The following is a 288,358-nucleotide window of genomic DNA, read 5'->3' as shown; positions in this document are numbered from 1 at the left end:
TAACAATGAATCTAAAAGAAATTTACTTACAAAGGCACCACTGAGTGATACTTAAGACAATGTAACCAGTGAGTTTTTCTGTAATAAATGCATTCATGAATTTCACATGACTGTCTATATATGACATTAAGGCTCAACTCAGAAAACAAAATTCCAAGACAGGAATCCTGATAGGTATTGCTAATAGAAATGGGCCCTTTTATATACGGGTAAGACAGCCACACTGAATTGTGTCTTTTGGTACTCAGGCACAGTATTGTGGTTCTCATTAGATTAAATGCACAAAATCGTTATTTCGCTTTATGCTAAGTAGGATGGTTTCAGTTGCAAGTGATTGAAAACTCAACTCCAAAGTCCAAAAGAGAATTTTTGACTCAGGTTATTCAAAAGTTCTGGCTTCAGGCACAGCTAGATCCAGGGGTTCAAATAAGGTCAGATGAGGCTGGTTTCTTGACAACTCTCAACACCATGTTGGCTTCATTCTCAGGATTCTTGCGGTGGCAAAACAGTTCCTGCCACCTTGAATCTTATATCTGATCTGCTCCACGCACAGGGCAAAAGAGAGCTCCCTCGGCAGAGAACTGTTCCAGCAGCCTCAGGAAAAAAAGAAACCATTTTCTTTTCATCATCTCAGGTTTTATCATGAGTATATCCTTGGGCCAATGATGGTGGCAAGAGGAATGTGACACCTGCCTGGCTTTAGTGTCAATCCCTTACCCTGACCACATACCTTGAAAGCTACAGAAGAAAAGGAAATGGACAATGAGGAGGGAAACAGCTGCGGTTCACAACACATGCTTTCTAAGTTCATGGACCTGCTTGACAAAAGGAGGACTCAATCTGTGAAATGGGTTTCTTTCCAAAGGTCCATGAGCTTATTAATCCCTTGCAGAATTTCATTCTTGTACTTTTAATGACTAATAAAACTTACGCTTTTTAAATTATTGTTCGAGAACTCTTTAATCCATTTTCTAGATGGGAAAATTAAGGCCGAGAGTGACTTGACTAAAGGTCACTCTTAACACAGTAATTACAATCTCTTAGACCTCCTATTTTATCGGTTCTGAGACACACATTTTTTCACACGTTTGCATCTCTGAAATTGAGCTGTGTGGACGTTCTTCAGCTGCCTCGAAAATACTAGTTCTGTTTGTTCTAGGAACAAGGTAGCGTGCCCTTCTCCTGTTGCAAAACCCTCTAAAGTCCCACATGCCCATGGAACATGCTGTGGCCAACAGTGCGGTTTCTGAGTGGAAGCCTGGATGAGCCAGTGCTGCTTGCCATGTACCCTTGTCCCCACCAAATGGCAAAGGCAGCTCGTGATGCGACCGAGCCCCCACTCGGCTGAGTTCTTGCTAGGGGCTGAATTATGTCCCCAGTAGCCTCGGGATGGGACTGTATTTACAAATAGGGTCTTCGAAGAGGCCATTAAGTTCAAATGCGTTAAGTGGGCCCTAATTCAATAGGAAGGATGTCTTTATAAGAAGAAGAGATTAAGACACAGACACACGCAGAGGCAAGATCACGTGAAGACGCAGGGAGAAGGAGGTTGTCTCCAAGCCAAGGAGAGAGGCCTTCGAAGACACCAACCCTGCCAACACCTTGATCTTGGACTTCGAGGCTCCAGGACTAGCGAAGAAACAAATTTCCGTTGTTGAAGCCATCTGGCTGTGGTGCTTTCTTATGACAGCTCCAGCAGACTAATGCGGGCCCGAGGTGATCACAGCGAGCAGAACCCTCCCGCTTGACGTGTCACATAAGCTGGAGATAAACTTTGTGGATCTCTGTAGTTCTTTGTGACAGCAACAGAACCCACTCTATCCAAACTGAAAAGGATGCATCTCCTGGTGGATGTAACAAGAAAGCAGGGTACCGTTTGACAGGCAGCCTTTTTTCTTTCTTAGAGGCAATACAAGAATTATCTTGCAACCAATATCATTTTATATTGACAAAACATGGTACATGCAGCACTTAATTGCTGATAGAATACATATATGTGTATATACATCATGCCTTTGCATTTCCATAATTACATAGTTGTAGAAGAAATGAATCACAGCATCCATAATCATAGGTAACATATTCAAGCACTTACCTTGTGATAGCTACGTAGCTAAGCATTTTCCATGTTTATATTTACAGTTCTCTTCAAAAACTGCTGAGGCATTTTATCATCCCCATTTAAAAATGAGGAAATTTAAAGAAGTAAAATGAAACTCCCTTCCCCCCCCAACAAATGCCAGAATTCAAACCAAGGCCTCTAAACATAGGGCCTCTGCTTCATTCCAGGAGTCCATCTAAAAGGTAAAACTTCCATTTTTCTTATGTAAGCATCACTTATCTTTTATTTTAGGATATAGAGTAGACTTGATAGTAGTAAAACTACTTTTTTTAGTTTAGTAATCTAGGCTTTCCACTGAAATCTAAGGAGCTTTTTCTCACTCATCTGACTTAATCCAACTTCAACTGTCTAAACACATGGACATCTACATGGATCACATGTCATACACATATCTAAGCACGCTGCATATAAATACGGTGGAATTATTTAGGCGTCGCATCCATAGCTCACGATACGCCATTATTTCTTGCTCTGCCTAGAAAAACAACCATTCTCTACAAACTGCGAGATGATTTATTCGATTGTTATTATTCATGGCTAGGCAAAACTTAGAATGCTCAAAATAAGCAAAAACAGTTCTGCTGCAGATGTTCTACTCCCCAATACAAAGTTGGCCCCGAACAGCAGTGATCACGCAGCAGCGCCAGCCTCATATTGAAGCCATTAGCGCTTGAAAAGGAGCGTGTGCTAATGGGGATGTCCTTGCGAAAACTCTGATTACTGGTAGAGCGCCCAAGCTAATCTTTGATCCTGAAGTCAGCCCCATCTCTACTAGGGGGGTGGGGGTGGGAGTCTTGGAGGGGGAGTCTGGGGTGGGGGGGTGGGGGGGAGAGACTTGAATGCAGGAGCACCCTTTCGCACGCAACTGAGCTGCACGGAGCAGGGAAGGATGAGGTGTTAAGAGAGTCCTAATGAGCCATGTTACAGATGTGTAAAACAGCTGGGGGGATGATGTCACTAGGCTCACCCTGCCGCCTCTGCTACTTGCTGCTGTTATTAGAAACAGACTCTGGAGGAGGGCACCTAGAATGAGCGGCCAGCCCTTGGCGACCACTCTCTGGTCCTAATTAGGTCGGCTGGGCCCCAGCTGCTGCACATAAACCTCACCAGGTGACTCCACACTGCCTGGGTTTATAATCCAGATGAGCTCTGCTCCAGCCTGCACTAGAAAAGAAGCCATCTTCATGAGGGATTTGTGTGTGTGTGTGTGTGTGCTCCCCCCCTGGGTGGGTGGGGAGAAAAAGGAAATTCTCCGGGAAAGGATCTGAAAAGGGACTACAATTAATCACAAACTCTGAACATGTTCAATTAAGAGTGTGATTCCTAAAGCGCCCCATGTCTGATGATGTCAGACTCTGTCATGGCTGTGAGTTTAAGACTTGTTTTCCAAAACAAACAAACAGGAGGAATCATCCTGTCTTGTTGCTAACTCTAAACATACATTTTTCCCCTCATTAAGCCAGAATAGGAACCCCTTAAATGCCCACTATGTGCCAAATGGTTACATAGGGTGACTCCTTTAACAACTCTAGGAAAGAGTGCTGTGCCAGAAGTTGGGCTCAGAGAGGTGAAGTGATTTATCCAAAGTCACACGGCCAGGAAGTGGAGTGGAATTTGAATCCAGGCCCGCCATCCTGCAGACCATGTTTCTGGCCTCCCTAACCACTTTCATCACTCCCACCTCCAGCCTAGGAGTGTTTCCTTGTTATACATTATCATACAACTGGTTTTCCTTTCCTCTTGCAATAACAGTAGAGTACTTTGCATTGTAATAATCCACCTGCACATAATATTACAGCCTGGACAAAACAACTATTTAAAGGCCATAGAGAGTTACCCAAAGCAGACAGAAATAAGAGGTCAGTAGACTAGGTTCTTTCCTGGGAATGCATCCCCAGTCTACTTAGTCCGGAGTGGCTAGAACTCAAGCAAAAAGCTTCGGCTATACTGAAGAGTCAGAGGATGGAGTTCGAGGCTGCTAGAGGGTAGAAAGCAAGGGAGAAATACTGAAGAGGAGGGAGCCACAAAACATGGACACTCAAAATCTGCATAAAATCAACCTCAAATTCTTGTTGACTCCTGAACTGTGTGTGTGTTTGGAAGATTCCAAGATTCTTAGCAAAAAGCAACAGCTGGGAATTTGAAGAAATTGAACGGTTTCAGCTGCTATCCATAGCAGAGGAGACTGAGTGTGGATTTTAAACTGAACTGAGTCATCTGTTGGCTGGAACAAAAATTAACATTCTTCAAAGGAAGATAACCAAATCCAGAAGCTCTACAAGATATTGTTCAAAATCTTCAATATACAATAAAAGAATATTAGACTTGCAAAGAAACAAAAAAGAGTGATTTTTAGTCGGGAAAAAATAACAGTCAATAGAAACCAACTCTAAGACTATTTGTTTGAATTAGCCAAAGAGCACTTCCAGGCAAGCTTTATAAATATGTTCAAGGATTTAAAGGAAACATTGTTATAATTATAGAACAGATGAGGAATTTCAGCTAAGAAAATGAAAGTATACAATACATACAAAGGAACAAATCAATGATGCCTAACTTCTCATCAAAAATAATAATATCCAGAAGATAATGAAATGGCATCTTTAAAGTACCGAAGGGAAAAAACTGTCAACCTAAGATTCTTGTTAAGTAAAAATATCCTTCAACAATGAAGGTAAAATAAAAATAATTTAGGTAAATAAAAAAGAAGACACTTTCTTATCAGTCAGTTTGAAATACAAAAAGGCTAAATTAAGTTTTTCAGTTGAAAAGAAATGGCATCAGATGGAAACCCAGGTTCACCAGAAGGCTTGAAGAGCATCAGAAATAATAAATGTGTAAGAATAAAAGATTATATTTTTTTCTTCTCTTAATTAAAAAATGTCAGTTTAAGAAGAAATAATACATTGTGAGATTTATACATATGTATAGGCAATATACATGATAATAATGGCTTGAAATTTGGGTAAATTAAACTATAATCTTGAACTTAAATTTGAAAACTGAACTAAAATTGAACTAAAAAACATTCTATGTAAAGTTTTACAATATTAACCCTAAGTAGTCTCTGATAATTTAAGGCGCGTATTGTAATCTCTAGAGTAATCACTACAAACTACAAAGAGATGTAGCTAGAAGTCCAATGCTGAATTAAAATGAGATACTAAAAAGTATTTAACTAACCCAAGTAATGCAAGAGGACAAACAGAAGAACAAAAATAGACCCAAAGAATATAGAACAGTAAAAATAATTCAACCATATCAATAAGTACATTAAATGTTAATGGACTGAAAGTATATGAAAAACTTTACCAAAAGGAAAGCTTGAAGCACAGATAGCTTCAGCAGTGAATGTTAACAATTATTTAAGTAATACTGATCTTATACAAACTTTTTTTATATATATAATGATTTTTATTTTTTTCCGTTATAGCTAGTTTACAATGTTCTGTGTGGCTCACAACAAACTTTTGGTTTTTAACGTCAGTATAACCCTGACACCAAAATCTGACAAAGATAGTGTAAGAAAGGAATTTTACAGAGCAGTATGTCTCATAAAAGACACAAAAATACTAGCAAATTGAGTCAAGCAATACATAAAGAAAATATTGCATAATAACTAACTGGAGTCTATCCCAGGAATGCAAAGTTGGTTTAACATTCCAAGGTCAATAAACATAATTAACCATTACATTTTAAAATACAAAATTATATAATTGATGAAAAACAAGCATTTGCAAAATTTAACACCCATTTTTATAAAAATCCTGAGCAAACTCAGAATAGAAAAAAATTTCCTCAAGCTAATGAAGCCATCTATAAAAATTTTACAAGTAACATTAAACTCAATGCTAAAATATGAAACACTTTGCCCTTAAAATTAGGGACAAGACAAAGATGTCTTTGCTTTCAGCATTCATATCCAACATATTACTGTTAAGTCTTCACCAGTGCAACAGGCAAGAAAAAGTAATAGATGACACAAGTAAAATAATCTCTACTCAGAAATGACATGATTATTTATGTGGAAAATCCTAAGGAATACACAGAACAACCATGAGAACTATGAGCGAATTTTAGCAAGGTCTTATGATATATCGTCGGAATTAAAAAATCAACTGTTATTTCTATGTATTGAAAGCAAACATTAGAAAATGAAATTTAGAGAAACCTCACACAATGGTATCAGAAAATTCAATACCTAGTGATAAATTTAACAAAAGATACATAAAATCTTTACACTGAAACCTTGAAAATGTTGCCGAGAGAAATGTTTAACTAAATAATGGAGCAATATGCCATGATCATGGAACGCAAGTCTCAGAATTATCGGAAGAGTTCGGTTCTTCCTGAATAGATCTACAGATTCAATGTAATTCCAGTCACAAGCTAATCAGATTTTTTTTTCAGGCTGCATTAATTCATTACGTGCCAAGAGATTACCTACAGCCATAACAAAGCACAAAAAGGTCACTGTAATTTCTTTCACTTTCTATGTGGAAATAACTTCAAATTTAGAGAAAAGCTGCAAACCTAGAAAAATATATAGAACACTCATGTACCTTTTACCCATATTTACCCTCTTCTTTTTTAACCATTTGCTTTATCATACATTCTCTCTCCCTCCCCCTCCACACCCACACACCCACACACCCACACACACACACTTTTTCCCCTGAATTGTTTGCAGATAGGTTGCATAGTGTACACATAGTGGTGCTTTACCCCTAAGCATTTCAGTATGTATTTCCAAAGAATGAAGATATTTCTTTAGCTAATCATGGTTTAGTTATCAACTTTAGTACATTTTAAATTGATATAATACTTTTACCTAGTCTAATTTTTGTATATTTTAATATTGATACAAAACTTTATCCAATTCTAATTGTGTCAATTTTGACTCAACAACGTACCACACAGAATTTTTTCTTTTCATTTTAGGATCTAGTCTGGGGTCAAGTATTGAACTTAATTGTCTTTATCTTTTTTTGTCTCCTTGAATCTGGAATATATCCACAGCCTTCTGCCTTTCATAATATTGACATTTTTAAAGAATTCAGTTCCTTCTTTTTTATTTTTTTAAAATTTTTTGCTTTTTTTAGGGCCATGCCCCCAGCATATGGAGGTTCCCAGACTAGGGGCCAAATCAGAGCTGCAGCTGCCAGCCTATGCCAGAGCCACAGCCACTCCAGATCCGAGCTGCATCTGTGACCTACACCACAGCTCACGGCAATGCTGGATCCTTAACCCATTGAGCAAGGCCAGGGATCGAACCGCAACCTCATGGTTCCTCGTCAGATTTGTTTCTGCTGAGCCACGACGGGAACTCCTCCTTTTTTAAAATAGATTTTCTTTCCCCTGTAATCTCCTCATAGTTAAATCAGCTTTTGTATTGCAGACTGTGATACTGTGTTCTTCTCAGGTCACTGCATCTGAGGGTAAACAATGTCCACCTACTCCTTAACGTTTGATGTTAGTTTTGATCATGCAGAGAGGGTTCCCCCTCAGCTCTCTATTGTATATTTACTATTTTTCACTTCCAACTAACACATGATCTGTGAAGGGGCACCTTAACATCATGCAAATATACTGCTCATCCTCAAAGTCCTCACCCACTAGATTTAGCATCTATTGAGCATCCTTGCCTGGACCATCTTTTCCAGAATGATTTCTTAATTCTAGCATCCTTCACATTCATCAATCAGCCAATAAACCTCTGCTGTAAGAAAGAGCTCTCCTTACTCCCCATGTACTTATTATTTATTAAATTATTATCAATATGAACGAATGGATCATTACTTTTTCAATGTCTTATAATTAATTGTTGTCCTTAATTATCTTGGTGCTCAGGTTGTCCCATATTTGACCAGCGTGAGACCCTTCAGCCTGGCTCCAATGCTTTGTGTCTTGCTTCATCATTTTACTTTCCAGCATGACAAGATATTTCAGGCTTATCTTGGACTCACCCTGCCTCAACCCTGAAATAAGCAACTTCTCTGAGGATCCCTGGTTCCTTTTAGGAGACAAAGATCTGGGCACTAGGTGTGTGCATTGCTCCAGCAGAATATTTTACAAATATCAACAAAGTGATTCTAGGAGTTCCCATCATGGCTCAGCGGAAACGAATCTGACTAGCATCCATGAGGACACAGGTTTGATCCCTGGCCTCGCTCAGTGGGTTAAGGATCCGGCATTGCTGGGAACTGTGGTGTAGGTCGTAGACATGACTTGGATCTGGCATTGCTGTGGCTGTGGTATAGGCCAGCAGCTACAGCTGCAATTCGACCACAAGCCTGGGAACCTCTATATGCCATAGGTTCGGCCCTAAAAGTACAGAAAAAAAAAAAAAATGGGATTCTAAAATTTATGTGAAACTGCCAAATACTGAAAAAGAAAAACAAAGCCAAAGGACCTATACTACCCAGCCTCAAGACTTACTATATGTAGTTATATATACAATAATCATTCGGGTATGGGAATGGCAAAAAGATAAGCAATTCAATGGAAAAGAACCAAAGCTCAGAATCCGAACTACACATATACCATCAATAGATTTTCTCACTCTCTCTCTCTCTTAAAATAAAAGCACCAAAGCAACTGGGAAACAAAGTATTTTTGATGAATGATGCTAGAAAAACTATATATATAGTTATATATATTTATATTTTTATATATATGTAATAAATTTATATATTTTTATATATTTGTATAATACAATTATTTTATAATTATATTTTTATATATTTATATAATTATATTATATATATATTACATAATATATATAATATTATATATATTATATTATTATATTTATATTTATTTATAAATACATTTAAAAACAAAAAAATCTACAACCCCTAGATGCTAGAAAACTATATACATATATATCTATAGTTGAAACTATAGATACATATAAAGAAAACTAAAGAAAAAAAACTAAAACCCCTAGATGCTACAAAACTATATATATATATATATATCTACAATCCCTAGAAACCAGAAAACTTCTAGCTTATAGTTATATATATTTATAGTTATATATTATCTATATTGTGTTATATTATGAATATATATTTATATCTTTATATTATTTACATCATAGTATTAAATATAAATATCATCATTTATATTCTATTATATTATAAATATGTATTAATATTTACATTATTTACATTATATTACATATTCATATATATTATTACATTTATGTATATTTTAAAACAAAAAAATCTACACGGAGTTCCCGTCGTGGCGCAGTGGTTAACGAATCCGACTAGGAACCATGAGGTTGCGGGTTCGGTCCCTGCCCTTGCTCAGTGGGTTAATGATCCGGCGTTGCCGTGAGCTGTGGTGTAGGTTGCAGACGCGGCTCGGATCTCGCGTTGCTGTGGCTCTGGCGTAGGCTGGTGGCTACAGCTCCAATTTGACCCCTAGCCTGGGAACCTCCATATGCCGCGGGAGCGGCCCAAGAAATAGCAACAACAACAACAACAACAACAACAAATTAATTAATTAATTAATTAAAAAAAAATCTACAACCCCTAGATGCTTGAAAACCATGTATATATAAATTTACAATGCTTAGATGCTAGAAAAGTATATATATCTATAGAAACTATATATATATATTTCTGTAGAGAAATGAAATAGGTTCACAAAAACACATTTACTAAATACAGAAAAACTATATATATATAGTTATACTTACAAATATATCTTTAAAAACAAACAAAAAAATCTACAACCCCTGTCTTTCACCATACATAAAAACTAATTTCAGATGAATCAGGGAACTACACATAAAAGTGAAATCTACAAAGCCTTGGAAAGAAAAAAGGAGAATATCTCCATGCACTTGGGGTAGGCAAAAGTTTCTCAGGGCTCAGAAAGCAAAAGCAATAAAAGAAAATTCTGGCAAATCAGACTTCATCAAAATTAAAACTTCTGTTTACCAGAAGACGCCACCATGACATGCGAATAAGCAAGTCACAGACTGGGAGAAAACATCTGTGAAACATACATCTGACAAAGGATTTGTATCCAGACTATATAAAGAACTCCTACCACTCAAAACCAAAAAAATATTTATTCTATTATCAGAAGACTTGAACAGACATTTCACAAAGAAATATCAATGACCTCTGAGAACATGAAAAAGTCATCAGAGAAACGTAAATTAAAACCACATGAGATACCTATACATAGCCACTAACTAGGATGGCGAAAACTTTCAATACCAGCATCTTTAACTGTTGGCTAGGATGCAAAGCAATAGGGATTCTCATACACCGTTGTGGGGAGTACAACCTCTTTAGAAAACCCATCTGGCTGTTTCTTATGAAGTTAGTTATATAACTCACAGGTATGAGTTGCACTCAGTAAAGTTGTTTATCACTCTCCTCCCCCCCCCAAAAAAAAATGAAAAAAAGGTTAAATATACACCTACTCTATTATTTAGCAATTTTACTTTTAGGTATTTATCCAAGAGAAATGAAATATGTTCACAAAAACACATGTACATGAGTCCTCATAGCAGTTTGATTCGTTACAGTCCTAAACTGAAAATAATCCAAATGCCCATCAACGTGCGACTGAAGAAACAAATTGTGCTGTGTGCATAAAACGGAGTGCTGCTTAGCAAAGAAAAGGAACACACACATGACACCTGTGACAACATAAATGCCTCTCACATACACCATGTTAGTTGAAAGAACCCAGGCACAAAATATATACATATCGTATAATCTCATTTCTATGAAGTTCTGAGATAGTCAAAATCTACATGATGAACCTACATGGAAAAAAAATCGCAAAAGTTTTTGGCAAAATAAGTACAGAGATAATTTCCAATTTTGTTAACTGAAAGATTCTAGAAGCAATGACACATAAGCAGCAAGGCACATACCTTGCTCTCAGATCTTGGTTTCAAAATGCCATTCTCCACTAAAAAGGAACCAACAAATGCTTCCTGGGAAAAACACTGACTGCAGAGTTGGGACAGATGAGGCTGGAACTCCTGATTGCACCCAAACCAGGGTTGTGTCAAAGAATGCAGCCATGTCCAAAGGACAGAGGAGTCAGCTTGGAGGGGCTCCCAAGGCCAAATCCAAGATCATTTCAATATCAAAGTAAATATTTCACATTGAGTTCAATAAGAATCCAGGAAACCAGAATGATAAATTTTTTTCAAAAAGAATAAGTTCAGAACTGGGGGCGAAGAGTGAGTTTTTCCTTAGAATGCCAGTTAATTACCATAAAATGAATGACAGAAAATTATTGCCAGGCGATGAAACCAATGGATGAATGTTTGGTGAGAAGAGAGGTTTTAACCTATCCTCATGGTCTTTCCACAGATGACCGATGAAGAAGAAACAGGAAGAGGGATGTTATAGTGAAGAAACTTCATAGATATCACTTTAATCAAGTGAACAAAGATAATGTCACCAAAACTTGGGACAGAGCAACCCATGTGCTCCTGACATGATGCCTTCAAAAAGACACACCATCACTTTGACAGTATTCTTGCCCAAATGCAAAATATGAACATAATTGTGAGGAAACACCAGGTAAACTCAAATTTAGGGACATTCTGCAAAATTACCAGCCTTTCAACGCCAAAGAAATTTGTTCGTTTGTTTTGTCTTTCGTCTTTTTAGGGCCACATTTGTGGCATATGGAGGTTCCCAGGCTAGGGGTCGAATCGGAGCTGTAGCCTCTGGCCTACCCAGAGCCACAGCAACGCCAGATCCGAGCCGCATTTGCGACCTACACCACAGCTCATGGCAACGGTGGATCCTTAACCCACTGAGCAAGGCCAGGGATCGAACCTACAACCTCATGGTTCCTAGTTGGATTGGATTCTGCTGCACCACAACGGAACTCCTCCAAAGATGTTACAGTAATGAAACACAAAGAAGAGTGAGAAACACAACAAGAGACACAATCCCAGTCCTAAATGGCCTCTTGGTCCACAGAGAAATGGCTATTAACTGATAAAATGTGAATATGGTCTGTGGGTTATGTAATAGAAGTATATTAATGTTAATTTTCCTGGTTTTGGTCTTTGTATTATTGTTAAGAAAGAGGATGTTTTTGTTCTTAGGCAAGACACGCTGACATAACCAGGGTTAAAGGGGTATCATGGATATGTAGAGAGAAAGGAGAATGAATGAATGAATGAGTGAATGATAAAGCAAATGGGGCAGTAGGTAAAACTTGGTGAATCACGGTATAGTATGTTTAAGAATTCTTTTTCTCGGTCTTGCAACTTTTCTGCAAATTTGAAATTATACCAATATAAAAGTTTAAAACCATTCGATTACACATGTTGATGAGAACAATGAAGAGAATACACAAAAAGACTTTAGCCCAGAGTAAGTCCCCAATAGCAGCTATTGTACTGATTTTTTTTTTTTTGGTCCTTTTTAGGGTCGCACCCATGGCATATGGAGGTTCCCAGAGCTGTAGCTGCCAGCCTACGCCACAGCCGCAGCCACACCTGATCTGAGCCGCATCTGTGACCTACATCACAGCTCACGACAACAGCAGATCCTTAACCCACTGAGTGAGGCCAGGGATCGAACCCGCATCTTTATGGATACTAGTCGAGTTTGTTAACTGCTGAGCCATGACGGAAACTCCTGTACTGATTCTTATAGGTAGAGGAAAATGGGAAGGAAGGAGCTGAGTATCACAACAGTAACTCAGCTCACTTTTTGCCCAGCTCTCTCCTTATAGATGAGGTAGAGGAGGCCCAGAGATGGGGGACTCTTAAGAAGTGGCAGGGTTCATTTGGGTTTGAGTTTTTCACTCGCTATCAGGAATATCCACAGTGTCCAGGGAAATGTGGGCTGCATGATATGTGCGTTGATAACAATGGGGAGTTTTAGTTTGCCTTAGCAGCTAATGCAATCCAAATATCCAAATGTATACAGCTTTTTTTCCTGCAGTGACAGAGTAACAGGTCTAGAACAAGTGATGGTTCAATGTTCCAATGTCAATGGGTCTACACTCACGTAGCTGACATGTCTGTCACATTCTCTGCTATATTGGTCAGGACAGTGATCAACACCTTTTGAGTAGAGAGTAAGAAAACCCAAACTAGTACAGGATCAGACTTGGTTCAGGCATGGCTTGATCAAGCACCTTAGACGCGAGATTTTTTTTTTCTTTTCTTTTTACAGCCACACGTGTGGTATATGGAAGTTCCTGGCTAGGGGTCGAGTTGGAGCTGCAGGTGCCAGCCTATGCTACAACCATAGCAATAGCAGATCTAAGCCACATCTGCAAACTATGTCACAGCTCACGGCAATGCCAAATCCTTAACCCACTGAACAAGGCCAGGGAATCAAGCCCACATCCTCAGAGACACTATGTCAGGTTCTTGCCCTGCTGAGCCACACCAGGAACTCATAGACACAAGAATCTATCTTGCCTCAACATTCCGCTCTGCTCTCCTGGGTCTGCAGGCTCCACAGGCTGGCAAGATGGCTACTGTAGCTCCAGCTTCAAACTCAGTAGGAGAGGGCCATTACCTTTCCCTGGTGACTTAAGAAATAGCCTTAGTGTTGTCTTTGGCCCAGTGTGGTGTGGTTCCAAGCATGTGCCCATTCCCAAATCAATGACTCTGGTTAAGAGCGGAACACATACAGACGGGCTTAGGTTAAAGTTTAGCATGCCATTCCTGGGGCTGCTGAGGGACTCACATCCAATCTAAGTGGTAACCATTGCCCAAACTAAAACTGGGAGCTGCCTTAAGAGTAAATGGTTGTTAAACGTTTGAAAATTGTATAACACTATAAAATTTAAAGAATCTTTCATTTGATAAAAATTAATTAATTAATTTTTTGGATTTCCCGTTGTGTCTCAGTGGTTAACAAATCTGACTAGGAACCATGAGGTTGCGGGTTCGATCCCTGGCCTCACTCAGTGGGTTAAGTAAGGATCCAGCATTGCTGTGAGCTGTGGTGTAGGTCGCAGATGCGGCTCGGATCCCGCATTGCTGTGGCTGTGGCGTAGGCCGGCAGCTATAGCTCCGATTCAACCCCTAGCCTGTATGCCACAAGAGCAGCCCAAGAAATAACAAAAAGACCAAAAAAAAAATTATTAATTAATTTTTTAAAAAAGAGTAAGTGGATGTTGGACATTTCTAAATTCACCTGCCCCAAGAGTAGCTACAGGAAGGAACATACCTATAACAGCTCCTGTGACCCTTTCCCTCCACATAAATACACATCCAAACCATAGAGAACTGAGCACCTGAACCAAAGGGAACCAATCCACAGGACTTGCTGAGACCCAATCAGACATCATTTCTGTGATAAAGTAATGGCAAAAGTGGCCTCAGTTCCTCATCCCTCCCGGTAGCCATACCCTTTGCAATGCAACTTCGCAGCTTCTCCCATCATCGAAAGGGAGAGCATACAACAGGCACATGAAAAGATGCGCAACACCATTAAAAATTAGAGAAATCAAAACTACAGTGGTCAGTGGAGTCCCCGTCGTGGCTCAGCGGTTATGGAGCCCAGCTAGCATCCATGAGGACGTGGGTTCAATCCCCGGCCTCGCTCAGTGGGTTGAGGATCCAGCGTTGCAGTGAGCTGTGGTGTAGATTGCAGACTGAGATCTGGTGTCGCTGTGGCTCTGGCGTAGGCCAGTGGCTGCAGCTCCAGCTGGACCCCTAGCCTGGGAACCTCCCTATGCCGCGGGTGCAGCCCTAAAAAGATAAAAAGATAAAAAAAAATAATAATAAATTTAAAAAAATTCTGGCCATCATTAAAAAATCCATAAATAACAAACACTGGAAAGGTTGTGGAGAAAAGGGAACCCTCTTGCACTGTCGGTGGGAATGTAAATTGGTGCAGCCACTATGGAAAACAGCAAGAAGGTTCTTCTAAAACCAAAAAATAGAACTGTCATATGATCCAGCAATCCCACTCCTGGGCATATATCTGGACAAAACCATGATTCAAAAATATACATGCACCCCAATGTTCATAGCAGCGCTATTCACAATAGCCAAGACATGAAAACAGCCTAAATACATGCACTGATAGATGAATGGATAAAGAAGATGTTTCTCACACCCACACACACACACACACACAGGAATATCATGCAGCCATAAAAAATAATAAAATAATGCCACTTGCTTCAACACAGGTGGACCTAGAGTTTATCATACTAAGCCAGAAAGAGAAAGAAAAATACCAGGTGATATCACTTATATGTGAAATATAAAATATGATGCAAATGAATTTATCTATGAAACAAAAACAGACTCACACACATAGAGAACAGACTTGTGGTTGCCAAGGGGAAGAAAGGGTGGGGGAGGGAGGGATAGATTGGAAGTCTGAGATTAGCAGATGAAAGTTTCTATATACAGAATGGATAAAGAATAATATCCTACCACACAGCACAGGGAACTATCTTCAACATTCTATGAGAAACCATAATGGAAAAGAATTTGAAAAAATATAGATATACATATATATAAATATATATATACACACATGCATAGCTGAATCACTTTGCTATGCAGACTTGTAAATCAACTATACTTCAATAAAATAAATTTCAAAAAATAAAAATGAAGATTTATAAAAAGGCAGCACCTATTTCCCCTTCCCTTGATTCTGGGCTAGGCTTGTGATTTGCTTTGGACAAGAGAAGGCAGCAGAAGCCATGCTATGCAAGCTCTCAGCCTGAGGTTCAAGAGGCCGTGAGCTTCCACTCTCTCTATTGCTTCCTTTCTTGCTTCTCCATGAGGATAAGACTGAGCTAGCCTTTTGGAGAATGAGACACACAGAACAGACCCCAGCCAGCCCGTTTGTGCCTGGTGAGGTCTAGACATGTGAGAGAGCCTATCCAAGATTCACAAGGCCACTCAGCTCACCCAAAGCTGACCACAGATGCATACGAGAGTCCTGCCAAGCTCAGCTCAGCTCAATCCAGCTGAACTGCCCAGCAACCCATGGACTAGTATGCAAAAATAAATGTTTCTTGTCATTAACCACTGAGATGTTAATGATTGTTACATGGCATTATTGCGGCAATAGATAACTGATACACTCTCTTCCAAAACACTGGAGAGTCCCAGGGATGGAAGCACTGAACTTGCAGAGTCATATGGAGATGGGATTGCAAGTGGTGCCAAAATCTTGGTGCAAGCCAAAATTGTGGAGAGACAGAAACCACAAGGAGGCAGAGAGGCTGGTCTCTTGCCTCCCAGAAAGAAACAGATGCCAGGCGGCACCACAAAGGGAGAAATGGGAAGACAAGTTGCCAGACCACTTTCCAGTTCCCAAAGGCCAGGCTTTACTCCGCACTTTCTTTCCATGAGAATTCCTTTTATTAATCACCCTTTCATCTGAGCTATTTTTAATGGGTTTCTCTTCCTTACAGCCATCCTTTTCCACTGCGGAGGAGATAAATCTCAATGTTTACAATCCCATTGAAAACGAATGTCCTTTCACATATATATGTGGCCCCAAACTTTGCCGAGAGCCTGATCACATGGCTATAAATATCAGGATGCAGTCACAGGATTTATATCCACCTTCATGACTCAAGGGCACAGGGGCTTCTGGATGGGAACCATTTTCATCTTCTTAAAACTGAGCCACATGGAGAGTTTGGGCATCTGCTCCTCCTGAGCTCTTTATCTCTGGGTGTGTACAGTTAAGACAGCCTTTAACCTTAACCAAGAATCAGGATTCCTGAGAAATCTGAGATTCTGTCCTGAAAGTAAGACCATGGCCACGAAATGGTGTGGAAACTTCCACATCTGTGATGGCAGAGGGGTCAGTCAGTTCAGCAATGAAATATGAATTCTGCTTCCAGTTGGTAAACATGCGTATCCACTTTGAGTCCGGATTGTTGTGGATCCCTGAGCATAAGAGCACATGACATAGTTTCTATTCCCTTGATCCTCGACTACAGATTCGCTCAGATGTCTCTTCTCCGCATCACTGAGAAAGTACAATCCTGAGGAGCCGCCGGGGGGTCAGTGCCTCAGGTCTCTCCAATCCAGAACTTCTTGGGTCTAAGAAATTCCCAAATTTTCCCAGCAAGCTGCATGAAGCTAAATGGATTCTTCATACACAGCTCAAATTTCTTTCAAATATCCCCCGAAACCGACAATAGAAAAGGCACAGATATTTTAAAATCCACAGCCTCCATGAATTTCTTCCTCCCTCACATCCTTCGACGAAACTTGGTGCCACGGAGCTCCCATCGTGGTGCAGTGGAAACGAATCTGACTAGGAACCATGAGATTGTGGGTTTGATCCCTGGCCTCACTCAGTGGGTTAAGAATCCGGCGTTGCCATGAGTTGCAGTGTAGGTCACAGACATGGCTTGGATTTGGCGTTGCTGTGGCTCTGGCGTAGGCTGGCAGCTACAGCACAGCTCCGATGAGATCCCTAGCCTGGGAACCTCCATATGCCATGGGTGTAGCCTGAAAAAAAAAAAAAAGACAAAAGACAAAAAAAAAGAAAAGAAAAAGAAACTTGGTGCCAGAGTTCTCCCCTCAGGCCTTTCTGATGGTTGAGGCATTGAGGGAGGGTGTGGTGGCCTTCTCTTCCCACTCCAGGAAAGGGTTAAAACCCCTTTTCCCTTTCCCTGCAGGTGCCCCCTCTGGGGTACGTGAACTCAGCTTTTCCATGTTTAGACCAAACGCCTCAAATTCCTTCCTGGCAGGTGTTCATGGCTGTGAGCAAATTAGATTTTGAAAGTATTTTCGCCACAAGTCCCAGGCCTGTGATATAGGTTATGTGTTGGAAGCTGGGGCAGATGAAAAGGAGAATTAATAAAATGTGGGATTTGGATTCAGGAAAACCTGAATTCGAATTCAGGGGCTGCCACTTACCAGCCGAGCGACGTTGGGCATGTCACTGCAGCTCCCTGAATGGCAGCGACCTCCCCCAGAAAGCAGGTGTACCGGCGTCTCCTCGAGGGGGCGTCCGGAGTCCGACAAGACGTCACATGTAAAGTGTCTGGCTCCGACTTAGCGTTTACTAAACGGTTGTGTATTAGTCAGGGTTCTTGATTACAAGTGTGTGGTAATCAAATGGAATTTATTGGAAGGCTATCAGGGGCTCAGAGAATTGGCAGAGGGGAGTGATGAAGTCTGGAAAGTGGCCAGAAACCAGGAGATTGCTGGAGGGTTAGGCAACGGGGCCTTGGTAAGGTCATGGGAAGAGACGGCCAGCACTCCACGGCTGCCGCTGGCCTGGAGCACCTCCAGCCCTTCCTCCCAGCTCCGCATCACTCACTCGAGATGCCAGGTCCTGGCGGGAACATCTGGTTGCCCCCACCTGGATTCTGTGCCCACCCGCTGATGGCAGCTGGAGCTTCCATGGAGGAGACAGAGGCGCCCGCACCCCCACTATGACCAGACACAGTGGCAGGAGGGGGAGTCTTTAGGGGAAATCCAGAGGCTGTTAGAAGGCAGGCTGGCTGCCCCAAATAGCCCCAAACCCACAAATGCTCACTGCAGATGTTACTATTTCCATCCAGGAGAGACGACAGATGCCTCTTCATGAGACCTGGGGCAGAAGTTACAGGGGGTGGAGGGAAAGGGTACGCCTGGGTTTCCTGCAAGTTCCAGCTGCAGAGGTTACAATGTCCCGAGGTGAGTGACGTCGAGAGGGGTAGTGCCCAAGCCTCAGCTGATCCTGCCTGTGACCTTGGGCAAGCACTTCACCTGTCTGAGCATCTATTCTGAGCTGGAAAGAGCCATGAGAGTCCAACGAGATGATCCCCCCCGAACAAGGCAGGCGCATGGCAAACCCCACGCAAGTTAGCCTGGCGATCACAGTGCCTTCTGCACAGCCTTCCCCGGCGGCCTGGGGGGACTAGAGCAGAGAAGCAGCGGGGCCAATCCACCACCCATAAGATGCGGGTATGTGGCAGACTAGGGCTGGGAAGAGGGTACAGACACTCACTCAGACTCTTGTGAAGGCTCAAGCAACAACACACATTATTAATGACTCCAAGAGCCCGGGGTGTGCATTTCTCCCCTAACATAGATGCCTTCGCACCTAAAATACTCCCCTAACACCTGGTTCTGTTCTCAGAGGTTTTCCAGAGACGTTGAGCAACTTACCTATTCCTCATCCCAGATCCCGTCCCACCCACTCGTGACTCTGCTGAAATGTCAGAGAAACCCCGGCTCAGCCTCATGTAACCTGAGAGTTGCCAAGGGCAGCCACCCTACGGAAAGAGAATCTGGTTCAGTGAAAACATTTGAGATGGAGCAGACATACACATCTCTCTTTTTTCTCTTTTCTGGAAGATGATTTTCCACAGTTAGCCCCAAGATCCATTTTCTAAATGAGAAAATAATGGCTTGTATGTAGCCGTTGGGAGCCAAAGCATTTATCATTGATGAACTCGAGGCATTTATTAAGCACCTATTCTATATGGAGCACTCCATTACACGCCTTTAAGGGATGATGGCGGCAGGGTGGACTGGTGGCCGGGGGTGGGGGAAGATAAAACAAACACAGGATGTGCTCCGCCGCTTACTTTCTCCTGGTTTCCACTTTCCCACCCTCGTCCTCTGCTTCCAGTATAATACAGGGCAGACATTGTCACATCCTCGCTGGAAATCCTGTATGGACTTTCCATTACCTTCGGGAGCCTCTGAACAATTTACAAAGTCATTCAGGACCTGGCTCCTGCCTGCTTCTCCAGCCTTGCTTCCTTCCCTGTCCCTCACGCCTTCTACCTCCAGCCATTCACTCATTCATTTCCCATGCATTCACTCCCCAAATACTTAGTGGGCAGCCACTCCAAATCTGATACTCTGTCAGCTTCTAGGGATGCAGGAGCTGGGGGGAGGGGGGTGCAAAGCAAAGAGAGCCCTTTGCTTAGGAAGCTTACATTCTAGTGCAAAGAGAAAGAGCGTTGCAGACTGTGAAAAGTGCTACACACGCGCACACACACACACACACACACACACACACACAATGCAAGAGGGTGATGTAATAGTGACGGGGGAATGGGCGGGGTGCCTTTAGATCGGGGGGGGGGGGGTGTCAGTGTATGCTGAGTTGAGAACCAGCCTTTCCAAAGGACCTGCAATTCCTCGATCCTCCAAAGCGCCGGCCACCGTCTGTGCGCATGCTCACACCACTGCTTCCGCCAAGACGCCCTCACAGCCGCCGCCTCTCCCCAATTCCTCTTCTGCCCGTCCCGCGGGCTCAGCATCATCTCTGCAGGGAAGTCCTTCCCAGTCTGCCAAGGGCGGCTTGGGCACCCCTTCTCTGTGCCCCCCCCAAACGCGCCCTTCTCCAGCGTACCCCCCACTCCCCTGCCACACACCTGCTCCACCCCCACGACGCCCAGCATCAAGGGAGTAGGGCCCAGCCGTCGCCCCTGCCTTCATGGGGTGGGGGACTAGGGAAGGAGAAAAGAGCTAGAGGGGGTTTGGGGGGACCCAGATGGGGTCTGAACTTGGTGAACATCAACAATTTTTCCAGCATTTTTTGTTTGATTAAATCCCAAAGGACATTTTTTCCTCCAACTCCTTTTTCCTTTAACTTTTAAGCCATATGGTTCTGATTCATTTATACTTAACTAATTACAACATTGGTTTTTATAAGAGCTATTTGATGTCCGTGAGTCTTCGGAGCCCTTTCATACAATTTTCTAACCCTTTTTTACTGTGAAACCCAAAGAGGTCTTTCGCCAGCGGTAAACAGCGTCCAGTGCCAGAAGGTTACGGTTTGGTCTTGCTTTGGTCGCAGGGACCAGGCCTTGTGGTTACAAGGCCTCGGAATTTGGCAAAATGTGTGTTTCGACTCCCAGTGAAATTCTAAAAAGGTTCTCAGAGAAATAATGAGAGGAGAACACGTAAATAAGAAAAGCAGCTCTTAAAAAGCAAGGCCTTTCCCTTCAGAGAAGCCCTCCTGTGGTCACGGCTTCCTCCAGCCTTCCCCCAGGAACAGCGGCCAGGAGCTGGATTGCTCAAGAAAGTCTGGAGGCATTTTCACGTTGCAGTCCTGCCCTGCCTCTTAGGATCTTAGAAAGTGGCATTTGTGTAAACAGGTAGGATTTTATGGGGATGCCAGTGTTCCAGCCAACTTGGCAGCCGGGCGGCTCTATTTTTGTTTGAGGAGATGAAAGGAACTAAAACCAGCTGAGGGCCCACTGGGCGCCAGGTGCCCTGCGATGCCAAGGGCGGACAAAGAGGAGAAAAAGCGCGGCCTTTGCTCGCAAGGAGTTTAGTGTCCAACACTGCCTGATGTGCAGGGGCAACAACCACTGGTTGACCCCTTACCTATACCAGGCGGAACATTATTTCAATGGCTGTTTGGGGCTCTTCATATCTCCCACTAGCCCATGAGGACACGCTCCCTGAACGTAGCTGAAATGGTTAGAAAGCAGTGAAATTGGGATTGGAACCAAGTCTGATGAACCCCAAAGTGCATATTTCGTGGAACATAAAAAGCTGCTTATCGGGAAGTCTCTGGATTCTGAGAAGGTGCAGGCCAGGAACTGGGCCAAAGGTCATCACTGTAAAGGGCAACAAACGAAGCATGGGGTGTGCGGGGTGGGGGTGGCTTGGCAGAGACATGAACTAATCCTGCTGCAGGCCTACTGCGAGCCCTGACCCGACAACCCCCGGTCAGCCCTACCCATACCCTCATCTGATGGGGGAGGAAACCAAGGCTCAGATGTCCGAGGTCGCTTGCCCAAGGCCACCTGGCCAGAGAAGAGCAATCCTAGAATTTGGTCCCCGTTCCAGCTGGCTCCAAGGTGCTCTCTGTCCCCAGCATGTCCTTTCAGATGTGAGGACCTCCATCTCCTGCCAGGTTGAGGAGAAAATCACCCTCTCCTGCCTTTGGCTAGAATCTATGTGACGTGGGACGGTTCAGAGGAAATCTCAACAAGGCCAATGTAAAACCACCCAAATAACTGTTAACCGGAAAAAGGAGCTCGGCCCAGAGAGAGGGATGAAATCATGGAAACCAGATTTGGAATGATTAACAATGGAAAAGATGTATGCGATGCCATCACCCCAAACGGGGAAGTGTGCAGAGTTCTCAACAAGAGCACGAGGAGGGAGCCGACAACAGCCAAATCTGGACGGACGCTAAGTGAGCAGAAAAGTTAAAACTGAGAAATTAAAATATGTCCAGGTTGGTGACGGGAGAAGGGAGTCTCTCGGTGGAAGACAATTTGCAGTTTCTTTTGAAAAGAACAAGAAGAAAGGAAAATCTTTACAGAGGTCTGCCAAGGCCCAGTCCCTTTCAAATAGGTTTATCTCATTTCGCACAGTTTCTCATTTAATCTCGATGGGCTCCTTAAAAATTGGCCTGATTCTCAGCTGCATGTTACAGAGGAGAAAAATAAAAGCTCCGAGACATAATCTGACTTTCCCAAGGTCAGAGACCTTGAAAGCATAAATTAGATCATGTCACTGTTCTGCATAAAAGCCTCTGAGGGCCTCCCGTTGTTCCTAGAATAAAACATAAACATGGTACCAGGACCTACAAAAATGTGGCCTCTGCTGACATCTCTGACACATCCTAAAATGCTCTCTTCCCTCACCCTGAATGTCCCAGTCCCAAGTTCACTTTCAGTTCCTCAAATACACTGTTTTATTTTCAACTGGGGACATTCAGATATGCTGTTTCCCTGCCATCAAGAATGTCTTTCCTCTAGCTCTTGATCCATCTGGATCTGTGGGTGGTTCAAGCTTTAGCTCAAAGAACTTTTCCACCGAGGAGCCTTCTTTGACTGCACAGTCCACAATCGGCCCTCCATTGCTCGCCCCAACAGCGCCCCATCTTTCACTACAGACCATGTAACCAGTTTTGTACTGGACTGTTGTCTTGCCTGTTGTCCTTCTCTCCATCTAGGCCAGAACCTCCATGAGAGCTGACATTCGTTTGAATCCTAACATGAGATATTCCTTACTGTGACTTGATGCCAACTCAGGACATGTTCAAATAGAGCTTTTCTCACAGAGATGTCACTATAGCACCACCCACTGACAGCCCCTCCTGAAGGGGGAGCCACAAGGAGGTCATGTGACAACACAGCTGTGTGGATACTGAAGGGACAGCAGACCCTCCCAGGACCCCAAGCAAGGCTGTTTGGACCCGGGATGCATATCAGATCTAAGGCTACCCAGACTGACCAGCAACTTCAGGTGAGTCATGAAAGGCTGAGCTGGCCCTTCATGCTAACCCTAGCCCTACCTCCTTTGGGACTTTCTGGTAGGAATGGAAGCTAAAATAGCTCCATGGGATAGAGTCAGAGCCTTGATGGGCCCCCTGCTTGCAGAGGTTTGAGGAAGCAGAACTCATGAGAAGGCAGAAGACTCTGAGGGAAGAAACTAGATCAGAACTGCCACAAGAGAAGAGACACAAGAGCGTCCTGTCCCTGGGGCAGCTTTGGTTTCTGTCTGGGCTGCAATGCCAGTGCCTGCCAAGGAGAATCCTGCAACAAACCTCCTTTTCCAGGAGTTAACTCATGGTTACTTGTACCAGACTGAAGCAACCTCCAAGCCAAAGTTCTATACCAAAATGTGTTTGAGCTTTTGGTGAGAGGGTAAGGGTTTCAATATACTACATATGTGAAAAATCACAGAATTTTTAAGGAAACATGTGCTGAAAATTATGCTAGAGCCATCACTTCCCTGGCCTCTGCCATCAACATCTGGCTAGGGCAGCAGGTGTATCAGTCATGGCTCTTGCCATTACAAGAGACAGAAACCCAATTCATACGGGCTTCGGGAACTGATGGATCCAGGTGTTCAAGTGTGCCTTCTGTCATCTCACAGCTCTGCTTCTGCTTCCTTCTCAGACAGGCTTTCACTCTTAGCAAGTCCAGCAACCCGACTTGCATCCCTACCAACAGAAGAGAAACTTGTTTTTTCTAGGAGTTCCACAAAAATCCAAGGATCACAGATTCCCCCCAAGAAAAACTGGGAGTGTCACCAAAAGAAGAGGGGATGGGTGCTGAGGGGCAAAAACTCCAGATGCCCCCCACCATGAGCGTATAATCCACTGGAGGCAGGAGCTACTTGAGAAGAAGAACCCTGTTCACCTTCTCCAGCAAGGTGATATGACTATAAGAGGAAACTTGTAGTAACTGAACCAAGGGCTCCTTCTTTTTCTTTCTTTCCTTTTTTTTTTTTTTTTTTTGGCCTTTTAGAGCTGCACCCATGGCATATGGAGGTTCCCAGGCTAGAAGTCAAATCAGAGCTGTAGCTGCTGGCCTGCACTACGGCCACAGCAACTCAGGATCCAAGCCGCATCTGCGTCCTACACCACAGCTCATGGCAACGCTGGATCCGTAACCCACTGAGCAAGGCCAGGGAGCGAACCCACATCTTCATGGATACCAGTCAGGTTCATTAACCACTGAAGGGCTCCTTCCTGAGAAGCATCTGAAGCAATAGAAGGGATGAAGTGACTTATAAACAACAGATCCTAGGCTGGAGATTCTGATCTTTATTCCACCACCTATCTCCTGGGTGACCTTGGGCAAATCCTCTTACCTCTCTGAGCCTCAAACTCCTAATCTTCTATATTTCAGTAAGAAATATCCACTTTTCAGGTTTGCTATAAGAATTCGATGAGTTTATGTAGGTAGAGGATTCAGAAGAGTGTCTAGTGAAATATCACACTCAAGAGACAATGACGCTGATGATGGGAGTGACAATAATGATGAGGATGATGGCGATGATGGTGATGATGGAGAAGGAGAGGCAGAAGAAGGAAGAGGAGGAGAAGGAGAAGAGGAAGAGGAAGAAGGGGAGGAGGAGGAGGAGGAAAAGAAGAGGAGGAGGAATAAGAAGAAGAAAAAGAAGAGGAAGAAGACAACAGAGGAGAAAGAAGAGGATAATGACGAAGCTGGGGCTGGACCCTCGGCTTTAGATTCAGAGGCTCAGAGTTGGACCTTAGAACATCACCTGGGCCATTCACCGTCTATAGGTCTCCTATACGAAGACCCTAAGAGATAGGATTTGACTTTGCCCGAGTTGGGAAAACTAAGCCTCAGAAAGAGGAAGGGCTTGCCCAAGAAGCTCTTGGGCAGAGCTGGGAGCGAATCTCAAGTCAGTTAACTCTGGGTTCTCTACCAAGAGCCTGCTGCCACGCCAAGGAATTCTTTCGGTCTGGCGGGGTGTACACAGGACCTCCGCACAAACACATCCATGATTTAGTGCATTTGCATTTGTGCATTGGGGGAGGGGCCAGGACTTTATAGACCCCTCCTCTCTTTTTCTCTGGGCTTTCTCCTACCCTCCACAAGTACCAGACGAAAGTAAAGCTTCTATTTAAAAAGAAAACACACAAATTATAAAAAACCACCCATATTTCAAAAGTACTTTCACATCTGCACTGAAATTCCTCTCCTTACAAGCATTCACAGATAAGAACAAAGCCATGCACTAAAGAAAAAGTAGGCCAACTCTGCCTGCTCCCCACAGATGGTGTGAAGCAGTCATGCGCATCCATTTTAGTCTTGGCCATCGCGTTATTCATTAGTGTTGGCCCATGAGCTGTTTAAAGAAGTGTCTTCTTACCATGAAAAGAAGAAAGTCAAAGTAAAAACATCTTTGGATACATTTCTGAAGAGCTGAAAAGAACCAAGAAGGGCCAGAATCAATGCCAACACATCACTGGTTCTTTTGTAAAACTCAACTTTACACAGACACGTACACTGCAGAGGCTTACATGAAACATTGCTTTGGGCGTTGAAAGAAATGGACCTAAGCACAACCTTTTGGACATGTGTTTGTACATGGACACTCTCTGAGTTTCTCTCAGCAGCAATAACTCCGAGCGGTGCCTTACTTTAACCAACTAAGGGTATTGTGCAGAGAGGACCAAACTGGACATCGCATTATGTTAGACACCATTGGCTACACATGTCACAGCCATCCCCTGCCACTTTCTGGCTTCCTGATGAAGTCCCTCTCTAATAATAGAAGTCAGGAATTACAGATATTTTCTTAGATTCCCCTACACATGCAGTACCCACCCAGGAAACATAAGAAGAAATCTCTAAAGAACACCTTGGTGAAAATAAATAGATGCAGGAGGAGAGGTCTAGTGCTTCCGGCTTTGGATATCACCCGTGAAAGTGTGATGTCTGGACCTGCCATAGCCATTTTGTGACCATGAAGTAACAAACCTAAAAATGAAAAGCAACAGACTGAGGAAGGCAGAGCTGAAGAGCAGAAAGATGCTGGCTTCTTGAGGACAGAGTTGAACCGTGAACCAGGATCCCACAATGTTGGTGTCTGTGCTGGAGCTGAACTCCCGCCTCCAGACTTGTTGCTGTAACCATTTGCCTCCAAAAGCCAGAACTGATATTTATGAGGCATTAACCAAGTACCAGGCATTCTTTTAAAGCCCTTTACATGTGTTACATTGAAACCTCAAAACCATCCTATGAGATATAACTTATTATTAACCCCATTTTTTAGAGAAGAAACTGAGGCTCAGAGGTTATAAGTAACTTGCCTAAAACCACACAGCCAGCATGCGACTGAGCCAGGATTTGAACTCCAGAGCTCAAGCTCGTAACCCTTTCCTATCTCACCCTCCTATTCCTTCTCCCCTCCCTAACACCTAAGTAGATGGATAAATCATCCAAATGTTTTCAGCAGGTGCATCCAAACTGTCCCCTATTATGCTATGGCCCCCATAATGCCTTGTACCTGCTTGGGATCCCAGACGCTTGAGCTTAATGCCTAAAAAACCCAAGAAGTCTTCCTGGAAGAGGGTTTTTTTAAGATAGAGTGTTTAAAGACAAGTTAGAATTTCCCAAACAAATGGAATGGAGAGGGAAGGTGTACTACTCGGAGTTCATAGTTGCAAGTACGGGTGTTGACTTCGGCTTTTTTAAATAGGAAAAGAATTCACTGAAAGGATGCTGGGAACTTACAGAACTACTGGGAGAACCACCTTCTAAGCAACACAGCCTGGAAGACTGGCCTAAGTCATGTCACAGTACTAGCTGAATGGAGACCTCACAACCCCCCCCCCCCCCCCGCCGCCACCACAGCTCCATCACCACGCAGAGGGGGTTTCTGTAGGCCCCCTCTACTCTCGGCAATCGCTCCTAATCTCAAGGCCAGACTAAGTGCATCTGACTGGAAGAGCCTGGGTGTCATGCCATGCCATAGCTGCAAGGGAGGCCGGGGAAGTAGGTGGTTGGCATTCTCAACTCCTGTTCTGGAAAATGGGCACGGTCCCCACCAAGACGCATAGGAAGGGCATTCAGAAGCTGGATGGCCCAAGACAATGTCAAGTCATCAAGTAGCCACAGCAGGGGGCATTTAAGGCAAAGAGAACAAACGGTGCAAAGACACAGAAAGCATGTGCTTATTTTGGCTCAGAGCACTGAGATGGTCACTGTGCTCCTTAGAGTATATATTTAGTGCTGAATTATGCCTCCTGAATTGCTGTTTGGACAGCTTGCCTTTGCATTTCAACATCTTCTGTCTGCAAGGGCAGACTCTGTTCTTGACAGATCTCAGAAGGCCTGGAGGGGTGCCAAGGGCTCAACTGCTATGAGAAGAAGGAGGTAGAAGGACAGAGCCACATTGCAGGATCCTTTTGTCCAAGGGCCAGCTCCCCAGAGAAGCAAGTTCACAAAGGATCCTGGTGCATAAAAACTGCCCTTGCAGAAGACAGCAGAGCCCTGCAACTCTTCTTAAAGGACCAGCTGATGCCTGTCGAGTTCTTTCACCTCAAGGGCTTTTCTGCCTGCACAGAGCTCAGAGGGGTGGGGGCAACATCTTCTCTTGCTCTTTCTCCCTCTCCCAGCCGTTAACATCCTGGGATGGTCTTCACCCTTCAAATGCGAGCTAGAAATCCTGCTCCAGGCTCTGATCCCAATAAAGCTATGCTGAACTAATGTCCAACAGTAGCAAGAACATAGCTGAGCCCAAGTTCTCTGTTGGAAAGGCGCGAGGCTTCTCCAGCCAGGGCAATGACCCGTCCTGTCTCTGCTCATCTCTCACCTGGGAGGGCAGCATCTGTGGGAACCTGTCCTCGGTGGTGCTGAGGGGACAAGTTCCAGACAGGGCTGGAGAAGGCACAATGACAGGAGGACCTTGACCTTCTCCTCAGCTCCCACTCAGCCAAAGTGACTCCGCATCCAAGCGCCTTTTCTTCACTCCTGGAACAGAAGTCTGCACAACCCCAAACCATACATCTGAAGTCCTGCTCTGCCCCTCCCTCTACCCCCACGTCCCAAATCCAAGCAGCAGCTCCAGGATACCTCCCAGATCTATCCCCTCTCTCCAGAATAAGCCCAAAGACTCCCTTAATGGGACCCCGGTCCCTAGTCTTTCCTTCTCTAAATCATTGTCCACATGGCCCTAGAGTGGTGGGCAATGTTTCTTGTGGTCCTAGCAAAATATCCGGTGAAAGGTGGCTCTTTGTTCACCTCAAGGCTGTGGTTCCCAATCTAAGGTAGTTGGAGTCCCCAGGTGACATTTGGCCATGTCTGAGGACTTTTTTGGTTGTCACAATGGGAGGCAAGGGGATGCGACTGGCATCTAGTGGGTAGAGGCCAGAGATGCTGCTGAACATCCTGTAATGCACAGGACAGCCCCACAAAGGAGACTCAGCCCACCCAAGATGCCAGTGGTGCCCAAGTGGAGAAACTTTGCCTTAAGACGAAGCTGCCTAAGCAGCTTCCCAAGGACCATCACAAAGTCTTGCCCCACCACAGCTTCATTCACCTGTGATCTCTGTCCCTGAGTGTCCTGCCTGTGCTGTTGGCCATGACTTTCAGGCCTGGGTACTCCCTCGGGGCAGGAGCACAGATGCCCCAGTCCCCGGGCCCACTGCCTCAGCTCTAGAGAGCTCCCTGGCAGGCCTTCAAATGCCCTTGCCACCCTCCCAGCAGATCCAGGGAAGATGCAAGAGCCAGTGACCCTCTGACCAGTCAGAAACTGGTCTTTCTCCAAAGAGACTGGAGAGGCCCCTTCCCTGGTGCCAAGAGGGAGTCACAGGCAGGGGCCTCTCTCTGGGAGTCACTCCGCCGTGGAAGAAAAAATACGCTCAACAGCAGCAAGGCCCAAGTCACTCCTTCTGTCCCCAGAAGCCCAGTGTCCCACTCACTGCCAAGAAGGTTAGCCAAGGCTGGGGCCGCAGATGGCCGGAGTTCAGCGGAGGGAGCTGAAACCAAGGTGGCGTGACCCACACATCTGGCTTCAGCATCCCCCTAACGGTGGCTCCGTTTCAGGCTAAGCACTCCAGCCAAGTGGCTGACCCCTGGCCCTGCCTTCCCGCCTCCATGCATTTGCCACACTGGGCCCTCCCCACAAAGGTATTTCCCTGCTAACACTACACACCTCAGCCCTGCTTATTAGCTGTTGCCCAGGAAGCTTCCTTTATCCCAGTTAGAATGGATCATAGCATTTTTGGGGGGGCCACACCCACAGCATGTGGAAGTCCCCAGGCCGGGGATCGAACCCATGCTGGAGTTGCAACCTGTGCCACAGCCTCAGCAGTGCTGGATCCCTAACCCACTGTGCCACAAGAGAACTTCCAGGATCATAGTATTTTGACAGCATATTTCCTATTGGTTTCTAGTCATGAGTTCCTCATACTTCATCCTTCCTAATGGACAATGACATTCCCAAGGGCAGGAGACCACTGTTCCTCCCAAAACCCTCAGTGCCTGGCAGAGGGCTGAGCCCCAGGAGATGGACAGCTAGTGGAATAAACAAGCCACCTCGGCTATAAACTCTCCTTCCTCTTCACCTTCTCATAAGCTGTTCCCTCAGCCTAAAACACCCTTCCCACCACCCACCCCATGGCCCATCTCCCCACACCAGGACATTGTTCCAATCTGATTTCACAGGATCACTTCCCCCAGAGGCCTCCCCAAGTCTCCTGGCCCAGGTATGTGCCCTGCCGTATGAACCAATAATAGCTGTCATCGTAGGCTTTGCTGTGCCTTCGTGGATGCTCTCCTAACCAGTCTTTACTTAACCAGCCCCCTGAATTAAGAGATGCTTTCTACCCCCTCTGTCTACAAGATACACAGCTGAGGGAGTTCCTGTGGTGGCTCAGCGGTAATGAACTCGATGAGTATCCATGAGGATGAGGGTTCAATCCCTGGCCTCACTCAGTGGATTAAGGATCCAGCGTTGCTGTGAGCTGTGTATAGGTCGCAAATGTGGCTTGGATCCCATGTTGCTGTGGCTACGGCGTAGGCTGGAAGCTATAGCTCCCATTCAACCCCTAGCCTGGGAACTTCCATGTGTCATGGGTGTGACCCTAAAAAGCAAAAAAAAAAAAAAAAAAGATACACAGCTGATGTGCAGAGCAAGCTGCCAGGCTACAGTGTCCTTTGCTCTGGGCTGCCTTCCTGACACTCATTCCCCTTCCCTTTGTCCTTTCTGGCAGAGCCTACACACATTTATGGAGGTTGAAGATGCCAGTCACCTGATTTCCTAGCCTCCTTTGCAGCCAGGGCACAGGCATGTGGCCAATCCTGGCTGATAAAAGCAGAGCAGGAGTCCGCTAGGGGCTTCTGCGAAAAGTTTCCTCTCCCTCTTCTTTGCTAGGAGCAGCTGTGTCTGCACAGAACCACTGCCAGATGCAGGAGTCATTCTGTACCATGATGGGAGATGTTACTAATCCTCTGAGGATGGCAGAAGGAAAGCTCTGAAAAATACTTGTGACCCGAGGACACTGCTGGGCCACTGAGTAGCTCAGGAAGTCTCCTAGTCTGGACTCCTTCCTATGTGAAATAATAAGTGTCTTTATTGGTTAGGCCAGTGGTTTTCACACTGTGGGTTGCACCCCTTAAGAAGGCGTGAGATTATTTTTGTGGGTCATGACCAGCACTTTTTAATGGGATAGAAGAGAAAAGAATAGGTTAAATAGCATCCTACAAAGTAAAGGTAAGTAATGTTTGTAAAAATGTGTTTCAGTTCATACTCTATGAGTGTTTGTGTGTGTACACTGAGTGACAATGCAAAAGCTATTTTTTTTACTATGTATTGAAGTATTATTGAAAGCAAAACTTAAAGGCTAGTTTTAGTTAGAGACTCTGTTACTTGCAGCCAAATGCATCATATCCCGTACAGTCGCTCCAGCTGGCCCTCAAAGTTGAGTTGTTTACTGATCAAGAGACCATTCAGTCTGTTGTCTAAATTGCTTGTGGTGGACATACTCAGTACTATAATTACATAATTTAATTCAATATTATGCAAATTAATGAAATAGCATTAAAGGGAAATTGCTCTAAGTTGACTACTTTGGAAAGCATTAATAAAAACAAGTTCCAGAAAACGTAACTATTGGATGGAGGTGAGAAGAAAATTCCAAACAATTGGAGACAATAACCATAAAATTCTAGAAGGATTATACACTTGTATTCATTCAAAATATTTTGCTTCTCATTAAAGAAAGTGATTTATGGAAAAAAAAAAAAACTCTGCAAACTCAGACCCTGAAGAAAAGACTTTCTTACACCAAAATGTTGGCAAATGAGCATATGTGTATGTTTTTTGTTTTGTTTCTTTTGTTTGTTTGTTTGTTTGTTTTTGGCAGCATCTGAGGCATGTGGAAGTTCCTGGGCCAGGAACTGAAGCTTTGCCACAGCAGCCACCCAAGCCGCTGCTGTGACAATGCTGGATCCTTAGCCTGCTGTGCCACAAGAGAACTCCAATTTTTTTTAATGTATATGTTTTTGGTTAAAACAAAATGCTGATGGCACATATGCATCATTTTTATAATTTCTTATGGTAACCAAGCCTTTTTTTAATTGACTGGGTTCCATGCTCTATCATGTTGCACAGGGAGCTTCTAGGGCATTGCTTAATGGCTCTGCTTTTCAATTGATCATAAAACTACAAGAGTAAAAAATAGGACCATTTTGTCCATCGCTTTACATCCTAGCACAGTACTAAGTACATAGAAAATTCTTTAAAAAAATTTTTTTTATTTACTTTTTGTCTCTTTAGGGCCACACCCACAACATACGGAGGTTCCCAGGCTAGGGGTTGAATCTGAGCTGTAGCCACTGGCCTACGCCACAGCCACAGCAATGCCAGATCCAAGCCACATCTTCGACGTACACCACAGCTCATGGCAACACTTGATCCTTAACCCAGTGAGCGAGGCCAGAGATCAAACCTGTGTCCTCATGGATGCTAGTATGACTTGTTTCTGCTGAGCCATGACAGGAACTCCTAGAAAATTCTTAACTGATAATATTTCAATGAATATATAACTAAACAAATGAACAAACAAAATCACTGTTTTGTTTTATTAGCTCATTTGATCCCCACAAAGGCCTTGTGGGATAGAGAGGGCTTATATATTTTTATCTAATAGTAGTGATGCACTAATTGAGGTTCGCAAAAGCTAACTGCCTTCAGTCACATTGCTAGTACCAAGAGCCGAGCCCAGGAATCATAGCTCATGAGGTCACCCAGCTGCAAGAGGGTTATTATGCGAAGCCACCACATAACCAGAGGTCCTTCATTACATTCCACTTCCAGCGCTTTGATTTTGTGATTTATTCAGAACACTGAAGAGAATTCTTCGGTTTTGTGAGTCCTGTTAACATTTGGAGGGTTATGGGTGAAGTTTTATTAGGGTTTTTTTAAAGTGGGAGCCTACAGCCAGAGGCCAACATTTGTTCCCCTCAAAGGGAGTGTTTCCAATGTTATAACAGGAGTTGACGGGAAAAGATTATTTTTGACAGAAGTTCTCTTTACAGCAGACTTTGTTGGGTCACATCTATTCAGTCAAGTAAAAAATTCCCGATCCTGAAAGAGCCAACCAGTTGGTATAAAAAGTCGTGTGCTTAGTTTAGCTTTGTGCTTAAACTTCCTTGAGCACCTACTTCTTATTTTATTTTAGGACGCACATGCTTGCTTATAAAAGAAAACATACCATGTAAATATAAAGTCTACGTATTCGTGTGTGGATGCCCGAAAATGGGGCAGTGGGGGGAGCCTTCTAGGGTGTGGGGCAAGTTCTATATTTTGATCTGGGTCGTGGTTTCCCAGTGAATACTTGAGAGAGTCATCCAGTCACTTAAGACCTGTGTACTTTGCTGTATATCAGATACTTGCAAATGAAAAGTCTTTAAAATATGCCTGGCTTGAGTTTTATAGAGAGCTAGAACATGGGGAATGGAACTAGCGTCTCCAAGAGCAAATCAGTTCAAGTCCATAAACATTTATTAAGTGCTTACTATGTACAAGGTACAGTGCTAGACCCTGAATAAGACAGATTATAGTGACCGTACCAATGATAAATGGTCCTTGACACAAGATGGGCCCTCAAGAAACATTTGTGGAAGAAATCAATGAGTTAATTAATTCAGAGCTAGCACAGAGGAGCTAACTGAAATAGGGACAGAAATGTACTGTTCTCTGATACTGGAAGAAGGAAGAGAAAAAATGTATGCATATGGTGTTGTTCTCTGTGGTCCCAGGAGGTGATAAATCCTCACGTAAACACTTGGTCTTATTTCTAGAATATCAGCAGTCAGTTATTTATGTGGAAAAGATTAACTTGGCACCTGCTATGTTCCACACATCAAGCCTGACAATAGGGACAGCAGTAAGCAAGCTATTCACCACAGGAGATGAGGAGGGAGAAATCTGAGGAGGAGTCTGTGGGGCAGGAGGAAGTCACTAATGCTTCCCAGTGGCAGGGCCCCCGAGACAGAAACAAAAATGCAGAGGGCTGAGCAGGCTGTGAAAAGGACAGCCGTCAGACCACATACACATGCACACACTTCAGATGTCAATCCCAAGTCCAGGTTGTTACCTGTGCTTCTAACAGGCTAAAGATTGGAGGTTCCCATGACTCCCTCCTTGAGTTTTATTAATTTGCTAGGACAGCTCACAGAGAAATACATTGCTCTCCTACTGGATTACTGGTTTATCATAAAAGGATAAAACTCAGGAAAATCTAAATGGAAGTGATACACAGGGCAAGGTCTGGGGAAGGAGCGCAGAGATTCTATGCCCTCTCTTATGCCCACATCTCCACTTGTTCACCAGCCTGGAAGCTCTCCAAACCCTGCCTTTCTTGGTTTTTAATGGAGGTGTCATTACAGAGATATGATTGATTAAATCACTAGCCATTGGTAATTGAACTCAATCTCTAGCCCTTCTCCCCTCTCTGGGAGGCTGGAGGGTACAACTGAAAATTCCAACTCCATGGTTGGTTCCTCTGGTGGCCAGTGCCCACTCTTAGGTGAGCTAGGAGCGTCCCCAAAGCCACATCATTAACATAACAAAAGACAATTTATTGTTCTCATCACTTAGGAAATTCCAAGGAGCTATGTGCCAAGCATGTGGTTGAAGACCAAATACATATTTCTTATTATAAATCACAATATCACAGGCTCCAACCAAAAATTATCCTCTCAGCAATGATAGTCAAAATAACCACCCACTGTAAAGTAAATTTCCTAAGTTCTCTTCCACTGCAACAACAACCAATGAATGGATAAGATATAAAAATCATTATCTCGGAGGTCCTGTCATGACGCAGTGGTTAAAGAATCTGACTAGGAACCATGAGGTTGCGGGTTCGGTCCTGCCCTTGCTCAGTGGGTTAAGGATCCGGTGTTGCCGTGAGCTGTGGTGTAGGTCGCAGACGTGGCTTAGATCCCGCGTTGCTGTGGCTCTGGCGTAGGCCCGTGGCTACAGCTCCAATTCGACCCCTAGCCTGGGAACCTCCATATGCCTCGGGAGCGGCCCAAGAAATAGCAAAAAGGCCAAAAATATATATATATATTATCTTAAAGACATTATAGAACTATGAAAGCAAAGAAGACTACATGAACTAAGTTCTCAATCAGGAAGAGCCCTTTTTAGGTGATTGAATTAGCCAGCTATTTTCTCACCTGGGGATACTGACAAACATGGGCACTGGCTATGAATCAGGTTTTTTTCATAGGCAAAGATAAATGAAAAACAGTGAAACAGTAGACTTGAATCCTACTAAAACAACGATTACACTAAATGTAAATAGACTAGAAGCATTTCTGGAATGATGGCATAAGGACCTTCCAAAATCTGCTACACTATAATAGCAATAAGAACACTTGTAAAGACTGTCAAAACTAACATTTTCAGAACTCTGGAAATTAACCAAAGGCTTGCAACCATCCAAGGAGAGGATCTTGAAGGAAGAAAGAAGTGACACATCCCATGCAAGGAATCCTCAATGAGGTTAACAGCTGAGTTCTTATCAGAATTCATGGAAGCAGAAGACAGTGGAATAACATATTTCAAGTGCTTAAAGAAAAAACAACAACAACAACTTGCTAGACAACCAAGAATTCGATATCCAGCAAAACTTTCCTTCAAAGAGGGACAAATTAAGGTATTCCCACAGAGACAAAGTGGAAGACATTTGTTACTACTAGACCTTGCCTGTAAGAAATGTCAAAGGGAGTCCTTCAAGCTGAAATTAAAGGACACTGGACAGTGACTCAAAGACATTACAAAAAAAAAGCTACAGTGAAGATAAATACAATAACAAATATAAAAGCCAGTATTGTTGAGTTTTGATTATAACGCCACTTTTTATTTCCTACAGAATATTTTAAATAAAGTATAAAAATAATTATAAATGTATGTTATTGAGAACACAACATATGAAGATGTAATTTGTGACAACATAAAGGGTGAGGAATAATGGAGAATGCTAACAGAGATAATAAAGGAATTCAACAAAGTTTCAGGGTACAAGATCAACATGCAAAAATCAGTCATGTTTCTATATACTTTCAGTACACAATGTGGAAAAGGGAATTTTAAAAAAATTCCATTTAAAATAGCCTCTAAAAGAATAAAATATCTTGGAATAAACCTAACCACAGAGGGGTGAAAGTCTTATATACTGAAAACACAAAATATTGTTGAATGAAATTAAAGAAGACCTATTAAGTGGAAAAACATCCAGTGTTCATAGGCAGGAAGACATAATATTGTTACGATGACAATACTACCCAAAGAGATCTACAGAATGAACACAATCTCTAACAAAATTCAGATGCCCCCTTTTTTCTAGAAGTGAAAAAGCCAATCCTCAAATGAAAATGGAGTTGCAAAGACTTTGAATAGCCAAAATCGTTTTTTTTTTTTGTTTTTTGTTTTTTTTTTGAATTAGAGTTTTTGGTTTGTTAGTATCCTCGCATCTATGATCGTAAGTGGTCTCCAGTAGGGTTTTTTAACCTTGTAACTTACCGCTATTCTGGGTCAGATAATTCTTTTTTTTTTTTTTTTTTTGTCTTTTTGCTATTTCTTTGGGCCGCTCCCGCGGCATATGGAGGTTCCCAGGCTAGGGGTCGAATCGGAGCTGTAGCCACGGGCCTACGCCAGAGCCACAGCAACGCAGGATCCGAGCCGCATCTGCAACCTACACCACAGCTCACGGCAACGCCGGATCGTTAACGCACTGAGCAAGGGCAGGGAGCGAACCCGCAACCTCATGGTTTCTAGTTGGATTCGTTAACCACTGTGCCACGATGGGAACTCCCCAAAATTGTTTTTTAAAAGAACAGAGGATTCACACTCCTGATTTCAAAATGAACTATAAAGCTACAGCAATCAAAAAAAAAAAAAAAAAAAAAAGTGGTACTGGTATAAAGATAGAGATAGAGACCAAAGGACTAGAATATATATCCCAGAAATAAACCTATACACCTGTGGTCAATTAATTTTTTGACAAAGGTGCCAAGTCCATTCAGAGGTAAGAAACTCTCTCTTCAACAAGTGGTGCTGAGCCAACTAGATTTTCACATGTAAAAGAATGAAGTTGAGCCCCTTCCTCCCACCACACCAAAATTAACTCAGAATGGACCAGAGACCTAAATCTAAGAGTTAAAACCACAAAACTATTAAAAAGAAAATGCAGAAATAAAACTTAATGACCTTGGATTTGGCAATGTACTCTGATATGATACCAAAAGCATGAGAAACAAAAGAAAAAAAAAAAAAAAGATAAATTACCTAAACTGAAAACCGTTGTACATCAAGCGACACTGTAAGAAAATGAAAAGAATACCTACAGAATGGGAGAAAATGCTCGCAAATAATATACCTGATATATGATATATCTGATAAAGGTTTACTATCCAAAATATATAAAGAACTCCTACAACTCAACGGCAAAAAGACAGTCAACCCGATTTTAAAAAATGAGCAAAGGACCTGAATAGACATTTCTCCAAAGAAGATATACAAATAGCCAATAAGCACATGAAAAGATGCTCAACATCATTAGTCATTAGAGCAATGAGAAACAGAATTACGAATGAGATACCAGTTTACACCTATTAGGATGGCTACGATCAATTTTTTAAAAGTGTTGGCAAGGATGTGGAGAAATTTGAATCTTCATAACTTGTTGATGGGAAGGTAAAATAATGTAGCCACTATGGAAGACAGTTTGATGGTTCTTTGAAAAGCTAAGTATAGAATTACTATATGACCTGTTAATTCTACACCTAGGCGTAGTCTTTTAATTCTCAAAAGAAATAAAAACAGGGACTTAAATTTCTATGTCGATGTTCACAGTAGCATTATTCACAATAGCCAAAAGTTGGAAATAACCCAAGTATCTATCCATAGATGAAAGGATGATAAAATATGATACATATATATAAAATGGAGTAGTATTCAGCCACAACAAGAATGAAATTTTGATACCTGCTGCAACATGGATGAACCTCAAAAACATTATGCTAAGTGGAAAAGCCAGATACAAAAGTAAAGTATGATATAATTCCGCTTATATGAGGTATCTAGAATTATAAAACGAGCAAATTCATAGAGACAGGGAGTAGAATAGAGGGTACCAGTAAAGGAGAGAGAGGAATAGAGAATTATAGCTTAATGATTACAAAGTTTCTGTTTGGGGTGTTTGTAGTAAGTCCAGGTGATTTCTGCCCAACGAAGCCACTGAACCATACACTTAAAAAGGGTTAAAATGGCAGATTTTATGTCATATATTTTTACCCCAATAAAATATTTCAAAGCCAAAAGTAAATGGACTAAATACTCTAATTAATAACACTAACATTAATAATGTTAATGTGGACTTTTTAAAGACTCAACTATTTGCTGTTTTCAAGATACACTTTAAATAACAAAAAAAAAAAGATTGAAATTAAGTGGATGGGAAAAGATACATAATGCAAACACTAACCAAAAAAACGCTGTGTAGCTATGCTAATATGTGACTATATAGCCAAAGCAAATGTAACCAGAAAGTAAAACTTAAATATACAAAGGAACATTTCATGATGATAAAAAAAGGTCAATTATACAGGAAGACAAAGCAATCCTAAATTTGTGTGCACTTAATTATATAGCTTTAGAATTATGTAGCAAAGGCAAGCTGAAAAATGTTAAAAGAAGGTTTAAAAAAAAAAGAAAAAAATAGACAAATCTACAAATCTATAGTTGAAGGTTTTGACATGTCTCTCTGAATAACTGCTACAATAAATAGGCAAAGTGCATTAGGATACAGGGGTTTTAAACAACACTATTAAACAACTTGACCTAATTGACATATACTGAACACTGAACACTACACTCACTGCAGATGACACATAGGTGCACATGGAGTACAAAATAAGCACTAAAAAAAGTCTCGAGTAATATCAGAGGAGTAAAACGATACAGAATATGTCCTCTGACAACAGTGGAATTAAACAGCAATCAAAAGAGAAAGGTAACTAAAGTGTTTCCACGCGACCTCCTCCATCACCTAGTCTTTCTCCATCTGCGCTCCAGTCATAGCACTTATTACAACATGGCGTTTTAAATCGGTTTCATTTTTTCCCTTCTCTACAGCTAGATGGTAAACTCCATGAGAGGAAGCCTTCATCTACTTGTGGCAACTCCCAGTGCCTAAAACAGTGTCTGACTCAAAGTAGGCTCAGGAAATATTTTCTGAGTGAATTTAAAGCCCTGATGAAGGGGTTAAAAGAACCAGGATAAACTGTCCCATGATACTTTGAATAAAGAAGATAAAGATATGGGAGTATTTTGATCAGAACATTTTTCATTAGTAGTAAAAGAAACCTAGCTTACACTGACTTAAGCAGAAAGGAAGTTTCTGGTTCCTTTAACTAAAAAGTGCAGTGGTAGTGCTACCTTCAGGAATAGCTGCATCTAGGGGCTCAAATAATAACATTGCTTTCTTCTCTCTTTCTTTCTCTATCTCTTAAAGCTATTTTGGTTTCAGTCTCATGCAGGGCCTCTCCTCTTGGTGAAAAGAAACCTGAGAGTAAATCCCAACCTTTATCCGCCCAGCTTAGTCATCCCAGCAGAATGTAAACTTCTCAGTCTGAATCATTTCAACAAAACTCTGAAGTGATTTCTTACTGTATTCTTTGATCCCTGTATACATCATTCAAAACCCAATTACCAGGACCAAGAAGACTGACTCTACTTATGGGATACCTAAATTCAAAGAGTAGGATTATTCCCATCCAAACTAGACAGACTGAGTGTGGCAAAAGTTCTTCCAAAGGAAATCTGAGATGCTATCACCAGAAGAGTGGAGCGTGTATGCTGTGCAAAAGCCCTCTCTAGGGCCAATGTAACAAATTTATGGATAAAAATCAGGGAGTTGTGACAGATCTTCCTCGTGGCTTCAATAGGCCCCTGCCAAGGAGATGGGGAAAGTCTGGATGAATCTGCGAAAGGTGTGGGAGACCGAGCTGAACAAAAACAAGAGAAAGATTAACAAGCGATGGTGGGCACGGCAACATTTTCCTGGTGGCATCGTCTTCACAGGTGTATAGGTCTACCTTCAAGCTACCCAGGGACAGGAGTGGAGGAAGAGGAGAGGAGCACTGTCCCAGGGCTGGGGGCTGGCCTGGCTGGTGACGTGGAGGGGGAAGAGGTACGAAGCATTGAAGATCTTGACAGGGGAACAAATCAAATAACCAGTCATGAGGTCAGACAGAGCAGTGACAGAAAAGGCTCAGTGGGGCACAGAGCAGGCAGGAAGTTGGAAGACTACCTCCGCTTTTGCGGATTGCTGTTTGCCGTCATGTTTAGTCACATGCATTATGAGTCACTGATCACGCCCAGACCCCACGTGGGCACATGACAAGGCCCAAAGATTATTGCATTTTTATTCTCCCACCACGGTGAACACATGACCCAAACTAGGCTCATAAGAGCCATTCCTAGGAATTTTGCTGAGTCTGTTAAGAAAGAGGCTTTCTCATTCCACCAGGATTGTTCATCTGCCATAATATAAGGCTCCGTCTGCTAGAAGCCTAATCTGCAACATCAGGGGCCAACCTCTTCAAGAGAGGAGTCCATCAGAGTAAAGTGAGCTGAAAGAAAAGAAGAAATAAATGCCTGGTCATATCTTTGGTCACCTGGGCTCAGCCACTTCTGGAGGTCTAGATCTATCCTTGGACTTTTGAGTTAAACCAGAGACTTCTGCTACTAGGTATGAAGTAGGCTGCAGCAGATCTCCACTCCCTCTGAGAGCTGGAAAAGTTGGGGCAAATATCTATTTTTAAGACTACTTAAAAAACATTGAAATCCACTGAAACAACCAGAACTGGGAGTTGGGTGGGGGAGTGGTGAGACTCAAAGAACAGGAATTGTGACGAGGTGACCTGGATTCTAGAGCCACTTTTTTCCTTGGGGGGCATTTGTAGATTTTGAATGAAGGGAAAGAAGATGGATTACAGACTGTTCCTCAGCAGAGCTCCCTACTAGGGGCCAGAGAAACCAACAGAGCTTTTGCAGGTCTCTCAGGTCTGGAAAGACAAACTTGGAGAATAAAGGGGCCAGGATTATGATGAGAAAAAGGGGACAGAGATTTGAGACTGGCACTAATTTTCCCCTCAAGATATCTGCCAAATCCTGAAGCTTAAAAAAAAGTCTTTACAACTCAGCAACAGAAAACGACCCAATAGAAAAATGGGCAGAAGACATAATATAGACATTTCTCCAAAGAAGTCATATGGATGGCCAGTAGGGCACATGAAAAGATGCCATGATCATTTATTTATTTATTTATTTATTTATTTATTTTGTCTTTTGTCTTTTTTTTGTTGTTGCTGCTATTTCTTGGGCCGCTCCCGAGGCATATGGAGGTTCCCAGGCTAGGGGTTGAATCGGAGCTGTAGCCACCGGCCTACGCCAGAGCCACAGCAACGCGGGATCCGAGCCGAGTCTGCAACCTACACCACAGCTCACGGCAACGCCGGATCGTTAACCCACTGAGCAAGGGCAGGGACCGAACCCGCAACCTCATGGTTCCTAGTCGGATTCGTTAACCACTGCGCCACGACGGGAACTCCTCATGATCATTTATTATTAGAGAAAGGCAAAACCAGAATGAGGTACCACCCCACACCAGTCAGAATGACCATCATTAATAAGTCTACAAAAAACAAATACTGGGGAGGGTGTGGAGAAAAGGGAACCCTGCTACACTGTTGGTGGGAATGTAAACTGGTATAACCACTATGGAAAACAGTATGGAGGTTCCTCAGAAAACTAAATATAGAACTACCATGTGATCCAGCAACCCCACTCCTGGGCATATATCTGGACAAAACCACAATTCAAAAGGATGTTCATAGCAGCACTATTCACAATAGCCAAGACATGGAAACAACCTAAATGTCCATCGACAGAAGGAGATGAGGCACACAGACACAATGGAATACTACTCAGCCATAAAACAGAAGGAAATAACGCCATTTGCAGCAATGTGGATGCACCCAGAGATTCACATATGAAGTGAAGTAAGCCTAAAAGAAAAAGGCAAATCCCATGTGATATCACTTATGTGTGGAATCTAAAATATGGCACAAATGAACTTATCTACAAAACAGAAACAGACTCACAGACATAGAGAACAGACTTGTGATTGCCAAGGGAGAGGGGGAAGAGGGTGGGCTGGGCTGGGAGTTTGGGGTTAGTAGATGCAAACAATTACATTTAAAATGGATAAGCAAGGAGATCCTGCTGTATAGCACAGGGAACTATATCCAATCTCCTGGAAAAATAATATTTTTAAAAAGAATATGTATATATATCTGAGTAACTTTGCTGTATAGCAGAAATTGGCACAACATTGTAAATCAACTATACTTTAATTGTTTTTAAAAAAGCCTTTAAAAGCCACAGTGGAATTTTCAGGAAGCTCACAGTGCTGGGGAAGCAAAGACTGGAATTCAAGTCTGCCAGAAGGAGGGGTCCCAGTGAGCCTACCAATATCTCAAATGGAAATTTTGGAGGACTGTGCCCATGAGCAGAAGGAAAACAGAATCTTCCCCAAACTGCAACCAAGCCTCAACTCATCTCAGTTTGATTGGGTTAAGGTGATTAGTCCCCACACTCAGCCTAGTAGAGGAAAAGGTGAATGAACTTTCTCTGAAGAAAGAGATCATCTGGAGACATAACATTTTAAGCACAAGGTCTGATATTTAATCAAAAATTACTAGGGAAAGGAGTTCCCACTGTAGCTCCATTCCCACTGTGGTTAAGAATCTGACCAGTAGCATCCATGAGGATTCTTGTTTGATCCCTGGCCTCGCTGGAGACATAACATTTTAAGCACAAGGTCTGATATTTAATCAAAAATTTCTAGGGAAAGGAGTTCCCACTGTAGCTCCATTCCCACTGTGGTTAAGAATCTGACCAGTAGCATCCATGAGGATTCTTGTTTGATCCCTGGCCTCGCTCCGAGAGTTAAGGATCTAGCATTGCCACAAGCTGCAACATAGGCTGCAGACATGGCTGGGATCTGGCATTGCTGTAGCTGTGGCATAGGCCTGTAGGCCTGTGGCCTGGGAACTTTCTAGTTTATGAAACACTTCACGAACGTTACCAAGGGTCAATGTCATATAACGTATTTAAGGTACCTATTAGTTTCTCCATTGATAACTGAGTAAATCTGAGTATGTGGTTATATTTTGAGTGTAGATGAAGAAGCCGAAGACTGGGGAGGTTACAAGACCTTCCCAAGGTCATATACTATTAAGTGGCCGACTGGAGTCTTTTTTTTTTTTTGTCTTTTTGCTATCTCTTTGGGCCGCTCCCGCGGCATATGGAGGTTCCCAGGCTAGGGGTCGAATCGGAGCTGTAGCCCCCTGGCCTACACCAGAGCCACAGCAACGCAGGATCCAAGCTGCGTCTGCAACCTACACCACAGCTCACAGCAACGCCGGATCGTTAACCCACTGAGCAAGGGCAGGGACCGAACCCGCAACCCCATGGTTCCTAGTTGGATTCATTAACCACTGCACCACGACGGGAACTCCTGGAGTCTTGAATGTAGGCTTCCAGACTCCATGGACAGTGGGCTCAGTAGCCCTGTGTTCTAGTCCGAGCGTTCATTGGCTCTGCAACCTTGAGTCCGTCACTTCACCTCTCTGTGCCTCAGCATATTCATCTGCTCTCCAAGGCTGTATGTATTGTCTTTGACCTTTGCTGACATTCTTCAAAATGCATCTAGTCTACATTCCCAACTTCTAGAACAAAAAGATCTTACCATGAGGTCCCTGGACTCCCATTTCAGTGGATCCATTCAAAACAATGGAATTATAAATAAATTTTGTGTGATTATAAAATTTGTGTGCATTTTGTGAGGGGACATCAGAGTTCCAGGACTCCGAAAGTTTAAGAATCCTGCCTTAAAGCCATGCTGGATGAGCAGCCACACATGACATGTTTCCCCATCTCTGATTGGACTTGCAATTGAACATGAACTTCCAATGCCCCCCACCCCAGGCCATGATAAATGTCAGAATTTACAGGCATCAGGGCAGGGCCAACTCAAAGGACAGTTTGAGGTGGGACGTTCTGGCTTCCTTCAATAAAAATAACACTCATAATAATAGTCCCTCTAGCACTTAAAATTGATACCTCTATTTTGGTTTTGTTTTGTTTTTGTCTTTTTGCCTTTTCTGGGGCTGCTCCTGCAGCACATGGAGGTTCCCAAGCTAGGGGTCTAATCGGAGCTGTAGCCGCTGGCCTACACCAGAGCGACAGCAATGCGGGATCTGAGCCGCGTCTGTGACCCACACCACAGTTCAGGGCAATGCCAGATCCTTAACCCACTGAGCAAGGCCAGGGATCGAACCCACAACCTCATGGTTCCTAGTTGGATTCGTTAACCACCACGCCACGATGGGAACTCCCCAGCTCTATTTTGGTTTTCACCCTCATTAATAATTCTGTCTTTAAGAAAGGAACAGAAGTAATGATACCCCATTGAATGGTGCCAAGAGGTTAAAAGAACTGTTCAATTTCCATGGTCCATCTCTGGTCCCTCCTTCTTCTTTCTTCAGAGGCATGAGCAGGACTTGCAATTGGGAGCTTCTGAAATGATGACTGTCAGCCATGTGGGTTCTTTATTCCACCCAGGGGTAGAATCATTGCAGTGAGGAAGGAAGAGCCCGAAGCACATTTCTTCCCCCCTTCCTGTCTTCTCAAACCCAGACTCAACAGGCAGCCCATGCAGCACCCCTCCCAGGACACCATTCCCAAGGCACAGAGGGATGGCAAAAGTAGCCAGGATCCACAGCATGGTGCCAACAAATCACATTTTCTTAATAGCATACTATCCCCTCTGTCACATGCATGTTTGTGGGCATGCTGGAGGTTACTAACCAAGTGCAGCTGGCCTCACGCTGCCGGCCAGGACACACGTGTGTGTGCGCATGCACGCACACACACTCACACACTCACACACATGTTTAGAGGTTGCCTGCTGCCAATTTCTTGCCTGGCAAACCAGAAGTATTTCAGTGGTTTATAAATACGATCCCAGTCCATCTTGGGACACTTCTCAGGTTCAAGTCCATCTGGGTCAGGTGCTCACAGGGCTCCGAGTTCCTTCCCGTCCACACCCACACCCCACCCCAGCAAGCCTTCCATATCCCATGAAGCACAGCGAACTCCTCAGCACCAAAGAAACATCTGAACTGGACAGTTTCACAGGCTGCATCAGTCATGTCTTGATTTGTCCTCTTTTTTTTTTTTTCTCTCATGTTATTGAAATGTTATTTTTTCCACTCATATACCACCACCTCTCACCCCTCCCAAGTCAGTCTGTTGGAAAAGTTGTTTATTTTGCTTTTCTTTGGCATAATTTAATATCAGACAAGTGCATCTCCGATGTAGACAGTATATTCCTGGGGCATACATTTGAGATGCTGGCTGATTAGAATTACAAATTTGTCATGCACTCCTGGCCAATTTGGAATTGGCACGCTGACATCATGTTTTATGTCCTTTTGGCCTTGCCAGCGGTTGCTAGGATTGTCAGGGGGGGTGCTTTTCTCAGCCATAAGTTAGGATTTCATAAATAGTTGGCAGTGCCTTAAAAGAAGCCTGCTCTTTAACATGAGATAATGTATGTTTTCTTTCTACTTACTTGGAGTAAGGTCGTATTGGGAGCCACCCAAGTTCACTTTTAAATCATTTCTCTGCATACCAGACGCGGCTTTTGAAGTCGTCTGCCCCAACCCACAGGGAAGCCAGAGCCCTGGCCTCTATCAGTGGCCCCACTGTGTGCCCCATTGCCCATAACAGGAAGGGTGTCCGATCAGAACCGGGTGGGCACGGGGTGGGTGGAGCAGGCCCACAGGGCTCAGTTCCACCAAATGGAAAATCCTCTGACGTGTCCTCCGTGTACGCGTCTGGAGCGCGAGCAGGTCAGATGTCACCCTTGCCTCCAAGTCTCAACACCCCTTTGTGTCTGCCCCGTTGGCCTTCAGACGTAGCACGTGGCCTAACAGCAGGCTGTTTCAAAGTGCAGGCCACAGGAAATCACATCTGAAGTGCCTGGCATGGAGGGTATTTTTATACTGTTCACTTTTTCCCTTTTCTTTTTCATCTGTTTTCTGCATTTTTTTTTCAGTTTGCTTTTTCTCCTTGATTTATTGTTGTATTATTCTATTTTTAAACCAAGACATACTTTCCCATCAGACTCTTTAATGTAACTCATATGAAAATTAGTGATGGGTGGACCTGAGACGGTGCAGGCGTTGGATCCAGTAGGAACTTGGGAACAAAGTGCTGATGCTTATCTGAATCCACACCAGGAGCTGTGGTTCTAGGGGGGCAGAGGAAGGAGAAGAAACAAGCCTCTCTTTTCCTCCCTCACCCACCAATCCGGGGCTCAGCAGTGTGGACTCCTGCTCCTTCTCCTTGAACTTGTAATGAAAGGTGTTCTGAGTCCCAGTCTGCCTCTTTTTCAATGTGGAGACACGAGCATTCCAGTAAGGATCATGGGATCCCCGACACAGGAAGGGAGAAAGCCAGTCTGATCCCATTTAACACACCTGCCTCGGGGACTGGTCCATTCAAGCTGGATAGCAGAGCAAGATAATAGGATGGGCTAGGATCATCTCAACCCTCTTTGAAGCTCTTCCACATCTCAGGGACACCTCGTCACCCAGGCCAGAGAGACCCGGGCTGTGATCCCTGCTAGCCCTGTGGCCGGGGGTCAACCTCTTAATGACACATGCCTCAGTTAGGATCTGAATGAAACACTTTTCCCATAGGGCTGTAAAAATTAGAGCAATGGTTTGTCAGAGAAAGAGCAGGTGCACGGTAGAGTGGTAGCTGGTCTTGCGATTCAAAGACTTGTTCCTATCTCCCCCTTCAATCTGAATGCATCTCCTCTTCCCCCAATGCCCAGCTGAGCGTTTGTCACAGCCTCCCTTTTATTTTGTCATGTGTCTTATGGGCCTCTCCTCTCTCAGCCCAAATTGGAGAGGTTATGAAGGATAAGGACCATATGCCATGCGGACTGGCAGTTAAAAATACAGACTTTGAGACCCATAGCCTGTCTCCGCTGCTTTTGAGTGAGCTCATTCATCTATTCAACACAGATGACGGAGTTCTTGTAAGTGCTGAGGATTCAGCAGAGAGCAGCACAAGCCCGGTTCCTTCAGCAGGCATTTCTGGTCCTCCCCATCTTGTTTCAGACTCAGGTGTCGCAGATATTTCAAGCTCAAATTGGCCTCACGTTGGCAGCATCCCACCTAAAAGGTGCACCGCCTGACATTCTGCTCCCTGGCCCAAGGAATGTCCTGACGTCCAAAGGGTCTATTTGACCTTATGCAAATGCAGTCCAGGAGTGTGGGCTATGCACCTCAGGAGCTACCCTCACCCGTTGGGAAACAAAGCCAGTTTTTGTTTCCCAACAAAATCCTGCGACCTTCATGTAGACAACTCTGGGAGACATCTGACACTTCCTAGATGCCCTAGGAGAATTCAGCCCCTGATGCCTACGGTAGTGACCTTGATAGTACCCCCTCCTATTGACTTTTCCTCCATTCCACTCCCACTCTCCCTGCTCCCTCACTGCCACTTTCTCCCAAATAAACCACCTGCATCTGAATCCTTGTCAGGCTCTGCTTTCAGAAGAACTAAAGCTGGAGTTCCCATTGTGGCTCAACCATAAAGAATCCAACTAGTATCCACGAGAACATGGGTTCAATCCCTGGCCTCACTCAGTGGGTTAAGGATCCAGCATTGCCGTGAGTTGTGGCCTAGGTCACAGACATGGCTTGGATCTGGTGTTGCTGTGGCTGTGGTGTAGGCCAGCAGCTGCAGCCCCAATTTGACACCTAGCCTGGGAACTTCCATATGCTGCAGCTGCAGCCCTAAAAAGACAAAAAAAAAAAAAAAAGAACCAAAGCTAAGACAATTTCTGCTCTCATAGAGTTTATAATTCAATGAGTATAGAGAGACAATAAACACATTAATAAGCAAAAAAGAAATCAGCATTGCACAAAGGATTAAAATAGGCTGATGTAACAGAGAATGATGAAGGGTCTACTTCATGATGGGTGGTCAGAAAAGGTCTCTCCAAAGCCATAAGAAAGTGCCAACTTTGTGACATCCTGGGAGAAGAGCATCCATGGCAGCCAAACAGCTGGGAGAAAGGCCCTGAAATGACGATGACCATGGCACAGTCTAAACACCTGAAGAAGGTCAAGATGGTTGAAGAATGTGGATGGAAAAGAGGATGGTCCAACATGGTCAGACAGGGAAATAGAGCCAAATCAAGAAGGTGCTGGAAACATCAGGACAAAGATTTTAAATCTTATTCTGAGTATGTCAGGAGCCACTGGAGGGTAGTAAGCAAGCTAGTGCAATGTGATCTGATTTACACGAATTAACCTCTTTGAATCTCAGTTTGTTCCTCTGCAGTTATCCATAACACTGGGGGTAATGAGGATTTAATGAAAGCACAAAGTGCTCAGTACAAAGCCTGAAATATATCCACTCCCATACCTATGTTTACTATAATTATTATTTCTATTCTGTGTCCACAGATTACTCTACAGAGCATCCCCTCCCAATAGTCATTTACTATATACTAGGTGGTTTAGAATATGAACAACAGTCAAAGAAATTAGCTCATGAGAGACGGCTATAGGGTTCCATGGATTCAGATCCCAACTCTGCCACTTAGGAATAAGTCACCCCCTCTCTTTGAAGACTCACTTCTTCTGCAAAAGAGGGAAAATGATATCTATCCCATGGGACTATTGGGAGCTAATGCATCTAACAAATGAGGCAGACATGGCATCTGTTGGGGGGATTGAAGGGGGGTGCATGGTGTTTGAAGAATAATGTTGGATTTTGCAAAACTCCATATAAAATAGTCAAAGAAACTAGATGGCAAAAGCCAAAACCCATGGACAACATTTACAACCAAACTAACTAAAGTGAATGTTCACAAACCCTAAAGCACCACAGCCATAAGACCTGCATGTTACTGACATCTGTGAGAGAGAAAGTAGTTGGAAGTAACAAGGCATCTATGGACCTGAGTACAGAAGAAACCCCCAAATAGCCTAGAGGCATTCATGAGAAAGTACAACAGGCCTGTCTGAAAACAGCAGTTGAAACTGGTAATGGGCCTAATCTATTAAGAGGTGAGTGCTATCAGTAAGGCTTGAAGAGACTGGTGTAGTTCAGTCCCTACAAACTCTTAAAATGGACCCATAGGGCTCCCTTCTAAGACAGGACCCCAAGCCAAGGAGAAACTATTGAGTATGGAATAAAAATTAAAGAGAAAAAGGAAAACATAGACAAAGTACTATCTTTACTTAAAAGTAAAGATAAAATGGGAGATGGGAACAGAGCCAGGAAATCTCAAAAAACTGTTATATTTTTTAACTTTACATGAAAATAACAGAAGAGGAAACTGTGAAGTTATCAAGGCTTCCTAAACCAACTTTATTTCTAGAACTTCAGGAAAATTAAATTAACAGAAAAATAATTAATATAACAAGTTTCAAAAACAAATTCCTTATGAAGTTACTGTAAGGAAAAAATATTAAAGAATATAAAAATGTTTCTACAGGTAAGAGCACACCAGAAAAATCCTTTTAAAAGTAGATTTAAAAATTCTATATTACTTCAAAATAAATAAGACATTAAAAACAAAGTAAATCAAAAATTTAAAATCTTAGGAGTTCCCATTGTAGCACAGCAGAAATGAATCCAACTAGGAACCATGAGGTTGTGGGTTCAATCCCTGGCCTCGCTCAGTGAGTTAAGGATCCTGTGTTGCTGTGAGCTGTGGTGTAGTTTGCAGATGCAGCTCGGATCTGGCGTTGCTGTGGCTCTGGCGTAGGCCAGCAGCTACAGCTCCGATTCAACCCCTAGCCTGAGAACCAACCTCCATATGCCATGGGTGTGGCCCTTAAAAGGACAAAAGACGAAAGACAAAAAAAAAAATTTAAAACCTTAGAAATCAGACGAGAGAATCCAACACAAAGTTAGAAATAAAGAAAAAAATAATTTTTTAAAGAGGAAGGAAACACAAGTGCAGACAAAACAACAAATAATGCCTTAAGAGAAATACAATATGAAAAAGATATTTTTAAATAAAAAGATTTAGATCCAACATACAGACAAAAAATTTCCTGGAAGAAAACCAAAGAGAACAAAACCAATAAAATCTATGGTTTGAGAAAACTTCCTAAGCTAAAAAGATTTAAAACTGCCTATTGAATGAGGAACCATGCACCTGAGAATTTACTGACCCAACATGACCAATACCAAGTTATATTTTGTTAAAATTACTAAACTTTAAGGAAAAAGAAAAAAAAATCCTTTGGGCAACTAGGGGGAAAAAGATTGTGATTCATAAGGGAAAGAAAATGTGATTTTCATCAGACTTTTTGACACCAATGCTTTATGCCAGAAGACATAGGGAAGAAAAAGTGAGCCAAGGATTTTATATCCAGCAAAACTAACCTTCATATATAAATGGTTCTTTGTTCTGACAATGTGGCTATAGTACAGCCATTTTTTAATGAGGAAAAATAGAGCTAATATATGAAAAAACACCCGTTTTCTGTCATTTTAGTCAGTGGTGGTAGCATTGATATTGTTATTTTAAGATCACTATATATATAAAGTGGGACAAAGCAATGAGTAATTTATCGATTCTAATCTGACCATCTCCTGTGTCCTTAAGAACTAAGAGCCTCAGTGTAGAAGAAAGCAGATATAAATATAACATGGAAGAGATTAATTAAAATCTCTGAAGTCCTGAATTTGAATTTAAAACACCAGTATAAACTCACAAGATATTTGCGTATGTGTGTGCATCTACATACATATGTGCATACACATGTTTTATTGAAAGAGGCCCAGAAACAGTAACCATCCCGGTAGCTATGAATAACCTTAGCACCCAGATGACAGTTTTAAGTATTACATCCTATTAGCAGAAACCAGTGCTCCTTGGAGAAATGGCTGATTTCAAATCTGGAACTGGAAATATACAAAACAATCCTGGAATATCTTGACATGTCACAGCTTCAACCTATCAAAGACTGCTGAAGTTGTATCAAAAGAAACCAGAAGCCATTGTGAAGAGACTCCCACTTGCAAAAGATAAGACAATTTAAGCTTCAGCAAGACTAAAAGTGGTAATGTACTGAAATCCATCAAATATGTTTAAATCCATGATTTTATAATTAGATATTTAAGAGAAATAAGCCACTGTTGGGTGGCTGCTACGGCACAGGTTCCATCCCTGGCCCGGGAACTTCCACATTCCATGAGCGTGGCCCAAAAAAATCACAACAAAACACAAAAACTGAGCTGGTTGATGGACCTAGAGATTATTATATCTCTTTCTCATAAAGAGGAAGACAAACACTATATGATACCATCTATATGTGGAATCAAAATAGGATACTTATTTACAAAACAGAAGCAAACTCAGAGACATAGAAAACAAACTTATGGTTACCAAAGGGAAAAGAGGATAGGGGAGGGATCAATTAGGAGTTTGAGATTAGTAGATACAAACCACTACATATAAAATAGAACTATATAGCACAGGGAACTATATTCAATATCATATATATGTATAAAACTGAATCACTTTGCCATATACCAGAAAATAATAAAACAAAAAACTGAACAAACAGGAGTTCCCATTGTGGCACAGCAGAAACGAAATCCGACTAGTATCCATGAGGATGCGGGTTCGATCCCTGGCCTCACTTAGTGGATGGGGGAATCTGGCATTGCCAGAGGGTTATGATCTGGTGTTGCTATGAGCTATGGTGTAGGTCGCAGATGCAGCTCAGATGCCACGTTGCTGTGGCTATGGTGTAAGTGGGCAGCTACAGCTCTGATTCGACCCCTAGCCTGGGAACTTTCACATGCCAAAAAACTAATTGGTTCCTTTCGGAGGATGATAGAGATCCAATTTATTACCTTGAAAGCTTGGTAAATAATAGGAAGCAATCAAGTGTTGTTTCTCCTAATTACACCCGCCAATATAAGTAACCCAACAGTAAATCAGGGGAAGCAAGTCCTCAAAAACTATCGCAGGCAATATGCAAGAGCAATGTGACTGTACTAGGTGGTGTCACCATTTTTGCAACCTCCAGTGAATTAACAGTTGTAGCAATGAGCAGCAATAACTGCCAACATCACAAAAAAGCAAAAACAGCCATTATAGCTCCTGATTTAAAGTACACACCATCACCTGTAGTCCTGCCAAAGAGATTAAACCTGTGTCTGATCAGGCCTCCACCAGCTCCCAATTCATAGGAAATACAGGGAACAGAGGAACATGTTCAACTGTACAAACAGAATGCAAACATCACAGTCCCTAGTGCTGGGGATTATACAGGTTAGCTGATATGGGTTCTTGAACACAAAAATTAAAGGGGGGGTATAGGGGAACCTCTAGATTAAAAGAAACTCAAAGGGGCAACCAAGTTTTTAATAAATGAATAAAACTAAACTACAATGTCTAGAATTACACATCTGGGTGATAAAACCACAAAGGAAAAATGAGAAGAGATTAAATCTCTTCTCATTTTAGGATCTTATGAAAGTCAAGATACCTTTGGGGGGGGGTTGGTTTCAGGGCAGGGCATGTGGAGGGGCTCCTGGGAGGCTGGCAAAGCTCTGTCTTGAGCAAGACATATTTGTAAGAGAGTTCACTTGATAATTCACTAGGATATACATTTGGTTTGTGGGATTCATCTTTATCTGTATTTTAGCTTACAATTTTTAAGTTTTAAAAAGAAGAGGCAGAGAATCTGTTTATTCCTACTGGCCAAATGGATGACTGATAGATTGAATGACTGGATGAATAAGTGAGTTGCTCAAGAGTGGGGACCTCATCTGCCTTTGGGCACTGCTGCATCCCCAGAACCAGCACAGTGCCTGGCAAAGAGTAGGTGCTCAAGGAGTAGGTACAAGCTGAAGGTTGGACAGCTATGGCTTCAGTGCACTTTAGCAGCACAGGTGAGCATCTCATTTATTCTCCCAACATTCCCCATTTGGAATCCCCATGTTTTCTGTCCTCTGGATTTTAACTTCGCTGGCAACACAAACTGTCTTCCTTCTTTCCCTCCAAATCCACCCACCTCAATTTCTCTAGAGGCTCTCCTCCACTAGTCCAGAGCACCCGGAGCTCCCTCCCGTCTGAACCTTGAATTCCAGCTATAGGTAGTCCTTATCTCTCACGTGGCACCAAAGCCATCCTCATAGCCTTCCTGCATCCAACTCAGCTGCCAAATCTGACATCCAGGGTCCATCACAATCTGACCTCTGCTGCCCTCCACCACTTTGCCTTCCACCACTGCCCTCCCGTAGCCAGCTCCTCAGATGCACCGTGCTCCTCCCATTAGGTCTGCCCAATGTTGCACACGTGGTCCCCCTGCCTGGGACCTCTTTCTCTACTAGTGAATTCCTTTAAGATTTAACTCCTCTAGAAACCTTCTTTGGAGTCTCTCTCTGTAGACCTCAGGCTAAGGCGCTCCTCTGTATTCCTTGGTATCTTTCCTAAGACTTATACTATAGGGTGATGGTCTGCCCACAAGGCTGCCTCCCTTGGCAGTCTTGGAGCTCCTTGCAGTCCGACTGGATCATTTGTCCCTGTGTCCCCAACAGAGCACCTCAAACCTCCATCCTCCAAGCCCCCTTAACTATCCTTTTCCAATGTCCCGTGTTGAAACACCATGAGACACTGTCAGAGCGGTGCTCTCCCTTGCTCCATCGGTTTAACAGACTCAGTTTCCCTGCTGGTCTTTGCAGGAACTTCAGAAGAACTTAGGGCCATGTCTGGTACTAGCAGGTACTTGGGGAAATGTTCGAGGAAGGAGGGAGAAAAGGAAGGGAGGAGAGGGTGGGAGAAAGGAAGAGACGAGGGGTTGTGAAAGCAGATCGAGTGTTGTTGGTCCGTGACGAATAACAGATCAAAATTTGGCACTTTGTTATTATTAATGATTTTTCAAAAAGGCACAGAGAAGGGTGGTTTGGGTTGACAAATATGCATTTACTCACTTGAACGTGGAGACAGCCAACCTCTCCCAGCTTCATCTGTTATTTCAGAGGCAGAAAAATTAACTCGCGTATCCTGAAAAGAAATGGAAGTGTATCTGAGAAAATACCCTTCTTTTATTCATCCACTCAGACACACACGCACACACGCACACGCACAAATCCCTTCTCCCTTTGGTAGTATAGTCTCTGACTTTTTAAAAATGGTTGTTCCTTTCTGCTTGAAAGGCTGTATTCGCTATTCAGGGAATACTAGCCCTTTCCTTGGACTCAACAAAGTATTTTATCCATTAAAATCTAACCAGGGTGTAGTAACCATAAAATCCAGCCACTCTATTAGGAAGACGGATATCCTCAAAGATTTATGTCTGGCCGTCTCAAAGAAAATGTGTAAGATGGAGTTTTCTCAGAGATTTCCTGGCTGCACTCCACCCCACACAGAATTTCTGTTTGTATAAACCTCAGATCAAAACTCAGGAAGGGTTAAGGGAAACCTTTCTGAACCACAGGTTATGTCTGCTCACCATCCTCGGCGGACCGTTTGGCATGAATTAACCAGTCCCTAACCAGCCCACAACTGGTGCTGGGATGGAATTAACCAGCCTCTCCGGTCCAAAGGGTCAGACCATTGGGCATCTCAGATTCCACCCCGATCGGGGCTGAGGGTCTGTTCAAAGTCATTTGCATGTCTCTCGGATTGTGGCGAGAGATAATGAAAACACACCACAGGGTTCGTCTCCAGGATATGGTGGAGACCACTGGAAACATCAGAATTCGGGAAGGGGTGGAGAAGGGGGTGTGACTATTTTGAATGAACCTGAAAGAAAATACTTCCCGAACCTTCTTTCAGAAGGCGTTTTCAGTTCCAATTTTTCAGAAGGTTGGAAAAAGTTAAGCAAACGAGAACTATAGACACTTGTTTATAGAAGGTTTTTCTCTTTAATTGCTGTTTTTGTTTCATGAAAGAAAAGTCCCATAAAATAAAAGCTGATTTCTGGTTCAGCGAGGCAGCGAAACTCCTGAGAACGCCCCAGAAAGGCTGACTTGACTCTGGCCAGCCCAGGAGTCCTGACGATTTGAGCGTCTATATATTTCCGCAGCAAGGTATGTGCTTTTCCCACCCTCCACCCTAAAGGTCTCTCCATACATTTGAGACAGTTTTGAAAATCTGAACTGTGGGACCGTCTGGTCGCTGGCGAGCATTCCAGACAAGTGGTTTTCTAAGAAGCCAAGTTCTGGTTTGACTCTTTGATTGGAAAAGTATCTATTTCACTAAGGGTGATAGGCCCCTGGATGCATTCTCACCAAAAAACCCATAAACCAATACTTGAAATGCCAGCAGTGAGTTGTAGGGAATTCTTTTGGTTTGCCTTCAAGGACACAAAACATCACAAAGGTCTTCTCTTTGGCAGAGTGGGGCCTGGCATGAGCATTGGCTCGGGGTGTGTGTGGAAAGACACAGACGTGGGAGTCAACAGAGCTGGGTTCGAATCCGGACTCTGCCACCGGCAAGCCGGTCTGGCCTCAGGCAGGCCTTCACTTCTCCTGAGTACGACTCCTCCTCTGTAAAACCGGGGCACTGCCCTCAGTCTCAGGGAGGCAGCTGGGGCTCAGGGAGATGACATTTACACGAGTCTGCCCACCAGGCTTGGGATGCAGCAGGGGCTTAATAAGCACTGGTTTGAAATCCACCACCCCACCATCCCAGTAGAGTGGTGAAGACACAGCATCTCTCTGAGGTCATGGAATCCCTCCCAAGACCTCCGCCTGGGGTCTTCGAAGAAAACAGTTTTCCACCTGCTCATTTTTTTTCTTCTTTTTAGGGCCATACCCACAGCATATGGAGGTTCCCAGGCTAGGGCTTGAATCGGAGCTGTAGCTGCCAGCCTACACCACAGCTCACGGCAATGCCACATCCAGGCCGTATCTGTGACCTACACCACAGCTCATGGCAATGCCAGATCCTTAACCCACTGAGCGAGGCCAGGGATCGAACCTGCATCCTCATGGATGATAGTCAGGTTCATTCCCGTGGAGCCACGATGGGAACTCCTCCACCTGCTCTTGTTAATCCAACTAACAGAGTCACGGACCCTGGGGCTGGTAGAAGGCCCCCAGCAGGAGAGTCTAAAGATGCAGAGGAAGTATTTCCCTTTGGAGCTGGTGCCAACAAGAGGTTGACCAAAAAATGCATAGGAAGTATCTGCTAATAACTCACTTGGACAACCACGGATAGAGAGTAAGATTCACCAAGCCGCATGCCTTCCAGGCCAGGCAGGTAGCAGAACAGTGTCCATAACAGCTAGAGAGCCCAGGCCCCTTCTGAAGGCAGCTGCCAGCACCAGGGAAGTGCTGTCACCCAGGAACGTGAGTCGGTATGGCCAGATTTCTCATTCTTCCAAAGACAGAAATCTGGATTTGTATGTAAAGGCTCCTAATTTTTTAATATTGACAGTTTCATTGTTGTTGTTGTTTAAGAATTTAAGCCTCGTCTACAGGCCACACGCATGGGGAGAGATGGCTGTGGTTTGAGGGCTTCATCACGAAGGTGGGGCTCCTGCCAGGCCTTGAATGGGGAGTGGAATTTATATTTGCCTATTTGGGTGTTTACCATGTGTGGATGCTTCTTGGGAGGTGGTGTGGCTTGGTGGTTATGGACGTGGTGTCTGATTCCTCATCTGCAAAGTTAGAAAAAGGAAGTTATTCGGAGAGCCCCCGTGAGGGTCAAGTGAGATCAAGCGCCTCAGATTCTGCACAGTCAGCAGCTTGGTCGCATTGGCCACTGTTATCCCGGTCATCACCACAGCATCATCGCTGCTATGGTCACTGAGCGCAGGGACTGATGACGTATACAGCTCTGTCGCCCTCCACCCCTAGCGCCTGTGACTTGGAGAGCCCACGCTTGCCCCCACCTTGACACAATGGCCCTGAGAAACGGACAATAACATTGTTACCCCCATTTTGCAGTGGAGGAAACTGAGGCAGCCATGAAGGTTACACAGAGAGTCAATGGAGAAGAGACAGGAACCGGTTCTCCCTGGCTCCACAGCTCACCCTCCATCCCCTCCACCCACACACGCAGGACCCGCACCATGGAATGGGTCCTGGATTCCAGGATCCCGCGTCCCTTAAGCTTCTTGTGGGTTTGTCTCATGTACGCCCACAACACACCGTCTTTCCCCTACCCTGCCGCACCCTCCAACCCCACCAAAGGCTCCTTTGAACTGGGTTGCAAGGCTCATCCACAAAGCCCGGAAAGCATCTTGGACACAGAACAGAGTTTCACGGTGTTCCTTATAAAAGCACAACCTGACATGTGGCTATTGTGTCAACGATCCCTCTAGTCTCAATTGCCAGAAACCCAGAACAGCTTAAAACAAAAAGAAACTGGCTCCAGGTCTGCGGAAGCCTCCTTTCGGGCCGTGTCTACACACGGCTCACTCTGTTTTTATTAACTTGGCCTGAGGCTCTCCACCCACAGGTCCGGGGCAGGTCTTCTAAGAGCGGGCCCAGCTCTCTGCAGGAGCCCCTGGGGATGGAACCCCGGGGCTGTGGGGTCAGGGACCGTGGGCAGTCCAAACTGGGGCAGCGCTCTTAGCCCACAAGCGTCCCAGACACGGATGTTTTGGTCTCATCTTGAAGCCATTTCCAGCCAAGGTGGGGCTCTGAGGGCCAGGTGCCAGCCCCGGACACTCATCCTCAGCCACGTTCACTGGACAGACACAGCGCTCACGGCGTGCCAGGAGCGCCGGGTTTCGGTAGCATCTGTACAGAGTCTTCGCATCCCCTGGGCCTTTGGCCACCTGCTTTACTCCGATTCACATATGCACAGTCAGGGAGGGGGAGAAGCATCTGGAACATGTCCAAACAGGGCTGCCCTCCCAACCCAGCAGCAGGGACTGGCCCTGTCAGGGTAACTCTACCATTTAAGAGGAGCTTCCAGTTCCCTCTGTTCCCGTAACAATCTCAACTCGGGCTCAGATGAAGACACAGTGGTCTTTCCCATGGCCACAGGAAAAGGAGACCGCTTTGGCCTTTCTGTTTGGTTTTTTTTTTTTTTTTTTTTTTTTTTTACTTTTTAGGGCTGCACCTGTGGCATATGGAGGCTCCCAGGCTAGGGGTCTAATCGGAGCTGTAGCCGCCGGCCTACACCACAGCAAACAGCAGCACGGGATCCGAGCCGCATCTGTGACCTACACCACAGCTCACGGCAACGCCAGATCCTTAACCCACTGAGCGAGGTGAGGGATGGAACCCACGTCCTCGTGGATGCTAGTCAGGTTCGCTAACCGCTGAGCCAGGACGGGAACTCCTGGCTTTGGACTTTTCCAGAGACTGCGGCTCTCCGGACCTGACAGCATGTGCTTTCTGCTCTTGAGCGACTCTCTTTAAGATCCTAATCTTCACGTAAGACAGGAGATGTTAAGAACTCGGGCTCTGGAAGTAAATAAGCCTCAATTCACATCTTATTGGTGTGACTGGGGTGAAGCCCTTAATCTCAGCCTCCGTTTACCAATCTGGAAAACAGAGCTCGCATGTTTCTATCGAGCTGCCCCGAGAAGCCACGGGAGGAGGAATGTGAAGCGCTTAATTCGACACCTGACCATAAACGTGCAACGAAAGGGGAACAGGTATTATTATCACCACAGGTCAAGAGTTTTACATGCATTATCTTATTTTCCTTTCAACCACCCCGTAAAGTGGATATTTTTGTCCCCACCAGACAGATGAGGACACTGAGGCCTAGCAAGGTAGGGTGTGTAGCCCAAGGTCTCCCGGCGAATGAATGACAAGGGTGGGATCTGTTCTCAGGACCGCCTGGCTCTACAGCCCAGGACCCTAATCACTACTCCATCATAGCCTCTTTAACAACACACAGCCCTCGCCTCCCCAAAAAAGAATACAGAATCCGTTTTTTTGTTTTGTTTTGTTTTGTTTTTTGTTTTTTTTTTTGGCCGTGCCTACAGCATGGGGAAGTTCCCAGGGCCAGGGATTGAATCAAACCCACACCACAGCAATAACAAGGCCGGATCATGAACATGAAGCGGTGTCTACGCTTGCCTTGGGCTTCTCTTAAAGAAGCTGTAGGAGTTCCCTGGTAGCCTAAGGGTAAAGGATCCAGCCTTGTCACTGCTGTGGTGTGGATCCCCGGCATTCAACCGGGACCTCCAGGAAGAGCAAAGTCACAGATTTTACGCTGACATACCAGCCCCTCACATGCCAAAGGAGATGTTCACCTTTCTGGCCCCAGCAAGACCCCTTACGGCATCCAGGGATGTCTCTCCATCCTCTTTACACCCATCAGCAGGCCCCTTCTCATGTCCAGCATCACACTGCTCCTGAAGTCAAGCGGCTGGGCTGTCACATCTCAGAAACCATGAAGAGCCTTGGACTTGGGAGCACGCAGCCCGAGGAATCCAACCTCCCCACTGGGATTTCTCCCTTACCCTCCAAGCCAAGTCCTCAGCCAACACACAATTCAGGTAGGAGCTGAGCGCTCCACCTGGCGATCCCTTCACGCCCCTGCTCCTGCAGGTGGTGGCTGAAGTCATGTGCCCAAGGACCTAGGTGTCTGAGGAATTCTCTCGGAGCCCTGTCATTGATTCATTTGTCTGCAGACATTATCTAGGCTCCACGTCTCCGAGACAGGCCACGACAGAGTGCATTACGAGGTGAGCCCGCCTTAGTTTTTCCCTCCAGCTCCCCCCCCCCTTTTCCTTCTTGGCCGCAGGTCCCAAAGTATTCTGGACATATTTTTCATTTTTCCAAATATCAATTGCTCTTTTATTCCCTCTTCGAAGCAGTGAGTAATAAGAGTTGTGTCTGGTCCTGAAATTCCGACTGAAATAAATTAGCCCAATGACCAACAGGAGGTGCCTAGAACAATAACGGCGGAATAGTTGGCATATTACAAAAGAGCCCCTGGATGTCGAAGTACAGTAAGTCTAGAAGCACATAACGAGAGATGTTGCCAAAACAGGGATGCAATGAGCCATCCAGGCAGCAGAACGCCTCATAAATTAATCCCGCTTTTTTTTTTTTTTTTTTTTTTTTTTTTCCCTTTTTGGTCCACTGTTCACAGTTCTTCTAGCCCTCTGTTTAATGGGGCATGCAGAAGGGTATTTTTGGTGTGGCCTGCGTCCCCAGCAGGCAAGTGTATGCCAAAGCTGTGTGTAAATGTATACTTGTGCCCCCTTTCTGGTCTAGCACCCCAGCGCCACTTGGAGCAGGGAGAGACACAGACTTTGGAGGCAGAAAGCTGTTCCCAAAGGCTCAGCTCCTACTAAGGGCCAGGCCCCATGCTAAGTTCTGGGGATGCCACAGAGGATGACAAGGAGATGGTCCCTGTCCTCATGGTGCCGATAACTCAGACGTGCCCCAGTTGATCTGGGCCGCATCTCCATCCCAAAGCAGATGAGACATCAGGGCAGCAAGCACTGGTTTGAGCTCCATCCCAAATCCCTCATTCCCTGGAAGGAATCACCCATCTAGGAGCCTTGGCAGGGGAGAAGGGGATGGAGGGATGGTGACACAGCCCTGCCTCCCACTGCAGGAGCAACGGAAGCCCGGGTCTTCCTCCCCACCTCCTGGTAGTCAGGGGCTGGGCCTGTGACAAGGTCCAGTCTAGCCGTTGCCCCAACCCAAAGCTCTGACTCCTCAGGGAACATCCCAGACACTGGGGTGGGCTGGAAAAAGCCCCCCAAAGATACCCAGGCCCTAATTCCTGGAATCTCCGAATGCTACTTTATATTGCAGAAAAGGACCCTGCAGATGTCATTAACTTCAGGATTTTGAGATGAGGAGGATATCCCGGATGATCCAGGTGAGCCCCAGTGCAATCCATGTGTCCTCACAAGAGGAAGATTCCACACGCAGAAGAGAAGAAGGCAATGTGACCATGGAGGCAGAGACTGCAGTGATGCGGCCACAAGCCAAGGAATGCTGACAGCCGCCAGCAGCTGGAAGAAACAAGGGATAGGGAGTTCCCGCTGGGGGGCCGTGGGCTAATGATCCTACTTGTCTCTGGGGCATTGCTGGTTTGATTCCTGGCCTGTGATCCCTGGCCCAGAACAATGAGTTAAGGATCATGCATTGCCACAGCTGGGACATAGGTTGCAGCTGCAGCTCAGACTCGATCCCTGGCCCAGGAACTTCCATATGCTGCAGGTGCAGCTGGAAAAGAATAGAAAGAGTGGAATTTCCGTCGTGGCTCAACGGTTAATGAACCCGAAGAGCATCCATGAGGACACGGGTTCGATCCCTGGCTTTCCTCAGTGGGCTAAGGATCCGGCATTGCCATGAGCTGTGGTGTAGGTTGCAGATATGGCTCGGATCCCCTGTTGCTGTGGCTATGGTCTAGGCCAGTGGCTACAGCTCCAATTAGACCCCTAGCCTGGGAACCTCCTGGGTGCGGCCCTAAAAAGACAAAAAAAAAAAAAGAATAGAAAGAGAGAGAGACAGGGGTAGATTGTGACTTTGGACTTCCGTTCTCTAGAATTGTGAGAAAATTAATTTCTGTTGTTTTAAGTCACCTAGTTTGTGGCAATTTGTTACAGGAGAAGTAGGTAACTAATGCAGGTACCAAGAAAATTTAGGATTCTCTCTTGGCTTTGGGACCCAACACTTGCCCCCATACAGTTCTGGGTTCGGACTGTTCCTACGACTCGCCCTGGCCTGTGGTTAATGCCTGTTCCCCTCCCTGGATCTCCAGGCTCTCCCTCTATTATTCCGGGAAATCCCTTTGGACTCCCTCGGAAACCTGCCTTTTCTAAATTTAGTGAGCAATAACGATCTCTGTTGGTTGCCATCCTAGGTAAGAACCCCTCACACGTCAAGGCTGTTATGAAAATTAGGGACAAGCCATGTTTGGACCCAGCACAGCACCTGTCACATAGCAGAGACACAATAAATCAGAGTTCATAAACCAGTGGCCTGCATTTCATCCACAAGGGCTTTTTCTTTCCTCTCAAGTTGAATTTGTTACCAACATTTACAAGTCAGGAGATTTCGCATAAAAGACTGGAACTCCAGGTTCTCTTGAAAAAATCAGAAGATCTTACAACACTGGATCCCACATTCTCATGGAGACAGTTGGCTGGTCCTTCTAAACATGCATGTTAAAATCTGCCACAGGAGTTCCCGTTGTGGCTCAGTGGTTAACAAATCTGACTAGGAACCATGAGGTTGCGGGTTCGATCCCTGGCCTTGCTCAGTGGGTTGAGGATCCTGTGTTGCCATGAGCTATGGTAGAGGTTGCAGACGCAGCTCAGATCCCGTGTTCCTGTGGCTCTGGCGTAGGCCGTCGGCTACAGCTCTGATTCAATCCCTAGCCTGGGAACCTCCACATGCCACCGGAGTGGCCTGAGAAATGGCAAAAAAAAAAAAAGGAAAATCTGCCGCAGTCCCCACCAGGCCCTTTGCTGTACCCCCGGCCCACTCCTCTCCTTTTATTAATTGTTCAGCACCTCCACGCCTCTGAGTTTATAATCGTGTTACACATACAGGTCAGATCCCTGTTAGGACCGGGTTCCAGTGTAAGCCCCAGCTTGGGAGGTCTTTTCCCACGATGTTCAGTCTCCTCAGATGTCCTTTCCTCTCCCTTTCAGTGAGCCAAAACCACCCCTTCCTTCCGGCAGCCACCCTGTCTTCCTCCTCCACACCCCACGAGGCCCAACTCCCATCCAGGCTTGCCCCGTTAGAAAATGTGTATCAGTTTTCGGATAGATACCCCTTTTATTTTACTTTATTTTATTAATTTTTTCTCTTTAGGGCCAAACCTGCGGCATGTGGAAGTTCCCAGGCTAGGGGCTAAAACAGAGCTACAGCTGCCAGCCTACACCACAGCCACAGCAACACTAGATCTGAGCCGCGTGTGCAACCTACAGCGCAGCTTGCGGCCACACCAGATCCTTAACCCGCTGAGAGAGGCCAGGGATCGAACTCGCATCCTCATGAATACTAGTCAGGTTCCCAACCCACTGAGCCACAACAGGAATGCCCCTTTCTTTTTATAATATAATTTTTCTTTTATATTGGAGTATAGTTGATCTCCTATGCTATGTTAGTTTCAGGTGTACAGCCAAGTGAATCAGTTATAGATGTACACATAACCACTCTTTTCATATTCTTTTCCCATACAGGTTATTCCAGAATATTTGAGTTGAGTTCCCTGCGCTAGACACTAGGTCCCTGTGGATGATCTGTTCTCTGTAGAGTGTGTGTGTATGTCCCTCCCAAACCAGACAGACTTTTCATAGAGCGTCTTTGCTTTCTCACGTCACCAGGGGAGACTTTTGCATCGAGTTGGCACAGAAGCAGTCTGTCCACAAACACTCGGAGAAGCAAGGAAAAGAAAGGAGAGTGAAAAGGAGAGCGGAGGGAGGGAGAGACGGAGGGGAACTAACCGGGTGCCTATGTTGAACCAGGCACCCTTCAGTCAGGTCATCCCAGCTGGCCTTCCCAGGAACCCCCCAAGACATATGTTATTACTGGTCTCATTTTTTTCAGATAACTGAGACTCCGAAGCACAGTGACACTAGGATTCAAACCCAGATGTGCTTGGGAGACAGGACTCAAGCCCAGAGCACTGCTTGGTCTCCGCCTGTTAGGTACCAGGCAGATGGCTTTTTTCATGGGTGTAGTGTTTCCATTAACGATTTGCGGGAACTCTTTCTTCACCCACACATTTTCCATTCATTCCCTCCCTCCCCGTTCCCTCCCACATTCACTCAGGAAGCCTCATTCCCTCATCCACCACACCTCCCTCCTTTCTCATCCCCTCCCTCTTCCTGGGCTGGGTAGTGGGAGGGCTGGCTGGCAAGGGTGGATGGGAGGTGCCACACCCAGTGTGACCTGCCCCAGCCTCCTGCCCACACCAGCTTCTGGGATGCACTCTGACCGCCAGGCAGGGATGCTCGGCTTCTCTCTCTTCTCTGCCCCAGGAAAGGGCCCTCAGAACTTAGCCCAGATCCCCAACTCATCACTGCTCTTCAGAGCAGTTTCCTGGAAGAATTCGTTGGATGGCCAGGCAAATGGTTCCAGTTGTCTTCTCCTTCTGTGGCTGTAATTCATTACTTTCGATGTGCCATAATTAGTTTCGCAGGCAGCCTCTGAGTGTCTGCATCTCACGTTTGAAACGTTTCCTCGAAGTCAAGCCCAAGAGGCCCGTAGCTGCCTAGGTGCAAGTCCATGGAGATGACGCAGATGACCTTGGGAAGAGTCCCCGGGTGGGAGCAAGAGACTTGAGATCTGGTCCCTTTTGTCCAACAGGTTTGGGCAGATCCCTTTCTTTTCCTGATCTTGAGTTCTCGCATGGAAGGGGCAGCAGAACTTACAAAACAGAAACAGATTCCAATATTTCCAAACCAAAGGGGAAACATGGTATGGGAGGCATAACCAGAGGGCTGGGACTGATACACACACACGACTATATACAGAATGGACAGCTAACGGGGGCCTGCCGTACAGCACAGGGCAATTTAGCAAGTACTGTATGGTAACCTCGATGAGGAATGGCTACAGGTGTATATATAAGTGATTCACTTTGCTACATACCTGAAATTAACACAACTTTATAAGTCAACTGTATTCCAAAAATAGAGAGCCTGGGCGCTGGAATGAGACCTGCTGAGCTCAGATCTCAGCCCTGCTTCTCACTAACTCGTTCTGTAACCTTGGGAAAGTGACTTAACCACTGGGAGCCTCCGTCTCCTCATCTATACAATGGGGGTAATACTATCATTTACCACTCAGAGTTGAAATAACACTACAGTGAGTTGATAATATAAAGCACTGAGCACAGAGCCCTGTACGCAGTAATGTCTTGAAATATCCTAGCTGTGGGTGATTATAAGAAAAAGAACAGGCAAGAGAAGGGAGGAGAAGAAGGGTTAGATATTGTCTGAAATTCCTGAGTGCCAAACTGGGGTCGTCATAGAGTTGGAGAGGAAGGAGGGAATATAGCTACTTTTGCTCTTTCAGAAAGTTTAATGGGACACCCACATCTACTCAACCGCAAGAAAGCCACAAAGGATGACGAGAATGGCAATTTCCTTCGCTTTGGGCTAAAATTCCGTTAACCCCTTGGAGTAAACCAAAGGCTTTGCACTCAGATCCCTGGCAGAGCGTATGAGCTTGAAGAAGGAGCGTAACATCCAGACAGAAAGACTGACAGCGCCAATCTTGCAGGACAGTTAAGAGGATTAGATGAGAGGAATGTATGGAAAGCACTTAGCCTGGGTTCTGGAACAGAATCAAAACTCAGCACATGATACTACTACGGCTAATAAGCTTCCTCGGCTGCCCTGGGCTCAGCTTTTTCACTGGTAAAATTTAAATCATACCACCTGCTTTACTCATTCAACAAATATTTACTTATCCAAGTACTACGAATACAAAAATGCAGTCACCAGACAAAGCTCAGGGCCTCTCAAAATTCATGTTTGAAGTTACTCATTCTCATCCATTCGACAAGTACTTTTACTGAACATTTAGTATGTAACAGACTGCATTATGCCTAGAGATACGACGGCTAGTAAAACAGACTTAATCCCCAACTACCTACAGAATTATAGCCTGGAGAAGATCTAATAAAATAAACTAGTAAAATGCCTAGCATATAGTAGATGCTCGATGAATAAAAGTCATCTGGGTGCTAATCTGAAACTGTGTATATGTGGGAAAGTTAGCTCATCAAATGTTGAAAATTAATGATTCCTTAACACATGAAATTTCTTTGGTTAACTGAGGCTTTTAAACAATGAGGGAAGTTCAAAGAAAGTGAAACCTAAATATACACTTAACAAAACGTATATAGGATCTGCATGCTGCAAATTACAAGACGCTGACCCAAGAACACCTAAATTAATGGAGAGGTATACCATGTTCATGCACTGGAAGACACAGCATGGTAAAGACGACAGTTATCCCCCAAAAGATCTGTAGGTTTAATGCAATTGCTGTCAAAATTCCAGCTGGTGAGATTTTTTGGGTAGACATAAACATCTTATTCTAAATTTCATAGGGAAAGGCTTAGGCCCTAGAAATGCTAAAACAATTCTGACAAAAAAAGAAACAGATGGGATTAATCACTCTACTCAATATCAAGGTTTACCATATAGCTATAATCAGGACAGTTAGTGTTAGCGTGGTGATCACTACAGATATCAATGAAACAGAATAGAGAACCAGAAATAGACCCACTTAAAAATGCTCAAATAGACCCACTCAAAAATATGTTTATTTTTGATGAAGATGCAAAAGAAATTCAAAGGAGGAAGGAAAGCATTTTTAACAAATGGTGCAGGAGCAAATGGACATCCAATCCATAGGCAAAAAAAAAAAAAAAAAAAAAGAAAAGAAAAAAGAAAACCTTGATCCAAACTTCACATTTTTTTTTTTTAATTTTCCCACTGTACAGCAAGGGGGTCAGGTTATCCTTACATGTATACATTACAATTACATTTTTCCCCCACCCTTTCTTCTGTTGCAACATGAGTATCTAGACATAGTTCTCAATGCTATTCAGCAGGATCTCCTCAAACTTCACATCTTATACAAAAATTAACTCCAAACAGATTATGGACTGGAATGTGATGCATAAAACAGTAAAACTTCTTAAAATGGGAGGCAATCCTCTGCTTCTAGAGCTAGTGAAGAGTTCTTAGATCTGAGACACACACACACAAACATGATTCATAAAAGAAAAAATTGCTAAATTGAACCTCATCAAAATTAAAACCTTTTTCTCTGCAAAAATCCATGTGAAGAAGATGAAGAGACAAGCTACAGACTGGGAGAAAACACTTACAAATTGTACATCCTTCCAGTGTCTGAAATATATAAGAAACTCTCAACACTCAACTGCAAAAATAAAACAAACAAAAAACCAATCCAATTAGAAGATGAGCAGATATGAATAGACATTTCAGTGAAGAGGAGGTGCAAATGGCAAATAAGCACATGAGAAGATGCTCAACATAATTAGCTATCAAAAAAATGCAAGTCCAAACCACAGTGAGATATCACTGTGTACCTATTAAAATACCTTAAAAATAAAAATAATGAAAATATCAATGCTGGTGAAGATGAGGAGAAACTGCATTTTTCATATATTGTTCATATACTGCTGTAGAGAATGTTAAATGGTATAGCCACTCTACGAAATAGTTTACAATGTCTTATAAAATTACCATGCAATTACCATATAATCAGGTTCATGCAAAAAACCTGCACAAGCAGACCTCAGAGATATTGCAGTTTTGGTTCCAGACCACCATAACCAAATGAATATCACAAGAAAGTGAGTCACACAAATTTTTTGGTTTCTCAGTACACATAAAAGTTACGTTTACACTATATTGTAGTCCATCAAGTGTGCAATAGCATTATGTTTAATATAATGTACATACCTTAATTAAAAAATACTTTATTGCTAAAAGTGCAACCATTATCTGAGCCTTCAGCAAGTCATAGTAACATCACAGATCACTGATCACAGATTGCCATAACAAACATAATAATATTAAAAAGTTTTGAAACATGGTGAGAATTACCAAAATGTGACACACAGACATGAAGTGAGCAAATGCAGTGGGAAAATAGCACACATCAACTTGCTCCATGCAGGGATGCCACAAACCTTCAATTTGTGAAAAACGCAATACCTGCAAAGTGCAATAAAACGAGGTGTGTCTGGAGTTCCCGTCGTGGTGCAGTGGTTAACGAATCCGACTAGAAACCATGAGGTTGCGGGTTCAATCCCTGGCCTTGCTCAGTGGGTTACGGATCTGGCATTGCCGTGAGCTGTGGTGTAGGTCGCAGACGCGGCTCGGATCCCGCATTGCTGTGGATGTGGCATAGGCCAGCGGGTACAGCTCTGATTAGACCCCTAGCCTGGGAACCTCCATATGCCACAAGAGCGGCCCTAGAAAAGGCAAAAAGACAAAAAAACAAACAAACAAACAAAAAAAAAAAACCAAGGTGTGTCTGTACAAGAATGTCCACATTAGCTTTATCCATAAGAGCCAAAAACTGGAAACAGCACAGGGGCCCTTCAGTGGGTGGATGGTAAACTTTGGCACATCCCTGCCATGGAATACTACACAGCAAGAAAGATGAACTGTAGCTGCCTGACAATTGGGATGAATTTCCAGGGGACCCAACTAAGCACCAAAAAGCCAGTCTCCAAAGTTAACAGATTCTTTGAGTACATTGATAAAATATTTTTGAAAAGATAAAATGTTAGCAGTGGACAATAGATCAGTGGTTGCCAGGACACAGAGACAGGGAGGGAGGGAGCAGAGGGGTTGGGGGCAGACACCAAAGAGCAACACAGGACCCTGCGGCTTGGGAATTCTGTATTGTGACTGCGTACAGAAATCTACCAATGGGACAGAATTATTTTGAATTAAATACACACACAAATGAATACAAGTGAAGCTGGGGAGGGAGATTTTAGTAAGATTGACAGATTGTATCCATGGCTGTATCCTAGCTGTGCTATTGTACTCCCGTGCTGTTACCATCAGAGGGACCTGAGTAAAGGGGACACAGGACACCCTGTAAGTTGTTTCTTACAACTACATGTGCAACTACAACTACCTCAATAAAGACTTCAATTCAAAGTACTGTATTGTTTTTGTATTTAAAGGCTTGCCTTTTCTTAACAATTAGAAAATATGGAAGCGAAATGACCAGAAAAATCACCATCCTGAAATATAACCTTTCAGTGCATTTCTTTTGGGGCTCTGTTTTTGTACATGTATCTGGGAAAAAAAAAGAGTGAGGGATGGGGTGGTGACAGCGTGGGGGCCTCGCTGTCCCCACCTTCTGTGACATCAGAACTCATTGCTTAAGGGAAGCCTGGGGAACAGAAGCCAGGAGGTGGGGGTACCCCGCTCCATCCAGGCAGCCTGACGTGAGGCCATGGTGCTCCAGCAGGTGGGCAGCAGAGGGCGAGTGGCGCCTGAGAGAAGGGACAGTCGCTGTGAGGACAGGAAGCAGGTGAGGCCAGCCCAGGTATACACTGCTCTCCTGCCCCCTGGGCTCCCTTTGCCACTCCAGGCAGACTGAAGGTTTCGGCTTGACTCTCCCTGGAGCCCAACCTGGTGGAACACAGTAGAGGGCCCAGGCGCTGCTTCTAGAAGCCGTTACTGACACTCCTTATTTAACTCTCCGCACTCACAGCACAAGGTGTGCTCCGGGAGGGCTGCGTTTTTTATTTAAGCTTCCTGCTATGTTCCCAGCGCCTTAAATGACCCTCGGTGCATAATAGGTGGTGAATGAATGAATGCACTGAAATAAACAGGATACTATACCTGAACTGGAGAGGTACCTGGAGCCTTTGTTCTTAGGGCTGAAATTCAACCCTCAAATAGGATCTTGTCAAAATGGGACATGTTAGCATTTATGTGCACAGCCTGGTGCTTCTCGCTCTCTCTCTCTCTCTCTCATGACTTTTGACTTTCTCGAAAGGCACCTGTTATCAACCTCATTCACCCACAGGGAAACTGGAGGCTCAGAAAGGCCAAAAGGGCAGACAGCAGGGACATATCTGGACCTGAAACCAGGTCCATCTGATTCTAGAACCCTTAGCCAGGTTACCCTGCACTCCCCTGCCTCCCAGGTGAAATGAGGGAGGGATATAAAAGAAGACTGGGAAGCTCAGCTGGGTCCTGCACACCGTCCAAGAGGTAGAAAGCGGTGGGGGTTTAGTCTGAGATTAGTAAGAAGCCATTGAAGAGCTTTTGTTTTTAATTTTTTGTCTTTTGTCCTTTTTAGGGCCGCACCCGCAGCAGATGGAGGTTCCCAGGCTTAGGGGTCTAATCAGAGCTATAGCCACTGGCCTACACCACAGCCACAGCCACAGCAACGCCTGATCCGAGGCGCATCTGCGACCTGCGCCACAGCTCACGGCAACGCCAGATCCTTAACCCGCTGAGTGAGGCCAGGGATGGAACCCGCAACTTCATGGTTCCTAGTCGGATTTGTTTCCACGATACGAACTCCCCATTGAAGGGTTTTAAGCAGAGCGATAGATGACTGACCCACGTATGTTTTCAAAAGATTTGTTAACGCGTACATTTAATACACATGTTCCAATGCCTTCTTCATGCTGACCTCACAGCAAGATGGAGGACTTGCTTGTGGGGCTCCCATTATGCCACAGCTTTTGCTAAAAAGTGTTCCACGGATACCACACCCCAGGAAGGCTCCTTTTAGAAAAGCCATTAGAAAAGTCCTATGGTTTGGACAACACTGATGCCCTCACTCCCCTCTTGGAGATTTGCACAGCTCATTCACATCGTGAAGGCTCTGACAAGTCCTGCAGCAAGGAAAGCCGCGTAACTTTGTTTACCGCAGCATTTCCCAAATGGATGTCCTCCCCCTCCCTTTTTGAAAGGCCTTTCAGCATATATCCAAATCCTTCTTACAGATGAAGAAACTGAGGCTCAGACAGAAGAAATGATTTGGCTCGGGCCCCAGAAAAGCACAAGACAAGGACTAAAACTTAAACTTAGTCCATGTCCTCCGCAGAGCTCTGCCTCTGCTCCACAAACACACAAAAAACCTACAGCAAGCGGGCTGGTGAAGCACATTTACATCATCCCGTCAAGGACATTGACAGAGGACTGGTTAAGGAAATAGAAGCGCATTCAGACCAGGGGATGCTCATCAGCCAGTATAAAGAATGAGAGAGTCTACGTATCTTAGACAAAGAGAGTCCCAGGGAACATTGCTAAGGAAAGAAAAATGTGCCCTAAGCTGAGTGTACAGTGATTTCATGTTGGGTGGTCCACACCCAGGCAGCCGCTACCCATCAAGCCACAGCGCACGTCTAGTACCCCAAGAACCCTCCAGGCCCCCTCCCAGCTTGCAGCCCACCCATTACCATGTTCCTGATTCCTCTTGTCGGATGAGCTTTGTACGTCCTTGAACTTCTTGGGAATGAAATCAGTGTGTCCCTTTACACCTGGCTTTTTCACCCATCTGTGTGTTTGTGAGACTCAGTCACGCTATTGCTATGTAACTTACTTAAAGTTAATAACAGTAATAATATAGTTGCTAATATATATATTTAAGAAAACTCTCCGGGGGAGAGGCAAATTATGCAAATCTCTTATATTTTTTGTTTGTGGTAACCAGTTTAAATCTTGCTTCACGAACTCGGGTACATAAGAAATGCATTATTTCACATCAAATTAAATCTGGTTCAGCCCACATCTAGTGAGTTTGGGGCAAATTCGGTGTTGGTGACTATTGCGTCTGCCTTAATCTTCTGTCCACTTTTGTTTGCCCCTGACACTCACTGTCCCAACACGCCTTATCTGTTGAAAGCAGGTGTCTGAATTCCCTGCGCTGATGCCTCTGAGCCACACCACGAGGCCACAAGGAGAGGGTGCCAGGCCCCTCCCCGACTCAGACTCCCCCTCTATCTTCTGCCACCTCTGCAAAAGCTCTCGCTTTTTTCCTCTCCTGATCCCGGCACACCCATCAGAATCTCCTGAACGGTCTTGCACTGACCCAAGCGCCAGGAAGCAGTGTTTCTCCAGACAGCCCTTTCACTCCTGCACCAAAACCCGACCCACTTGCAGCCTTAACATGGTACCAGAGGCCCAACTAGCCCTCCATCCATTGTAAGCAGCCACAAAACTGACAAAATGGACAAGGCAACCATGCTCAGGTTGCAACAGACAGCACAAGAGTGCAACCCCTGAGAAAGACAACTGCTGAGCTCCGGAGTCTGGGCACCTGAAGCAGCCAGACTCTGGAGGACAAGGCAGTGGAGAGGACGAAGAGCTGTGCCCTGAGGGGACCCTGAACACCCAGACGGGGAACCCCACGCCTCCTTGGCTGCGGGCTGGGATGTGCACACAAAGGATTAGATTAGCCACAGCTTTCCAGAGAGCAGCTGCCATGGGTTGAGCGCAGCGATACTGGAAGTTCAGCAGTGCTGGAAGTGGATGGAATTCTGACCCAACTAGAATGAAGAGACTCCTTGACACCCTAGGAATCCATCTGAGAACATACACATACATACCTGCATGTGGACATACACGCGTGTTCATGTACACACACACACAAACCTTAATTGGGGAAAAAAGGAAAACATTAAAAGCAATAGTTGGAGTTCCTGTAGTGGCACAATGGAAATGAATCCGACTAGTAACCGTGAGGTTGTGAGTTTGATCCCTGGCCTCGGTCAGTGGGTTAATTATCCGGCGTTGCTGTGAGCTGTGGCTTAGGTCGCAGATGCGGCTCAGATTTGATGTTGCTGGGGCTGTGGCGTAGGCCAGCAGCTGTAGCTCCAATTCAGCCCCTAGCCTGAGAAACTCTACATACAGCCCTAAAAAGCACGCGCGCGCGCACACACACACACACACACACACATGCAAAAAAGCAATACTCGATGTCTCCACATTAGGAAGGAAATAAAGAAGAATTAAACTCAATGTGAAAAAGAAAGAAACAATAAAGATAAAATCAGAAATTAAGGAAAGAGAAAAAATAATAAAGAAAATGAATAAACATTTTCTTTGAAAAGATTAATAAAATTGGTAAATTTCTACATAGTCTAATTTATTTATTTATTTATTATTTATTTATTTATTTATTTATTGGTCTTTTTGCCATTTCTTGGGCCGCTCCCGCGGCATATGGAGGTTCCCAGGCTAGGGGTCGAATCGGAGCTGTAGCCACCGGCCTACGCCAGAGCCACAGCAACGCGGGATCCGAGCCGCGTCTGCAACCTACACCACAGCTCACGGCAATGCCGGATCGTTAACCCACTGAGCAAGGGCAGGGATCGAACCTGCAACCTCATGGTTCCTAGTCGGATTCGTTAACCACTGTGCCACGACGAGAAAATATAGATCACCAGTATCAAGAGAGAAAGAAGGTTATCATGACAGCTCCCACAGGCACTGAAAAGACACTAAGGTAATACGAGGAATAACTTGATGCCAATATATTTGCTAACTTGGGTGAAATGGACAAACTTCTTGGACAATACAACTTGCAAAACTAACTAGAAGAAATAGAAAGTCTGAATAACTACAGGCCCAAAAGATTTCACTGATAAATTCTATTAATCATTTGAAAAAATAATACCAATAATCTTACACAAATTTCTTTCATAGAGAAAAGGCAATGCTCCCCAAGTCATTTTAAGGGGGCAACACAACCTTGACACACAAACATGACAAATCTATAGAAAAAACTTTAATTGATCATGAACATAGATGAAAAAACTCAACTGATACTAGCAAACCAAATCTAGCAATTTGTAAAAAGGCTAATGCAGCATGAACGAATAGAGTCTACTGAAGGAACTCAAGTTTGTTTCAATATTCAAAAAGCAATCGATGCAATTTACTACACAATCAGAAGAAAAGAGGGGGGACACTCAACTATCCCTCAGTGGACAGAGATAAAGCATTTTCCAAATTCAGCACTCATTCATGTTAAAATTCTCAGAAAAGCAGGAATAGAAGGAAACTTCTTCAACCTGATAAGGAGCAACAATAAAAAAATTCACAACCACCTCCACTAATGGTGAAAATTACATCCTTTTCCCCTAAGATATGGAAAAAAATGAGGATGTCTATTCACCACTTCTATTTGATATTTTACTGGTGACCCTAAGTCAATATTCAAGGTAAGTTAAAAAAGCTACAAGATTTTTTTAAAGACTTGAAAGGATAAGGTAAAACTTTCTTCACAGCTTGATTTTCTATATACTAAATCCTAAACTCTACCAGAAAAAAAACTATTAGAATTAGTTAAACCACAATACACAGAACCAACTGTTTCTACAGACTGGCAACAAACAACTGGAAAAGGAAAATATAAAAACAATACCATTTATGAGAGTATCAAAACCCAAAAAACACTTCAGAAAGATGATTTTTATTGTTAAAAACTACAATATAAAATCAAAGAAAATCTAATGGCAAGATATACCATAATCATGGATTGCAAGACACAGTATTTTTTAAGACATTATTTCTTACCAAACTGAACTATAAATTTGATGTAATACCAGTCAAAATCCCAACATATTTTTTTGCAGATACTGAAATTGTTGAGATGGATGGATGGATGCATGGATAGATAGATATTTAGAAAGATGGACAGATGATAGACTGATAATGATACAGAAATAGGCAAAGTGATTAGAATAATCCAAAACAAATTTGAAAAAGAACAAAGTTGAAAAACTTACCTGATTTCAAATCTTACTGTAAAGCTATAGTAGTCTAGTCTAGATTGCAATGCACATCTAGGTACTGATGCAAGACAGATATACACCTAAATGGAAGAGCACAGCGACAATGAAGTTGTATGGAATGAATCGTGTCCCTCAAACTCATATACTGAAGTCTCAACATGACTATATTTAGAGATAAAAACCTTTAAGGAGGTAATTAAGGTTAAATGAGGCCCTAAGGGTGGGGCTTTACTCCAATAGGACTGATGTCCTCATAAGAAGAGAAAGGCACATCAGAGATGCACAGAGGAAAGGTCCTGTGAGGGCACAGGGAGAAGGAAGCCTTCTACAAGCCAACAAGAGAGGCTTCACAAGAAACCAACCCTCCCAACACTCTGATCTTGCACTTCAGTCTCCAGATGGTGAGAAAATATATGTCTGTGCTTCAAGCCATCCAATCTACAGTATTCTACAATGGCAGCCCCAGAAAACTAATACAGATGCTGAGGTACAGATCCATGAAACAGAATAGAGTACAGAAATAGACCCGCATATATAGGTTTATTCCACGGGAGAAATCTTGAGGTAGACCCAATTTTTTTAGATTGCACACAAAAAAGCACAATCATAAAGGGAAATTTTTTGATGACCTGAACTTTATCAAAATTGATACTTTTTCAAATCACACTGTTAAGGAAAAGACAAGAAAATATTCAAAATACCAACATCTGACAAAGGAATTATATCCAAAATATATAAGGAACTATTACAACTTAATACAAAGAGTCCAGTAAAAGATGAGCAAAAGACACACCACAAAATAAGATATATGAATTATTATCAATAAGCACATGAAAAGATGATCAACATCTGTCATAGACTGAATCTGTTCTCCCCAAATTCATATGTAAGTCCCAATGTGACAGTACTATGTGTGGCCTTTGAGGGGTGATTAGGTCATGAGGGTGGAGCCCTCATGAATGGGATTAGTGCCCTTATTTTTAAAAAGCCCAGGGAGCTCTCTCTGCTCTCCAACATGTGAGGATACAATAAGATAATGGCCATCTGCAACTTGGAAGAAGGCTCTTAGCAGAACCCACATGCTGGCCCTGATCTCAGCTTTCAGAACTGGGAGAAATAAATTTCTGTTGTTTATACGCCATGCAGTCGGTGGTACTTTTCATAGCAGTGGGAGCAGATTAAGACAACATTTGTTCATCATTGAGAAAATGCATACAAAAACAACTGAGTTGTTTCTACACACCAATGGAATGCCCACAATTAAGATTGACAATACGGATGTGGAGCAACTAAACCTCTCACGTGCTGCTGGTAGGAAGAAAAATGGTACAAATCCCTTGGAAAACAATTTGGCGGGTTCTTATCTAATTAAACATACACTTACCACATGACCCAGTATCTGCATTTCTGGATATTAAACCAATCACACTGAGAACATACGTCCACACAAAGAGTTACACTCAAGTGTTCTTTCTATTCCCAAGAGCTGGAAATTAGAAACGACTCAAAAGCCCATCAACAGGTAGAGAAACTAATTGTGCTATATTCATACAATACAATATTACTCATCAATAACCTTGAACACAAAAACACGGAGACATCCCAGAAGCACTATATTGAGTAAAAGTAGCTCTACAAAACAAGTGTATAATGTGGTTTCATTTACGTGAAGTCACAAGACAGGCAAAACTGCTCCTTCGTGACAGAGGGCAGATGAGCAGTTCCCTGTGGCAGGGTGGGGGGAAGGAGGGAGTTGACTGCAAAAGCACAGAAAGGAACTTTCTAGGATGATGGAAATGTTCTAGATCTTGATTGGGGTGGTAGTCCATAACTGTACCCATTTGTCTAAACTCATCAAACTGGACATGTGCATTTTGTCGTATGCGAATTATACCACAATAAAGGAGACTTCTTTTAAAACAACAAAAAAAAAATGCAAAAGTGAGGCATGGAATGAGAACAAAGGTGGGCTTTCCTTCTCAGTGGGGAGAAAGGAGGGAAAACACCAACAGAATGTCAGTCAGTTGCCATGTGATCTAATTCTGCAAGGTTCAGGGTTTTGTAGTAGCATGCATGACTTAGATAACTAGAAAAAAGCTAAGCTCCAACAATGATCTTAGAGCAGCCCCATGCCTAGCACATATGACTGTCCACCTGCCAGGATTCATCTCCCCCCTCCTCCTCTTCTTGCCCCCAGACGCTGTTGGCATTGCTGATCTTGGTGCTGTATGTGGGCACAGGGATATCAGGTGAGCATTCTGGAATCTGAGGAGGGAGGAGCCAAGTCCACATGGAGTCAGGAGTGTATTCTGGAGATGGCTACATGCCAAGGGGACCTCCACAGCTTGCCTTCTCCCACCCTCTTCATCCCACTGGGATGACCAACCAAGTTAATTCCAACTCCCGCTCCTTTACCTTATTAAGAGATGGTGTTTGTGCCTGTTTCAGGAAGAAACTGGGAGGGATCAGAAAGGATCCGAGAATGCAGCTACCCCCAGAATCCTATGACTTCCCAGGTAACATATTCAAGAAGGTACTGAGGAAATCTGAGAAGGCTTCCCAGAGGTGTCATTGATGAACTGGGTCTTGAAGGATGGGGAGGAGTTGGCTGCATGGGGAATGTGGGGATAGGTGCTTCAGGCAAAAAGAAGAGCATGTGCAAAGGCTCATGAAACTTTTGAAACCAGCACCAAGGGCTGGGGTGTCTACATGAAAAAAGCTCACGATGCAGTTTTGGTATCTGTCTTTCAGGTGTTTGAATACCAGGCCAATGACCCGTCAGAAGGGCCAATCAGGGTCATCAGGACCTGGTTGAAGGAGAACTTGCACGTTTTCTTGGAGAAGCTAGAGAAAGAGGTGCGAGAGCTGGAGCGGCTGGTGTGGGACCTGGAGGAGTGGCTGGATGCCCTCCTAGGAGAGGGGCACTCAGAGGAACCCTGCTCAACCCGCAAAAGCCACTTGTGAGGGGTCAGAGCTGGGACTGGGGCAGGAAGCCAAGTGGAAGGGAGGCAAGGGTTGCCAGGGGTTCTGCCAAGTAGGGCTGAGCTGTGACACGTGAAGTTCAAGGCAGCCAAGAAAATAAAATAGTTGAGACACTAAGAATTCTGTTGGTGCCGCTGTGGGTCAATGAAAGCTAAAGCCAGGTCAGGAAGACACCAGAGCTCTGCTGAGATACCCTCCCGCACAGCAGGATTCTGGTGCCCAGGAACCAACACCAGCCTCAGAGCCACCAAGGGGTCCCAACCCTTCTCTTCCACTTCCTTGAGGCACTGGGCTAAACTCCTTAAGCTCTCTGAGATAAAACGGTCTCATTGGTAAGAATCAGGGAAAAAAATTTTGCTTCACAAGATTACAGTGAGTTTCAAACATGTATCTATGGTGTGTGTCTGGCTTGTAGCAGGTGCCCGATAAACAGCTCTTCCCTTCTCACGTTCCTTTTCCTTCCTTCTGGGAAGTTAGCAGGGGGGTGCTGGGTCTGGAGTGTACAGATATTATGTGGCACCTCAACCTTCTGACACTGCTGCTAGAAGCCTAAGTTGCCAAAGCCCTTCTGGGTGGGGGGCAGTTTGGTGAGAGCTATCAAATGCACAAGTGCATTCACCCCTTGACCCAGCAACTGGTTTTAGGGATTTATCATATAGATATGCACATGTGTGAAACTCCATACTTGTGAGTTATTCTCCTCAGCTGTGCTTCCAATAGCAGAAAAGAAAAAAAAAAAAAAAAGGAACGACCCAAATGAAAATGATTTAAGCAGGGCCCTAGTAAATAATAGTACATCCCAATGGTGAGATACCTTATAACGATGAAAGAGAATGAGGAAAAAAGAAAAGAAAAGAAAAGAAAAGAAAGAGAACGAGGAGCCTGTCCTACTCATACGGAAAAGTCTGCAAGATGTGTGAAATGAAAGAAATCAAAGTGTAAGAAGCAGGTGGGGATAAGAATCTCTATGTTACGGTTGATGATGATGTTATTATTGAATATGCACACAAGCTCTAGGTGGATTCTAAGTGGGGGAGGTTGGGGGGTTGAATCTAGGCAAATGTATGGCAAGGAGGGGAGGGAAACGTCACGGTTTATTCTTCACACTTTCCTAGTTTCAAACTATGTGAATGTTTTGCCTATTCAGATATCTTTTAAATAAAATTACCTATTATTTTGCCTGCAGACACAACTGGAGTATGGTGTATACAAGTAAAAATAACACTAATATCTCGATGATAAAATTGTGAATGGCTTTTAATTTTTTAAGTGCTTATGACAGAAACCCTCTCTTTTGATGAATTTATTTTGCTTAAACAATGAGAATGCTTGTCTAGGATTTTCCCTTTCTCCCTCAGCTTCCAGGAAGCTCAGAGTTGAGTTGTCCATTACAGGAATTAAATTAGCCTCACTTTTTTAGAGTACTTATCTCCCCCTTCCTGTGATTTTTTCGTGTGTTCTCTTTTAATGGTGTTATTATACAGCTGCCCCATTATTAGGGCCACCTCAAGTCTTTGGAAAGTCCTGAGGGCTCCAATTAAAATAATCTCAGAGGATATCTGACTTACAGGGAATGGTGCGGCAATGCGTTTGCCAGGAGAAATGAATCAATTGTCATTTGGGCTGGAAAAAAGTCTTTGCTAGTTATGGTCATTGGTTGGCAGCGGGGTGGGAACCAGAGTCTGTTTTTTCACATTTGCAGCTATTTCAGCAAGAGTTCTACAGCAAGGGGCTAATTCATACTTCCTTGCATTTATATTTACTATTACCATGCAATTTATAGTTATAGGTCCAAAATCAAGTATGTTCTATGGGTACTTTAAAGGGCTCTCAGGCATAAATTTCACTATATACAATTTTAGTCTAAAACACATTTTAGACATTAGCCCCCAACCAAGGCATAATTCTACTGTATCTGTAAAATAATGTGTATATATGGAGATATATGTTTTGTGATATTTAAATATTATATGTACTTGTATATAAAATACCAATTATAGATGTTTATATATAATTATGATATAAAACATAATGTATATATGTTTATATATGTGTTTTTATATATGCGTGTGTTTATATATATATATAATTATATATACAAATTTTTTTTTTTTTTTGTCTTTTTAGGGCCGCACCTGCAGCATATGGAGGCTCCCAGGCTAGGGGCTGAATCGGAGCTACAGCGGCCGGCCTACACCATAGCCACAGCAACACGGAATCCAAACCGTGACTGTGACCTACACCACAGGTCATGGCAACGCCGGATCCTTATCCAAGTGAGTGAGGCCAGGGACCAAACCCGTGTCCTCATGAATACCAGTTGGATTCATTATCACTGAGCCACGACGGGAACTCCCAATATATATACATAATTTTTAAAAAAAAGAAAACAGAGGAGTTCCCGTCATGGCTCAGTGGTTAGCGAATCCGACTAGGAACCATGAGGTTGCGGGTTCGATCCCTGGCCTCGCTCAGTGGGTTGAGGACCCGGCGTTGCCGTGAGCTGTGGGCTTGGATCCCACGCTGCTGTGGCTCTGGCGTAGGCCGGTGGCTACAGCTCCGATTCGACCCCTAGCCTGGGAACCTCCATATGCTGCGAGAGTGGCCCTAGAAAAGGCAAAAAGACAAAAAAAAAAAAAAAAAAAAAAAAAAAAAAGAAAGAAAGAAAGAAAACAGAGCCTAGATCCTTGAAGGATGGGACCACCCCCGTGGATAACAGCAGAGCCTTTCAGCAGAGGCATTAATGCCCTGAAAGCTCTCTGATGCCACCCATTCCCCCCCCTCCACCCAACACAGTGCCTAATAGGGACCCACTGAGGGTGATTACTATTGGGTTGTTGCCTTGTGAGCCCATAAAGAACAGCCAGACCCTCGGGGTAGTTCAGACACAAGGAAACCAGAATCTTACAGAAATCGAGAACATACCACGACCGGGGACAGTGGAGACGGGAACAGGACAGCCTTCGTGTATCCAAGGTACCCACCCTGCTTCAAGAATCCAGGAGCTCCCCTCCAGTGCGCCACCTTTTCCTTGACTTAGGCTTTCTCTGGGTCTCTGCTTCCCTTCGTGCGACTGCCCCATCTCTTCTGCTGCCAGTGGCTTCCTTGCCCTCCATTCTGTACATCCCGTCGTCAGGGCTGCTGCGTCCTCACATCTCTGATTGGCTGCTCTCCCTTCCTCGAGACCCTCCAACTTCTACTGCCTGTGTGACTCTGTCGGCTCTTCCCAGGTTGAATTCTGGCGGTGGCAGCAGCGGTGGGGGTGGGGGGTGGATGGGATGTAATGGACCCATCTCAGTCACTGGGGCTTCCCGCGCGGAGCCAGGCTCTGTGCCAGCCCGCCTTTGGATTGAGTGACCTTGGGAGGACCAGATGCTCCAGGACAGAGCCACCCCGTCCTAGAAACAGCCTGGGCCCCTTCCTGACCAGAGGCGCTGGACCACGAGGGATGACCTGATTTACATTTCAAAGGGGCCCAGAAAGGCAGAGAATCACAGCAGCCCTTGGACCTGGAGCCCCAAGAGTCAATCGAGGAAGCAGAACTGTGGGAGACAAACATCCAAAGGCTGAACACAGTTGCCGAGAATGAGGTGGGAGGGGCTTGACCAGAATCACCATAGATGCGCCGACACCCCAACTGGAAAATATTTCCCTCTCTCCCTTCAGTTCCCAGGTGTGAAAAATACAAATGACACACCTGAAAAGAAGAGTATGACTACTTTTTATAACTTTGAAGTCTTATCACTTGAATGAGTTTAACAAAATGTTGCCCAGTAGACCTATTAAGAGGCTCACTTTCATATCTACAGAGTAGATTTCCTCTGGGGAGAGGAAAAAGTCTTTTGCTTAGGAAGGCAGCTCTGTAGCTCCCATGTTGGTTCTGAGGGTTAAGAATTCAACTGCAGTGGTTCAGGGGCTGCGAGGGCGAAGGTGTGGGTTTGATCCCCAGCCCGGCACAGTGGTTAAAGGAACAAGCGTTGCTGCAGCTGCAGCATAGGTCACAGCTGCGGCTCTGATTCAGTCCCTGCCCCAGGAACTCCCATATGCCAGGAAAGGAAAGAAAGCAACTCTTGCCAGCTCCTTCCACTCAGTCAGGAAGTACTGATTGGGCCATTCGTGCACCAGCCACTGGTGAATGAGACATTTATGGGCTAATGGGGAAAACAAATGGGAAAAACAAGCAGAAAAGTCAGGACATGGCAATTTCAGGGAACAAATATGAGTGGAAACAAGGCCCCTTAGCAAACCACTGTAGTTCCAGGTGGAAATGGAGGCTTGGCGTGGGGGAAAAGTGCCAAAGTGCCAAGAACTAGGATGCCTTCTGAAAGGGTAATCAGCCCGGTGCGCTGAGGGATGAGAATGTGGGAGAAGGGTCTAGATAGCTGTTCACCAGGCCTCTGGACTTCCTCTCTTTTCAGCAAAGGGGAACCCAAGCCATGAGTCAGTTCTTGACCCAAGAAGCCCACCTGGGCAAGATGGAAGAGACAGGCTGGGTCTGGTTAAAGGGAAAGTGGCCAGGAGGAAAAAGGTCACCACCACTCAATTATTCGCATTTCTTTTCCTTGTCTCAAGCACCCGGAGCATGAGGTCAGCATCACAACAATGAAAAACTCTCAATTAATTTTAATTGATGGTTCTCTTCCCTCTCTCTCTTTTGCTTAATAGACCAATTTGGCAGCCTTCCTAATGCTGCCTCAAGCTCTTCTCTTTAGCCAACACTGATTCATTCGATGTTTTAATGGGTTTGTTTGTTTTATAGTTTGGGGTCAGATTTTTTTCCTGTTCCTTCAACTTGTATATATTCTATACTGGGGGGAAAAAATCACAATCATTCAGATAATCCATATTTTCAAGATGAGAATCTGATAACCTAGGCAAGAATTAGATAAGGTAAAGTCCACCTGTGTGTTAGCCACATGTATTTCATGAGAACATTAGGATTATTGGGAAGAGATAATAAAATTGCGAGAGCTGACATTTAGAGAATGCTTCCTAGGCTCCTGTATAGGTCAGGAACAGGTCAAGTGCTATGGTTATTTCCAGTGGATGGAAGGGGAAACTGAGGCAGAGAGAGGTTATATCACTGTGAAAATCTTACCATCGAGAAAGGGGAAGCCAGGATTCAAACCCACGCTGTCTGGCATCAAGGCCTCACCCTAACCCAGTGTGCTTCACAGCCTCCCCTCCATTAAGGGAGCCAAGATAATGTCTTCTCTCTCTTAAAAGGTTATTATTTTATTGTTAAGGAATCATATGCCAATTCAATTTCTAAGGCAGTAAATATTCGCTGCATGCTATTACATGTCAGGTATATATATACATGTCAGGTAGAAATTGCATTGCCTGCCCACATATAGCTAGCTGCTCTTTCTATCACGAAGCCAAGAAACAGAGGGTGGAGGAAATGAAATATCTACTTTGTTTTAAAAGCCACTGGGGGTGACGTGCCAAAGGCACCTCATTAATTGCCAAGTGAGCTAGATATGCACTGACCTAAGAGTTCAGAGAAGGTGCAGGCTGCTTCAATTGGCACTAACATGAAAATTTGTTGGTCCAGGTAGAATCTTTCTGCTAGAATCACATCTCAGGTATGGGTGTTGCGGCCCAGCCTAAACCCAAGGGTCAGATCCCAGGTCTCAGGTAAGATTTGGATCCAGCTTCCCAAAGGTCTTTGGGAAAATAAGGTCTTTTTTTTTTTTTTTTTAATACCCTTAATCAGGGACTTAGACTCCATGGAAATTATTCCAAGACCAAGAATGTTCATTTCCAGTCTGCGTGTCATATTTTTTGATGATGTCAAATAAAAATGTGGATTGAATTTGTTCCCTTAATCCACAAATTTGTTCTACAAAATTGTGAAATGAATTAAATCCAACTTGGTCCAAATCTGGCTGTCAGAGGATAATTGAGGGATGGAGCCAAAGGAGACGCTTTTCAGGGCAGCCAAATCCCTTCTGTTGTGACATTTCCAAGACGATGAGCATCCTTGCCTCAGGGCAGGGAAAGACCTTTACTCTGACCGTGTGGCTGGCCTGCTTAGTCAAGTGCCTGAGCCCTCGGCAGAAGGACCTGAGTTACCTGAGGGCTTGGGCCAAATCCTTTCATCACTCAGAGCCTCAGTTTCCCCCTCTGTCATATGGGCTACTACATCCTTTTTTGAATGGCTGTTGGAACACTAAAGAGGACAAAATGACAATAAAGCCCAGTGCTAGGAAATGAGGAGGTGCTCAGGAAAGAAGCAAAACAGAGTAGTCCAGATGGATCAAAACTCAGGCTCAGTTAAATCCAGGGGACACTGGGCTCTTGCTCCCTCTCTCTCTCGCTCTCTCTCCCCTCTTTACTTTCTTTCTCTTTCTCTCTCTCTCTCTCTCTCTCTCTCTCTCTCTCTCTCTCTCCCTCTCTGCTCTCGCCATCTCTCCAATCTCTTCCCTCTTGGCTGATCCCATTCTCAGGCAGACGGTCCCCCACTGTGGTGGCAACACATCTTCTGGAGCTGCCCGCTACACCCCCCCCCCCCCAGACGAAAGGAGATGCCTCCTTCCTGAGAGCTCTGCTCAAAGTCCTGCAGTGGAAGCCTGGTGGCCCTCAGACTGGACCCCTCCGCTCTCCCCATGGCTAAACAGATGCGGTGCTCACAGTGGCCAGACCTCTAGCCAGGCATGATCCTAAGCACTGAGGGCAGGAGCTGTGGTTCCCCCCAAGGGAAATCAGGGTGCTGTTAACAGAATGGGTGCTAGGAAAAAAATTTAATGACTTTGTTCAAGTACCAGGAACAACAATTCTTTATTTTCATCACACGCCGGCAGGGTATAAAGTGCCCTCTCAGCTATCCGACCTCATGTGGGTCCAGGCTTTTTTAACATCCTGGAGCATAGCCGGCAACAGCAGAATTTACCTCTCCTGCCTGGGAGCCCAGGCAAAGTGCATATCAGTGGAGGTGGCATGAAGGAGCTGAAAAAGTAGGGCTTTGGAGTCAAACAGATGTGGTTCAAGCCCTGCCCCCCCCCACCTTCTTGCTATGCCCTCAGACAGGTCACTCCATCCTTCTGAGTGGCGCATAAATTGGGGTATGTCTACATATGTCTCCAGGGCCTTTTGAGAGGATTAAGTAATAACAGCCCACTTTTATTTAGTGCTTACTATGCTCCAGGCACGATTCGAAGAACTGTATTTAATCATCACACCAAATCTACGTGTCGGGTACTCTCAGTGTCTTCCATGCACCCCAAAGGTAAGCGGGACAGGGGGCACATAATCCTTCCAGGGTCACGAAGTTAGTAAGTGGTGGAGCCAGGATGCAAACTCAGACACAGGCGAACTCTGGGCCACGTGCTGAAACCCCACCCTCTGCTCCTTCCGGATTAAATGAGGTAATGCGCATGCAAGAGCTGTGTAAACTGTAACACGTTATATAAATGTCACTGGCCATTACTTCTCTCCTCCCGCCCTGGTCATTAAGGCCATGAGGGACCTCATGAATCTACCGCTCCGATATGTTCTCACAGCGCTAGACTCGGTCCCTGAGCTGCACTGCCTCCAGCCTGCCTCTGACTCTGAGGCTACACCTCGAGACCCATCTGATTCTTTTGACTCTAGAGGTCCAGCAAAGTCACTTCTCGCCCACCCGCATGCATTTCGTCCACAACTCTCAGTGACCACGAGGATGCGCTGGGGCCACACTGGACAGAACCGGAACCAATACGGCCTCTGGCCACACGGAGCTCCCAGCGCGGTGGGGGATGTCAGAGAAAATGGGCTTGGGAAAGAGACTCAGCTTCGTGGATACACTGGACATAACAGCAGAATCTGGCTGCTAGGGTGGTAGCCCCCGATACGTGAGAGGAATCAGGCGAGAAGAGCACCCAGTGCAGTCAGAGCTGAACAGAGTTAGCTATTGTCACAAAATGAAATCTACGCCTCGCTCCCTCCGACGCAGAGCTTGGCACGCTTCCTCGCAGCTTGGGCTTTCCCTTCTCTAGACATCCTTTTGTGGTTCTTGGTTTCTGCTTTCTGTTTTTGTTCGTTTTTTCTGTTTTTTGTGTGTGTTGTTGTTGTTGTTTGCTTTTTAGGGCTGCACCCACGGCATAAGGAGGTTCCCAGGCTAGGGGTCTCATCGGAGATACAGCGGCCAGCCTACTCCACAGCTCACAGCAACGCAAACCAAATGTATATTTAAAAAATAATAACAGGCATATAGAGACAGAAAGCAAGTAGTGGTTGCCAGGGGCTGGTGGGAGGAGAATGGGAAATAAATGCTTAATAGGCACACGGTTTCCATTTGGGGGGATGAAAAAGTTCTGGAAGTAGACAGTGGTGATGGCTGCACAACATGGTAAGTTAACTTAATGTCACTGGGGAGTACACTTTAAAATGGTGAACATGGTAAACGTTATATTCTGTGTATTTACCACCAAAAAAAAAAAAAAAAACAAAATAAAATAAAATACAGGAGAGCATAACTTCACTACCCAGAATCAGCCAAAGCAGTGTTTCATGGGTTTCCCTCCACCTCTTTTCCAATGCATATTTTAAAATAGTTGAGATCATGATGCAAGTATAATTTTACATCCTCCTGTTTTGATCCAGCCCTCTCTCACCAGCCTTTTCCCCAGGTCCTGTATAACATCGCCGGGCATTTAGGGGTTCTTTTCTTCAAAGAACTATTCATTGCTATTAACAAATACACTTGAGAAATGAAAGGAAAGCCCTCGATGGGGAGAAAATACTCACAATACATATATCTGACAAAAGACTTGTATCCTGAATATATAAAGAACACCTAGAAATCAATAAGAAAAATATAGAGGAGTTCCTGTCGTGGCACAGTGGTTAACGAATCCGACTAGGAACCATGAGGTTGCGGTTTCGGTCCCTGCCCTTGCTCAGTGGGTTAAAGGATCCGGCATTGCCGTGAGCTGTGGTGTAGGTTGCAGATGCGGCTTGGATCCTGCATTGCTGTGGCTGTGGTGTAGGCTGGTGGCTACAGCTCTGATTAGACCCCTAGCCTGGGAACCTCCATATGCCTCGGGAGCAGCCCTAGAAAAGGCAAAAAGACAAAAAAAAAAAAGAAAAATATAGAATGCCCCATTTTTTTTAAATGTGCCATAGGTTTGAAATGACACTTCAAAAAGATGTATGAGGAGTTCCCATCGTGGCTCAGTGGTTAACGAATCCGACTAGGAACTATGAGGTTGCGGGTACTATCCCTGGCCTTGCTCAGTGTGTTAAGGATTCAGCGTTGCCATGAGCTGTGGGGTAGGTTGCAGACGTGGCTGAGATCTGGCAATTATAGAAGAGTCAATTCAACAGGAACATATAACAATCCTAAATTAAAATCTGTAAGAATTTTTAAAAGAAGAAATAACTAATTCTATAATCATAGTGTGATGTTTTGAAACATGTCTCTCAGTAACTGATAAGACAAACACATATAAAAGTAATGCAAACACATTGACGTCAGTGACAGGAATAACAAACTTCATCAGACCCAGACCTACTCAGCCACCTGATTCACGGCAAACGTACCACTACAGTGTAGTGGGGGGCAAACTGTCTTGTCAATAAATGATGTTAGACAAACTGCACAAACTTACCAAAAATATGGACATTGACTCAGACTTCACACCATACCCAAAGTTCTATTTCAGGTGAATTAAAGACCTAAATGTGAAAAGTAAAAGAATAAAGCTTCTAAAATAAAACATGAGTACCTATGTATGACTATGGATGGACAAAGATTTCTTTTTTTTAATTTTTTTAATATAGTTGATTGACAGTGTTCTGTTGAGTCCTGCTGTAGAGCAAAGTTAGGCAAAGATTTAAGCAAAACGTAAAGAACACTAACCACAGAGGAAAAGATTAGTAAATTAGACTATTTTAAAATTAAGCACTACTGTTCATCAAAAGACAACATTAGAAAAGTAAAAGAGCAAACGGAAGTGGAGAAGATGGGAGTTCCCATCGTGGTGCAGCGGAAACGCATCCGACTAGCATCCATGAGGACACAGGTTCGATTCCTAGCCTTGCCCAGTGACTTAAGGATCCGGAGTTACTGTAACCTGTGGTGTAGGTCGCAGATGTGGCTCGGATCTTGTGTTGCTGAGTTGCTGTGGTTGTGGTGTAGGCTGGCGGCTACAGCTCCAATTGGACCCCTAGCTTGGGAACCACTATATGCCCTAAAAAGACAAAAAAATAAAAATAAAAAGAGAGAGAAAGAATGGGAGAAGATATTTGTAATGCATGTCTCTTACAAAGAAGCTGTGTACTGAATATATGAAGAATTTCTACAAATCAATTAGAAAAAGACAGATATCCCCACCTTCACCCCAAGCTGGGCAAAACCTTGAACAGGCAGTTCACAAAGGGGCATAACCAAGTGGCCAATGACTTATTCATGAAAGCCTAATCAAAATCACAGTGAGATACCATTACCTAGAATCAGAAGTTTTAGAACTGACACCAAGTGTTGCAAGGATGTAGAGCTTCTGTTTCTCTCACATACTTCTGCCAGAGTGTAAATTGGTACAATTGCTTTAGAAAATTGTTAGCAGGGGCTACTGAAGCTGAAGATGTTCATGTTTCATGAAGCCGAAATTCTACTCCAAATGTAGGCTCTCAGAAGGACATACGTGTATGTGTGCATGTGCATGTGTGTATCAAAAGTCGTGTCCCAAAATAACAGAGCAGCATTCATTTTAATATTTAGGAGCTAGAAGCCACTCAAAAGTTCAAAAAGGGTAGAATGGATTAAATAAACAGTATTCCATTTATACAGTGCGATACTATCCCACAGCAGAAAAGAACAAGCCAGTTCATTCAAGATCACAGATAAGTCTCACAGATCTAATGTGACCAAATGACCAAAAGTCAGTCCAGTTCTCTGTGACCCCATTCACGTGAACTTCAGAATCCGGCAAAATGAATGTACAGTGATGCCAGTCAGGACACTGGCTACTTTTGGAGACAGTGCAAATGAGACTCTTGGGGTGTTGGTAACACTCTACATCTTGATCTGGATGGTGGGGACCTCGAGCTTGAAACATGTTTATAAAATGAATCCACGTAGGTACCCCATCCAGATAACAAAGAGGCATCAAGCTCTTCATTTAAGGTTCATGCATGAAACTGTATCATGTTATCCTTCAGTTTAAAAGTGCAGTAAAACACAGCATAGGAATAGTACTGAAGTTTCTGAGACCTATTGCCAAATTCCATTTGGGTGACACTGTACCCGTCCCCACCAGCATCATACGAGTCGTGTCCCAACCAAAGTCTCCCAAATATTGAGCATTATTATATTCAAAGACATCTTTTAGCTTTGATTTTATCCAACAAGCCAGCAGATAGTTACCACCGTTCAAGCTACAATGAATTCAGAGCAAACTGTTCTGTTGTCTCTATTCCCTCCTTTTTTCTACTGAGGTAGCAGGAAAGCAGAGCAAGGTATGCACTTGAGTGAGACGTAATAGGAAGCATAGTCCTTCCTCAGTGTCTGCAGGGGATGGGGTCCAGGATGCCCCCCCCCGCAGGTATTAAAATCCAGGGGTGCTCAAGTCCCTTATAATATAAAATGACATAGTACAGTTGGCCCACCATATCCATGGATACAGAACCTGCAGATACTGGAGGACTGAGAGCATCAACAGGATTTACCACAGAGGGTGCCTGAGTGGTGCTCAAGCCCTTTCCCAAAAGCAGCCTTTAGGGAGTTCCCTGAATCTGGCACTGTTAAGGATCTGGCATTGTTACTGCCATGGTGCGGGTTCGATCCCTGGCCCCGGAACTTCTGAATGCCATGGATGAGGCCATAAAAAAAAAAGAAAACAAAGCAAAAAAAGCAGCCTTTAAAGAAATCGGGGGTGGGGGCTTCTAAAGACAGACGGTGTGGAGGAAAGAGTCGGGGACAGGAGCTGGGAGGTCTTGGTTCTTAGCCCAGTTCTGCCACTGGTTTGTGATGAGTTTGGGCTCATCCCTTTCCCCTCTGGGGATCTGTTTCCTCAACTATAAAATGAAGAGTTAGATTAGCGGGTCTCCCAGCTCTTTTCCAGATTGAATTGGTTATGATTACCCATGAGTCTGTGGGTCTATATAAGGCTGTTTTAAGGGCCCTGTGGGGTAGCTATGGGTTCATTTATGTACAAGCTGAACATTATAGGCACCAGAAATCTCCTTAGGAAGGGGAACGTATTCGTTGGGAGATGTGAGCCTCCGTGGGCATCCGAGTGTGCAAGGAAGGGGTTCTCCTGAAGGAGGAAAGGAGATAACTTTGCCTATTTCTCCAAAGGAAAGAGGAAAGAGAAGCCCAGATAGACCCACGAGATGCCAGGAGCCTGTGTGGTTCTGCAAAGCAACCGCCTCCCATGGCCTCACCAAAGGTCCCGAATGATGAGAAGGGCAGGGAACTGGGGCTTGAACCCAACTGAAGTTTCCTTGATCCTAATCTCCAGGGCGCAGGAGAGCCCCAGCTGATGAATCCATCACCTCCTCTATGCTGAAGATGACTGTCCACTGCCCTCAACATACATGCAATGACCTTGGAATAACCTTGGGGGACAGACAGGGCTCTTCCCATTTCCCTGGAATCCCTGCTCTGGGGCTGGGCCGGCAGCAGCTGCCTCGCTGACACCCCCATTGCCACCCCCACCGCCCTCTTGTCCCAGGGCACCCTCACCGGGGTCGGCTGAGTACCCGTGTTTGGCCGCGGGTGCTCTAGAAACACAGCCCTCTCTACGCATCGCACAGGCTTTGCACGCTGGAAACCATTTCCCCCCCTCCCTTGATTGAAAACAAGGTTGAATTCATAATTTTACAATTTTTCAAAACTGCCTAACTCTGAGGGGGGAAAAAGGAGCTTTCAGTAACCCCTCTCCGGTAGCCAAGAATTAGCAAGGAAAACACTGCTTCCCACTTTCTAATTGATGCCTCTGCCAAGGGCCCCAGGTATGTCGGCTCCTGAACACGGGTCTTTGGGGAATTAGCCTCAGGAAACATATCCTCGGAGGCCACGTGTGCTTCCTGTCGCCTGCAGGCGTCCCAAGCCCCGCGTGATGCTAATTTTCTTAATACAAAACCATTTCTTTTTTCGAAATGAAAAATGACTTGTTAAAAACCCCTCTCGCTCCCCCCGCCCTTTTTCTCTTCCCAGAGAAACACATTAAAGTAAACAAACTTGAGATGTAAAATGAAAACAGGGGCCCCCAGAGCACCTGCAGGGTTTTACCAGCTCACATTACAAAGCCCTGTCTGAAGTGGCCCGAGAACTGTTTCCATTACAAATAGCCAGTTCTCTTGAAAGTAAGGCAAACGCCAAATTAGTCAGATTACATCAGGATATATTTTCCTGTAGCATAAGTTCTTTGGAAACACCTGCCTGACATATTTCAGACGTGTGCCGGGGGGGAGCCGGGCCCTCAGTGCTTTCCAGGGCTCGTCAGAGTCTCAACAAAAATGGGTGTTTGGGTTTTACTAAGTAAAACGGGGTGAGATGCCTGTATGGAATTTGAGTTGCTGCAGACTGACTTTTTGGCACTTTTGAGGAGACAAGTTTTTAACCAGCTCTTGCCCCTGCATCACTCGATGGTGCCAAGACGGTCCTGGCACCCAGGCAGCCTGTGTCTGAACCTCGGCTGGAGGCAGTGGGGAGAAATGTTGGGGTTACGTGGTCAGGGAGGCTTGAAGGGCCCAGATGGAGTCGGAGTGTGTGGGAAATGCTAAAATTAGAGGCGAGAGCAGAGCCCGCAGCAGGCGGGGAGCTGAATGGAGCAGACAGACACAGGCAGGCAATGCTCTGGGTCAAGCCAGGGGGATGGAAGGGACAGGACCCCCACCCCCACCCCCTTACTGTTCCCTAAACTCTAATTAACATTCTGCCCTTGACAACCTTCTCCCACTGTAAACTTTATTATTCATTTTGTTACCACTCAGTAACTACGAATGATTTACTTTTTCAAATGATCTGCATTGCTTCGACAGTGCCTGGTCAAGTGGGTCAAATAAAACTATGGTAAATCCATAAGGTGGAATACTGCATAAGCATTCCAATGGGAGTTCCCATTGTGGCACAGGGGAAACGAATTCGACTAGGAACCATGAGGTTGAGGGTTCGATCCCTGACCTCACTCAGTGGGTTAAGGACCCAGCATTGTCGTGAGGTGTGGTGTAGGTCGCAGACATGGCTCAGATATGGCATTGCTGTGGCCATGGTATGGCTGGCAGCTGTAGCTCCAATCTGACCCCTAGCTTGGGAACCTCCACCTGTGATGGGTGTGGCTCTAAAAAGCAAAAAGAACAAAAAACAAAAAACCCAATTCCAATGAATCAGAGAGAATGACAGGGATGATTCTTGTGGAAAGACCCCTAAGATATATTAAGTGAAAAAAACCATAAAATAATAGAAGTAAGATGATCCCATTTATTTAAAAGGGGGCTTGAGTGGGAAGCAAGGGTATACACATGAAATACACATGTGCCAGAAAGTGCACAGAAAGTGGACCAGGAGAAGGAAGGGATGGGAAACCTTTTTTTTGGCCACGCCCACAGCATGTTCCCGGGCCAGGATCAAACCTGTGCCACAGCAGCAACCTGAACTGCTGCAGTGACAATGTCAGATCCTTAACCCACTACACCACAAGGGAACTCCAGCATGGTGAACTATGAACAGTGACCACTGCTGGAGAGGGACAGGGCGGCAGGCAGTGGAGGGAGTGGTGGGTGGTGGCGAGAGAAATGAGGGGGCTTTCATATTCTCTTAGAACACGCTTAAAATATGTACAATGAGAATGGAGTCAGGTACACTTGTGTAAAGAGAATATCCTTCATAAAATAACACAAAAGTACACATACACACAACTATATATAAAATAGATAACCAATAAGAACTTATTGTACAGCACAGCAAACAATACTCAGTTTTTATAATAATCTATAAAGGAAAAGAATCTTGAAAAAAATAGATAGCTACGTGTGTGTAACTGAATCTCTTTGCTCTACACCTGAAACTAATACAACGTTGTAAATCAACTAATACTTCGATGAGAAAATTACAGAAAGTGTGTGTTGCAGAGCAATGTCTCAGCATTCCTGTTGAGTTCCTAAATCCTAAAAGCTGAAGAATCCACAACCCCAAGTATGGGATGGGCCTGAGGCATTGTGGGGTTTTCTCCCACCCCAACTGGGTCAAGTACTGGCCAGCAAGCACACAGGTCACAGAAAGCGTTCATCAGCCCAGCGAGGATAAAAGCGCTAAGATTGACCAGGCTGCATTGCCATCCTGATTCAACTCGGCCCCCCACAAGCAATAGGACCTAGGACACCTCCCTTGGCCTCTCTGTGCTTCGTTTTCGCAGCCGTAAAACTGGGGTGAGACTAGAAGATATGCAAGGACATGCTTGTGGGGATTAGAAAAGAGGAATCAGGAGTTCCTGTTGTGGCGCAATGGAAACGAATCCTTCTAGTAACCATGAGGTTGCAGGTTCGATCCCTGGCCTCGCTCAGTGGGTCTGGGATCCACTGTTGCCGTGAGTGGTGGTATAGGTCGCAGATGCTGCTTGGATCCCGTGACTGTAGCATAGGCGGGCAGCTGTAGCTCCGATTCTACCCCTAGCCTGGGAACCTCCATATGCCATGAAAAAAAAAGAGAGAGAGAGAAATCAAGTGAAAGCACTTAGCCCAGGGCGTGGTGCATGGTAAAGACTCCAAAATGTGAGTTATTATTATGATAGAACACATCATAAAGTTTCTTCTTAACAGTTACTCATTCTAAATGAGTACCTGGCAGGGTCCAATTCAATGGATGAATCTATCCCCTTAAAATAAGGATACGGATGTTGTCCCTGGCAGAGCAGGACCATGCAAGCATCCCGTGTGTGAATGGAGCAGAACTGGGTCCTTTCACACCCATCAGAGAGCTCTTTCCTCTGCAGGGAGAGACCCAAGATATGTAGACACGAGACCCCAGTGAACACGCCTCAGGTGAGGTATTCCCACGGGTCACCCAGGGGACCAAGAGCAAAGAGCAAACCAGAGGAAGGGGCCAAGCAGGAATCCAAAGGCCAGGAGAGCAGGTCATCTGTCCTCTGGGAGCCAGGACCTCAAAGTTCGCGGAGGAGAGTGGGGAGGAGCAGGGAGGGCCCCCTCAAGCCACAGCACCTTGCCAGGGCGCACCAGCTGTGCCAAAAGCACAGGGCTGAACTAAACAGCCAGGGTGGCTTAAAGCCGGGAAAGTATTGACCTGGAGAGCAATCGTACACGATCGTCAGTCCCAACATGTGTCAGCTCCAACCTGCCCTCCTCCTCTCCCAACCGGCAGGAATCTTAACTGCACAAACTCTGGAATCAGCCCCCGGGACGCCTTTGTCTCATACATCACAGCCCAGATCGTCAGAACAATTCCCCCCGGTAGGGTTTTTATGACTGGTGATGATGTAAGGAGGCAGAGAAAACACAGCTGGTCCTGCGTGCAGTTTACAGAAAGGGCGCTGGGAGAACGTGTGCCTGTCCCCAAACACCAGTCTTACAGCTGCTCGGCTCCCCCCCGCCCCCCGACAAGGTGGAGGGTCCCCACCACCTCTCGTGGAAGGAAACACATGCTTCAGACCCACGAGACATTGCTTTCATTTTTTAAAAAAATCAGATGCAAGCATTGTCAAAGCACTGAGATGTTTGGGACTCTCCTTCCCTGCCCCCATCTTCAGCGAGTTCTCACCCTGGCTAACCTGACCCATTAAACACCACCCTCAAACGCATCGCTTTCTCTGCATCCTCAGTACAATTTCCTGGGTGGAGCTTCATCGTCTCTTACTCGGCGTCTATAACCACCTTCTAACTGTTCTTCCTGCCTTGGGTCTTGGTTCCTGCAATCCAGTCTCCACCCGGTAGCCCGAGGGGCTTTCTCAAACACAAATCATATCCATCTCTCTCCACTTTAAAACCCTTCAGTGGCTCCCTGGTGCCTCCAGAATAAAGCCCAAACTTCTTCTGCACAGAAGAAGCATCCCTGTTCCACAGTCACCGCCAGCGTTTGGTTAGTGAACATGGAATCATTGCTCTTAGGGGAAATACAGAGTAAGGGTCCTTGGAGTCTTTTGTGGTTGTTGTTAACCAATCAATAAATAACCTTGTTGTGTGTGTTTTTCTGTTTTATTTAATATATATTTTAACATGTATTGCTAACATTTACATTGACCTCATGACCAACAGAACAGTAACTTGTGCCTGAAGCTTTTCTAAGGCAAGTATTTCCTGCATAAGGCACAAGATGTGATCATCCTGCTTGGATTTAGGAAGAGTAGACTTCGCTTCAGCACTATGCTTGGGGCTATTTGAAACAGTGAAATCACCATCAAAAAGCACAAAAATGGGACAGACGTGACGCCAAATAGACCGCGAGAAGGACACTTTTTTATAGTATGCGAGCTGAAACAAGAAGGCAGAGCATCTGTTCAACCTCAGCTGGGAATGTGGTCATTGGCAACTCACATTTTTCACTGCTCTCCACGTGTCCATGAATGACCATGGTTCTGGGGTCGCAAATACATTTTAATGAGTAAGTGAATTTGCAAATACAAAATCTGCAAATAATGAAGTGTATTTATTATCAATGCCTGCCCACCACCTCTTTGTCCTGCTTCCACCTGAGAGCAAAGTGAACATTAAGGGCGACCACATGATCACACAGAGCCAATCCCAATGTCCTATTTCTTTGGCTGCAGTGATTGGTCCAGAGATTGGCACATGACACAAGCAAAGCCAATCAGAGCCCTCTCCTGAGATTTTTCTACTGGAACTAGGAGGGAAGAGTCTTGAATTTGGGGGAAGGGCTTAGAAAGCTCTGACCATGGGCTGCTGATGACCATGTTCCTTGAGATGCTGGCCACGTGTGGTAGGAAAGAATGTGACTGAGGATGAGAGAGAAGGAGAGAGACAGAGACCGGGAACTGTCAAGTCTGGGTTTTCTCGACCTGTGCCCTCAATTCCCCAGAATCTTTCAACAAACACTCTTTCTTGCTTACCTTATCTTGGTTGCCTTTTGCAACAAAGAGCTCAGACAACACAACATGGGAAGACCTTCCTGGTCTGCTTCCCATCTCCCTTACTTTCTATCATGTCCTTATTTCAAAAGTTACATCCTGGGACCCAGAAGCCCTCGGAAGGCCCTGCGTGCACTGTCACTCCTCATCTCTACGTCTGTTCTCTCCACGCAGAACCTGCTTCCTTCATTCCTGGGCTCCGGTACCTAGTCCTTCGCTGGCCTCTCAGGCCAGCTTATCTGCCTCTCCAGGGTTCCTATTGCACCCAGACCAGCATCCCCTCTCCTTGGGGTTCTCACAAAGCCTGTCTTATCTCAACACATGACCTTGAACTTAACTGTTTATAGAACTCGAGGGCCTTGAGGGCACAACTGGTTCACAGGTCACATTAGCAGGGGCCTGGTGCTCTGGGGATGCCCAGGGGGAGGGGTGCACACAGTTTACCTTCGGGCCTGAAGCCAGGTCCAAGTCTCTGTTGCCACTTCTTTCCTGAGGCTGAATGAGTGCCGCTAAGTTAGGTTGTTAATAATATGCTTCAGGAGTTCTGGTCGTGGCGCAGTGGAAATGAATCTGACTAGGATCCCTGAGGACACAGGTTTGATCCCTGGCCTTGCTCAGTGGATTAGGATCCAGCGTTGGAGTTCCCGTCGTGGCGCAGTGGTTAACGAATCCGACTAGGAACCATGAGGTTGCGGGTTCGGTCCCTGCCCTTGCTCAGTGGGTTAACGATCCGGCGTTGCCGTGAGCTGTGGTGTAGGTTGCAGACGCGGCTCGGATCCTGCATTGCTGTGGCTCTGGCGTAGGCCGGTGGCTACAGCTCTGATTGGACCCCTAGCCTGGGAACCTCCATATGCCACAGGAATGGCCCAAAGAAATAGCAAAAAGACAAAAAAAAAAAAAAAAAAAAAAAAAAAAAGGATCCAGCGTTTCCATGAGCTGTGGTGTAGATCACAGACTCGGCTCAGATCTAGGGTTGCTGTGGCTATGGCAGAGGCCGGCAGCTACATCTCTGATTCGACCTTAGTCTGGGAACCTCCATATGCCACGGGTGCGGCCCTAAAAATAATAATAACAACATCAACAACAACAATAATAATAATATGCTTCATATCTGACCAACATCTTGGAGTTCAGCAGGGCTTTCTCCACGCATGATTTCATGCAAGCCTCACGAGAGCCCTGGAAGGCAGCTGTATCGTTCTCTCTGTTTGAGGAAACTGAGACTCACGGAAGTAATGTGCGACTGTCCCAAAGAGAGCAAGGCACAGAGCGTAGGCTTCCGGGCTTCAAGGCCAGTGGGTCCTGTACTGTGATGAAAAGCTGGGCGCTCCTTAGATTGACTGTACCTGAAACCCAACATGCCCATCAGCTTCCTCTTACCTGGATGGAGAAATGAGGAGGAAAGTGCCACCTGGGGGACAGGAGAGTGGCCTGTCCTACGCTGGGGGACCCCGTGCTGTCTTGGAGGAAGGAGCATCTCTTTTTCACTAGCCCCAGTCAGCAGGTACTTGGTCAAAAACTAGCTGGTAAATAATACCGTCCAACTTTATGAAATGCTTCCCGCATGTCTTAAAATAAACACTCTGCAGGCCCTTTGTCATTCAGCCCTCATGACCTAGGCGATCGGCTCGTCCCAGTGTTCCAGGGATGTCCTGGGTTTAAAGGTGAAAGTTCCCCATCTCATGAACTCTCTCTGTCCTGGACAAACCACGAGGGTTGGTCGGTCCCCACACCTCACGACGAAGCATGAAGCAGCTCTTGCTCCCATTTTCCAGGTGAGACTCGGAAAGGGAAAGTGATGGGCAACGGTCACACAAGTGATGAGCGGAGGAGCTGAGATGCAATAGCACTTCTCCCCTAGTCAGGCATCCGGAGCGGATGAGCAAAATTGAGGCGTCAGGCAGGAAGAGTGGGTGTCAGGCCACAAACATTACACAGCCCTGTTAAAAGGGAAACCACTCATCTAACTACCATGTTCCTTGGGCCTATATTTCTCATCTGATCTCCACGACAGTTGTGTCTCCACGGGGCTTCCAGATCAGCTAGAGGAACAACAAGCTTGACAGATGTTTTCCCCACTGAATTGGCCAAGGAGTTGACTGTAACTGTGTCTGTACTCGATGCCAAAACAACAGGCCAATTAATCCAATTCCATTGGCCAATACAGTGGAAAGAGAAAATAAACAAAGCCGGTCGTCTGAGAGAGATGACCCAGATGAGGCCCGAATCTGGCTGGTGAATGCACCACGCGGAGGAGCAAATCTGGTTGTATCAGGTCACCTTGAGGCCCGTGGCAGACCCAGCCTGAACCGTCTGAATTAACCAGTTCTGCTGGCAAGGCGGACATGGAGCCCCTATCTCCTCCACTGTAAAAGCCTAGATCAACATGCTGCTGGGAGCTGTGTACTTTTCACGTTATATAATGACTGCCCATGCTAGATGCTTGCTGGGAATCATTATTTTCAAAGTTCATTATGTAAGCGGCACTAGCTCATGCATTATGAGCAGAGCAAGGCAAAAATGACATTTAGGATATTGCACAAGTTTTAAAACGAGTGGCTCTGCAAATAAACAGCAATTTTTAAAAGAGAGGGGAAAAAAGAATTTATAAACCCAATAAAGATGCAACAGGGGCCAACGAAGATGAAAAGAAACAGTTTAAAGCTGTGGTGAGCCACCTTCTGAGGCCTTCAGAACACTCAAATCCAGACTAATTCCTCACACAGAAGAAGGAAGGGGCGTGTTCTTAAAAATGCCAACCAATAGCCTGCCCTCCTCCTGCCTCACCCCATCGCCACCACTAAGTTGTTTGGTTTCCATGCACAAAGTAAGAGGAAGCCAGCAAAGGATTTCGCCAAGGAGGAACCCAACTGTCCATTCCTTCTCCGGCCTCTTAAACAGACTCAGCCCGGATGCCTAGCCCAGCTCACCAGGGCAGGTATTAGACATCTTCCCTGCTGGCCTCGCACTCAGATCACACCAGCGTACCCCATTAGAATAGCCAACAGTGGAGGACATGTATTAAGCACTGACTGTATACCAAGCCCTGTTCTAAGCACCTTGCTTACATGACCCTACATTACCCTACATGATCCTCACAAAACTTTGTGATGCCCGCTATTATCAAACCCTATTTAAAAGTGAAATGCACTCCTCTCACAGTGGTGGAGTTGGGATCTGAAACCCAAGGTCTGATTCTAGAACTTTTTGTTCTGAGTACTCATCTCATTCCCCTAAACGCTCCAGCCATTGGTGCCATACTCTGACTCCCAGCTCTGCCCTAGGACATCCTTCTCTGGGGAGCCCCAGCTGGAAGACTGAGCTGGGGCTAAGGCGTAGGTGTGGCCAACAGGGGTCGACTGGGAGGGGCAGAGGGTGGCTGCAGGAGACAGAAAGTATTTGTAAACAGCAAAGGCTCATGGGTTTGCATCCGAGTTCTTTCATGAGAGAAGCTGAAGACAGAAGCTAAAAGGAGCTAAGTATGGAGTTCCTGCTGTGGCGCAATGGGATTGGCTGCCTCTTGGGAGCGCTGGATGGCAGGTTCGGTCCCAAGCCCTTCACAGTGGGTTGAGGATGTAGTGTTGCCGCAGCTCAGATTAAGTCAACTGCAGCCCAGTAACTTCATGTACCACAGGGCAGCCAGAAGGGGAAAAAAAAAAAAAAAAGCTAAGTATGTGTCAAATGCTTAAGAGAGCAAATAGAAGATCCAATTCAACCTGGCTTAGGATAGTCATTTTGTCTGTTCATATAAGAGCAAGTCTATGGAGTCCATGGCATCGGGGGAGCTGGATATCAAGTTCAATTGGTCCAGTGGCTCAACATGTCATCAAGGATTTGGGGTCTTTCTGTCTTTCCATCCACTGCCATAGGGTCAACTTCATCCCAAGGCTGGTCCCCTGTGCCTGTGAGATGGCTGACAGCGGCAGCCCTGGCTATTGTACCGTCACTAGGTTTGCTATGAGAGGAAGAGAGCCTGGCCCCCTGTGGGCCTCTCGAACCAGTGAGAAAATTTGTTTTCCCAGATGACACTCTCCTTACTTTGCCTGGAACTCATCCTGGCCCTGGCACAGAGCGAGCCCCCAGGGAATGGTGGCTGGATTGGCCCCTCGAAGGGTTGTGCTACAGGAGCACTCAAGATATTACATCATCATCCAAATATCTTGATCTTGGAGAGGTCACCAAGTGGCACTGACTTGGTAATACACTGTCCTCAAGTAGGTTTTTGGATAACAAATGTTATTTAAGGGGACTAAAGAATCATCTAAAAGAACTGTTGGTGGGTTCACAGAAGACATCCCCAGGGATTCCCAGAAATAGCCAGGGAGACATTGAGGAGGCCACTGTCCTACATTGGGTGAATTGTAATAAAATTTTATGAAAGTTGAATGTATTTGTGTCATGAAACCAGAAAGCCCTGGGGGAAATTAGGTTCCATTTGCTTTAATGACCCTTCTGGAGCCACTTGTACCTCTACCTGACCCTCAGCCCTCTCCCAGACATATTTTCCCCTCTAACTCTTTGCATCAGAGCACTGGGTAAGAGACACCCTCCGGTGGCATGACCTGTTCCAGATGGTCAATTATCTTGGGAGATAGGCTCAGACATGAATCAACTCAATTTCTTCCTTAGCTTGTACAGCCCAAAGAGTGTAAAAGGAAGTTGGCTTAAGTAAACAAGGTTCTAGTCTGGCTCCAATCATTCCAATACCCCCATTTCGTCTCCCTTCAGCCTAACAGTCCTCTGCTTGGATCTACCCAGGTAGTATTTTATTAGGGAAAAGTGAAGCTCAGAAAATGACACTTGTCCTCAAAATAGGTCAGCCTACCTGCATGTGTCTTGATAGACAACCAGGCAAGAAGAATCTTAACATCAGTGGCAGATCTGATGTCATCTGTAAGATCAAGGAACTCACTCCCACACTTGCTTACAGCTCACAACTGAGATCCACCCTGAGTGTTGCCCTTGACATAGACCCTTTCCTTGACCAAACCTGGGCTCCCCCGAACCTCCCTCTAGACTAGGCCTAAGCTTGGGGCATCCATGTCCACCCTAGCTGAGTCTAGTCTCAGCAAGAATCCTGTGAAGGCAGTTAGCAAGAATCCCCCACACTGGATATCTGATCATTCGTGATATCTGATCAAGTTCCTCATCTCTCACCTTTGAAATACATACGTCCTTGGCCTGCCTTTCACAAGAATACTTTTAGTCCAGTTTAGCAAGAATCTCCTTACCTTTGATGTCTCCTCTTGGTAACTTTCCATTCACTAATCCCCTCACCTTCTACTTGGCTATAAACCCTCATTTGTCTCTATATTCAGTGTTGAGCCTGATATCTCTCTCCCCTATTGCAATAGTCTTGAAGAAAATCTTCCTTGACTTATCAAAAAGTGTCAGAATAATGTTTTTCTTTACCACCTTCAGCTAAAGGAAACTGTCTCATCTGCAGTTGGTATAGAAGCCCACATCAAATGGTTGGTTGGTACAGGAATACAAAGGCCCAACATCTTTGCCTCAATTCAGGATATCTCTGAAGGGCCATCTCAGCTTCAGATGCACATGCATCATAGTTCAGCTGTTCATCTGCCTAATCCTGCTTCCATCTCTCTATACAGGTGCCTGCTAAGGGTAGAAAGGGACTATACCCTGAAGGAGCCTGCATGGACCAGAAGAAAAGATCAGATGCTGGATAAAGGGGACAGAATATAATTGAAAAGGGGACAGTTTATCAATATGGGCACACGCCCTTAGGATACAGAATTTAATACCCCTACAAGGACCCCAGAAGAAAGTATTAAACATGCTACCTGATAGCTTTTAGAATGGCTGACACTAAGTAGAAATGCCAGATCTGCCACTGTAGATGATGGAAGAGGGAATCAAAGGACTTGGCAACATGAGCAGGACACATTCTCAAACTCTTCTGCAGCTGGGCCTAGAGGATCTTCATCCACTGATGCAACAAGCAATGTGCTGGTGACAGGGACAGCTGTATCACTAAAATTCAGGGTGGCTGTTCTCCCTAGGCTAGGGCTAATGGTAGGAGTTGCTTTTGCAGGGCTCCATGAGAGCAAGTGGATCGCAAAATAATCAAGGCCAGGTTGTGGTGTTGAAACCAACAGAAGCCAGATCATAGTGACATAGTAACAAGTGGAGGATGGAGCAGAGGCTGGCCCCCAGAGATCTATGGAACTGGGGAAGAGAATACAGAGCCCCAGGGGCAAAACATATGGATCCCCAAAAGGATATTCCTCAAACTATATAGTTAAAAGAAATTAGGGTGATTGATCAGGAAATCGAGGGAAGCTACCACAATCAACAAAAAGTCATGATCTCTTGCCCTGTCTTCAGACCAGAAAGCTGTCAACCAAAGGAGAGACCAGGTCCCCAGGAGGAACAATCCTGGGACACTGCAGGGAGTATATATAGTAATGAATCCCGTGACCATTCCTCAAAGGGAACTATGGCCATTTACTTGGTAAAATATGAAGACATTTCAAAGTCTATGAGATGCTGGATCTGAGTTGCAGCAGCATCATAGTCGCCTGTGAGAGGAGGGGTAGAAGGGAGCCAGGTCATCAGTGGCATGGACCTAGTCATTTCCCTGGCCCTCAAATGGTAAGTGGAATGGACACGCACTGCAGTTAGGACAACTCCCACATTGGTTCCTTGACACATGGAGCCATCCTAGTGGAGAAAGTCAAGCGGAAGCCTCTAAAACTGCCTCCATCCCTAAGCCAAGATATTAAATCACTGACCATATCACGTCTCAAGCGGAATCGTCAAGGCAACACCCTTAATGACTTAAAGGAGTAGTGGTGGTGGTTTGCAAAATATCCCCATTTAATTCACCTAATTGAACCCTACGGAAACCAGATAGACTCTGGATGATGACAGTGGACCACCACCAACTCAATCACGTAGTAGCTAGAATCACAGCCGCTGGTCCAGATGTGGTATCTTTGCCAGGAAAGACTAACATAGCTCTAATACATGGTATGGAGCCCCAGCTCTGGTAAATGTATTCTTTTCTCTCCCTGTCAAGAAAGAGAACCAAAAGCAGCCTGCATTCCCATGGAACAGTCAACAGTATAAATTTACAGTCTTCCTCTAGGGCTAGATTAACTTTCTCATCCTTTTTTATAATACAGTCCAAAGGGATCTGGACCATCTGGACATTCTGCAGAGCATCCCATTTATCAACAATCGGCATGGCAGATATCACTATATCAATGACACTGTGTTAATCAAAGGGATGAGTAAGACATGGCAAGTGTGTTGGAGGCCTTGGTAAGACACACGAGCGCCAGAGGTTGGGAATGAAACTTTGCAAAAATTCAGAGACTCTCTGCATCGTTGACCTTGTTCGGTCCTGTGGTCTGAGGCATGCCAGAGTAGATGACTACATAAGGAGACATCCCCTCCAAATAAAGGAGGGCTGCTAAACTCACCTGAGCTCCTGACAGTGAGCAGAAAGCTGCCTCAAGGAAACGCATCCAGCCATTCACTCATTCATTTATTTATTCATTCGTCCACCAAAAACTTGTTGACAGCTACTCTGGGCGACCTGCCCCAGGCCTGAGGTTGAGGTGGGGTAAGTTGGGAACTGTCTGATGGTGTCACCACAAGGGACTCAGGAATGCCTGGATCCTGCCTTTTACCACCATCACCGTCCCCCAGAGGGAACCAGAGGAGCAAGAGTAGAAGAGAAACAGAAGAACCATTTGAGCAATAGCATCCCAGGCGACCCTTATAAAATGCAGAGCACCCTAAACAAAGTTCAAGGTCATAGTAAGGCCACCTATCCTTCTCCCCTTATTTTAGGTACTTGCTCTCTTCGAAATTCCCTCCTGTGAACACAGTGAACACTCAATAAAAATCCAGACTGTCTCGAAAGAGAGAGGGTTTCCTCGGGGGGGGATGGGTATATTAATCACAAGAGCTTATGCAGTCATGTTGGGGTTTCTTTTTCCCCCCGAATGGTGGATATTTTTGAAACTGGCCTGTGGTGTGCACACACCCTCTCCTCTCAGAACGCTTGGCCCCTGAGTGCTCCGCACCCTCTCCCTGAGTTCTGCTCCAGGGCCACTGAAACAACAAACATCCCTCAGCTTGTACACAGTGAGCTAGAGACAGGCCAACTCGACGGGGCTCTGCTGCTTCCAAAATTATCCAGCAAGCTAGCTGGCGCTGGTCCGCATTCTTCCAGGTTTTAGTGGGGATAGAGGCTGAAAATTGGTCTCTTGAAGCACCCTTGGCTGAACCGAGTGAGTTCATGAAAAGGAAAAGAAAATGGAACAACAGCTCCCCCCAAAAATTCCCATGGGGCTGCAGTTGTGTCACTCAGCCTGACCTTTTCCAAAGGAGAGTAACCATCTTTATAGAGTAAAATGCCCCCCGGTAAGGGCACACCACGTGGTGTCCTGGAAAGTAGACAGGCTCCAGTGTCAGAAGGAGCCAAATTCAAATCCTAGCTCTGCCTCTGTGTGGTCCTGAGCCGCAGGCTCTCAGAACCTCGGTTTCCACATCTGTAAAGTGGGAATACTAATGGACTCCTCCCATGGATCAAAGGCGAGCACGGCTGCGAGGTGCCCGGCCCACAGCAGAGGGTCTTGGAGTCCCTTTACCACACCTGGATCAGCTTTCACAGCATCAGAACTTGTCAGAGTTGGAAAGGATCAGAGAGAGAGCATCGGGTCCAAGCTGCAGTTGAATATTCAATTCTTACAGCCCCCGGGGCTTCTGCCTTATGGCTGACCTCATCCAAAAGGTTTCAAGAAAAGCAACCAAGACAACATTTTATTAAAAAGAAAAATATTAGAAGGTGTATTCTCCCACCCCAGTTTCTGAGATTTTGCCATCATCTGTGGTTGCTATGTTAGTCTGATATACGGACCATGGCAGGGAAGTGTGACAAGCGGGGGTGGAGAGGCTGGTCCTTGGCTGCCACACGGGATCCATGACCTCTGCCACATGTTGTCCCCAGAGCCCAGTTCAGGGGTATAACTCAGAGGCCGCATCTGCAAGAGAGCCTGGAAATGCTTCCAAGGAGAAGAGCACAGTGGAGGCGGTAGCTCCCCAAATCACTTAGGGACAGCTCATTCCCAAGTAATACAAAACTAATGAATTAAGAGAATTTATTGGCCTCTGCAACCGAGAGGTCCAGAGGCAGGATAAGTTTCAGCAAAGCTTAGTTAGCAGCTCAGTGGAGTATCCAAGAAAATTGTTTCTTTCCATCTCTCCACTCTGCCTCCTGCCTAAGTCCACCTCCCCGCCAGGCTGCTTCCCCTCTTGGCCACAAGGGCATCCAGTGAGAAAAGAACTCCTGCGAAAGAACCAACATGCAGGGGAAAAAAGCTATCTTCTCAGAAGTCCCCAGCAAATTGTTCCCTGGGACAAGTGCCAATCACAAAGGCCAGGGTACTGAGCTGTAAGCACATGCTGGGGCCAGGACTTGGCCAGGACCATGGAGTTAGGACTTGGGCTTGCTTCTCCTTGAGGTACAAGAGCTCTGCGGGGACAGCACCCAGTTGGAAATCAGAGGAAAAAAATAGATAAAGGGAGATGGATGCTGGGATACCAACAGCAGCAAATGTGCACAATGACGCCATCAAAAGCTCCGCCCACCCTGGTCATGCCTCGGCTCTGATCCTTCCACCGCATCCACTGCTCTCCATCCTCCTAAAGGTTGGAAGAGCAAATCTGACCAAGTCATCTCTCTCCAGTGTAGACATGGCTCCTTGACTGACTAATGTCTTAGTGAAAAAGTCCAGGGCTGCCCAACGCCTTAACATCACTGGTTTCCAGACTTTTTACCAAGGAGCGTTTTCATCCACGGAACAGTCTAAGAGGGATCCGATTAGCAGTCTAACTGCGACAGAAGGAGGGTGCCTGGGGATGGAGGGTGCTAAACAGGCCAGGCTTCGGATCCCCCTCTTCTATTTCAAGCTCACACATGCAACCCTGGCACCACCTTAAAACGGGGCTCTGATACCCACTCATTATTGCTGCTTTGACCCTGGTCTGGGACCCATCTGCACATCCTATGTGAAAACCAAAGCCGTCCAGCCTCGGCCTTCAGGAGCCCAGTTTCCTGCTGTGAGTGACCTCAGTCCTCAGGCCACTTCCCTGAGATTTGCTTCCCCCAGGGCCCTGAGAAAAATCCCTGGAACCTTCTATGTCATGGTGGCACTGCCTACACACAGTCAGCACGGTCACGTGGCCAGCTGGAACTGGCCTGCCTCTGCCATGTCCTAGCTGTATGACCTTGGGGAGATCACTTTACCTCTCCCAGCCTCGGTTTCTTCATCTATTTAATTGCAAGAATATGCCACAATTTGAACCAACAAAAACGGTGACCACTGTAAAGTGGACTGCTACATCTGCAAAGTCTCTCTCCTTATTACGCATAATGGTTGGAACTGCTTGACCTGCCCAACAGTAATATTAACTATATCCAGACTCCTCTTTTTTTTTTTTTTTTTTTTTTTTTTAGGGCCGCACCTATGGCATATGGAGGTTCCTAAGGTAGGGGTTAAATCAGAGGTACAGCTGCTGGTCTACACCACAGCCACAACACCATGGGATCTGAGCCATGTCTTCAACCTATACCACAGCTCACAGCAACTCCAGGTCCTTAGCCCACTAAGTGAGGCCAGGGATCAAACCCCCATCCTCATGGATATTAGTTGGGGTCATTATCACTAAGCCACAATGGGAACTCCCTCCATTTTTTAAAAATTGTATTTATTTATTTTTTTTCTTTCTTTTTAGGGCCGCACTCACAGCATATGGAGGTTCCCAGGCTATGTCCAATTGGAACTGCAGCTGCCAGCTACAGCCACAGCCAAGGCAACGCCAGATCCGAGCCTCATCTGAAACCTACACCACAGCTCACGGCAACGCCGGATCCTTAAATCACTCAATGGGGCCAGGGATCGAACCCTCAACCTCATGGTTCCTAGTCAGATCTGTTTCTGCTGCACCATGATGGAAACTCCCATTTAAAAAAAAAAAAAAAAAAAAAAAAAAAACTCTTTATAATGGGAATTAGAGGCCCCTAAAGACAACACTTGCACTAAGTGGACTATGAGTGGCCTCAAGCTAGTTCCCCAGAGCTCCATAACTTTCTAGAGTCTCTCCCAATAGGATGCTTAAAGCTAAGTCCCTACTCCAAAGCTGGATCTGCTTACAAACATGCCTGCCCCTTAGAACTGCTTTCTGCAACTGCTGCTGAAAGCGACTTTAAAAGCTAACCAAGGTGTGCCGGTCTGTTTCTTCTCATCACTGCTCAACCAAGCTACTACGCTCGACCAAGACCTTGACAGTGAGCAGAAAGCTGCCTCAGGTAAATGCATCTAGGCATTCATTCACTCAAAATTGTTGACAGCTCCAGCATAAGGGACCCAGGAATGCTTGGATCTTGCCCTCTATCACCACCACCACCACAACCTTCCCCGAGAAGGAACCCAAGGGGCAAAAACAGAAGAGAAACAAAGGATCCATTTCAGAAACAGCATCTCAGGTGACCCTTATAAAATGCAGAGTATCCTAGACAAAGCTCAAGGTCAAAGTAAGGCTACCTATCTCTACTCCAAATCTTCTTTGGTTTTTGAGGGGTGTTTTTGTTTTGTTTTGTTTTTGTTTTTTTGTCTTTTTAGGGCCACACCTATCTTATATGGAGGTTCCCAGGCTGGGGGTTAGGGGTTGAATCAGAGCTGTAGCTGCCGGCCTATACCACAGCCACAGCAATGTGGGATCCAAGCCGTGTCTGCGACCTACACCATAGCTCATGGCAATGCTGGATCCTTAACCCACTGAGTGAGGCCAGGGATGGAATCTGCATCCTCAAGGATGCTAGTCAGATTTGTTTCTGCTGTGCCACAGTGGGAACTCCTCTACTCCAAATCTTAATCTTAAAATCATCATACCAATGTAGCAGAGAATAAGTATAAGAAAGAGCAAGGAATATGGGGGAAGGAAGAGAAAGAGGGCAACCATGAGAGTGAACCAGACACCAAGAAGGGCCCCGAAGACCCCTCACCACCCAGAGGTACAGAGAGGAAATGAAGACAAATCAGAACATCCCAGATCTTGGAGCCAGGCCTTGCTTATTCAGAAGTGATGCAATGGGGTTGACCAGATGAACGAGGCAGCAAAGAGCATTCTAGGCTCACAAAATAGCACGAAAAATCAAGGCATGTCCAGGAGACTTAAGTGGTCTTATGTGGCTGAGCAGAGGTGCCAAAGAGAAGAAAGAGATGAGGCAGGTAAGACTGTAGGGGGTGGGCTGCAGAGGATGTATTATAAAGCCTACTTCTGCCATGGTCTTCAGAGTATGTCTTCCCATCCCTTCATTTTGGGCTTGACCATGGAAATTGCTTTAACCTGTGGATGTCAGCAATCATGAAGGAGAGCAAAGGCACAACACACGCTTTCAAGATTATGACTGTCCCCCTGTACTCTGGCCTTTCACTGTGACAAGAACATGCTCTAAACAATCACTGATCCAAAGAGGCTGAGACATAAGGGGCAGACTTGGGACTCAATGCACAGCTTGGGCTCAGCCAACATCAACCACATCCCAACCAACCCACAGATGTATTAGCGAGAACCATTATGCTTACTGTGGTATGCCACTTAGAGGCTGTGATTATCTGTTACACAGCAAGTGCTAACTGATACATCTTTGTGCGCGTAGTTAGATAAAATATTTGAAATTTATCCCAGATGTGGAAGCTATTTAATAATCTTACACATACAGTCTTCTCACAACCTTCCCAGCTAAAATCTGGAGTACGAAATTCACTCCCCACTCCATCCCTGGAGCAGTGCTAGACCCATGGAATATGCATAGTAAATCCTTACTGAGAAGCTGAGAGCATCATGTGCTTTGGTTTATGCAGGTTCCTCTGCCTAGGAAAATGTTGTCCACCTCAGCCACCTAACATATTTTCTACTTGAAACACTCTGTTCGAAACCTTCACAGAACATTCCTAAAGTTGGATTAGAAGGTCCAGCAGATATTACACTGTTGACTTGGCTTCTCCTTTTCTGGACTGTGAGTTCTTTTAGAGCAGGAACAATGTCTCTTTTCTCTTGGAAAAGTGCCCAGGACACTAGTGCCTAGGACAGAGCCTGGAAGGAGTCGATGTCCAGTCAATGTTTATTGAATGAATGAACAAATGAACTTCCCGACAGCTCCCAGCACAAAGCTAGGCAATGAATACTTGGTTGCCTGGCTGCCAGTGTTTGTCCTAATTAATTCCCTCGCCTGGTATTTCTTTCTTCTCTCATTTAGAATCACAAACTCCCTCCTGTGTGCTACTCAGCCTCAGCTACAGTGACCTCTTTATTCCATTTTAATAATACCTAGACTATGGGCAGAGTGACATAAAGGAAACCCGTGAGTCAAAACATCTATGGTAGGAAAAATACAGGTGACCTATAAAGTACTTCACCAACTTTCCTGAAGACTTCATGTTTGGACCTTATAAATCATGGGCGCCTGTCCCGCACAGGCTAAGCCAGCCATGCTGCAGCGAGCTGCCCATCTTTAAGAGGCCTGGTGACACAATGCCTTGTTGATGCAGGGTACTTATACAGAATTTCCCACATCAATCTTGGTGTAAAAAAGGAGGTGATGTCATCAAGTGGTGAAACAACTATCATCTGTAGAAAATCCTAGGCAGTCTCTGGGACAGAGTCATGCTTGTTTATTTATTCAAGGGTGTATGGATTGTAAGATGAACACTGAAGCTGTGCTACAAACACCAGGACCTGCACAAATGGTCTTCCCATTTGACCCAAAAATTATTCCCCTTCTAGGAATCTGTCCTAATAAAATCATCAGGGAGGTGCAGAGAGAGATCCACAAAGATTTAGGTTCCTAGTCAATTTTTGGAATGGTACCTAGAAAAGGAGAAAAATACAAACAGCCTCAACTTAATACTACTGGGAGGTGGTCAAGCAGACTAGATCATAGCCACATACTGAAGTGTTTTGCAGCCATTAAAAATGGTCATTGGGTCCTCTCCCCTTTTCTTCCCTCCCTGATTAATTCTATCTAGAAGCCATTAAGTATGGCTGAACAAGGTTGGCGCCTGCAGGAGGAGAAGGTAGGGAGTTCCAGAGCCTGAGTGAGGTGAGAGGTGTATCTACCCAGGGTGGTGGCAGTGGCAGGAGTGGCCCAGACCAGCATGTCGAAGCTTGAGCATCCATGCAAAAGGATGTCTCAACAAACAGGTGAGAAAGGGAGGTGGCAGTGGTGGCAGCTTGGTGTAGGGTTCAGAGGCTGGATGACAAAGGAGAGTGTCTTCATGAGCAGTGGTAGCTGCTGAGTCATCATGGGGTGTTGGAGCCTGACCAGAGTTGGGGGAGAAGTGAGATATACCCCAGCACACCACATTAGAGCTCAAGTGATCAGGAGTTCACCCATGTGACTGAAGAGTGGGTAATTAGTGATGAGATTGCAGCAATAGGAAGCAAATAATGATGACTGATGAGATTGCAGGATTAGGAAGCAAACAAGTAAATATAGTTTCATTTTGTCATTACTAGACAAGAGTGTTATAAAAATGGAAAGACAAAATTAGAATCAATGTGTGGTATTGAATCGGAGATATCAATGTGAATTTATGGAAAAAGAAATATAGATGAATAGATGAAAGGTATCTATTATGATAACTAAATATAGATATCATATAGATAGATAAATAGCATAAAATGTTTGTGTGTGTGTGTGTGTGTGTGTGTGTGTGTGTGTACATATAGTCCCAATACTGTCTTCTAGGACCATCTAGGAGCAAAAATAGCTCAAGGCAATGAGCACACCTGGCAAGCAGATCTTGGTTTCTAAATACCGCTTTCCATTAAAAGGAACCAGAACTCTGTGGCAAAATGGCTGTTGGAAGAGGTAATTTGCTATAGGCTCAGCATCCCTGGATATTGGTATGTGGTGTGGTAAGAACGGAAGGATCAGACCACTCTTTTCCAGGCCTGTCTTAGAGCTGTGTTGGCAGTAAGCAATTTGCAGAATGAGTAATTCTCCCTCCAGGATTAAGAGAAGACTTCCTTAGTACTTGCTATAAAAGCAGTGGATTCTTGGAGTTCCTGTCATGGTGCAGTGGAAACAAACCCGACTAAGAACCATGAAGTTGCAGGTTTGATGCCTGGCTTCACTCAGTGGGTTAAGGATCCGGCGTTGCAGTGAGCTGTGGTGTAGGTCACAGGCACGGCTTGGATCTGGCGTTGCTGTGGTTCTGGCATAGGCTGGCAGCTACAGCACAGCTCCAATGAGACCTGTAGCCTGGGAACCTCCATATACTGCGGGTGTGGCCCTCAAAAGGACAAAAGACAAAAAAAAAAAAAAAAAAAAAAAAAAAAGTAGTGGATTCTCCAAGCTCAGTGTTCTTCAGCTATAATGCAAACGCACTGCCATGTATCCATCTGTGCCATTTCACATAGCTTCAACTGGACTTGGGGGCAGAAAAACTGAATCAATTATGCTGATGTTCATCTTACTTCCTGTGCCATGAGTAATAAAGTCCTTTGTCTCTGACTCAGGAGTCTCATGTACTCTGCCAGCATCCATAAAAGAGTAACAGGCTCTTATTAGCTTGAAAGTAAGGTAAAATCAAATCCCAGACCCAATGATTACTGATTCCAAGACTGGGCCAGGAAAAGTATGAGACATGCCTGGAATATCTTTTACCAGAGCAAATGAGGAAATGTCAAGGAAAGAGGGTGACACATCAAAAGGATACAAAATGCAGCTTGAAGGCACTCTCACTGGCCAAACCCAGGACAATCTGAACATCAAAATAATGATAGTAACAGATTAGAACCTATTGAACAAGATGACTTCATACTGATTAAAGTAAACAAATGGGCAAAGACGCACAGAAGTTTTAACAGGCCTAGGCAAAATGTTCCACTCTACATGTAGGATGGAAGACATGAACTCTTTTTGGTTAGTTAGTTTTTAAGAAACTATTTCCCATTTCCTAATATTTATTTGTGGTCCCCACCCCCCTCCTCAGGCCATGAGTTCTGGATGAGACTCTTTGTTTCAGATGTGGAGCACAGGGTGCATTCCTGGTCCATCAAAGCAGGCCATGATTTTGGCCATTGGAACTAATTCAGAGATGGGCACGTGATCTGCCCTGTCTGGTCAAAGTCAATCTCAAAAGTTTTGTGAGAAAAAAACAAACACCCTCTACTTTTTCCCATTGGGTTTGAATTTGAAAGGGCGTGAGTATGCAGATGCTCAGCCATCTTGTCACCATAAAGGCAAAGCCTGGAACTCTTGGGGAACCATGCTGAGCCTGTGAATGTGAATGAACCCCGTCATGCTGTCTGGATGCCCAGTGATTTATGAACATCTTTGATATGTATGTGTGTTTTTTCTACACCACCAAGCAATTAACTCAGTTCAATTCAGGCCCTATCTACCTGGTGAGAGCCAAAGATATCACAAGCGAAGGGCTTAGTCCTACAAAACTGCCCCACTTTGGGTGCCATTCTCAAATCCAGATTGTCACCTGTGCTTCTGATAAACTGGCTAGAGAGCAGAGGGTCCCACAACTCCCTCCTCAGATTCCACTGATTGGCTAGAGTGGCTGATGGAACTCATAGAAACATTTACTAGCATTGAGCAGTTTATTACAAAAGGATGTAACTCAGGATTACTGATCAATGATTACTGATCAGTGTAATCAGCAAGTGTAGGAGTCAGATGAAAGAGAAGTGTAGGACAAGGTGTGTATGTGGGAAGGGCGCCGTGCTTGCACACCCTCCAGCACCGTTCTCCCAGCACCTCCGTGAGTTCAGGGTTCACCCATCTGGAAGCTCTGCATACCCATCCTTTAGGGTTTTTAGGGAGGCTTCATTACATAGGTATTTGATTAAATTAGATAGTTGGATTAAATCATTGGTATTTGGTTACCGAACTAGATCTTCTGGCCCTCTGTCTTCCTTGGAGGTCAGCGGGTAGGAAAGTTCCAACCTTTTAAAGTCCCGGTTGGTTCCTCTGGGCAACCAGCCCCCATCCTTAGTTGACCTAAGACCTTTCCAAAAGTCACTTATTAACATAATAAAAGACACCTCCAAGGGTTTTAGGAGCTCCATGCCAGAAATGGGTAATTCAAAAAGTCAAATTACTGGCACTGGAAGAACTGCAGTATTGGCAGAAGTATTAGTTGCAGTGAAATTGCATTCCTGACAGCAATGCAAGCTATAGCATTCGCTGCTTGGTCACAGCAATGACAACTGTTTTCTCATCATATTGATTCCCCAGCCTCCAGGGCGGGGGGAGCATTATTTCTGGAAACAGCCTTGACCTTGATTCTTCAGCCCTTGCAATAATTCTAAATTGCCCAATATCCTCTAATTAATCTCCTCCTTTTCCTGCTTATTAAGCTGGATCCCATTTCTGCTGCACACAACTGAAAGTCTTCCTTGATTTTTGAAAAAAAATATTGGTACCAGAAGTTGGGTAATGAAAGGAACGGAACTTAAAACTTAGAAGGAAAAGGACTTGATCATTAATGACTGAAGCAGATGACTTTTTGCACAGTGCCAAACATTTGCTCAATCTGCTTGCTCTACCTTAAGATTTCACGCCAATTGAGGTTAGACAGTCAGAAGAAATGATAGGAAAACTCCAGATTATTAGTCTATGCTGGCTACTTCTTGCCATTTTTAAATAAAATCCTAAGAGAGAGATGATCTCCGACAAGAGCTAGTCAGTCTGCAAGCAGATAGAAAGGATAGAGCTTTGCTGAGAGAGGCACTATCTGACTGCATCCCATGCTCTCAATTGACTAAGAATCTCATAATTTGAAGATTCACAAACTGCAAAAGCCCAGTAACAGCAGTAAAGCTATAGCATTAGCAAGAAATGAGATCAGTGCCTCAGGTTATTGTCTAGGACCTTCCCTTAAGAAGAGTTCTCTGTTAAAAACATGAGGAGCATCAACCAACATGCAAAGATCGAATGAAAGAGGGTATCTCTCTACCCAAGGTAACTACTGGAAATTACCCCCAAGGAATCAGTCAATAAATCAAGCACTAGAGGGGTGGCCAGAGCACAAGGAGTTGGCAAGAGATGGGACTGTTGAAGCTTACCTGCCACGTCTAGATAAAATCTTTGCTGTGGTTCCTTACACATGGAAGCCCCTGAAATCAAAGACTGGATCTCCATTATACTTCTGAGGGAAGTATTTTCAAAACAATCAGAGCCTGACCTATGATAAACCTAAAAATAATCCTTGAGGGTCAAACTCTCACAAAGAAGGAACAAGCCACTTAAGCTGTGCAGCCCCCAGGAAAAAACACCCAGCCCCATATCTGTCTCAGATGTAACAGATATAGATAGGCAGTATCCTCTCACTTCTGGACCAGATAAGTGGGCTACACATCATCTCTTGGAGATCCTGGACTTTGGGATGGATGCAGGAATGGCCTTTGGACTTTGGATTATACACAGAGTATAGGTACAGAAAGAAAGGCATGCGTGGAGGCTGAGTAGCTAAAAGGATGAACTACAGCAGACATTTTTAATTGGCCACCCAAAGCCACTCACAACTCTCTTCTTCCTTGCTTTCCTCTGCAAGTACAGATGAAAACGCTTCACCTTTCCAGACTCCTTTGCCGCTAAGGGTGGACACGTGACCAAGTTTTGGCCGATACAACGTAAGGGAAATCATTGGGTAGGGCTTCCAGTAACTCTTTTTATTTATTTATTTATTTATTTATTTATTTATTTATTTATTTATTTATTTATTTATTTATTCTTAATGGCCAAACCCCCAGCATATGGATACTCCCAGGCTATGGATTGAAGCCAAGCTGTAGCTGCAACCTACGCCACAGCTGCAGCAATACCTTGCCTGATCCTTTCAACCCACTTTGCCACAGCAGGAACTCCCAGCAACTTTTTTTTTCAAAGAAATAGGCTCAGGTGGCGTAGTGGTTGCGTAGTGATTGGGGATTCAGTGTTGTCCCTGCTGCGGCTTGGGTTCAATCACTGGCCCAGGAACTTCTGCAGGTCATGAGTGTGCTTCCCCCCCCCCAAAAAAAAAACCCACAACAAATAAAAATAGATAGGCTCAGCTAATGTAAGGCAATTCAACTTTTTCTTTAAAAAAAAATCCAAAATATTGCATACAAAGTTGAAGTCTCCTTTGACCATCCCTCAACTTTTGCCTCTTACCCTCCCTTCCTTCCCTGTTATCAGGTTGATATGCATTCTGCCAAACCATCCCCCTGCATTGAATATATCTGTATTCGTATATATCCAATACATATATGTGTGTATATGCATATATACATATATACTTAGCAGCATGTAGATGACATCAAATATTGTTGGAAATTACATATACGGTATCACATTGAGGGTGTCATTGTGCAACTCGCCTTTCTCATTCAACAATATATGTCAGAGGCATTTCTATGCCATATCTACAGATCTACCTCATTCTCTTTACCCACTTTTCCATAGTATGGATGCTCCACAATTTATTTAGCCAATTTTTTTAACTGATGGACCTTTAGACTATTTCCAATTTCACTACTTACTTCCTACTTCTTAGAAACAACACTGGAATGAAAATTCTTGTCCAAGACTCTTGGTGCACACGTGCAAGTATTTCTCTAGGGTAGATACTCAGAAGTGCCATTGCGGGGTCATAGGCTATGAACATTTTTTATTTTTATGTCCTTTTAAAATTTTAATAGATCCTTCCAAATTTCCCTCCAAAGTGGCAATACAAATTTATAGTCTCTCGGCAGAGCATGAGAATTCCCCACACTCTCACCTTTTTTTTTTTTTCCTAATCTGATGGGTAAGCAATGGCTTCTGGTGTGTTCCCTTGCAATTTTCTGATGAAGAGCGAGTTCAGCTTTATTTTTCTACTTCTTAGCTCAACAGGGGCTTGTTTTGGCCAGAGCAGCTCAGTGGGTTCAGGTCAAGGATCTGTATCATGTACAGTCAGGGTCTCCGGGAACCACCAGAGTCAGGTTCTCCTGTCTCTGCTGCAATAACTCAGGGAACTTAATGAACCTTCCTGGTTCAAAGAGCAGTGTAGTGATTAAAGGAGACAGTGCATAGAAGGGATTTAGCTCCGCGCCTGGTGCAGCCAAAGTACCCAATAAATGCCAGCTATCATTATTATTATTGTTATGCTCACCACCTCCACTTTCCTGACGTGTGATAGGCAGCTGCTGACATGGCTTCCGATGGTTCCTCACCTCCTGGTAGTCACACCCTAGTGTAACTGCCTCCTCTTGAGTGGGGGCTGAACCTAGTGACTTAATGCACAGAATACAGCCTGTGATGGGCTATCACTTCCATGATGAGGTTATAAGAGACTGTGGTTTCCATCTTGCTGACATACTCCTATTGCCTTCTCCATTTGTCCACTTTGATGAAGCAAGCAGCCATGTTGGAGAGACCCACATGGCAAGGATTGAGGGTGTCCTCCAGCTCTCAGCAAGTGAGAAACTGAGGCCAACAGCCCATTGGGACACCTTGGGAACTGAAAGCTGCCAACAACCATGTCAGTGATCCCAGAAGGAGATCCTTCTTCAGTCATCCCTGCTGAGGACTCCAGCCTGAGGGGACACCTTGACAGCAGCTTGTGAGGGCCCATGAGGACCCAGCTCAGTCATGCCCACATTCCTGACCCGCAGATATTGTGAGATAGCACATGCTATGATTTCAAGACACTGGGTTTTGGGGGTGATTTGTTACACAGCAGCAGATAACTGATACATGATAATTAGTTTCCCGGGGACCACCTTTCTTGGTCAGTAGCATGATGCCCAGAATCTTTCCTAAAAACATGGCAATAATGTATACTCGACTGCAAATAAACCTGTTCAACAGTTCTCTAAGACAGGAAGGTCTTGTGAGTTATTTCAAAGACAAAAGTTTCCAGGTATTTTCATAGCTGTTGATTTGCCACCCATGCTTATGACGGGGGCGGGGGGGGGGGAGGCACTGTGACAGCTAGAAAGACCTGGCTTTCAAGGTCACCTCTGCTGCTTCAGCGCTGGGCCACATCAGGCATGTCACTTCCCCTCTCTGAGCCTCCATTTCCTCAACTGTCAAAAGAGGTTTAAAAAAAGAAAGCAACCTCCCCACCTCTTTTACAATAGGGATGCTCAGACATCGCCATATCCAAGCATCCAACACACTGTAGACACAGAAATATTACTCTCTTCTTCCAAGACTTTTTGACCTTAAAATGTTTGCCCCAGAGAAAACACAGGAAAATCTGCCACTGAAAAGGTCAAGGTCTTTGAACTTGTATGGAAAGAGAAGGAAGGCCCAAGCTTTTCTTCGAGGATTAAGAATAAAAGTGGATGAGGTGCCGGAAGCCATTCAGGAATGGACAGTATTGTAAGAGAATGTTACCAAAATGGCTAAGATATACTTGTCCTCTCTTCAGCATTGGAGAGGGAGAGAGAGAGAGAGAGAGAGAGAGAGAGAGAGAGAGAGAGAGAGAGAGAGAGAAGGATGATTTGGGGTGTTACCTAGAAGGGCAAGAATTGATTTTCCTTTGAACTTTTCAGTTAATCCTTTCATTCACCTTCTAAGCAATTAAGGGCTAAAAAAATAAATGTCTGCTGGCTTTGGAGGGACCCTATCTGGGGCCCTTTTCCTTCTTTTTTCCAAAAGAAATACTCTCTCTAAAACCACAAACCTGCACCTGTTTCCGATGATTTCAGGGTCCCCGAAAATGATGTTTTCAATGAGTAGATGCCTTTCTTTCTATACCTGATCTCACGCTAAAGCTTTAAAGCTAAAATATTCATTTGCTTTCACTGCCCTCCCCCAACAAACAGATAAGAAGGAGAAGGAAGCACTCAATGTTTCCTATCTTTTCTTAACCTTCTCAGTGTGAAAATTCAAGCTTTTCCTTCTGCATAAGCATGACTCCTTGAAACTGGAGTGAGCAACAGCCCCAGGCCAATTGGTGATGTCCCAGCCAGCCCAGTCTGAGGATGGCTTGGGAAGGACGGGTGGTGATGGCTTGAGTTTCAGCTTTGGCCAAAGCCCACTTCTGCCTGCTCTCCTCCCCAGACAGAGCCCTGTCTAGACACTCAACCCCATAGATTATTTCTATTCCAGCTCAGCTCCTTCCTCCTTCACCTGCTCTGGAGTGGCAGGGACTCGTGGGTCAGGACTTTGAGACCCTTCCAAAAGGATTCTTGCATTCTCTGCCTCATCGTTGACCTAGGGGGGAAGGTGGGGAGGAGACATCTTTTGTGTTATGAAAAGCAGGCACAGGAGGGAGTTCCCATCGTGGCTCAGCAGAAAAAAATCTGAGAATCCATGAGGATGAAGGTTCAATCCTTGCCCTCACTCAGTGGGTTAAGGATCTGGCATTGCCATGAGCTGTGGTGTAGGTTGCAGATGTGGCTCAGATCCAACATTGCTGTGGCTGTGGTGTAGGCCAGTGACTACAGCTCCAATTGGACCCCTAGCCTGGGAACCTCCATATGCCATGGGTGCAGCCCTAAAAAACAGGAAAAAAAAAAGAAAGAAAAAAGAAAAGTAGGCACAGGAATGACCATGTGAGTCATTCTTACCATCCACATCCTCTCTGGGTAAAAGCATCTTTGAAAACAATTCAGGCAGGTGATTTTTTTTTTTTAAGAGGTTTTGAGAAATGGCAGTTGATATTTGCTTTTTTGGCTATTCTACATTCAATACTGTGATCGGGCCAGTGCCCTAAGATTGGCATTCTCACCATGGAAGCGGAAGAGGCAGATGTCCCCCCCTCCAAGAACCTAAAGCAGAGCACAGCCTTCCAGGTGGGGTGACCAGAGTTAGCAAATAAAAACACAGGATGCCCCATTCAATGTGAACCTCAGAGAAACTGCCATTTGTCTACTAAAAAAAAAAAATTCATTATCTAAAATTCAACCATAACTGGGCATCCTGTGTTTTTTTCCCCAACCCTGCCTGGGGGGAATATGCCTCTGGAAGAACTGAGCCAAAGGCACAGAGTGAGTGATGGCACACAGTGGCTCCAGTGGGGTCAAGAGCCCAGGAGGGCACCAGAAGACCCAGAGCCAGCAGTGCCCTTGGTGACCGCAAGTGTGTCAGGGCAATGGTGCCAGCAGCACTGTGTGGAAGGAACAGGGTCTGGTCCCTGCCTCGGTGTCTTCCTTCCTGCCTAAGGCGCTCACCTTCCAGCACCCCCCGCCCCAATTCTCAGAGCTTTCTGATAATCATTCAAGACATTCCTTTCCAAATAATGCATTTTTAAATCTCTCTTTTTTTTTTTTTTTTAAAAGGATTCTGCTCTCGGCCTGTCTCCGGGCAGTTCCAGCCTGTGCACAGAGGCCAGGACCCCACCCTCTCTGATTCCAGCCTCTCAGAAAGGGCCCGCATGTCCCTCAGGTGGGAGGGACACCCTGCTGTCCTTGACTTGAAGACCTGGGCCGGGCTTGGAGAGCTGGCTGGCCCTGGCCACCTTCTTTTCTGCTGTTTGTGGGGTCCCAAGGAAAGGGGCCACTTCTAGGGTGGATTTTAGTGCCATCAGGCACTGCCGTCCCAGTGCCGGCTGTGTTTTATTTGTCTCTGCAGGCCCGTGCTGGCAGGGGCAGGGTGGTTTCTGTGCTCCATCCTCTACCAATGAAGGGCCCCTCGGGTCCTCTTTCAGCTGAGACCTGGTTGATCAAGCCACTTGCTAAAGAACTCGGTGGGGCAAAGTACCCGCCAAAAGAGAGGGGACCCTGCCCTCGCAGCTCATTGCTGGGCTCATTCCTGAAGGTCCCACTGCAGCTGTGGCCCAGGAACCTGCCCTCTGCCCACTGACTGGGTGCCTCCGCCTCTCCGTCAACCTCCTGGCATACCCCTGTTTAATTTTCTCATTTTTTTCTTGCTTTTTAGGGCCGCACCTGTGGCATATAGAAGTTCCTGAGTGAGGAGGTCACATTGGAGCTGCCCCAGCAACGCTGAATCTGAGCTATGTCTGCGACCTACACCAGAGTCCTCAGCAACGCTGGATCCTTAACCCACTGAGTGAGACCAGGGATTGAACCTGCAACCTCATGGATACTAGTCAGGTTCCTAACCTGCTGAGCCACAGCGGGAACTCCATACCTGTTTAAAAACAAGGGGTTTGGAGTGGTACAAGTTCAGGTTTGAGCCCTGGCTCTACCACCGCCTTGGCACAATCTGTCAATGTCCCTTTCTGAGCCTCAGCTTTCTCATCTGTAAAATGGGGGTAATAAAGGAATCTGGCTTATGGGCTGCAGTAAAGATGTAGTAAAATGATGCCAGTGAGGTGCTTAAACAGTGCCCAGGACATTCCCCAGCTCAAGCCCACTCTTACAGAATTGGAAATTTAACCCACCCCGCAGAGTTAGTTAAACAGGTCAGCTTTAATGGTCTCATCTCCCACACCCAGGCCACAAGGCCCTAGACAGTCCCTGACGGAAGCCACACACAAAACTCTCTCAGACAAGGCTGGACCATCAGGAACCATAATAACAATAATCACTGCTTGCATTTCCTTAGTGTTTTTATGTCCCAGGCACTGCCGTGGAGGTCAAAACAAAATAAAGGGACAAACACCCTGCCCTCATGACGTTCACATTATCTCAGTCAATCTTCACATTTACCCCATGTACAGTAGGACTTACCTAAGGCTCAGAGAGTGTAAGTGCCCAAGATCACCCAGCTTAGGAAGTAAGCAAAGATTCAAACCCAGACTCCAGAGCCTCTCCCTTTATTAGTACTTGGTTTCACTCAAGCTTCATGAGAAGGCTGTGAGAGAGAAATTACCTGGTACCATTTTGCCAATGATGAGGATAAAAGAAGCTGAGTCAGGGGAAGACACTCACCACAAGCAAACAGGTTGGTTGGGCCCAGGGTGCCAAGTGAAAGCTGGCGTGTCTGAATCCACAAGGCCACGGTGCCCTCAACTCACTGCCAGCAAGACCACCTTTGAGCATCTCTGGAGGAAGTCCAGCAGTGGTACCTGGCAGGCATCTCAAAAACCCTCTTTCACTGAAAAAGACCCCACACTCAACTCAGCTGCAATGAGAATGGCAGAGATAGAAACTATGGAAAAGTCAGGGCCTCCACTTGGAGGTCAAAAGGAACTAGATGCTAAACTGCCTCCTCACCTCATTTCTATTCCTTTCTCCTCTTTTTTGGATACCAACTTTCTTCATTTTATTTCTGTATTTGCTACCTCTAGCTATTGAAATTGGATAGACCTGGGTGCAAAGACAAGCACACTCCTTGCAAGTTGTAATTCACTTAGGAGTAGACTGTCTTAATAGTTTTACTGACTGACACCCTGTTTATAACTTAGAAATTTTAGCTGTAAGTAACAGAAAACCAATTCAACAAGTTTAAGGAAACAAAGGAGGGGAATGGGAATTGGGTATTTACTGGTTCATGAAAATCAGAAGTCCAGGATAGTATCAGTTCACCTTCAGGCACAGCAGGATCCAGGAGCTCAAACAAGGTGGGACTCAGTCTCTCTCTGCTTTTTTTTTTTTTTTTGTATTGGCTTCTGTTGTGGGCTAAATTGCATTCCCCTTCAAATTCATATGTTGACGTTCTAACCCCCCAGTTATCTCAGACTATGACTGTATTTTGTGACGAGGTCTTTAAAGAGGTAATTAAGGTAAAAATGAGGTCATATGGGTGGGCCCTATGAGACTGGTATCCTGATAAGAGGAGATTAGAATACAGACATGCACCACAAAAAGACCATGTGAAGACACTGAAAGAAAATGCCATCTGCAAGCCAAGGAGAGAAGCTTCGGAAAAAGCTAACCCTGATGACACTTTGATCTTGGACTTCCGACCTCCAGAACTGTGAGAAAATGAATTTCTGTTATTTAAGCCATCTAGTTTGTGCTACTTTGTTATGGCAGCTCTAGCCAACTAATTCAGCTGCATTCTCAGGCAAAACCTTCTTCTAGAGTGACAGTATGGCTTCTGTGGTTCTAGACTTACATCCCTGCTCCACAATCTGAGGAGAGTCTCTCTTCCCTAGCAGATTAAAAAAAAAAACAAAACAAAAAAACAAAAAACACAGAGTTGAATCTCATTGGCCTGACTGGGGTCATGTGAACACTCCTGAGCCAACCCCTGTGACCAGGGAGACGGAAGAAGCTGATTGGCCAAGCCCGAATCACGTGACCACCCCTTAGTTCTAGGCAGAGTGGGCCAAACCACATGGGGTGGGGTGGGGGCTCCCGCGGAGAAGACCAGGGCAAAAGGGAGAAGAGTGCAATGGCAGAAGGTAAAACAGCAGGTGTTGCTCTCTTGGGCTCTAACCTAAGCCCACCCACAACAGGTCCCCCACTGGGCTGCCTGAGAGCTTTCTTCATTCAAAGTCAGACCATCTCACCCCCCTTCCTTGATAAAGTTTCATTATCTGTCCCTGCCTCTTCTATTTCCCCCTCAGGATGCACTGGGCGGATGGGCAGGCACCCCTGACTTTGGAGGCCTTGGGTTGTGGGTTTTCTTTGCCTCAGAAACATCCTTACTCCATCCTCAAGACCTAGATTTAAAAAATCATCCTCTCTGGGACTCCTTCCCTCTTGGGCAGCCCACCTCATTTCCCAAGTGGAGCTGGAGAGCGTGATGGTAAAAGGCCGGCCGGACCGCTTTGGTGCAAATCTGTTTACTGTGTGACCTTGCGTAAATCACTCACATTTCTGTGCCTTCATTTTCTCAGCACCTAGCTCCTAGGATTGCCGACAGAAAGGAATGAGTTAAGACATGAAATCACTTGGAACAGTGTCTGCTCCATGAAGAATGCCTAAGAGGCCTTATCTCTTACTACCTCTGGCTGTTTACGCACAGTCCTATTGGGAATGACCTTCCATTCCCCCTACCTGGCCTGGGCTCTCCTCTGAAGGAGGGAATGCCTGTTTGTCATGGATCCCTGGGGTTCTGTAGGTGTGTTCTTTCGCCAGCACAGAGAGGTGCTCAGAATTTGAACCCGAACGCCGGCATAAGTGAGTAAGCAAGTGAGCACCTGCACACAGAGAAACAGTCTCCACCAGCAAGTGGAACAGCATCCTCCCTCAATCTGTGATCTGTGCAAACCCCACCTGTTCCTGCAGCAGTGCTCACCTCGGAGCCAACCCTACCTCTCTCCTCCAAGCGTTTTCCTCCCACCTCCTTCTCCTGCTTCATTCAGCCCAAGGTCAAGTGCAAACCACCAGGAAAACCCAAAGAACGTTCATCGGATAAATCACCCGATTACTAATCAGGTCCACCCGTCCCACCGTGAACCACTATTTTCCCCACGAAAAGTAAACACCGCCTCCTCCCCACTGCCTGACAGCGAAGCCATTAAACCCAGGAAGGGCGTGTCTCCACAGCAGCCCAGAAACAACTTGAAAGTGGAAAAATACGGTGGATTCGGTGATTCAGTGGTCATTAAGATAGCCAAAACGTTTGGTTTCAGCTCAGATGAAACTCATTCCTCTCGCCTGCTTGGTCCCTTCTATGATCAGAGGGGTCAGGACCACAGAAGACACCTGAGCAGGTGGGGTGGTTTCCCCCCAACCCCAGGCGAGTCTGCCAAGCACTTGACTTTCTTTCCAGTTTGCCCCCCCCACACAAGGACAGGGCCTGGAGGTGCCCAGAGGCTCTGGCCCAGGCAGGTGAATCTGAACAGCGCCCCCTGGAGGAAGCCAACATAGTGCCTGAGAAACCACGGAGCAAGGCCCCCAGCACTTGGGCGACACATTTGGCTCTGGCTTTTGGCAGCTACCACAGAAAGAGAAACACATCAGGTTGCATAGTTTTCATTTTCCAACAACAGAAAGCATGTTCAAACCTCGGCAGAGACAACATTTTTACTGGAACCAGGCTGCAGAAGGAATGTCTTGGGGCACAGAGGGGATAGAGGACACTAGGTGACAGGGCAGGTGATCCCTGCAACTGTTGTTTCTTTGTCCCCATGTTGGTTCCTTCATTCTCAGAGCAAACACCTGCTGAACTGGCATGCTGTGCCTGGCCTCGGCTGGAGCCACAGAGAGGGCCTGGCACACTCCCTGTGGCCCAAGGCTTCTGCATCTCTCCCTCCTCCTTCCGCACTGAGGATGCTCACTCCTCAGGTTATCACCTCCACCTACCCATCGGTAACATCACGGCAGCAGAGTTACTCTAAGGACTGCGTGGGACCTCCTGACTCACCCCTGGAATGTAATCGTTTGGAGAGAAGATGGGGCCAGGGGTAGCCCACACACCTAGTGCCCCCCCCAATACCTCCCACTTCATCTTTGCTAACAGAACCCATGTCTTGGTAGGGAGTGCCCAGCCCTAGGGCATATGGGATTGATCTAAGAAAGCCAAGACAAGGATACCCCCATTCCTCTTTATTAGATACTCATTTTCCTATCCTTTGTAGCTAAGGCTGAGCCTGTGACCCACTGCTGGTCAAAGTGATGTCTGCTAAGGCCTCTGGGAAAGCTCTTCCCTCCCTAATAAATGGAAAGCCCCTATTTTTGGCCTTGAACATCATGTGTGAAGACATGATGCTCTGAGCTGTGGCAGCCATCTTGGGACTATGAGGTAATAAGGCTGGACTCTTAAAGGAAATACATAGAGGAGGATAGCATAAAGAGAGAGTCCTTGATGTCAACTTGGACTCATTGAATCCACCTAGGACCAGCTATCTGCCTGAAGACAACTAGTATAAAATGCCTTTATCGCTTCTACTACTGTTAGTTGGTTATTCTCTCACTTGCAGCCAAATACATCCTAATTAATACAACAGGTATACCCACAACATAGGGGAAAAAAATCAGTCTTGGGGAGAGTTCCAGGGGTCATGAAAAGAAAGCTCACTTTGGATTCTGGCTTTCATCTTGGGTTCTAACATTTATTTCCTATGTGTTCTTGCAAAGTCATTTAGCTCTTCAAGCCCGTTTCCCCACTGGATTGATGTAAAGATGACAGGGGAGGCTAGATGAGAAAATGCTAGACCCACTTTCTGCCTGGCTGCCTGCCTTCCTATCTTGTTCACTGCACTGTCCCCAGCTTCCAGAGACACACCTAGCACAGATAAAGTTTTGTTGAATAAGGGAATAAATTCCTTTCCTTTCCTTTTTTTTTTTTTTTTTTTTTTTTTTTGGCTATGCCCATGGCAGGTGAAAGTTCCTGAGCCAGGGATAGAACCCTCACCTGAGCTACAGCAGCACCTACACCAGATCCTTAACCAGCTGAGCCACCAGGGAACTCCCAAATTTCCTTTCCTTATAAGGACAACATCCTATTGGATTAGGTCCTACTCTGAAAACCCCCTTTTAACTTAATTGCCTCTTAATAGGTGCTGTCTCCAAGTACTGTCCCATCGTGAGCTACGGGGGACTTAGGGCTTCAACATCTGAATTTGAGGGGGACACAATGCATCCCATAACAACTGGTTATTGCCAGATTTGCCCCTCATGGCTTGATTCAGATCTTCCCATCATTTCCCTGCATTCCCATCCCTTGTGATTTGGGCTTCAGTCCTGGAATGCTTAATGAAGATTATTTTGATAAATGTTATCATAACATTCATTTAACAAACACCAGAGGAGCCCTTTTCGGCTTTTTCCAAAGCACTTTCCATATCTATGATCCCACCGCCTCCTGGGTGGTGTTCTCATCTTGCACAGGAGAAAACAAAAGCCTGGAGACTTTCCCAAGGTTACCTGCTACTGTCGGATGGCAGGACAAGGCGGGGGTGGGGGCGGGGGGTAGGGAACATGGGAGGGGGCATGATGGCAGGGACCCGGGGCCTCTTCCCTGAGGAAGCTCTGCTCTGTGACAGCCCCTGCCCTCTCCCACCTGTCCCCGTCGTGCACCTCACGGCGCGATCACGCACCACTTCCCCCCACCACACACCCTCCTATCTCGACAGGCTGTGCCTCTGCCGAGAACGCCCCTCCCTAACGTCCTTCTCATTTTCATGACCCCCCACTCCGAGAAACACCCGCGCCCCCTTTCCCCGTAATCTCAATGCACAGCCTGGACCTCTGCAAGTTAAAACAGGCCAGCCGCCGAGAGCCTCCCCGTCGGGCCAGGAGCACTTCCTGTTGCTTCTGTCTCCTCAGCATCGGGCAGCACAGGACTTGGCAGAGCGGTCCCTGCCCCGTGAATGTGGCTCTGAACTCATGTGAAGCCTGTGGAGAGCGCTGGCAGCCTGTGCCCAGGTGGAGGCAATGTTTTGGAAGAATATTTATTTTCGAGGCTGGGGGGAGGGAGGATGAACTGAGGGCGGGGGCGGGGGAGGGGCTCGGGCCGCGGCCTTGGTGGTCACAGGTGTCCTTCCGTCCCTCCGTCCGTCGGGGAGGGCGGGGGATTCGGCTCCTGCGCAGACCTTCCCCGCCCTAGAAAAACAAGAAGCCGGCTTCACCTCCTGTCTTGGAGCCCAAAGGAAAGGGAGTCCACACCTGTGCAGCCCACATGCAACTTGCTCGCCCAAGGAAGGGGGGAAAATCCTATGATCCTGCCAAGGAGCCGGTCTAGCTCATTTTTGGTAGAGAAAGAATGACATCCAGTGGACATCCATGTCATCCTCAGACTCGGGGTGGCTTCCCGGGCCAGGAGACCTTCCAGGGCTGGGACAAGGAGCAGCCATGACTCGGGCCCTGGAACGTCGAGCTCGAACCCTAATGTTGCCCCTTAAGCTGTGTGACCTCGGGGAAGTCACTTCCCCTCCCTGGGCCTTTGTTTTAAGCAAACAGCTTTCTCCTACTCTGGGAACTCGGGTTTCCTGTTCACAGTAGGTTCAAGGCTGTGGCACAAACTCGAAGGGCAAGCTCTGGAACCCAACAGCCCTGGGTTCAAATGCCAAATACCCACCGAATGACCTGAAGCATGTAACCATCTCCCCCCAAGCACTTAGTTCTGCGCAACTGGTTCCTGGTGGTTTCCGACCTCAAGGGTTGTTACCAGTATGAGACCCTGTTGTGGGGGCACGGGTGACAGCATTCCTGGAATGTGGGAAGGCAGACAGGTCCCCACCCAGGGGCACAGGCAGGGCCGTGCAGATGGCAGTGCTGGCTGTCAGCCCCTGAGAAAAGCAGCCGAGAGATCCAAGTCCCCTAGTGTCCAAAGCCGGCTCCACAGCCCTCTAGCCATGTTTCAGGCATGTGGGGGAGGGCAGAGCGGGGGGACTGATGCCACAGGGCTCCAGGGGGTTCAGGCCACCATTTGGTTAGAAGAGTCATCCAGGCTGAGGGAGCCAGCCTGGAGAGAAGGGGAGAGGCAGACCCCTGACCACCATCCCACCCAGAGGGGGGCAGGGACCCAGGAGGGAGGGGCCGCCAAACCCGAAAGGGACTGAACTGTAAACCCGATCAACCCAATCAACAGAGCTGAAGTCCCTGAACTGAAGCCAGGCAAGGTGGGAAAGGACTAGATAAAATGGTCAGTGAAACTGGAGTTGTCAGCCTGTGTTCTAGAAACAGTTGCATCTTTGCTGGCCTGAGTTTGTGACTGAGGCAAGAATTCTACTTCTTTTTTTTTTTTAACTGTTTTTATTTTCTTTTTCTTTTCTTTTTTGGCCACACTCCCCAGCATATGGAAGTTCCAGGGCCAGGGATTGAATCTGAGCCACAACTGCAACCTACACCACAGCTGTGGTGACACCAGACCCTTAACCCATTATGCTGGGTAGGATCGAACCCACACTGCTGCGGAGACCATGCAGAATCCTTAACCAGCTGGGGCAGAGTGGGAGCTCCTAGACATGAAGACTGTCTTTTTTCCTTTTTATGGCCACACCTGCAGCATATGCAGGTTCCCAGAGTAGGGGTCAAATCGGAGGCACAGGGGCCGACCTACACCACAGCCACAGCCACACAGAATCCAAGTTGAGTCTGCGACCTACACCACATCTCATAGCCATGCCGATCCTTAACCCACTGAGCGTGGCCAGGGATCGAACCTGCATCCTCATAGAGACAACATCAGATCCTTAACCTGCTCAGCCACAACAGGAACTCCTAGACAGGAATACTCTTGATGAAGGCAGAGCATATGGACATAGAAAGCCCTTGAGAGAGGTTGCCTGCCTCTCTGTCCCCTTCCCTCTCTATAAAATCAGTTCCTGCTGGCGGAGACGCCCACTGCTTCCCAGGTCTGTGTGCGAGGATATGCTGGGGCACGCGACCCGTCCATCTGGATTTCCTGGGAATGGATATGTGCTCCTGACCCCTCAGAGGTTAGCCCCGCCCACGCAGACAACAAATTCCCAGAACCAACACCCGCACTCTGTAAGCTCCAGCAAGCCTTTGAGGGACGTGCCCCCACCCCACCCCACCCCCTTTACAAACAAGAAAGCCAGAGCCCTGAGAAGAGGGTGAGGTTCCCTGAGTTGCACAGGAAGGAAACTGAGGGTCTGGAGGCTGAACCTGGCCTCTGCCTCTGGCCACCGCCTCCCAGTAAAGACCCCGGATGGTGTTCCCTGAGGCTTCGCGTTGAAACCGAAAAAGTTATCGTTCATTCCCGCAAGTATTACAGGCCATGCTCTGTAATGTCAATAAAGCCTGTGATACGCTACTGCATTATCTCCTTTATTCCTCCCCAAATTCCTGTGAACGGCTCTCGCCTCTCCCCACTTCCTCCCATTTGGCAGCTGAGGAAACTGAGGCTCATGGAGGTGGCATAACTCACCTGAGGTCACTCAGCCAAGCCAGTGGCAGGACTCTGACTGGGCAGATAACCCCAGGCTCAACGGTTCTGGGCTTCCCAGTGAGGCAGGCATGCTGTCACAGAAGCCAGGTGCCAGCTGGACAGGTACGGTGCCTGCGCTCCAGAAGACCTTCTGGGCCTCCACTGCGCCTGTCAGATGCTCATCAGCATCATCTCCCACCTGCCTGAAACTGGCCACACCCTAATGCTGCAAACGATATAAAGCATTTCTTTTCTCCTCCCTCCGGAGCTCGCTCTGTGACACAGGACCAGTGTCTCGACCTCGCTGAGCCTCAGCGGTCTTGCGTATGAATTGGGGCCTGTAAGGCCTCATTACAAAGGCACTGCGGGCTGTTGTTTTTGCCCCAAATCCCTTGGCTCCCAAGCACACCTGTGAAGGGTCCTCCACCCCCCCCCGGCACCCCCACCCCCCAGCCTGGCTGCCAGCCACCGGCTCTCCTGTCCTGGCTCTCAATGCGGCCCCCTGCAACCAGCCAGAACATCTGCCTGGGAGCGCCGTGGAACTCTGCCCCTGAGCCAGGGTCCTGCCAGCAACGAGTTTAAACAAACACAACCGAGCAGAAACGAAATGGTCCGTCGGTTGTAAAGGGTTGCACTTCATGCTCAGGCGCTCGGGTTGCATGATAATCCAAGCGATGGTTCTCCTGAGGAGAATTAGGAAGAAAAGGGTAGGGGGGTCTGAGGGGAGCAGGGGAAAAAGTCAGGTACCCAAGGCAAGCGTTGCCAAGAAACTGGCCCCAGAGGGCCCACGAACCAGAGATGGGATGGGGGCGGTCGCGGAGCACAGGAGGAAAGGAAACGCGGGGTTCTTTCCAACTCTTCTAGTGCCTAAGTCTGAGCTTCACTGGCGAGAGAGCTTTTGCCACTAAATCTGTAGAGAAGGATGAGCAGCCGCCCCAAACCTGTGTGGTCAGAAGCTGGGAGGGGCACCTCGATGGGGAGCTGGGGCCTCGAGCTCTACGGCCCTGCGAGCCTGCGCAGCTAAAGCACAAAGCACCTGAGGAAAACAACAGGTACACAGGACGAGCCATGACCAACGCGCAGCCTCAGTCTTGGGAAGGCAATAGGGAGCGAGGGGGCCTGTGGCACTGGGGACAGCTGGGACTCAACTGTCAGCTCCAGCCAAGCTCTATCAGGTAGGAACACCGGCCCCAGGTTGCCAATCATCTGATTTTTTTCAAGAGAAGTAGGAAAGAATGAATTTTGTTTTTTAATGTGCAGGTTCTCAATTTTAAAACATTGGCAACTAATTCAAGTGGTTTTTTTTTTTTTTTTTTTAAGTACGATGTGAGCCAAACGAAATATACCCGTAAGCCAAATTTGACTCACAGGCCGTGGGTTTGCAGTGTCTGAAGTTTCGGGTCGCGGCAAAGGCGATGGGATCTGCCTGGGTTCAAGCCCTAGGTCTTCCCATCTGCTGTGGGGTGACCTTGGGCAAGTCATCTAGCCTTTCCAAATCTCAGTTACTTCCTCTGTCAAATGGGTATAATAGCATCTACTAATATGATATTTAGAAAAAATTAAATGAAATGATGTCACAGCAACTCCTCGGCATGATGCCCAGCACATGGTAAGCCCTCTAGGACATTTCACTATTACGAATAATGCACTCAGGGGATTAAAGAGAACAGCAGGGGTGGGACAAGGAGGAGGGCGAGAAAACAGATCAAGAAGGTGAAATAGGGCCACGTCTGAAAATGCCTGTCTTGCTGTATCAGGAATGGCCCTTGAGGGATTATTGTCACAAACTGGCACCAAATTGACAAGAGAATATTGAACAGGTTGGGCAGTGACCTGAAGGATAGTGGCCCGTCATGATCCCACCACCTCCTTCCGGAAGTGCAGCAAAGAGACCTCGTGAAATCTTCTGGATTGTTGCAGAGCCAAAGGTGGTTAGGGAGGGTGACCTGCAGGAGGAAAGGTGGTGCCCAAGGTCTTCGGCTCGGTCGCTGCCCAGCTGTGTGATTTGGGCTGTGTCACTTCTCCCTCTGAGACTCCACTTATCCATCTGTAAAATGGGATGATAACAGCCACCTCTTAGGATACTGGTGGGGATTAGGAATAATGCCAGGTAGGGTCTGGTACGGAGCTCACGTACTACACATGGGAGCTGCTTTTATTGGTTATTGCTGTTATAGTTTTTCTCATTCATGGGGAAAGAGAGGTGCTTGCCTGACCAGCAGCCATTGACCACTTCTCAGATATCCGTCCCAGTGTTCCCATGGGGACCTATCCCCTCGCCATTCCCAACTGAATGGTTCAGTTGGTGTGGGCTCCACCCCAGGCTCCAGGGACAGGCATGTGAATCAGGCGTAGCTAAAGAGAGAAGTATCGTCTCCTGGGCCAATGGGAACCAGATCCAGGCTTTCATTCAAACTATGAGGGAAGAGAAGCTCTCCCTTTTCCACCAGATCTGCTGGAGGGGGGAGCAGGCCGGAGCTGCTGGCAGCCGTCTCACCACCACATGCGAAGAGCTTCAGAATGGAGCCAGGATAGAGGAAATCAGAGCAAAGAGTTGGAAAAATTCTTGATCCTTGATAACACTGCGTAAGTACCTGGATCCAGCTGTGCCGGAGGCGCACGCTAGGCTGGACTATTCCATTACATGAACCCCCAAAACTTTCTCTTTTTTGCTTAGAGCATTTGGAATGGGGTCTTCTGTCACTTGCAGCCAAGACCCCCAACAGATACATGAGCTTTCAGAGTGAATTAAGGAAATGCCCCAACGAGAGTTTAATTAGTTGCCAGTTCTTCGCAGCTCTCGGATCAGGCTCTGCGGGTGACGGCACTATTTTCCTTCTACGGTGAGGAAGGTAATACATCCTGAAAGCCTTTCACAGATGTTGGTCAAGCTTTCCCCGATTGCCCCGCTGGGGCGATTTGCCCTCCAGAGGACCTCTGGCATGCCTAAAGGTAGTTTCGGTTGGCCCAGTGGGCCAAGGGAGGGGAATCTGGGCTCCTGGCACCTGGGGGGGCGAGGCCAAGGATGCCGTCAAACAGCCTACGATGCACAAGACACACCCCTTGCCCCAACCAAGTAGGATCCCCTCCAAACATCAACAGTGCTGAGGGTGAGGAACCCAGAAGAAGTAATACATCAGCCCATAGTTTACTCCCTCCAACTCTCTTCTACACAATAGCTTCCCTGCGCTCTTAAAGGACAACACGCTCGAAGACAAAACCCAGGCTGCTGGAGAACTTTACATATGCCATGATGTTCTCTAGAGCAGGCCATGCTGCGACTCAACACCCAACTGAAAGAAGCTGCCCAGAGTTTGTGCACGGGTTATGTATCAGCCCCTCCCAGGTCTGCAGCCGCCTTCCCGTCACCATAACAACCACAGCTCAGAACTAGTGGACCAATAGGATGAGCAGGCTACCCCTCTGAAGATAGACAATCTTGTCCAGTGACACCTGCATGGCCTCCCACAACCGGCAGTGATGATCAGACAAGCAAATTCTATAAATCCCATACATCCAATAAAGAGGCAGGAGAGCATTCCCTGTCTGTCTAAAGGCACATTTCTCAGGGTGTGGCTCCTCCAACACTGGTCCTGTGAGAGAATCATGAGTGAAAAAAGAGATTTCAGGAGTTCCCGTCATGGCTCAAGTGGAAACAAATCTGACTAGCATCCATGAGGACGCAGGTTAATCCCTGGCCTCGTTCAGTGAGTTAAGGATCCAGCATTGCCGTGAGCTGTGGTGTAGGTTGCAGATGCGGCTCAGATCAGTTGTGGCTGGGGCATAGGCTGGCAGCTACAGCTCTGACTCAGCCCCTAGGCTGGGAACCTCCATATGCTGTGAGTGCGGCCCTAAAAAGACAAAAAAAAAAAAAAAAAGAGAGAGAGAGAGAGAGTGATTTCAAAATCAAACAATTATTAGAAACACAAAAGCCTCTATAACTTTCGTGGACAGCAACAGCATGCATTAGTACATCAAAGGCTCTGAGAAGTCCTGCATTTCAAAAAAAGCTGTTTAACTTTCTTTAACTTGGTATTTCCCAAATTCACTTGATCACAGAATCCTTTCTCTCTTACAATATGCATTTAATATCTCATCGAACTATCATCTTACAGGGCACACACTGGGAAATATTTCATTACAAAGAAAATGCAATATTAATGAGGTCATAAGGTGGACCCAAAGAAACCAAGTAATGGTAGAAATAGACCAGAGCCCTTTGGCCAGAGGACTGTGCCTTAAGCTTCTCAGTCTGGCTCATCCTAATTTCACTCGAGCATCCCTACATGTTTATGGCTATTCCAAAAGAGGCTCCTGAGGGTGGACGGAGTGTCAGGCACTGTGCGATAGCGGAATTGAGAGTAAAGTCAGACCCCAGTAGATACTGCAGTGATGGGTGGGATTGGGAGACTCTGTCACGGAGAGATGAAGCTCTGTGGACGCCTGCCTTCCTGGGGAGCCTTCTCATGTGAGGGAGCATGGAGGGCTTGGCTGCTTGAATCGTAAAACCTCCAAGTAATGTCAGGAACATGCGATTCCTACATAGCAGTCAGCTATTATGACCTGTCACAGTTTAGCAAGGCTCTGGGCAGGCCCGAGGAGTCAGAGGAACAGTGCCCTGACCTGTGACTGGTGGTGTCAGCCACACACGTAAGTGCCCCCTAAAGGAAACTACCCCACCCAAGGCCAGGGGTGGAGGAAAATAACTTTAGGCTGTGCTTCAACAAGGGATGGCTACCGATTGGACAAAGATGGGCACCTGACTCAAGAGCAGCCCATCCATTGGCTGTTTGGTGACCTATCAGGAGGCCAGAACAAAAAACCCTACCTGGTCATTTCAGGTAGTTGAGCTCATGGGCTCCATCCATCTGAGATTTAAATAGGAAAATATGGAATGAGTCGGAAAGTTGGTGGTGGAAGAAAAAGGTGCACAAGAAACAAGCTGACAAGGAGATGGAGTGAAGATGTGTGACCTCCTGCTCTGAAGGGGTCTGATAGCAAAGAGCCTGCCCCAAATCCTGACCTCAGAGACGTACGTGCAGAGCCAGGAGTCAGGCCCCAGGCTGCTGACCCAGAGTCCTGGTTCCTAATCGGTGGGGCAGCACTGGGAGCCTGGGAGTCCTCTGTTACTCCAAGAGCCAGTGCCAGTCTCTGACTGATGTCACCCAAGGAAAGGCATCATTTTAGAGCCTGCAGTCAGGAGAACTGGGACCTTGACAGCAACAGTGTCCAAAGGTTGGCTGGGACCAGCCCTGAGCAAGAATTTCCTCTGCCTCCCAAGGCACCTTTGGAGTCTAGGACCATGGGAACTACACAGATTCTGCAGTCATGACACATTACAGCTAATGCCACACCCAAGGGCTTGACACGGCTGTCCCAAAAATCACACAGAGGGCCCTGCAAAAACACAATACAGGAGTTTCTTTGTGGTGCAATAGGTTAAGGATCTGGTGTTGTCACTGCTGTGGCTCAAGTTCAATCCCCGGCCAGGGAACCAGGGAACTTGTGCATGCCATGGGCACAGCCGGGGGGGAAAAAAAAGCACCCCAAACACAATACAAAACCTTGTGCCTCGAATAACAATGCCACCGTGCTCTTGATTTGAAGGTTGGATGACTTTTTTGCAGGGGAGGGTCAAGGTTGTATATTTGTCTTGAAAATGAAGTAAGGCCAACCAAGATGCAGGGAAAAGGGACCAGAGCTGACTTGGCTTGCCTGAACTTGGCTCCCAGCAACAGCGTTCTGGAGGCAGCAGCAGCAACACCATTGGAATTTCACCCCAGGCTTTAGGACCTAAGCGTTAGTGACCAATGTCTTGGGACGGGAGTGTGAGAGCCAGCGGGAGATACAGGAGGCCAGCCCACCTCCTCTGCAGCAACCCAGTGGGTCTCCGGGAGACCACCGAGCAAGACTTGGGTTCCATCCCACCACACTCAGGGAACCCCCACTTTGTGCTACACACTGTCCTTGGTGCATTTACATATACGATCCCATTTGTTCTTCCCGGAACAAATAAGTCTCTTGACACATATTAAAATTATAGGATAAGGCTGCATATTAAGCCAGGATGGAGTGAACCTTGCAGGCAATTTAAAATTCAGAACTTACCACATTCTCTTTTCCTTTTTGCCTGCTCAACCTCCTGAAAGTTATTTTAAGAGCAGAATCATTGGAATGATGGAGTGTCTGCATTTAATCTTCTTTGACCAGCTTGGCGGTTCTCAAACTCTAACTGGATGTCAGTTACTGCGCTGGGTCACAGAGCACACACCCTGTGTCCTGTGCTGAATTCCCATTTTAAGGGTTTTTTTTTCTGGGGGTTCGGGTTTTTTGTTTGTTTTCTGGCCACCTCACGGCATTTGGAGTTCTCGGGCCAGAGATCAGCTCTGAGCCACAGGTGCAAACTATGCCACTGCTGCAGTAACGCCAGATCCTTTAACCCACCATGCTGGGCCGGGGATCAAACCTGCGTTCTGGAGCTGCGGTGATGGTGCCAATCCCGCTGCGCCACAGCAGGACCCCCTTAAGGGCGTTTTTCGTTTGTTTGTTTGTTTGGTCTTTTTTGCCATTTCTAGGGCCGCTCCCGCAGCATATGGAGGTTCCCAGGCTAGGGGTCAAATCGGAGCTGTAGCCGGCAGCCTACATCACAGCCACGGCAATGCCAGATCCGAGCTGCGTCTGCAACCCACACCACAGCTCACGGCAACACCTGATCCTCAACCCACTGAGCAAGGCCAGGGATCAAACCCACAACCTCATGGTTCCTAGTTGGATTCATTAACTACTGAGCCACGACGGGAACTCCAGGAACTCCTTAAGGGTTTTTAAGAGTCTTGGACCCCGTGGCTTTTCGCCTGAACTGCTCCCTTTGGAACTCAAGGGCTGTGAAGCAGGGAAACCCTATTGTACCCTGATAGTTCTGGAATCTACAGGTTTGTTCATTCAACACACAGTTATCAGTACCTGTGACCGGAGGGGGGGAGAGCGGGGGACAGAGAAGACCAAGGATGGATTCTGGAGTGAAGGAAATCAAAAGCCCTCTGAGCCCAGGCTGGGCTGGCTTCAGCTCACTGAATGCTCTGAGCAGCCTGGAAAAGAAGGGAGGCTGAGAAGGAAGCGCCTGGGCCTCAGTGCAGAGCGGAGACCAGATTCGAACCCAAACCCTCTGACCTCCAGGGTGGACTTTCTCACCTGCTACACCTGCCGGTTCTTGAACATGCACATTAATAGCTACAACCCCAAGGAGAACGGGACAAGGTATGAGAGGAGTCCAGGCCTGGAGGACTTAGCCCCCCGCTCAGTGGATCGGGGAGGAGGTTAGATCTGAGCTGAGCCTTGAAGAAGGTGCAAAATGAGTCACTTCCACGGGAAAAGGCGGGTCAAGTGGAAGGAGCAGTAGATGTTGGGTTTTGTCTGCCTGGCCTCTGTTCCCCTGTCTCTTTGGACTGACTTCTCAGCACCCTGATCTTTCTTTGGGCCTCTGCCTCCCTTCCATTCTCAGTCTAAGTGGTTTGTGGGGGTGGACCCCAAGCCCTGGTGCCAGGGTGGCTATGGGAGCCTGGCCTAGCCAATCAGAGCATCTCATTCCTCTGACCACAGTCAGGGGTTTTGGGATGGGCACAGGCCAATCTGAGCCAAGGCGGTGGATTCCATGACTCTTCAGGCTGCAGGAAGAGAGATTTTGCTCCAGCAGAGATACTCAGAGGCTAGGGTGTGCTCCTGGGGTTGCTAGGAGCCCCCTGACCACGACGTGGGATGAGAGCCTGTCTTCCAATGAGACCGTGAGAGAGGAGAGCCAGACAGGGAGGGAGAATTCCACGAGCAGGTGATATAGTTTGAAGCCATGCCTAAAGCCAGCCCATCCGGGGCTTGTGTGTGCTAGGAGCCAATGCCTGCCTTCTATGAGGAGGCCAGTATGCACTGGCTGGATCTATTCTTGGATCAACAGAGTGAGCAGAGTAGAGGGCTAGAAACAATAGTCCAAGAAGAGGTAGCTGCTAAAACTATGTTGAGCCCTGACATCAAAACTACTCCATTGCCTTTCTTTGAACGCAGTTTACAGACTGGTTGATCAGAAAGCAGGATAACACTCTCAAGAGTTTAGCAGAGGTACTGTGGTTTAAATGCTCATTTTGACAAGGAGATGAGGACTTGGAGGGCTCAAGGACACGGTCCTCAGTGGTGCAGAGAGCAGGTGGCCCCCCAGAGAGTGGCAGGCTGAGGACACAGTCAGCGGTCGGTTGGCTTGGATCTGCAGTGTGGGGAGGACCTGGATTTGGGGCTGGAAGAAGGAAGCCACGGGGAAGGCACCCCGCGAGAGGCCTTGGGCTGGGCGGGCCTTATGGAGAGCCAGCTCCAGGCTCTGACAGAACTGGGTTTGCCTCCTTGCTCTGCTGTTTTATTAGCAGGGCAATCTTGAAAGCCACTCCCGGTTCTGTGCCTGAATGCCACTGTCTACAAAACAGGATTCAGGAGTTCCCATCGGGGCTCAGTGGTTCACGAATCCGACTAGGAACCATGAGGTTGCGGGTTCGATCCCCGGCCTTGCTCTGTGGGTTAAGGATCCGGCGTTGCCATGAGCTGTGGGGTAGGTCGCAGACACGGCTCAGATCTGGAGTTGCTGTGGCTGTGGTGTAGGCCGGAGGCTACAACTCTGATTTGACCCCTAGCCTGGGAACCTCCCTATGCCTCAGGAGCGGCCCTAGAAAAGACAAAAGACCAAAAGACCAAAAGACAAAAAAAAAAAAAAAAAAAAAAAAAAACAGGGTTCAGATCTTCACTGAACTCTGAGTCCCTGCGCTCTGTGATGATCATACTGCAAAACAGCCTCTGAAGAAGACAACCCAGGTTCCGGGCACACCTCAGGCAGATCCGGTTTCCCGTCATGAAGTCAGGAAATGCAGTTTGCTCGCCATCTGCCTTCCCATGTTATCCCATAGGCGCCGTGGGGCAGGGAGATTTGTTTTGCGACTGCCTAGCTGAGTGCCTAGCACATGGTAGGCCTTCAAAAATGTCTTAAATAAATACAGGTAAACAAATAAAGTAATAAAGTGGTAAGTACTATCGAGTAAATAGAACACAGAATTTGATGGAGGGTGGGAGTGACATGGGATAGTTTAGATGACCTGGTCGGAGAAGGCGTCTCAGAAAAAGAGGATATTTGAGCAGAGACCTGAATGGTGAGGAAGCAGCCATATGAATAGCTGGCGGGGAGGGAGGGGAATGCATGCTAGGCAGAGGGAACAGTACATGCAAAGGCCCTGGGGCAGAAATCAAGACTGGAAAGAAAGCCATAGCTCGAGTGGGAGTGACAGAGAAAAACTGACGTTGGAGGGGCAGACAGAGGCTAGATAACTGCAGACCCTAACAAGGCACTTGAACCTGATGCCGACTAAGCACAACGGGCGGCCCTTTGAAAGTGCTGGACATGGCAGGAGCGTGATGGGACTTATGTGTTCAGGAGTCCTCTCTGCCCGCTGTGTGGTAGATGGATTTCAGCAGGAAAGATGAGAATGTATGTCCCACAGAGCATGTGGCACACAACAGGTGCTCAGTGAACAAGAAGCACCCCTCACGACCCCTGACACCACAGCCACGAAGGCTGGTCAATGTCCACCCCAGACCAAGACCACGCTCTTCTTTATCGTCTGGGTTGAGTCGCTCTAGCTCCCCTCCGTGTACTGTGATGGTTGCAGTAAAGCCAACAGACTAAGCTTTGGAGGAAAATCCTGTCCCCTTTTCGGGTACAGTAACAATCCAGGAGCACGGTGGGGAGTGTGGGGTGCGGGGTGGGGGGGCGGGTTGGGGGGGGGAACCTTCTGTTCAGTGTTGAGTTGCTCCCAGCATACTTTTCAAACATTCATTTGCTGTTGCCCAGTCTCCTCCGTAAGAGACATGCTTTCGGATGTGTTTTGAAAAATATTCCATATGCTAATGGAATGTCACCATCTGCCAAAGAAGGCAGAGCTGTTTTTCAAGGAAAAACTATTACAGAAATGAGGTATTCACAGAGGGGCACTAAAGAGCCCAAACGTCGCTGACCTGAGGCTGACCTGGGCCGCCTCGTGTTACCAACATGAAAAGGGAGTGAGAAAATCTGAGGCCAATTAACTTCTCCCTCTCTCTCTCCCTCTCCCTCTCTCTTTTTTCTCCCCTCCCCTTCTTGGAGACATGATGAAATTTCCTGAAACAAAACCTCGCAGCCCGTTCTATAAAATGCTTTCGCCTTTGGTGGAAAAAGCCCCGATGGTCCCTTTTATCTCCTCATTCCTGAGGCGCAGACCTGGCCCCCGTCTGTTTGTGCAGATGGGCCGCAGGGAACACTCCCAAGGCCCCGAGAGGCCGGCCGAGCGGGAGGCAGCTCCGGCGCCCGCTGGCTCTTGCGCCGCCGGAGCCCTGCCGTCGGGAGAGCGCGGCGCTGCCTTGGACCGAGTGGGAAGCAGGATTAGGTGTCCTGCGGCCTGATTAGCCGACAGGCATTGTTCCCCGGGAGGCCTGGGCAGCTCGGACGGACGCAAGTGTTTGGAAAAGAAGGTTTTCCAAGTTCTGGGCGCGTCCACCGGGCCCTGCCAAGCCCGCTGGGTTATCACGCCCCTACCTTTCCGGCGGCTTCTTCTCGCGCCGTGGTGGCTGGCTTGTCCTCCTGTGCCCTCTTCTAAGTGCCATGTTCTTCCAGACGCCGTGGCAGGCCTCTCTGGCCTCCACAGCCCGGGTCAGCGCCGCTTCATTATCTCCCAGGCACCTGCACGGTACAAGCCCAAAGGCCCTTCTGGCGCCCGGCCCTCCTCCGCCCCGGCCCGACCGCTGCTTCCCTTCTCGAAGGGAGGCCAAGCGCGCCTCGCTGGCTAGTTTGGTGCAGGGGGTGCAGGCGTTTGCCACCTTTTGAGGGGAAGCAAGGGCGGCAATACTGCATGGCGGGCTCCTGCTTAGCACTGAGGTCGTGGCTCCCACGTCTCCCAGGCCACTCCCCCGCCCCCCCGCCCTGTGTAATCTCTTCGGAGCACTTACCACCACGTGCATTTATCTTGGGAGTTCCTGCGTGCACGGGCACTGCAGCCCTCGCGGGCTACGCTACCTTTCTCCTGGCGGAATGTAAGTCTCCTGAGAGCAGGGACGGGGCCTCCTTTCCATGACAGCCCCACCTAGTGGCGCGTAGGAGAACACGCACCCAACCGAGGCGCCAAGACCCAGCGCCACCCCCACGCCCCAACCCCAAAGCAAGGCCCGTAATTTCTACCTCAAAACCGCCTTCGGGGTTCGGCCCTATTCCAGGCCTCAACCTTTCGCTCCTGAATCTTGGCACTAGCCTCCTTACTGGCCGCTACCAGCTGAAAACCCTGCCAGGGGCTGCCCACGGCCCCCAGGAAAGAGCCCCTTGTTGCTTGGGCCTCTGGCATCCACCCTGTCCAGCTCCATGCACCCTTCCCTACACGCGCTGTGTTCTGCCAAGGCACGCGGGGCACATGTGTTCATGACCCAAGAAGAGATGCCAGGGACATGGCAGGGGGAGGGAACGATGTGCAGAGGGTCCGTTCATGCAAAGGGACTTCACCGCCTGGGGCCTGGCTCCCCAGGGAGACTCATGCCTGTCATCATGGCACCCACAGAGGCTGGAGATGGAGAGGCTAGGCAGCATGGGAAGAGGTCAGCCACCCCCGCAGCCGAGACAGACTGGAATCAAACCTAGGGCTCACTCGTGAGACACACCTAAGCCTTCGTTTCTTCAGCAGTGAAATGGTGGTAATACAACCCCACAGAGTCATGGGGAGGCTTAGCATATGCCCTAGGCAGGCCTGGCACTCACTGATGGTGCTTATTTGTTTTGTTTCATTTTGGTTTTCGTCTTTTTATCTTTTCTATGGCCGCTCCCGCCGCATATGGAGGTTCCCAGGCTAGGGGTCGAATCAGAGCTGTAGCCACTGGCCTTCACCTGAGCCACAGCAACGCGGGATCTGAGCCATGTCTGTGACCCGCACCACAGCTCAGGGCCACGCCAGATCCTTAACCCACTGAGTGAGGCCAGGGATCGAACCTGCAGCCTCATGGTTCCTAGTCGGATTCATTAACCACCGAGCCACATGATTTTTACTCTTGCTGCAGCTGTGATTGGTACCCTCTCCCCTGCATCAGCCACCACCCCCAGCCCCACCAGCTACATGCACACCGAGGACATGACATTGTTTCCTGTCCCTTGGAGACGCTACAACAAGCTGGGGATACTGGCATGTTGAGGTCTCTTTCTTTTTCCAGAAATATCCCCTGCAGAGATGGTTAGGCTGACTGCTTTTAAAGCTGTTATTCTTAGTAGCAACATTTAAAAAAGTAACTTAGCATCAACATGATTCACCTGGACCAGCTCCCTGTCCCAGCCACTGAATAGCCCAGACCCTGGTTGCACACTCAAGTGCTCCCTGGGACCAGTTCTCATGGGGCTGTGTCAGCAGACGTCCTTGTCTTCCCCCCTCGAGAGGCCCAGATAGGCCTCCGGCTGCCTGCGCTGATTACATTTGTCTCATTTCACACCTTCCCAAACTCTAACCCTTATACTTTGCTCTGAAAGTTCTGAGCCTCCTGCTTTTTTTTTTTTTTTTTTGTCTTTTTAGGGCCGCACACAACCTATGGAGGTTCCCAGGCTTGGGGTCGAATCAGAGCTGAAGCCACTGGCCTGTGCCACAGCCACAGCAACTTGGGGTCTGAGCCACATCTGTAATCTACACCTCAGCTCACGGCAACACTGGATCCTTAACCTACTGAGAAAGGCCAGGGATTGAACCCGAGTCCTCATGGATACTAATCAAATTCGTTTCCACTGAGCCACACGACAGGAACTCTCTGAGCCTTCTGTTTAAACACCACAACTGAAGCTACCAAAACTAGCTGGCGTTGAAAACCCATTACGTACCAGGCACTGTGCTAGGCACTGTAGATTATGTCATTTAATCCTGACAGTGACTTTAAAATACTGTTTCCATTTCCTAGATGAGAAAGCTTAGGTGCAGTGCAAGGAATGCCCTCCCCCCAGGGGGCCTGCTGCCAATTTGTTGGCAGAGCTCCAGTACTGAGCAAGGTCTGCCAGCCCCAAAGCTCGTGCTCTTCCTCTCTGCCATCTGGTGGACCAGTGACCCCCATGGATGGTCTCCATCAAGATTCAAAGGCTGTTGGTGCTCTGAGAGCGTCTCTACCCAATCCTCACGCTCCCAGTTATTTGGGAGAACACAGCCCGTTAGAACAGAAAGCTCCGTTGGATCGGAAAATGGAAGCGAAGGGTGGAAGGGGCTTAAGTTATAGTCCCTGACGATTCCCCAGAGCATCAGCTTTAAACTGCTCCTAAGCCATGCCCCGCCACAGACGAGGTCTTTGGCTTGGTCACTCCTGGTTCTTCCAGACCAACCCAACAATAACATGTCTACTCTGAGAAACACAATTAAGCGATTCCCGCAGACAGGATGAGTAGATGGCCGCAGAGTTGAAAGCCACAGAACAATGCAAATCCATTTATAGGAGTCTGCTTTCTGGTTACCCTGTCTGCACAGAGGAAAAAGTTACTTACGATCTGCACTACAATTCTGCCACCTGGCTTCCCAGAACCAATAACACTTTTACGACATTGAATGAGGATTTCAGTGCATTTGGGCAGCTGAACACCCGAAGATGGCTCTGTTCTCAGTTATCCTACAGATGCTTATTGAGTGTCTAGGGATGTTAGACCCAGCTTTGCGCAACAGGCAAGTAAGAGCTCAGAGAGCCTGGAGCTGACAGATTCTTCTCTGGGGGGTTAGACCAAGTCCATCTTAGGCCTAAATCCCACCCTGCTTTAAGGTAAACTCAATCCCAGCACAAAAGCAGGCGGGCGATGTGCCTGTAACGTGTAGCAAGTACAGCTAAACCATGATTGAAGACACCGGCAACCAGCACGCAGCTCCTTCCTCCTCCTCCTCCTCCTCCTGTCTTTTCAAACACCTCCCCTTTTCGGTCATTTTTCATGAACAAACATGTATTGATTACGATGTGCCGATCACTTGGCCACAAAGCCTATCCCAGAGTTTGTCCTGTTCCTCTGAAACCTCTTTCATTCCTCAAGAGGTTAGTCGCCAAGCTTGGATGCAATGTTTCAACAGGTCACCACTAGAAATGCTTCAGATGGCGCGAGCTCAGAGATAGCACACTGGAGTTCCGGCAATTGACTTCTTAAAAAAAATTTTTTTCAGCTTCAACAAATTGGGTCTCTTCATAATCTGAATTTTCAGTTTTTCTTGAAAATTTGGACTTGGCCTCACTGAGTCTGCACTCGTACAAGGCAAAAGATCATCCAGAGCTGGAGCACGTGCCCGCCGGGAGTTGGGCTAGTAAAATCTTCTTTTCTACATGGGAAAGCTAAGATCCAAAAGAGGGTATTGCCTCATAGCTAATTAGTAACAGGATTACCAGCCAGATGGCCCAACTTCCTCTCTCCTTATTAACTAGAAAACAAATAGGCTGAAATGGCAAAGCATCATTCTAGTCTGATTATAGATCCAGGGAGTGCGACAAAACCTGAGAATCTCCATGTGATCTCTAAGAAGCTGTGAGTTTCTTCCAGTAACACCTCACCCATAAAAAAAAAAAAAAACCCAGAAAACTGGACACCGATATGTGAGGATAGGAGAGGGTGGGGTTCCGGCCAGACACCTGAGGCTCTTCCCACTCTGCAGCAGCCTGGGCTCAACACCTGCTGCTCATCATGATGAGCCCAAATCACCAAGAGTTGTTTATTCTGTTCAGCACAGGCAGGGATAGCGAGACCTGTGGGAAAAGGTCAGTCATCACAGGGACAGGCGAGAAACCACCTCAACCCAGTGCTCAAGGAACTGGTTAAATAACTTAGGGACTAGCCTTTTAACTAAGTATTATGCAGCCTTCAGCGAGAATCATTGGAATTACATGTCCTGACGTGGGATGCTCTCTAGAACACTAGGTAGAAAAGCAAGGTGCAGCAATGCACGTGACCATTAACCAACGTGGGCACGGTATGTATGTATGCAGGTAGGAAGGTGGGCATAGACGCAGACATAGACATCTTCCTAGGCACAGACTATTATCTGTTGGAAGATACGCAAAAAACTGGCTAATAAGGACTGGCGGACTGAAGGTCAAGAGTGAAAGGGAGAACCACACTTTGTACATGAGATTTTTATGGCTTTTAAATTGGTTTTCTTAACCATGGGAACACATATATTTTAAGACTTGTTTTTTTTTTTTTTTTTTTTTTTTTTTTTTTTTTTTTTACAAGAAAAGCAAGTGGGGGCAAAACTATGTAGAATTACTCCAATTCATCTCAAAAGTCCACAATACCCATTTGGCCAAGGGCTGGGGGAATCCAGTTATCAGGAAAATTCTGCTGCTACTCAGGATTTCTGAGCAGAAACCTGCAGATACTAACTGTATCCCTTCTGCTTTGGTACTCAACCAGTGATGTGCGAATCTGCCAAAAGGAAAGACAATTTCATGTCGGTGGGGTAAGAGGCAGGGCTGCCTGCAGCTGCACTTCTCCCACCCCGCACCCTCTTTGAGAACCAAGGGATCCACACCCACCCGAGCCACTTGGCATGTTTAAGGGACCACTTTTGTATTTTCACAGTAAACTGGGAAGCAATTAAGTACTTGTGGGAAGCAGATTTGCTGGGGAGGAGTTTTGAAGCAGCCCCTGGGCATAGACCAGCGTATCTCTCACCAGTTCTCACCGGCCAGACAAAAGTACTTTGCCTTCCACCTCCTTGTCAAGGGCAGATGACTTTTTCAATCTACAAACATTAATTGTATGTCACTGAATTACTGACAGCATGTGAACGGTTTTTTTTTTTTTTTTTGAAAAATTTCTTAACAGAACATCAGAGTATTGCAACACTTTATTAAGAGTATTGGCTTTGAATTAGTAGCTGAAGTAACAATTGCAGGAAGCCAGATCAGGTGTACTGCATAATACTCATACTTGATTTACTGACATTACTTAAGCAATTTATTGGACAAAGGTCAAACTTTTTGTTTTTTATTAAGCACATTCCACAGTACAAAGCTGTCATGAATAATATCTGTACAATTTAACAGTTTCAATAGCTGTCCAGACACAAATTTATTTCAAACAGATAATTGGCAAACATAATTAATTACAAGTTAGACTATCCCAGTGCTTTAAAACATTAATATAGCAGTAATTTACAGTTGCTCAATTATGGTTAGCAAAATAAAGTCCAGAGTACAGCTGGGAATTACTATTATAATCCCAGAAAGTCGGAATTCCTTGGGTGCCGGAGTCCCCTGCTATAATTTAGTAGGCACAATTCAAAGGTTGTGTGCATATTCAAAGGCCATGATCTCCCAAGGAACAAGAACTTCTATATTAAACATGCAAAACAACAACAAAAAGTCCATTAGTTCAGAACTGCCTCCTCCCGCCCCCCTCCCCGCCCCGCCCCCTGGGCTCTCCTAACCAATCTGGTATTAAAGCTGTAAGAGGAAGAGTGGTCAAGTCACTTGCACAACCACTGTCGGGCTTACAACAGCCACCTGATAATGGAGATTTATTATTTTTTTGTTTACACGTTGAGATTGACTTCTCAAAAATAGAAATTAATTTAGTAACATGTTGGAGGGAAGGATTTTTTTTTTTAAAGGACTAAGGAAAACAAAAAAAAGCAAACCAACTCAAGAGGCAATCACAGACACACACATTGATCCCCACGACAGAGCCCAGGCACCTTCCCCTCGGTGGGAGAGGGCGCTTCCGCGAGAAGAGGTTTTGTTAACAGGAGGTTCTCATTGGTCCTTTCAAAGGTTAGCAACAATTCCTTGATCTTTGGAAACAACGGCAAGGGGCAAATCAGAACCGAATAGTGAACAAGGGCAAAGGAGTGCCGACTGGATGCCAAAGCCCTTTCCGTGCATGCCAGCGTGACGGTGCCATTCACACGGGGCTGCGGAGTGCTTGGGAGCCAGGAGAGCCCGCAGTGGCCACGCCAGCAGGCGACCCCAGAGGTGACAGGTAGGGAGTCAGGGGCATCAGGCCGCGTGCCACGTGGGAGGACCCTCCACGCACCTCACGCTGGACCTCTGAGCCAGCCTGGCTGGGGAACCCGGGCTCCAGTCCCACCTGCCAAGGGCGGGAACGCATGGTGGCCGGAGCCGGAGCCGGTCAGCGGGGCTCCTCGCTCTTCCCTTCCCAGGGTTACCGACACACAGAACGGGACCTCGGGACGGTGAAGTCAAATGAATACCATGGGACGTGGACATGAGCACGTAGCAGTACGTATGAGGAAAAGGACAACCAAAAAATGTTAAGGTACCTCTCTATCGTATTTACTGCACGACAAATAGAACATTTTGTGTTAAACTTTAGAAATGACATTTAGAAACAAGAATCCCATCAAAATACACACACACACACACACACACACACACACACACACTCTCCACGCACACACTGACATGACAAAAAGAAAATCCACCATGTGAATACTGCAGAAAGGGGTCTAGTAAATCCACATCAACCCTGGTGTGGGGCTAGGAGCGAACACACTTGCTATTAGTGTCTCAGGCACCGGGGCCCTGACTCGAGCAACCTTGAGGTTAAACTGTTATGTACATTATATCTACATGCGGGTACAGTATTTTAAATTAGGAGGCAAGCACGCGTGTAAAGGTGTTACTCTACCAAATATCAGGAGATGGCTGCGGGTCCAGAGAAGAGCTAATAATAAAAGGAAAGAGCTATATTACCTGCTGGGAGATAATATAACCTGGCTGATAGTTCTTTTAAATTAAAGTGGTACAGAAAGGAAGGATGATCCAAAAAATATTACTCAAACAATCCAGAGAAAAGTTTCCATTGTCCACCGTGTTCCTAACACAAGTCAGAATTCGTAATGACTTGGACGGTCGAAAGGAGGATGCTAACTTCTGAAAAGAAAAGGCCCGGACCTTCTGGGCAGGTGGTTTGGCACCCAAATTTCACCGAAGAAGGATGCTGTTTCTTAATATCGGACCAAAGTGCAAAGCAATATAAATTAGAGGCCAAGTCTTCTCTTGACGGTCGATTTGTACGTTCCTTTTATATGAACAAGTTACATTTGAAGCGTTAGGTTTTTTTTTCTCTGGGGGGGGAGGAGACGGGCTTCTGGACTACTGAAAGTCGGTGAGGCTAAGGTATCCTTCTCAAAGTCGAGGCCGGAATCAGAGGTGAGAAATGTCGGTACTTGAAGAGTTAGGCTGCTTTGCATCTGCCCAGCATCTAGAACCAATTCCAGCTTCGTAACTCAGCTGTGAAGAACTCCCTTAGGCATTTGGTAGCCATGTAGCCAGTAGTTCAAGACTAGGAAACCCTGAAAAAACAAGAACAGAAACAAGAACAAAAAACAAAGGGAGCATGTATGGATATTCTGGGTAGACATGGAGCGCCACGCCACAGCCCCCCCACATCCACACAGACACCTATGTACCCGTGCACACCTAACACCGACTGTCACATCATCGGCATCCAAACAGAAGCTGCAGATGGCTTTGATGCGTGTACTACATACCAGGTGTCATGCTTACTAACACCTCACAACCACCTTAGGAGGCAGCAATTATTATACCCACTTTCAAAATAAGCCAACTGAGCTCAGCTCAGAAACATGATTTGGTTGAAAGCTTTAGCCATTAAGTGACAGAGAGGATTCAGAGAGATGACTGACCCTCTAACTTATCTTCCATGCTGCCGCTCAGAGCTATGCATATAACAGAACATGCTTAGTGTTGGAGCTTAAATTTAGCATAATCTTCTCTAACATCCAGAGCCCACCAGGGCCTGTCTCATAACTGACCAAGGGCCCTCACTTATCCTTGCGAAATAAAAATACGTAAAAACTAGTAAATAAGGTAATCCCTCTAAATAGAATGCTAATAGTCAGAAATCACTTCTTTTTGAAATAAATCATTTATAAAAGGGCAGCGCAATGTAAAGGGGAAGACAACTGAATGTTCCATATTTTTTGGACTAGGACCTCGAGTCAGTAACAAATTTTAAGCACAACTCTCTACATTCATCCAGGTATATAAGTACAACCCCCTCACCCGAGCAGAACGTCCGTGAAATACGACTATGGACAATGCAGGCTGACATTTTATATCCTAAATTTCATCCAAAGTCAAAATCTATTAAAATGATTTCACAACCACTAATAAGTTACAATCCTTTCCCAACTCTGCACCAAACCACTGGCCTGGGAATTCCCGCTATGGCACAGTGGGTTAACCATCCAGCTTGTCTCCGTGGAAGCACCGGCCCGGCGCAGTTTAAGGACCCAGCATTGTTACAGCTGCAGTGTAGGTCGCAGCTCTGGGCTGGAGTCAATCCCTGCCCGGGGAACTTCCACATGCCATGGGGATGACTGAAAAAGACTGGGGAAAAAAAAAAAAAAAAAAAAAGCATTGGCCTGGAAGATCCAAGTCACCTTTAGAGGTCTAAAAATTCAATGGCCAGAGAGAGGGAGCGAGCTTGTTTTATTTTTTTAAAAAGCTTGTATATTTGTTTAAAAGGCAACTTTCCTAAAAGGTTGTTAATTTTCACAAAGATTAAGAATCTTAATAAGCCTTCTCAATGAATTCAAGACAGATTCAATTTCATCCACCACGGTTTTCCTATGAAGGCTATGTAAGAGTACCTGAATTATTTTTAAAACATTTACACCCAGAGATACGAAGTAGGCAACCCTCAAACACAGCTGGTGGGCATGTCAGCTGAGAATTGTTGTTCTAGAGGGTAACACAACTCTATGGATCAAAAGCCTTTAAACACTGTATCTTTAACCTAGACACTGCAGACTTTTCTAGAATTCTATAAAAAGGTAACGAAGGGCTGGGCAGAGACTAAGCTAAAAGACTCATACCGTGTGTTCTATAATAGCTAAAAGCTGGGGGAATATAAATACCTAACAACAGGGCATATCTAAACAAATATTATTTTGCCATTAGGAACAATAATTTAGACAAATAGGGACGTCACAGACATGCAACAATTTCACAATAAAGGGGAAAAAAAAGGCACTGTTATGAACCATAATTTTTAAAAGCCTGAAAGGCTATATATGAAGAATATAACAATGGTGAACCATGAGAAGAGTTTATTTGCTTCTTTTGGCTTGTTTACTTTTACTCATTTCCTAATAATGCTCTTATATTGTCTCCTAATAAAAAAAAAAAAGAGAGAGAGAGAGAGCTACTGTGTACACAGCTCTTAGGAGTTAGTAATTTGAAAAAAAAAAATGACTTGGCAAATAAATCTATTGCTAAATTTCTCGACACAAAAATACTCTTACCTGATATTTCAGGGGTAAATATTTTACTGCAAGGTTAAATCACCATTAGGGTAGTGTTTCTTATTATGCATAAATCTTACAGTTTCACATGGTAATAATTTTTTTCATGTTACAATAAATGAAAAGAATTTGAAAAAGAGCAATAAAATCTATAAAGCTGACTGCCAAGGTTGTCAAAAGTAATTCACTTTGAAGACACAAACACATCTGAGCTTTCACTGCTTGTGCTGCTTAAAAAGCAGATAAGATTTTTCCATTGATGTATAATTTGGATTAAAACAAGGCAGTTGTTCTTAGGTTCCCAAAAAGGGGGCGAGAGGAGGGCCTGGAAGAAGTAACAGCACAGTTTCCTTTCCACCACAGCCAATGAGAGAAACAGCACTGGTGATCATTACTATTTCATCTCTCACCCACAGGAATCTTGTTTCAGGGCACTTTTAAGTAATATATAAAAGTTGTCCAATTTGTGAAAGTTTACTATGGTCTATAATTCATCTATCAAATTTGCCTGAGGGAGAGAAAACATACGACAGATGTCTCAGATTTTATCACGTGCTGCTTTTACAGAATGGAAAGACACAAACACGTATCAAAACCATAGAAGAAGGACACTTAAGTTGTTGTAGGACCCAGCTACTCTCCTGACCCCATCCATTCCAGAAGCTCCGCCACAGCTGCAGTTGTCTCTGTTCTAGTTTATGTATTTCTCTCCCGTGGGCAGATCAAAGAGGCACTGGGATATGGTCAAAGCAATGCCGAGAAAGAAATGTAGAGCTTAGAAAAGAAAACATTAAGAATGGACAAAACTTAACAAAAGATGTGCAAGACGTCTACTCTAAAAACTGCAAGACGTTGCTGAAGAGAAACTGAAGAAGACCTAAATAATGAAGAGAGACACTGGGTTTATGGACTAGACGAGTGAACATTTATCGGAGTTCCCGTCATGGCGCAGTGGAAGCGAATCCGACTAGGAGCCATGAGGGTGCAAGTTCGATCCCTGACCTCGCTCAGTGGGTTAAGGATCTGGTATTGCCATAAGTTGTGGCGTAGGTTGCAGACGCGGCTCGGATCTGATGTGGCCGGCAGCTGTAGCTCCAATTAGACTCCTAGCCTGGGAACTTCCATGTGCTGCAGGTGCAGCCCTAAAAAGCAAAAAAAAAAAAAAAAAAAGTTAGATATTCCTTGCCTTTTGTTCACTAGGGTGTTACCATATTAGAACCCTCAAACTACATTCACACCTTGTTATTCTGATAAAGCTATGAACCCCTAAAACATTTGTTAAAGATGAAAATTCTCCCCAAGATGATCTTTAGATTCTACAGCTTCCTGATCACAATCCCATAATCTTCACAGAATTTGACAATTTTGTTCAAAAGTGAGTATGAAAACCAAAAGGACCTATAAGAGTCAAAACAATTTTTTTTTACAAAGTTGATTTATTATACAGTGTGGTATTGGCAAAAGGATAGCCGTAGATCACAGAATGGAACAGAGGCCAGAAACAGAACTACAAACAAGTGGTCAACTGATTTTATAACAGAGTGCTATAAAGCAACGGGAAGAGGAAAGTCTTTTAATCTAATAAAGCTGGAACAGCAAGATGTATAAAAAAATAAGAACAATGACATTCTTACCTCATACCACACACAAAAATTAACCCTAAATGGATCAAAGACCTAAATGGAAAAGCTAAGCTTACAAAACTCTTACAGTGATGCTGGTCCAAATATAGTGGTTGCTAGCTATGTGTAGTTATTTAAAGTGAAATTTCAATGAAGTAAAATTAAATCCAATTCAATTCAATCAAATATAATTAAAAATTCAGTTCCTACATCTCACTGGCTCAATTTCAAGAGCTTAATAGCTAAGTATAGCTCATGACAACCAAAGCGGACAAGCTGCTGTAGAAAATGTCAACTATCTAGTGACAGGAAGCAGGTCAGTGTTTGCTAAGGCTGGGGTGGGATCAGGCTTTGATACAAAGAGGACACAAGGGAACTTCTGGGAGTGAGAGATATTCTTATCTGGATTGTGAAGGAAGTCGCAGGGGTGTATACATGTGTAAAAACTTGTCACACAGTTCGCTTTAGATGGGTACCATCTGATTTACAAAAATCATACCTCAATAAAATTCATTTAAAAACAATGGGGGGAGTTCCCTGTGGCTCAGCGTGACAAACCCAACTAGTATCCATGAGGATGCAAACTCGATCCCTGGCCTTGCTCAGTGGATTAAGGATCTGGCATTGCCATCAGCTGTGGTATAGGTTGTAGATGCAGCTTGGATCCCGGGTTGCTACAGTTGTAGTGTAGGCCGGAAGCTGCAGCTCCAATTCGACCCCTAGCCTGGGAACTTCCATCTGCTGTGGGTGCAGCCCTAAAAAGACAAAAAAAATAAAAAACAAAAAAACTCCCCAACAACAATGGGGCTTAGCGAAGGTTGAAAGGGGCAGGCCAGAGGGAGGTATATATGTCAAGATATCTGTCTATCCGTAGGGAATCTATCTAGCACCTGTGCCTGTTTAGACAATTTATTCCAATTTCTTACTGAGCTATCATCTTTATGTTTGCTGATGGTGACTGCAGGAATACCCTGCAGGTTCATGCACGTTTATTTATTTATGGGCAAATTCTTACTGGCCCAGGAGAAAGAGCACAACTTGTACAACAAACCTCAGTGAGTGCTCATGATACACTGTGCACTCTATTAGACACTGGGGCTTCAAAATAAAGGGGGCTCCACAGCTTTGTGGGGAGACCGGCATGCAAACCATTTCGATACCCTATTATATACCCTATTATAAATTAAGGTGGATGAAGTAAAGGGCCGGGGGTGAGCTGGTGGTGTCTACAAAGCACTAACAGCACAAGCGAAGGAGGGCAAGTGGTAGCGGCCTGCACGCCTGAAGTGTGATTAGGGAAATTAAACAGAATTCGGTCTGGCTGGAACACTGGATTTGGGGAAGGGAAGAACGAGGGACTGGAGTGGGGGAGGGAGAGAGGACAGAAGGTTAAGAGCTACAAGTTGAAACTCCTATTAGCCAATCTCAGTAAAGCCCTGTGGCTGAAGACAAGAAGCCAGTGGAGCAGAGTAGAGCAGAGGGGACTAAAATGACCCTAGATGGTAGCAGGATGAAGCGTGGGCGGAAGAGGGACGGGAACAGACCAGAAAGGAACCCAGTTTTCATTTGGGTCCACTCCTCCCTCCTTACATGATTTCTTCCGCTTTTGGGGAAGGGAGGTCGAGGGAGGAAGAGATGCTGGCCTCCTGTAACTCCTCTGTAATTTCCTCTAATTCAGTAAATGTAAAAATGCCACCATGTAAATTTTTCCACTGACCTGTAAAGCATCTATGCAGAGAGAAAGCAGCAAGGGACATGGCCACTATCACAAGAGACAGTATGAACACACTTGAGACCGGGACAGCAACCATATACGTGGCTCACAGGTCACTACTGTGGCTCAGCAGCTATAGCCAGGGAGACAGCCAACCCATTACGGCATTTTTGTCCTTCTGGTTCTACATGGGATCCCACAGTGCTTCCAGAGGCAGTACCCCAGCCAATCACTGCTGATCAAACTGAACTGGCATGAGGAGAAAACGTGTTTGCCATTCCTGATGCAGATTCTTGGTTTATCACTAATAGAAGAGAGGCAAGACCAGAGGCCAGCATACTTGTTCTTAAAGGGCCAGGCTGTATATATCTGGATGTTGCAGGCCATATGGTCTCTGTTGCAACTACTCAACTCTGCCACTGAAGCATGGAGACAGCCACAGACAATACATAAACAGATGAGCATGGCTGTCTTCCAATAAAACTATTTATGAGCACTGGAATTTGAATTTTATATAATTTTCACATATCCGAATAATATTCTTCTTTTCATTTTTCAAAGAATTTAAAAGTGTAAAAAACTGTTCTGAGCGTGCTGTGGTAAGGAAAAAAAGTCAGACAGTGGGTCAAATTCAGTTTCGGGCTGTAGTTTGCCGACCCTTGAATAAGACTAACTTCCTGGAGCAAATCTATTTATTGGGTCTTAGAATCTTCAATACAGATTCTCTGAAAAAATATCAACTTAGTGATCTAGAAACCAGTGTTCCCTATCTTCTCACCAAAAAAGTTTCACAATTCTACACATGGACTTTACATTTTTAACATTCAACGAATAGGAAAACATACAATGATAAAAAGCTACTAAGCACTAAGCAGTGTTCTTACAGAAATATGAATTTTATTAACCAGAGTCTTGACATACATACATCCACGGTAGTACAAATATACACAAACATTATTTATTTAATCTATAAAGTTGAATGTGCAGAGAATTCACAGGCCCCCTTCCTTGCAAAATTCTCGGAGTTGGGAATACTGCTCCAGATGAACAGGGTCATCAGGTCCAAGGACGCAGCCAAGGAAGGCTCCTTATTCTCTAGCGGGACACCCTTAGTCATCAAACCATGCCGTCATCAGTGGTTATAATGTCTCTAAGTCTTTCTGTAACCGGAGCAAAGGACTTTGCTTCTAGGATACCTACTGTATCTAGTGGATGAAGAGTAAGTTTTAGGGGCTTTCGCCCACAAACACCTGTTTTGATTCCTCCTCTAGGGAATGGTGTGTGTGGGGGGAACAGGGGGAGGGGAGGTAATTTTGAGTGTTTGGTTGATGGTGATTTTTTAAGATAGAACCAAAACATAGGAAAGAAAAGAGGAAAAGAAGATCTTTACAGCCAAAAGAGATTCTGCGGGACTTCACTGGTATTAAATGGGTATGACCTGGGAAAACTGTTCCACAAAACATGGCATCTGCCAATACAAAACCCCACAATAAGCAGACCTTATTTTGATGTGATCATAGAGATCCAGACCTGTACTAGAACTCCGCAAAGCTGATGCCTCTAATAAAGACAAACTACCTTGGCTCCTATCCCTGAGATATAGGAACCTAAATCATAAAATGTCCCCAAAGGGTGAATTCAACCAGCAAAATTAAAAGTGGGGGCAAGTACCCACCTGAAACGGGTAAAGTGCAGACTGTTATCTGGAGATGTAAGTGTATGTTCTGGAGGGAGAACGGGTCTCATTCTGGGCACTGGGAGGCACATTTAAGAAATCCCAAATCAAAATTGTGTCATCATGGGAGCTGCTGATGATCTGAAATTCATCAAACTGTAGCCGAAACACACGTCCAGAATGTTCCTGTGAAACATAACAGCTTGATGAATAAAAGCTTTACAAATCCCTCCTATCTCACTATGAGGGTAGCTGGCACAGGCTGAAAAATACAGCTTTATCCAGGCTTCCGAAATGAGTTGCCAGGGCTTTGTCCTTCACCCTAGGAACAAACACATTTCTGCTTTTCCTTCTAGGCTTTTTCGTTCTTTTTTTTAAGGCTTTTTCTTTAACTTTGTAGCCTAGGTCCTGGCCCATTAATGCCTCAAAGAAGAAAAACCATGTGACGGTCTCACAGAGGGTCTTAAAGAGATAAACAGCAATATGTAGTACTTATTCTTGAGGCACTGTAAAAACCAGAACCAGAAGGGTAGTGGTTTTAACATGACCACGCATGTCTATCTCAAACCAAAGCCAACATCAAAATTAATGATGAAATACCAGAAGTATTCCTATTAAAATCAGGAAGAAAACAAGAATGGCCCTGACTAAAGTTCTCCATGTTCTAGTCAATGCAAGAGAAAAAACAGAAAAAAGGTAAAATTACTGAAAATAAGAAAAATCTATCAGTATTTTCAAGCAACTGACTCTTTAAAACTATAACAAAACCAAGCAGACGATTAGAAATAATGAGCTTGGTAATGTTGCTAAAATAAAATTAATACATTAAAAACAAAGTATCCCTATATACCAAGCAATAATCCACAGAATACAGACTGAGGGGAAAGTCCACCCTAACAGGACAGAATGTGCTGCGTTAGGTGTTATAAAATATAACACAACCACAGATACCCATATTCGGAAATCTCCCGAACATGCCGAACGGAAATACCTCCTGCTCTAGGAGGAAACTAGTCCACCTACAAATAGGAAAGCCTGCTTTCACATTTTAAGGTGCATTAATACTCTGTAGGAAAAAGCTCCCAATCCTATGAATGTCAAATGTTCTCTGATTTTGATTGAACAAAACTAAGGGACCCATGCATTTCGCAGAAGGCGTGAGTCACAGAAAGCTTCCAATGACAGGCCCAGGGAGGTCGAGCGGTAGCGGCCAACGGCCACAGGGAAGCACTTCCCATCTCAAGAGATCACATACCACCAGTGTGCGCAGACACAACGTGCTTGCTGGGGCTCGGGGGTCGAGAGCCGCTTGCAAGTCCCAAACTTTGATTTTCCTGGAAAGGAAAACGAGAGCAGGGGGAAGGTTAACATGTGACGTGTTGTGAAGCCTTCCTTGAGAGAAAGGAGTGCATCCGAACTGCCTACTCTTAAGAGCTAAATGGGGAACCTGCTGATGTTTTGACAAGGTATTTTAAGCCAACTGTATTTGATTTTGGAAAAAAATAAGAACCTACACACTCTCAGAATTGCTGGAATTGTGAAGAAATATTATTTTAAGGGAGATAAGAAAACAACTTCATGTTATCTGAACTCAATTCCTGACCTGATAATCTATGTCACCAAATTCATTCATCAGGGGGCTCTCTAGGGCTGACTAGGTGCTGCTGACAGCTAGGGCTCTTTGTGAAATTCCAAGGATACCTTTCTTCAAACTAAGCAAATGCTGAAAGTTAATAATAGGAGTATGAACAGGCCAACGAACCCGTTTGTGAAGTATATATAAGGTCATTGCGAAAGGTTTACAGTTGCCATTTGCTCATTTTAAAAATCACGAGGCTTTTTAAAGAGGATGTGTTCAATTCACCAAAAGGGGAAAAGAAGTTTATCACTGAACTCAAAAAAAAAAAAAAACAAAAAACCAGTCTGGTTTAATTTAGGGCTGGGACAAAGACTAAATTCTTACAGAGCCTAAAAGGCTACTCCCTGCATTTACAATAATGGTAAAAAGTCTAAGCTCAGTTCATCCTTCTGGGCCTGGGCCTGAGTGTCCTCACTTGACCAAATGCTATAATAACACCTGCCACCCCCATTACACAGAAAATACTAGCACAGGACCCGGCACATACAGAGCTGCTTAATATTTTCCCCCTGGATATGGCTGCAGCCGTGCGTTTGAAAATCTCAAACACATACCCATCATACGCTCCACTGACAATCCTCTTGTTATCAAATCGGATGCATCGGACCAATTCTTCATGTCCCTCTAGGACTCTCAAACAGGCACCACATTCAATATCCCATAGCCTTGAATGAAGAACAGATTTCTGTGAATCAACTTCCTATGTGTGATTCACACTATCCATATGTGATTTTTCACTTTCCTGAGTCTTTATTTCTATCTCACTCCCAGTCCACATTATACACATACAAATACAGAGATATATACATATATACACACTCACACACACATTTCTATGTACATTTATATAATTTGTGTGTTTTTTAAGAGCTAACTTGGAAGGAAGGCTTACTTTTCATTATATTTCCTTTTATATAGTTTGAAACTTAAAAAAAAAAATCACATGCATGTCATTATTTAAATAAGACCAACAAACAAGAAATGTCCATTATATTTAGTTCCTAGGCATTCTTGTCATGTCTGAGTTGATGAACCCAAGTAGCCAAATGGTCTAGGAAGGATTTTTCTGGGGGAGATAGGATTGCAGGCTGGAAAGAAGAAAAAGCATGTGGGTGTGTGGGCGGCTAACAGATGCAGCCCAGGGCACGGGGCTTCCACCCCAGGCACTTCTAGCCTGGAGACCAAGAGGCCCACTGAGGTGAGAACGGGTGGATCGGCACGGTGGCCTCCCTCTCCTGATGAGGCTTAGGGACACGCCTTCCTAGATGCAGACTGCACACGAGGGTTGCCTAGGTTACCAGGTTAGAATGGGAGCCTCTCATTAGGTACATGCAGTGTCTGAGAAGTAGAAGCCCATTGACTACATCCGGCTCTTTTAAATTCTAGAATATATTTTTTCTATTATCATCATGCAGAAAGAAATCACAGCAAACTGAGATGCCAAACCACAGTTAGCAAACTAACTCTATAACGACGTTTTCTTGGCCTCTTCCCCCAGCAGTTCCTACCATACATCCAACGAGTATCTGACCACAGCCACCCCCACAAATCTTCTCGGTGTTGGTGACGGTGGGTGGCTTCTCTCACCTACTGTGAACAGAACCACTCAGCACTGACTCCAAAGTGGTTCCCTTCTATAAACTCTATGGCAATACACATTATTATTTTGTAAAATCTCAGAGATTTCAATCAGGAGGTTAAACTGTTTACTGCTGAAATATAAAGTAATACGAAGCATAAAGAAAAGCAACAGAACCAAGATTCAAGTCCTTGGTTGACTTTTATGATAGCCTAAAACTTAAAATGATCAAGAAGATGTTTGGCAGTTATAGCTATATTGTGGTTTGCTTGCTTGCTTTCTCTTTTAAAAAATAATCGTGAACCCAATCCTCATTTTGCTCAAACAGGCAATTTGTTTATAGCAAAGCTACTAGCATATGTTGGGACAGTGGCAAAATTATTTGGAATAATTAAATAAATATTTAAGGAAAGTTCTTAAGACAAAACATGTTTAAGGATAGTTATTTTTATTAGAAAGCAAGGACAGTGAATGTTGGGGAGAAAAAAGGGAGATAAAAATAAATGACCAAACAGGAACTGATGACAGTGCAGGGAGAGATGGAGAAAGCACACTCTCATCTGTTAGGGAGAGTGGCAGGAGCTTATGGGTGAGGCAAAGTAGAGTCAGACTGGAGCATCGTCTGTTGTGAGGCGTTAGAGTATTAAGTGGTCTTGGGTGGGGCTGGGGTTGTAAAACCTTGTGCACTGGAGGAATCTTGAGAGAACACTCAGGGCGTACCCAATTTACCCACTTTAGTATGCAGAGCCAGACGAATTAAGAAGTGACGTGAGGTTTTCTTATCCCAAGTAGCCCCCAAAACTGAGTCTTTTGAACATTAGGCCTGGGAGATGAGCCAATACCATGGCAAAAAGCAGCCCACTCTGTCAGCACACCAGCTTCTACCCACCTTATGGTATTATCTGATGATCCACTAACAACCAGCCGATCCCTGTACTGAAGACAGGCAATGCCTCGCTTGTGCCCATTCAGAGTACGAACAAATTCACAGGTGCTTGTGCTCCAGACCTGTCCAACAAACCAACAATATTTTTAATAGTGAATCCAGAAGAGTCTTCTCACAATACACCTTAAAGAGAAAGAACTAAGAATGACCGAAATACTTTTTTATGAAAAATTACTCTTGTTGGGGAATGGACTGGACAGAATAAAATTTTCTTAGCTGCTGAGTGATAAAACTGGACTGAAATACAGAGGAAAGTTGTGAAGCCTCCAAACCTTGAGAACTTCACAAAGAGAACATCTCCTGGATGGTTCAGACATTCATTTGCCTGGAGGGAAGACTCTGGGCCAGATTTTATGTTTTTATGTCAGCTGACATGTCAAACCCAATGTAACTGATGTGAAAAGGCTTCACCTTTCACATCCTCTGCTTTTCCAGCATAGTTTCTTGAACAGCTCCATCTGTTTTGACACATCACTCCTAATATTATGTATGTGGACTAAATAATCCTTTTGCAAAACTGTCTGCAAGACTTAGATGTCCACAGACACACTTGATACAAGCCAAATAAGGAGACACAGAGCAACCAATGTCCCCTGAATTATTTGATTAGCTGCATTTGTAGCTGAATGGAATGACTACACATTCGGAGGCAAATGGATGCAGGTGGACCCCCACCTCACACTGTATGCAAAAATGTAATTCAACATGGATCAATGACCTGAAACTATAAAACTCTTAGGAAAAAATATAAGGTAAATCTTTGTGACCTTGTATGAGGCAAAGGTTTCTTAGGACGATAAAGCACAAGTTAACAAAAGAGAAAAAAAAATGGATAAACTGGATTTCATCAAAGTTAAAATTATTTGTGTTTCAAAGAACACCAGCAAGGAAGTGAAAACACAACCCACAGGAGGAAAATATTTGAAACTCATTAATCTGATAAGATACATGCAATCAAAATATATAAAGATCTTTTATACATAAAAACACAGGTAATCGAAGTTTCTAAAAGAGCAAAAGACCTAAAGTAGATGTTTCTCAAGGAAGATATAAAAATGGCCAATAAGCACATGAAAAGGTGTTTAACATCATTAGTCATTAAGGAAATGGAAAGCAAAACTGCAGAGACTACCACCAAATACCTGCTACGATGGTTATAAGACGACAGACAGACACACACACACACACAGACACACGCACATACACACACATCTTGGTGAGGATATGGAGAAATACTCTGGGCTGATGTTATGCAACATCTGTGTTGTAATAAGGCCAAACTCTCCTTGATTTCCAGGCATTGGTCTTGTACAAATTGGTGTGAGTGGGTTGTCAGATACAAACCCTAGTTGTTCAGCTTCCAGACCATCCAATCTAAAGTCTGATACTATCTAGTCTGTGATCTGTGGGGGCAGATATTAGAATGCTGGCCAGGGCAGGCCATAAAAAGTAGGGGTTTTGAGCCCACACATTGCTGGTGGGACTGCTAGGTGGTGTAGCCATTGTGGAAGACAGTTTGGCAGTTCCTCAAATTGTTCAACACAGAGCTACCATTCCAAGAAAATTAATGATACGTGTACATCCAAATATTATGCATTGTTTATCATAGACAGAAAGTGCAAACGAGCCCAATGCCCATGAACTGATGGATAAATAAAGTGTGGTATATCCGCACATGGAATCTTTCTTTAGTCATTAAAAGGAATGGAGTATGGATTCATGCTACAAGGTACAGGGAGGAACCTTGAAAACACTACTCTAAATCAAAGTAGCCGGACACCAAAGGCCACATATGACATGATTATAGCTATTTGAAATGCCTAGAATAGGCAAATCCATAGACAGAAAGGTGATTAGTGATTGCCAGGGACCAGGGGGAGAGAATAGGAGCTGACTACTAATGCGTATGATGTTTTTTCAGAGAATGATGAGGATGTTCTGAAACTAGTGTTGGCTACACAGCACTGTGAATACGTTAAAGCTCTGCACTGCAGGCTTTAAGATGGTAAATCTTATGGTACGGCAATCATTTAATAAGTAAATAAATAAATAAATAAATTTATTTTGCCTTCTTGGGTGTGGGGAGAAGTTCCCAGGCTAGGGGTCTAATCGGAGCTGTAGCTGCCAGCCTAGGCCACAACCACAGCAACATGGGATCCGAGCGGTGTCTGTGACCTACACCACAGCTCACAGCAGTGCCATGATCCTTAACCCACTGAGCAAGGCCAGGGATTGAACCCACATCCTCATGGTTACTAGTCCGATTTGTTTCCACTGAGCCACGATGAGATTCCCGGAAAGAGAAATTTTTTAAGGTTAAGATTGGTATTGGAAGCAGCACTGGATTTACTGGATCACCCCAGACTACAACTGCTTGTCACATGCCTGCCTGACACCACGTGTTGAGCTGCTCGAAGGCAGGGACAGGTATTGTCCATCACCGTAGCTCCAGTATCCAGCCCAGGGTCAAAATCAGGTGAGCAAATCAAATTTCAACTCTGCTACTAACTAGCTTTGTGGTCTCCAGCACAGTTCTTCATTCTCTGAGCACATCTGTAAATGTGGCTCAACAGAGTGCTGGGAGGATGGCGAGGCAGGAATGGGAAGCTTCTGGCACAGGGCACGTGTCCCATAGGTTATCAACAATGTCCTTTCATAAAACAGAGGACTGCTCTCTGTCCTGGCCTCGTGACCCTTTCTTCCTACCTTGCCTGTGACTCTAGAAGCGTAAGGAATGAGCATGCCTTGAGGTCTCATAAGCACAAATGGAGGAGGATCAAGGTATTGCCAGATGCGAGGTTGGCCTAGCCACCTCTGCTTTCTCTATATTCTAAAAGGGTGGGAACAAGCAGAGTTATGGCTGCAGACACACTTACTTTGATGGTCCTGTCACCAGAGGCAGATACTATGTACTTATCGTCAAAGTCTACTACGTTGACAGCAGCACGGTGGCCAACCAGGACACGGCGTAAAGTGATATCAGTGGCAGAAGCCATGTCCCACACTGCGATGGAGCGGTCCTTAGAACAGGTCACCATCAGTCCATTGCTGAAGCGTAAGTGCAGTACAGCCTCGTTGTGGTGGATCAACGTGTTCAGAACTTCGCCCGTGTTCACATCCCAGACTCTGGAGGAGAAGAGCAGAGCACAATGCTTAATTATCTAGACAACCAGGAAAAGATTCCTGAGTCTGTGCTCTGGGCCCACTCTTAGTAGTAGGCTGGCGAGGTGTAAATGTCACACATACTTGGTGATTGGGACCTGACACCATGCTTACAAGGAGCCCCAGAAGCAATTTCTCTATTGGCAAAGAAATGTTGAGATGGTTTCAAAACGGAAGGCCTGTTCTGGCTCTGCCGGGTTTAGGTTTTAATAGCCAGGTGTTCAGCAAAACGTGTTTGTTCACAGGCTTGTGCTGATGGCAAAAAATAATTCAGGTGAGTGGGCTCTGCAGTGACTTTGAGATGATAGAGAAGAAGGCTTGATGGCTGGGCTCCAAGCTTAAGGTTCTTTTTGACCTCGGACCGGCTTTTGCGTCGATTATTCATCCACGGCCGCCGGGAGACGACAAGTCATGATGTCTCAGCAATCGCCACACCCATCTGCTGCCCGATGCTTTATGGACAAAGCCAGTGACCTCAACTGCAGGGTTCTTAGGGGCATCTCTTTCACGTCATCACCTTTTTGTAGCCCCATCTCCTAAGGGAACACGTCTGTCCAGAGCAGAGGAGGAAAGACTCAGGCTTCTAAGGCCAAGACCTGATCTTTGGCGGCGGCAGCAGCCTGGAAGCACTGAGTCAGGGAAAGGATACCAGGCATGCTGGTGACTATTTCAATCTCTTAGGTGTGCCTCTCAAACAACCCTCTTCAAGTCTCTGACTCACACCCTAGAGGAGGCATTTCCTTTCCCTCCACATGACATGCCTTCCTCCAGCTACCAGCAGTCCAGCTGAGGCTTTGCTGTGTTCTGATGAACTCACTACTACACCCAAATCCGATGCCATCTGCTGTGGAAAAACGTCCCTGTCCCGGTGGTTTGGGAGGGGATCTCAACAACGTTTTTCCTGACCAGCAGTCACTGCTTCCCTCCTACTACAGACCATTGTCACCACCACCTTCACCGCTCGGCCCCCGGGGCGGCAGCTGAAAACTAATGCCTCCCTTACTGGAAAAGCTATGCAATATCAAGATAATCTTGAATGACATAAATTCGAGGTTCAAAATTAGCTAACTATGTGAGCAAATTACTTAGCCTCTCTGGTCTCAGTTTCCCAATGCTACCTCTATAAAAAGAAGATATGATTTCCCTACTTAGAAAGACTGATGTGAGAGTTCCACAAGGGAACCTTATACCAAACATCTGGCACATTACCTATGGCCCTCAAAGGGCTCTGCGATTGCCTCCAATTCTTTCAGCATTTGTCTGTTACCGCCCACCATACTCAGAACACCTGCCGCCTTCCTCTCCCCTCTGGAGCGTGATCTCCCAGGAGAAAGCCAGCCTAATACTAATACTAATAAAAAAAAGATTAAAAGTAAAATGCTAATACTAGGTAATGTTCTTTTTTACAGGAAAGCATGTTGCCATCTCTATACTGTATGGCAACAGGAGCAGGACCTAGGTAATAAAACTCCGCTTTCCTGCCTACTCTGCTCAAATGCGCCTACACCAAAAGCAGTTCTGAAACACAAAGTATGTGTCTACTTTATCTCAGAAGGTGTGAATCTGTCTCCTCCTGGAAGGCACCCAAGTTTAGATCAGTGAAGCCAAGTCACTCACCTCACTGTAGAGTCTGAAGAGCCAGTCACAATGACACGTTCATCATACTGGAGACAAAGGACAGAGCCAGTGTGTCCTGTTAACACTTTCAAACATTCCAAGCTGGTTTTATCCCAAATCTGTTGAGACAAGATCAACCACAAACAGTGGTTTAATATCTCATATTCTGATATATATTTCTGTCTTACCTTATATTCCGAATCACAAACGAAGCAAACCCCTGTTATAGTAAATAAGAGCAATAAACATCAAATGGGAGGTCAGTGAAAAGGGGGGAAGAGGCAACACTGAATAACTTCCAGAAGAGAGGCCCATTTTGGTTTACTTTGTCCCTGTAACTACTGCGCCCACTACACTGAACAGCCTTATAAAGAGAATGTTTTATATAAACTCTGACAAGAGTTGGCTCACCAGCTGGAAACAATGTGACCGTATCTATTAGGAGCCTTTAAAATGCACACCCCTTAACCCATTACGTTTGTTTACAAAAATTTTTGAACATCTTCAGCAGCTCAGAAAAATTTCACAGTAAATTCTGGGGAGTTTTTACATGAGAAAATATACTGTTGTATACAGTTACATTTTTTAAAAAGTCAGAATAACATGGTGGAAGATAATAGGAGAAAAAAAACATACTATACATATCACTGGGTCACTGTGCTATGCAGCAGAAACTGACAGAATACTGTAAATTAACTATAATAGACATATGTTAAAAGTCAGAATAAAAGTTACCTATATAGTGATATAAACACTATGTATATGAGAAAAAAAAAGATTAAAAGTAAAATGCTAGTAGTTGGCTTTGTGCTCTGAGTGCTGTTTTTCTCCCTTCTTTTGATCTTTCCAGTGTTTTCCAAGTTTTCAATATTGTTCACATATAATGGGGGTGTGTGAAGTGAGTTTTTTCCAAAGATTGTTAAAAATAGATTCTGTGGACCTATTTCTTCCTTTGTAAAATAATGCTATCATAATTTGCAGTGTCCCTAAAGTTTACTAAAAATGGCCAAGATATTATATGCACTATAGACAGTTAAGGGTCTTTGTATAATAGCAAGGCTGGTTTCTAATTTCTGATCTAACAGAACGACAGCTATTTTGAAAGCATGATTAGTTGATCAAAGACTGGTGCAGCATGAAGTACAAAATGTTTCCAATCGTTGATCTAGATGAGCTCTCTAAGTGTATTTCTGCTCCACTAGTCCATGTCTTATAAGTTAAGAATAGGCCTAATTCAGGCATGAATGTGCCTCTATTAAGAGAATTCTTCGGAAACACATCCGGCATAAGTGAAACGCAAGCCCATAGCTAGTCTATGTTTTGACAAGGTCCTTATAAACCATCTTTATCTATTTCTTAAAGGAGAACTGACAAAATTAAAGAGCAACATTCATCCCTCTTTCTAGAGAACATCTGTGGTCACGGGTTAGAACTATCACTAAGTATTACACAGGAAGAGTTCTGTGGTCAAATGTGTTTCGAAAGGTGGAAAACTGGGTGTCTCTGCTGCAGGCCTTCTCAAAGCCTTTATATGATCCTGTATCCAGGGAATTTCTAAGAAAGGGATACAGCATGCAGTGTTTCCTAAATTTCTTTGAAGGGAATTATTCTTCAAAGTCATAGTCTTTAGATTCATACCCACAGAATACCTTTTGGGAGACATTATCATACATGTAAGAAACAACAAAACAGTTCCATTATATTCTATAATGCAGAATGATTTTTTTTTTTTTTGGACCTAGTTATTGGAATTACTAAAATTCCACTATTTTATATGATAAAAATAAATAAAAATACCCTTTAACTCATCCAAAGTAAGAAATATAGAAAACAGGGCCAGGGTAGAAAAAGCCCACTACAACCTATCTTCCAAGTTGATTTTAACCAAAAAACTCTAGACGAAATACAGAAACAACTAGCTGAGGACCAGCTGAGGACTGTGAAAAGTGTTGGGGCAGGGCACGGGGAGAAAGCAGGTTCGCTACAGCAAGGGGCACACGTTTGGAGACATGATCCACATGGGTGCGTTTACCATGCTTTCTTATGCCTTTTGTGGTTCTGAACCAAAGGCGGGTCCACGCCAGTGAAACAGCACAGCCAGCTGAAATGTGAGAAACCAGTCTTTCTGGAGAGAAAGGCTAGAAAAGGGATCCTTGGGGGCCAAAGAATGTGTGAAAGACCCTATTTATTTTTCTCTTTTCTCACATGGCTTTGATCCAAGGACAAGCGCAGTCATGGAGCTGCACTGTAGCACAGTGGCACAGACGACTAAAATTCCAGGAGTCACCCCATGTTCCTAGCCAAAGGAAAAGGAAGAGAGGATCTTTGTGGGCTGTGGACACCCAGAGAAATCCAAAAGGGGAAAGAAGAAGGAGAGAAAGAAGGAGAGAAAGAAAGAATGAAAGAGAAAAAGAAAGAGAGAGAGAAAGAAAAGGCTCTTATAATTCTACATGAGAACCCACACAACACATGACTTGGGCTTACCCTTAAGCAGCACATGCAAAGGACAGACTGAACCAGCAAAGCAGAGGCTGTAAAAAGTGACCTGATATTTAAATCACTGCTGAAGTCTCAGACTAGACTCTTGAGTAGTAGAAACCCATGACAGACCCAAAGCAGCCTGGCAAAGACTTTGAAAAGCATAAAAAAAACTGGAATCAACCCTCCTAATCAGGTGCGACACCCACATAAAGAAATACTCACCCACACATATTCTCCAGAGGACTGTAACAGGATGCATAGTCTTTACAATGTAATATCAACAATGGCCAAGATACAATCCAAAATTACTTGACATTCAAAAGCCAAGAAAAGTGATCAATTCTCAGAAAACAGACAATCAACATATGACAAGCTAAAGATTACCCAAATGTTGTCAAGGTCAAAGACTTTAAAGCAGTTATTGTAACTATGCTCCATGAAGTAAAGATGAACATGCTTGATGTGAAAGACAAGAGAGAAGTTCTCAGCAGAAAAACAGAAACTATGATAGCTGAAAACTTAAAATTCACTCAATAGGGAAAAATAGCAGAATAGAAATGAAAAATTCAGTCACCTTGAAGACAGACCAATAGAGACTATCCAGAAAAGAGAGGGGAAAAAAGACTGGAAAAGAGACAATATCATAAAAAATCTATTATTTATGTAATTAATAAGACTCTCAGGAGAGGAAAAAAATTGGTGCAGAAAAAAATAATGGCCAAAACTTCTGAAACTTGAGGAGTGAAAGACATAAATTTACAGATTCAAAAAGCTCACTGAGTGAGGAGGTCTCACTGTGATGATGGGATCTGCGATGTCACCACAGTGCCAGAACACAGGTTCGATCCCCGCTCAGCACAGTGGTTAAAGGAGCCAGCATTGCCCCAGCTGTGGTGTAAGTCACAGCTGTGGCTCAGGTCTGATCCCTGGCATAGGAACTCCATATGCTGAGGGGTGCCCCCCCAAAAAAAGCTCAGTGAAACACTTATTAAACATGACATCAAAAGTATAAGCCATAAAAGAAAACACTGGCAAACTAGACTTCATCAAAATTAAAATATGTCCTACTTAAGATAGTAAGAAAATGAAGAGAAGTCACAGACTGGAAGAAAATATTTGCTAAGCATATCTGAAAGAGACTTGTATCCATAATATATCAAGAACTCTCAAAACTCAATATGAAAACAAATAACCCATTTAAAAACTGGACAAAAGATCTGAATAGAAACTTCACCAAGAAATAAATGGCAAAGAAGCATATGAAAAGGTGTTCATTATCCCTGGTCACTGGAAAAATGCAACTTTCAACAAAATGAGATATGTCTACATACCTATTCAAATGGGTAATATCCAAAAAACCCAAAACAAAACTAGTTCTGAGACTCCCAAGGGCTGACAAGGATGCCGAACAAAAGAAACTCTCATGCACTGTTGATGGGAATGTAAAATGGTATATATGGCTGCTTTAAACAAACAACTTGGCAGTTTCTTAAGAGGTTAAACATATATACTTACCATATGAGCTAGCAATCCGCTCTTAGATTTTTATCCAAGAGAACTGAAAACTTATATTCTCAAAAAAAAAAAAAAAAAAAAAGTGCATGCATATATTTACAGTGCCTTTATTCAATGATTGTGAAAAACTGGATCCAGGAATGTCCTTCAATAGGTAAATGATAACAACACTGTGGTATAACCATAAAGTGGAACACTACTGGGCAGTAAAAAGGAATCAACTATTACTAAATGCAGCAATGTAAAAGGATCTCAAGTGTGCAATGCTAAGTATAAAAAGCCAGACTCGAAAGGCTACAAACTGAGTCCATTTACAGGGCAGTCTCAAAAAGGCAAGGTTACAGGGTCAGAAAAAAAGATCAGTGGTTGTCAGGGCCTAGGGGGAAAAATGGATAAACGCAAAGGAGCCGGACAAAGGAATCTAGGGGATGATGGAACAGTTCTGGATCTTGATTATTGTTATGATGACATAATTTTTTGTGCTGGGCAAAACTCACAGAACTTTTCACTAAAAAGAGTGAACTGTTCTATAGGTAAATTGTATCTAAAAGTTAAAATCTCCACTGTCTTCTGAAATACAAGAAAAAAAGCTACAAACAATATGAAACAAAATCTGTTAGACAAGTTCCCTCGTTAGCTGGCAGGTTAAGGATCTGGCATTGTCACTGCTGTGGCTCTGGTTACAGCTGTGGTGCAGGTTCAGTTCCTGGCCCAGGAACTTCTGCATGCCACAGGTGCAGCAAAAAAACAAAAAAAAAAAACACCCCCACACAAACTGTTAGAGCCGTCGAACATTAAACACAGAAATGATTCAGTTCCTCTACTACTGAAAAGTTGTGGTGCAGTGGAAACGAATCCGACTGGTAACCGTGAGGATGCGGCCTTGCTCAGTGAGTTAAGGATCAGGTGTTGTCATGAGCTGTGTTGTAGGTCGCAGATGCGGCTCAGATCCTGCGTGGCTGTGGCTGTGGTCTAGGCCGGCAGAGGTAGTTCCAATTCGACCCCTAGCCTGGGAATTTCCATGTGCCACAAGTGCGGCCCTAAAAAGCAAATGCATATATTTATATAGATGTATAAATTGCTCTATCATTCTTTTGTGTTATCAACTGAGCCTTTCACAGACACCATAAAAGTAGTAACTTTGATTTATATGCCAGTTTAGCAATGCTTCCACCAGCTAGCAAAGTAATCAAGAGCCTTGTGACACTGAGATGGTTTCTATTTGCACTTACATACAGAATAAAGAACGTGAACGTGCTCAGAGAAGGATACGAAATGAGACCATCCCGGGGCCTAACGCGAGTAGAGGGAAATGCTCTGGCTCTGGTTCTTTAGAACCACACAGAGAGCTGCCAAGATTGAGCAGAACAGATTAAAAAGAGCCACCCAAGAGGGAATGGGGAGACTGTTACATCTAGTATCTAACATGTAACCACAATTCTAAAAATAATATATACAAAATGCAGTCACTCACCTTAATAGAATTATCTCGTAGGCCACTGATAATTTTTTCATCATCATACTGTAAACAGTAGACACCTTTACTATTTTCAGAGCGGCACTGAATCCTCTGCAAGTTGTGTCGTCCACACCGCCAGTTAGATTCTATAGTCTAAGGAAAAAAGGAGGCAAGAGATGAGTTTTTGTGAATCAACCATTCTCTTAGGGTTCAGAGTCTGGCGTTACTTCCAGAAACAGCATACCACTGATACTCCATCTTGGTTTGCATAACTGTCTGTGGACAGGAATCACACTCTTTTCCAAGTAAGACATTAGCCCAGCGATGTTTTTCCTCAAACGCTCCCTGCCCGTCTGGCAACTATCACAGGATTTCCAATGAGTTTGGGCTGGGTTTGAAAAAAATGGCCTAGACAGAATTCAATATGCTTAAAGAATGCCATTTGCACCCAAAACACACAAATAAATAGTAACTCATTGGGTCACTCTCTAATGCCAATTAAAACATTTGGCAGCAGATCACCACTAATGTTAAGCATATAACAATCTGTGTATCCATCCAAAGCACTGACTGTCCTGATCATTGAGAAAAGATATTGACAACTACTATGTGCCAACCATTATTGAAAGAATTTGTCATCCATTTTTAATCTTCGACCAGACTGAGGCTCTTTTAGAATAAGAATGGCACACTTCAGCCCTGGGTTCTCATTCTTTCATCATTCATGTGATGCTTACTGAGATGCCAGTGTACTTCAGGGCCTGACCGCTTTAGGCACTGGGGATGCAAAGATGCATGGGAAGCGTACTGCTTGCAAAGGTTGCAACTGCAATACCCAGGCACACATGTTTATTTGGTTAATTGAGTCACACGATAACTTTGACAGGAAGTTCTTATTACTTCCCTTTTACAAACAAGGCAACAGTTTAATTTGCCTGAGGTTACAAAACTAGTTAACCGGATGCGTTGGAAATGACACCCAGTTCTTCCTGACTCTGAGCCCATGTTTTTCCCACTAAAATACGCAGCATCTACTAACAAAGTATAGTCCTAACTATGGAGGTTAGTGAACACGGGACATAAAGAGATCGATACCAACTCCAGAGAAGCTATCAGTGCCAAGGGAGTGATTAAAAACCCTGAGTGCTGCAGCACTTAAGGACTCTTAAGCAACGCTGTGGCCTGAGACCAGTGAGCAAAGTTCAAAGTTCAAAGTGGGTGATGCCCAGAGCACTGGAAGACCTAACCCAGTAGTGGATATAAGGGATTCTCAGGAACAAAAGATAACAATGCGTCCACGATGAACAACCAAAGTATAAATTCCTGATCCTTGAAATTAGGGGACATAGGGACTGCAACAACTGGCAACACCTGAGCTCAGGATCTAGTTCAAAAGCTATTATCTGAGTAGCAAAAGTTTAATTAGTTGCTTGGTAGAGAAAGGAGATAACTCATCTTTATTCATAATAACCACTTTAATTATTGGTTCTGCTGACATCTAACGAATTACGTCCTCTTATTTTGAGGGCAGTACCCTTCCATACACTGCAAAATGTTACAGTTCACTAAATGTTATGTTCCAGGTACTATGCTTCCTTAACACTCTGCTATGTGTTTTATATATTTTACAGTTAATCATCACAACTCTGAAGCCAAAATTGTCCTCCTTTTATATAAAAAGAAACGGAGGGTTGGAGACACTGATCCACACATACTTAGAAAGGAAAATGTGGAGTTTCCATTGTGACTCAGTGGGTTAAGGACCTAACACTGTTTCTGTGAAGATGCAGGTTCGACCCCTAGGCTTGCTCAGGGGGTTGAGGACCCAGCATTGCTGCAAGTGGTGCCACAGGTCTGAGCTGCAGCTCTTATCTGACCCCCAGCCTGGAAACTTCCATTTGCCGCCAGTACGGCCATAAAAAGAAGAGGGGGAAAAAGAAGGGAACATATTTCCTCATTCGTGTACTCAGCACAGGAGCCTGGAAATATAAGCCCTGCCCTCAAAAAGCTCCCACACACAGCCTGAGAGACAGCAGGATCACATGTTTCCAACACCCAGGGGGTGCAAAGAGGTGCCACGGCAGACTTCTCACTCATCTGTCCTTCTGCTACCAAGCCAGAGCTTCTTGGTCAGCAGCATCATCTCTAGTGAGTTTGAAAAGGCTCGTACACAAAACCACGTATTAAAAACAACAAAATCCAAACTCACAAAAACAAAAATGCACCCTACTGTGGCTCCCACTATCAAGGTAGACAACAGGAGTTCCCTTCTGGCTCAGTGGGTTAAGGTTTTTGTGTTGTCACCACTGTGGCTCAAGTTGGATCCGTGGCCCGGGAGCTTGTGCATGCTGTGCATACAGCCAAAAAAGGAAGGAAAAAAAAAAAGTAGACAACAGATCTGTCTGTATAAGCAACTTTTAAAAAAGGGATCCAGAATATAAAGAATTTCTTAAATTGAACTCAATGTTTGGAATCATTTAGCAAAATCATGTATTTTTAGACAGAGACTGAGCCACCTCGGCATGCTAAGCATACCACGAAAATGCCGACTTACAGGCAGACCTACTGGTAACAAGTCTTATTCACGGCCAGTGACGCTTGGCAGTGGTTACCAATGTTCAGGCTATACCCTGGGGGCCCAGAGGGTTGCTTCTGAATGTGACTACATATAAACCCAGAGTATTACAAAGATGAATACATATCTATGCATCAGGTGTTATTTTTAAAATTCATATAGCTGTCCTTAGTTTCACAACATACACAATTGCTTTAAAATATTATTATTGAATCAGTTAAGTAGCTTTGTCCTTTGTATATTTCAATGACTAGAAAAAGTACGTTTACTATCTAGGGGGAGTTTGAAATTTTTTTAACTTAAAAAGAGGGGGTAGAGGAGGCGTTCCCGTCGTGGTGCAGCAGAAATGAATCCAACTAGGAACCATGAGGTTGCAGGTTTGATCCCAGGCCTCACTCAGTGGGTTAAGAATCTGGCATTGACACGAGCTGTGGTGTAAGTTGCAGCCACGGCTCGGATCCCTTGTTGCTGTGGCTGTGGCGTAGGCCGGCAACTGTAGCTCTGATTTGACCCCAGCCTGGGAACTTTCACATGCCGCAGGCGCAGCCCTGAAAAAAAAGGGAGGGGGTGGAGGAACTTCCATACCCAAACGAATTTCCTACATGCTCTCCCACTACTCTAAAATGTTTTCTAGAACCAAATGACTTGGTTATAATCTGTTACTGTACCTAAAGCCCTAAAGACACAGCAGGGAAGAGCTGGGTAAGGCAACACGACTGGCTTGTGACAACGGTCCCCTAAGACATCTGCACAGAGACCATCACCCTTCTATCTCTGACCCTCGAACCAGAACCAGAGGCAGGACCTCTCAAAATCTGTTAGATAGGAAATGGCTTAGCTTCTCAACACCTAGAAGAAGCCTAATTTTCTAAAACACATTTCTGAATTTTAAAAGAAAAAGCTTATTGAGTCATTTTTGACGGGTCATTTTAGGAAGTTCCCAGTTAGGGCTGTTTCTAAAATTATTAAGTTCCTGAATCCCAAAACAAGTCTGTTTGTTTCAAAATGCCAGTAAAGCAACACTAAACCAGATCAGGGAGAGGACTGCTTTGTTGCACACCAGCCCTGTGTAATTCCTAAGACTTCACTCTTCTCAATTCTCAAGGCCACCCACGAAAGAAAGCAACACTTCCTGCTGACTACGCCTGCCCAAAATACTACCTACCACCATATTTGACGACCTCAACTCTTATTAGAATGCTTATATAAGCCAGGTCTTTTTCAGAAAAACTAGACCTTTAAAAATGAAAGGCAGCCCACTGTGGTCGAAAATACCTAGGCCAATTAACAACTTTGACAAGTAGCTTGGACTGTTGAGTAACAGTTTCCTCCTCTGTAAAAAGGGCATAAAGACACACACACACACACACACACACACACACACACACACATACACCCCTCAGATCTGCTGGAAGGGTCCAATGAGATTACTGCAAAGTGCTTATCACAGTGCCCACAAATGGCAGCAATGATGCGCTTCCTCGTTCGTGGAAAACACTGACCAAAAACAGTAGGCTGGGACCAAAAAAGAAAAAAAAAATCTCACCGAATTGCCAGCAACTTTTGTCTCAGTCCAGGCTGATCTTCAATGCTGACAGCCCTGAGCCCTCTCTGTTCAACCATTCCCAGGAAGGGGCTCAACCTTCAAATGCAATTCAACAGTTCCCTTAACTCCAGCAGCAGAAACTCAGGGCACACAGGTGCACCTCTTTCACTAAGCAGATACCTGCCGTTTCACTTCGACATCATGTGCTGTGGCTACTGTAGAGGAATATTTCATGGTTTTGAGAACTTGTAAAATCCCCTTACCCTGTGCAAATTTTCAAAATACTGGGAAAGTAGCCATGATACACAGAGTATACAGCAGCATTTAAATTGGCAATAGAGTGAAAACAGATGTCTGAGTATGAAGGAATAACATTATTTTTAGAAGCCTAAACACAACTGGGTGGGTGGGCAAGTTTCAGCATTTTCTGGTTAGGACAATGTTAATATCAAGTTTGCAAACCACAAAAAAGCTCCCCACTTTTCCTGAATAAAATGTGGTTTATTAAAAGGTGCGATACAACACACCATCATTTCACCAGCAGTCTGTTCCGAGGAGAGTGCTTCAAAGGCTTTAATCCAGTGAATAAAAAGAGGGAAAAGGCACATTATATGAAAGAGTTTGCCACTACTCTGAGATGGCAAAAGAGAAAAATTCAAGTTCAGGACATCAGAATCCTGATTTCATCCACCCTAACAACTCCCACCTCTCTGCTGCGGGACACTTGTGGGCACCGTAACATGAAAAGAGCATGGGCTTTGGACTAAGAGTTTCAGTTCTGACAATTCGAGGATTACATTAAACCACTGTGGCAAAGCTCATCACTCATGATGATGATGATGATGATGATAAGAATTAAGAGCAGAGAGCAAAGGACATATGGCTACTTTTCTTGGGAATCAGCCTCAGGTTTTCTAGGAACTCTTTCAATTCTGAGGCACTCTAAACCCTCCCTCCTCTCCCCGCGCCACTGTGTGTGTGTGTGTGTGTGTGTGTGTGTGCCACTGTGTGTGTGTGTGCCACTGTGTGTGTGTGTGTGGTAAGAACACCCATGAGAGAAGAACCTTTGCAGAAAGCTAAGAATTCTTATTTATTCTCTCCAGACTTCATTTCTCACATTCTCATTTCCTGAATAACAGGGATTGGCCACACTAAGCCATGTTCCCTACTTTTTTCTTAAAAATTAGCCAATTTCTGTCGGGTCAGTGTGGAAGGGCAAGACCACTGCTTGCCAGAGCCAAATATGGGAAGGGGTCAATGACAGGAGCTACCACATGAACTCGAGCTGTCAAGGGACAGCAAGAGGGGAGAAAACAAAACGTACTGTGAACCCGCCACCTCGCAAAGTACATGGGAAAAAACAAGAGACTCCAAAGCTGTGTGTGGGCAGTGGGGAAGAGGGACAATAACATCTACTTAACGTTCAGGGTGTAATTCATCTTTTGGCAACAGGTTTAAAACCTTCTAAAGCACCACCTTTCCTGTAACTGGACTAAACCAAGGCCAGCTAATCTTAACTCCGACCCCCTTTGCAACTAAGGGTCAAGGACACTTGAATACTCACACGATTGGAGAAGGATGAGAAGATCACCTTCAGCAGTCTGTGGGCATTAAACAATATTTCCTTCTCCTTCACTGCTGGAATCTTCTACTTTGAAAGTAACACCAACACTAAGCCTAAGGCTTCATTACTTAACTATGTAGGAAGTTCGTAAACATCTTAGTCTCAGTTTCCCCTTCTTACAGATGAAGCCACTATGCACCTTGTAAGAATCAAATGCAATCAATAATCTATGTAAGCCACATGACATAGTTCATGGCACACCGCAAGGGCCCCAGAGAGGGAACTTGTAAATCTTATATTCTGCTTGTGAGGCTTTCAGACCAGCCACATGGGTAAGCACCCAGCCTGTGAGTCTCTCATCTGTTTGATCCATGGATCACTGACACAACTCTCTACCTGTGTGTTCATTCAGGACAGAATAAAACACACTCACAAAGCAGAGGTAGAAAACTTTATTTTGATGAAGCGTCGGTGATCCACAGCATGAGAAAGCTGTATCAAGTGCAGAAGAATATAAGGTTGATCACAGACTCGGTTACTCACTAGCTATGTGGTCATGGGCAAGCTGTTTGACCTTGTTGAGCCTCCAGTGTCTCAACGTGAAATAAGGACAGGCCCTACCTTTCAAGTCCCGTCTGAGTGCTAAATGAAAAACCGCTTTATCAAATGATTAAAAGTATCTAGCACAAGTAAACGCTCTACACATGGTACATTATTTTTTATTATTATTACTATTAGTGAATGTATCAAAGGATAAAACATCATCCTTCACACTAAGAGATCTAGCCCACAAAAATCTGGAGGAGACTCTTGTGGCCAACCAGTGGGTTTTCCTAAACCACACATTAAGAACCACTGGCTAGACCACCATGATGCAGAGGTTTGAGTCAAACAGGGGTTTCCCCCATAGCTCTGTTTTCTCTCACATCTGCCTCCTCTATTAACTTTAAAATATTATTTCAGCCCGAGGCAATGGCTGCAGTAGGTGGTGTCACATACTGTCATGCCACAGAAAATTAGTTCATTCTGTCAATTATAACAGTACTCATGAGGATTAAATAATTTATGTCACCAAATCTTCAACCTGATCAAAGTTCTTCCAAAGTTCCTATTTATTTATGTATTTATTTTTGCTTTTTAGGGCTGCTCCTGCAGTACATGGATGTTTCCAGGCTGGGATCAGATCAGAGCTACAGCTGCCGGTCTACACCACAGCCACAGCAATGCAGGATCCGAGCCACGTCTGCTACCTACGCCACAGCTCATGGCAACACCGGATCCTTTACCCACTGAGCAAGGCCAGGGATCGAACCTGCGTCCTCATGGATCCTAGTCAGATTCGTTTCTGCTGAGCCACAACTCCTAGAGTTCCTATTTATTAATGATTGACCTTTGACCCCATCCTTCTTATAATAAAGGACCTGCTAAAAATTATTCAAGGAAATTTGGAGATATTTTATAAAGAATAGTTGGAGGAAAAAAGTACAAAGCAATATACTTTCTAAGATATATGCATAAGCAGTCTCTCAGAACAACTACAGAGGGAACCTGAAACACACACACACCAAGCTAAGGTTCACGTTAACACTCTGTCTCAGCTACTAACACCGTAGGAACAATTACTAAATTCTGAACTACCAATGGATCACTTAATTCCTAAACTTTATGATTTGTCTGGCAGAAGTTTTGAATCATTTAGCCCTTTCTAAAAGGTTTCTTTATAGATCATTTTAGGGAACAGAATACTCAAGACAAGGGGGTATGTTAAATAATGATATTCCAGTCACATTCAGATGTGCCATTAACCAAATGAGTCATTAGTTCACATGTGCCTTAAAAAGAAGGCAGGGGGAAGGGCCTCCAAGATACACATGTTTCTCCATTAATGAATTTTGGCACAATAACTTTTATGTCTATCACCTGGGGGCGAGGATTACTTCACATTTGGGAAACTGAGTGTAACTTTATAGGTGATACAGCATTGCCTAGCAAAGGCTGAACTTTTTTGCCAAGGAGGAAAGAGTGAAGTAACTAAGACCTGCCAAGAACACATGTGAGAGAGTTAATGAGAAATGCCTGTGCATGTCTTTCCTGGTTCAAGCAAGAGGGCTAAACAATAAAACTAAACTAATTAGAACACAAGAACAGTATCAAACATCTCCAATGTTTCTCATCAAGTTCACAGAGTTTACTGGTCTAGGGAAGTTACACTCGAATCTGAAATGGTCCAGGAGCGTAATCTGCTCTAGAAAAGTCACTTAAGTATTGTTTAGAATCATATCTGCGTCATTTTAATGAAAAATTATGGGAAATCTACCGAGGAAACTGAGACTGTGCCTTCTCTAGATCTCTACTGATGGCTCAAAAATGTAAAATGATGCTTCGCTGAAAAACTAGGGCTTGGATTTTGGAAATTTTATCAAATAAGAATAAAAAGTCAATTTCTGATTAAGGTTTTAATTAACTGGCGGCCTTGCAGAAGCGTTTCATGTTTTTAAAAAGTCAGATCATTTTCTACAAAAAAAGCCTTTTCTACTTTAAAAAATAGCTACAGATTACACATTGTGACATATTTGCTCCAAGACTTCAACTTAAAAAAATTTTTTTTCACTAATGCTATGATTTCAGATCAACAGAACACTCTAAGGCAACATTAAAAAGTTGAGAACAAAACACAAAGAGCCCATAAAACAGATAAATCATAAAGTTACCTCTATATCCTGGATAATCTTTGGGTATAATGACCTATAAAATGAATTGGGAGGGCCATCTGTGGGTCTGTTTTTAAACAGGTACTGATCCCTGGCAAATAAAAACAAACAGATGTTACATTTTTGCACATAAAAGGCTGAATTTATTGAAATGTGGTGCTTACAAAGATGTATCTTTCGAGTCTTTTGACTTGCACTGAGCTTTAACAGTTCAAAAGCAGGATGTGTGACAATTAAATGTTCATGTTAGACAGACGTTTACTTCCGCTTACACTTAACATGATCCTAATCTTTCATTTTCTTAATACTCAACACAATAACCTCGCCTTTCCCTCTATAGTTTAACAAAAAGCATTAATGCAGCTTTGAGAAAAATCGAAGTTAGTACACACCAAACTTCTTCCCATAAGGAAAGACAACACAGCCCTAACCATCACTCACCCCACTAGCTACCTGCAACGCTCTCTTTGTCCGCGCTGGCTGCGCGCGGTCCCTGACAGGTATGGAGCTACGGAGCTAGGAGCTACGAAACGAAGCTGTACATCAGATAAGGTTGCCTCGGAAAAATCCCACCCGCTCTACCTCCCGTCTTCAACCAAGGGCAATACATCTAACAGCAAAACTGCATTATTTGATTTTCTCGTGTTTTCTCGTTCTCATCTATCTTTTGGTAATGGTAGCGGCACCTCAGGAAAAGGTGAAAGGAGAAGCATATTCACATAGCTTTGAAAAGCCCAATCACTCATTCAAATTATCCAATACTTTCTAACGGATATAGAGGAAATAGAACCTATCTATCCTAACTGATATAGAGGAAATACGCATTTCAGAAGGGGTTATTTTAACAACTTTAACTTTCTGCCCCTGACTCCTGACCACTCATCTCTTCCCATTTGCTTTAAGATAGGCCAACACATTTGGTAAGTATAACTGCTTTTTTTTTAGTAATCAGAGAACCTTTTTTCGCGAGAATATATAATCCAAATACTTACCACCCTCTTCTTTCTGAAAGTCCCTTCCATAGAGGGTCAGTGCGCACCATTCGTTCGATCAGCTTCTTCCACAGCATGCCTTCGGAGATCACTCGCTGCCATTCTTTACACACCAGCTCTGCTGCACACAGAGACCTGGCATCCAGGTAGGAAAGAATGTTTTCTGCTATGTGATCTAAGCCTTGCTCTACAAAACAGAAAGGGCAGTGAAGGAATGGGAAGGGAGATGCAAATGTAGTACCAGTGACCGTTTCCTTAAAGGTAAGAGGCATAAAGAAATCCTGAACTGGGAGATGTGCTTGAGTAAGATCAAAAGTTCTGCAGATACACAAGTGCATGAGTACATACACACACACACACACTTCTTTTGGGTTCTGGTTTTTTAAGACGAAACAACTGACGGCAACAGTTCCTATGTGGAAGTCAATCCTGGACCATTCTATGTTTGTCAGATATTATAACAAAAGATTTCTTTTCTTTCTTTCTTTCTTTTTTTTTAATTACATAACTCTATGGGGTAATGACAGCCCAAATGTAACAGATGAGGCAGAGAGGCAAAAGGTGTCAAGGTCTTGTAACTATAAGTGAAGCCGAGACTAGAATTCTAATCTTTTGCTGCACAAGTTTGTGTTCTTTCCCTTCTGATTTACTAGATCATCCTATTAATCCTGACCTAGTGAATTGCTTCGAGTTAAAGAGACAAAAAGGTAAAACGCGGACGCATCTGAAAAAGCTTATGAAAAATTAAACGACAATCCAAGAATTAAGTTAGGTGTACTCTGATTTTTGCCAATCATTTCTCCATCTTCTCACAGAGGTAAAATCCTCAAAACATGAACCGCGTGCCTAAAAATTCGAACCTTAAGAGGTTTACCCTACACAATGCACGTATCCTCTCAAAGACAACCACTATCCAGCCTTTGCCTGACATGTGCCCGTCACAAAGGTGACGAGGTAAAGAAGATCCCTGTGGTCAACAGAGCGGCTGCCCGCAAACGCCCATCCTGTGGGTTCTAGGCATCTCCTCTGCAGCTACAAGAAACAGAGGTCATCCCCAGGCCTTCTCTGTGGAGGAGTGGGAACACCAAACACATAGCTAGAAAATTCCAGTTTCAGGTCTAGGTTCACCATGCAGCAGTTCTATAGCACGAAACAAATATTTAAACAATTACTGAAACGTCCCTGCCTCTTGTTTTTTTTACCACATAAAATGGTAGGCACTATCTGCAAAAATCCATAAGGTTCTATGAAAAGATTTTAAAGACAACAAAGTACCATTCAAGGTTAACATGTGTTCTCTTTTAAGATAAACGGAAGCAGGAGAGTACTAACTTGACAGGTCTCGGTAAATCGTTAAACTCGCAGAGCCTGAGATTCCTCATCTGCATAAAATGGGGACAACATTCTCTGCCGTTATTGTGAAAATATCAAACTGAGATGATGCATAAAACATGCTTCCCAAACCAAGATTTCTTTCATCCCTAAGATGACTATTTACACTGTTGCTTATGGTTTACAGGCGCCTCACACACTAACTCTCCGACTCTGCTCTGGGTCTAACACCCAGGTTGTGATGTGATAATGAAGATTACAACTACCCTGAGGCCACTATCTCTTCTTGCACGTGTCACTACATCGCAGTTAATGCAGTCAAAGATTACACTGCCTTCATCTAAGAGGCGTTACCGCAGCAGACTCCCAAGATGGCCGTGGCTGAATTAAAACCTTAGACGCCCCCCCCCCCCCCCGCCAGGACATCTATTAAAACAATTCCCCCTAATTCTGGTTTGTACAGCTAGTTTAGAAGTAGCGGTCAGCTTCATGCAGAAGTTTATAGTTATCCTCACTATAATGCACCTTCAAAACTTTATCTGACCCTTCCACTTCAGCCTCTGCAGTTCTGACTCTGTCCTCCACCGCAGATCGGCCTCACGGGCAAGTGTATGAGGTCTTTATCCCACGTTGTTGGCAAATACGTCAAGTGGGTCAGAACCAAGGACAGCACCCCTGATTCTCTATTTCCCTCCAGGCTGTCATTCATCCATTCAGTAAATATTCACAAGGTACCAATGCTCAGCCACCAGGTCTATAAGCATCTGGATTTTATACTATTATTCAGCCTACATCCTCTATTCAGTCCCCACGGATATTTTTGAGAAATTTTGCCCCATGTTTCTGACTTCTTAGTCTCATAACTTTATCCAGAAAGGAAATCAGGTGAATTTGGCATACTTTTTGTGTTTTCTTGCTGCTGCTTACTATATAAAGTTGGTATTGCAATTTTGTGTTTACAACTTGGCACGAGCTGTTTTGTGTCTCTTTTTAACATATATAACCCATGTTCATGATAGAAAAGCTGCAGAATGAATATAAGCAAGTATTTTCAAATCCCTAAACCTCTCCCGTCAGAGATAACGGCTCATCGACATTCTGTACACTATATCCTTCCAGGCTTACACAACCCTGCATGGTCGTTTCAACAAAACAGCGAATTAACTTTTATTAGTCCGTTTGAGAATTAGGCTAGAATGGAACACCAAATTTAGCAGCCAATTGTCTCCCAAATACACCTTTCTCCACCTCTCCAAACCAGGAAGTCTGCGTATCAATCACCTCTGGGTACTACCAAGCGAGGGTAGCAAGCACGGTTGTATAAGCTGTATGAACACAATTGTAGCCAGCAGCTCTGCCTGCTGGCTTTTGATTACTTCTCAATGGTCCCCAATTCGGAAAACCACAACTACAGGTTTTGTACTGGCCTGATATACAGTTTCCTTAGGTCTACTTGTTTACAGGAGGTATGTGTTTCTTTCTAGTTTTAAAACCACTCTTAGGAGTTCCTATGTGGTTCAGTAGGTTAAGGATCCAGTGTTGTTCCCCCCCAGTGGCTCAGGTCGCTGCAGTGGCACGAGTTCAATCCCTGGCTTGGGAAATTCCACATGCTGCAGGCATACCCCACTCCCCCCAGAAAAGAAAAAAAAAAAAAAAAAGCCAAAAAACAAAAAACACTTTTCTTAGTGGTGAAAGAAAAAAGAAGTTAAATGAGGAGTGAAAATCTCTTGTCTCTATTATCACTCCACCCTTTATTCCAAGCACACTATCCCTTCCCTCTTCATACTCCTGTACCAAATGGCTAATAATCTTGTTTTCAACTCTCCCAAGTTACTTAACCATTTTGGGCAATTTCACATTATCTGAGGCTTGGCCTTCTTGATACCATTCTCAAAGGTTCAGGCTACCTTTTTGTGTATCTCCATGCCCCTTTCTGCCATCTTCTGTCCAAGTGTATGTAAAATCAGGGAAATCCATGGATAATCACATGGATTATCTTGTGCCTCTCCACTGCTAGGACTGACAAATTATTAATCAGAATTTCAAACTTAAGATGGTTCTATTTGTGCCTCTCCATTGACAGGACTGACAAATTATTAATCAACATTTCACATTTCAGAATCTCTCTATCCTATTTAATCATACTTTCTCTTAAAGTCTCTAACCATGGTCCAATCAACTTAGTCTTTCTCTGAATTTTTCTAATTCTGGGGTACTTACCTGACTATTTTCTAGTTTCTACAGTTAATCTTAGAACACAGTCACTTTCCAAGGTTTGCGTTACTTTGCAATCACTAACCAAATCCTCCTAATTGGCAATAACCCCCCTGCCACCCACCCAATTTCCATCTTGTCTTGAATAGCAAGGCATCCCCCTGGTCGGTATGTGAACTGGGAAAGCAGCATCCAAATCTTCCACCTGGCTGGGTGGGCCTTTGAGCTGGTTCTCAGAAGCCTGGGTGGTTATATTTGAATCACTCAGGGTTACCAATTTTAGAAACAGCAGCAGCAAAAACAGATCCCTGGATAGTCTCCTGATCTACTGAATCAGAATCTCTAGATAATGGGCCCAGGAATCTATATTGTTAAGAAGTAGCACCCGATAATTCTGACATGCTGGGAACTACTGCTTTGCAGCAAGAATATCCCTTTTGGTCCTCACTGACTTCCCCTCACCTCAAATATCTCCTACCACTGAGTTTCTGCACAAACTCATGACTAGACGCATACCTCCTATTCTTTCAAATGCCACTGCTCCAATTCAGCAACATCTCGGTGAAATCTATGAGATTTGATTCATTTCTTTTTGTTAACACTTTAAATTCACTTCATCCTTTTAGGAGGCAGCACGTTTCAGTCTCTTGGAAAATGCACTGGCCACAGAGCCATATCTCCTGGGTTAAAGCAAATCAGTTTTCCTTTTTGGATCTCAGTCTTCCATAAAATAGGAATGATATCAAATGCCTAAGGTGGATTATCTCATAGAGTCTGCAGGATAAACTCTCAATAGCCCCATTTTATGGAGAAGGAACTTCCCAACCTTGCTGGGAAGGTTAATAAGAGGAGGTTATTAAGGAGCCAGAGACAGAGCAGCTACCCAATGAATGTCATTCTCTCTTCTTCCCTCTTCCAGAAATCATCTTAGCTCATATTGTTGGTCCAGGAAGCTAAGCTGTATTCCTCTTTTTTTGTCATTTTCTGCAGAGAAAAATATTACACATCTCCCCTAGCAAATCGCTAAGCCCTTTCTAATAGCTTGGAGCAAGTCTCATACCCCTTAAATACTTAAAAAAAAATAGAAATCACACAACTTCTATTTGGGCACTTTAGAGCAGCTTACACCAGGAGCCAGGCAGACCTTGCCACTTTCTGGTTTCAAAGCCTATTCAGGACAAAGAGGTTACTGAGTAAGGTGGGCTAAAAAGTGCTCTGAGGTGTTAAAATGAAGCATTTTCTTAAGTACCAATGTCTGGCTCTCATTTACTCTACCGTGCTGAGACTCCCCCATCCCCCCCCCACCACTCCCCCCTTCCAAGGCAACAAGAGGACACATTATGGCCTCAGAAAATGAGTCCAGAATACTGCACACACAGTGCTGAAGAAGTGCTGCTGTTGCTAATTATACACACCAGATGAAGGTCTGGAAAAAATTCAATAATAAATTAAAAACAATTAAAAGGCAAAAATTTCAAAGCTCAATATGTAAATAACACTGTACCAAAATGAAACTCAAATGTGAATGTCAGTTCAATGCCCTTGACTATAGCCAGTTTTAAGACAGCTGCTTAGATCATACAATTACAGAAACTTTTATTATTTTAGAAACACATTTCAAAGAGCAGCTGCAAAGAAATTTCCTTCCCCACCCACCCCTGCTGTCCCTTCCCCCTAGATTTTACTGATCTAGCTGTAAAATCTGAAGTTAGAAACCTTTTGAAAGAATTCTTTCCTGACAGCAACAGTTCGTCAGTGGAAGCCTTTTACTTGGAATATACTGACCTACGGATTCAGCCAGAAATGGAGTGAAATAATGCTTAGGTCACCAAGTCCAACATTTTGTTATGCCCACGAAGTGGCATACACACCTACCTAAATGATGTCAGGATGAATCAATTCGGAAATCAGTGGGTGAATAATTAAAACTTCCTGGCAATAAATTGTATTACCCCTAGAGAAGCAGGTGTTTCCTGCCTCTGGGCTTTTTTTTTTAAACTGCTATCCTCAGAATACCCACCAGATGCCAGGCATATTATATACATTGCCTTTAATTTTCCCTATATCCCATAAACAGTATTATTATTCCCACACAGATAAGGAAACGGAGGCTCCAAAAAGCGAGCTCACATAACTATTTAGTGCAGGGGCTGGGGTTCAAACTGGGGAGCTGTCAAATCCAACAGCCATGCTCTCTTCCATGATGTCACACTGGATCTTTGGTCCTGCATCTAGCCTAGAGCCTACGCTCTGCTTCTTTCATATCTCCCAAGACCTCTGATCCGGTCTCTGTCGCATTTATAGTCCGTAAGAGTTGATCAGCCTAACTTGGGGATGCGACCAATGAATAAGCCACAGCGAGGAACCTAGGTGTTTCGAAAATTCTTAATTGCTTAGACACCTCACCAAACGGCTCACCGATGCTTATCATCCTTTTTGAAGTACAATCTGCCTCTACTTCAAATGGTATAAATTTTCCCTTTAACAACAGTTCTTACAAACCACAAAACTTAGCCTGCAGAAATTGACATTGCAGACTAAACATTTACCATGATTTTTAGAAAAGCATATCATAATTATCACTTTTTCCACTGAACCAAAAGGAGCCAGAAACCACAAACATTTTCCATTTTCCCTATACTGACAGGTATGATATTCACAGTAAGCATTACAAAGTCAAAACTATAGACCATTTTTATAAAATTAATGACTTTCACAATCAAGAGACGTCTCAAGTTAACTGTCAATTTCAACAAAGTAAAAACTCAAACTCAGGATCATCTACAATGAAAGCTAAACACCAAACTAAACTAATGATTAGTAAGTTGTTCCACACATTATTAAATCTAAGTCTGAACAAACACATGCCCTAATGCTCTTAAGGCAGGGTCTGTGCTAAGGAACTAATGCCAGGTTTAATCCAAGTCTACTAGACACTAACACAATCAACTTGGCCAGCTTGTCCCCAGCTATTAGATTCATATGTATGATATATACTGACATATGTATATATGTTCAGATCAAATCCTGTTAAAACAAATAGCATTTTAACAAAAATATTTCCATGTCCTGGCCAATGGTCCATTCAGTTCATGTAATATTCAATACCACAAAATTCCCCTTTAACAGAGATATGGACAATGCCTTAAAATTTGCTGTAATGAAAACTGAATTGTATGCAATTATACTAACCATATTTATATACATAACACATGTTCATCTGTTCTGTCTCTTCTCCAATTCTGTATACTCCCCAAGAGAAGGGGTTGCCTCTGAACTACACTCTGCAAATCAAGAGAACTTCAACAGTGCCACCTCGTGGATATTCTGTAAATATAAGCTGAGTTCCCTGGTACTCCAGGATGTTTGAGGCAAATTATAGGGGAAATAAAATAAGCTACAACAATAGAAAGCAAACAACACCCCCCTCCCCAATTTGCATGGGAAAAAAAAATGGAGACATATTTAAAAGCACTTATGAGGAACGAGTACAATTGCCAACTTTAACAACGACCTTGTGGAGTTCCCGTCATGGCTCAGCAGAAATGAATCTGACTAGGAGCCATGCAGGTTTGATCCCTGGCCTCGCTCAGTGGGTTAAGGATCCAGCATTGCTGTGAGCTGTAGTGCAGGTCACAGACATGGCTTGGATCTGGCGTTTCTGTGGCTGTGGTGTAGGCCAGCAGCTGTAACTCTGATTCAACCCCTAGCCTGGGAACCACCATATGCCACAGGTGCGGCCCTAAAAAGACAAAAACAAACAAACAAAAAACGGACCTTGTCTTTCCTTGGTGTGAGATGTAGCCTGAGTTAGTAGAAAGATCTGGATGAGGGGGGTTCTGAGTTCCCTCGCTGTACACACAGAGGAGCTGCAGGACACATGCACTCATCTTACTCATTCACCTGTAATTCTCGCTCTCAGACAGTTAAGAGCCTATCTTTTTCCTTCTCTCCCAATTCCTCTCTTATAATGAAAAGTAAATGTTACTGAACTGGATTGTAAGCCATGCATTCTATACTTGGGGCCAATTTAAAGAACTATCCAGAGTAACCTTAACTGGAAGTGATTTCAGCTTTGGCACTAACTTTTATCAACCCCCACCATCACCCACCCACACAATTAGCACAATGACAATTAGCACAAGACGAATGACCTTAGGCATTTCACCCACTTTTTCTGGATGTTTGGTTTCACAATCTACACAGTAGGAAATAGCACTAAATGATGGCTAAACATCTTCAACAGCCTTAAACATCTCAAACATCCTTAAACGTTTCTACTGTAGTAAGTAAACTTAAATTTTGGAAGGGGGATTGGCGATTAGAGGCTCTTCTGCCAATGTGCAGCCCCAGGTTTCGGGCCTGAGACATGAGCCTGGGCCCTGTGCGCTGTGAAGTCCTTCGATGTGTGGTACTGATGCACTCGAAATCACAAACAAGCGAAGGGAGAAGCTACTCTTTGAGGAGCCACCCACAAGCTCTGACCAGGAGGACGGTCAGTAGCAATGCTACTGGTTTATCCTGGCTATTTCTAGGCCTCCCAGGGTGTGGCAGCTACAACCTCCAGGCTCCCCTGACCACGTAAGAGGAAAATGTTCTGGGCAGCACTCTCACATTCTCTTTAGGAGTGAAAGCTGGAGTTCCTGTCATGGTGCAGCGGAAACGAATCAAACTAGGAATCATGAGGTTGCAGGTTCGGTCCCTGGCCTCACTCCGTGGGTTAGGGATCTGGCATTGCCGTGAGCTGTGGTGTAGGTGACAGATGCAGCTCGGATCTGTCGTTGCTATGGCTGTGGTGTAGGCCGGCAGCTGTAGCTCCAATTCAACCCCTAGCCTGGGAACCTCCATATACCGCAGGTGTGGCCCTAAAAAAAAGGGGGGGGGAAATCTATTTAATCTAGCCAAATTTAAAGTAAACATTTTAAAAAATAAAGACTGAGAGAAAGAAAGAATTAACGAGTGATTACAAATCAAAGGGAGATGCACAGGCAGGGCACAGAGGATTTTTGGAGCAGTGCCACTATTCTGCATGACACTAAAATTGTAGATACATGTCTACGCATTTGTCTTTCTGAGATTAACAGTGCTGTGTCGATCATCTGTCAGTACTACGGCTTCATTAATGCAATGAGGCTATACTTTCAGTTTTGATGTGGGCTCTAGACAACCTGCTTTTTGCCTTTATCAGTACAGGCAAACATTTCCTAGAGAGACGCTAAATTTTACCTCCTCTTCAAGTTCCATATGTTAAAAAACAGTACGTGTCCCAAAGACAACTGTCTTACAGCGCACTCATTCATTCATTTCACCAACAGCTACTCGGCTCCGCCTAGGCTCTGGGGATGGGCACTCGTCCGCTTCTCAGCTCTGGAAAAGACACTTGTGATTACCTGGTAAAGCGGTAATGAAGTCCCGCTGCAACATGGGCTTCAGGTAAGAGTTAATATGTCCATGCTGGTAATGACACATTCGTGAAATAAGGTGTTCCACAAATTCCACTTGATCTGATTCAGACCACTGGTCAAAATATTTAATACACAAGTCTTTTTCTTTTTGATAGTTTCCTTCTGAGGGCCTCTTTCTGGAGACGATCACTGATGATGTTCCATTACTTATCTATTTTGGAAAGACAAAACAGTAATTAGTTTGGCGAGGAAAAGACATCTAATTAGCATTTCATTAGAAACATGTCTCACCCTGTGTATTTATTCTTGAAATTCCAGTTTCACCCTAAAGCTAGACTCATTCTTTATCAATTCATGCAGGAAATAATTCAAAGTGTATTCAGGGCTCAGGTACTCAAATCAGTCATCAAAGTAAGTGCCGAGTGAGAGTTCTTTCTAAAGCTAAATGGTGTCTTAAATCATCATCCTCTGGTGCTCATTCTAAAACCATGCTTTGATCAGTTACCGAATGTCAGAGACGACCGTCTTAGAAAAACTGTTTAACTTGCCAAATCGGTAACTATTCAGAGTTCCTTTTCCTTCCTCCAAGTTGAAAGTTAAAGCTATATTCCTCTACGCAAATAGTTCACACTTGCACAAGCATCAGAAGAACAAGAGGGCTTGTTAACACACAGACTGCCAGGGTCCATCACAGAGCTTCTGACTCTGTTGGTGTGCAGTACCGCCTGAGCACGTCTAACGAGTTTCCAGGTGATGCTGATGCTGCTGGTCTAGGGACTGCACTTGAGGGACTTCACTTTGAAAACCACTGGTCTATGTAACGGAGAAACCAGAAAGCAATTCAACCTAAAAAGCTTCATTTTACCTAATAGTTTCAATCTCCTCCGTGTTATTTCCAGGGCTGCTAAACTGCTTACAATATAGTTCAGACGTCTACTCCCATTTTCTGATCACCTGCTCAGAAAGTGACCCAGGTAAACCACATGTACCTGAAAAGTTCCTCATTCTGTGTGGTTTGTTTACGGATATCCCACAGACTCCTATACTGATGGGTACATTTCTCATCAAATCTACATGGTCCTTGCATAAAACCAGTATATTTCTCAAAAACTGAAACTACATACAATGCATCTGGACAAGAATATCCAAAATGTCTAGATCCCTACACTGAAGCCACAACGGCTACTGATACTATGAGGCTCTGTAACTTCCCTCTTTAAAAACAAAGTAACATCAATACTTTTCTGTCAAACACTTGCCAAGCCACTTGTTCATCACTGCTCTGACAGCCCCTTCACGTTTAAGGTTCGAAGGAATAACATATAAAAGAATTTTGAAAACTGAAGAGTTGCATCACAAACATCCATTAATTCCATCAGGAGCTTATCTCAGAAGTCTTATAAGAGAAGAACCAAGAGGTTTTGTTATCAGTATATCACCTAATTTAAAGTGGGCTGAACCTATCCCAGAAAAAGGACATCCTTTGTAGATATCCAAAGGAGTCTTTGGCCTTCCTTAGTAAAATATTATAAATCTTTCATGTCTGAAGCGAGTTCTTATGCCCACATTTAGAGGTATAAACTTGGAAGGCATTTCTCTCCCACCCCATTTATCTTACTTCCTTGACTAGCAATATATTTTCCCTTGTAATCTGGGTGAGGGAGAGCTCACTGACACCAAGTACCACCAGGGGGCAGCATTGAACAGAGTTTTTTTTTTTTCTTGACGCTGCCTGTAGCAAAACATTCAAGTCAAACAGACCCAAAACATCACATTCAAAACAGTTAGATGAAATGAAAATTCTCTGCTGTGGTGAATATCAGCTGGCATAAGGAGGATCTTTGCTACTTTTAAGCATAAGGATGTTTACCATAATGTTATAATAAAGAAAATTTAGAAATAATCCCCCAGATATAGGCAACTGGTTAACATGAATTATAATTTATCTATACAAAGTACTATAATTATATAGCCATTAAAAGTAGGCTTATAACGTAAGATTTTAATAACAAGAGAACATGTTTATGAAATAATATTAAGAAACGAAAGAATTTTATATAGCACATGATCAAAATAATTTCTGTGAAGGGGAACACACCAAGACAGAGTAAAGGATACATAAGAAAATGTTCAAAGTACCTAATCTTGAGAGAGGAAGCCATATATATATATATGCTTTTCTTTCCCCTTTTCTTTCTCTATTTTTTCATAATAACTTGCCAAAAGAATTGTTTTCATAATAGGTTAAATACAATGATGATAACAACTTGCATTTGTGTACTGCTTTATAATTTACAAAATACTTTCACGTCCATTATCTCAATTGATCAGCAAAAGGGTTATTATTTCATTTACAGAAGAGTTCCTAACCATCTAGCCTCCCTAGAGCATTGGTATACCATTAACAAGTTGACTGAAAGAGAGATGAAAAAAACCCTGAAAGCTAAAGTGTTAAGAACCACTGCGAATTGAAAAATCAATAGTAAATGAAGAGAATCCTGTTGCAAAATACCAAGTGTGAAGGAGGGAACAGAAGTCTGCACACGGTTCCCCCAAAATAACAGCATGTGCCCAACTCTACAGCACATTTTCCATTTCTATTTCTAACCACCTGCTTGGCCCAGAAAGATCTTCCTGGAATTGCCCTGCTTTGTTTCTTTTTCATCTTAAATTTGTTGGGGACACTTTATTCTTGCTAACTAATCTGCTCCTTTGCTTCAAATCAAATGAACCCAGAGAGTACTTTTTTAAATCATTATTCTCTTCAGATTTGGACTTGTTTTATCTTTAACTGTGTCTTCATGAAGGGAAAAATTATGTGTACCATAATGGCTGATGAAAACACCAAGTCATGAAACTTTACATGCTCTCCAACCCCCACCTCACAGAAAAACCTGGATTGGGAGAAAAACTGGCACAGTGAATTAAGAGCCAGGAGAAAAGGAAACTACATTTAAAAGGAAAAGGAAGACCGAGGGAAACAGGGAGAAGTGTGAGACTCGGGAGGAAAAGTCAGTACATACACTGCTGTGTGGCGTGGTGCCATTCTGGTGACAAAGGACCCCACCACTGTCCATCTTTGGCTTAGACAGAACCCCAGAGACTGAATATTCTGGGCTGCAGCCACTTGAGAATCTTTGTGAAAACTCTAAAACTCTTTACTGTTCATAGATATACTTCCCTAGGGGAACAGAAGATATATTCGAGTGGATCCTGAAGCTAGGAAAATTGCACAAAAGAAAACAAAAATGCTTGGCTCTTGGTTTCACTGAGGGAGCATCTTATCTACAGTAAGTCAATTGCTATCTTATCTATGCGCCGTCATTCCTACCTGCCAAAGAGTATTTTTCTTTGGGGACTCATCTTCATTTTGATCCTCCATAACTGAAGTGTTCTAAGGGGGGAAAAACAGGTTATTTGAATTATGCCGACTTTTGCAAATCCTAAATAACTACACCAAAATATAATTTTGAAAACCCAAACTAGAGTGTACCAACAACCAACCCAAGAGCTATTTGGCTTGTGGCTAACACATGCCATTTTGGGTCAACAGGGCTGTATTCATCTTTCATAAATCAATATAGTTAGTGGTTGGATAAAAGTAAGCATCAAGTCTTTATTTATGAAGGCTGCGTGTACTTAGAAAACAGCCTAAATTATGGGAGTGGGGCTGAGGCTCTACCTCAATCATCCCTGTTATTCTTTTAACTTGTGGGGAAAGCAGCCCCAGAGACCCACTAAGTTCCTGATGATCACACAAAACATTTACTAGAATGTCTGCTATTCAATAATCCACCCCAGTCATCAGCAATTAGAAGTGACAAAGCCCTTGAAGCCCCCCTGCCTTTCTCTTTCCTCCCTTGATAGCCTTGCTTCCCTGGAATGGCTTTGCAATCTCCCCTAGCAGGCATGGTGGGTGCCCCAACCTTTTACCTTAAGAGGAGGATGCTGTTAGCCAGTAACAATCTGGCTTGCCTTGGGAATGCATTAGCTTTTGATTTCTGTGTTTACTGCACAAAGAGGCACTGTGTAATTATTCTTTCTGGTGACCTAGTCGCTCAATAGATGCCCATTAACTGGAGATTATACATGATTGGATTTTCCCTTTTGAAGCTCCTACCTAATAGCTAAATGGAAACTTAATGAGAAGGGGAAGTGGGAGAGTTGTGCTCTGAAAGGAATAACAACTCATTTATGAACAGCAGTCTCTCTGAGATTCCTTCCCAAATCTAAAATTCCAAGATGGGGGTACAAAATTTAAAGTACAACATTTGTCCCACAGTATTAGTTTAAAAGGCCCTTTAGATCGGCTTAAGTTATCAGTGTTTATAGGAGTCTGTTTACTGCCTGTAGGGGATAAGCCTATCTCTCAAATTTTCCAAACAATCCATTTGAAAATACCCAATGTAGGTAGTGGCAAGAAGAATCACCACTGAATACTAGCGCTCTGCAGCTGACACCGCAGGCTCTGATCAGAGACGGAGGAGAGAATGATGTCGCAGGAAAGCCCAAGGCTTTGAAACCCAAGAAAGAAGTTGGTATCTAGATGCAGCCACTCTTTCGATGCGTGTGAGTGATCCTGAGCAAGGTGTTCTGCCCCTGGACAAATACAAACCACACAGAGTTGTTGTGGGGACTGAGACTACGGGCACAGGGCCTGGTGTACAAGGGTATTCAAAACTCTGTTCATGCCCTGCTTTGAAGTAGCTCCTTCCCCCCCGCCCCCACCAAGTATTATCTTCTCAAGCTTTTCTAACCTCAGACTCTGACAGAATGGCTCCAGATGGTTGCCTAATAGGGAAAACCCACTGGCTTCCTCAATAAACCCGTGCAAGCCCTACAGCACTGAAGGCTGCCATGGGGAAGGGGGCTGGGCAGGAGGGCAGGGCTCCACAGGTTAAAGGAAGCCATGAGCTGGAGAGGCAGGCAGTGTGTCCAAGTGTCCCAAGCAGGCCTAGAGTGGGGGTGGCAGTAAATGATCCTACATGAGAAAAGGGGGTGAAGCAGAGGAAAACAAACACAGTACTTCTCCCTCCACGTAATTCCTTTTACTGCTCTCCTGAAGGACTTCGGGATTAAGAACACTGGCAGCTTTCCTTGGGGGAATGAACAAAGTGGGAACAGAGACTCAGTGTATCATCTGGGTCTACTGGTCATTACAGAGCCACGCTTGCAACGTCACAACATCCTGGGCTCTGAGAGAGGGGTAAGAAGAAAGAATGGCTGGCAACATGAACAGGTGAGCGTGCCAAGTGGATGATGGATGGGAAGTCAGTCCCCGCTCCCACATCTCCAGGCAGCCCAGGGAATGTGTGAAGGAGGCATATGTGAACACTGCTTTGAACTAAAAACTTTCAAAACGCAGGAGCCTGAACCCACCAGAGCTACTCTGACAGAAGCTACCTCAATACGTTCCTCACTCCGAGAGGAAACAAACAACAAAACATCAGAAGTTCCTGCAGACTACACAAGAAACAGCTGTCTTTCCAGTAAGAAAATTTCATTCTTCCTTCCTGTCATCCCCAAACAGAGACGTGGTGTTAATTTACATAGTGGAGAAGGAAACAGTCCCTCGGATAAAAATAGCAACAATTCTCTGAAGGCTTGACAAAAGGGGATAAAGACATACGATTTAATAAAACTGTATTTAAGAGAGCCCTGTGAGTGATGGAATAGCTCCCTCATCATGTATATTTTTTTAACTTCTCTTATAAAGCCTTCAGAAGATGCCAGAGGGAAAATGCTGCCCTCAAGATAAAATGATCAGAGGATTGTTTCCAAAGAGTATTCCAGGTGATAAAAGAGATGTTCAGAGAAAAAAGGGTCCTGGGGTCAAATTCAGTTGAAGAAGTGCTGCATGCTCCCGGGCCCACTCTCTCATTCCCCTCTTCCTCCTCTCCCCGCCACCTCACACTCACTCTCTTTCACTCTCAGACACACACGCCGCTTCAAAAATATACTAAAAGCTCTGAAATGTCTCAAAATTTATTTATTTATTTATTTATTTTGTCTTTTTGCCTCTTCTAGGGCCACTCTTGCAGTAGTATATGGAGGTTCCCAGGCTAGGGGTCTAATCAGAGCTATAGCCGCCAGCCTACATCAGAGCCACAGCAACATGGGATCTGAGCTGCGTCTGCAACCTACACCACAGCTCACAGCAACGCCAGATCCTGAACCCACTGAGCAAGGCCAGGGATCGAACCCGCAACTTCACGGTTCCTAGTCGGATTCATTAACCGCTGAGCCATGACGGGAACTCCTCAAAATTTAAAAATCAGGTGAGGTTACTTTAATGCAGCTTTCCCTAATGTATTGGGTGTGGCCGCTCGCTTTTTATAATAACATCTTGATAAAAAAGAGCTCAGCATGTATTTGCAAATGCTGGACTAGAGCAATAACCTGGCATGATTCCTTCCTTCTTCCACTTCACCAGATAAATAGTCCTGGGAGGCAGCGGAAGTGCCCACTTTTGGTGAATGTAGTATGTACCTTCTCTAGTCCCCAACATCTTTCTCAGCCTGCTATATGTGGAGGTAAGAAGGGATGGCAATAATAGAAAATTCTAAGAGCCACAGTTTTTTTTCAAAAATCACTGTTTTATTCCTTAAAGGTATAAGAGACTAAAGGTCACAGGTTCAAGGACACGGTAAGAAAAAAACATCAACGGTAAGAAAAAAACATCAAGCCTTCCTTCCAGGAGAAAAGGAAGGTGGTTTCCTACATCCAAACTCTTGGATGAAACCATGAGGCAAGCCAGTCTGAGAGTCTCCAGCACTTCTGGGAAAGGAAGGTTCTTTGAAATAGCAACCTGGCTTCATCACTTCCTACTCTTCTCATCATCATCTCTTTCCACCTACACCTACCAAGAAGCATCGCATGTAAATAAAAACTGCAGATCTTCCTATTCTGATACTACTATAATGGAAGATACAATCTAGGAAGAAGCAGCCAGACTCTAGAGCAGATCGTCCTCAGTACTACTGACATTTGGGGCGAGATGAATTCCCTGTTGTGGGGAAAGGGCACGCCGTTATGTGCACTGCAGGATGTTTAGCAGCATCTGGGGCCTCCACCTACTACATGCCAGTAACTATGATAACCAAAGATGGCTCCAGATGGCCACATATCAGGGGCAGGGGTGGGTGAGGGGTGCAGGGCAACAAAATTGCCCCCTCCCCTTGAGAGCCACTGCTGAGGGTGTGAGCTCCCAAACTTGCCTCCTTGGGAAAATATACTAAACATCACCACCATCTCAAAGGTCTGGCCTTTCTTTTTCTTCAAGCGTCTTTCCTTTCACCCCTGTGACAGTGTGTGCTTTTTTCCAATACCGTCAGTCTGCTCTCACCATGGTCAAGCAACTCATGAAGTACATAGATAGCTAAATTCTGGGCTAAGTGCTGCTGGCCATTAAATTCCTATTTAGGAAAACTTGACACAAGGAGTTCTTTACTAAAGATCTACGGGCTTGGGGATGTGCATGAGGGCACTAAGTATCATGAAGTCATATACAAAAGTTAGTGTGTATACCTCCCTCCGGAAAGAAGATCCAGAGCTTTCATTAGCTCACAAAGGGGTCCCAAATGTATTAAGATAGCAAAGTGTGTCTTTGACCAAATAGCTGGCCGGAGTGGATGTGTTTTATTTTGCTTTTTAAGTTCTCCAGGTAATTTTTATATATGTCTCTATTTATTTATTCATTTATTTATTGCTGTTTTTTAGGGCCGCACCCAGGCATATAGAAGTTCCCAGGCTAGGGGTCAAATTGGAGCTACGGCCGCTGGCCTATGCCACAGCCAAGCAATGCGGGATCTGAGCTCCATCTGTGACCTACACCACAGCTCACAGCAACACCGGATCCTTAACCCACAGAGCAAGGCCAGGGATCGAACCCTACAATCTCATGGTTCCTAGTCAGATTCATTTCTGCTGCATGATGATGGGACCTCCTATGTCTCTACTTTAAAATCACTGCTATGGCAAAATGATGTGGTCCATGTGGTACGACCACCCTAAGGAAGTTGCACTGATACCATGATGACAGGCTCAACCCCAATACATTATATTTCAGAACAAACCAAATACTACAAGCATCTAATGCCTGTTCCTGTCTTATAAAGCCTTCAGGAGAAGATGCCAAAGGGAAAAGGCTGCTCTTAAGCTACTCTGACCAGAGGATCATTTCCGGAGAGTATTCCAGATAACACAAGAGATGTTCAGAGAAAAAAAAAGGTCCCGGGGTCTAATGAAGCTGAGCAAACGTGGTGCGCTGCATGAGTGTAACCACCCCCAGAGGTTACAGCACATTTCAAAGATACTAGAGGCTCTGTAACATCTCATCATTTAAAAATCAAGCCGGGTTAGTGTGACCTAGCTTTCCGGAGTTGGCTGTATATGGCCGCCCCCTTTAACAATCTTTTAATGAGAGCACATATGGGCAAGCACTGGACTAGGGCCACGGCCTGGCATGATTCCTTCCTCCTCCCACTGCACTGGACAAATACTTCCGGGGGCCAAAGGAAATGCCCGCCTTGGTGAACACAATATACTCCTCTCCTATTCCCCAACATCATTCCCAGACTGCTATATGGGGTCAGTCTGTGTAAAAGCACAGCAGGCTCTAAGCAGTGATATATCTTTGCCAGTAGGTGCCACCAACTAACACAGAATATATTTCACTTGGAAAATTCCCTACCTTAAGAGTTATATAAGAGGAATCAATTTCCTGCTTTTAAAATGCTGCAAGTCCTGCATTTTGGCTTTCATGATGAGAAATGCTTATACAATATAAGATTGCATACCAAAAACATCTTTACTCCTGGGAGGAAGCAAACAAAAATAAAAACAAAAACTTACAAAGGACCTAGAAAACATGGAGGCATTCTGTCATTTTCTCTCGCGTTTTTAAATGCAAACATTAAAAACTTTAGATTTAAGAAATTAAAGATTAACAGATACATGGTATAAAAAGCTATTAGCTACCTTTAGTCTCTGTACTAGGCTTATTTCATACATTGTCTTAATCTTCAGAGAAAATATGAAAGTAGTCATTCCAATTTTTCAGAAGAATCTGAGGATCAGAGAATTAAGTAACTGGTTAAAAGTCCCATAGTAGGAGTTACTGCTGTGGCACAGTGGGTTAAGAATCTGACTGCAGCAGCTTGGGTCGTGGTGCAGGCGTGGGTTCAACCCTCAGACCGGTGCCGTTGATGATTAAAGATCCAGCGTTGCCAGAGCTGCAGTTCAGATTCAGTCCCTGGCCTGGGAACTTCCATTTACTGCGGGTGTGGCCACGTTTAAAAAAAAAAAAAAAAAAGAGTCACACAGTAAATGAGAAACATGGCTCAGATCTAGGTTTGTTCTACTCAGAAGTCAATGTACTTTCTATCCAGAAAAATATATCTCAGGTGTTTTCCAACTGCTGGCTGTATTCTATGAAGTCAATTTAATGGGCTGTAACCAGCATTTTTTTTTAATAAAACAACACTGAATTCGGGCATTCCCCTGCCCACAAGGGTAAGCGTTAACAAAAAAACACACAAAAAGGCTAAGAGCAATAAGCAAAAACATAACAGGAAAATTCAAATTAAAAGGCAAGCAAAAGTCATTATTCCAAGGAGAACAATAGTCAAGTCCACCCACTGAATAACATAAAGAGCTTTAAAACTCTCTAAAAGGCAAAAATCTACAAAGATGTGTGTTTTTATACACTGAATAAAATTCCACACAGTACAAAGTTAGAAATATTGAAAAAAAAAATTCACACACCTTTTCATCTTCAACAAATCAAGCAGACCAACCAAGAAACAAAACAGTTGATGTTCCACAGAACTGAGCCACAAAATATATCTCAAATACAGTTAAAAAAGCAGGAAGAGATTATTATATGTTTGCAATCAGGCCAAGCAGAAAACCTAGATTTAGTTTGCCAGCCAATTGCTACTTGCAATAATTCCAAAAATACATGGAACAATGACTGGCACGGGCAAAGCAAACACCTCTAAGAAATGCTATTGTTAATTCCACCTTAGCTCCTAATCTAGCCTATAATTCTTCCCTCTTAAACCTAATCTTACCAGTATGTTGCTGGGAAATGAGAGCAATGGAAAGCCAGAAGCATTCATTTGGAAAAAGAGATAAGCTCGTCCAAAAAAGCAGTCCCTCTCTCTCATACCAGTCTTGCAACTCCGAAGGGAGGAAGCCACTTAAACGCATCTATGCGTACATGACTTTTTAATACAATGATTAAGCATTTACTTAATCAGAAACCTTTGTCTTCCTCCACACAAATACTAAAATGTAGAAACAAACCAGCTGTTTTCTTCCTACAGTATAACAAAAATTAAAAGTAATAATAAATTTTAAATCCATTGGGAGGTTGACTGAAATCACTGCTACATGATATTTATAATGTAGTAAGTTTCTTTCCAACTTACCTACCTGAACTTCCACTCAAATTTGTAACAAGTATTTGGCTGCTATCAACATTATAAGACAAGATTATACTATGGGTTCTGGAAGAATGAATACAGGAGAGTTTTTCTTCCTTTCCTCATCACCAATTATTCTTTGAAGGAGAGGAATGCTTATGCTATTAAAATTTTTCATAAAAGTGCTAATACTTAAAGTAGTGTGGTACTACAAAGCAAAATGAAACAAAACAGAAAGTTGAGAAACAGATTCATTTACTCTTACAAATTTGTGTATGATAAAGTAAGAGTTTCAAACGGGGAGAAGGGATCACTCAAGAAAGAATATTAAAAATAACAGTTAAATGCTACCTCATGCCACTTACCAATATATACTATGGATAAAAAGAACCAAGTATGAAAAATTCTAAAACCACAAAATGACTAAAAGCAGCTAGGAATAAATTTAGATTTGACTTTAAAAAATTTAACAATGTTCACAGTCAAATTTTCAAGATAAATACATCGGGGGAAATATTTGAACATATGGTATATCACTTATTATTTAATACCTTAATAGGCAAACAAGCGGAGAGTAACTATCAATACTACACATAAGAAATTCAGTGTCCGGAGTTCCCGTCGTGGCGCAGTGGTTAACGAATCCGACTAGGAACCATGAGGTTGCGGGTTCGGTCCCTGCCCTTGCTCAGTGGATTAAGGATCCGGCGTTGCCGTGAGCTGTGGTGTAGGTTGCAGATGCGGCTCGGATCCATTAAAAATGAACACATATATGGAAAAGAGACTTGTTCCGTTGCCAAGGGGGAGGGGAGAGGGAGTGGAATGGACCTGGAGTTTAGGGTTAGTAGATGCAAACTATTATATTTGGAAGTGAGAAGCAATGAGGTCCTACTGCATAGCACAGGGAACTATATCCAAGCTCTTGGGATAGAACATGATGGGGATGATATGAGAAAAAGAATGTGTATATATATGTATGACTGGGTCACTCTGCTGTACAGCAGAAATTGGCACAACACTATAAATCAACTATACCTAAATTTTAAAATACCAAAAAAATCAAAGATTAAATTAGTTAACCCCCCCAAAAATGTATAACAACAAAAAAGATGCAATTTTTCACCTATCAAATTAGTAACTCTAATTTTTATTTACTATACAGGAATTGGGTTCTCTGGTAGGATTATAACTTGCTACCTTTCAGAGAATATTCATCAATATATAACTTCAAAAGTTATTATATAAAACTGGATATAATTTAACTTAACAACAATTTATCCAAAGGAATTGTAGACCTATATAAAATTGTAGCTACGACAATTTATAACATGGAAAAACAGAAAACAATGTAAATGTCCAACAATAGGGTGTCATATAAAAGTGTGATAAAACAGGAGTTCCCTGGTGGCCTAGCAGGTAAGAATTCAGCATTGTCACTGCTGTGGCTCAGGTTCAAGCCCTGGCCCAGGAACCTGCACATGCCTCCAGTGCTGTCAAAAAATATGTGTGCGTGTGCATGATACAACAGTTCTTTTAAAAAACATTTCTATTTAAGTATAATAAAGAGCTTAACTCTTAAATATAACCAGTACTCAGACCAACACAAACAACATTTACTAAGACCCTAAACACTTTTTTATTACCTCCCAGTCATTAAAGCCTCCAAAATAACCTCCATTTTTTAAAAATTATCACCATAGATTCATTTGCTCATTCTGAACTTTACCTAAATGGAATCATATTGTATATACTCTTTTGAGTCTGGCCTCTTTTGCTGAACATTATGATTCTGAGACTCTTAAGTAGAGTAGTAGTTCACTGCTGTATATTATTTCAAAAATTATTTACTCATTCTACTGTTGATGAATATGTGGGTCACTTCCACTGTGAATTCAAAATAATTCTGTCATGTATTCTGGTGTATTTGTGTATGTATCTGTTAGACCTATACTAGGGGTGAATTGTTAGGTCACAGAGTATATATTGTCACTTTTCCACAGTAATACTACCCATTACTACTCACTACTCGCTATCCCACCAGCAGTGTAAGTGCGTTCTAACTGCTCCTTACCAGACAAGGGTTTTTGTTTGGATTTTTACGCTTGCTTAATTTTAACATTCTGTTGGGTATATAGTAGTATCGCTCTGTGGTTCTAATCTGCATTTTCCTGATGACTAATGCTGTTGAGTACCTTTTCATAAACTTACTAGTCATTTGGGTATCTTCTTTTGTACAGTGGAAGTTTAAAGTGTTTGACCATTTTTTAATTGGACAGTCTTTTCTTACTGATTTCTAGAAACTTTACATATTCTAGAATGGAGTCCTTTTTCAAATATATTTATTACAAAGATCTCCTAATCTGTGGCTTAAGTTTTCATTCTCTTGGTAGTGTCTTTTGATAGACAAGTAATTAGTTTTATGAAATGTAATTTATCCATTGTTTCTTTCATTAAAATTTGTGGGGTTTGTGCCCTGCTTAAGAAATGTTTCTTCTAAGGTCATAAAGATATCTCTTGTGTAATAACCCAGAAGTTTTATTTTACTTTTTAGATTTAAATCTAAAACTCATCTACACTGGTTTTTATGTAAAGTAGGAGTCAGAATTCATATTTTAAAATATAAATTTAATGTTTTTCCAAACCACAGGCTGAAACTCATTATAGTTTACAATGTCAATTTAATAGATAACCAGTATATTTTTAATGAAATAGAACACCGAGTGCAGCCCCTATTTCATCAACTATAACATTCATTTTTTTTCATATTTTAACATCTATGCAATTGGGCTATTTCTAATGATCAATGGCATCTTACAATTAAAAATGGCACTTTTTCTAAAGGCTGTATAAAGTAACGGCCTGTCTGACAACTGATGCACACTCTTTCATTCAATGACAGAATACAGCATATGGGGGGGTGGACAACATGTGGGAGTATGTGCATATGATGCACACACAAATACACATACACAACACATAAACATACGTATGTATACACATACTCATGTGTTACACATAAACACATATGCTCACATATATGAGGTCTAAAGGTAAATTTTATTTCTTACCACAAAAACATTGAAAACCCCTGGTTAAGGTATTAGAGTACAATGAATCGCATACTGAAAAACCTACTATCTTTTCAGTTTTCTTCATTATCCCAATTATATCAAAAGATATTTTCACAACTATTATCTCCAATTGCATATTTTTAACAAAAAAAAAAGCTGGTCTGTGATTATCAGGATCTGTGACAAACAGGATCTGGCTAGAACTTCATTCAAGTTCTTGTTTTTATGGTATTTACTTTTATAGTAACCTTTCTCACTCAGTAAGTACCATTGTTTCCCAGTCATGCAGTGATAGTTCCCTTTTCTGATTTTTGTTAAGAAAGCAGATTTTTAAAATATGTGAAACAGAACAAAAGAACGAGTGGTAGGCAAATATGTCAAAACTGTGAAGGCCACATTCACCTGTCTCAAATTGGTGAAATACTATCTTAGAAGAACAGGGACATGAAAAAGTCTAAACTATATTAAATGGGGAAAAAAGCAGACCAAAATATGTCTACCTCATCCCATCTTTACAAACAAAATTTTATCAATTTATCTAGAAAAGAAACCAGAAAAGTGTTAAAAATGCTAACAATACTTTATCTCTGTAATTTTTATTTTCTTTTTGTTTGCATAACCTATCTAAATTTTTCTTAAAGAAGACACAACTCTTTTCAATAATGCTAGTGATTTCTTAAAATGAAACTTAAAGTAAAACAGCCTCGCCAAGGCCCCAGATATGTATGTTCTAGTTTAAAGAAACAGAAACTAGTCATTGAAACTTTCAGCAGAAGTCAGATCCTGCTGCATGTCATTCAACCTCTCTGTGTCTGTTTCCTGATCTATAAAACTAAAGTAAAAACAGGGTCTCCCTGACAGAGCGAGAAAATTTAAGAAGATAATCCTAGCACTTAATATGGGCTCCTTTAGTCAAACTGAACCTCCACAGGACAGAGATGTTTGATTGTTTTATTCAGTCTGTATTCTTAGCACTTAGAATAATTCCTGACACACTACTAAGTATAATAAATATGTTGATAATTAATATTAGCTACAGTTATTATAATCTTCCTATTAATTGTAACGACTAAAATGGTAATTTTGTTTCTGCCTTACTCCTTTTTGCATATTTTCCAAATTGTCTACAATGAGCAAGGATTCAAAATGTAGGGGAGGAGTTCCCGTCGTGCCGCAGTGGTTAACGAATCCGACTAGGAACCGTGAGGTTGCGGGTTTGGTCCCTGCCCTTGCTCAGTGGGTTAAGGATCTGGCGTTGCCATGAGCTGTGGTGTAGGTTGCGGACACGGCTCAGATCCTGCGTTGCTGTGGCTCTGGCGTAGGTTGGTGGCTACAGCTCCGATTGGACCCCTAGCCTGGGAACCTCCATATGCCGCAGGAGCGGTTCAAGAAATAGCAAAAAAAATGTAGGGGAGAAAAGCAAGCAACACCATTTCTGATCCTCACTGAAAGTAGCAAGAAATTAAAAAAAACCTATTTTCAGAAAGGCAGTCACCCGTATCGCCTCCAAAGTATTCATTTACCTAGATTAAAAAAAAAGAAGAACACCTCATTCTCACTTGACTGTTTAAAAAGGTCCAAAAGAAGCACAGATACAAGTCTGCTGGAGTCTCCCTGAGAAAGTAGACAAGGGCTGGTAGAATGTGCACTTCGATGCTTCCTGGGGTTTAACACTCTGAAGAGAACTTTACAAGTGAAACTTACAGGATGTTTCATAATCACTAAAGGACGCCAGAAAAAGAAGATGCTTTAGAAGCAGTACAGAAGGATGGGCAAAGGACACTAAGTTATCAGGAAGGGCACCATGGAGGGAATCAGTCCCTGACGTGTAAACGAGGAGGCTTTTAGAGCCAGGAATCCCCAGTGCAGATCACAGGCTGTGTGACTTCCGGTAAGTCACTTGACCTTTCTCTCAGATTTGATTTCCGATTTTATGGGACAGGGATAATGCCGCCTGCGTTGCAGGAATAGAAATAACATGTGCAAAGTACCTACAACATAATATTGCTCAGAGGGGGGAAAATAACAAACAAAAAACATTTTTTTACCCTTTGGCTTCTACTATATATCATTTTAAAGGAACCATGAAAGTATTGATCAATGACATCAAGCAAAGCGAGAGAAATACCGTGCCACATCACAATCATTTCTCATATTACTGTGTTCAAGGGTAACTTGGCAGACTCAGCAAAGACTTCAAACAAAATCAACCCAAGAAATTAAAAAGCAATGAATTATATTTATAATACGGTTGCTACCACTTACAGAACACATGTTAGAGATTATATCACTTAATGAAATCTGGGGAAAGAAAACCAAAGCCATCAAAAATTTAAGAGTAAGAGATGATGAATTTAATACAATATCAACCAAAATTCCGGCAGGCTTTATGCCCACCCCCCCCCCGCCCTCCAATTTGAGCGGATTTTAAAATTTGTCTGGAAATATAAAAAGCTACCGCAAACTGGAAGAACTAAGAGAATTTACATTATGAAATATCAAGATCCTTCACGTAGCTACTGTAACAAAAAGAGTGTTACATAGGAATAAAGGTAGACAAATTAATCAACAAAACAAAGTAGCATCCAAACTCAGATGTATACATATTGAGTTCTCTTGATTGAACACTAAAGCAACAAACACTTCCGCCCAGTGGAGAAAAAATAGTCTTTTCAGTAAAAGACTTTATCAACTGGATATTCTTCTATTGAGCCCCACCCTCTCATCAAGAGCAGGGGGGAGGGAGGAATCTATTCGAGGTAGACTGCAGATCTAAATGTAAAAAGTAAGCTTTTAGAAGAAACCACAGAACATCTTCATGACCTTGGAATAGGTCAAGCTTTCTTAAATTGGACAAAGCAACTGCTAATCAGGAAAGAAAAATCTGATAAATTGGATTATAATGAAGATTTCTGTTCATTGAAAGTGTCATTAAAAGACCAAATAGGAGTTTAAAATGTTCTAAAACTGATTTATGGTGATGGTGCAACATTGAACTGCATACTTGAAAAGGATGAATTTTATACGCAAAATACATCTTTTAAAGGAATTAAATTTAAAAGAAAAAAAAAGAGGCAACCCATGAGAGAAGACTGGCAATCACTCAGAACATTAAAAAAACAAAAATCAGGGGGTTTCCGTTGTGGCTCAGTGGTAACAAACCCAACTAGTATCCTGAGGATGAGGGTTCAATCCCTGGCCTTGCTCAGGGTGTTAATGATCTGGTGTTGCCATGAGCTATGGTGTAGGTCACAGATGCAGCTCGGATCTGGCATTGCTGTGGCTGTGGCGTAGGCCAGCAAATGCAGCTCCAATTTGACCTCTAGCCGGGGAATCTCTATATGCCACCCCCCTTACTTCAAATCAATAAAGAGAGCAAACACGTACAGCTACCAAAAAAGGTGGGGGGTGAAACACTTATACAGGCATTTCACAAAAGAAAATATCCAAATTAAGTTAAAAAGCAACAACTACAACAAACCAGGAGTTCCTGTTGTAGCTCAGTGGGTTAAGGGTCGGGCATTGCCACAAGCTGCAGATATACTAATGGCCAAAAAGCTTATGAAAAAATACTGAACATCACTAATCATTAGGGAAATGCAACTCAAAATCACTAAGAAATATTATCTCATACCTATCAGAATGACTACTATCAACAGAAAATAACAAATGCTGACAAGGAGAAACAAGAACCCTTCTAACATTGCTGATGGGAATGTAAAATGGTGTAGCTGCTATGGAAAACTTAAAATTAAAAACAGAATCACCACATGGTCGAGCGAGACCACTTCTGAGTATATATCCACAGGAATTAAAAGAAAGGTATCAAAGAAATATTTATACACTTATTTTCATATAACAGCATTATTCACATAAGCCAAAAGGTAGAAACAACCCAAGTGTCCACTGAAGGATAACATGCTAAACAAAATATGATATAAACATGCAATGGAATATTATTCAGCTTTAAAAAGAAAGGAAATTCTTCTACATGCTATTACATGGACCTTGTATGGTACTATGCTAAGTGAAATAAATCACTTATAAAAAGACAAATACTATAAGATTCTGCCACTTTTGTGAAGTGTCTAGAGTAGTCAAATTCATAGAAACAGAAAGTAGAATGGTTGTTCCGGTTCTGCCAGGGGAAATGAGAAGTGGTTGTTTCATGAATAGGAAAAAGTTCTCAACATTGGTTGCACAACAATGTATAATGTTACCAAACTGTGCACTTTAAAATAGTTAAAATAGTAAAATGTATACTGGGTGTATTTTACCACAATTTAAAAAAAATCTTTTAAATTGTTGACAGAAAATGACTTTACCAGTTTTGAGATATAACCAACATACAGCATTGCATAAGTGTAAGGTGTATAATAGCATAATGACTGGACTTACAGAAAACACGAAATGATTATACAGTATAGTGAAAATGCATCACCTCATACAGACACAAAAGAAAAAAAAAAGATATAACACACAGCAGTCCTAATTATGTTATTCATGTTGTAATTACCTTCATAGTAACTTACTTATTTATAACTGGAAGCTTGTACCTTTTGACCACTTTCATCTAATTCCTCCTCTCTGCACACTCTGCCTTTGTAGAAATAAAATGTAAGACGACAAAAGCACCAAAGATGGGAGGAAGGAAGTGGAAGTATATAAATCTAAGGTCTTTCTTCCACATGTGTGAAGCAGTATCTTATCAGTTCAAGACAGGCTGTGACAAGTTAAAGGCATGAATTGTAAACCCTACAAAAACCACATGAAAAAAAATTAAGCAAACAAAGTTTAACTAATAAGCCAATAGTAAAGATGAAAATGGAATCACTTAAAAATTATATTAATCAAAAAGGAGGAAAAAGGCAATGAAGAGCAGACAGGACGTGGAGTTCCCCTGTGGTGCAGCAGATTAAGGATCAGCAATGTCACTGCAGTGGCTTGGGTCACTGCTGTGGGGTGAAAGTTCAATTCCTGACCCAGAACTTCTACATGCCGTAGGGGTAGCAAAAGAATGAGCAAATGGGACAAAGAGAAAACAAATCACAACAGGGTAAATTTAAAACCAAGAATCTTAATAATTAGTTAAATGTAAATGGTCAAAATACCTCAACTAAAAGACAGAGATGGTAAAAGTGGAAAACAGTATGTTATCTACAAGAAACTTTTAAACACCAAGCCCTACTGCTTAAACATAAAGGACAGAAAAAGAGGAGTTCCCGTCGTGGCACAGTGGTTAACGAATCCGACTAGGAACCATGAGGTTGCGGGTTCGGTCCCTGCCCTTGCTCAGTGGGTTAATGATCCGGCGTTGCCGTGAGCTGTGGTGTAGGTTGCAGACGCGGCTCGGATCCTGTGTTGCTGTGCCTCTGGCGTAGGCCGGTGGCTACAGCTCCGATTCAACCCCTAGCCTGGGAACCTCCATATGCCGTGGGATCAGCCCAAGAAATAGCAACAACAACAACAACAACAAAAGACAAAAAAAAAAAAAAAAGGACAGAAAAAGAGATACAACATCGAATGACTAAAAAAGGATATTTAGAGAGGTTACATAAATATTGGACAAAGTAGAGATCAGAACAAGGAATGTAAGATGGGGTAAAGTGAGATATTTTCATAATTTTTTTTCTGCTTTTTAGGGCTGCACCTGCAGCATATGGAAATTCCCAGGCTAGAGGTCAAAGTAGAGCTGCAGCTGCTGGCCTATGCCACAGCAACATGGGATCGGAGCCACATCTGTGACCTACACCACAGCTCATGGCAACACTTGATCCCCAACCCATTAATCAAGGCCAGGGATGGAACCCGCATCTTCACGGATACTAGTTGGGTTTGTTACTGCTGAGCCATGATAGGAATTCCAGGTATTTTCATAATTATAACAGGATCAATTTATCACAACGATATAACAATCCTAAATGCCCTTGGCTAACAAGAGTCTCTCTCTCTCTTTTTTTTTTTTTTTGGACTGTGCCTGTAGCATGTGGATGTTTACTGGGCTAGGGACTGAACAGTGCTGCACCACAGCGGCCACCCAGGCTGCTGCACCAGATACTTAACATTAACCTGCTTAGTATTTAACCTGCTGCACCAACAAAGGAATTCCTAACAGAGCTTTAAAATACGTGTGGGACTTAGAATAGATTTACAAGGAGATCCAGCTGAATAGCATTGAGAACTTTGTCTAGATACTCATGTTGCAACAGAACAAAGGGTGGGGAAAAAAGATGTAATTGTAATGTATACATGTAGGGATGACTTGATCCCCTTGCTGTACAGTGGGAAAAAAATAAAAATTAAAAAAAAAAAAAAAAAAGCAGAGATAATGACTGACTTAGCTAGGTTGAGCTGCTATAACAAAACACCACAGGAGTTCCCCTTGTGGTGCAGTGGAAATGAATCCAACTAGTATCATGAGGACAAAAGTTCGACCCCTGGCCTCACTCAGTAGGTAAAGGATCTGGCATTGCCATGAACTGTGGTGTAGGTGGCAGACGTGGCTTGGATCCTGCATTGCTCTGGCTGTGTTGTAGGCTGGGAACTGTAGCTCCGACTGGACCCCTAGCCTATGAACTTCCATGTGCTGTGGGTACAGCCCTAAAAGGAAAAAAAAAAAAACAAAACCATAGACTGGGGGACATATTGTGCTTGGGTTGTGGGATGGAAATCCTGTGAAATTGGATTGTTATGATCATTATACAACTACAGATGTGATAAATTCATTTGAGTAATAATAAAAAAAAATAAACAAACAACAACAAAAAAATATGTGTGGGGGAAAAAAACAATAACATATTCAAAGGAGAAATGGATAAACCCAAATTCATATTTGGAGACTTCAACACTCCTCAGTTATGCATAGAACATGCAGACAGAAAAGAATAAAATATAGAGGACATGAATAACAAATATCAGTCAACTAAAGCTAACTGACAGTTATAGAACACTCTACCCAAGAAAGGAACACATTCTTTCCAAGTAGAAACAAACATTCACCAAGATAAATGCTATTCTGGGCCATAAAACAGGGTTCAATAAATTTAAAAGGACTGAAATCATACAAAATATGTTTTGGAATGACAAAGAATTAATCTAAAAATGTTTGGAAATTAAACAATGCATCACTAAACAACACAGGGTTCAAAAAAAATCACAAGGAAAATTAGAAAATATTGTGAATAAAATTAAAATTAAAATTAAAAATATTAAATATTATGGGATATACCTAAAGCAGAGATTAGAGAGCATTAAATGCATGTATTAGAAAAGAAAATGGTCTTCAAAGCAATAATCTAAGCTTCCACCATTAAAAACTAGAAAATTAGCAAAACAAACCCAAAATAAGCAGCAGGAAGGAAATAATAAAGATGAGGTCCAAAATTAACACAACAGAAAACAAAACAAACATACAAAAAAATAATAAACCAAAAGTCATGTCTCAAACAATCAATAAAACTGATAAACTTCTAGCCAGACTGATAAGGAAAAAATCATCTATGAAAAAAATTTCCTATCTCAAATAAAAGTAGGAACATGAGTTCAGATCCTATAAGTATAAAGGAAAATAAAGGAATAGGAGAAATTTATACTAATACATTCCACAACTCATGAGAGGGACAAATTCCTTAAAAGATAACAAGAAGAAATGGATAACCTCAATAGCCCTACGTCTACTGAAGAAAGTAGCTTTAGTGTAAATTTTTTCTTTATTTAAGGAAGAAACAAAAAGTATCAATTCTATACAAATTTTCCAAAAAGCAGATGAAAAAGGAACATCTCTAACTGTATTTTTTTTTTTTTTTTGTCTTTTTGCCATTTCTAGGGCTGCTCCTGTGGCATATGGAGGTTCCCAGGCTAGGGGTCAAATCGGAGCTATAGCCACTGGCCTATACCACAGCTCACGGCAACACTGGATCCTTAACCCACTGAGCAAGGCCAGGGATTGAACCCACAACCTCATGGTTCCTAGTCGGATTCATTAACCACTGGGCCACAACGGGAACTCCTCTAACTGTATTTTGAACTCAAGTAATTTGATAACAAAAACCTATCAAACACATCACAAGAAAAAGAAAACAAATATATGATTGTTGTGGATATTACACTACATCCATCTGTCAAAACTAAATGAACTATAGACTTAAAATTGGTGAATTTTATTATATATGAAATATATATCAAAAAAGTCAACTTCTTAAAAAATTTAAGTGCTACACAAAAACAAAAACTTTCCCACAAAGCAAACTCAAGGTCTAACTGGCTTCACTAATAAATACTATCAAACATTTAAGGAAGAAATAACAGCAAATTTTACCAAACTCTTTTTTGAAACAGAGGTGATTATTCATTTTATTAGGATAATCCTAATGCTAAAACCTAAAAAAGACATCATCAAAAAAGAATTGACCAATTACCTTCAGGTACAAAGAGAAAAGTATACTCAACAGAATATTAGCAAATCAAATACAAAATTATATAAAAAGGGTACTTCATCATGATCAGTTGGGGCTTTCTCAGAATTAAACATTGGCTGAACATTCCAAAAAAAAAAAAAGAAAAAATTAGTGTTAACAGACCATATTAAAAGAAGAGAAGTTATATGATAATTTCGATAAATGCATTTAGGGCATAAAACAAAATTCAAAAACCACTTGATTAAAAACTCTTGGGTAACTTAATATGATAAAGGACATGTATCTTTAAAATTTTATAGCTAATATCATACTTAATGGTAAAAGATGAAACACTTTCCACTGTACTCTAGAACAAAAGTAGAATAACCATTGTCACACTTCTAGTCAATAAAAATTTCACTAGTCACAGCAAGTGCAATAAGGCAAGAAAAAGAAATAAAAGGCATAAATATCAGAAAGGATCCATAAGACATGACTGTCTATAAAAAAACTCCATAGGAACATACAAAACAAGTAGACTAACGTGTGACATCAGCAAAGTCACAGGATACAAAAAATAAAAAGAACAAATGAAGCTACACGAAACTCAATGAAGAGGTTAAGAGTTCTTGAATAACCAGCACAATATTAAAAGAAGAAAGTCAAAGGACTGACACTTCCTAACTTCAAGAATTACTGTAAAGCAAGACTAATCATGACAGTGCATGGTTACTGCTGAAAGAAAGACAAATAGATCAATGAAACAGAAGAGAGAGTCCAGAAAGAGACTCACATAAATACAGTCAGCCAATCTTTGACAGAGGAGCAAAGGCAACACAATGGAGCAAAGATAATTTCAACAAATGATACTGGAACACACAGAAGAACATCTAGGTGACCTTGAGTATGATGAAGACTTTTTATTTATTTATTTATTTTTTGGGTCTTTTTGCTATTTCTTGGGTCACTCCAGCGGCATATGGAGGTTCCCAGGCTAGGGGTCTAATCAGAGCTGTAGCCACCGGCCTACACCACAGCTCACGGCAACGCCGGATCATTAACCCACTGAGCAAGGGCAGGGATTGAACCTGCAACCTCATGGTTCCTAGTCGGATTTGTTAACCACTGCGCCACAATGGGAACTCCCTGATGAAGACCTTTTTGATACAAACACTGGAGGCACAATCTGTTAAAGAAATAACTGATAAGCCAGAATTCATTAAAATTAAAAACTTCCTGCTCTGTGAAAGACACTGTCAAGAGAGAATGAAAAGAGAAACCACACACTTAGAATAAATAATTGCAAAAGACAAATTTGATAAAGGACTGTTAGCCAAAATATAACCACCACCCCCAAAAAACCCTCTTAAAACTTAGTAAGAAAATGAACAAGTGGAATTCTTGTTGTGGCATAGCAGGTTAAGAATCCAACTGCAATGGCTTGGATCCTTAGGAGGCATAGGTTTGATCCCAGGCCTGGTGCAGTGGGTTAAAGGACCTGGCACTGCCAAAGCTGTAGCTGAGGCAAAGGTTGTACTCAATCCCTGGCCAATGGACTTTCCTGTGCCGCAGGTGAGACCATTAAAAAAAAGAAGAAGACAATTTTAAAAGTGGAAAGAAGACATGAACAGACACCTCATCAAAGAAGATAAAAAATGGCAGTAAGTATATGTCAATAGTTATGAGAAAAATAAATTTATTATACACCATGTACGTCTTAGTGTGTTCTGGCATACTGCTCTTATGGAATCTAATTGAAAAGAGTACTCCAAACTGAACTAAGTATGTTCAAACAAGTATTTGATGTTATTTTTTATATGCTTTGAATCAGAAATTCAAAACTCAAGAAAGGACATACACCAAAAGCAGAAAGAAATGAATAAGATTTAACTGAGAAAATAAAAATAAGATTATAATAGAAATGAAAGTAACTTACAATGCCCCCAAAATGATAAATTCAAACGAAAAATGAAAAAGAGGCATTGAAGAAAAGCAGGGAAATAACCTAAGAGAATGAAAATGAGATAAAGACACAAAATGGGAAACAGAGAAGTGGTAGAAATGGAAGAAAAACAGAATACCTATGTATAATTGGAGTTTCTAAACACACCCACACACAAATAATGAAACAATTAACATTTAAAACTAGAATCCAAGGGGTTACCTAGAGCTAAGTGAGTGAGGAAAAATGGGGAATGATAGCTGAAAGGGTTTCATTCTGACATGATGAAAATGTTCTAAATTGATTTTCGTAATGGCTGCACAGCTGTGAATATGCTAAAAATCAGTGCACTATACACTTCAAATGGGAAAACTGTATGATGTGTGAATTATAACTCAATAAAGCTGTCATTTTTTATAACTGAGTAGGACCCTATAGGGCCTTCCAGGGACAGATCCCTCCCCCACATCCTTTGCTTTAGCTTCTCTCTAGCACCTAGGTAACAGCATCTGGTGCATATTTCCTGAACTGTTTTATACATGCTAAAACTCCCACCAAACAGAAAATGTTAACTTTCTGATGACCATGAGCACAGAGCCCTCAGGCCTACTGAAGCCTAAGGACTGATAATGTTAACCCCTAGAACACCACCCTGTCACCTCACATCAACCAACCACAGAATTGTGCACAAGCTGATCACACACCCGGGACACCCCTCCATCCATCACCTGGACTTTAAAAAGCCTTTCCAGAAACCCTTCAGAGAATCCAAGTATTTTGAGCACTAGCTGCCCTGGACTCCTAGCTTGGTGCCCTGCAATAAACACTGCACTTTTTTTCATCACAACCCACTGTCAGTGGATTGGCCTTACTGTGTTGTGTGCATGCAAACAGTTCCCAGTTTGGTTCGATAACACTATAATTCAAGAAAATTTTCCACAAATAAAAGGAAATCTGAACTGCCTGTTAAAAAGGTCTCCAGATACTAGGGAAAAATTGGCTCCCTCCTATTAAACTCCTAGAGATATCCTAGGAAAATTATCAGATGCTAAAATAAAAGAAGAGATTTCTCAGTTTCCAGTCAAAAAAAAAAATTGTTTTAATTAAAAGAAAACTTAGAAAAGAGCATGAATCAGATTAGCATCAAATATCATAAAAGCAAAGTACCAAGCAAGGCATTAGTTGAACAGCACTTTCCAAAAACTGTATAAAAGAAAGTGTAAAGCAAAGATTTTATAACCAAAGACAACAAAAGTTTTAAATGGGTCAGGTATTCTGTATCCTTGAGCCCTTCCTAAGTAACCAAGAGATGACTCAGAAAACTTTAGCATAAAAATTAATGGTTAACATTTAAAAATAACTAATTATGGTACAGATATAAGAATAAAACAAAGAAGAAGATGGGGGTTGAGGAATATGTCATACATTCAGAAAAACAGGAGTAATACACCTTAAAAGTTGGAAGGAGAAGGGATCAGAAGCGGAAACGACTCCTGACTAGGCAATAGGAGGGAGTTAAAAAATACCATTAAAAACTGATAAACTTATTAATGAAATATTAAATAAAATTCCAAGAATTTTAAGCATTTTAAATATTATAAGTAAATGGCAAACAACAGAACAAAAATATACATCTTCCAAAGTTTAACTAGAAAGGTCAAAAATAAGAGTGCAAAGAAAATAAACACATCATGAAAAGAAAGTAAAAGATACGCAGAAACAGGGATTAAAAATACACTAACACACACTATTCTCAATATAAAGCGGATCAAGAGGACCAAAAACGAAAGTTCAGAGGAATAAACATAATCAAGAAGGTATAACAGGTATTAGAAATATTAATCTTTACCTCCTATTAACAGAGATTAAGTCTGCTTTTCAAATTTATGAAAACTCGTCATATATTTGATGAAGAAATAATTTCCATAGAAGGAAAAAAATCAGATAATAATAGTCTCTGATCAAAAGATATAAAACTAGAAACAATTCCCCAAAAAAGAATTAAGAAGTCTTCTTTCAAAATCAATGCTATGAAACAATTTATGAAGCTTCTGGCTTACATGCGCTTTTGAAGATGTGGTAGAATTCCCCAGTGAAATTATGTTGGTTTAATGTGTTTTGTGGATTAGTTCTTTGATAAATTTGAATCAAAGAATTTTGAATTTGATAAATTTCTCTATTCTTTTCTTCATAACTCGACATTATAAAGATAACAATTCACCCTAATTTACAATTTTAAAATACCCCAATATCACATAAAAAGCTTCTATGGAGCCAGACAAGTTGGTACTCAAATTCATGTGGAAAAACTTATAAGAATACTCAGAAAAAACATGGGAAGAAAAAAAAGTTAAAAGAGAGAAGTAGCCCCACTAGACATTTAAGCATACTAGAAGTCTCTCCGACTAAAAAACAAGGTACCTTTTAGCATATGAATATATAATTACTCTGATGTAGGGGTCAGCAAGCTTCTGGAAAGGGTGAGAGGGTAAATATTTCAAGCTTTTGCAAGCAAGCCTCCCAGTTTCGGTCACAACCACTCAACTCTTCTTTTGTAACACAAAGGCAGCCAAACACTAAGTAAATAAATGAGTGTGGCTGTGATCCAATACAACAATATTTATAAAAACAGGGTTACGTTTGGCCAGAAGGCCATAGTTTGCCTCCACATCCTGGCCTAATGCCCAAGAATAGACCCAGGTACATACAGAAATTTAGTACACGATAAAAAGTGGCATCTCAGATCACTGGGGAACTTTTTAATAAGTGCTGGGACAACTGGTTAGCCATCTGGAAAAAGATAAAATTAGATCCATACTTAACAGAACACACATGAGTAGACTCCAAATAGATCAGAAGTTTAAACTTAAAAGAGTAAAATCATAAGTATTGGAAGAAGACATGCGTGAATTTCTTTAAAACCTTGGTGTTAGGAAAGATTAACTATGAGTCAAAATCCAGATGCAATAAAAAGGCAGGAAAATACAGCGAGACAAAAAAATTTTTAAACTTCTGCATAGCATTATTTTTAAAAACACCATAAACAAAGTCAAAAGGAAAATGAAACACTGGAAAAAATATTTACAACATATGTCACTGGTAGAAAGCACTTTATATACATAAAATTTTCTTTTAAATTGAGGGGGATAAAAATTACCAAAATCCCAATAGGAAACTGAGGAAAAGACACGAAGAGACTTTTAAAAAGATATAAAAGTGACCCTTAAATAAGAAAAGATGTTCAGACTTACTCATTATTAAAGAGTTGTAAGCTAAAGCAATACGTTTCTTACCTAACACTGGCAAATATCCACAAGTATGACAACACATAACTTAGTAAAAGACTGAGAAAACAGGTACTCTCATAGATTTCTGATAGGAAGGCAAATAACCCTCCCTATCAGAGAATTTGGTAATACCTAATCAAACTTAACCTAAGTAGCTTTTCATTTTGATCCAGCATTAATCTTTTTGATCCAACAACTTTATTTCTAGGGATTTTCCCTGAAGATACATTATAATTAAATAATATGAAAATATTTATGCACAAGGTGAACATATGCATTGGAACACTATTTGCAGTTTCGAAAAAAGGAAACAATCTACAAGCTCATACACAAAATTCTTGCCTAATACACTATGGGGTATCAACACAATTGATGCAGCCTTAAGCAAGATTAAGAAAGGCCTCTACCAGCTTATGTAATTTTCAAGGCACATGTTTAGGTGAAAAAAAAAACAAAGTACAAAATAGTATTTACCTATCTACTACCCTTTGTGTAAGAAATAAGCAGAAGTAGGAGGGGGAGGGAGTAGGATGGACTGGGAGTTTGGGGTTAGTAGATGCAAACTTACATTTGGAGTGGATAAGCAATGAGATCCTGCTGTAAAGCATAGGGAATTATACCTAGTCACTAGTGATAGAACATGACGGAGGATAATGTGAGAAAAAGAATGTGTGTGTGTGTGTGACTGGGTCACTTTGCTGGACAGCAGAAATGGACAGAATGTTGTAAATCAACTCTAATTAAACACTTTAAAAAAAGAAATAAGCATAAATAAGAAAATATACATATGTATACCTGTTCCTTAGTGCATAAAGAAATAGAGGAAAGATAAACCAGAAAGTAATGAAATTAATTGGTTACCCAGTGGAAAGAAAGAAAGAAAGAATCGAAGAATGGAAGTATGGAAACGGAACAGAAAGGACGACTGCCTACCTTCTTCTGTTGTTTTGTCTCTTAGAACTGCATTACGTGCTTTATATACTCCAAAAACAAAATCAACAAGGATTGGGAGAGAAAGATGGAAAAGCAACAGAAAGAAGTGAACCTAAATACATTTCCAATGAATACATAATCGCCCTTAATGTTGAGGAGAAAAGTAACCCAACTGACTCTGGAACTCAGCAGTTGGACTACATAGCCAAAACCAAAAGTTAATTATAAAGAAATATTCACTATGGTTAGTACATTTATCTTTCAGTGGCATAGGTAAGCAATTCTAAAACTACTTGCCTATGCATTCTAGAACTGAGCAAGTGAGTAAATACACTGTGGAAAACAAGAACCAGTGTTCTCGCCATTAGAGAAGGGAGTTACAAATATGAAAAGGACTACCTGAGAAAACTAGAATGAAAGCTTTAAGACTGTTAAGACTAGACTACAACTGAAGCTATCACTGTGAACTCCTGGTTTGTTTGGGGGATTTTCGGCTGCACCTGCAGCATATGGAAGTTCCCAGGCCAGGGATCAAACTTGCACCACAGCAGGGACCCAGGCTACTGCAGTGACAACACCCAAATCTTTAACCCACTGTGCCAAAGAGAACTCTCTTTTTTCTTTAAAAGTATATTGTGGATTCTAATCCTGCATCACTCCTTACATGTGTAGCACAATTCTTTTCCTAGTTTGTAGCTTATCTTTCTGCTTTTATTATGGTGTGTTTGCATGTGCATTTTCCGTGAAAAATGCCTATTATGGAGAATTTGGGACATATGAAAAAGTAGCCTAATATAGCCCAGTGTACCCATAATCCAGGCTTACAAACTTCAACCCCATGTCAGATGCTGCCTCTTTCATTCTTAACTCACTGTGCCACATAGTTTTTTAATACATAGAAAAGAAGGGATATTTTCTCTTAGAGACAAAATTATGCATTCATTACCTAAACGGTTGGGCTGACAGAGCCTAGAAGCAATGGCATCCCAATAGAGGCAAGAATTCTTACCCAGATCTAACTACCATTCTTCACCAAAAGAAACTAAGGTTCCTTAGAGAATCAACTGATTTCAGGGCTGAGTACAGGAAAATGCAAAATGAGCCTGGAAAATGTGGGTTGCAGCACGAAGAAAGGAAGAGAACTTAGTGCTTAGAGAACTACGAGGACAGAGAAAAAGAATATAGGACCCAGCTTGAAAGGGCCCGCAACAGCCAAACTTTGAACAATCTGACCATCAAAATAAATCATTTTAATAACAGACTATAAAATGCTGAGTAAAACAGGAAACCAAAAGTCTGTACCAACAAGAGAATACATTGAAATTCTAATGAAAATAAGATATTTAGACAAAGTACTTCTCCACAAAATAGTTAATTACAAAGAGCAAAAGGATAACTTTATAATGAAGAAAGCTCCTGCACACCACCTTACTCAAGTCATCAGGATGACCACCATTAGCAATGAGACCAATCAAAGTCATGCACTAGCTAATAGGATGCAGTGATAAGAACACAGCATCACTTCTCTGACATTCCTTTCAAAGATGTATAAACGAAAGCTAATCATAAGGAAACAGACGAGTCCAAATTAACAAACACACTATAAAATAACCGATTTGTAATCTTCCAAAGTGCCAACATCACAAAAGTCCAGGAAAGACTCAGAAACTAACCCGACCGAAAGAAACTAAAGAAGTATGACAACTAAAGGCAGCTCATCATTCTGAACTGAATAGCTTTGCTGTAAGGGACATTACTGAACCTTTGAGGAAACTTAGACTGAGGACTGGATGGCAGTAATTTATCAAATGTTAATTTACTGATTTGATTCTCATATTATGTACAACATCCTCCTTTGTAAGAAATATATATTAAAACACTAGAACATGATAAAGCATTCAGTCAGCTTTACTTTCACATGGTTTGAGAGACAAAAAGCTCTCAGTGTTCTACTTACAACTAAGCTAGAGATGGGCTCAAAAATCAATAAAACAAAAAATCTTTCAATGGCAGGTTTGCAATAATCAATACTCAACGCTTCAAATTGTGGGACCATATCCTCAGGGGGGTAAAGTACTGAAATACTTTGTGCCCCTTTTCACCACTGTCAGAGGATCTTAGTAAATATCTCAAATTAGTACTGAGGACACTACAGGTTCAGCATCTTCCCCAAGCCATTCACTAGGAGTTGACAATTATGGGTTCACTCAACCTTCTCTTTCCTATAACTCTAGCAGATCCCCCGGGCAATATGTCTTTTGATAAAGTTTTTTTGTTGTTTTTGTTTTTTATTATGTAAAACCAGCCCCCCCCCATCCAAGCAAGGCCCTAGGGGATCAAACCTACTTCCTCCTGGATGCTTGTCAGACTCGTTAACTGCTGAGCCACGACGGGAACTCCTCCATGTAATTATTTTTAATGTCCAGAGTTTATAACTCTAGGGCCAGAGCTTTCTCCCAGACACAAGTTTATAAACTCTCAATTGGCCCGTGAGGCCAGCAGGGATACTTCTTATCTAATTTGGTTTCTGGGAGGACTTGATTCAAGTCCTCAATGGTCATCTGATCAAATGGAATTATGTTCTTCATCTTCTCCGGCTTTTTCTCAGATTCCTCAGTCCTGGTCTTTGGAGAGGCAAAAACTAAGCACAACTTTTCACACCTTTTTCTTGAGCATCCACATGGGCAGTACAGTTATCCTCCAGCACAGGGAACTTCAGGGCATTAAACTTTCTCTCAAAGCCATCTACCAAGCCAGCTTTGCCAGCATTGGCCTTGTAGTATGCCCAGTCCATAGCACGTGCAGGTGGCTTCTCAGGTATGGCAGCCAACCTGGAGGCAAGGGTCTCATTCCAGGATTTTACGGAGTTAGCAATGGCCTTCTGGTTTGGGGTATGATCTCCCCAAATGCTATCCAGTCAGTGGCTTTTAGAGAAGTTTCTGCCCAGCCATTTTGAGATCCTTCACTGACCCCAGAGGCCCACATCCAAGGCAGCAAGGAATGGAAGTCTTTTGGTAAAGTTTTTTACTTTGAAATTAATTAAGGGATGGCTTCTTCTGGCTACCGTGACCCTAAGCCTTAATTTTTCATTTCCTGTTGAATTGATGAAAAATTTAACATTTGCCTTTTACTCCAAATTAAATAAGAAGGAAGCATCCTATAAGAGATTTTACAAGGACTTCAGTAAATGACTCCTGGTTTTCTAAACAAAGGAGGGGATAGAAAGACCCTTCCTTACATCAGGGTAAAGAGTTTTCATATGCCATCTATCAACAAAGACTGGCAGCTGGTTCTTTGTACTACCGGGTTACTGCATAGTACATGGCACAGAGTAGACAGTAAAAATGTATAAGACGTATGGGTGAGTCTTTGCTTTCCTAAGTTACTTTCTGAATAGCCTCATCCAGACTGAATGAACTCAATTCTAAATTCTAGTCAGAGCTCCCAAGCAATTCAATAAGAAGGCATAGGCTGGCCCAGTTGTTACGTGTTTGAAAATGTCTCTTGAGTCCTTTTTCTTGGCCAAGCATATCCAGTATTATTAGATCTTTTAGTAGGCCATCCCCTAGCTGACTCAACATATACTCAAATTGCTCAGAGAGGAGACTGGCCATTTGTGAAGAGGGCTGTGAATTGAGAGTATATTCTACTGGATCACACAGATCAGACACATCAAATTTTTTCAAAATAATAATGTTCGATCCAAGAGAAGGTGCAATGAGATGCAAACCCTCTGGAAAACAATTTAACAAGATATATACAGTGTATCTCAGAGGAATATATCCTAAGTAACTGAAAACAAAGACAAAGATTTATGCAAAAAGATGGGGATTCGTTTTTAAAAATTAAAATGAAGAGTCTAAGCACCTAAAAAGGACCAACTATGGAGTGCTCATGAAATACAGTAATTTCAAATTGTCATGAAAAAATTTTAATAATGGGAAAACATTAACACGATTAACCTGAATAAGTGTACAAAGCAATAAAGTAAAACAACATACAAAATTATATCAATAATATTCTCAGCTATGTAAGATATACGCAAACATTAAAAACTCAAAGAAAACATGCCAAAATATTAAGAATGGAACTTCCTAAATTGAGGACTATTTCTCATTTTCTTTCCACTTTTATCCCAACATTCTACAATATGCATGTATTACTCTTACAGTCAGAAAAGATTTTTGGGAAAAACAAAAATGTAACAAGCTAGTCTTCAAAGCAAAACCAATTTTTACATAAGGTATTCCAACTCACTTGAACGCTTGGATTCAAAGAACTCAGAGAACTAAGTCCAAAGGAGTTCTGGCTATGACAGCAAATACCACTGCACCACATAATCCTAACAGAGCTTAGAGACAGCCATTCCTCCACTCTCCAGTTTACTCTGCCAGTTCAGGAACAGGTGAATTTATCACACAGTCAACAGGAAGACATTACCCTTTTCAAGTAGAACTTGGGATTCTGATGGGAGAGGACAGGAGGCAAAAAAACAAACATGGAACAAAATTCCAGGCAGCGCCAAAGTGTTATGAAGAAAAAAAATGAAGCAGGGTCAAGGAACGGCGCGAAAGCAGGAAGCTATTTTAGATTGGGTGGCCAGAGAAGGCCTCTAAAGAAGAGATATTTGATCACGTAAGCTACTGGTTTAACAACATAAATAGCATTCCTATTGCGTAACTGTCCTAGAAAACCCAATTTACAACTTAAAATACAGATAATCATCTCTATGAAAACAGTTTCTACTTTAAGAGGCAGTAAGGTACACTGGAACCAGAGAGACTAGGTTTAAATCCTGGCTTTGCCACTTGGTAGGTGTGTGCCCTTGAAAAGTCACAAACTTTTTGAATCTCAGTTTCCTCATGTATAAAACAGATATAACAGCACCTAGATCATAAAGTTGTTCAGAGGATCAGGAAAGATAATGTATGGGGACGGTCTTAGTAATACGCCTGGCCTAAGTGTTAACTGTGAGGTCCCTGCAGACATAAGAGTTCTTCCACAAAATGAGTGCTGGGTACTGAATGACTCTTCCTGAAGAATCATTCCTGCAAGCATTTCATTACTGCCAGTAGACACATATCACATTTTTATCTTCCCATACCAGCGACTCTAAAGTCCAAATTACCTCTGACTAAATGGTTGTTAGATATTAGAGATATAAATAATAGTGGCTCGGTAAGATCAACGTAATTTTTACTGATATCACACTCATCTTTTTTTTCCCCTGTTTGGTCATAGACTGCCTTTGTTTCCATTTGTACCCCTAACTCCAACATTTGGCTCTCCTCAGTCACAGATGTAATGGTTAATGTTATGTGTCAACCCGACCAGCTGTTTGGTGAAACACTAGTCTGCATGTTGCTGTGAGGGTATTTTGCCGATGTGATTAACATTTCCAACCTGTAGACTCTGAGTAAAGCGTATTACCCTCTAGGCAGGTGGGCCTCCTCTAATAAGTTGAAGGCCTTAAGAGCAAAGATTCTGCCTCAAGACTGTAACAGAGCAATCGTGCCAGCTTCTCTGCCTCACAAATTTCAACTCTGTCAGTCCCCACAATCATGTGAGCCAATTCTCTAAAATATCTGTCTATCCACCTATCTACTACTGGTTCTGCTTCTCTGGAGAACCCTGACTGATACACTGCTTTTTAACCTTAGAGTTGGTCTCCTTGCTTTCTCTTCACTCTGTTATCTATAGAGTAGCCAGAGATTCTATTAACATGTTTGATAAATGACTCCTCTGGTCCAAATTCTCATCTTGACTTCCCATCTCATGCAGAATAAAAGCCCCAAACCTCAGAGTGCCCTATCCCCTGCTTTCTCCATAGCACTTAGCACTACTTATTACTACCTAACATACCATGTGTTTTACTCATTTTCTTTCTTTCCCCACTAAAATTTAGGTTTCAAGACAGAGAGGCTTTCTGTCTGATTTGTACAATCCTGTGTTCCCAGCCCCTACATAATCCCTAGTATATAGAAAGAGCATTACAAATATTTGTTGCTTGAAGAATAAACAAATGAGTAAACAGTGTGATTTGTAATGCATTCTTTAGGCCGTCCTATGTTTTCCAGTTTTCTATGCTGGGCATTGATTTCTGCTATCACATACTGCTGAGAATAACCTTTTTGGTGGGGTACTGGTCATTGTTTAAAAAGCCTTAAGAAAGTTGATATCCTTTGAGTCAGAATTTTTCCAATGAATGATATAACATAAGAAATTAACTATAAGTATAGATTAAATTTAATAACCTTAATGGCCATCAGTAGGAGACTGATTTAATTACTGTACATCCAGGTAATTAAACTCTACCTAGTCATTAAAAAAGTAGACCTAAGTTTACAAATGTGAACCATATTAAAGAATGGACACTTAAGGGAAGTGAGATTATGGCTAAGTGATTTCTTTATACTTGTCTACTGTCCAAATTTTGTGCAATGAAGAAGCATTACTTTAATAAAAAGAATATAAAAACAGAAATACACACAACCAGAATTTTTACAAACAACATAATAAATGTCTGTAGTATGAGGAGTATTGCATTATTTTTGTTGAAAAAGTAAAAGGGCATTGTCTGATCTGGCCTAAATTCTGTTTACCCACCTCCCTATCCTCAAATTATGTATGCTGTTAAAGCTTATTCATCACACACACTACCCTATCCATAATGTACACTGTTTTGAAAACCATAAATTAAAACTGTTAGTAAAACCAGGTGTAGTTTTCATTTTCCTATAGCAGAGGCTCTCTTCCATGCAAAATGTATGTGATTTTTTTTTGGGTGCTTAAAAATACGTACATGATCAATGAAGTTGATAAAGTGCTATTTCTTGAGTGTTAGTACTATATGCTAAGAATTGTGCTATCATTAGCACAACTTTCTCCAAAAGATGAATTTACCTGTTCTTCTAATGCTTCAAATTCTGAGATCACCAAGTCACCCTAACTGGTTTCAGAAAATATGACATGGAAATGATTTTTTTTTAAATCTGCAAATTTCAATTGTTAGTAAAAACCATGGAAAAAATCATTTCCTTTGAAAAATGTTAAAATGGATTTTTCTGTTTGGCATTCTGAATTTCTGAACTTTCAAAGCTTATCATCATTAACAAAACACTTTGAAACCAGCATTATATGTATAAAAGACAGCGTGGTATATATAGCACAGACCACGAGTCTACAAAGGTTAAGAACTTTTGATGATACTGGGGAAGCAAAGAAGAGCAGAAGCTTGAAAGAGCTTTCTGTGAATGGACACCATCAGATACAAGGAATTAAAACATGAGCACGTTATTTCAAATCAATGGGGAAAACCTAGATCAGTAAATAGTATGCAGAAAACAGAGTGGCCATTTGGAAAGAATGTGGATCCCTGATTCATAGCATATACCAAAATAAATTACAGAGAAACCGAAAGATTTAAACATAAAACCTAAGTCCATAAACCACTAGAAGAATGTAAGGGAAAGGAGTACGTATGACTATGTAAAAAGTAAAAATTTCTTTTAAGACTTTCTTCAAGGCACAAAGCATTATAAACAATACTGAATGGCAAATGTCAAACTGGGGAAAACATGCACAGTAAATGAAAGTTCCTGCAGTTCCTCTGTGGCTCATCTGGGTTAAGGACGCACTGCAGCATCTCGAGGCACTGCTATGGCACGAGTTTGATCCCTTGCCCAGGAACACGCCATGGGCACAGCCAAAAAAAAAAATAAGTAAATAAATAAAAATTAAAAAAAAAACCAAAAAAAACCTATTTTTTTAAAAAAAGAAAGTTCCTGTATTTAATGTATAAATACCAAATCAGATTTTTTAAAAAGTTAAAAAGTCATTTAGAAAAAGGGACAAAATGTATGAAGAGACAATCCATAAAACAAGACACAACCCATAAAACAAGAAACAGAAATGGCCAATAAATAAATACATATTTTAGCACTTTCATCAATCAGAATGGCAAAGAAATACAAATTTAAATGATCCAATGCCAGCTAAGCCATACAAAAAGGGAATCTCTCATCTACTGGTTTCAGGAATAGAATCTGACCCAGCCTACCAATAGTACAATTCAGCAACTAAAAGTATTTTAGGGAGTTCCCGCCGTGGCGCAGTGCTTAACGAATCCAACTAGGAACCATGAGGTTGAGGGTTCGATCCCTGGCCTTGCTCAGTGGGTTAAGGATCCAGCATTGCCATGAGCTGTGATGTAGGTCACAGACGTGGCTTGGATCCCAAGTTGCTGTGGCTGTGGCGCAGGCCGGTGGCTGCAGCTCGGATTCAACCCCTAGCCTGGGAATCTCCATATGCCAAGGGGGCAGCCCTAGAAAAGGCAAAAAAAAAAAAAGAAAAAAAAAAGTGTTTTAATGTACACTCTTTCACCTAAAGAAATAATCACAGAAGTATTCAAAGACTTAGCTATAATGATATTCCATTCAACTTGGCTTAAAATGTCTCAAAAATTAGAAACAGTCTTGGTACAGAAGGGAAGGTTCTTAAAATCAGTTACACACCTATTAAATGGAATATCATGCAGTGATTTAAAATGTTGGTAGAAAGTTTTAATTCAGGAGTTCCTGTTGTGGCTCAGTAGCCAAGAACCCAACTAGTATCCATGAGGACCCGGGTTCAATCTCTGGCCTCACTTGGTGGGTTAAGGATCTGGAGTTGCTGCGGTGTAGGTCGCAGAGTGGCTCGGCTCCCGCATTGCTGTGGTGTAGGTGGATAGCTACAGCTCTGATTCAACCCCTAGCCTGGGAACTTCCATATGCCGTGGGTGCAGCACCCCCCCCAAAAAAAGTTTTAATTCATTATGTTACTATAGGTCACTTTATTATTGGTTTAAGTTTGAACAAGTGTAGGTTATTTTTAATAATATTTTAAAAGTAAACCTTAAACATTTAAAAATGATATCCAGAGCTTATTAACAACATCTGGATTGTAAACTAGTCATCCTTCCATGAAAACGATTTAGCCACATCTATCAAAATAAATCTCATGCTGTGAAAAATCCCTGACCTACACATTTAAGATTTCTGGACTTTTCATACCTATGTCGTAATTGAAAAAAAGAAAAAGAAAACTCCTTTCCCTCACTGCCATCAAATCTGATCTGGGGACCTGTCTGTGATAGGATATTAAGTAGATAAAGGGAGTAAAGGAGGCTGTAGTGTGGTCTGTTTTTAGAGTGAGCCCATTTTCCCTTTTATTTTTTATTATTATTATTATTTTTTTTGTCTTTTTCTAGGGCTGAACCCGTGGCATAAGGAGGCTATAGGGGTCAAATCGGAGCTGTAGCTACCAGCCTACGCCACAGCCACAGCCACACCAATGCTGAGCCGTATCTGCGACCTACACCACAGCTCACAGCCACATCAGATCCTTAACCCACTGAGCGAGGCCAGGGATAGAACCTGCAACCTCATGGTTCCTAGCTGGATTCGTTAACCCCTTGAGCCACAACAGGAACTCCCCATTTTCCCTTTTAAAAAATTTAAGGGAAATCCCTATAATTATAGGATTACATATCCCCCTATGAACAACAACAAAAACGCAAATACATAATGTAAACATTAACTGTTAACATTTGGTTGGGGAGTGGGTAGAGAGGAGAGATTATTTTCTGTATACAGATAATTTAACAATACCTAGCAAATGTACTCCTAGGAATTTATTCTACAGACATAATCATGTAAGCCTACAGAAGTATGCTCATCAAAATTAGCAAAGTGCCATGACAGAAAAAAAATGAAGCCTAACGTTCCTTCACTATATAGGAACTGGATATATTTTTTTAAATAATAAAGCCAATACGATAAAACATTATTGCATCTATAAAAAAGAGCAGGGTTTATATGGTTTTATATGCCAATATAGCAAGATGGTCAATGATGTATCTACTATTAATCAAAAAAGTTTTTAATTAAAAAATAATACAAACGATATAGTTCTATTCATATTTTTAAAAGCTTCTGTCTAAAAGATAGTTGGAAACTCAGAGTTCCCACTGTGGCATAGTAGATTAGGAATCTGCAGCGGTCCGTGTGGCTGCAGAGGCACAGGTTAGATCCCCAGCCGGGACAGTGGGTTAAAGGATCCAGTGTTGCTGCAGCTGCAGCACAGGTCGCAGCTGTGGCTCAAATTCAGTCCCTGGCCTGGGAACTTCTATATGCTGTGGGTGCAGCCACTTAAAAAACAATAGTAATAATGGGAAAACTCATAAGTGATACTTTGGGAAGTGAGACCTGGGGTCAAATGAAACTTTACATGTCTTTAAAAACCTTCAGTACCAATTGTACTATTTTTAATTCTTTGAACCTTGTTTATGATTTTTTGGGTTTTGTTGACATAAAACATTTATTTGCCAAACTTTTTTTAAAACCATCTTAGTTTTAAAATGACCCAGAAAAAACAAAGTTGGAGGAGAAAGTCTGCCTAAGAATAGCATACTTTTGAAAATTATTCAAGGTTGAGTTGAATGGTTCTCTTTATTTTTGTGCGTGTTTGGAAATTTCCACAGAATCTGACTAGGAGCCCTGCTGTTACACACAGATAAACCCAGAGCTTTTCCAGGTGAGGAGAAGTGGGAAAGGCATTACACTAGGTCCTTCTTTATCCCTCTAGTGACTCTAAAGGAAAAACTCTAGGGTTCCATGGGACATTTAAAACACCACTTTCATAATCATTATCATCATCATAATAACATAGAGAACCTGCACAATTTGATGAATTCCTCCCTGCCCAACAGGCAGGAGGAAGACAGACCTTAAAATAGCAACAAATGTTCTCTCTGGGTGGTGAGGCTACCAATGGATTTTTTTTTTTTTTTTTTTTTTACCCACTATATCTAGTAAATTTTTTTATAAAGAAAAAAAATGTGATTTTTAATGCTCATAAAACATTACATTGTACCAATGAACAAACCAAAAGGTTATTCCAAGCCTTCACATGACTGGCCCTAGAGTGCAATAGAATAACGAGCAAGAAATGCTAAATCCCTAACGCTCATTAAAAAAAAGACAAAGGCATTGAGCTGGAACACCTACGTCTAACCTCAGGAGACAGCCCTGAACAAAACAGCACCTGACAGTAGGGGCCGTATCATTCGCCTGGTCTTTTATCTTAGCCTTCTTCTGCCCTGGCCTCTAAGACCGTAAGACTGAAATTCCCTCCTCTTGAAGAGGGAACCAGGCGCAAGCAACGAAAGAAATGGATTTTTGTTCCCTCAACAACAGGCAATCAGTAAGAGAGAGCTGTTATCCCCCTCTACTTCACAAAATCTTGTAGGTAGATAAAATGATCTCCATGTTCAAGGATGAGGAAATTGAGGGTCAGGAAAATTAAGTAACTTGTCTAGTGCTACAGATATACATATATGTATCAGCACATGGAAGTTCCTAGGCTAGAGGTTGAATCAGAGCTGCAGCTGCAGGCCTTACATTACAGCAACACCAGATCCAAACCATATCTGCAACCTACGCCACAAGCTGCAGCCACTCCAGATCCTTAACCCACTGAGCGAGGCCAGGGATCGAACCCACATCCTCACAGAGACAAGGTGGGTCCTTAACCCGCTGAGCTGTTCACAACAGGAACTCCCACAGAACTATTAAGTATCAGGCAGAGGACTAGAATGGAGGTTTGTCTGCTCCAGAGCCAGGATTCTTTCTACCAAGCTATCTCCCTTCTCTGGCAGCTGTAGTTTCAACTGCAGGGTTCTCAAATCTGTGTGGCTCCCTACATATTGAAAAGTATGAAAAGAAACAAGAAAGGCAGCTATCAAGAAGTTCTATTAATTACTGCCCAGCACTGTCCACAATGGGGCTAGGAGAGTGGCACTAAAACATGATTCACAGGATCTCCTGTCATTCCAAATTATCAGTCCTACTCTTTAAAAAAGCCTATCACTAATACTCTCTTCAACTGAGAATTTGCAAATGGCATTACCAGGAAAACCTGTTAGTTCACAACACGGAACCTCTACATTCCAGGTGCATTTGCAACTTTTAATGCTAAAAATAAAGGGAAATTTGTTTCAACCCCAAAACGGCAATTGCCAAGTTGATGTCACTATAGAACAGTGACCAGAGCACTGGCTTTGCAGCTATCCAGATCTAGATTCATAACCTAGTTCTGCCACTGAAATAAATATGTAACTGTAGGCAAGTCATTTCAATTCCATAACTTCAGATACAAGAAAGCTATGATAGATAAGCTCCCCATAAAGGATTAAATGAGATAACCTAGTAGCTAGAGCCCAACAGATAAAAAGGTGGAAAATTAATAATACATAAAATAAATAATACATATAGTCATATATATGATATGTATGTGATAATTGTTATATTATCTGATATGGTTATATAATGTAACAATCAATTGGCTGAACCTGGATATTTGAACCAAACGCAATATTGATTCAATTCAGCTTAGTTTAGAGACCTCCAGATATTCCTGTTCAACTCTTCTAAAAAATGCTGAGTCCTAGTTCAAAGTGATTCATATTTTTTAAAGCACGTGTGTATGTATATATTTATATGTATATGCATGTATATGTATATATATATTTGGCTAACTACAGTTTCACTGCACACACACACACACACACACGGATTTCACATGTGGTTCTGTCTGGATTTTGTTCACAGGTCTGCTTACTACAACAGGTTCCTTGAGACCAGGGAACAAGTCTGTATTGTTCACCTTTACATACCCAGCAGAGGTATAGTCCCTGGCACATACCAACTGCTCAGTGAATAGTCACAGAATTTCATTTTCAGAAAAGCCGCTGAGGAACCTCACCAGTGTTAAGATGTTCAGTTTGGCAAAGGGAAACAATTTTTTTCTCCCCTACAGGTTTTCCTTTTTTTTTTTCTTTTCAAAATAAATGACAAACCACACACCAAATATCTCAATGGTAGGTAGATTTCCATAAACAAAAATAAAATGGAAAATTCTAGAAAGAGTAGCATTCCTCTGTAGAGGAAAGAAAACCAATTTTGGATCATGCAAATCTTAGATTTAAATGAGAGCTCTATCACTTCACAACTGTGGGTCCCATAACACAGACCACCTCTGATACCCAGTTTCTTTATCTGAAAAAGGGGACTAATAATACCTACCTCACAGGGTGGACACAAAGTTAATACAGGTGAAGCACCAAGGGCAGTTGGTGGTAAGTGATTTTTATTTTTTAAACAGTTTTATTGAGGTACATGAGCGATTTTTATTTTTTAAGTCTTTGCTATTCTTTTTCCCTTCTCGCGGGGCGGCAGAAACCAGGGAGGTACATGATATGCCTAAAGGCAACTACAGTACCATCCTTACTCCTGCTTTTTGGAAGGTACACTAACTCGCCCATGGTAGATAGGCTAATGGGCTAAAGCGGCAACTGTTCAAGCGTCCAGTGTGGTCATTTTAGCAGCGGGGTGGGCTTTCGTGCCACTCCAGAGGTGTGCAAAGTCAACGTCAGGTAGCCTGTTGCTTCTCTTCTGGGGCTTTCTTACAATGACCACGCAATGCGAAACAAAAGCCATCTCTGTTGAAAAACCGAAAATCTAGCACATAAGCAACAGGCAGTCTTTGAAAAGGCCCAAACCCAAAGTTAAGTTACTAAATTTTTGCACTGTTCAGATACTGGAGGTAGAGCGGAGAAACACCAGTGTTATAAAATACTATGTAAAACCAATGAGGAGAGAGAAAGGAAGTCTTCCAGGATCGCTCATGCATGTTTACTTTCCATTCGCAAATGGGAACCAGTGGGGTAAGGATTTGCTAATTCCAATCAGCTGGGTGCATGGGCGCACTCTATCATAATGAAAATAAAACCTGAGTAAACAAAATTCCCTAATACACCTCTGAAGACATTTGCTCCATTCACATGTCAGTGAATATCATTACAGACGTCACTTTATTTCAAAGTCCAATCAAGGGAAAGTTTACATTTTTTTCTCTTAAATGGTTTTCACTGGGAGAGATGAATCAAAGAAGAACGTTTAATACACTTGGGTTTGTTTCCCTTTTCAGCAAGGCAGGAACCCGTATTTCCTCCCACTCATCCCACCTCCAGAGAATTCACAATACCATTACTAAAATATATTGAATGATGCCTTCATTGGTCATTTACTTTTAACTGAATGCAATAAAAAGAAAGAATCTCCACCTCCAGACCTCGTTAACAACTACAATTCTTCCCCCTGGTTAAATTTCTGGAAAAAACTGGATCAGTCCACTGAAAAGCAACTCTAACATTCAAGTAGGCATTTTTAGGAAAACAGAGACAAAGATGTACACTATTACTATAATGCAAATACCCATAATTTGGCACCAAGAAGAGTACATGCAATAACGTCTGCTATTTCAAGAACATTTTTATTAAAGTTACACCACATGCAGGGAAACTGCTTTTCCAAAGATAAATATAATTACACTGGAGCATCATTGAAACACACCCAATCTCTGGACCCTAAGAGTTGTAACCCAACTTTTTATATAGACTCTAAGACAACTGGATCTTATACAGAATTCACTCTCTAGTTAACTGCGTTAGTGAGGTTCCAGTACAGTTTTCTAAAGAAAGCAATCTGAATCAATAACCACACCAGTGCTGCTCCCAATGTTTGCTCAGAAGTAAATAAAAAGTAAATCCCAGTATGAAGGAAATTTTCCTCCTTCCTGGCTCCCCAGCTCCATTTACAGACTGTAAACACAAATCGAAAGATAACCTTGAAACCAGCAAAGTCACCCATACCATCAACAATATCCCTCTAACTCATTTCCTGATTCTATAGCTTTTTCCTAAAACAGGGTAGTCTCAATGGGATGCCAGGAATTCAATATTGCTTTTTAAAGACATATCAAAACGTCTGGAATATACAGTGATGAAAACCGAACATTGCTACTGAAACCATACTTAATTAAATACATGCTTTCTCGAAACAGAGCTTCCCAATAAAGCCACAATGTTTTCTGCCTTGGCTCTCTTAGAATCCATCCCAAAAAGTGAGGTTAGTCCAGCTGCACTCCTGCTAATAGTTTTTTCCCTAAGCAACCCCTCCCACACCCCGAAAGAGTTTTACTTTTATCTGTGGAATTCTCTGCCAGCCTCGGCCTGGAAAACTGGGTGGACCCTGAGGACAGGTGTCAGATCTGGCCTTTGGGAGGTGGCCCAAACTGACAGTTATTGCCAGCATAAAGCTGTGACCTTTATAAACTTCAATTTGAGGCTTTACACCATTGGTGATTGCCTCTCCACTCCTTTATGTTAGGAGGGAGAGAAAGCAAGCCAAAAGGATGAGTTTCCAAATAGAAAAATCACCACTTTAATTATGAAACCCTCCCGACTCAACAAAGAACTGTTAAAAGTAGCCAAATGGAAAATGTCGAGATTTTGGGGGCACATGCACAGCTATTAAACATGAGAATCACAGATCCCAGGTGGGGGCTGGGGCGATAAAAAGCAGGAGCAGAAAAAGAGGAGCAAAACAGGGCCCAGCCAAAGACCCATTTGCTCAGAAGAGCCCCCTCTTGTATGAACTCCTCCATGTGGGGCACCCAGGCTGGAGGAAAGCAGAGGGTTACACAGAACATTTAGCAGACTTAACATTGGATTAAACACACTACTGCAAGTTTCAACAAATGTTCATGGTATACGTAAAAAACACATTTACAACAAGAAAGAAGAGAGGCACCTGGAGACATCTGACACTGGGCATGCTCTGCAGGCAACTCAGTGCGCACATGCTCTCTACCAGGTTGGCGCAGCCTAGCCACAAAGACCTTGGCACAGAACACTGCAGGATGACAAAAAGGAAGGAAGAGAAGAAGCAGTTAGAGGCCGCAACAAATCACTCCTTCATACAGGCAACTTGAATGTTAGTTGGGCAGGGGGTGCACCCTTGGCAGTTTGGAGGGCAGGGGTGGGAGTCCAGCAAAACTTACTGAAACCTTGGGAAAGGGCCCACTTTCTGTCCTACGGAAAGGTTTCTGCTGCCAACCACTAACTCCTCAGGATACAGTGAACGGAATCAAGAGGGAGAGAGAGAATGTTTAAATGAAAACCCGCTAAAGGAAACTGTACAGTTTGAACGCAAAACAAGATTAGTGGTGAGACTGTGACTCTCATTTCATAAAAGTCATGGTTTCTGCTGTGTCATATAATTATAATCGCCATCATTATGTCACATACTATGTGCCAGGCACTTTAAATGTGTTCTCTAATTCCCACACCACAGCGTCAGGAAACTGAGGCTCGGAGGTAAGTCATTTACACGAGGACACACAGCAAAGGAGCGGAGAGGCAGAATTTCAACCTTGGTTGCTGCTATTAAAACCCACATTCATTCCAAAGACCAGGATGCCTCTATCGTACAAACTTTGATCACCTGGGTACCTTTTTACATTTCCCTAAATAAAATCACAGGAGACCTAGAGACATAAGGCAAAAAGAACAAGAAAGATGAGCGATAGATTGATAGATTCAGGAAATAAAAGAGCTGATAAAAACACATCTGATTTTGAGTGTCACCCATATTTCTGCCTTCCTAAGAAAAAAACTTTAAAATATCATGATTTTCATTTTGGATTTTGCTTACAAAGTTCATCTGACACAAATAAGAATTAAAAACTTGTATCATTTACCCATTCCCACTTCTCTTTTAAATGCTTGCTGGTTTAAAGAAAAAAATTTTTAGAAAGTAAAATATAAAAATGAACATATGTATTATGGCTAGTATTTTTAAACCATTAGATTATTTATGGTATAAGTACTTTTTCAAACCTTAAGGTCAAATAATGTACTTTGACAAAATCAATAATTATGCAAAGACACCAATGGTGGATGTTTGACTACAACTAAAATATTCCAGAAGTCTTAGACCCAGTCTCACAATCTTGTTTATTCTAGCTATAATTAGGATGGTTAAACATACTCATTTTCCTGGAACAGTCCAGATTTACAATGGTCCCAGCATAATTTCCACTCTTAAAAGTGTTCTGGTTTGGTAGATAAATTCTTATGTTTACCCCAACTATAATATTAACAGAGACCACTAGGCTTGAAATCAGGTAGACTTGAGTTCCTTCCTATCTAGCATCTGCTACTTTCTAGTTATATCGTACCTGTAATGTAACTGGAGCATTGAGACTACCTAGAAAAGGCCTTTAAAGGATACAAAATCAGAGGACTCGGAATAAAAAACTGAACAGGTTTTTGATAACAATGAACCCCATACATTTCCTATAATGTGCTTTTATTTCAAGGCTTACCATAGTAAATACAGTGGAAGCATATCACTGATACTCCAGGCATACAGATTTTGTCACCCCCAACACTTTCACAGAGTGCCACAAAAAAATGCTGAATAAATATCTGCATAATATAATGAAAACGGCTGTCATTTATCAAGCTCTTGTTATATGCTAGACAGCTGGCATAGTAAATCTTCACAAAAACCCTTGTAAGAGAAGTACTATTCCATCTTACAGATAAGGAAACCAAAGATCAGGAAAGGAGAGCTTGATTTGTTGAAATAGCAACTTGCCCAAGGTGCAAAGGAACAAGAGCTAATTGATGGCACAATGAGGACTGGAAGTTAATCCTATCTGACTCTGAGCAGACCTGTTTTCTTTCCACTCTCTCTATCCAAAGATACCTACCAAAATGTTCAGGGCAGAGAAAAGGCCCAAACATATTACCTACGTATACATACATGATTTAAATTTAAATAAACTCCCAACATCCTCATAGTTCAATCTGTTTCTTTTTGGAATCTTAGTAGTTATCCACACCACAGAATCATGAAGACCTGAGAACAGAATTTAAGGCTTACCCTTGCATTCAACAACTAATACCAAATTTATAACAAAGCTCACCTGCAAACCAATTCTCATTTATTCAGCAAAAACAGTCAAGTTCCATCTGCAAGGTTTAACGTGTATTTGCCTCAAAAGGTAAAAAGTATGAAGGCATAGGTATTGACCCTGATTAGAGTCTGCTAATAACATGAGATCCAAAACAAAGAAGAAGAAAAAAAAAAAGACCAATTTTCACATTCAATAAATGAAAGAATCCAATCAAAGACTGTGAGAACTAGAAGACAAATTAGTCCAAACTTCCACTCCCAATTTAGAAATAAAGAAGCTAAAGCCCAGAGAAGAAAAGTAATGATCTTCCCAAGGTTTCCTAACCATCTAATGATCTAATTAATACTTACAAAAATAGGGAAGATAACAAAGAAAACATTCTGAAAACTTAACTTCAAACTATTAAATATTTATTGTAAGTATTTTTGCTTTTTTCTTTTAGGGTCGCACCCACAGCATATGGAAGTTTCCAGGCTAGGGGTGGAATCGGAGCAGCAGCTGCTGGCCTATACTACAGCCACAGCAAAGTGGCATCCGATCCACGTCTGCGACCTATGCCACAGCTCACGGCAACACCAGATCCTTAACCCACTGAGCGAGGCCAGGGATCAAACCCACAACCTCATGGTTCCTAGTTGGATTGGTTTCTGCTGTGCCATGATGGGAAATTATAAAGCCTGATATTGAGCTTGTATATTTAGAGAAAGATTTTTAAAGGACACTTGGAGGGTCTAATTTTCAAGAACTTATCTTTAAAAGATCCATGGAAGATACTTTGTGGTAAAGACGGTGATGTCGGTATTTTAAAAAAGAATTAGAACTGCTCTACTTTCACACTCATTTACCTTGAAATTAAATGACCAACCAGTGCTGAAAAAGGGTGTTTACGCAACAGAAAAAGCCACTCTAGGAAAGATATCCATCTTTTAATAAAGAAGTCTATATCTGCTGCCTAAATAAGGTTCCTTTTAGGTTTAATGGTCTAAGAGGACACTGATCTAATTTGAAAATAATGGTTAAAAATAAAAGCTCCATATTTATCAACCTAGGAGCATTAAAATGCAGCTCTTACCACAAGCAGTAATTGATTCTTGAAGCTGCTAATTTTAAATTTAGGGACCTGTTTGAAAACCCACATCGACTACTGTGGAGTAACTATTATCCATCATTCTTAACTGAGTAATGTAAAGATTTCTTCATATGAGCTATCTTCACAATGCAGACTATTGTCCCTCTTTTTCCTCCTTTTTTTGAGCTAACAGTGGTCTATCTTTAAATTTTTGGAACACTATCTCATTGTTAAAATATGTCTGAAGAACTTAACCCCGATACCATGGGTATTTACGAATTTTAACAAACACTTACTGACCTACTTATTAAGCCAACAATACAAACTAAGCCTCTTTCCTCTTGAGACTTCAGCCTCAAGCTCAAGTGAAACTCAGGGGTATTACAATGGAATGCTTAAAAGAGAGGCTTTTCAGGGGTAAAAACCTCTAAGAAATGTTTGTTATAATTTCACATTTAGCTACTTGTAATGACCAGTATTCTGACTTAGGGTTGTTCACAGAGAACAGGAAATGATTTACATGGGTTTCTAACATTAACAGCAAATACTCAATTAGATTGATTATATTTGTACATTCTATAGCCAAAGAAAATAACATTAATCAAGGAAACTAATAGTGCTTATTAATTTTGTCATACTCACTATATAATCAAAAACCAAAATGAGGGCCACCATGCTGAGAAACACTATAAGTCAGTAAAGACAAGAATAATAGCTTTTGGCACTTTTCAAAAGCAAAAAGTTATTAAAAGAGGTAGGAGAGAAATGTCCTAGGCTCTCTTCCTATTGCCATAGGAACCACAAATCAAAAGGGAAAAGTGGCTGCAGGCACCTTGTCCTCTGATTGGCTGGCTTTAAGAACTCACAAAAGCTAACTCTGGTCTGTGTCTAGATGGAATTGTCTTGAATATCTTGCCCTGATTCCTTCTCAAAGAGGCAATTCTTTCAAAACCTACTCAAAGAGGTATTTTATGTTAATCATCCCTCTAATGTCACTCTGATTTAGAAATAGTCCTTATTATAGGTTTTCTGTAAATCTCCCAATTTTTTTTCTTTAAACCACTTCTCACAAAACCATTACCTCCTATCATCATGCTTGAGATAACCAAGTTGAGTTGCTTAAATAGTATTTAACAGAAAACTTATCTAGGAGTTCTTGTTGTGATTCAGCTGTAACCAACCCCACTAGGACCAATGAGGGCACAGGTTCAACCCCTGGCCTCGCTCAGGGGGTTAAGGATCTGGCATTGCCGCGAGCTGCAGTGTAGGTCACAGATGTGGCTCAGATCCAGCATTGCCTGGCTGTGGTGTAGGCCGTAGCTGCAGCTCCGATTTGACCCCTAGCCTGGGAACTTCCACATGCTGTGGATGCGGCCCTAAAAAGAGAAAGAAAAAAAAAAAACCAAAAAACCTTTTCTGAACTTATATCTATCTATGGACAGAAATATAATTAAGACATTCTCTCTCCTCCAGGAGCTCTTTGGAGGGAATCTTGAGAATGTACAGTGTGTATACACAACACACACACACACATATAGTCTTAACACACTCAAAGGAGGAGGATGCCTGAACTAAGCCATAAAGGATAAGTAGGAAACATCCAAGAGAAAAGGAGAGAGAGATTCCAAGCAGAATAAATAAGCAAAGCCAAAGAGCTAAGAAATGGCACATCCTATTCAAGGACCTGCAATTAATTTCACATGCCTAAAGCATTTAAGTGTGAGATGAGGAAAGCTTAGAGAGATAATAAAGAGGGGCCACATCACAGAGGCCTCCCTTATACCATTCCATCAAACTTAAGACTTCATCCTGTAGGACAACAGCTCTTATACTGTGCACTACAGCTCACCAGTGACCAGCCAATCCTTCCCAGGATGCACGGTCCAATTTTTTTGATCAACGTGTACAAGATTTTTTTTGTAACTCAGCATCCATACTGTTCCAACAATATCTGTCAGAGGGACAGAAGCAGGTCATGCAACACACTGGCAAGGGTAGGGGTGAGGTTCTTAGACCAAGAGGTAGGAAATAAAGCTATTATTGAGTCAAAACCAAGCTAACTGAAGGAAGCATCAAAGAAAGACGCTATGTTTCCAGAACAGGTGGGAAACATTTGCCACATGCAGTAAGAAAGAAGTCTGCTCAGTAATAACGCAATAATAAAGAGAAGTGGTAAACTACAAAACCCATGTATGCTTTTAGAGATATTGTGAAATAAGAGTGTTTAGAACTGTTTTAGTCCTTCAAATGAGACATTAAAAACTTTAATATTCAAACCACTGCTAGAGACGAGACAACTATTAAATGCTTTTAAGCAAAGGCATGACCTTTGGCAGCAGCAGAAGAGCATGTTAAAGAGGTGTGACAGAGATTAAGTCTACTGATTATTCGAGGGCTTATGAGGCATTCTCTCATATTTACTTTACAACTAATGCAAATTGCTTTCAGCTGAGCTACAAAGAGTAGACACAGGGCCAGCTCTTACCTTTGGAAGTACATGTCTAAAGTCAATATGCAATCTAGGTTCTTTTTTTCCAATAAAACTCCCACTCTGCCATACTGATAAGGATATAAAACAGAGTGCCATGACAATGAAATGGGAGCTACCAAATATAGAAGGAGCGAAAGGGATTTATTTCATGGCAACCATCTGGTGATAACACACTCTCCACTGGGAATCTCTATTCAGGAGTGGGGATTTGGTCCTGAAGAATGAGTGATACAGTAGGTGGGCTCAAGAAGACTATAGAACTCTAGCTCTCTAAACCTGGATGTCAGAGCTACAGAGTGTCCATTCAGTTTCAACTGGAGGCTGTCCTCATCTCAAAGCAAATAAAGCAAGAATTAAAGTTAATCCAAAGGAAGAACTATCCTATTGTGTCTGAATTCTCAGACTGTTGCTTTTCAAGAGGCAGCAGTAGTTGTAACAAAAATAGGGCCACAAAGCTTTTAAAAGTGTCTTCTAAGATTAGAAATGTAGGCTCCTGCTCTTAAAATATTTGACGGGCAACCTACAAGAAACAACAAACTCTCACCAAACAACCTTGTATTGTTTTTAAAAACAAGAACAATAATACAATCATCAAGTTGTAGAATAAAAGTTAATTCATAATTTCAAGACATCTTTCAAAGCCTTTTAAAGAAGTGAACATGGTCCACGCCTCAATATGTGAAAGGCTTTCTTTTTCCTTATAGTGGTATTTTACTGTAATAGAACTTGACAGGAACCCTGTGACATATAACCAAGAAAGTTAATACTTGAATTCTTAGCAACTGTATTGTAGAACTACATATTTATAGATAATAAACCATAAGGTACTTTCAGGCGGAAATACGTTATAGGAAGAAAAGCACATAGGGAAAAGAAGGCAATGAAATGAGAAAGAATCAGAAAAGCTGAAACTTACTTTCTGTCAAGTTTTAGAGACTCAAATCTAACCAAACGTAGTAGAATCAGGACTCAAACCAGAGCCCAAACTTCCCTTAAACCCTACTATTTAAAAAAGAAAGAAAGAAAAGACCTTTAATGTCCAGATAATTATCTCATTTTGTATGGTTATCTAAAATAAGATACCAGAACCCAAAACTAAAATGGATCTTCACAGTTATCTTTGGAAGAGGGATAAAGAGTAATTTTTCTTTTTAATTTTTATTCACCTTTATATTCTAAGTTTTCTCTAATGAACTATAGTACTTATAATATTACTACACTATAATGCATAATTTCAACTGATGTTTGACTTTTGTTTAATTATATCACTAATTATATAAGTTGCTATAAGTTACAAATAGTAGCTTGACGATTTAAATAAAAACAAATTCTTTTCCTATGAATTAATGAGTCTATCTCAAATACCTATAGTTTAAAACAAGTTAAAATGCTAAGTGCTAGAAAAATATTTTACCTAGTGACCTTCAGAAAGAGAAGTGGGCTTCACAATGAGAACAGCTTATTCCTGAGTAATTTCAAAGGAAAAAAATCATCCTTGTCCTCTTCACAACTACCAGCCATGATTCAAACATGTCACCAGGTTTTTCAGAGCTCTTACAGAAGCTGGAGAGAGGAAGGATTAGATGTATGAGGGGGAAGCGGAATCTCTATTCTAAGCAGCACGACACAGAACAGGATGTAACAAAATAATCTATTTCCGGCATAGCCACCCGGGTCCTCAGTATTACTAGGACCAGTCTGAAGTTTAGTTGCCAAGAAGGAACAGATTCCACCAGCAAGCTCCAGGTCAGAACAGTTTGAACGCAGTCCCAATGGGGTTTATCCAAGATCCACAAATCCTGAGACTGAAGAGAATTAAACAAGAGTTAAACTAAGTACCTCTTTAGTCCTTTAGCATCTTTGGTCCAATTAGGAACACTGTTCAGGACTAGGGGAGACCACTAAACCATGATTTTAACCTCATTTTCATTTAAAAAAAAATGTTAAATGAAAATTTACGCCCCAAAAAAGGATAATTTGGGAAGGGGGTGATGCAAATTTGTATTTTCAGAGTGCCTACTATGTGCCAGATAGACACTATACACCTATCATGATCTCATTAACTGGTACCCTACCTCTGGTATCTTAGTTTTAAAGCAGAAGAAACTAAGGATCAGAGACATCAAATAACTTGACAGAGGTCAAAAGCAGCAGACTTGCAATTCCATCTGACCCCAAAATCCCTACTTTCTTCCCTGTCACTTCCTCTGCTGGACATTAAACTCCCTAAAGCAACAACTTCCTCTTATTTTCGAATTTACCTACTAGCCATTCACCTATACTGCTGATGTAAGCATAATTGGCACAACCTCTTGTGTGCAACTTATTAATACATATTGAAGACTTGAAAAGCATGTACACCAGTGACTCAGCAATTTCATGTATAGGAGATTATACTAAAGGTAAAAATAAGGATACGTCTAAAAATACAGCTCAAATGTTCATCACATCACTGTCAAAACAGCAAACAAAAAAATTCCCAATGACAGAGCCTGGTTAAATTATAGCTCATCCAGAAGACAGAATATTATGTGTCCACCAAATAAAATTATAGAAGTATATTTACTGACCCAGAAGTTTACAACAAATGAAAAGAAAGTTACAATACACTGAAAAAGTTTAAAAGACCATACGCGAATAAAGGCCAAAAATCAGGACTTATATTATGATCCCATTTTATTTAATAAGATATAAAATACATATAAAAATACAGAATACAGGTGATTTTTACTTTTTATTCTTTTTGTCTACCGTAATTTTTTCAATGACGCCATTATACAATTGGCAATATAGTATTCATCAAGTTTCTCACTCCTTTCTCCTCCAGGCCATCTCATAACTGAGTAACTGGCATTTCTACACTGTTACTTGGGGATCTGGTCCTAGCAACTTTTCCCGTGAGTCCCATGATTCAAGGCCATTCTCCAATGAAAGCGGAGAGCAGGTGAGGTTAAGCTGGCTCTCAGAGTTTGATTACACTCCGAGGTGACAAGACACGACCCAAAATTCACTTCAATGCCTGTGGCTTCTACATAGCTGAGGATACCCAGCCAGAAAACTCTTTAGTATTGGTGTTTGGTCTTATGAAGCTACCACTTCTAAATATCTGACAATCCACACTCCCTACTGCGTGACAGCTGAGAGGACTTTCAGGTGAAAGAACTAAAAACTCATCTCGTTTTTAGATGTCCTCTGAGAACCGAAAGACATCTGCTCTCACTATCGATACCAGGACATCTGGCCCCACTCTGAGTCAGACCAACTTCCCCTTCCTTTACCAATCCAGACACAGGTGCTAGCAGCACCTCTTCCTAGACCTTCTACCAATTCTCACAAAGCCAAAAACCTTTAATCAGAGAATTTCTAGAAGTGCCTGCACAAGATCTGACTGCCTTACAAGATACTGAGCCAAAATCCTTACCCTACTTTCATGGTCTTACATGAAAGTGCAAAGTTCACCATGTTTTAAAAAGAACATTAGGACATATAGAAAGTGAAAACATTTTTTTCCTCCTGATATAATGAATATTCTCTTTTTTTCTGGGAAGAAATATCACTGTCAGGAAGATGACTTAAGGAATATTATTACATCTACTTTTAATGGATTTGACTCAATTATAGTCAGACCACATCATAATCCTATTTTAACTTTTTCATTTTAAACTGATTATTCATTCAAAAAAGTTTACTGAAATTGCCAGTACACTAAATGCTTCAAAAGACCTCACAAGAAATCTCAAAACTAAATATTCTGGTATCAAAATTATTTCTGGAAATAATGCTACATTATTTCCCAGTTCATTAAAGGGAGAAAGATGGCTCAATTTCCAAAGTATAAAATATTGTAAAGGAATGCAGTTTCACTGCTTTCAAAAGTATTAAAACTTAAACACCACTAATTAATGGTATTTTAAAAATGATTCCCAAAGACTTTCTAAGCTTCCACCATCTAATACGCTTCCTGTTTCATGGCACCTACAGAATGAAAGTTGATCCCGCTAAGAAACCTTCTGAATTCAAACCTTACACTTTTTAAACAAGTCCTCTAATACTTTCTAAATACTGCTCATTTCTCAAAAGCATATTTATTTTCAGAGACCTAGACCTCTATTCCAAAGAAACACATTTTCCAAGTTGGTAAAGTCCCAATGTTTAAAGTTTTACACACACACACACACAGTGATTTAGAAAATAATGGTAATCAAAATTTTGCTTCCTTAGCTAGGATCAGCATGAAAAGTTGTCCAAGCCAGCAGATATAAAGGGATTTATCATCCCTTAATTAAATTTATACTAAACTTTGCACTTGTTCTACTTTCTCATTCAGTCCATTGTTCTCATACCCTAAGCTGACCTCAGTTTCGAATAAGAATGAAGTTGTGTGCCTCACAATCCACTGAGCTCTAAGAACAAATGCATCTGTCTTTCAGCCAGGGGCTAGGACTGCCTCAGCAAGGATGCCTGCTGCTTGTTGCACAGCAAGGATGTCTTTGATTCCCTTCACATTGTCTGTTTCCTGCAGGCAACTGGGTAAGGGGAGTTCTCACTGCTTGAAGCTAGAGATTTCATTAAAATTCTGGAGCTGAAAGGGACCTTATAGAGAACGCTTTGTCCACCTTCAAATATTTTTCTAGCCCAGGTCCTCTAAATCTCTCACATGCTGCTTTTGGTATATACCCACTTGAAAGCACCTGGTCTCAACAGCAGATAATTGCTGCGAAACACATGCTACGATAAGGTCAACCTCCAAGTTACGGACTCTTTCTGCAGAAGTCTATATGAACACAGGTAGACTACGACACTCTGCAAGCTCTCACACAAAGGAAGTAATGAAGTAAGATGTAAAGGCCCCATATAAATGTAAGAGATATTGGACTTCTTTGTCAAAAACCCTGTTCAACTCCATCGTTTTGGTAACTTTCTGTATGACTCAGCTATAAACAGTCAGTCAAGATGTTCTACAAAGCACAGAACACAGATGTCATCAAAATAAATTCTTCATTAGTGCTGAGAGAACATAGACTTGACAGGAGCATAAGAAGACAAATCTCATAGGCACATCTCCTGCTGCATTTAAGACAAAAAAAAAAAAATCCAGAATCCATATTTCTTATAAGTGATGAATTGAAAGTCTAAAGAGAAACTATAAAAACAGATACCAAGATTGGGATGTGAGCAAAAAAAGGCTGAAAGGGTAATATTACTTTTACTTTGAAACTAATCTAATTCAAAAACCAAAAATTGGTCTATAAACCACAGGAAGACACTTAAAGTAATAAATTTCCCTGTAAAATTTGTACCTTATTTCCAAAATAATTTATAAAAAATAATTACAAGCAATTGGTCAATTTACCAATTTACAATGTAATGTTTTCAGGTCCTAAGAATGCATACACAAAGTAGGAACTCAATAAGCATTTGTTAAAGTATCCAACAATTAACATGTAAAGTCTAGAAAGTTTACATGCAAAACAAAAATTTGATTCAGAGGCTACAGAAAAATATAATGCTATAATTTTAAAGGGCTGATGGTAGACACTTGTTTTTTTGGCCATATCGCCCAATCACAGGTAACTGAGAAATAAGCACATACTGTAAGCTGAATCCCAGGACTTCTATGGGAGCCACTAGGAAACTCTTTCCCCACTGAGCCTGAACACAGGTTGAAAGCTGGAGCTGCTGATACCCTCATGCTCCAAGGCAGAGTCTGGAGCTGGTACTAGAAGGGACCACATTCTAAGGAAGAAACCTCAATCCACATCTACCTCTGGATTTTTCAAATTATAAATTCCCTGTTTCAACTTAAGCCAGCTTTAAGTTGGGATTTCTGCCATTTTTTTTCTCTTTTTTTAATTAAAAAAAATTTATAATGATTTTTACTTCTTCCATTATAGCTGGTGTACAGTGTTCTGTCAATTTTCTACTGTACAGCAAGGTGACCTCGTTACACATGCATGTACACATTCTGGATTTCTGCATTTTCAATTGGAAAAAAAAAATCATAACAAACCTTAACTATTTAGTTCAAGTAAAAAAGGCAAAGCCAAAAAGGTATTTGACATGGCCATGGTCTTAAAGATATGATATTCCATAAATGAAACATTCTTAAATTTATATTTACTTTCCATGAAGTCATCTGATTCTACTAAAAGTATTCAAAATTAAATGTTCCAAGAATATCCTACACCAGATACTAAAGAAAGAAAAAAAATATACAATAGGATAGGCTAAACAAAACACTAAGAATGCAGAAACAGACTACAACAGAAAAAATGAGTCCTGATTTTCCAAAGAGCCCTGAAACCCAATACTGAGAAACCTGACCCACCTCTTCATAGGCGCTTCATTCCAAATAAGCAATGAGGTTGGGAGACCAAGTACAAACACCAAATGAATAAATAACCTTAGAGCAAGGAATATACTTATCATCTAAGATTACCAAAGTCCTGCAACTGCTATGGACACAGAACACTGCTGTTACAAGCAGAGCCTAACCTGTGCCTCTCCTGTAACAACTAACCTTATTCTATGCATTTGGCATCACTTTTCATCTTTTTTTCCTACATTTATTTTTCTTTTCATCTTCATTTAGCCACTTTGTTTTTAGCTTCCTACACTGTCACTATAATCACTCAAATTCTTTTGTTTTTTTAATAAAGTAAGATTTAAGTATATACTAACAGTAGCAAAAGTCATATTTCTGAACTGAGAAAAAAAGAAAAGCTGACAAATTTTAAAACTGTAGGAATAAAATTCTAATACTGATTGTCAACACCGTAAAATGTGTCATTGCCGTCCTTAGCAAAATTGGCAACCACATGTGGATATTCCCACAGCCAGGTTACTGCTTCTCTACCTACCATTAATAAATTATGTAGTTTTTAACTCAGAAAAATGCAAATGCATAAAAGTTCTGTTTCTTCGAGAATGACGTACAGAAATTGCCAGTGGGGTTCAGCAGGTTAAGAACCAAACATAGTGGCCATGAAGATGTGGGCTCGATCCCTGGCCTTGCTCAGTGGGATAAGGATCTGGCATTGCCACGCAAGCTTCAGTATAGGTTATAGATGCAGCTGGGATACAGTGTTGCTGTGGCTGTGGCATAGGCCTGCAGCTGCAGCTCCAATTCCACCCCTAGCCAGGAAACTTCCATAGCCCCAGGTAGGGCTGTAAAGAGGCAAAAAGAAAAAGAATGATGTACTTGGAAGGGAGAGAAACTATCACAAAAATAAGAAAGCACCATGGCACAGTGGAGAGAGCACGAGCTCTGATTTTGTTTTATTTTGTTTTTTAATTGATAGAGAAACACATTAAAGTCAACCAACCTCTGGATATGGTTACCAATTCACGAGAAATACAAATGAGAACAGAATACACAGACCTAATAAGAATATAATGAACAAACTTCATATTTGGTGATGCTATACAGAGCAAATGACCAATTCAGTTTCTTCAATAAATACATGCCAAGAAAAAAAGGAAGGGAGAGGCAATTTTTACTGATTAAAAGAGATTTGAGAGACTATTAACTCTATGAAATGTATGAACCAAGTCTGTCTCCTGAACTGAAAAAACAAACTACCAAAAAAAATTTATGAGAAAAACAAAACAAATTTCAACAGAGAGCAATACAATATACCCGACCAGTACTCCTAAAAATTGTCAAAGTCATCAAAAACTGGCACACCAAGAGGAGCCTAAGGACACATGACAGCTGAATATAAGGTGGGATCCTAGATGAGATCCTGGAGAAGAAAAAGGACATGAGGTAACAACTAAGGACGCCTGAATCAACTACGGACTATAGTTAAAACAATGCATCAATATCAGCTCATGACCATAGGAATCTAAGATATTAATAACGGGCAGAACTATGCAGGGGGCGGATATGAGAATTCTGTACTATCTGCTCAATTATTCTATAAATATAAAACTGTTCTTGGAGTTCCCATCGTGGTGCAGTGGTTAACGAATCCGACTAGGAACCATGAGGTTGCGGGTTCAATCCCTGGCCTTGCTCAGTGGGTTAAGGATCCAGCGTTGCCGTGAGCTGTGGTGTAGGTTGCAGACGCGGCTCGGATCCCGCGTTGCTGGGGCTCTGGCGTAGGTCGGTGGCTGCAGCTCCGATTCAACCCCTAGCCTGGGAACCTCCATATGCCGCAGGAGCGGCCCAAGAAATAGCAAAAAAAGACCAAAAAAAAAAAAAAAAAAGTTCTAAAAAATAAAGACTATTAATTTAAAAATCATTTGTGGGCGTTCCTGTTGTGGCTTAGGGGTAACAAACCCGACTAGTATCCATGAGGATTCAACTCCTGGCCCCACTGAATGGGTTAGAGATCCAGCGTTGCCATGAGCTATAGTATATAGGTGGCAGATGCATCTCAGATCTGGTTGTGGTGTAGGCTGGCAGCTGCAGCTCTGATGAGACCCCTAGCCTAGTAACTTCCACATGCCATGGGTGTGGCCCTAAAAAGACAAAAAAATAAAAATTATCTGGGAGACAACTAGACAGATACAAACACTATATATTTAAAAATTACTGTTAATTTTTTAGGTATGATAATGGAACTGTGTGTTCTGTATGTGTGTGTTTTTTAGACAGTTTTTTGTTTCTAAGTCCATATCTTTTACAGATATATACTGATCTATTCATGAATAAAGTTAAATAAAGTTAAAAGGGTAGACTACAGCAATGTTTCCAAAGGTTAATATTCAGGTGAGTTTTGGTGACACATAAGAATATTTTCATGTTAAATTGCTATACATCTAATTTAAATACATACTATAACAAATACACAACTAGCATATCAAACCCATTATTTCATAGATTTTAACAGCTTAGGGTCAGTTACCCTTATGAAAAATTCATAAAGGCAAAAAAAAAAAGAACCTTAGGCAGAGGTAGGTTAAGATCCCAGGTTAACAGTAAATGACCTTAATAAGCAAGCCGGCTGTTTAGACGGGTACAACACCTGCTACATCCAAAGCAGGCACTCAATAAGTTAGCTACTACACTATTGTTAAAAGCCACTCTAGACTTCCAGTAAAGTAGAAAAGACTGAGTTAAGGGTGAAATGAATGATGAAGAAAAGGAAGCATGAGAGCTTTACAGAGGCAGTTTGGGCAGGAGTAGTCAAGGCTCCCCCCTTTTCTTCTCAATCTCCCCAAATACTGACAATCCACTACTCCTCACCTACAACCTAGAGTCTCTGGTCTTTTGAGTCCCAAGCTGCCACCTAACACTCCTCAAACTTGGCTGACAGCTAGAAGTGCGGCATCTAAAATAATCAGAAGAGTGTGCCCTTTCTTACCCTAGGCAGGAATGAGAAAGAGCACAATGCTTTGTAGAGATAGTTAGGAAGGGGGGTGGAGGCGGAGAAAGAGAAAGATTCACTATGTGACCTTGAGCAAAAAAATAATTCCCCTCTCTGAGAGTTCCCGTCGTGGCCCAGTGGTTAACGAATCCGACTAGGAACCATGAGGTTGCAGGTGCGGTCCCTGCCCTTGCTCAGTGGGTTGACGATCCGGCGTTGCCGTGACCTGTGGTGTAGGTCGCAGACGCGGCTCGGATCCTGCGTTGCTGTGGCTCTGACCTAGACCGGTGGCTACAGCTCCGATTAGACCCCTAGCCTGGGAACCTCCATATGCCGCGGAAGCGGCCCAAAGAAATAGCAAAAAGACCAAAAAATAAATAAATAAATAAAAATAATAATAATTCCCTTCTCAGCCTTCATTTCCTCACATCTTAAAATGTGGAAAATAATCCTATCTTTCAAGGTTACAGTGAAGGTTAAAAGGAATAGAAGAAGTAAATCCAGCATTTAACAAGTGTTAGTTCCCTCCCTCCTTATTTTGGCAGGGTGATAAAAGAACCTTTGGTGAATAAGAGGAGTTGGAATGAAATGCACAAACATAGTAAAGAATAGCCTTGGGTTGTATCATTTTGAAGCAAAATAAAGGAGGAAAGGAGTTCTGGGGTCAGAAAGTTTGGGAAATGCTGGGAAACATATTATTAAAATGACAACTATCAAGTGAATTTTCAAGAGGAAGAGATTAGATTCAGCACTCACTAAATTTACTTGACCTAGGGAAGTGACTCCCAGTAATAGTGATTCTATTAATCACACACACACACACATACACACACACACACACAAAAGGCAGTGGGGGAAAGGATGGGAAAGCCAAGGAAAGAAAAGGTTAGCAGTTAATAGCAGCTGACAACTCCTTGAAAATGACAGCTGAAGTATTAGTGAGATAAGACTACCTGGACAGAGCAGAAATCAATGATAGGTTTTAATATCTGTTAGAGGCAGAAAGGAGAGAAGCTATGCTTTTTGATCTTCTGAAAGGAGTTTCTGATGCCAACAGCTTAATTTTCACGACCAAGTCATTTAAAACTAAGAGATGCTGCAGTTCCCTTGTGGTGCAGTGGGTTTAGGACCTGGCGTTGTCACAGCAGTGACTCAGATCACCACTATGAAGTAGGTTGGATCCCTAGCCCAGGAACTTCCACTTGCCACAGAGCCGTCAAAAAACTGAAGTAAAATAAAAAATAAGTAAATAAAACTAAGAATGACATTGAAACAGAAAACACAAGCATTAAATGGAGTGAATGTATTCATTTTAAAGTACATCTGATATCTGGAATCTAATATACAGCACAAATGATCCTTTCCACAGAAAAGAAACAGATGGACTTGGAGAACAGACTAGTGGTTGCCAAGGGGAAAGGGGAGGAAGTGGGATGGACTGGGAATCTGGCGTTAATAGATGTAAACTATTGCTTTTGGAGTGGATAAGCAATGAGATCCTGCTGTAAAGCACAGGGAACTATATCGAGTCACTTGTGATGGAACATGATGGAGGATAATGTGAGAAAAAGAATGTGTGTGTATGTGTGAGTGTGAGAGAGAGAGAGAGAGACTGGGTCACTTTGCTGTATAATAGAAAATTGACAGAACACCAGAAACCAACCATAATGGAAAAAATAAAAATCGTTTAAAAAAATAAAGTACATCTGATTCAAGATGGTGATTCTCATTTGCGTTTCTAAATTTCTTTCATTCAACTGGGCAATCGGATGGCATGCACTGTGCTACATGCTGGGGAAATGCTATGAACTGAATATGATATGACAGAGAGGATGGAGACTGCCCCCATGGAAATTACCTTCTTAATAAGGGAGTGACTGTTTAGTGGGGATTATGCATGTATCAGTTACAATTATGTTAACAGTTGTGAAGAAAAAGAACTGACTGCTGTAAGAATGTGACAAAGGGAATCTCATCTGTAGGGATTTCTAGGGGACCCAGACACAATCCCTGAGGAACTGATGCTAGAAGACAAGCAGAGGTTAAACAGGCAAGAAAAGAGTTAAGGGTGAAGCCTCCCTGATAACAAAAAACAGACCATAATGCTTGTTAGGTCAGGACAGAATCTGGTGCACTGGAGGAAGGAGTGGGAGAAAAATCAATGCGACTGAAGGACAGAAAGCCAGGGTGAAAAAGAGCAAAAATAGACAAGGCTCAGGAGGAAAAGAGAGGTGTCAAGGCTGGAGTTTCTGACTATACAACTGAAATCAACCATCAAAATAAAAGACAGTGGCACTGGAAATCTCTCAAGGATGTTTTCCACATATAGAAGACAATTTCAAGAAATTTATATAAATAAGAAGAGAAGGAAAAAAAACTGGACTGGAAATAGGGTTCACTGTCTACCTGAGAAGTGGAAGGAATTCCCAGCAGAAGCTCACCTTGGAGCTCAAAGCCACCAAGGTTAGTAGGAGCGAGAAGCTGTCAGGGAGGCCATACGTGACCAATCCTAGAGCTCCATGCAGAGCACCTGGAGCCAGGGGTTTGCCTGGGCAGGGACCTGGCTTAAGCCTGTCACAGTCTGCTGGGTAAAGCAGACACTCCTACAGCTGGCTTCTAACGAAAATGGCCATTTTCATCAAAAAGGGCGGCACTGCCGCAGCCACAACAAACTCAGAAGTTCCTCACCCCGTGACTTCCTTCCGCGACACTCCCCAGATGCACCTGGATGGACAATCAGCAGAGGAGAACGACAGCTAATCTAAACATTTCCGCTTCTTCACAAAAGAAACATAAACAGCCACAAACCCACGAAAAATATGTCCAATGCCACTAGTACTTAAAGAAATCAATTTTTAATTCTTTAACCAAATTGGGATTTTAAAAAAATTATTACTACCCTGACATGGCATAAACACGGAGAAAACAGCCCTTTCATATAATATGGTTGGTCTGCTGTGTCATGGTCATATAAGTAACAGTGGTATTAACAGTGGGTAAAACCTCTGGCTACATAAAATACACATGCTCTTAAAAATGTGTGCACCCTTTGACCCAACAATTCCACCTCTTAGAACTTACCCCAAGGTAATACTAACGGATTTATTCAAAGATTAAACTACAAGAAAGAGCAATCCAGCTTTAATTTGCTATCAATTAGAAATAAATGTTAATAAAAGAGCAGCTTAGCCATTTGCACATTTATGTATATTAGGTACTCCTTCAAAATATTATAAAGAAATACAAAATGGTTCAGAAAGACATTACAAACACTGTTGAGTTTCAAAGGCAGTTTGCAAAATAATTTTATGTGTGAAAAACAAACATGAAACATACATGAAAGAAAAAAATATGTATGGAAAATAAAAGAACTATACCAAATATTAACGGCAGTTATCAAGGGAACATTTTGTTCTTTTTGTTTATTTTACGTAATTTTTATTTTCAATTTTTCTATAATAAATATGGACTACTTCTGTAAAAAGAAAATATAAGTTTCTTATTCAACAATTTTTCAATAGTTTTTTAATGTATGTGCAAATACTGGTACTGGGCTAATTGGATAATCATGGAAAGTAAAAATGAATCTTGATCTCAACCACAAAAAAAAAAAAAAAAACAATTATTTTGAGATGGTAAAACCATAAAGCTTCTAGAAGATAACTGTATCTTTAAGACCTTAGACTAGGAGAAAATTTCATAAACAGGACACAAAAAACAGTAACTATGAAAGAAAAAATTGATTAATTAGACTTCATTAGTATTAACGCCTCTGCTCATCAAGACAATATTAAGACATTGAAAACACAAACCAAAAGAAGATGCCTGCAGTAAGTGTATCTGACAAAGAACTTATTTCTAGTCTATTATAAAGAGCTCCCACAAATCAATAAGAAAAAGACAAGTCAATTTTTTTTAAAGAGTCAAAAGATGTGAACACATACTTCTCTAAACAAGATATCTAAATACTCAATGGGCATGAGAAAAAAAAACACTCAACATCATTAGTCATTAGGGAAAGGTAAATTAAAACCACAATGAAATACTACTTCACACCTATCAAAATGGCTAAAATTGAACAACAATGTCAAGTGCTGATGAGGATGTAGAGCAACTGTACCTCTCATATATTGTTGGAGAAACTTTAAGTATATACAGCCACTTTGGGAAAAGATTTGGCAGTTCCTTGAAAAACTAAACAAACATCTACACTCTATCCCAGCAAAACCACCCTAGGTAGATGCAAGAGAAAAGAATTATGCAAACAAAAATTTGAGCACAAGTCTTCATGCAAGCTTTATTCCTAACTGCCAAAAACTGGAAACAATCCAAATATTCATCAGCAGGAGAAGGATAAACAAAACTGTTGCACACTTGCCATAATGTAATACTGCTAAGCAAGAGAAAAGAACAAACAACCCATACAACCAGAATGAATCTCAGAGGCATGCTGGGCAAAAGATGCCAAACATACTAAGAGTAAATGCAGTATACACGTGCTGTACCCATTCCATCCATATGAAATTCTAGAACACACACAACTAATCTACAGTAATAGAAAGCAAGCTACCCCAGACCAAGGATGCCGGTGAGGGGACTGCAAAGGGGACTGCAGGAAGTTTTCAGGGGGCAGAAATGTTTTTTATCTTGATTGTGGTTATTTTCAAAACTCAAACAGTATACTTGAAATGAGTGCATTTTATTGCATGTAAACTATACATCAATAAGCTGATTAAATAAACAAGCAAAACCACAACAGAGATACCAGTACACACTTATTAGAATGGCTAAAACAAAAAGCATTGGCAAAACCAAGAGATAACTGGAACTCTCCATTTTAGAGGTGAGTGTGAACATCTGCACAAGCGCTTGGAAAACAGTTTAGCAAAATCTACTGAAACTAAACATATACCTATGCTCTGACCCAGTAATTTCACTCTGGGTTTTTTATAATTGAAAGAACCAAGTATTTATGTCCACCTTGGAAGTATTACTCGTAATAACAGCCAAAAATTGGAACCAACCTAACTATCAACAGTTAGATAAACAAACCACAGACTATGTATACAATGGAATTATGCACTGGGGAAAAACCTGCTAAACACAACAAAAATGGATGAATCTCACACATAATAGCAAGGAGTAGAGTAAAAAACACAAGAGTATATGCTGTATAACTCCATTTAAAATTCAAAAACAGCCATAACTAACCTATAGTAAAAGAGGCCAGAATAAACCTTTGGGAAGGTTTATTGACTGGGTGAGGCACAGAAAATAAAAGCCCTCAAAGGGCTCTAAAATGTTCTCCATCTTGATTTGGGTAGTGGTTACAGTGTAGTGTATACATACATAAAAAAACCCATTGAGCTGTACATTTTAGATTTGTGCTCTGTATTATATGTAAGTTAAACACAATAAAAAATATATATATATATGTATATGTACACACACACATACAAATGCCCTTTAACGAATCTTTGATCATCCCTTGAAGCTGGAAGCTTTTTAATCAGTATCCAGGTGTGGTTCCTGTCCGGGTGAGTCACTCTCATTCCCAGTCTGCTCGTTTTCATGTTCCTCATGTCTCCTTCCCTCGGATTATCTGAGCTGGGGGTGCTCCTAAATATCCGGAGTAATGGCATTGGCAATGGGACTGGATAAAATCATGCCCCAACCAGACAAGGAAGATTTCCAAAACACTTACTAATACTATATATGGTTTTAATAAAGATATAATTTTAAGTCTATGGGACAGTTCCTGATTGACTCACTATCCTTTTGATTAAATTCTTGCAGAGACTGTGGGGAAAATTAAATACAAGCAGCCAGCACTTTGAAAATAAGTACTAGCATTGCTAATATTTTTGCTTGATAACTGAGTTTCATAATGTAAGCAAAGTGATTTTTAAAATCACAATGTAAATATCCACTTTATACACAACTTTCAAAAATAAAGCCATGCCAAAGTCAAACTTTGTTGAAGACTTATTTGCATATTGCAAACTAAACGCAGTGACAATGCATGAAACTATTACTACTGTCTTCCAAAATTAACCAAAAGATTATAAAAATATGTGATTAACTTCCAGAAACTGATTTATGAAAGCAAAGCTTTTTAGAAACAGGACTTCATGTTTTAATAGAGTCTGGTTTAGAGTCCTTTCAATACACACACACACACACACACACACACACACACACACACACACACTTCTCGTATCAATACAATCTAAGTATCCTACATTTAAAATGTCTTATTTCCTCCTTTTCCATACCATCTGTTCCTATCTTGTGATTTCCCTGAAACAGTTCAACAGTCTATTAATTGGTCTCCCTGCTCCACTGCATCCTCCAAACTGACTACACAGATTTGGCTCAAACTTTCAAGTCACCTCTCTTCTCAAACCACACCCACCACCCTCACCCTTCCTCTCAGCCAAGGGATGACAAGCTCAAAAGTAAAGAAGGCCTTTTAAGAGCTATGGTGACCAGGAAAGTAAAAGCCTAGACTCAAAAAGGCAGCCACTACTCAGTTCCAATTTTCAGGCAAAATCAGAAATTAGTGTTTTGATATGAAATGTCTTAATTTAAAAAAAAAAAAACTATGCAGACCAAATAAAATACATCTATGGATCTCTATTTATCCACAGACTACTTATCTGTAACTTATGACCTAAAGGATAAAGCCCAAGGTTTGGTTATAATTGCTTTACAAATTTATCTGCTTCAACCACTTCATGCAAACTACACTCCAACAATTCACAGAACTACTTGCTTCCTCGCCTGTTCTTCCCGACAAGTGAGGTGACTGCCTGCCAGCTATTGTTCATTCAGTTACCTTTGCCTTGAAATCCCTCCTCTGCCCCAACACATCCACATCCATGTGTAATTTTTGCTCAGGCCTCAAAGTGTAACTTTTTAAAAATTTCCTTTATGAAATTTCCCTCCTTTTCCATAGCTCCCACACATTGTATGTCCATCTCTCATGATCCTGACCAGTTTTCACATTGTATTTTTTAGTGTAAGAGATAGCAAGATTCTGCAAGCAAGGTACATATCTGATTTTGTTCTGTATTCCCCACACTACCACACACTACCTGTTCAATTACATGCTCAATAATGAATGAATTAAAGCTATTTATCTGTCCTTTTTTTGCACAACAATTAGTACTTCAACTGGATGGCCATTACATAGATATGATCCCTTAGATTTTGAAAACCAAAAGGCTAACAGGTTTAGGAAAAGACCCCTGTAATATTAAATTTGAATCAGAACTAACAAAAGGAGTTCCCATTGTGGCTCAGCAGAAACAAATCTGACTAGCATCCATGAGGACACAGGTTCAATCCCTGGCCTTGTTCAGTGGGTTAAGGATCCAGTGTTGCCATGAGCCATAGTGTAGGTTGCAGACATGGCTCAGATCTAATGTTGCTGTGGCTGTGGTGTAGGCCAGCGGCTACAGCTCCAATTCGACCCCTAGCCTGGGAACCTCATCATGCCACAAGTGCGGCACTAAAAAGACAAAAAGAAAAGAATTAACAAGAGCTTACGGTTCCTTTTATTTTTTAAAGTTTTATTGAAGTATAGCTGATTTACAATGCTGTGATAATTTCTGCTGTATAACAAAGTGATTCAGTTATAGGTATACACACATCCATTCTTTCTTCAGATTCTTTTCCCATACAGATTAACACAGAATATTGGGTAGAGTTTCCTGTGCAGGATATACTTCTTAGTTCTAGCCACTGAAAGGATCTAGAAGCAACAAGAACTCAACAGTATTGGTTTTGGTTTATAAACACCATCCCCCACTAAAAGGAACCAGAGATTCTTGGACAAATGGCTGATTCCTGATTGTGTAGGGAAAGTAGAAAGCCAAGAAACATACCAAAACTGATGGGCTCATGTCAAAAGGGAGCAGAAGTTACCTTGAAGGGACCCTCATTAGCCAAAACTGAACATCAATAAAGACTGTGACAAACTTGTGGTTACCAAAGGGGGTGGGGAGGTGGGCTGGGGGGTTGAGATTGGCATATGCACACTGTGGTATAGGTAGTGACTGGCCAATGGGGACGGATCTGCTGTATAGCACAGGGAACTCTACCCAATATTCTGTGATAATCTGTATGGGAAGAGAGTCTGAAAAAGAATGGATGTGTGTACACATATAACTGAATCACTTTGTTATACAGCAGAAATGATCACAACATCGTAAATCAACTATACTTCAGTTAAAGTTAAAAAATGAAAAAAGAAAGATTGTAACTGATTGTTAACAAACTGAATAAATATAAGTCCATGAGAGTATGGTGATACACAAAAGGAAGGAGGAGAAACAGGGTTGGCCTCTGTGAATGCTCGCTAATAAATGTAGCTGGAATGACAGAAAACCATAATTCTGTATCTTATACTGTAATAACTTAACTGTATCTTAACTATAATTTCAGGATCAGGATGCTGAGACTACTGGGTGCAAGGGCTGTAATGGAAGAGGATATTTACAAGGTGCCAAAACATTGTCCCACAGACTCCTTTCTAATAACAGAGGATAAAACTGTACCTTAATAATGGAGAGATCTGGCTGTTGCCACCTCAGTGAAGGGATCAAATTTAGCATAGCTCATGATGGGATAACCTGTCATTAAGTGCTTCCAGACATGACTCAAAGCAAAGTACACTTCACCTATGATGAAGCATTCCTGTCAAAATGTTTAAATAGGCTGCAATCAAGCTTCTCAACTTCCAATTTACAGGAAGTATAGAAGCTAGAGAAACAAATTAAATAACACCATGAGGAAATATTCAAACAGGCGAAGAATGTTACACACCCTACGGGACAACTAATTGAGCTTTACTCTTAAAAAAAAATCAATTTCGGGAAAAGGGCAAAAGGACTATTGAAAAGAAAAAAATTAAAGAGGCATCACAACTAAATACAAACAAAAATATTTTGTTTGGATCCTGGTTTTTGTTTCTTCAAGGAAGGTGCTAGAAAAGACATTCTTGGGACAAGTGGGAAAATTTAAATTTACTTGTTATTGTATTGTGGAATTACTTTCATTTTCATAGATATAAAAACAGTATTATAGTTATAGATATAAAACAAAATATATATGGCTACATTTAATATATGGTTATATATGGAGATATAGATAAACTATACATATATAGTATGCATGTTTGTGTTTTTAGAGAGAGAAAAAGAGACTGTCATTCTCGGGAGATACATGCTAAAATGTTTAGAGTGAGGTTTCATGTTTATAATTTAGTTCTAATTGTTTAACAACAAAAAATAGTATGTATTTGAGGAGAGAAGGACAAAAAGGGGAGAAGAAAGATGGAGGAAGTGGGGGAGGAGGGGAAGAAGGGAGGACCGAGGAGGGAGCAGAGAAATGATGCAAATACGGCAAAATGTTAACAATTGTTGAGACTAGGTGGAGAGAGTATATAGGTGTTTGTTGGTTTTTCCTAACTAGTTAATATATATTAATTTATATATATTAATATATATTGCTTCCCCCAACTATTTAATATATTGATTTTATATATTAATATATATTTATTTAACATATATTATTTCATATATATACACAAATGTATGAAATTCTTCATAATAAAAAGTTATGAGAGAAAAAAAGAGAACAATTAAAATAGCAACCAGCTTAAAACCAATGTAACACCATGAGTGTCAAAAAACAAAACCTGTGAGAGTATACATTGTTGTAATGTGACTCTTTAACAACAATGTGGCCATGTCTATCAGATTTTTTTTGCTTTTTAGGGCCACACCCGAGGCATATAGAGGTTCCGAGGCTAGGGGTCTAATCCGAGCTACAGCTGCCAGCCTACACCACAGCCACAGTAATGCCAGATCCGAGCTGCATCTTCCACCTACACCACAACTCACGGCAATGCAGGATCCTTAACCCGCTGAGCCAGGCCAGGGATCGAACCCACAACCTCATGGTTCCTAGTAAGATTCGTTTCCACTGCGCCATGCCAGGAACACCCTATCAGATTTGTAAAAGCACCTATCAAGTGACCCTTACTCCCAGGAATCAGTCCTGAAGACATACTCCTCCATATGTGAAATGCAGGTGTTATTTTTTTACAGCATTACGTATAATAGCAAATAAAGACTGGAATAACCTCTATGTGTTTTAGTCCAGACTGGTTTCACAAAATATAACACATACAAATCAGCATGCAACTTTTTAAATTATCTCTTCAAAAAACTTGAGCACTCTTCAGGAACTGATATGAAAGGTACTGTGTCATATTTTAGATATATATAAAAAAAAATCAGGTGCAGAACCACCTGTACAGCACACAAACCCCTACATATGAAGGCTGTACAAGAATGTGGTTGAGTAGCTGGAGCTAAAGAGAATGGAAGACTTTTTCCTTACTATGTATTTCACTCATTTTGCACCTTATGGATGTGTACCATAGACATCATAGTGTATTCAAAAAAGTTTTTCACGTATTGATTGACTCTAGCTGTGATGAAGTCTTCCTATCACCACGCTTGCATTACCAAAACCTAATTACAGTGGAGTTATACATAAGTTCACCCGGGAATTAGGGTCTAAAGTCAGTGCAAAAGGTGAAAACAGCATACAGTAAAAATCTGCCTCAAAAATCTTTTAAGTATATGCCACACGGGACTGACCCACCATCTCAATAATTCCTACACAGCTAAGTTTCACTCCAGCACCTGAACAGCTCACTGTTTCTTCAACTAACTAGTAGATTAAACAGCTGGCTTGTACTTAGGCCTCATGTCTCATGGTGTGACGTTAAAAATGCGTTTTTAAAATACTATAATCACACTCATCAGAGCTAGATGAGAAACATCAGGAATTGAGACAGGCGGACAGAAGAGCAAATTTTCATTTCCCGTTTCATGCTTGATCAAGAACATTCACTGTTTAGGTTATTTTTCCTTTGTTTTTGTCACCAGATGCAAAGAAATGAATTTGATAAATGTACATAAGATGTGTAGTGATAACATGGTGCTTTAAAAAACACATTTCAAAAACTGTACCTCTGTTAATTAAACTATTACAGTGGAAAAAAAATCACAATCCAAACATAATAGGCTAATTTGCTGATTGGGAAAAGGCTGTAAAAACCCCCAGATCAAAGTGGAAAGGAGAGAGTGATAACATCTCTTGATCAACGCCACATCTGACCTCATAATCTTAGTTGTAGCTCACTGCTTTATATTAGCATTTCCATACACAGATATATATTCCTCAATCTTTAGGTAATCTTATAATTCCACTGAGTAAAGTTAGGTACCCCTGCGGCTAAATAATATCCCCCCAATTTTTCTATCCCTGCTCTCTCTAGTGAGCTCCAGATCAATATTCCTACTAGATATTTCTCCTTTTAAAGGATTCACCCATAGTCAACTCAAATCCATTATAAACTGAACTCATTCTTTCCTCCCGCCACAACTCCCCCCAGTCTGTTCTTCTAGTATTCCCTATTTTGGAAAAGAGAACAAACATCCATTCTGGCATCCAAGGCAAAAATCTAAAATTCATACTATATTCCATCCATCTCTTACTCCTAAAACTAATGCCCAATTTTGTAGATCCTACCACCTACATCTCTTTTAAGTCCACTCCACCACACCCTGTCAATGCTTTGGTTGGCCTTCATCATTGCTCACTGGAACTAACTGGTTCCCCTGCCTTGAGTCTCCATCTCGCACACGCCTTCAAAGTTAACTTCTTAAAATGCAAATCTGGCTATGTCACTCTTTCTACTTGAAGAAAGAAGGATCAAGAACAAGTCCCAAAGTAATGGTGTAATAAGTAGGGGGGAAAAAAGCTCATTCCATAACATGAGGTAATACAAAGACAATGTACCACCAGGTATATTTTTTGAGTATGTTCCTAGTCTACCCTATACAATATGACCAAACTAAATAAGCTAGTAAGTGTGTTTCAGCAGAAAGAGGCCATGGCGAAGCGAAGAAATTTCAACCGCTTTCTTAGAGGCAAAAATGAATGCAAAATGGATCCCAACAGCAATAAAGGTGCCTTAAGGAACACAAAGCGCTTTCCAGACCTATAAGAGTGCATTCAGGCTGAATGTATTAACATGCCTAAAATGAATGGCGTAATCAGAAAAGGACTGGGGAAGTAAAGGCAAGCAGAGAAGCTGAAAAAAAAAAAAAGAAAGAAAAGAAAAGGGAAAACTACCCACCCCCAAAGTGATAGCTGAATGATGTTTTCTCAGTCTCGAGCCCGTTCCCTGGCCAAGTCCTTGCTAACTTAACCACCTGACTATGCTCTGACCTGGTAGGTAAAGTCTTTTGGCTTGAGTTTTCAGGTCCCTACTGTTTCTTTTTTGAAACAATATTACGTAGACCTAATTAGCAAATCTAGCTATCAGAAAAGTCATATTCATCATGACAGTGTGCACATATGAATATATATGAATAAACTGCAATACTGGCTTTACACATTAGTCTTGCACAGCGGGTTAATGAATTTAAGTCCAACCGTGGGATAAGGTTTTCGGCATGTTGACCAGATGAGATTTCTAAGGGTGTTAAATCCAGGACCAGACCTTGGATGAAGGTAAATTCTAAAGCTGTATTTGTGGCTATTTAAATTAATTAAAATTTAAAATTCAGTTCCTTGGTCACAGAGCCACATTTTAAAATAGCCACATGAGGCTAGTGGCTACCAGATTGAGATACTGCACATTTCCGTTATTGTGGAAAGTTCTACTGGGACAGCATTGTTCTGGAAGATAATCTTAAACGAACCCCACCTTGAGTCCTCTTGGGAAAGAGCCTGATAGATAGTCTTGGATGGCTAACATAGAATCTGTGATCTAGACTCTTTTCTACAGAAGATACGAAATAGATATTCAACAACAATGATTTCCTTTCCCTTGAAATCAGAATATATAGTTTTAGTCTTCCGGATTTCTGCCTCTCTTGTTATCATTGGGTGATACTCTAAATGAGACACAGACATTAGAAGCCCATTCTCTGAGGCCGAACGGCCTAGATTCCTATCTCACCTCTGTCTCTCTGACTCTTACTAGATGTGTGACCTTGAACATGTTGCCTAACTACTCTATCCTTCAGTTTCCAGGTAAGTAAAGTGGAATCAGGGTACCTATCTCACTGGGTGACCGTGAAAATGAGTTTATACATGTAAAGCATTCAGAATTGTGCTCAATACAGAGCAGATGCCCAGTAAGTATTAACTGCTACTATTTTTACTACCACCACCAACACCCTGACAGGTCTTCACATGACAAGTGTGAAAACTGCTCACCTAGGAGAAACATTAACAAACGTAAATGAATGAAAATAAAACAAGCCAGAGTGTCAGTCTATGATAAAAAAATAATAATAATAATTTTTAAGATTAAAGGAAATGGGTAATGTGAAGTAATTAAATACCAGTAAAAGTCATGAGTGGCCTGACAATGTCTTACTTGTAAGGCTGACAAACCACAGGTCAAAAGAAGTCTACATTACAAGCTCCTGAGCTATTTAAACAACCAATAAAAACTAAGGAGGAACTGAAAGGCTACTAGACCAAATCATGCTTCCCTGTATAAAACACATTTTGACATTTAAATGCACAACCTCTCTTACACTCCCTAAAATGACCTTTAGTTTCACTTGATTAACCGACTGAAGACTTTCCAATCCTCTCACTAAGCAGGGAGAGCACCAGATAGCATTAAAATACCATGCCAAACAACGATCCATCATGAGTTGTCCCAGTAGGAACCCACTGTAGAAAACTGTACCTTGTTCTAACAGGAGACAGACAGTGAGACAATCCCAAAGTTAAAGTACAAACTTCAAATGTAGTCAGATGGAAAGAGCTAGGGCTTTGGGGACACAGAGACTTAAGCTGAAAGCTTGGCGCTGCCATTTACTAGCCATATGACCCTGGCAAACCGTACTTACGTTGCTCATGAGCTTCATTTTACTATCTAAAAAAATACATGGAAAGCATGTGTCATCTATATAAGAAATATGAGTAAGGAGCCTACAAGAGCACCTGGCACTTAGTAGATGCTCAATAAACAGTAGCTACAGTTAGTAAGTCTTTCTGAGAAGACCTTCCAGGGGTTCTAAGAATAAAAGACCACTACTTTACATGTTAACTAAAAAAATTACTTTGACCAGGTTATCAACTATAAATTATAAGATAATGCCACAAAATTATCATTCGTTTTCCATATTTTACAAGCTATTCCCCAAACAAAATCCCCTTGCTTACTGTACTACATTCCCTGTTAGGCTATGACTACAAACCACTTGGGCCTATTTAATGAAAAAAGCTGTGCTTCTTACACTGAAACTAAGTTTTTACTAGCAAATACCTTCACTAAACTGCACTCAAACCTGAACACTAAGCATAAATATCTAACATTTTTTTCCCTTTCTCTAGTAGTGGAAAAAAGTAAAGAAATTCAAGTTTCTCTCAGTGAGTTGAGTTCCACATAACAAAACAATACAGGGTTATTGCTTACCTGGACAATATTTTGTACTTCAGATCCACCAATCCAGAATGAATGGGGAAGTATTCCCTTTCAGACTAGTCTGAGAAAAGACAGCAGTCAAGCAGCTTCCAAGATTCTTTCCGTTTACTGTATCCAGCTTTCTTCAACAAAATCCCAAACATGCACTTCGGTAACTGTTGAAAGACAGAAAGCAATCCATACACCCACCATGGCACCAGCGGCAAAGGACAGCCACCAAGAAATGGAAGGAAGGGTCAATGGAGTGGTGGATCTGAGGCACAGGAAAAAAAAGTTACAACCCCTGAGTCGGCTATTTGGTAATAAAAGGTCTGCAGTAGCACTGCTCACCTCTGTGGTGAGAGGATAAGACAGTCTACATAGTGAAGAAGGAAACATCCCTAACGTTAATATTTATTTATGACAAATAATCACGCAATTTCCAAACGAGAGCAACTAAGAACTTTCTCTATTATCCACATAAATTGTCCCAGGTCATTCGGCTGCCATGAACTTTATCTCTTTCCTAAGACAGCTCCTCTACTATGACAGAAACTTTGTCAGCCAAAATATGGGAAGGCTCAAAAGTCTCCCAATAAAGATATTTATTTAAGCACATAACAAGAAATCTTTCGGTTTGCTACTTACATACAAAAACATCAAATCTGCACATCACTCAACTCTTCAACCCTCAGCTGAAATTTAAGACATTTTAAAATACGTGACATAATTTGAAGAGTGAACTTCTGACTTAATAAAGGTCAGTCCCCCACAATGACCAGTCACTGGGTAAACTAGGGGAAACAATAAAGAACACTAATAAACAATTTACTAGATAACATCTTTAAATACATGAGCCCAGTCCATATTATATCAACATTCTTTGTTACCATAGCAACTCTCCCATCAGATTGTAAATTCTAAACAAATTATCCAGAGAGGAAAAAAAGGCATTCAATAAGATCACATAATTAAAAACTTAAGAATCAAAAGACTGTGAAGCTGCCTGCACATAAATTTGCTACTTCCTCTATTGCCACACTACTGCCAAAATGTTCCTGCAGTAATTATAATACCTACCTTTACTGAAGGGTTACTAATGGGCCAGGCCTTTTACATTCATTACTCATACTTAATTCTCAAAAGATCTGAGAAAAATAACTTGCCCTAAGTCCCACCTCTACTAGGAGGTAGAGTCCATGCCCTTTTCAAAGAGCACTTTGACCTCCTCTAAGATCAAGGATCAGAAAGACCATGATTCCTGGGGCAGAAGAAATCAAGCTTTACTCTCAAAGGCCCTAAGCTAATTGACATCACAGTGGAGAAGCACAGAAATACAGTCTTTCAGCCTAGCTGAACTAAGATACAACTGAACTCCCTGAGCCACCCTGAAAGGACTAACTTCCCCGATCCTGCCACTTAAAAAGCCTTTCAAAAAGTATTAACAAAAGGCCATGCAATTCTAAGGCCCACGATATTAATGTTAATACCAAAACACACTATATCGTTGCCCAAGGAGACTTTGTGTTTAGCAGCAAAGATGTATCTGTGACGAGGAATCCCGAAACCAGTTGAAACCAAAGAATTTTAAAATTCCAAGATTAGTCACTAAGAGTCCACAGGTAAAAACTAAAGATGTTCTGATTTTTCATGTTATAAGCAAAGCAACTGAAGTGACTGACTGAAGTATCAGTAAGATTCAGCTCTCCATAACAATGAGGTGGAAATACCTTAATACCTCAACTTAAAGGCACTACACAAATAAAATCTCACGCAAAGAATAAATGCTCAAACTTTTCACATTACTCTAGAACCTAAGAATAAACTGGAAACCCAATTCTGACAAAAGCAGTCAGTGGGCCACGGCTAGCAGTTAAATGCCAAAGCAATATACTCTGCTTTTCAAAGTATAACCAACGCACTGCTGTAACCAAAATGCTGAACAGTTACAGCAAAATAGAACCACATCTATTTGACTAAAGGACTCATTTCTGAACCTCCTATATCATCAGGACTTTTTCTTGTATTAGTGAGTTAAGTTTTGCCTTCTTCCCTTCCAATGAACACTTTACTGAATGGCTCACTGGTGGCAGGCCTTATGCTAGAGAAACAAAGATTAATAGATGCCTGGAGTTCCCTGGTAGCCTAGCAGTTAAGGATCCGGTGCTGTCACCACTATGGCAGGTTCCATCCCTGGCCTGGGAACTTGCGCATGCCAAGGGCATGGCCAAAAAAAAATGGTGCTGGACCAGGCGTGTAAGGACTGAGTCTTTCTTGTCCTCAGCCCCTTTCTCTTTGAGTCTCCTAAACGATCATTTCACAGAACCAAAACATATTTTATTATTAGCTCCCCAAACTGGTTAAATGTTCAAATTTTACTCTAAAAAGTAAAAATAAATTACTCGGGTTCCTTTTTCTCAACAGCAGGGGTCTCGCCTGATGTTTCTTTTTCTTCCATGGATCAGAGGTTTGCCATTAGAGAATTTGTTTCCTATGTGCATTGTACATAGACTTCTACTCACAGACATGTTTTCCAATTTACATATTAATATCCCACTGTTTCTACTTCACAGCTTTCCATTCGGTGAAGGTCTTTGTTGACTAACGCTGAGAGGGAATTTCCTAAAAATGCTTCCTGCTGACATCACGGAACTCTGCAATCTTTGAATTTTGTTACAACAATAAGATGCAGGTTAGAGATACCGACTGGACTGTCAGGTCTTCCTGGTTTGTCTCTCATTTGCCTACAAAGACAAATTTCCTGTTAGGCAGTTGCGATAGGCAGAAACTTAAGTGAAGGTGACGAGCACATTCTTGACCAACAGGTTTTTCCCCTTTGTCAACTAATTCAGTGAACAACCATACAGCCCAGGAGGAAATCTTGTATGATAGCCACCACTTATTCTGTTAAAGGTCAAAACCACCAGCTTTACTAAAAGAAGAATAAATTCGAAAATCCTAATGTCCTTGTGCAAACTAAATGGATCAAACATAAATCACAATGCTCAATGCTAATATGAACAATCACCAGTCTCTTTCCACCAGGATACCTAAAACAGGGTTGAGTGGGTTCAGGTTTGTATTACGTCGAATTGGTAGTTTTTTGGTTTTTCGGCGGGGGGGTGGGGGACTGCACCCGAGGCATATGGAGGTTCTCAGGCTAGGGGTCCTACCAGAGCTCTAGCCGCCAGCCTACACCACAGCAATGCGGGATCCAAGCCTTGTCTACGACTTACACCACAGCTTGGGGGCAACGCCGGATCCCCAACCCACTGAGTGAGGTCAGGGATTGAACCCAAGTCCTCATGGATACTAGTCAGGGTCATTAACTGCTGGGCCATGACAGGAAGTTCTTAATAACTGTAACAGTACTTCCCAGATTTCCAAGATAGTACTGATTCTGTATTACTTCAACAGTTCCCCCAAAGATGTCTCATTAAATGACTAAAAGCAAGGGAATTTTAGGCCTCTGTAAAGCTTCACCATTAAATACATGCAGAAATCAGGGGGAAAATTAAAACCTTCTTCACACCATCTGTCTTGATTGTGTTTACAAAACACAGTCCCTGGACTTGTGGGGAGTTAGCATGACAAGCAGTTGCTGAGAGACAAGCCTCTGCAAGGTCCTCTCACATACATCTCTCATAATCCTCCCAACACTCGGAGCAATACCTACATTTTCCTATTTTTACGCATAATGAAATCATACCACAGAAAGGGTAACTTTCTTAAGGTGACACAGCCAACAAGTGACAGCAAAGCTACAACTCAGGAGTTTCACTCTAGAGCCCATGCCCTTTGCGCTAAATCATGCTTCTCTAAGGTCCACAGGATCCTTAGAACTCATCGACTGGTGAGTTCCCATCGACAGATATAAAAGGAATTTGGTTTCCTGAATACTCTTCTATCAAGCACTGAGATGTATATAAATCAACGTGTATGTGCACAGAAGTCTGTAAAGAATGGTTACAGGGACTATGGATGTCTGTGTGCCACACACCACCCCCCTCCCCCCCTTAGCAGTCTTTCTCCTCTGTTCATCTCCACCTTGGCCTGAAGATTATCAAAAGGAAAGCTTCAAATGGTTTCACAGCATGAAAAAAAAAAACCAACCTAACATTAATTTAATCAATATCTGTCGCACAGTGAAGCCTTCAAAGGATAATCAGATATGGCCTCTGCAAGGGAAGCTTAGACACAATCAAACTTTTATGATACACAGGAAGGTCTAATATGTCCCATAAGAGTTAGGAACAGATGATTATGAGAATAAGTGATAGAGAAAAGAATTTCCAGAAAAGAGGATGGCTAAGATATAAGGCAGAGAGCAATAATACATGTAAACAATCAACAGGAAAATTCAACTCAACATTTACTGAACACCCACTACAATAAGGCACTGTGAGGAGTTTATTATTTAATAGGGGACACAAACAGGAAACTGTAATACAAGCCCAGAATGTTAAGTGCCACAAGATAAATACAAAGTGCCAGAAGTCATTCATTTCGTTTAACAATGATTATCGTGTAAGCAGTACTAAAGATATAAAAACAAAATGCTATCTGCCACCATAATACAAACTGACATCAAAAAGAGGAGGCATCTAAATTGTGTTCTTAGGGGATAGGACTTTATCAGCATAGGTGGAAGAGAAGATTCTTGAGATGTGCCCAAAACCAATTTGGCCAGAGAGCCAACTCTTACTTAGGTCCTTCCATTAAACTTCAGAAGCCTTTGCTACCTGGGCTTCATGTTCATGCTGACAAAGGAAACACTGAGCAGAATCGGAAGAACCATAGTCCTCCTTGCTTTGGCTGGAGTACAGAGTAAGTGAGGAATGTGGGAAGAAAAAGCTGGAAGGCAGGATGGAACTGGAGTGCTTGAAACACTTTCTTTCCCTAGACTCCAGGTACCTCACAGTGCAGAAAAGTTTTTCCAAAATTCATAGGACCAAACAGTAGTGCTCAGAGGGAAATGTGTGCTATTCCGTAAACCTATGGAACACGCCAGTGATGCTCCTGGGGGATACAGTGCTCTCAGTTTTCCGGGTACAGCAGTTAGAAGCCAACTCTTCTGAGGAATATCATGTTTATCCTGGTCAAATCTGAAAGGACATCTAACCTACTCCAAAACTGGGTAAAAATTGAAAATATTTGAGACAGTATCCTGAAGCAGGTCAGTGAGGCCTATAAAATATGTAATTTATTTCATTGGGACCCTACTTAAACCTTTGTCTATTTAACTGCATTTGGTATCTCAGCACATGGCCAGAGGCAGATGCAGATAAGTGATGGTGACAAAGGAAGACCCAACTGCTTAAAGTCACTTGACAATCCCACTTACTCCACTTAGAAAGCCAATGACAAGAAGGGGGGGGGGATCAAAAAGTAAAAGAAGATAACTATTTCCAATAAATCACTTCGTTTCCTTCATCTCCTTGGCCTTGTGGCCAGTCTGTGCTCTGATAGCTGTAAAAATAGAAGTGATTATTAAACCTTCTTAATAAAGTCCAATTGTATTTTCCCTCCTTTACTATGTTCACCTAGTAACATAACCCCTCAGAGAAAACAGAGAAGGGAAATGACTCACTTAAGGTCACTTAGCAAAGAGGGGGAGCCATTCAGCAGCTAACAATAGAGTACAAAGTGCTCATTGCTTGACTAAAGGAGGGGGGAGGGGTACGCTCGCACGCACCCACCCCAGAAGCAGGATTATCTTTCCTAAATTTTTACATCAACTTCTATCTTCTAACAGGTAGGACTAAGCTTTCTCTTCCATTAGCAGCTCTGTGAGTGCTTTCTAGTAATATGTGCCTGAACATCAACTCATATTTCCAACTCAAGTGTTAAATATCATGTGATACACAACGAAAGGTTTTCCTTCTTTCCAGGGAGGTCTAGCACATTAGACAAAGCCTGGGGAACTTTTCTTAGTGTATTTCCAAATGGATTACTACTTTTCTACCTTGTGGATAAATAAAGCTAATTTTATCAAAATTGGCAGTTTGAAAAACAGTCCCACAAACTAGGTACAGTGTTAGGGCCATATAAGGCCGTGAAAGACATGCGGTAGTTAATTATTCACCATCAGCAAGCATAAATTCAGTTGTCTCGATCCAGAATTTATTGTCTATATTAAAGACTGAATCCGGAGTTCCCGTCATGGCTCAGTGGTTAACGAATCCAACTAGGAACCATGAGGTTGTGGGTTCGATCCCTGGCCTCACCCAGTAGTTTGGGGATCTGGCATTGCCGTGAGCTGTGGTGTAAGTCGCAGATGAGGCTCGGATCCCGCATTGCTGTGGCTTCTAGTGAAGGCTACAGCTCTGATTAGACCCCTAGCCTGGGAACCTCCATTTGCCGTGGGTGCGGCCCTAGAAAAATACAAAAAGACAAACAAACAAACAAACAAAAAAGACTGAACCCTATGAGGGAGGTCAGCTGGAGAAGCTTTTTGTGGACCTGGCCGCAGACCAGGGTAGGAGTCACAATGGAGGTTATATTTTGAAGATTTAATTATTCTGCTATCACCAGTTTTATTTCCTAGTAAACTAAAAAAGCACAAGGAAAAAAGGGAGAAAGAACCATAATCAAAGAAAGTAGAGGGAGGAAGGTTAAGAAACTGGTAAAACCCAAGAAGTCTGCTTCCTTCCTTTGATATAGCACACTCTGGAATATGAAATGAAAGTTATCCTGTTAACCATTAAGTACCGAACTGGTACAGGCCGCACAATCACAAATATTTGAATACTGAAGCTGACTCATAAAAATCTAAAAATATTTCATGCTTTAGGCTTTCAAAATACCACCAGTTTAACCCCTTCCCCTCCTTTCATCATATTATTTTGAAACCAATGTAAAAAAATTTTTTTTCTTAACCTAGTTTTGGAAACTGTAATGAAAATGCAATGAATACAGAAAGCCACATGCAATTGGATTTTAAAGCATTATCATTCCTACATCTGATCCGGGATTCAGTAAAGTGGTTGTTAAGTACCTGTGCTATCTACTACACTAAAATAAACACACAAATGTTCATCAAAAGGATTGCCTAAGAGTCTTAACTGGTAGCTCTTTGAGGGAGTATCAAAATCCATATATGAAAAGGCATTTTAAAATTGATCTAGATAGCTGTTAAATTTTTTTGTTAAACTATCTTAAGAATCCCAGTTTGTAAAGCCCTTGAAAGAGCTGAAATATCTTTTCAGATCACAGACACAATTATGTAAAATCAAAACTTTTTCAATTTATAAGCATAGGAAACCAGTATATTTAGGTCAGAGATTTTTTTTTTTCTACATCCACTCAAAACACTAAATGGATTACACTGTATTCATTTCTAATTCTCTTCAAAATAAAGACATTTTAGTTATTGTTTTAATGGCATGTAAATGGAAGGAGCACTGAACACTTTCAAAGAGGTACCAAGTTACAATTTTCTTTTTCTTTTTTTTTTTTTTTTGTCTTTTTGCCATTTCTTGGGCCGCTCCCGCGGCATATGGGAGATTCCCAGGCTAGGGGTCTAATTGGAGCTGTAGCTGCCAGCCTACGCCAGAGCCACAGCAATGCTGGATCCGAGCCGTGTCTGCGACCTACACCACAGCTCACGGCAACGCCGGATCCTTAATCCACTGAGCAAGGGCAGGGATCGAACCCGCAACCTCATGGTTCCTAGTCGGATTCGTTAACCACTGCGCCACGACGAGAACTCCCCCCAAGTTACAATTTTCGATATGAAGCACTCCTGTTGTAAATACATGTATTACACATACATGTAAGCATATATACTATATATGCAATTCCAGTTAAGATATTTTACTAAAATAACCCCTTACAAAATTTGCAGATTATCAAAGGCTTGATTACAAAAGTTTGATAAACTTTACTGAAAGGAAAAATTACTTAATAAATTACTTAATAAATGAAAATCAAACTTATGGTGACAGTATCCCTTAGAAAGCAACCACACCAGTGCGCGCACGCACACACACACCCCAGAAACTACCAGAGCTTTTTTTCCCCTCTAGTTTTCAAGACTGCTGAAGAAGTCTAGTGAATTATGCAAAGGACAGCAAATATTAAGCTGCCTCCATATTTATGCTACTGTACTTCCATTTTTAAAACATGCACCTCAACTCCCCAGATACCATCATCCACAGACACCATGCAGCTATCCAACAGACTTTCAATGTCACCATTTATTATTTATAGCATTAAATGGGGGAAGTGGCTCTGATGTCACCGACCCTACCCAGTGGAATCACTGACTCAATAAACATTTTCACACTGGAGAAAATCTGGCTAGGAAAACGTTTTGCTGTGTTAAGTAGATTCTTTCACCTTTCCTCTCAACCTTAGAGTAGAAGTTGTTACTGTATTAGAAGAGATACAAAGAAACTGTCAAGATTTCCACAGGAAGAAAGCCTGGGCCTGTCCATTTGCTGAGGCAAAGAGCTTCCCCTCCCAGCTCTCCAGAGCCCAGTTTGATTTCCCTAGTATTCCAATTGGCAGGTAATAGCTATCATATTTTATTTCTTCCACCAAGTCATCCACCAAAGAGCAAGTTCTTCGTTTCTACTAGCCACTCTCTCGTGGCCCTGTTTCTAAAAACCTTAGGCTCCAAGTCCCAAGGCGGAGGGGGGGTTGGGATTCGTGGGGCCAGAGGGTCTGGCCTGGGTACCAAAGGTTTCTAACAGAAGAGTGATCGATTTCCCAGGGGCCTAGGATTCTCTCCTACTCCTTTTCTAGAAGAAAGAACTGGCGGCGCAGATGAGGACAAGCCCTCTTCCCCCTCCCCAATTTCCCAGAGCGGCTCTGGAAAACGTGAAGTTACAGTGTCTCTTTCCTGGGAGATGGAATCCAGAGTACCTGGGGCCTCGCTATCCAAACATCCCTCTCGGCCGGGTAGGAAACCCTTTGTCCGAGAAGCCGGACACCACAGGGGCCCAGGAAAGAGGCCCCTTATCGGTCACAGCCTCAAACCCGAGAGCTCCCCACCTCCACCCCTGTAGGGCCTATGCCGGCATCCACACAGCCCTGGCTTGAGAAGAGGGTGCTGAGAGACCCCTTCTAGGACGCAGAGGCCGAGACCCCAGGTCGATCTTCTCTGTACCCCCTCCCATCACCATCTCACTCGGCCTGAGTGGGGCTTGCAAGAGCGATGCAGGCCTGGCCGGAGAATTAGAAAAAGAAAAAACAGAAAACCCCTTCTAAGGGAGGAAGGAGATGCTTGAGCGAGTGTGAGCTAAGGCCACAGCACAAGCGAGCGAGGGTCGTTCCAGGGATGGGCCCAGAGACAGGAGAGAAGGGAGGGAGGGAGGAAAACCGAGGGGCATGGAGGGGGCCGGACCAGGTCCGGCCTGAGATCTCGAGGGATCCGGAGTAAAGCGCGCCGGGCCGGAGGGCCCAGGTTCGGGCCGAGGCAGCGGGGAAGGGCCAGGGCCGGCCTCGCGCCGGACGTTGAGATGGGCAGGCCCGCCCGGGGCCGGACGGACGGAAGAACGGACGGTCCAGCGGGCCGCACTCACCATGAGCTCGATGGTCTTGTCCTCAATCACCGAGTCGGGCTCCATGGCGGCCCTGGCGGCCCCGCCTCGCTCTCCCCGCGCAGCAGCGAACGGCCCGGGCGGAGGAGGCGACGGCGGAGGCGGCAGAGGCGGAGGCGGCTATCGCACCCACTCTAGCTGCCAGCCCGCCCGGGCCGCCGGCAGCTCCGCCCTCCCCCTCGGCGAACGCAGTACGCAGAGCGAGGACTACAGCTCCCGGCAGGCGCCGCGGGTCCCGCAGAGCGTTGTGGGAACGAGAAGACCCCGCCAGACCAATCTCTCCTAGCCGTCCGAAGCTGAATTCTCAGCCGAAAGTAGCACGGGACTGCGAATGAGAGACGTGCAGACCTAAAGAATTACGGGCTTCCTCAAGGTGGGGCTTCAGGTGCGCGCCTACTACATATCCCAGAAAGCCCTGCGCGCGGGTTCTCTTTCCGGCTAGTTTCTTCTGACTTCCTGGCAGCCCGAGGCTCCCCGGACCCGGACGGAAACTCCAAGGCAACTCTTCACTTGCCAGCGATCCTGCGTGCGCGACCGATTTCCGCACATGCGCGGTCTGTGCCTGCAGTGCCCGCTCGACACCTAAGTAACGGCACGGTTGGTCTGGCCTCTGTGGCAGGGTGAGGTGTTGGCGACAGGTGGGTTCTAGGAAGGGATGGTCTTGGGGCTCAAGTGTCGGAGGGGGGCCAGCGAGCGAGAGAGCTCGGGCAGAGAAGGAGGCTCTGAGAGCATGGGCGTCCCAAGAGTGGCGTCCCAAGAGGGGTTTGGAAATTTAGTTGAGAAAGAGGAGTTTTGTGGTCTCTGTGCACCACGTACTGGGAGGAACTGAGAGGTGAAAGAGAACCTATTATTCATTCGTTTAGAAAGTATCTTTTAAACTTCCAGCCTCTGCTCGTCACTAGCCTAGGCCCTGGGAATCAGCTCTGATCCCTACAGACAAGGCTTCTCTTCTCACGCAGCGTAATTCTGGTAGGGGGAAGACAGACATTAACCATAAGAAGGAACACAGCTGGAGATGCCCAGTGAATTCTGCCTCCAGCTCGGTATAAACCTTATCAGGTCTGTCAGTAACCTCAAACCAAAGACGACAAAGGCCCGCTGAGAATTAACAGGTTGGGTTTATTGCTGGTTGCAGAGAGAGAGAACACACACCATGAAGAACTGTGGGGCATCTCAGGAGGAGTTGTCAGGTGATTTGGATGAGGGTTTAAGAAAGTGGGACTTTACCCTGGATAAGATGCTGTCAGAAAGTGGAGGTAATTTTATGATTGGGCATCTCAGTAAATGTTATCTAGACGGAAGGACTACTAGACGAGGCTGAAGTCCTGATTGGTAGAGAAGCAGGAGTCCCTCATTACCAGAATAAGGGCTATTTGGTCATTTTTTGTGGTTTGAACAATGTCCCTGTTTGATCTGTGTTCAGATTTAATTAGGAGTGGTTTCGCTTTTGTATTGGTCTATCATGGCCATAGAATGGCTTTGTCTAACATTTATGTTCTATGAAATTAGGTTCAACAAGAAAACACGAGGCCTAGCTAAGAGGACCAGGCTATCATCTAGTAACATTACTGCCTGTTTGATTGTATCAGGCCAGCTGCCAAATGTCAAAGGCTACTGTTCTCTTTCTCAAGTGTTTTGCATTTTCTGCACCTGTAAAGGGAAGGGACTAGATGACCTCTAAGTCTTTCCATTTCCAAGCACCGAATTGCTACAGTAATTTGTATGCATGCAGGACACAGTGTAAGTTCTGTTCAATACAGTTTTAAGTTTAATGGCCCTTATCCGATGCTTTCTACTTAGGGAATTGAAAGAAAAGCAATAGGAAGAACACAGAATTAAAAAGCTATTATTCCTAACATGGTGTCTGAATTTCACCAGACCCCTTTGCCTCTCTAGGCTTTGAGACATTCATTAGTTAAATAAAGGGATTGGAATAAATGACCTCTATTTCAGCTACCTATTGCATCATCATAAACTACCTCTAAGACTTAGAAGTTTAAAATAACAGTGCTTTCTTATTCTTTGCAATTGTGTGGGTTAACTGGACTCAGCTGGTCCCACGTAGTATAAGCCGAGATTACTCATGAGACTGCAGTCAGCTGGGAGCTCATCAAAACAGCTTCCTCATCCTCCAGGGCCTCTCTCTTTACCTGACTTTTTACCGTTCAGGCTTCTGCATGGTGACTAACTTCCAAGAGGACAAACCCCGTTGAGCAAATACTTATCAAGCCTCTGGTTGCACCACAGTTGTTAGTGTGTCACTGGCCAAAACAAGCCATATGGCCAAGCCCAGAGTCGGGGTGGAAGGGTCTACACAAGGTTGTGAATACAGAGAGTCGTCGTGCATTGGGGGCCCCCAGTGTAACAGTAATCAGGGCCTTTAAGGGCCAGCACTTGTCACAGGACCTAGCAGCTGAGATTAGGATAGGAGTCACAGCTGAATATGAACCCCTCCATGTGTCTGTTTATCCTGCACTGTCTTTTTTATTGTTTCAAAATTTGATAGTTTCACATTTTAAAATCTGAATTTCTAACTTCTCTTGGAAAGTTAGACTATTCGACTATCAGATCTGCATGGCAAAAATATGCAGAAGTTAAGTAGCAATTACCTTCTTTGTTCAAAGCATGTACGCTATAGATTGCCACTGTTACCACAGCTCCCTGTTGTCTTTACTCATTTAACTTGTATGCTGAATCCATATAGATATTTGAGCTTGCAACCCTTGGCAATGGGACTGTAATGGAGATAACTCAAGGTTTCTGTCCTTTTATTAAAACCATATCCCACCTTAAGAGGAGAAAATACTAATATTATTGGGTCAAACTCCAGGAGCTCAGTGAGATGAAAAAGTTATTATATAGGACAGAAGTTGTTCCCAAGCTGTTGAAGAGGCAGGCTTATCACTTTGTTCTCTCCTTGTCTCAAACAAGATCTCAGGTGCTCAGGTATTTTTATTGACTCAAGCTTGATGCCAGCTGGTGATTAGATTTGGTCATCTATAAAGGCAGAAGACCTTGAGGCATATGTTCCCTCTATTTTTCAGATAGCTCTACACAGATAGCTAACAAAAAAGAAAGCTGGTACAGGTCTACAATCCCTGAACCAAAAACCTGAAGTCCAGATATGCTCAGAATTCAGAACTGTTGCGATTGTACAAAGGCTGTATGATGCACATACTATATATATAATGTAACACCCCCAGTGGGTTCTAGGTCAGCATTTTATAATCACATACATTGATTTTCTGCAGCAGAGCATATGTGTGCCTACTATCAATTTATAGCCTCTCAGTTCCAAATCCACCCTTCTTTTCCATTCTTTGAAATACTGGAGTAGGGCCCTGTAAGTATTTCTCCCCTGCCAGCTGGCACAGTGTTGACTGCTGTCAATACAGAGACCTAGAGGGAAGCAGCCAAATGAAGAGTCTTCTTTTCCTCATTCCAGAATATTTTCTTTTCCTTCTTGCCCTTGTGGTGGCACACGGCAGCAAATAGTCTGCAGAACTGTTATCCCTCTCTCAGCGCACACACACTTCACCATCCAACAGGCCATAACTGTCCTCTTTCTAGTGAAGTCTGAATCCAAGCTAACAGTGGAGGTGAGAAGGCTCTTTCAAAATTGTCCTTCCTTGAGTATTCAGCCTCACCCTATACGTAGTGGCTATTCCCTGTAACGATTATTTCTGTATCCTTTAGACTTGTCTTTACCCCTTAGTACTTAATACCTGTTACCAGTTAATATTTAAATTTTCTCAAAAGAGAGAGTGGCAGATGTGAGAGTATGTGACCTCCAAGACTGGATCATAGACTTGTGGGTTCCTCTTTGCTCTCTCCCTCGGGTTACTCGCTCTGGAGGAAGCAAGCTGCCGTGTCATGATGACACTTGAGCAGCCCTATGGGATGTCCATGTGGTGAGGAACTGAGGCCACCTGCCAACAATCAGCACTAACTTTCCAGGCCTATGAGTGAGCCATCCTGCCCCAGTCAGTCCTTCAGATGACAGTAGCCCCATTCAGTTCTTAACCTCATGAGAGATCCTGAGCCAGGATCACCCATCCAAGCTACTCTTGGATCCCTGACCCACAGAGACTGTGTGAGATAATAAACAATTGTCATTTTAACCTGACAAATTTTGAGGTTTTTTTTTTTTTACACAGCAATAGACAACTAATAAAGGTACCCGCCCCAAAAAAGAGCTCGTTCAAAATACTGAACGCAGTTCTCTTTTAATCTAGGCCCTGTAAACCCTTGATAGAGCTTTGTGTCTTTCCCTTTTTTATGAATACTTTTGAAGGTAAAGAGCAGCATTTTAAAATAGTATGTTTTGACCTGTGCTGAGTTTTCTGAATTCAGATTGTTTTAGAAGAGGATAGTGCAGTGAAATGTTGACTCATTCCCAACTAACATCAGAGAATGAAAGTCTCTTGAGGGAGAATCTTGTGAAACCAAAGGAAAGAGAATGTTGTTAAGAAGTATTGAAGGAGTTCTCATCATGGCTCAGTGGTTAACGAATCCGACTAGGAACCATGAGGTTGCAGGTTCAGTCCCTGGCCTCTCTCAGTGGCTTAAGGATCCAGCATTGCTGTGGCTGTGGCATAGGCCAATGGCTACAGCTCCCATTAGACCCCTAGCCTGGGAATGTCCATGTACCGCAGGTGAGGCCTTAAAAAAAAAAAAAAGTATTGAAGGTGGCAGCCCCCTTTGACAAGGTTTCATGCCTTATCCATCCATCTATAGAATCCAGGGTCAGGGGGGTGGGAAGGCAGTTACGAAATACATGTGAGCATATTTATGAACTGAGAAAGGTAGACTTTTCTGAGAGTCTTACTTGGCTGTTTTGATAGTGCCAATAATAAGTGTTAGATGAGGTAAATCTTTAGTTTCACAATTTCTAGGAAAATGCATTTAAAATACATAAGGAAAAACATTTCCTCAATTAATTTATTGGCATGTGTATTTTTTCTTTTTTTTTTCTTTTCTTTTTTTCTTTTTTGCTTTTTATGGCCACGCCCACAGCATGGTAGGGGTGGAATCAGAGCTGCAGCTGCCGGCCTACACCACAGCCACAACAATGTACTGGCATGTGTATTGAAATTAATATTTGTATCTTCTCAACCCTTTTTTTAAATTTATCAGTTTACGTAAGATACCACCAAATGAAAGAGTAAAGAAAAGTTGAATTCATAGCAGATTAACTCATGTATCAGTCAGAATTCAGCCAGAGAAGCAGAACCGGTAAGAGTGTTCTTAAACGGCTTTTTTTTTTTTTTTTTTTTAAACAAAAGAGTTGACCTCATAATTGTCAAATCTATTTAAGCAGTCTCTGTAAGGTTGTTGTCTTTGCAGTTGATGCTGGATCTTAAAGTCCATAGGGCAGGCAGTCAGGAAGGGAAGATGGATATAAGGTGGGGAAGAGCAGGCATCAGCCAAACTGGAGTCCATGAGGACAGACACAACCTGTGTCAGTTCCTGTTGCCCCTGACCTTGGTGGATGTCCTGCAAAGGCTGGAGCCCTTTGTTACAGAGCTGAACACACCCACTTGGCCCAGGAATCAGAAAAGTTGAAGGAGCCTCCAGGGGAAGAGGAAGTGATGGTAGACACAGCCATTCCTCACACCCCCGAGGTGAGTGAGCAGGCAGATCAGCGACAGTGTATATGGGCCACTAAATGACTACAGTTTCACTTCCACTCTCCAATGCCCACACAAGTCTCTCTTGTGGCTCACCCTGATCAGAATCATAGAGGAACAGAATTCAGGGAAATGTAGTTCAGCTTAGTCTAGCTGACACATTACAACGTTTCCACACCCTGGAAACATAGTGGCTTTATATACATCTGCTGTCCATACAAGAGCTAATGGAGTCAGCTGGCCCTCCAACTTAGAGTTTTGCCATCTGAAATTCATGGTTTCCAGTGTTGCTGGGGCAGAGGGGAAGCTCACCAGCTTACTCAGAAGCACATTATTCCTGCTCACTATTCACTGGTCAGTGCCTAATCATGTGGCCCTAAGAAGCTGCAAGGGAAGTTGAATTTGGTGAACACAAAAGAATTTTGGTAGATGGTCTGTATTAATTAATTAATAAGTAATAAATATTTATTTAATAATTTAATATTAAGAATGCTATAATTATTACCCATTTAGTAAATTCTTGGAGTTGCCATCATGGCTCAGCAGTAACAAACCCAACTAGTATTCATGAGGACACAGGTTCAATCCCAGGACTCGCTCAGTGGGTTAAGGATCCAGTGTTGCTGTGAGTTGTGGTGTAGGTCGCAGATAAGGGTCAGATCTGGTGTTGCCGTGGCTGTGGAATAGACTGGCAGCTGCAGCTCCGATTCCACCCCTAGCCTGAGAACGTCCATGTGCTGCAGATGCAGCCCTGAAAATACAAAAAAAAAAAAAAATTCTGGTAAAGACTTTTTGATATGTTTCCCAGAAATTGAGATAGTGAATTTCTCCAGTGTCTATATTGGTCAGGTGGTTTCCAATGCTTTGCTCTCAAAAAAATTGAAGGAGGATTGAATTGAGTTTTAGTGATAATTTTAAATAATTTTGCTTTCAGATCACTGTGTAATATTTGACATAATAACTTGGAAAGATTCTTAAAAAGTTGCATAACATTGCTATGAGACAGTGTTCATTCTTCTGTGAACAAGTCTTCTTAGTACTAACATCTCTAAAAATAAGACCTAAAAAGAAATTTGACACTGAACACTTTCTCATTCTAGCAGGTGAAATTAATGCACGAATATACAAACTATTTTTTAAATTTTTTGTTGGTTAAAAAGATGTAGTTGTAGGAGTTCTCTTGTGGCACCGCTGGTTAAGGATCCAGCATTGTCAGTGTAGTGGCTTGGGTCACTGTTGTGGTACAGGTTCAGTCCCTAGCCCCTAACTTCCATATGCCGCAGATGTGGGTAGTTCTAATAGTGTTCTATGTTTATATTTAATAATGGAGTATAATAATAATGATAAGTAAATCCAGAAGGATGTTTTTGCTAATATTTTGAACCTATGATCACAGGAAATACAAATTACAACACAACAAACAAAAGTATGATAGGATGATCAGCAAAAGACTTTCAAGCATAAAATATATTTGGATAAAATTATCTGGGGAAAATGGAGTGGAAATATGAGTTTGGGGAGAAAAAGGAATGATAACAAAATTTCCTCCTATTAGAAAAAAGCTTGTCCATGTATATCTTTAAAGGATAATGTTATAAAATTGTTATTCAAATTTCATTGAGTAGAGTAATGGAAAAATTTTTAAATGTCAATACCCTGAAAATTATATTCTTTTCAACTATTTAAATTTATGCTTAAGGGAGTTCCCATAGTGGTGCAGTGGAAACAAATCCAACTAGGAACCATGAGGTTGCAGGTTCCATCCCTGGCCTCACTCTGTGGGTTAAAGGATCTGGTGTTGCCGTGAGCTGTGGTGTAGGTCACAGGCACAGCTTGGATCTGGCGTTGCTGTGGCTGTGGTATAGGCCAGCAGCTGTAGCTCGGATTAGACCCCTATCCTGGGAACCTCCGTGTACTGTAGGTGCAGCCCAAAAAAGCCAAAAAAAAAAAAAAAAAGAAGAAAATTTATGCTTAAAATTTTAGATATCAGTTTAAGAAGTAATTATGTAATGTTTCAAAATTGTTTGGGGGGTACATAAGAAAAAAGGGTTAAAGATTACTACTTTAATTAGATGACTATGGTGACTGAAGAAAAGGCCTTGCTACCCTAAGTGCCAGAATCTGAAATCTGTGATCTTGAACAAAACTAGACATCTGCCAGGAAGTCCTTGGCTTGGATGTGAAAGAACTGGATTTGGATAATATCTCTGCTCAATAATAACCAAAGACATACTGTTCTAGAAAGGAAGGTTCTTGCCTCGTCACAGAAGAAGTTCAAAAATGAGGTGGAGGAGTTCCTGTCATGGCCCAGCAGAAACGAGTCTGACTGGGAATCATGAGGTTGTGGGTTCGATCCCCGGCCTCGCTCAGTGGGTTAAGGATCCGGTATTGCTGTGAGCTGTGGTGTAGTTTGCAGATGCAGCTCAGATCTGGCGTGGCTGTGGCTGTGGCATAGGCCGGCAGCTGTAGCTCGGATTAGACCCCTAGCCTGGAAACCTCTATATGCTGAGGGCACGGCCCTGAAAAAGACAAAAAGACCAAAAAAAAAAAACAAAAAAAAAACCGTGATGGAAATTTGAGAAAGTAAGGTGAAGATTTATTTAAGTGAAAAGCACACCTCTTAAAGAGAGGAAGGCAGAGAGATGAGCAGCTTCCCTGTGTTTCTTTGGCATGCTAGTTAAGGGGGCATTCAAATGAATGAGCAGGTTATTCACTGGGAAGGAGAGGATTTGGTGTTTGGGGAGTCATATTCCCTGATTTTCATTCCAGCTCCACCTTCCCAAAGGGAGGAGGGATTGTCCTTATTTAGCTTTGATTGGAAGTGTCATAGCATCAGTGCATGATGGATAATTCTTATGTGCATGGCTGGTTTTATTGTAGTGGGGGCATAATGAGCAACAGGTTACATTTGGATGCTGGAGATCTGCACCCTTTTCCACCTTCCTTTGCCTCCAGTGCATTTATCACCCCAGAAAGTTTTGTTTCCTGTCAGTCCAGAGATTCCTGCTTTTCTTTGTCTGTCTATGGACCCTGCTGTTTGCATGATACATGGTTTCCTGCCACCTGGCCCCCGTACCCCTTTCTCTACTCATACATAGCTATCTACCTATTGTAATGTTTCCCCCCTCAAGGAGTCTAGACCCTTAAAATCTTTTAAGAGGAAAATGAGCCAACAGTCCATCTTCTATATCTGCTTCAAACTGAGCATGGGCATTGTCCCTACCTGTGGGTCCAGATCTCCTTGCTGTCTGTCAGAGATAGAGGTCTTGGAGTTGTTTACAGTGGCAGAGGTGGAGAGTATGGAGTAAAAGGAGGCAGCACCCCTGTTCAGTGGGTATTGTTGGTCCCCATCTTTGGGTGGGATGGGTCAAAATCTGTCATAGCATCATTTGAAGCTGGAGTTGTATTCTAGAGAATAGAAATTTCAGTAGGCAGTTAAACGTACAAGGACCAAAGAGAAAGATGAGAAATATAATGGGAGGAGCCTGGTATATCCTGGGAACCACCCCTAACAGTCTCAGTCCATTCTTGTTTCCCCTGATTATACCTGTGAAGCCAGGAAGCCTGTTTATATAATAATGTTTACTTTTACTTTTCTCGTGGCATTAGTATATGTGCATGATGTTTTATTTATGAGAGCACAAACCCCTCCATGGCTTGCTAGCAGGTGGTCTATGTTATGGTCCATGTGTGCAAGTTGGAAAAAGAATTTTCCAGACTCATAGCAAGGCGAAGAGAAAGAAGAGTTTATTGAGATAAGGAACATGGCTAGCCCAGCGGGACAATCAGGGAGCACTGACCCTGGATGTGTGGTCATGTCTGTTTTTATAGCCCAAGGGGAGGAGAGGTATTATGATATATCTGCTGATTGGTTGGGGAAAGAGGGGTTGGTTGGGCATATAAGCCCTCTATTGGGGCAGGGTGAGGAGTGGGCCACATACCTTTCCTAGTAGGGGTAGGAAGGAGTCGGCCAGGTTGCTCACGGTGGGGGGAGCATTATAGTGAGACTGGTGGGGCGATGATAAGGGTCTGGTAATTCTTGTCTTGGCCAGAGGCTTTGAGTTCTGTTTCCTCAAAGAGTCCTTGAAGTCCCACAGTCTAGGACTCGGTGATTATCACAGGCTACCCCTGCCAGGGAATCTAGGGATTTTTGTAAGGTTTTTGAGAATGTCCATGGTTTTCTTTAGTGCACTATCCATGGAGGAGGTTAGATTCCCTCAAGGTTGCCTCGTGATAAGCAAATCCTCCCCAGGGGCAGCTGCAGCTATAGTCCCCATAATTCCCTGCCAGAACCAGACCAAAGGCTCTTTTTTTTTAGGGTTGCTGGTGCGGCATAGGGAAGTTCCCAGGCCAGGGGTCAAATGGGAGCTGCAGCCGCCAGCCTATGCCACAGCCACAATAGTGTGAGATCCAAGCCTTATCTGTGACCCACACCACAGCTCAGGGCAACACACAATAGTGTGAGATCCAAGCCTTATCTGTGACCCACACCACAGCTCAGGGCAACACCTTTAACCCACTGAGCAAGGTTGGGGATTGAACCTGAGTCCTCATGGATACCAGTCGGGTTTGCTACCACCAAGCCACAACAGGAACTCCATGGCTCTTTTTTGTCTCACATGAATTTCATTGAGGACAGTTATTTGTGCTGGAGCCACAGTTCCCAGAGTGCAGGCGCCATAATGAAGTGTGTTATCTAGATGTCAGAGAGCAGTTGCTTTGGTCATTGTCAGGTAGTTGTCTGAGGTCAGACATAGCCATGATAATCCAGGCAGTGCTAGTAAGACAGTGTGATTTGGTTATACAGCTGGAGAAAAGCTCTGGGAAGTGGGAGATAGTTGCTGAGGGGTCCCATCTGCATTTTGGACTTGGTCCCTGGTTTGGCGTGTCCTGGAGGAGGGTGTCTGTATTCAGGAGGGACATGCTAAGGGGATGTCCGATGTAACAGGTGGCACAAGAAGTTCTGTTGGCAGTAGTTTCTGAACGGTCATAACATACATGTGTGTTGTTAAGGGCTCAGGATGGAGTGTAAATAGACTGGCCCACTATATCACTCCAATTTATAGGCTGAAAGATGGCTAGGGGCAAGCTTAGGTTTCTGTTAGACAGAGCCTCGAGGGCTGAAAAGGTGTCCATATTTCCCTTGTGAGTATTGTGACAAGGGGTGCATCCTAGGGTTTGATTGCAGATTGGGGAAGTCTTGGTGGTATATATAGCCCTTGAATAGGGATGTATAATATGATAACAGAGGGGAGGTGGCCTTTTCCATGTAACAAAGAAAAATTTTGCCTAGAGTAATTAAAAGAAGATTGGTTAAAGGCTGAGAATAGAGCATTGCCAGTGACTGGGTAGGCTTTGGGGGTGGTACTTTCGTCTCCCGGGGTGTTGGGCCGGGGATGGCAAACCCAGCAGCAAGAGAGATTTATTTCCCCTTTAGGAATAATATAGGAGTTACTAACTATTAGATTATCTTTCCATGTTAAGTCTTGGGACCAAAGAGATTGGATAGATAAGACAAGAACCAGTAAGAGCAGGGATAGGAACATGTTTTGGAAGCAGAAAAGAAAAAGGTTAGAGACTCTGGGGGTGTCTTTTCAGGTTTGGGACAGGTCCTAACACACCCAGCATGGACAGAGGAGTTCCTTCTGGGGTATAGGTGCCAGGCTGTAGTGGCACTCATGAAAGACTGCAGCAGCGAGAGGGAAGCGGGGAGAATAATAAGGAACCAAATCCACCAGAGCAAATTAGCTATTCTGTGGGTGGACTAGGGTATTGGAAAGTAAAAAGGAAAATAGTGGCTATAGGTACTCAGCCTTGGATCTGTGACATTTCTTTGTCCTTTATGAATGAAAGCTTCGGGTCCTGAAAAGGCTCACTCGTCCACCTGGACTCCTCTTGGCTACCCAAGGTCCTCCTTGTCCTGTGAAGACTCAGGGGGAGAGGTAGGTTTAATTCTAGAAAGGTGCACCCAACTAGTGATCTACAGTAGGAGTGCTGAGAAGGACTTGGTAGGACCCCTTAGACTTGGGCAGTAATTGATCAGAGAGGGACCCTTCCCTCCATGTTTTTAGAAGCACAGAATCTCCCAGCTGAACCTGAATAGGGCCTTTTTCCTGGCTGGGGGCCAGCAAAACCCGATTTCCATATTCTAAAATCACCTTTAGGACCTTTCCAGATTAATTAGGTACTTAATAAGCTCACTAGTTTCAGAGTCTGCTAGAATACCAGAGGATAAGAAAGGCCTCCCATAAGTCATGTCAACGGGGCTGACCTTTATCCCTGATTTAGGTGCCACCCTGGTTCTCAGGAGGGCATGGGTAAAGTTTTGTCAGAGGTTCTGATGTCTCTTGGCAAAGCTTAGCCAGGGTTCTGTTTAAAGTTTGATCTGCCCTTTCTACTTTTCCCCATGATGGAGGCCTCCATGCAGCATGGAGATGACAGCACATGCCTAGGGCAGTAGAGATTTGTTGTGTTATTTTAGCCACAAAAGAGGGACCGTTATCACTTTGCAAAGACCTCGGAAGTCTGAACCAAGGAATTATTTCTTTTAATAAAGCCTTGACTACTTCCTGAGCTCTCTTGGTCCTCCTTGGAAAGGCTTCCACCTACCCCATGAAAGTGTCAGTGAAAACTAGGAGGTATTTATATCCCTGGGGAGTTAGCCCCCCAGTAAAATCTATTTGCCAGTCTTCTCCTGGTAAGTTCTTCTTCTTTGAATGGGCTAGTGGAGGGGTAGGGGCCTAAGTTTTACCCCTGGATTGTTATGGTAGCATATGTTATAGGCATTTGTCATTTCTAAGATAGTCTGAGGAAGGCCTAAACCAGAAAAAACTTTTCCCACAAGGCTAGTCAAAGCATCCCACCCCAGATGAGAAGAGTCGGGAGTGATTTTTAAAATTTTCCCTTGTAATGCTTGGGGCAGCATTACTGTTTGTTCCTTAATCTACCATCCATCAGGGCCCTTTTGATATCCCCTGGCTCTAGCCCACTTGCCCCTCGTGTTTGTTTACTGGAGTGGCGAAAGCAGGCTGGGGGCTGGCACGTGGGGAAGTAAGGGCAGCCTCAGTTGAAGGGGTTGAAGAGCTGCACCTTTAGCTGTCTTGTCAGCTAGATGACTTCCTTTTCCTGGGTCTGAATTCCCCTTCTGATGCCCCTTACAGTGAATAACTGCCACCCCTTCAGGGTCTTGCACCGCTTCTAGGAGTTCTAAAATTTCCTGGCAGTGCTGGATTGGGGAGCCCTGTGTGGTCAGGAGTCCCCTGTATTTCCAAATAGCAGCATATACATATGACACCAAAAATGTACACTTGGAATCCATATAGATGTTGATCCTCTTGTCTTTTCCTAGCCTTAGAGCTCGAGTTAGGGTTCTAAGCTCAGCTTTTTGTGCTGAGGTCTGGGCAGGCAGGGCATCAGCCTCTATGATCTCATGCAAATCTACTGTGGTGTGTACCCTGCTTTCCGGATGCCATCCTGTATAGAACTACTTCCATCAGTAAACCAGACAACATCAAGGAGCTGGTCCCTGAGGTCAGGTCTGCTAGAATATACCTGTTCGATGGTCTCAGTGCAAGAATGAGACAATTCCTCAGGGCTTTCTGTTGGCAAGAGGGTGGCTGGATTTAAGCTCTGGCATGCTTTAAGAATTGCTTCAGGAGCGTCTAGGAGGGCCTGGTATTTTGTGAGCAGCCTCCAGTCAGCCACCGATGTCCTTTAATTTCTAATGCTCCTTGTACCTGGTATGGAGTCAATACTTCCGGGGGTTGACTCATGGTGAGTTTTGTGGCCTCGTCAACTAGCCGCGCTCTAACTGCTACAGCTCTTGGACAGTCTGGCCATCCCAAGGCCACTGAGTCCAGTTGCTTTGAGAGATATGTCACAGGGCGTAGAGTTGGCCCTACTTTTGGGATGGGAACTCCTAGGGCTATTCCCTGTTTTTCTGGGGTAAATAGAGTAACAGGCTTATTAAGATCTGGGATTCCCAGGGCTGGGGCCTTTTTTTTTTTTTTTTTTTTTTTTTTTTTTTTTGCTTTTTAGGGCCACACCCATGGCATACGGAAGTTTCTAGGCTAGGGGTGGCATTGGAGCTACAGCTGCTGACCTACACCACAGCAACGCAGGATCCGAGCCTGGTCTGTGACCTACACCACAGCTCACGGCAACGCCGGATTCTGCCATCCACTGAGCGGGGCTAAGGATCAAACCCACATCCTCACGGATGCTAGTTGGATTTGTTTCCACTGTGCCACAATGGGAACTCCCTGGGGCATTGTCTTAAACTGACTGAATGCTCTTTGTAAGTTCCCTGGCCAATCTAGAAGTTCTCTGTCTGACCCCTTTAAGGCCTCATATGATGATTTTGCCGTGAGACTAAACCCAACCATTCCTAAAAAGGTTCTGAGCTGTTTCTTTGTATGTGGTGTTGTAAATGGATGATTGCTTCCTTACATTGGGTCCTGAGGGCACACTTCCCTGGGCTTAGAACATGTCCCAAGTAAGTGACTCTGGAAGGAAATTGAGGCTTTCCATGGGGAATACTTTACATCCCCTGGAGCCCTGGAAATTGAGGACCTGTACAGTATTTTGGTCTGAAGCTTCCTGTGAGGGGCTGCAGCCAAGGAGTTCATCTACATGTTGTAATAACACCCCTGTCTCTAATTTTAGTTCATTTCATTCCTTAGCTAGGGCATTGTTGAACAGGCATGGGCTGTCCTGGAATGCCCGAAGAAGGACAGTCCGGGTATATTGGTGGGTTGCATTAGTGTCTGGGTCAGTCCATTCAAAAGCAAAAAGGTATTGAGCATCTAGGTGAACAGGTATCCAGAAGACGGCATCTTTAAGGTCAAGGACTGTAAGCCAGGCTGTGTCCTCGGGGAGCTGACTAAGGATTGTGTATGGGAACAATTAGCTGTAGGGGAATTACAGCTTCATTTATGATTCGGAGATCTCGCACAGTATTCCCCATTTGGTTTGAGGACAGGAAGGACTGGAATGTTACGGGGAGACTGGGGTGGCACTGAAAGTCCATATGTCATGAATTTTCAGTTTAGGGCTTGGAGGCCTCGTCGAGCCTCTGTCTTTGTGAGGTGTTGGCGCCTGGAAGGGAAGTCGTTAGTCTCCTTTAAGGTGATTTTTATAGGAGTGACAAACTTTGCCATCCCTGGGATTCCCTGATTCCAGACCTGTGGCTCTAAAAGTCTTTCAGTTTCTGGGGGAATAATTTGAGATGGATTTCCATGTCTTGTATAATACATAGTCCAGCCAAAAGCATTCCTTGGCTCTGGAGTTCAGAGAGAGTAAGGATCTCCCCCAAGGCTGAGAGAAAAATCCATTCCCAGTAATGGGCTAGGGCATGCAGGCCTGACGGGAACTTGTTTTAAGAGTCATTCCCCAGGCACAAGTTAGAGGTATGGTAAAATGTTTTGGCTTTGGTCTTCCTCTACCCCAACAATAAAGCAGGTTTCAAGAGCAAGGGGCCCAGCGTGAGAAGTCAGAACAGATTAAGTGGCTCCTGTGTCCACTAGGAAGTAGACAAGCTTATCTGCCACATCAGTGGTCCCCTGTGGTTCCTCCCATGTGATGATGACTGTCCTCTCAAGAGCCTTGGGAAGTCCCAGAGTGGGCATGGCATTTTGGGTGTAGGCTGGGACCTGTTTCCTGGGCATGCCTTGCTCCAGTGTTTGGGACTCCCACAGTTGTAACAAGCTCCCTCTCCTGGCGGAGCCTTCTGGGAGTACTTTTGGGATGACGAGAAAGTGGGTTAGGTCTTGTCATGACGGCTGCCAAAAGCTTGGCTTACCGTCCTTCTTTCCCTTCCTCCTCCTCCTCCTCCGCCCCTCCTCCTCCTTGGCCTGGTCCCCATTGTTAAAGACACTGAAGTCTGTGTCCATAAGATTGAGAGGAGTATGGGGCCCCACAACAAGCTTTTGAAGCTTCCTACTGATGTCAGGGGCTGACTGGCAAATAAAGTGGGTTGCAAATACAATGCCCTTCAGCAGTGGGTCTATATTCATATACTTTCTGAGGGCATCTACCAGTCAGGCCTGAAGTAGAGCTGGATTTTCATCTTGGCCTTGGGTGATCTCTTTAACCTTATCATAGTTAACAGGTTTAATTAAGCATCATTCCATTCCTTCAGTAAGGCACAGGACCATGTGTTCCTCTCTAATGATGCCAGGCCGACCTGGCTGATAGTCCCCGTTGGGATCCATCAAAGGCACTGCTCTCATGCCCACGGGGTATTGATGAACTTCAGCAGTGTGTAATCCATCAACATATTTTCGAGCCTGTGCCCAAATACAGGTTTTTCCCCAGTGGAGCAGCAGTGGGAAAGGACAGTATTTAGGTCCTTCCAGGTAACATCAAGTGAGAGAAATAGTCCCTGGAATTCTTTGGCAAACCAGCCAGGGTCCTCTGAGACTCTGCCTAAGCGAGCGTGGCACTAGTTGAGGTTGGACAAGGAAAAAGGGGTATGGACTCTATTAATTCCAGGAGGCCCACCTACTATTTTCTGAAGGGGGCAAAGAAGCTCTGGCTGCACTTTTGGTAAGGAAGGGTAAAGGGGCTCATGGGGCATGGGAGAGGCTGAAGATGGGGAAGGGGGCTTGGGGCTTCTGTCTCAGGCTCTTGTTCCTCCAGGGCTGTCACTATAGGGGGCTCTATAGTGGGCTTTTTTATAGCCTGAATGGGTCTCAGCCAGCAAGGTCCCCTAACATGGGGCTTGCATAGTTCGGGGTTCTCCTTTAAGGCCATAAAACTTGAACATAAGGAACCTCTGTCCATTTCCCTGCTTCTGGCAAAAGACATCTAGCCATATGATGGTATTATAGTTGAGGCTTCCATTTTCTGGCCAGACCTCATCGTCCTCAAGTTTGTATTGGGACCAGGATATACTGCAAAAGGAAACAAGCTTTTTTCTTTTTAAAGAATCTAGAGAACACTTGTCCCGGTGACTCAGAATGCCCCGGAAGGGTGAGTCCTTGGGAATGGAGGAGGTGTTTCCCATCATTCCTTCAGGGCGAGGATGCTCCTATAACAGGGATACTAGTGTTAGGAGGTCCCATAGGGGCTCCCTGAGACAGGCCTGGTTCCAGTAGTCCTTGTCCCCCTAGTGCTGTCGACCCTAGCCACAGTGGGGGTCAGCTACTTCCCCGTGTGGCAACCCTACTGGCCCCAGCATCCTAGGGCCTGTGTCCTATCCTGGTGTCCACATTAGCCAGGATGAGTGACCTGCCTGAAGGCTTCTCTATAGATTAACCCTTTGTTCTGCGGTTTGTTCCCTGGAATGGAAATGTCATTGTTATAGGAGCTGTTTAAGTCCCAGCTTTCTTTCTCTACGAGGGTGGTAAGTCCCTAAAAACAGGCACTGGTCAGAAAGGGAGATGATTAGTGGAAAAGCCTCTCCTTACCCTTCCTTTTTGTTGGTGCCACCCTCCCCTCTACCCTGTCCCACATGTACTCCATCCAGCAGGCAGTGGGGCTGGGTACTGGGAGGGAGTGTGGCAACAAAGGCAGAGGCACCCTGTCAGTACTTAGAGGGACAGAGGCCCTTACCACATAGGACCCAGAGGAGGCAAGCCCTGTGATGAGGAGGGGGATGGGCAGCCACAGCAGGTCACACCCAGGCATGTATTCCCTGGGTGAAGTCATGTGTACCAGCCACCCCACCCCACCCACAGCACAAGCTGCAAAGCTCTGACAGGGTGAGGTGAGGGTGGGAGCAGGGACAGACCTTGGGATGCATGGCAGACCCTGGAAGAGGGAGGGGATGGCAGCAGCAGTGGGTTGCAGCCAAGGTGTGATCCCCTGGGCCTGGCCATGTGCACAACCTACCCAGCACAATCGTTCCCTGCCAAGGTGAGGGAGGCAGGGCAGACCACAGATGTGCGGTGGACTCTGGAGGGGCCAACCCAATGCCAAGCCGTGTCTGGGGCTATCTGCAAATGGTGGTGGCCCAGACTCGGTCCCACACCATGAGTCCAACCGCACAGCACAGGGCCGTTCCCTCCTTCCCCATCCTTGGGGGTACACACACAAGAGGGAGCTCTTGAAGCTGCAGCCATGGTGCACACTCTAAGGTTGCATTTTATATATATATATATACATTTTTTTTTTTTTGTCTTTTTTTTGCTATTTCTTTGGGCCGCTCTCACGGCATATGGAGGTTCCCAGGCTAGGGGTCGAATCGGAGCTGTAGCCACCGGCCTACACCAGAGCCACAGCAACACGGGATCCGAGCCGCATCTGCAACCTACTCCACAGCTCACGGCAACGCTGGATCGTTAACCCACTGAGCAAGGGCAGGGACCGAACCCGCAACCTCATGGTTCCTAGTCGGATTCGCCAACCACTGCGCCACACGGGAACTCCTGCATTTTATATTTTTACATAATTGGACCTGCTATCGGGCAATCCAGAGGTGAATAAGGCAAACCCAGAAACAGAGTTCTTACAGCTCCAGTCCCTAGGTACCCACGAGGATGGCTGGAAACTTTACCTGCCATGCCCTGCCTATTTATGACTGTAGGAAGTGAAAGACCTAGTGGAAATGTTGGAAAATAACCTGGCAGATTTCTTTGCCTCCGTCTCCAACAGAGTAAGGCACAAAATAAGAGTGGAAAGTAAAAGAGAGAGGGCTGTATAGTGGAGACAAGGATAGTCAGGCAAGAAACCTGTAAGCTGTGGGGAGGGGTTCTTGTTGCCGAAGAAATTCAGAAATGAGACAAATTGAGAAAATAACGTGAAGATTTATTTAAGTGAGAAATATACTTCTTAAAGGGACCCAGGCACCTGCCCTGTGTTTCTTTGGCATGAAGGTTATGAAGGGCATTCAAATGAATGAGTAGGATATTCATTGGGAAGGAGGGGTTTGGAGGTCATATTCCCTGATTGTCATTCTAGCTCCACCTTCCCAAAGGGAAGAGGGATTTTTGTCCTTATTTAACTTTGATTGGAAGTGTCACGCTGTCCGTACATGCTGGGTACTTCTTATCTGCATGACTAATTTATTATAATATGGGCATAATGAACAACAGATTACATTTGGATGCTGGAGATTTGCGTCCTTTTCCACTTTTCTTTGTCTGCCTCCAGTGCACTTACAACCCCAAAGTGTGTGGTTTCCTGTCACTTTGGAGGTTCCTGCTTTTATCTTATCTGCCTATGGACCCTGCTATTTACACAATGCATGGTTTCCTGCCACTTGGCCCCATGTCCCCCTTTTTCTGCCCATATGTAGCTATCTGCCTGCTGTAACAATACCAATTAAAATAACTGTCAGATAGCCAATCTATTTGTCCCACTTCTAACTCCTGAGCAGCTGCATGTCAGGCTGCCCACCTTAGCACTGAGGCTGTTAAAACCTTTCCAACCTTTTTTCTCACTACTCTCCCCTACCTTCTGCTCTGGCTCCTTACATTTTCCATAGTCTCTCATAGCTCCATGCTTGCTTATTATCCCTCTGAGGCATTTCTTGTCCCATGCTCGGGAGGATGAGGTGGGTACTTGCAAATGAGGTACAAGATGAGAGCAGACATGAGCAGTGAGTGCAGAATTCAGCAACTTTGGTGTGGGTTTTTTTTGCCAAAGCCTATCCCAGCCCTTTCTGGAGGCTCTGAACAGCTCCAGAGCAGTGTTGAGTGTTCCCGATGATAAGAAGTATATCCTAAGGAATATACTAAATTCTGAGGAAACAAACCAGCAGAGAGCAGGTCAAGAAGGATGAATGATGGTATATGGGGATTTCCTGAAGAACTAGATTCTAGCAGGAAGAACAATTTATGTGACTGAGCTTTCAGGCATGAATCCCAATGAGTTTTCCTTGTGTATTCAAGTATAGCCTATTGTTACTGGCCTTATTCTGTCCCTCCCACCTGAATAGGAGTGTTGTATGTCCGCCTTCTGCCTTTTTTCTCTCTGCTAAAGGCCAAGTAGGGTTCAGAATTACCAAACTTGGAGCAAAGTATATGCACA

At 43.2% G+C, this 288,358-nt stretch overlaps 3 protein-coding genes and 1 pseudogene across 9 annotated transcripts; 1 reads left to right on the top strand and 3 right to left on the bottom strand.

The window, feature by feature from the left end:
• Positions 68,859–77,127, top strand: SMIM23 (small integral membrane protein 23). Its single transcript, XM_021076822.1, has 4 exons — positions 68,859–68,936; positions 76,361–76,412; positions 76,612–76,679; positions 76,915–77,127. The coding sequence occupies exons 1-4, from the start codon at positions 68,859–68,861 to the stop codon at positions 77,125–77,127; spliced, it is 411 nt and encodes a 136-aa protein (XP_020932481.1).
• Positions 128,319–144,976, bottom strand: LOC110257256. The gene is made up of 5 exons (XM_021076821.1): positions 144,776–144,976; positions 144,564–144,659; positions 138,838–138,971; positions 138,428–138,571; positions 128,319–129,877 (listed from the first exon to the last, which is right to left on the bottom strand). The coding sequence occupies exons 1-5, from the start codon at positions 144,974–144,976 to the stop codon at positions 129,763–129,765; spliced, it is 690 nt and encodes a 229-aa protein (XP_020932480.1). The 3' UTR covers positions 128,319–129,762.
• FBXW11 (F-box and WD repeat domain containing 11) lies at positions 143,697–269,189 on the bottom strand. Of its 7 annotated transcripts, XM_021077118.1 has the most exons (15): positions 268,740–269,150; positions 259,225–259,388; positions 229,654–229,755; positions 189,240–189,302; positions 185,894–186,119; positions 176,958–177,144; positions 175,966–176,056; positions 167,585–167,722; positions 162,115–162,233; positions 160,212–160,461; positions 157,279–157,397; positions 155,365–155,475; positions 154,427–154,505; positions 153,172–153,357; positions 143,697–146,183 (listed from the first exon to the last, which is right to left on the bottom strand). In XM_021077118.1, the coding sequence occupies exons 3-14, from the start codon at positions 229,702–229,704 to the stop codon at positions 153,196–153,198; spliced, it is 1,596 nt and encodes a 531-aa protein (XP_020932777.1). In that variant the 5' UTR covers positions 229,705–229,755; positions 259,225–259,388; positions 268,740–269,150; the 3' UTR covers positions 143,697–146,183; positions 153,172–153,195. The 7 variants fall into 7 exon arrangements, with proteins under 7 accessions (XP_020932777.1, XP_020932774.1, XP_020932780.1 ...); XM_021077115.1 differs by lacking the exon at positions 259,225–259,388 and having other exon boundaries at positions 268,740–269,189; XM_021077121.1 differs by lacking the exon at positions 189,240–189,302 and having other exon boundaries at positions 268,740–269,147.
• LOC110257342 lies at positions 215,984–222,652 on the bottom strand (annotated as a pseudogene).

The sequence above is a fragment of the Sus scrofa genome, chromosome 16, assembly GCF_000003025.6.
Source record: "Sus scrofa isolate TJ Tabasco breed Duroc chromosome 16, Sscrofa11.1, whole genome shotgun sequence".
Lineage (NCBI taxonomy): Eukaryota > Metazoa > Chordata > Mammalia > Artiodactyla > Suidae > Sus > Sus scrofa.
The sequence above is the reverse complement of the archived record's forward strand: the minus strand, read 5'-3'. Positions and strand labels throughout refer to the sequence as shown.

Bases quoted from the DNA above. Each gene is read 5' to 3' on its own strand.
- LOC110257256 (XM_021076821.1), bottom strand. From the start codon at position 144,976: ATGCGTTCCCGCCCTTGGCAGGTGGGACTGGAGCCCGGGTTCCCCAGC. The intron at 144,660-144,775 runs GTGTGAATGGCA...TTGTTTCCAAAG, and splicing joins CCCAAGCACTCCGCAGCCCC to ATCAAGGAATTGTTGCTAAC. The intron at 138,972-144,563 runs GTGCCTGGGCTC...ACGCGCCACTAG, and splicing joins CCTCTCCCACCGAGGGGAAG to GTGGGGCTGTCATGGAAAGG.
- FBXW11 (XM_021077115.1), bottom strand. From the start codon at position 268,784: ATGGAGCCCGACTCGGTGATTGAGGACAAGACCATCGAGCTCATG. The intron at 229,756-268,739 runs GTGAGTGCGGCC...GTCATCCTGCAG, and splicing joins ACAAGACCATCGAGCTCATG to TGTTCTGTGCCAAGGTCTTT. The intron at 177,145-185,893 runs GTAATCACAAGT...TCTGTTTTGTAG, and splicing joins CTTCATTACCGCTTTACCAG to AGCAAGGCTTAGATCACATA.
- SMIM23 (XM_021076822.1), top strand. From the start codon at position 68,859: ATGGTGCTCCAGCAGGTGGGCAGCAGAGGGCGAGTGGCGCCTGAGAGA. The intron at 68,937-76,360 runs GTGAGGCCAGCC...TCTTGCCCCCAG, and splicing joins GCTGTGAGGACAGGAAGCAG to ACGCTGTTGGCATTGCTGAT. The intron at 76,413-76,611 runs GTGAGCATTCTG...TGCCTGTTTCAG, and splicing joins TGTGGGCACAGGGATATCAG to GAAGAAACTGGGAGGGATCA.